This window comes from Vespa crabro, chromosome 18 (genome assembly GCF_910589235.1).
Source record: "Vespa crabro chromosome 18, iyVesCrab1.2, whole genome shotgun sequence".
Lineage (NCBI taxonomy): Eukaryota > Metazoa > Arthropoda > Insecta > Hymenoptera > Vespidae > Vespa > Vespa crabro.
In genome coordinates, this window is record NC_060972.1 from 5,005,688 (window position 1) to 5,290,271 (window position 284,584).

The 284,584-nt window shown below is 40.7% G+C and overlaps 10 protein-coding genes and 1 long non-coding RNA gene across 43 annotated transcripts; 3 read left to right on the forward strand and 8 right to left on the reverse strand.

The window, feature by feature from the left end:
• Window positions 1–19,761: 19,761 nt before the first annotated feature.
• On the reverse strand, window positions 19,762–150,128 carry LOC124430313 (glutamate receptor 1). Of its 7 annotated transcripts, none has more exons than XM_046976672.1 (20): window positions 149,654–150,128; window positions 74,870–75,022; window positions 58,241–58,368; window positions 57,017–57,146; window positions 38,026–38,158; window positions 37,231–37,351; window positions 35,922–36,086; window positions 32,874–33,083; window positions 32,238–32,345; window positions 32,035–32,145; window positions 31,819–31,939; window positions 31,654–31,748; window positions 30,889–31,112; window positions 29,460–29,672; window positions 27,349–27,547; window positions 26,998–27,242; window positions 25,866–26,112; window positions 25,707–25,781; window positions 24,710–24,764; window positions 19,762–23,790 (listed from the first exon to the last, which is right to left on the reverse strand). In XM_046976672.1, exons 1-19 carry the CDS (start codon window positions 150,111–150,113, stop codon window positions 24,744–24,746), a joined length of 3,159 nt encoding a protein of 1,052 aa, XP_046832628.1. In that variant the 5' UTR covers window positions 150,114–150,128; the 3' UTR covers window positions 19,762–23,790; window positions 24,710–24,743. The 7 variants fall into 7 exon arrangements, with proteins under 7 accessions (XP_046832628.1, XP_046832632.1, XP_046832627.1 ...); XM_046976676.1 differs by lacking the exons at window positions 24,710–24,764; window positions 149,654–150,128 and adding exons at window positions 87,546–87,714; window positions 87,835–87,982; XM_046976671.1 differs by lacking the exon at window positions 24,710–24,764.
• Window positions 49,207–55,644, reverse strand: LOC124430314 (facilitated trehalose transporter Tret1-like). The gene is made up of 4 exons (XM_046976678.1): window positions 54,357–55,644; window positions 51,215–51,483; window positions 49,944–51,118; window positions 49,207–49,466 (listed from the first exon to the last, which is right to left on the reverse strand). The coding sequence occupies exons 1-4, from the start codon at window positions 54,401–54,403 to the stop codon at window positions 49,317–49,319; spliced, it is 1,641 nt and encodes a 546-aa protein (XP_046832634.1). The 5' UTR covers window positions 54,404–55,644; the 3' UTR covers window positions 49,207–49,316.
• Window positions 77,209–96,040, forward strand: LOC124430317. 3 transcript variants are annotated; one of them, XR_006943727.1, is made up of 4 exons: window positions 77,209–77,650; window positions 94,812–94,968; window positions 95,082–95,428; window positions 95,881–96,040. It is a non-coding gene; the product is annotated as an uncharacterized LOC124430317 (long non-coding RNA). The 3 variants fall into 3 exon arrangements; XR_006943726.1 differs by lacking the exon at window positions 95,881–96,040 and having other exon boundaries at window positions 77,209–77,654; window positions 95,082–95,857; XR_006943725.1 differs by lacking the exon at window positions 95,881–96,040 and having other exon boundaries at window positions 95,082–95,857.
• Window positions 150,129–152,269: 2,141 nt separating the features above from the next.
• Window positions 152,270–154,190, forward strand: LOC124430315 (general transcription factor IIE subunit 2). Of its 3 annotated transcripts, none has more exons than XR_006943724.1 (5): window positions 152,270–152,463; window positions 152,578–152,842; window positions 152,930–153,139; window positions 153,215–153,700; window positions 153,775–154,190. XR_006943724.1 is itself a non-coding variant. In XM_046976680.1 (4 exons), the coding sequence occupies exons 1-4, from the start codon at window positions 152,402–152,404 to the stop codon at window positions 153,533–153,535; spliced, it is 858 nt and encodes a 285-aa protein (XP_046832636.1). In that variant the 5' UTR covers window positions 152,270–152,401; the 3' UTR covers window positions 153,536–153,731. The 3 variants fall into 3 exon arrangements, 1 of the variants encoding a protein (XP_046832636.1); XR_006943723.1 differs by having other exon boundaries at window positions 153,215–153,655; window positions 153,740–154,190; XM_046976680.1 differs by lacking the exon at window positions 153,775–154,190 and having other exon boundaries at window positions 153,215–153,731.
• LOC124430316 (ras-related and estrogen-regulated growth inhibitor) lies at window positions 153,652–160,734 on the reverse strand. 5 transcript variants are annotated; one of them, XM_046976684.1, is made up of 7 exons: window positions 160,342–160,734; window positions 158,524–158,591; window positions 158,237–158,350; window positions 155,712–155,768; window positions 155,110–155,183; window positions 154,680–154,946; window positions 153,652–154,611 (listed from the first exon to the last, which is right to left on the reverse strand). In XM_046976684.1, the coding sequence occupies exons 3-7, from the start codon at window positions 158,331–158,333 to the stop codon at window positions 154,456–154,458; spliced, it is 651 nt and encodes a 216-aa protein (XP_046832640.1). In that variant the 5' UTR covers window positions 158,334–158,350; window positions 158,524–158,591; window positions 160,342–160,734; the 3' UTR covers window positions 153,652–154,455. The 5 variants fall into 5 exon arrangements, with proteins under 5 accessions (XP_046832640.1, XP_046832637.1, XP_046832639.1 ...); XM_046976681.1 differs by having other exon boundaries at window positions 158,520–158,591; XM_046976683.1 differs by lacking the exon at window positions 158,524–158,591 and having other exon boundaries at window positions 160,342–160,733.
• Window positions 160,735–161,082: 348 nt separating this feature from the next.
• Window positions 161,083–163,107, reverse strand: LOC124430319. 2 transcript variants are annotated; one of them, XM_046976687.1, is made up of 4 exons: window positions 163,015–163,107; window positions 162,225–162,784; window positions 162,114–162,151; window positions 161,083–162,033 (listed from the first exon to the last, which is right to left on the reverse strand). In XM_046976687.1, exons 1-4 carry the CDS (start codon window positions 163,058–163,060, stop codon window positions 161,625–161,627), a joined length of 1,053 nt encoding a protein of 350 aa, XP_046832643.1. In that variant the 5' UTR covers window positions 163,061–163,107; the 3' UTR covers window positions 161,083–161,624. The 2 variants fall into 2 exon arrangements, with proteins under 2 accessions (XP_046832643.1, XP_046832642.1); XM_046976686.1 differs by having other exon boundaries at window positions 161,083–162,784.
• A 1,865-nt stretch (window positions 163,108–164,972) lies between these two features.
• On the reverse strand, window positions 164,973–173,293 carry LOC124430347 (tyrosine 3-monooxygenase). 2 transcript variants are annotated; one of them, XM_046976759.1, is made up of 8 exons: window positions 173,032–173,293; window positions 172,688–172,952; window positions 168,743–168,854; window positions 168,473–168,592; window positions 168,327–168,386; window positions 166,632–167,451; window positions 165,750–166,113; window positions 164,973–165,587 (listed from the first exon to the last, which is right to left on the reverse strand). In XM_046976759.1, the coding sequence occupies exons 2-8, from the start codon at window positions 172,751–172,753 to the stop codon at window positions 165,420–165,422; spliced, it is 1,710 nt and encodes a 569-aa protein (XP_046832715.1). In that variant the 5' UTR covers window positions 172,754–172,952; window positions 173,032–173,293; the 3' UTR covers window positions 164,973–165,419. The 2 variants fall into 2 exon arrangements, with proteins under 2 accessions (XP_046832715.1, XP_046832716.1); XM_046976760.1 differs by lacking the exons at window positions 168,327–168,386; window positions 168,473–168,592 and having other exon boundaries at window positions 172,688–173,293.
• Window positions 173,294–183,229: 9,936 nt separating this feature from the next.
• Window positions 183,230–185,476, reverse strand: LOC124430305. Of its 3 annotated transcripts, none has more exons than XM_046976649.1 (4): window positions 185,155–185,476; window positions 184,744–184,843; window positions 184,393–184,656; window positions 183,230–184,190 (listed from the first exon to the last, which is right to left on the reverse strand). In XM_046976649.1, the coding sequence occupies exons 1-4, from the start codon at window positions 185,246–185,248 to the stop codon at window positions 183,686–183,688; spliced, it is 963 nt and encodes a 320-aa protein (XP_046832605.1). In that variant the 5' UTR covers window positions 185,249–185,476; the 3' UTR covers window positions 183,230–183,685. The 3 variants fall into 3 exon arrangements, 2 of the variants coding, with proteins under 2 accessions (XP_046832605.1, XP_046832606.1); XM_046976650.1 differs by having other exon boundaries at window positions 183,230–184,329; XR_006943721.1 differs by having other exon boundaries at window positions 183,230–184,656; window positions 184,744–185,183; window positions 185,332–185,476.
• A 7,801-nt stretch (window positions 185,477–193,277) lies between these two features.
• LOC124430382 (probable G-protein coupled receptor CG31760) lies at window positions 193,278–210,154 on the reverse strand. Of its 7 annotated transcripts, none has more exons than XM_046976862.1 (18): window positions 209,654–210,154; window positions 204,278–204,496; window positions 203,629–203,918; window positions 203,203–203,410; window positions 201,608–201,842; window positions 199,599–199,733; window positions 198,719–198,866; window positions 198,055–198,205; window positions 197,840–197,972; window positions 197,607–197,760; window positions 197,407–197,516; window positions 197,110–197,324; window positions 196,877–197,015; window positions 196,623–196,728; window positions 196,393–196,536; window positions 196,104–196,289; window positions 195,681–195,959; window positions 193,278–195,588 (listed from the first exon to the last, which is right to left on the reverse strand). In XM_046976862.1, exons 3-17 carry the CDS (start codon window positions 203,893–203,895, stop codon window positions 195,702–195,704), a joined length of 2,589 nt encoding a protein of 862 aa, XP_046832818.1. In that variant the 5' UTR covers window positions 203,896–203,918; window positions 204,278–204,496; window positions 209,654–210,154; the 3' UTR covers window positions 193,278–195,588; window positions 195,681–195,701. The 7 variants fall into 7 exon arrangements, with proteins under 7 accessions (XP_046832818.1, XP_046832816.1, XP_046832815.1 ...); XM_046976860.1 differs by having other exon boundaries at window positions 193,278–195,605; window positions 209,658–210,142; XM_046976859.1 differs by having other exon boundaries at window positions 193,278–195,605; window positions 209,654–210,142.
• A 1,279-nt stretch (window positions 210,155–211,433) lies between these two features.
• On the forward strand, window positions 211,434–215,482 carry LOC124430383 (PDZ and LIM domain protein 7-like). Its single transcript, XM_046976866.1, has 2 exons — window positions 211,434–211,730; window positions 212,068–215,482. The coding sequence occupies exons 1-2, from the start codon at window positions 211,632–211,634 to the stop codon at window positions 212,251–212,253; spliced, it is 285 nt and encodes a 94-aa protein (XP_046832822.1). The 5' UTR covers window positions 211,434–211,631; the 3' UTR covers window positions 212,254–215,482.
• On the reverse strand, window positions 213,184–257,618 carry LOC124430381 (dual 3',5'-cyclic-AMP and -GMP phosphodiesterase 11). Of its 9 annotated transcripts, none has more exons than XM_046976856.1 (16): window positions 257,222–257,618; window positions 249,266–249,370; window positions 222,005–222,245; window positions 220,452–220,827; window positions 219,950–220,336; window positions 219,574–219,822; window positions 219,277–219,387; window positions 218,977–219,074; window positions 218,672–218,735; window positions 218,077–218,312; window positions 217,859–217,958; window positions 217,320–217,574; window positions 217,113–217,222; window positions 216,420–216,825; window positions 216,226–216,309; window positions 213,184–216,079 (listed from the first exon to the last, which is right to left on the reverse strand). In XM_046976856.1, the coding sequence occupies exons 3-16, from the start codon at window positions 222,211–222,213 to the stop codon at window positions 215,900–215,902; spliced, it is 2,865 nt and encodes a 954-aa protein (XP_046832812.1). In that variant the 5' UTR covers window positions 222,214–222,245; window positions 249,266–249,370; window positions 257,222–257,618; the 3' UTR covers window positions 213,184–215,899. The 9 variants fall into 9 exon arrangements, 7 of the variants coding, with proteins under 7 accessions (XP_046832812.1, XP_046832811.1, XP_046832810.1 ...); XM_046976855.1 differs by having other exon boundaries at window positions 222,005–222,464; XM_046976854.1 differs by lacking the exon at window positions 257,222–257,618 and adding an exon at window positions 253,146–253,167 and having other exon boundaries at window positions 216,420–216,741.
• Between the last annotated feature and the right edge of the window lie 26,966 nt (window positions 257,619–284,584).

Genomic DNA, 284,584 nt, shown 5'->3' on the forward strand with positions numbered 1-284,584 from the left:
CCTGGTACATTGGCATGGTTGAATATGCAAGGAGTCAGTCATGGGAAGGAAAGAGCATAAAGGATAGCGAGAGAGAAAGAGGATGTAGTCGACATTAGTTACGGCTTTCGAACTATGTATTTCTCGCGTGAAAGTTCGTATACGTCGATTTGACGCTGGAGCATTTCGGATAAGTTGAGTCTCGTCTTCGAAGCATTCGCCGATTCTTTGCTCGACTAACTCTCGATTCTTCCTACTTTTATCCTTTTCGAGAATTTACATCGAAGAATTCTATATTCCCTTGAGCTCCTTCACAAATGTTTCGCGCAAATATTCGAATATTCAGCATTACGTACGAAACGATCTATCTCGACAACACTCTCATCCTCTTACAGTTATTTTTCCCCGTCTTGAGCTCGCTTCATTATTTATGGCAAACTTAATTCTTCATAATGATAAACTATCTACAATCGATCAAATCTACTAAAAATTAACTTATGGGTGCTCTCACGTTGTATAATAAATCTATTTTGAGTGAGTTCCCATGCGATTGCCAAGCCTGCAAAGCATGGAAAATAACTTCGATAGGTATTCGCGTAAAATTAATGTCGAAAAATATCTTCCGTTGGTTCGCACTTGGAAAAACTCCACTAATTAACGAGTGATTTAGTCCATCCTGGTCGATCGACATTCTCTTCGCGAACTTGCCGGGACTAAATTTTTCTCTCTCTTTTTCTACCTGTGTTCCCTTTTAAAACAGTCGTATGCACAAAAGCGTTCCTTTCTTCCTTCCTCTCTCTCTCTCTCTCTCTCTCTCTCTCTCTCTCTCTCTCTCTCACTTTCCGTTCACTTCTCCATATTCTTTTTTTTCCCAAATATAAAAGCGACGAGACGAGTTTGGTACTTCACTCGAAGGGAACTTAAGCGTTCATTGACCTTTTAGCTCGTCCATATCGGTTGGGCAGTGATTGTTACGCGTCCGCGCGCGTTGTATTTTGCTGTGATCTCGAATAGCCAGTGGAAGGAGCGTCTAACGAAATCGATACTTCCTAACGAAATCGATATGCTTTTACACAACCGCGAGCTTATAACGGCAACGAGTTTTCTCCTCTTATTTTTTCATCTATACGTCGGTACAAAAAGTTTTTTGGATTAGCAAACAGGAAATTTGTAATTTCGTCGAAGAAGAAGTAATTGAGTTTGCAGAGCGAGACAGAGAGAGAGAGAGAGAGAGAGAGAGAGAGAGAGAGAGAGAGAGGGGGGGACGAAGAAGGTTGGAGGATGGTACTCGCTGATGCAATTTCACGCGTAATACAGACGGAGTCGATTATTTTTGCAAAAGTATTACTTTTTAAGAGCTTATAACAGATAGATACTAGTCTTTCGACTTACTTTTTCATATTTATTCGATACACAAAGTCAGTTTAAAATTGCACGCTTCGCTTTTCATCTTTCCAGCTAATTGTAATTAATGAATTATCCAATGTAATTTCTTCCATTTCACGAGGGTCGTCGTTAATGAGGAGCGTATGTACGCGTACATAAATACGTAAATACAAATGTTACGGAAATACAAAGCACCTGAGGACACGTTCGATCGATCGGCATATTTTCATTCGGATGCGTTCGACAGGAGCGTCGGTAGAGGCTGTGATGTGTTGGCGTTATTAGCTGTGAGCGAGTTAGCTAGCGAGCCAGCATACTCGTTTCATCGGCTTTGCCATTTCCTTCTTCGAGTGAGTCCTCGGTAAGGCCGACGATACAAACTAATTAAAAGAGAGAGAGAGAGAGAGAGAGAGAGAGAGAGAGCCGTTTCTGGCCGCTTATTCCCCGTTATTAACTGCGTCGTCCCATTTCGTCGTCGCGTAATATTTGCGGATGCTTTCGTATCGAGAAAGGCCGATATCGAATGCGTCTCGAGTAGCTACGTACATATTTACATATATCGTAGACAGCAAGTATCCAGTCGATCGATCTTTTAAACTTCCGTAATGTATAGCTAATATCTTCTATTATTATTATCGTTTGTTTGACAAAAAGAATAAATATCTACTTACTTGGAAAGATAATCGACAACTATTAGATCGATTATCTTGCGAGTTAGATACAAGTCTACGTAGGAAAGCGATTTAAAGTATTCTTGGTCGATCGAACGAACGAACGAACGAACGAACGCAATCGATCGTATTGCTCTCATTCGACGCGTGAATAAGCATCAACCCTCTTTTACTCCCATCGTTCTACTCTCGGAAACAAAATTCTCGTACTTGATCTTAAGCGATAGCTCGCTTTCGTTCGCTCATAAACCCATGCTCCTAAGCGTAAGCACACGAACGAACAAATTCATATGCTTACATCATTCTCTCTTTCTCTCTTTCGTTCTTGGTTCATTGTATTTCCATTCGTCTCTTTGAGCTTTCCGATGAATTACTATGCCTATCTATCTATCTATCTATCTATATATATATATATATATATATATATATATATATATATATATATATATATATGCATGCATGTGCGTATGTATACAATAAAGCAGAGACACGGTAAAGAAATTTTCCTCGACTGCGTGACCTTTTCCGAAAACATAAAACATGTAAATACATCGGATAAAGTCGTTTATATGAGAGTCGTGTTATTGGACTCGGCAAGTTTTTTCGATACGTAGGACGTAACGTGTCATGACACTCGGTTCGATATCCTTTTACGTCATAATATCGATTGTAGCAAGACTAATCGAGTGAACGGTTAGTTGAGAAACAATCTTTCTTAAGCTAACAATAAAACGACAAAGCTAAAACGATACACATAGAATTAAGCTATGTTTACTACTTGTCGTCCTATGCGATACAATAATGTAGGTATGATAATATCAATAATGTACATATTAATTAGGTCTTTAAGACGGTAGGACGAAAGGTACATGGGGAGGAAAATAAAAGACTGTCTCTCTTTCTTTTCGTGTTAATTGTTAGGATTGGCCACTCTGCATGCAGCCACTAACGGCGCACTTTATTGTCGTCATAGGAAGAAGAAAAAAATAAGTAGACGAGTAAAAGGAGAGCGCTTGCGCGAGAGATCAAAACCAGCGAAGCGGCTTCTGTGTTGCCTGGGATGATGGCTCGTGGTCCGCCTATTGATCTTGGTCGACGTAACGCTCCCGAACGTACTTTGTCTCTCGCTCTCTCTCGCTCTCTCATTTTCTCTCACTTTCTTCATCCTAACGGTTCTCTTTCGTTCCTTTTTGCGCGATTGCACACGCGTCTTTGATTACTTCAGCGCCTCTCTGATTGTCTCTCATCAGGCAACGCCACTAGAAGGATTCGCGTCCAAGTCACTCCCTGATTTCCGATTCTCTCACGCTTGTTTTTCAACAACGACTCGTCTACTCTTTTTTTCCCTTCCTTCCTTCCTTTCTTTCTCTTCGCTTCGTTCTTTCCAGCCAAGGGGCTCTTCGTCCCTTTCATCCTCGTTCGTTAGCCTTTCAGCTTGCGTAGACTAGCTACCTAGGCTACGATCGAATTTCCCTTTTTGCCTCTGTGATCATCTCGCTTCGTTTCTTCCCAATTGTCTCGCGCCTTACCTCGATCGCTTTCTCCTCTCCGACGTCTCATTAAAGCTCGCTCTAATTGCGAGTCAAACGATTCGCGATTCTTCCATTTTTATTTAACAACCTTCGAATATCACGGTGAGAGAATGGTACCTTGATTACGAATTAACGTACTTCCGCGATCGATTCCAATCGAATATCACCTTATCGGCGTTTAACGATCTAAACGATATCAAGAAAATCCCTTTTAATGAAAATATCAAATGACCGATCGTTGATATTCTCATTGAACTTTTTATTCGTCCACGATGCTAAGAATATAAATGATTAATTCGTACGATTAAGAGGCTCGACCTTCTTATTCGCTCATTACTCTTGCATGCGCGGCACCCTTAACGCGGACATCCAGCCTTCGTGATTGATGGCGACTTTTCCTCGCCCGCAAACCAGAGAAACGATTACTTCCCTATCCTTCGCGAAACTGCAAACGCCGTTCTTCTTTGTCGGTTATTTTTAAGAACGGAAAGAACGAAAAACCGAAAGGACGAGATGAATTAGCAGAAAAAGATAAGACGAATGGATTCGATGAATTTTTTCTTGCTTTATGACCAACTTTGTCGTCCAACGATAAGGAAGAATTTTTTTACGTGTAGACGGTTAAATTGAAATAATAATGATAGGCATACGTGCACATCATATACCCATTTCCATAAAGTATACTTACTTAACTTATTATTTGCACAAGAGGAAACAATATAGGATCATATAGGAGGAGAGAAAAAAATGATAAACGTTAAGGACTCCTTCTTCAAATACATATATACGTACTTGGCCTATTCATTTTGAGCTCGCAAGGAAAGTCCTACGAAATGATATCTTCCCGTTTGTCATTTCACGAGTGTCGTTCGACAACCTAGACACATATCTAAGTGGTAAGTCGATACTCTATGCAACACGGACGCGCACGTATTCGCATACACCTAGTAGCTACCTACCATCTACCTACCTAGGCAGATGCAAAACGGAGAGTAAGAGAAAGAGAGTGAGAACGAGCAAACTGACAGGATCGACGTGTTTATCGAGGCTGTCGTATCCGCGAGTATACCGAAGGGAAGACATCTCAAGTACTTAACGTGGCAGCAGTCGAGATTGAAAATGCAACAGGCTCGAAGAGGGTAGGCTCGTTGGGCACGATACACAAGCTGCTAGCTCGCGAGCTAGCTACATAGGTCTCGAGGTCTCTAGGCTGATCGGCACCTGCCTCCAATCTTCTACCGATCATTTCCCGAGTCTCTTTTCCAGGCTGCCTATCGAATCTCCGTCTCTTTCTCTATCTCTTTCATTCCACTCTTTTAGCTTACATTTTTTCCTCAGGGCGTGGCGTTCAACAGGCCTGGCATCGTGCCATCATTTTCTTCCCCCCCCCCCTTCTCTCTCTCTCTCTCTCTTCCTATCTCTTAGAGATATAGATATATAGGTGATAGGTACCTGTCTTGCGTGTTGCAAAAGTTTAGAAAATAAGGACGAAAGAGCAAGGCAAAATCAAACATCTAAATGCGATTCTTTAACGATGTTTTTCATTCAAGAATTGTTAGGCGGTCGTAGTAAGACGATTATTCCGTTTCTACGAAGTACGACGTAGGTTCTATGAGATTTTGATCTATATGCGTGTGCATACACACATATGTATAACTACCGGGACGACAGTTGCAGAGATTTCAACACGATATCTCGTGACAATTTCAGGCAAAATGTGTACAACATCGTGGTTAAGTTGCGCGGATCTTCGCGCTTAACGAGTCACGTTTAATTTCGTAGCATTTAACGTGTATAAGCCAAGTAAACTAAGACTTGTTGATTAAGAGAAAAAGGGAAAATGGTGCGCGTTATTCTTCCTTTCCAAAATACATTTCTTCGGAAAAGCGTTTATCGTCCGCGGACGAAATTATTTTTATCGTCGAGATAAAGAACGTCGTTATCCTTCGATTCTCTGCCAAGGAAGTTTTTAGGGCGAGAACGTTCGCATGAGAGGAGGAAGAAGGAGAGAGAAAAAAACGTCTATGAATGCGAGAATGCTTCCTCGTCTCAAAGACCTCGGCTCATCCGATATCCTGTCCTCATCTTTTTTCGAGCTCGCATCATAAATTCGTCGTGCTTTTTTTCTTTTTTTCTTTTTCTTTTTTTAACCACACATGACATTTGATTTAATACCGACGACGATGCGCTCGCGAAGCTAACTGCACTGTCGATCAAAAATGTCCAATTCTCGCAAACAATTACGGGAAATTGTTGTTTGTAATTATATCGGTCGCGTTATTACGTTAATTGCATTAACAAATATTGAAATAACGAAGTTGTAATAATATCGGAGAAATTTATTACATTTTCGCAGTAAACACAATGTTTTATTGCTTTTGATGTTTGACGTTTATGAAATTTTTCATTGAATCGAATTATACTGAAACGACTCCGTCGTATTTGCATCGATTTTTCGTTTTGATATTTATCGAGAACGAGCGAACGCCTCGAAATCCTTGAAATTGGAGATTTTTTAAGGCACGCATAGATCGAAAGGGATTGTCACGGGTGCATCCCGCGTAAAATCGTAACGGTGCGGTATACCTTGAGAAATGCAGAAACTCGTTAAAAGGATTTTACGGGAAGAAAAGAAGGCCGCGCGCGACGGCGCAAAGTATCGAGCTATCGATTTCACGGTTCGCCGGCACGTCCGATAAGGCTAACCACATTACCAGAAGCACCACCACAGTCATAACTACCCCTTTTCTATCCTACCTTTCTGCAAGCTCCTCTTCGACCATTCGACTTTCGTTTGTTTCAGCGATCTCTTAACCGTTTCAGTCATCGGTGCCGAGTAAGTTTACTGGCATGTTAGTACGCTTTCGTCCATCTTGCTTTCTACGAATAGTTAGACCGAATGAGTGGTACACATGGTTGGAATTGCCCTGGCATTGGGGGATGGATTGGACCGATTGGACCGATGTTCGAACGATATTGGGCCGCAAAAGAGAATTTATCGTTGGATTCTTGCTCTCAAACGACTTCTCTCTCTCTCTCTCTTTCTCTATGTGTGTATACTCGAATACGTAATTAATGTATTGGAAAACTCACAAAATACCGAAAGAGAAAGATATATTTGTGGAACGATAAAGAAGAGAACAGTGGAGAAGGAATCGCCAGGTGATAATTCTTTGGACTCGATAAATGCCGCGGTTAACCGATCGATACTTGCGCACAATTGGACGAGAAATCCTAGGTAAACGCGACATTCCCTACGTAGACTAATAATATCGAGTAGGATAATATCTTCCGTTATCTAGAACGAATGTTTCTGTGAATTTTATCGCGCCCATGTTTCCTATGCTTTATGTTTCCTACTGACCCCCTTTCTTTTTTTTTTTTCTTTTTTCATTTATTCCGTCAGCGTATTTACTTTATTACGGTTTGCTCATCGAGCAAAGTAAAAATATCAATTTTATTTTCCGTAACGTGGTAAATGGACAACCTCGGACGTAAAAAGTTGAATTAGAAATTGCTCGACGCATCGTAAGACATCGTCGTAATGGTCCTCCTCGACGCTGACACGAATTCGCAATCAATTTGGAGGATTAAATTTAAACGACATCTCCGCAGTTGAGAGCTCGAAATACTGGGAAAGTGTTCTAAGCCTATTACCTGTCGCGGAGTTAGAAGCTCGCACGGTAATACAAACTGGATTAACGCGCAAAGCGCGGAACGTTAAGCGTGTAGATGTTTAGTCAACGAGTCGAGTTTTTGCATTACTCTTATTTAACGTACTCGCGCGTTTCTCTAGTTCAAATATTTTTCCCCTTTTCTCTCGAACACGTTGAAAACGTATAATCCATTATAAAAACGACGATTTTCCTAGAGGAACGATGGAAAATCAAAGGATTACGCTCGGAATCTACCGCTTTAATCGACATTTATTCGTGGACGTATTTATTTACTATTATTATGAAAATTTAATTGTCCACGCTCGAGCAGAATTTCAAAGCGCAATAGTTATTAATTATTATTCTTACGGGAGATTCGGATGTTTACAATGCGAATATGGAAAATTTATGAAGCGACGTCACAAATACATTTCTCCGAGATATCGAATGTATCGGTTAACTCGGTTCGCCCATTCCATATGCTCACGTACTCTTTTGGGCGCATACAGAAAGAAGCCGCGTACGTATCTATGCGCACGTATATTTTATACTTTTCAGCTGCCTCTCACAGCCTTCTTCCTATCATTCTAACGTTATTTTTATAGATCTTTGCGTATCATCTCCTTTCTTTTCTCTACTTTCATATTTATCGAAAGTTGAAAGTTAGGTAGTTGAAATTTTACTCTATCAGTTCGATATTTTCAAAGGGGGTCTCGTCGCGATAGCGTTGCGCTAGAACGAAAGAAAAGGAACGTTCATTTATTCGACGGCAAAAGTAGAAAATATTTTCAATTACTTTCGAGCGACGTCCAAAGATCCCCATGTGCACCCCAGTTACCTTTTGGAGGATCTTTCGAGGATGCATTCACCGAGATAATAGAGAGTACGTTAGAAGAGCATCTCGAATCGAGGCAAATCCGTGCACGCGTCACCCCGGGTTTGTAACGAAAATGTATAGAAGAACGACAAAGAGAAAGGAGACGTCGGAGGATCGTCTGAGAGTCGGATCGACGCGACGTGAAAGGTCCAAGGGGTTGACGCGGCCCGCCAATCGGGAGTGTACTCGCTCACAACGGAAAGTTAAAACGCCACCGCGATACTCGAGGTGTGTTTTACACTCGCTGCTGAAACACGTACACTAATACGTAAAACGGAATGTATACCCTTACATTACACCTTATGCATGGTGTAATACGTGGATATATACGTATGCGGGCGAAAGAAGAGGGCGGATAAATGTGCACGCGTTCTACGCACGTAAATGATACACCTGTATTTCTTGAAATACACACATGGGGGCGGTTATATGTCGGAGTAGGTAGGAACGAGCAAAGCAAGGCGAGAGGAGCCGAGTCGAGGGAAAAGCGACGAGACTGCAGTGCAGTAAAGTGTATCGTAAGCCTAGCACATCTGTGACCACTCTCGGGGTCGCAGTGCCCACTTTCGACATTTATTATTCACACACGACGCTACGGAAGAGGTTTTCCTCGATTTGCAACTTCCTTTACTATCTCGAATTACCCGATTATTTCTTTCTCTCTTTCTCCCTTCTTCTCCTTTTCTTCGAGAAAAGAGATAGATTGATCGGGACGAACGGATAGATTTATCGTCATTCTGCCGTCGTTTCTGGCGGCAGGAGCTCCCAGTCAAGGTAACCACCTCCCATATGATCTAAATTCCTGAAGGAGAGCAGGGAAATGGGAAAGAGGCCTTCGAGAGGAAGGAACGGGTCTAAATCCTTCTCGAATTAATATTCCATACCCGAAGAGCAACCTTTTTACGCGTGCCCATCCTCGCTACGAGCTCGTTGCGAGCTCGTAAACGTGCTCTTCGATCTAAGTATCCTTTCTACATCGATTTACGATATTCGTTTGCAAAGTCCGTGCGAACTTAACTATTCCTTTTTCTCCTCCCTCGTTCGACCTCCCTTCATATTGGATTAACGAGAATTTAGCGAGCAAAAACACATTTATGTATGATATTTTATATTTTAATGCCGATCTCTTTACTTGTCGTACGTTTGATACATTTTTACAAAATTCTTTTCAGAAAGTAATAAGATACTATATCACCGGTCTATCGTCTATAAATGCAATAGAGTAAAAGTTTAGTAGGAGAAGGAATATACCGGGTGTGCAATCAACTATTCTCTCTCGCTCTCTACTCGATTACGGAAATCTCGATTCTCTACTGTTCACGAAGCCGACGATATTCGCGGTGGATTGACTTTTCCGATAATAGGTACATAATATACCTACTGGGTATCCCACCGTGAATGCACCGAATTGATTTAAGCCAACCCATATCCCCGAACCTCGCGGTCTCACAACAAACGCTTCGTCCCGATCCCGATTCCGTAGCTGCGGACCGACTTCCTCGAGTCAATCGAAAGTTCGCCTTTTGTTCCTCCTGCGTACGCAGACCTCCTAGACGTATAAGTATATGTAGGTACATAAATTGAGATAACCGAGGGCAGAGGAGCGCCAATTGACAGAGGAGCTCAGTACGAACCGCGTCGTGTTCGCATTTAAACTTAACGCTATTGTAATTACTCGTATAATTATAATTATTGTCATTAAGAAATTTGCAGCTGGATATACATAAATGAACGTGGAAAGTCTTTGGAACGATACCGCTCCGATTAAATCTTTTCTCCTTTTATTTTTATTCGCGAAACGCCCTGGCATTTGCGATTTGGATTTTAACGAAATTTCCTTCGTTTCTACGTACCTAACTACGCACGTAGTTAAGCGATCATTTACCTTTGATTTTCTCTCGGAAAGTCCTTTTTCTTTTAACGCCACCAAAGAGTAGGAAGGAAGAAAAGTCGGTTAAGGTATATTCTCAATTTTGTAACAAACGGAGCATCGAATAACGTAGCTAGGAGCTCACCCTTATATCGTATCGCGCGCTTTTTTATTCGTACGAAAAAAAAAAAGAAGTGAATAAGAGAAGAGGAAAGAAGAAAAATCTCGATCGTTGGTAGTTTCTCACTGAAGCAACGAACGCGATTATTTTCGCGTGTCGATCTTCGTCTATCCGTACTCGAAAAGTTCGAGGGGCTAATCGAAAAGACCTTCGTTCCTTTCGATAACGAAGAACGGGCCAAGCCGTGGAACGTAAAATTGCACTCGGTATTCTCCAAAATTAGGGCACCTTTTTAGAACGCAAATACGTCCGAGAGTTCATTTAAAATCGCACAAAGGCCCTGAAATGTTCCTTTTTTCCCTTACTTTCTCGATTTCTCTTTCCTCCCGCTCTTTCACCACTAACCAGTCCATATCATCCTTGTCGGAAAATAAGAACAAACGAATGCGATACGTCGTATTTAAATGCGAACGAATTTTTCAATTACTTGAAAGTAACCTTTGATTATTTTTATGGCGCCTCTCTCATTATGTCATTACCGATCGATATAAAAGTCTTGCTACGTTCTATTACGAAACTCTTTAGTAGTTCTCGAGAAAAAATTGTTTCCCTCGAAAGAATTAGAAATTGTGCAACGGTTAGGATTAATTAAAAGTTAATTAAAAGTTGCCATATTCGAATGGCAGCTCGTGACTACTCTAGCATCAATTGTATTCCGCACGCAAATAAAAAAAGAAAATAATACGTTTGCCTTGATAGTCGAAAGATCTCCTTCCTCAACGTGTAATTAAATGATGAATGTCTCATTCGTCGTGGGTAAAGTCAAGGGTTAATTATCGTCGGCGCGATAATCTCGAGTCTCCCGATGCATTCTCAGATGCTGCGGTTTTCGTTAGAATTGCTCCGGAGGCATTATGTCGGCGTATGTACCGAGCATATACGACCAATACTTGCGTAATAAAGCGTCGACTGTGCAAACGGAATCTGTGGTAGTAGGACCGCAAACGTCACTAAGGGACCGGGGCTATGCTCGTTGTTCCAACACAAGGGCTTCAAATTTGTAATTGTAGCTCGAGCTCGCCGGCCTATGGTATATACCTATACATATATATGGTATATTTGGTGTATATATATATATATATATATATATATATGCATGCACACACACACACACACACACATACATATATATATATATATATATGCGAGTGCGTGTGTGTGTGTGTAGACATATAAATATGACTTTTCTCGTATAACCCAGCCAAAAATTTGCTCGGAGCGAGCCAAATTAAAATCGATCGAAAACCAAATGATATGAACCCTCTTCGTATGCGAGCTAAAACGTTCATTATAATCACTTGCAACAATTATATAGATAGATACACGAAATTCAAATATTGTAGATGAATTGCATGTGAATAAAAAATAGATACCTATTCCAATGTAAAAAAGGAGAAAAGGATGGATACGTCCAAAATGTATTCTCCTCTGCAAAAAGAAACTAGACTTTATTCGTACTGGACGAAGATGTAAACGAGAAATATCCTTTTGATTCATTTTCAGATTAGACTAGCGAAACAGTAGAGCTCGGCGAAGCGCGAGAATCGAGTCGATGCATTGCAAGTAGCCTTCCGGGTCGCGTAACTTCTCGCTCGCGTGACTTTATGGCGTTTACGGGCATGATCGTGCCGGCAAACTCTTCGTGTCGTATGCGCGCGAAAGTAGGTGTATAACGAGAAGAGGAGGATGTTGACGCGAAGAAAGGCAAGAAGGGACGAATGAGACCCAGCAGAGAGCATAGACGAAGGAAAAAAGGATAGGTGGACTCGTAAACGAACGCTTTTACTATCCTGCATTTCAGGCAAAAGTGAATTATAAGATAGAATAAACTAAAATCAAATGAACAAGTAAGAAATTAAGGAAAGCAAAGAAAAAAGTGGAAAAAGAGAGAAAGGGAAAGCGAAAAGCGAAGTGAATAAACGTAGTTTCTTTCGGCGCGTCTATGTACAGGCTCACGCGTTTGAGCTTGCGTCGCCTCGTGTGTTTCTTTTACGATGACTTTTCCGACGACGCGTTAACACATCCACACGCTAGGGAGCATACACATATGAATAAGCCACATTACCCTTCATAACGTAATGCAGCTTATTCATACGTTTCTATCCCATTCCTATATGGATCCTCGTGATGCGCGCATTTCAGTGGTTCTTCGTTTCTTTGCTAACTTCCTGCCTTTTCTCTTCTTCTTATGGTTGTAAAAAAAAAAAAAAAGAAAACATAATAAACAACAAGTCATTGAATTAATGCCACATCTTTTATGCGATTCGCTTTCGAAACGATTTTATTGCTCTTGATCGCGTTTAATGAGCGGAATATTTCGTTGTCGTGATTAAGAACCACTGATATACGCGTACGTGAAATACAGAGACGAACACACACGTACACGTTGAAGGTATCTACGAAAGGCAGCTAGGCGGTACGCAGGACTCAAAGAGAGAGAGAGAGAGAGAGAGAGAGAGAGAGAGAGAGAGAGAGAGACGTGTAAGTGCACGTCTGTGTATCGCGACCCTTCGCTTCATTCACATATTCTCGAGTGGCGGAATTCTTGTGTATATCGCGCTTACCTCCTGCTTTTCAACACTACGACGGAGGATTTAATTTAGCTTAGCACGCGAGCACACACTCGATTCGTCTTTCTCTCTCCCTTCATTAGGTGTGACGACGTAGGTCGTGTTGCTTGAGAGGAACAGTGAAATGAAAGGATCGAACGTAAAAATGAATTAGGCTCGAATCTAATGATCCGCCACGAACGCTAAATTCGGTTACTTTTGTTTTTTATTATATAATGTCACCTGTCGAGACATTTGCTTCTTCCTTAAAACGAGTTTTAACAAAGACTTTGTCCTCATCTCTTCTCAATTCATTGTCCTTTATATCTATATTGTATCTCTCTCTCTCTCTCTCTCTCTCTCTCTCTCTCTCTCTCTCTCTCTCTCTCTCTGTGTCTCTCCGCATTATTTAATATCTCGATCAAAATGTCTTTGTATATCGTTGCTCGTACACATGGTAAAAGAAAAAAGTGTAAAGAAAAAAAAAGGAAAGAAATTTAGAAAGTATGGCAAAGAGACGCAGGCACTTTTTCTGTCCCGAAAAGAGATTTTCCTCTGCGGTAGAAACGTCTGGATCGCTGCGCCAGGTCGTCAGGGTCGCGCGAGGAGGCGGTAATTGCCAATTAACTGTAATTAATGTAATGAGCCAAGTAGCACGATCAACTACATCCACGTCGCCATCATTATTTCTCTCGGTGTTAAAGGCCAATTTTGAGGGTAGTTTTTCGCTGGCCCGACAGTACCCATCAAGTCTCGTGATTATTCTCTGCCTCTTAGCGGAAGCATCCACGGCCGATTCTAGTTTGTAGAGTTTGGCCCCTATCGTATCGTATCGTTTCTTCGAGATCGCATTTGATCTAGCGACTCCTAGAAAGGCATTAATGAAGGGAACTATATCGCTGTTGATATTATGTTAGCTTCGAAACAATGGATACGATCGCGTGTCAAGATGGCGGTGCTTTTCAACGATAGCGGTAAAGGATCCGATGGCTGCAGCCGCGCCTGTCATTCTAATAATAGCTACGACCACTTAGCTAGCGCGGTGGCAGTCACTGCAGCAATTTTAGTAATTACCCGATAAATGTTATTATAGGCTCGTGCTGCGATACTTGCCGTGGAATACGTCGAGTAGTAAAAATAATAATTTGCGATAGAACGATGGGCTAACGTGGGCGGAGGGAGGGAGAGAGAGAGAGAGAGAGAGAGAGGGAGAGAGAAAGGGAGGGAGAAAGATAAAGATATACCTACAGGGGAAAAAGAGGAAAATTATTTAATATCTCGTCGATGTGCACTTGACCTGGATGACGAACAAATAATATCTTCCTGTAAGATTAAGCGATAAAATTTCTTGATCGATTCATTATTCTCTTTGCCTCCAACTCGCAAGTACTTATTTACTTTTTTTTCCTTTTTAGCCAAGTACATCATAATGAAATGGCTTGTGATTGACTTATAGATCGACCTCTTTTCGAAGGAACTCGTTTACGTCGCTCGAAAATGCTCGGTTGCAAGAGCACCTCTCCGGATTATTATTTCTTCGATGCGCTTCGTGCATCATAGTTCTCATCTTTCGTTTCTAGCGTATTTTAATAAATTAAGCGATAATCAATCTCTATTTGACATTCTGGAGACTCAAACCCCGAAGGGTTAATTCCCTTTTTCTTTTCTTTCATTTTCCTCCTTTCTATTGTTTCCACCCTTTTATTTTTCTTCCTTCATGCCCCGATCCTATTGCTCGTAACGGGAATTGCGTTGCGGAAAAGTTTAAGGACGGTGAGAAAAGTATCTCCCCTCTATTCTCCATTCCTTTTTAAAAACGAACGCGAGTTCGTTTTCCATGAATACCACTCGCGTAACAAGCGTAAATGATTATTTTTCTCCGAGTACAAGGCGTTCCCTCGGAACATCTTTCTGTCACTTTTCGTCCAATTTTCGATGAATAAAAATGTCCGAGGATTTTCCATCGCTTCTCGTTATATCATATACCGTCTTCTACTTTTTCTCCCTTCTTATTCTTGACATTTTTATTTCCTCCTCTAAGAAATATCACCGGCAAATACGTTGATATACATTGATACTTATACGTAGATTCTAATATTACTCGTGATTTCGTTCGCGAGTGCCGCAAGAAAATCAAACGCGATTCGATGTTACGTTTGAACTTATTCGCTTGAATCGCGAATCGCATTCACATCTCATACGTTATTCTTCCTTTTGACAGCTAAGACAAAGGCTCTTCAGCGTAGCTTGTTAAAAATATTATTTGAACATTACTCTTCTCACCATCCGATAATATCTCCTAAGATTCTATTAAAAAGAAACAAGTATCTATCAATCTATCCTAGCAAGTTCAGTTCATGAGTGCGCAAGTACGTGAGTTTGACGTTGCAGAGTATGGCAGAATGAGAGAGAAACCAGGATGGCAGTCATGTAAATAGGCCACCGGCATAATTTATACCCGTCACGGAGTGAAACTTACCAGGATTCAAACTGGCGTTGGAAAAGCTACGGAATACGGCAATACGGCTACGGGGATATCGGTAGCCGTGTACCGCAGCCACGGTCTTCCATTCGAGTTTATCGCTCGCGGATTCCTTCCTACCGTTCTCTCCATCTACGAACAGCGATGCGTGTCGCTTCCCTTCCGTCGATTTCTCCTTCCTACTTTACCTTGCTTTTTAACCATCCTTTCGCAAACGTTCCAAGTAGGTAGTTACACAGTATCGTCGAACTCGCAAAAGGTGAATACGTGCGGAAGGATCGTCGAACGAGCGTGAAAATAAAAATGGTAAAACGTCGCCTGTGTTTTTTCAAGTTTACGCGAGGCGAAAGAGAACGAGAGAGAGAGAGAGAGAGAGAGGGGAGCTTCGATAGAAGTAAAGCCATTCGATTCTTAACTTCCAAGGGGAAAAGGCTAGCGTATCTATTACTTTCATACTTTCAGCGTCTCGAGTTTCTTACTTTTTAGACGAGTTTCAACTTGCATACGATTTTTCGTCTCTCGTAGGAAGGAGTATCTTATCGTTAGCGCGAATCTAAACGTGACATATCTCGGGCTCGACTACATTTTCATTCCTCTAGCGTTTCAAAGCCGCGTTTCTATGTTCCCGGATGCGACGGCAGTGACTCGTGATTTAATGGTCACGGGTTACTCGCGCGATGGAATTTATTTGCTCTACGCGCTTCTTTATTTGATTTCCATCGGAAAATCTTTTTGAAAGAAGGAAAATGAGCAAAGAAAATCTTTAGAAAACATTTAGAAATTCCATTCTCTCGTAACGAGTTTAACGATTTCATTTATTTTCACTGAATATATATATAAAACATTTTTCGTCCCAAATGCAATACGACAAGAGTCCTAATTATGAAGAGCGAAAACGGACGGCGAGATTTTGGTTGCGGGATAATGAAATATCCCAGGCGCGACAACGAATGGAGGTTTAATCGACGATCAAGTTAATCCGACAATGTCGTTGCCCGCAGAAACAGTGGATGATTGCGGTTCGTAAAGTGTTGCGTCCCGCGCCACACCCCTTTCGCGCGTACACGCGCCAACTCACACGTTTCTCCACGCGCGTAATAATCTCCCATCAGAATCTGTATATTAATTTTGAAAAGCCGCCTCAATGCGATCAAACGAGCGCGTAATCGTTCGTAATATTAATTTATTCCTCTCTCTCTCTTTTTGTTCGATACGCTCGAAAGAGTATCGAGGGTCGTCCTAAACGATCGTAACGCAATGTGACGTGCCCATGATTTCTCGTTATTATGCTCGATCTCTTTAATTTAATTCCTTTTGCCGAACGAAGAAGATTCTTTCATGATATTTCTTATTTGCAATAATCGGGCAGGTCGGCATATACGAAATCGTTAACCTTAACGAAACCACTCGACACGACCGGTTAAAGCTTAAATGCCTATATCTGGACGAATTCCAATTCGCACGATAAGGATCGAGCGGCGCGAATAATCGTTCGGACTATCGTTTGGAACAAAGGAAGAGCGAGCCACGGCCGCGAGCACCGTCGCGAGCTTTCCACCCACCCGATCGAAATTCGGGTCATTCTCGTTCGTAGCTCGCCATGTTCATTCGCCGTGAGAAAATACGTTTTCCTTGAGGGAGATGCAGGAAAGACAAGCAAGAAAAAGAAACGATTTCAATTCGTTTAGAAACTCGATCCTCCTTTCTTCTCGAGTCTCCGGCAGATAGCGACGACGATGAAAGATATTAGATGAATATACGAATGATGCGGCAAAGACGGATAAAAACTAAAGTACGAGGCAAAGCAGGCCAAATAGAGAAAAAAAGGAAAGAAAGGGATAGAAAAGAATGAGCAAACTTATTTAACCTTTCTCCGTCTCGTAAATAAACGCGCATAAAAGACGTAAAGCGGATAAAGCTCGATTTTCTATTCTCCGCGTAATTTCTTTTTTCATCAAGGTTTATGCGTAAAGGTAATGTAAAAGAGAGAAAGGCTTAGGGAGGGGAGGGGAGGGGAGGCAGAGAGAGAGAGAGAGAGAGAGAGAGAGAGAGAGAGAGAGAGAGAGAGTAACATATCTGTTCGTCCAGCGCGCAACGCAGTGCCGCGCAAAGTAAAAAAAACTGGGCCAAAGCAAGGAAGAGCAAAGCAAAGAGGCGCAGGATAGTCGAAGCAGGGCGAGGCAACGAACACGATTCGGTAGTGGTGGTGGTGGTGGTGGTGGTGGCGCGCGCCTCGAGCAGAGCTCGTAGCGAGCTATGACGTCATTAGGAGCGTCACACCGACACCCCTTCCACCCTCGATCAATGACGCGACCTTGCCACCCCTTCTTTCGCACCCTCCTCGCGCGGCCCGAGCCGTCCCAGTACTCAAAGGGGCGGCGGCTGTTTCTGCAACCTGGCAACCCTCTCTATATTTAGCTTCCATTTCAGCCCAGTCCTCCTCCGCCACCACCACAGCCACCGCTATTCTCTCTCTCTCTCTCTCTCTCTCTCTCGCTCTTGCGCGCGCCTTAGCGCGTAGCGGCCGGCCGATATAAACAACGCTCTGGCGCAGGCGTCGAATTTCTCGCAGCCGACCGGACCGACGCCCGATCAACCAGAGACGACAAAAGGACTCGAGGTATCCCTCTCTCCTTTGCCCTCTCCTTACTCTTCGCGGCTATCCTACTTGGTCTCGTTGATTCAACGCAAAAACTTGCTAGACTCGATTGTACGAAGGAAAATTCGTACTAAAAGTTTCTTCTTCTTACTTTTATTTCTTTTTTCGTTATCGAGATTGTCTCGATAAGATCGACACGGGCGAGGCAGATTTGTTGACGCTAGTTATAGCGATGGTCGTTTCTTCTAGAGAAAAGTTTTGGAGGTGCGGCGCTCTCGACGCAAGAGGGAACGACCTATGCGCACAGCTTGCATCGTGCGAGCTTCGATTATGACGTCGTTTCCACCTCCGATGTAACCAATTGCATGGAAGCGTAATTGATCGTCTACCGATATCGATTACCTACACTTTCTCGATGTCATCGATTTCGTTCGTCGGTTAATTTAATCATCATTTTTTAATCACTTTGACTTCGCAAGTATGAACATTTTCCCGAAAGAAAAATAATATCTGACACAGGCTTTATTGTTCGGATATCTTTTAGACAGACATACGCGAGTACGAAAGTTAAATTACACGAGTAACGTGATAATATTTAATCGTTTGGACGTTAACAGCGTACTAAATTTCGCTGTTAACGCGATGTATTGCCTTGTAGTATCGTTAATATCGATGATTACGGATAGTAACAATTTTTCATCGTAGCAACACGAGTTTTTCACTTTGGGTGTTAATTTCTCTTCGCTTCGTCTCCCTTAAAAGGTTGAAGGAACCTTTTCTTAGTTTATTACACAATAACGAGAGGGTGTCGCGTACCATATTAACGACGGTAACTTTGGAAACGGTTATAATATGTTGACGCGTTATTTATATCATTAGCAGCATTAGTTGCGATTTAGAAGCGGTTGATTGGTGCGCGCGTCTCTTTATGATCCTTCACACGCAACAACCTTTTATGACGTTGTTCAACAAGACAGACAATCGGCGTTTCGTACGTATGTACGTACGTACGTGTCGTAGGCGATAAAAAGAGAACGCAATAGCTTTTACGCTTTTCGTGACCGATATCGCACGTTATAAAATATCGTCGCATTCGCATAGATTCAGGGCACACGAATTTTCATGGAATATTAATATTTATTTCCGTCGCGGACGTCAGCCCTCCGGTGACGTCATCGGTGCTCTTAAGTAACTATAGTTATATCGTTAACATTTATCGAATATAATTAGCGAATATAATTAGATAATCGGCTAGAACGTCGTTGTGATGTACTCTACGCGAAATCACCTAAATTTCGTCACACAGAACGATGTGTTTATTATCTAAGGGATGTATTTGCCGAGAAGGAGAAAAATTATGTAGCCGGTGCAAAATTAGGTAAATTGGGTCGAGCTGCGTTAAGTGTATTTGAAGTAGCCTCACTCGGCGATACTAGATAATGAAGATAGAAGAAACTCGGGGAATACTTTGCTCGAGGCAAACTATGAATGTTTGCGGAGCAGAATAACTCGCGACTCGCGCGTCGACCGAATGATGTGCAAATATACTAGATTATCGCTAAACATGGCTCTAAGATGACCATACAACTTTATTATTATTATTATTATTTTTTTTTTTTTCTTTTTTTTTTTTTTTGTTTCCTTTGTTTGCTTTATATGGTCTTGCGTTCGAGTATAATGCGGCATAAAACCGGCTACAAAAGTGCGCTAGAATTTCTGACTGTCTCTTGCATAAATCATTAAAAGTGGTTCCGCACTGCAGTCCCACGACTTGAAGTAAGAACGTACGTACGTACCCTTTTCTCTTTTCCTTTGTTTCTTCTTTTTTTTTTCCTTTCTTTTTCTTACGCTTTTCATTTCGCGCAAAAGAGACTAATTTATTGTAAAAGTGTATGATTCTGTGCTTGCGAATTGTCGATTATGAAGTTTAAACTAACGGAAAGGAAGAGATTGATTGAAAGAGGATAGGAGGAGAAAGATTTTTACGTTTAAATAAACGATCCTGTATTGTGACAAATTTAATTGATATACAACGGTTTACAAGGGATTTTTCATCGCATCACGCCACGGATTGGTACGGGAGATGACGGAGGATATTCGAATCGAAGAACAAGCGTGAATAAAACGCAATGACAAGTGGAATGGACAAACTGGAAGACGCTAGTTTTGTTCTCTTGCTTTCTGTCTTCTCTTTGATTCGACACATCCATTCTCCCTCACAACGATACTAACTTTTTCTTTCTTTAAGTACGTATTTCCGTTCCGAAGGTATGTCCTGTTAAATTTGTTTCTTCGTTTTTTTTTTTTTTTTGTCTCCACAATGCATCTTCTTTACGTGTCTTTCTTCGCGATCGCGTCACTTTGGATATTTCTTAAAAGTGATGTTAAAAGCGGGATAGTCTCGGCAAAACTGTCGAAGGATTGAGGGTATTTTTTTGTTTTTTTTTTGTTTTTTTTTTGGTTTTTTTTTGGTTTTTTTTGTCCTTTTTTTGTTCTTCTTTTTTTGTTTTTTTTTTGTTTCTTTTTTGTTTTTTTTTTCTTTAAATATCGAAGCTACATGAAGATACAACGGTGAGGAATATGTAAAATAATGTTTTATTCCATCCGCATGTTAACTCATACCGGATGTGAGTGCGCAAACGAATTGCGCTTTGTGTCAGTCCCCGCTTTGCTACTGGACCGATCAGTTATATAATTTCTTTCATCATTTTCGATTATCCCACAATGTTTACACTTATCCTTAGACGGGTAAGGTTGAAAATCTGCACGATTAAGCGGAGACTCTTACTCGCCGACGATATTTATTTAAGTGAACAAAGGTAGTTGATGCGTGAAGGAGGAACGTCATGGAAAGAAATGATGTTGGCTCTTAGAAAATTACATAAATTACTTTTCGCAACGGCGCGTTGGGACGGTACGCGGGGATTTTCTTGTTTTGTATGTCTCTGTGTTTTTCTCGCATTTTATTCTTGCGTTTATTCACCAAGGTAAATAGAGGATAGAAAAAGTTTACGATGAACATCAACACGGAAATCGTTCGCAATGACGACGAAAACAACGCGACGATTACAATGCTTTGTCATTCTGAATCGAGCATCGAACGTAGTAGCTTCCTACGTAAGCGAGACGCTCCGAGAAGCAGAAAATTCTTCTATTTATAATAGAGCAACATTCATATTCGTTTATTCGTGGGTTACATTGTTGCAATTCTCATTTTTGCATTTATCCCGATAAATAACTTCGTTTGTTTTTTCTTTCTTTTTCTTTTTTTTTCTTTAGCAATCTTCGAAGATCCTCTCGCTTACGTAATCGGACGTATTCTCGCTCTCGTTGCACGTAAACAAGTACGCTCGTATACGCGCACACACGGAGATAATTTGGCATTGCGTCAAGGTAATCGTGACAATGTTATTATCGTCTTTTCCGGACGAGTCTCTCCGTATCTTCATTTTTTTTCGTTTTTCTTTTTTTTTTTTTTCTTTTTTTCTTTTTTATTCTTTCGCTTATTTAAACACATCACGCACGACGTTTATCATTAGTTTTAACGATCTATCTTTAAACCGATACGTATGTTATCTATCGTTTATTAATCGTTGATAGATAACAATGAATCGTAATAAGAAAATCTGACGATATGATAGTTAGATCGCAACGCATGAAACTGGATCAAATCGATTATCTTCGATTTTTCACTCTTCGAATGTTGTTAAGATGGAAAAAAAAGAAAGATCTCGCGAACGTCCCACAGAAAATGATATCTCGCTCGTTTTTTCTTTGGTATAAACGACGATATTTACATTGGAAAAACGTAATGGTATTTTGTCAGATCGTGTACATATTTTTGGCGAACAATATTCGATATTCAGTTACACACGTCGCGGCTCATGCCGAATTTATCGTTCGATCTCTTTCGTCGTCCGGTTCCCTTGCTTCGACGGATATTCCGTGAAAAGACGGAGAAAGATAAATAAAGAAAACGTAGAGCGTCGTATCGCGAACGGAATCAAAAAGGTCCGCAAAAGTTTGCGTTCTCGACGATGTATCAAGTAGGTACGTACTCTACGTGCGACAGCTCGAACGACTATAAATCAATGGACAGTATAGCGAACGCGTGGTTCCGCACGACGTAAGATATCGTCTTTTTGGCACTAAAACCTTGGCCTTGATGATTAATTTTGGAATCGGGGATCTCGACGAACCGGACCGACGTAGAATCGCTTCTTCCCTTTAATTCGTTAGAAACGAGTAATCCAGAAATTCCAAGAAAGAAGACATTTTCTCTTATTTTAAGAGCTACGTCGAATTTTCGGATTGCCACGAGATCGCATAGAAGATCGATATAAGTACTCGTATAACGCCATTACACGATCAATCTAAATTCACTCACCCGATTCAGAAAACATAACGCACGACGCTTCTTTCACGCTCATTCTATTCTGTTTATCTCTCTCTCTCTCTCTCTCTCTCTCTCACTCACTCACACAATTCGCACGATCATATACATATTACCTTTAATAAACGTCTATAGGTATATATTTTTATGTAATGTATAGACTATTACATTCGCAACACACACGCTCGACGTGATTATACACTTTGTTAGTGAAAAAATTCTCATGGATCCAACGGGGGTACGCGATTCTTTTCAAGCTCGCACTGCACAAAATAGTTTGCACTGGTATACCATACTGAAGTAGTTAATTAATTTGCAATAAGAATAACTAGCAATAATAATAATAATAATAATAATAATAATAATAATAGTAATAGTATATTCGTGTCACGATCGGAGACGGTTCGTCCTCCGTCGTATTTATTATTTTGGCACGTGACAGCTTCTCTCGACCCTCTTCCTTTTTTTCTTTCTTTAAATTTCTCCCCTTCTCTTTGATCTCGCTGACATTGCGATCAGCGTATATTCGACGTAAGGATCTAAGCGTACGTCGAATAATATTATAGAGTTAATACCATTAACTCTGTAATATTATTTTTCCCATTGATATCTTACTTTGTTCTTCTCTTGTTAATGGCAGTTAATATGACGAGTATCATTTTATTATATGGTTGCACATGCACCCACCCCAGGACCATCGTACTACTATAGAATTTTCGATTTTTTCGATTTCTTTTGATTTCTCTATTTGATTCTCATACAATTATTTACAATTTACAAACGCGTTCTCGTCCGAAGACACGGAGAATAATATTGCATTTCCGAACGTTGATTCAGTTTTCATCTCTCCGATGACACGCTTAATGATGAACACATCGCAAGAACACACGCCGTGTATTTCGTCCATAAATTTTGGCAGTGTAATTTTATGTAAAAAGAAAGAATCGCCATAAAGCAACGTTCTTTACTATAACTCTAACGGGATCGTAAAGGTAACGAACTTATCAATTATTAATTTGATCGAATGTAACGTCAGGAAAAAATCAAAAATTGTATTTAACAATTAGATTTGAAGATTTCTCGTTGATCGGTATCGGTGTGATTTCGATTTATAATTGTAAAGGAATGTTGCTCTATGGGGTAGAAGGAATATTCGTTGCGAAAGAGAAAACGGAGAGATGAAGAAAACTTGTTGAATCTTCCTTCGGAAATTCGGCATATTTTTTTAGCGTTAGGTGCTCATCTTTATTTCTCTTTTGATTTATTCAGGTGACGTACTCGGGTTTACCGTCGCGCATGGTCCAGTGTCGCGGCGAGACCGGCGTCCAAGGAACCGCAACGTCTAGCGTCGCGACGCTCGACGTTCTTCGCGGAAACCTCGAGAAAACCTTCTTCGGGCTCTTCGGTGGTGAGTCTGCGAAGGTGACGCTTCTTCTCGGTGGTCTTCTAGGCGGCGGCGGCGGCGGAGCCATTAATGGCGGCGGCGGTGGAGTCGGCAACGAAATTGCTGGTGATTCACCTGCCGAACTGTCCGAGTAACTTACACCTGAGTATGCGTATTGCTGTGCACCTGGTCGCCCTCGGTAGTCCCAATCGCGTTTGCTGGGGCGTAGTACTGAAAATTCATTCGTTAACACAATTCGTTTCGTTTTCAATCAACAACAAATTTTTTCTCGTTCGTGGGAAGTCATTTCTTCATAATCGTTCTTTCTAAGGGAATTTTTTCAGAAACGGAGCCATTATTCATACGAGCGAAACAACTTTTACTACTAGAAAATGTATATTTCAAATTTCTTATACATTTTGAAGTTTTCTTTGAGAAAATTTCATTTACTTCACACGAACGTTTCTGGCTTCTCGACGTCGAAAAATCTCGAACGAATATTCGACAGAGATCTTTCCTCTTATGTGAAAAATCTTAGATGAAAAACAGTTTCGTGTTTGTATACATATATACTCTCTTTTTCTTTTTCTACGAAGCTTACGATCATTAAAAGCTACATGCAATGCGTCATAAAATGTTCCACTCGTGACGCGCTAAGAGCTTGCTCGAAGCCATGCGAATTATGCGCAAATAAGCTAAACTTTTCGATCTTTGCTTGGGAAAAGATTTTCAGGATATAAAGCGTGTAAAACTTTAAACGATATATCGTCGTCTTTTATCGAGGCACATATATATATATATATACGCGAAGGACAAGGAAAGGTGGACCGTCCGACATCGTAGAAAAATTCGCCTCTATTTATTCTCATTTTGTAAAGTAATCGATATATCACGTACCAAAGTACATAGCACATCGAATAAGTAAACGATAGGACGTAGAGATCGAATGATGTGAACACGGAAAGCTCTAAAGAAAACTGATATGAATAGATAGATAGAGAAAGAGAAAAACAGAGACAGACAGAAAGAGAGAGAGAGAGACAGAGAGAGCGAGAGAGAGAGAGAGAGAGAGAGAGAAACAGAAAGAGAAAGAAAGAGAGAGAAAGAGAGAGAGACAGTGGGATTAAAATGAACGGGCGAGAGTACTCACATATGGTCCCGGGAAAGGCGCATGCATCCTCCGTCTAACTCTGGAGTCCGTACCACTAGAGACAAAAACAAAAGTAGAACGAAATGCGCAAACGAGCAATTATACGCCTCCTGCAATCGTCGAATAAGAGAGACAGAAAAAAAGAGCGCAATACATCCAGCCAGCCGCACATTGCACGCATCGAAATCTATTTATGCGTAATGTATACACGTATGCTAATGATATATAAGTATATATATAGTCATATATACAGTATGCAAAAGTTAATAGGGTCTTCTCGTTCCATCATCATCGACTTCGACGTTGTACATTTTCGTCGAATTGACCATCGAGATGTCAATCGCGACATCATTCAGAAATATATATATATATATATATATAACGGATATATACTCGTTGGTCCGACCAAACGAGTGTGTGTTAACGTTTATACGCTGCTAACTGCATGCCAAGCGTACTCTATGTGTATCTAACTTGTATATACACGAACACACACGCACGCACGCACGCACGCACACACACACACACATATATGTATGTATGTTTTTACATATACCGTTGGAGGCACCCGATCTTGTCACTATATTATATCATTTTCCTTATGAGACGATATAGAGACCTTAGTAAATTAATAGAAATTGTTTCTTTTTGATCGTTATCGAGTAGGAAATATTTCCAATAGTAACATCGACTGCCTCGTTTAGTATATACATATATGCATATATACACGTGTAAGAAATACGGCACTTCTCTCAAGGTTTCATCCTTCGTTATGAGACGTTGAAGTGTTATCAATCGAAAGAGGGAAGAAACGTTTCAGTGAGCATATTTTCATCGGAGCACTCATCGTATTTGATTAGTAAAGGAAGAACGTATTTCTTTCATGAAATTTTTCGATCAAGCATTTTTTTCTTCTCTCTTCGACCATTTTTACCAATCGTGTGTGTATCGTTTTGGCATTGTATGCGTGTTCAAACGAGCTATGATGCTGACTCACCCGGCCATTGTCGAAATCTCGACCACCACCGATCGTCAGTCTGGCTTTTGCCTTCATTGCGTCCGACAATGGTATCTGAAAGAAGATGGAACGAGTTTAATTTACTCGCGAGTTAATAATAAAGAACGATGATCAATTTGGATAAAATGATACGAGTACCTTCGCTCTGGTAGCTTCGGTGTGCGACTTGTAACAGAATTCAAGGAGAGCGACGGCCAATGCCAGGAGAAGTCCACCTATGAGAATGTAAAAAATTCCAGCGACGTTACTGAGAGATAATTCATTTCTCGAAGCGTCCTGCTTGTCGCCGTGCCTGCATTCCGTTCTATCGTACCACCATCGATTCATCAACTTTGTTAATTCTCCGCTTTCCTTCAATGACAGCACGGCTAAGTTGATGGAATCTCTGTGAAATTGGAGAGAAAAAAGAAAAGAATTTATTGATCGTTCGAACGAATTTCAAATGATCACGTTTACGTGATTTCATAGTAGAGAGAGAGAGAGAGAGAGAGAGAGAGAGAGAGAGAGTTAATCTCGATTGGCATCGACCTAACGATCGTTCTGGTTAAAGAATAAAGACCTTTTGTATATAGGAAAAGCTCGTTCATGATGACTTTAAGATAAATCTGATGAACGGATAGGAGCGTAATAGCGAAAGAGGAGAGGATGATTTGCAAATAACATATGGTTCCAAGAATATTAGATTCAACCAAGTTCGCGGAACAAAGTCAAACGAGAAAAATCGGAAGAGAGAGGGAAAAGAGCTTTTGAATCGGGATAAATCGACGTTACATTATTAAAAATAGGAAGAAATCAAGAGGAACGAACAAAGAAAAGAAGAAATAATTCATTTTCCTTATAAACAGAATAAAAGAACGGTAAATATATTTGACCGATTATAAAACAATTCCTTTCAACGTTCGCTCGGAGTTTTCTTCAAGGAAGAACGATAGAAATGACGATGAGCGAAATACGATAAAAGGAAGCAAAGTACGCTCCCAAGTTGAGAACGTTCTCTAAAGGTAATGATATGGAAAGAAGTGTATGCACATTTTTCTATGCTAATTGAACGTAATGACGCGTGCGACCCTTCCCTTCTCTCCGGAGGATACCAAAAAAATACCGTGGCCAACAGGAAATATACTAGCTTTCCTCTTAACGCCTCGTTAATTGTTTCTTCAATTCTCACCAGCGAGTTTAAAATTGAGAGGAACGAATCACGTTTGTGCTATCGAAATATGTGATTTGAAATATCTAATAGAAAAAAATTGATGGAAAAAGAAAAGCTTACCTCAAAGGAGAACCGAGCGGAGTCGCAACACCAAAACCCTTGGCATCGAGATTTCGTCCGACTTTCATTGTGTCGCAGGGCAATCTCTCGTTGATGTATTCGTTCTTCGGACTCTCTATCAGTAGAGCGTACTTTCCCTTACTCGTTCTTACTCTCCTTATTCCTTCGTCGTAAGTTTTAACAAAGACTTGTTTGCGCGAATTCATAAATTCCCACATCTTACTGTATAGACTGATTTGAGATTTCTACGGGTATACATGGGTTAGAAGAAGCAATTATTATTTATCAAATATATATTTGAAACGTCATGGGGAGGCATCGTTCGTCTTTGTAGATCGTACGATTACTTACTCGAAAAAAGTCCCGCGTAGAGCCGTGAGACAACGTTCCATATTGTACTTCCGTTTGCGAAGCGAGGTCTTCCGGCGAATTTATTGGAGCTACCATCCTTTCGACCGTTAGAAAGGCAGCGAGGTTCGCGGTGTAGGACGATATCAGGATCAGAGTGAAGAACCACCAAACGCTGCCGACTATTCGGCCGGATATCGACCTGCGTCGATAAAGATGCGATAAAGATTAAGATTGATCAAAATGAAAATTATAGACTCGATCGATATCTCAGGCAGATTTTATTACTTTATTCGTCCGTCCGTCCGTCCGTCCGTCCGTTCGTTCGTTTTCCTCTTGTCTTGGTCTTTCTTATAAAATAATATCTAAATTCATGGGACTCGATAAATCGTAGCACAAAGGATTCGTTCGAATCCGCAAAATTTTCTCCAAGTTTCGAGCCAAAAGTGGAAGACCCTAATCCGATTATGCGAAAGAATATTCAGTCATATTTAATAACGGATGATTCTCCTTATAAGAGGAAGGGTGATCGTCGAGAAGAAAAAAGAGAGGAAGCGAGAGAAAGAGAGAAGAGGGTGTACGACGGATGCATAAGTTTCCGGAAAATTTACAATTCATATCATAACCACGGGAATATTTAAACCATTAATCAAGGAGCCTGCCGCGTTAAATTCGTGGCGGTCGCGATGGTGGCCACTCGACTACGACGGAATGTAAATTAATTGAGACCTAGTTTCGAAATGAGCACGCGTTCGCTCTCTCTCTCTCTCTCTCTCCCTTTTTCTCTTTCTCTTCGCATGGATGACGAGCTAGAAGTGCCAGGTATGCGCACGCACTGTAAGCTCGAGTAAAAGCACGTTTTGCGAGGTTTCAACGAAGAAAAAAGAGCAGCTTCGAACTTTCGACCTATATAACTCTTTCCTAGTCGAACTTTTTCGAACGCTAACGAACGTTCCTTCACTCTCCTCTCTCCATTTCTTTTTTCGATCGATAAAACGAACGATCACGACATCGCACTTACAATTTTTAACCTTTTCTCTAATTCGTAATTTAATCGAAATCTCCAGACATCTCGGCGCTCTAAACCTTTGAAGTTGCGATCGAGAAAGAAAATGAAATAAGAGAAACGAAGGAAGAAGGTAGTAAACGCTTGGAAGAGAATCGAAACGTACGACCTCGGTAGCGCGTGTCGCGAGCAACATTTTCATTCGAGCACGAACAACACGCTCATTTAAATGAACGCTCGCGAACGATCGCCAGCTTCGTCGTAGTACCGATTGCAAAGTTCTCCGTTGAATTATAATACGCAAGGCCAACGATAAAAAGGGGAAGAAAAAGAAACAGCGAGATTTCGATCGAATCAGGGAGAACGGTCGTTCGTCATTGCGTTAAATAAATAATGGCTCTTTTTCCTTATACCTGTTTTATTCCTTTCGCTTTATTGCGACGAGAATTTTCTTTATATGATATGGACAATGTTTTATTCACATACAACTGTTTTTTTATCATTATTCCCTTTTTCCGAAAGTCATCGCTTTTCATAATCCGTAACCAGATAGATTCTTCGCTAATTATTCAGAAATAACGTCTTCGTGGCGATAAAGAAAATCTTTATGTGCAAAAGAGAGAAAAAGAGTATGGAACGTTTATATAGAAGATTTTAAATGCCGAAAGGGAGAGCTTTGAATTTTACTCGATTCATCCTATCAACCGAGTATACGCTCGAGTTGACTCGCTCAAAGAGAGCTATTCTCTCCTCTCGCTTTTATGTACACATTTATATGTATATCTATACATATATTCCTCTCGCTCGGCGAAAGATGAAAATGGCGAGCGAAAGACAGAAAGTCTATAATTAACTCCGCGAAGACTGTAAAGACTATTTGAAATGAGAATGGAATATCAAAAGTAAAATAGCGTTAAACTAGACGATATTAATTAATCTTTTGCTCTGATACCGAGGGGGAATTTGCGTCTACTGAAAATATGCAATTTTCCAATCGAAAGAGTTAGGATACTTAATGGCATTTGAACGAGACATCAAACTATTTTGCAAGATTACATCTTTGGTGGATTTAGATGGGAAAAAGTTTAAGTAAGGAAAAAAAGCTTACCTCGGTGATATGTCGCAGCCTTGCTGCATGAACGCAGCCAAAGCGAACCACAGACTGTTGATGATACTGAAATCGTTAGCCATGCTGGACGTTGGTATATGTGGTGAACCCTGAGGCGTGTGAGGATGCTGAAGGCTCGGATCATTTCTACCAGCCATCGTTGGGTCACCACCTCCGCTGATCGTCAGGACTCTCCACTCGTACGGTGAAAACCTGTGCGGTCGATTGTACGCAATCAAACGAGGTACATAGGAGAGATAGATACAATCTCCCTATATGTAGGTATACTTGAGAATACGATTGAGACAAAGAAAATTAAAGAAAGAGGCAAGGAAAAGGAATTGTCTGAAAAAGAGTGCGTCGACTCGTTCAATATCGATCGACCTTAACGTCGTATTAACAACAAAATTGCCTATAATATGTTATCAAGATCTTCGACTTCATTTATCGTCGGGAACCTACTTTCATTAGGGAAAGAATCACGCGAGAGATAAGGAACGCAAATACCTCGCGTTCGGCCTGAAATAAAAGCAGCGCGAATTTATCGCCGGACGGTGGCATAATATGACCACTGAATTGCGATAAATGCACGCGTAATTGCAGTGCCTCTACACGTAACTGCAGTACTTTGGCGCGCTCCTACGAAGCACCACGTTCTCATGGCAAGGAAATAAAAATACTGTCGTTTAATTACGTTCCGTATGAAAGAGAAAGGGCGAGCAGGAAGAAAATACAAAAGCGGAGAGGGAAAGAGAGAGAGAGAGAGAGAGAGAGAGAGAGAGAGAGAGAGAGAGAGAGAGGAAAATAAAATAGATACGGAGATAAAATAAGGAAAATGCGATGAACAACTATTCAAACAATGGAATTAACCGGGATAACTGTGTAGTTTCTGTCGCCCGCAGTCATCCACCATTACTGAATACTCTATCTCTTTTTTCAACGTTGAAGTAAACTATGCTATATATGAAAAATCTATGTGCGTAATATTTAAAGTGAATTCGACTGAAATAGAATGCGTTGCTACCGAATACGAAACATCTTGAGTCGATCAAAGTGACTAGATAAAATGCCGCTAGACTGTGCGAATAGAGGTAAAATCGTTGATACGTCAACGAGATTAGTAGGAGGTGCCAAAAAAAAAAAAAAGTAAGAAGGAAAAAGAAAAAAGAGAAAAATATAAAAAAGTCCTTGGGCATATATATACTGTGTATCTATTTTTGCCGTGGGGTTTATGGCCGTGATACGGTCGAACTCTCCTTAACAAGTCCGACTACGTGCGGACTTTATCTACCGGGGAGTAGAAGCTACTTATATACCCTACGAGGACGCTCGGATTTTGTATTCGAGATACATACAGGCGTACGTGTAACGGGGTAAGAGAAAGGGAAGAGAGGGAAGAACGAAGGCTTCCAGTATTATCGTCTCTCACCTCGAGACTATGAATAGGACGATGGACACTCCGATGTAAGAGAAGATGACGCACACCCAGATCTCCTTGCTCAGCGGATTGAGAAAACTAAAGACCCCTGGCTTCTGCTTGATGGGCTTCTTTATCATGATGCTGATACCGAGAGACATGAAGGGTTTGCTGAAATCAATCACGCGCTCGCGCTCCGATGTGATCGTCATAGGAGCGATGGCGATATCCGCCTCCTGAAATATACATAAGCCGTTACGACGATTAGAAGAATTTGCGATAGACGACCTTCAACGCGTCGAACGTAGAAACTCCGTTAAAATCTCCGTTAGAACGAAAACGATTTCAAAAACGAATTCCTATCCTTTATTCTTTTAGACAGCAAAATGCAAGAAATAAAAGGGAAAAGCTTTGTTTGCTTTCGACGAACGCGAAATACCAACGTTGGATCACCGAGAGACTCCAACGTTTTCACTTCAGTATTTTCATTTATAATAACATCCAATAGATGTAGCTCGATACTCTCTGCCTCGAGAAAGGGGAGAGAGAGAGAGAGAGAGCTTGCAAGCTCGAGTCATCTACTGGATGTCGCGGGAACGTTCAACTTAGGGGTAAAACAGCCCCTTTGCCGTTCCAAAAGTTGCAAAGGATCAATAGCCAACTCGTTCAGGGAGTCGAATTAGAACGAGTCAATCGACAGATTCTTCTCCGAAAGTTTTCCAGGATATGAGCTTCCATTGAATCCGCATTACGTAACGCGGGTATTTTGATACTCGCCTTTCTAATGAGTTCACCGACCATTCCGTCCCAACCACCGGGAACGTCCGGATTTTCGGTCCCATATTTTCCATCCTTTACGATCCGCAACTCGTCTGAAAATTTATACAAATTTAGAATTCCAAAAGAACTGGTTGGAATTTTATAAGGTAACGCGATACGTACAGGTTATGCCAAGTTTTTTAGCTATGAGCTCGGCGAGATCTTTACAATAACCCTCGTAACTGTCATTTCCAATGAGTACTTCGCCGTTCTCAGACTTTTTCTTCATGATGTAAGGCTCCTCCTGTTGAATCAGCGAACGTGCCAAATTTATCTGACAATGACAATGACGAACGATCGATGACAATTATTTATATTCCTAAAGCAACTCTAATTTACCACGATCGTCGTAACGATGTAAGTTCTATTCTTCTCTATCTCGTGTGGCCGCAATCTTACGTATTTGGCAGCTATAGTTTGAAATCCAGCCTCGTCGGTCCATTCGGCTACCTAAGAAGAAAAAAAAAAAAAGAAATGACATCGAATAAATTAACTAGTCGCTTCTCTAGACGGGAATGAATTTGCTTAAAAAATTTCTATACCTTGACCATGGCACTGTTGACCGTCATCTCGACCACGTGAAGCGTATAATTTTGTCTTCGTCCGTCGTCGTTGAAACGTATCTTCCCCGTTAAACCTTCGATTTCAACCTGAAAGCAAGGAATATCGATAGTTAACGATCCTCTAATCCTTACCTATACACGATACGAAATCGTTAGCTCGATCTCTCTATATCGTTAAACCTCTTCGTGGAGAGAACGTTTCGCCGTGGTCCGATTTCACGAGTGGTAACGATTTGCCTGATATCGACAGCTTTTATGCTCGACGTTATCACGAAGAATGCACGAGGGAAGCGACTTTGGACGTAAGGGTATCCGTATACCGACTATTTCACAGGCTCGAAGGAATTCCGTTAGTAGTCGAAAGCATCGGCAATTACTGTCAGTGCCAGGAATACGTCGGTGGAGAGGTCCACGGTATTTTCGGTTGTCCGATATTTGCGGGAACGTACGTACGGCTTTCCTTTCGAAAATTCGACACGTCGTCTCCCGATCTTGCGGACCACGTTGGTCGATTTGAGATTTAGGAAAAGTACCCTTAATCGTATATTTTATATTCGAAAAAAGAAAAAGAAAAAAAAAAGCAGCCAAGTATAACATCAACCTTTTTACACGTACCTTTCTGAGAAATCTTGATATTTTGTCGCCGTGTTCCCATGGCGTGACCACATCACGGCTGTAATTGCACTCGAGAGATCTCGTAGCGTTCGTTGGTTGACTGCTGTTTCCGGTTCGTCTAACGTTGTTCCGATCAGGCTTCTTTCTGAGAAACTTGTTGAACGCTTCGACGAGAACGAACACCGCGTCGTACGTCAAGGCCGCTTGCGCCTGACAACGGGAAATAATGGCCGGCAATTAAACAATTGATACCGAAAGCGGAACTTTAAGTCAAGGGAGAAGAAAATCATATTCGCGAATAATCGTTTGTTGGTTTCCTTTTCTGAGATAAGAACGTCGGTACTCTTTGACATCCGTATAGAAATTCGATTTACGATCGAATCTAATACTCGAACGCAGGAGGTGATTCTCGCGTAGAAAGAACGGAAAAGAAGGAATACCGAGCCAAAGTTGAGAAAGTACGGTTGCTATTCTCGTCGACCATAAAGATCGTGCACGATAATCGTTGCATTAGATCTCGAACGTTATCTCTTTTTCCCCAAGTTAGAGCTTTCACCCTTTTCTGTGTTGCGAACGTCTTAGTAAACAACCATATTCGTTATAGTATTTCCAATTCGTACTCTATCGTAGAAGACGAAGGCAAGCACGACCATTCCTCTTGGCTTTGCTGAGAAAAGCGTTCACGACAATGCGCGTATTTTTCTTCGGCGATGTTACGAAAGGAATGCTGCCAAATCGATATTACCCTCGATCGCGTCGGATATCCTTGCTGTTAACATACCGTTGCGGATAGTCCACGAGAGATTCCAGCGAATGGATACGTTTTATTACGAAAACGATATTTGTGCCAATAGATATAAATTTGTGCATTTTCCTACCTTCGAACGATTAGACTGTTGCGTTCGACAACGCTAAAGTACGTTCTACAAATTTCATATCTAAAGTTAAGAATCTCTACAAGCAAAATGAAAGATATTTCGTGCTAGTTATGTTATTAAAAAAAAAAAAAAAACAAAAAAAAACAAAAAAAGAAAAAAAACACCATTTACATCTCTCTGAAGTATTTCTTTTTCCTTTTGACCTCGGTTAATGTTATAACGTGTTTCATACGGAATAAGAATCTTTTTATAATTTTCATAGAAGCGACTGCGTCAGCAGCCAATTCGCTTTCCGCTTAGCTGGCATCAAGGCCTTGCAACTTGAATATAATGTAATGTTTTGAATTAAAACAAGACATAAAACAAAGATATAAATTATCACTTCAAATAGTTTTAGAAAGTAATCTAAAAAAGTATCTTATTATTTCTATTCTGCCAACTAGAATATCCCATGAAAGAGTGGTTAAATGAACAAATAAGAAAAAATATTTAACTCTCCCTCTCTCTCTCTCTCTCTTTATCTACTTTAATTGTACATATTTGAGAGTTGATGTATATCCGTTGAAAAATAGTACTTATCGGATGCGCAACAGAGTTTCGAGGACACGAGTAACGAGTAAGCGAATATGCGGGCTGAATTCCGTACGATAAAAATGGCTTGGTTCTTCTCATGTATATGCACTAGATGTAAACAATCTACGTTTGTTTATTCGATGCAGGTATGCATGTACGTATGTGTATGCGTGTAGCACGGCCGGGAAAGTTTATTTGATTTTCGTTTCTTTTTCTACGAGAAATCAAACTTTTGCCGTATTATCTTGGGCATTGGGCTATGCGAAGTAGTCGAAGACAAGGTAAGACGAGACTTTGGTCGCTCGAGACTAAATTGGACCACTCGAAGGTACTCGAGGGTCGTTGGCTAGCGCGAAGACGAGTTTCCTCTCGAGAGATACACACAAAGGGGAAAAGCAAGAGGAAAACAAACGTGGCAACAAAAAGAAAGAAAAAAAGGAAAGCGGGAAGATGAAAAAACTACGAGGTAAGGTGAGAGAAACGAGAACGAGTAGTGTACTGAACTGAAATGAATTTAATACCATCACGTACGTCATCAATGTGACATGCGAGGTTATTTGCTTTATTTAAACGAGATCCTAGGTACCTTTAGAGTAATATACGCACGCACGCACACACACAATTTCTCTGCGCTATGAATTTTTTAGTTCGGTGAAAACAAGACGTTTCTGTCTTGCCTTTTGTTTTCGACCGAGTAAAGTGAAAAAAGAAATGAAATACACCAAATGACAAGAAAGAGACCGCGTTAGTTGGTAATTACCTGTTCGTGGGATCGTATACATATTTCTATGTAAATAAAATTATTCTCAAAGAGTACGAGCATCTGTTGACGTATTCTGTTGCGGAAGTGTAAGGCGTAAAAACAACTTGACGCAAGTTTGTCTTCTAGTTGTCGTGAAATTCTTTCGTTGCAAATTCGTTGCATCCAGATCGAGTGCGTTCTTAAGTCATAAAAGTAAAGCAAAGGGATCGATTCTTATATGAATGTATCTTAAAAAAGTAACGAAAAAAACAAAACGGAGGAAAGAATGTAAAGTTGTTTCAACGAAAAGGCAGAGCGAAGGAGAAACTTAGAGAGAGTGCGTTGAAGATGTATAAAAAGAGATGAAAGAGGGCAAAGAAAGATAGATGGACATAATTGAATTCATTGAAAAGCCATGGAAGAAAACTTTTTATGACGTCTTTTGCTAATTTCGATACGTGTCTGACATCGAGAAAAAAACATTGATTTTATTGATCAGATGTCATTACGATTTTGCGTGTAATTTTTCCAAATATAATAGCAATGTTTTTCAACTAATTTATTTTCCTCTTGAACACTCCAAATATGAATTGCAAACGTTATTAATATCAGCTTTTATTCACATTTTTGTAACTCTCCGTATAAAGCATATACAAATCAATTTTTACTATGACATTTTGGTTCAATTTTTTGAACGAAACATTCGTATAAAAAGCTGTCGAAAACATGGCATGAAATAAAATTCGTTTGTAAACGTATCCTGTTAATATTAAATGAAAAGGTTTTAAATAAAAACATAAAAGCGAATCTTTTAGAGAGGGAAAAACGTACAGAAATGGCAGTGCTTATACGTACGGAAATGGATTCACGACCGGCCCCCTGATTGGTGACAGGATCGAGGCGATGCCAGCCGAGGAGGAAATCCTTGACGTGAGGTCGAGTGGCGTCCACAATGCGAAAGCCGGTGATGTTGATGGCTCCGTACTCGATCACCTCGCTCTCCCATCGATCGTCCATTATCTGATTACACGAGAGGAACAGAGAGAGAGAGAGAGAGAGAGAGAGAGAGAGAGAGGAGGGGGAGAGGGAGAGAAACAGAGAAAATGTGCTACTTCAATATCCGCTTCGATACCGAAAAAGAAACTTTGGAAAGTTCTTTACCGGAAGCTCGTTTGCCCTTTTCTGATCTGACGTTTCTTAGGCGCGTCTATTAAAGCGTACGCTTTTCGAAGCGACGAATTTCGAATCCTCTACCGAGCCCTTTTCATTTTCTTCTCTTTTCTTTTCCCCCTTTACCACCTTTGATTTTTCCTATCGTAAGAAAAAAAAAAAAAGAAAAGGAAAATAGAGAAACACTATTTCGTTCGTTCATCTCGTCAATTTTTCATGACACAACCGAGGAGAATCATCGAAATCTATATGCGTTTAACGATGCGTCGTAGGGTTAGTAAATGTCTGTAGAACGGGGCTAAGGTGAATGACGATGGTACAAGTGTAGAGAAGGAGGCAAAACTAGATATATACGGACAAGTGTATTGCCGGTATCTCGAGCGTGGTACAGAGCGTAATGGCTCTTGCTCCTTGTAACTTGCTTCAAACCGCTAAACAGAAGCTAAACTGCCTCCCTAAATCGTACACACGAAACTACGGATTCTGTGTAGGTACGTGAAGAGCTTTACGTTGAGAAACTTTAAGGCTATCGGTAGAATTTGTACGATAACGTTTCAAGAAATGGAATTTTTTATTATAATACTCGTTTATAATGCTCGTATTAAAAAGAACTCGAGACAGATCCATTGTTATATATTTTGTTATTATAGTTTCTTTCGCGTTAGCTTCAAACGCTAATTACGTGTAAGCGAGTAATATTACGATAGAGATGTCGCAAAACGGGTCGATATCAGACGCGTTCGCAATTAAACGCGAGCCGAGTATGGTCTCAAGGATAGATAGGTTTTGTGAATATTCTTCGATGAATTAGCGTAACGAATTGTTGCCATTTCTAAGCGTAACGCGATTTACACGGACGAACAATTTTATCGCTGTTAATACGTAAGTAATTACGAACAATAAAAGAAACGATCGATCAATCGTAAGGAATAAGAATGCAAGATCAAATATATTCTCTATTATAATTCGTAAATCTGTGTAATTCTAGACTTACCAGTCCACTTAATAAGTAATGATACGTTCTTCTTCCAAGCGTGACGTCTCGAACGTGACTCACCACGATATCCTTGGCCATGTCCGTCGGACAATCCAATACCACGTATTTGTTGCTCCATCTGAAACAGGTAGATAATAAATAAACCTGTTCAATTCTTTTTCCAATCTCTTTTATTAATTATCAATTTTCTTAATACGTTCACTTATTTCATAATTATTATACTACATATTACTTTCATTATTAGCGATCATTTTGCCTCGAATCGATAACATTAAATCCAATCCGAGGAACGTTCCAAATAAACTTCAAATAAACTGTATAATGAAATGTTGCTTATCATGAAATGGTACTCAACGCGTCGATAACGACAAACTGCTTTTTATACGGATTAAAACGACCGCTATGGTTTCTCCGTCAAAGGGAAAGAAAAGGAGAAAGAGGAAAACTGGATATCGCTCCACATCGATTATATCTGCATTATGCTTATTTTCGTTAAGTGTCATACGCCTATACTCGATTCGAATTCACAGTTACGGCCAGTCGTTGATTACCTGCATCGCGTAAATGGAGCACGCCGACCACAAATGCATCGGTCGGTAGTAAATTGCGGAACGGACGCGCGATAGTTGCTCGGCAAAACGTAGCGGACGAAACGCGTTTGCGACCCGGCACGGAATTTCCTCGCATTCGAAAATAATAGTTTCGATCATGGTATGCATTAAAGTCGATACTAATGTCGCATTAAAATAAAAAAAAATAAAGAAGGAAAAAAAGAAAAATATATCCGATTACCGATTAAGTTCTTCGAGACTTCGGAGAAAATCGATTGCCTCGGACATGTTTTGTATCCTCTTGACGGTTTCCACTTGAAAAGACTCGTTCCCAGGCTTCAGCGTTTGATAAATTTGCTGCAGCCTTAGGAGACCTGAAAGAAAGAAAAAGAAAAAAGGGGTGTGATATTTGGGAGGAAGTCGATACTCGACAAATTCATCCTGCAAAATTGAACGCCTATAGATAGTATCAACGACATGACGACGGCTTTAAATCGTCTAGTAAAAAATTCTAAACTATATATCTAATTTATGGTTAATTGCTTCTTCGAGAATGCATTTCTGCTCATTTCGTCGTCGTTTGTCCTTACATAAGTATCGCTGCGTGTCTCGACGCGACGGCAAATCGAGTTAGTCGTATTTCCATGCAAACGCATCCGTTTGCACGGAATGCAAAGGAAAGAGAAAGTATTTTATTAAATTGTACGTTCTTAAAGAAACGCAGACTGGATATTTTTATTCTTTTTGCCTGCAACGAGGCTTCTTCGTGCTCGGTCTAGTCAATTTTATTCGTTCGTTTTCGCATCGTGGTCGCAATGGATGAAATCGATGACCGCGTTAAAGAGCAAAAAGGCGCAATTGCAGACTGTGTCGTTCGGTGAAGTGGTGATGGTGGTGGTGGTGGTGGTGGTGGTGGTGGTGATGGTGATAACTCAGTCGCGCGTCACTAAGCAGCTTGTATTTCGACGAGTGCTTTGAACTTTTCGCGAGCGAGCTCGGCCTTCTTTCGACGATGTTGGCCACGCGTGTCGACACTCTTTCCCTCTCTGTTTACATCAGTAACTGACCCAAAAAACTACTAGCGTTTTCTAAATGCGTCGAGAACGAAAACGTGAATTTTTATTCTTTACTCCCGAGGGTATTACTTCAACGAGAGTTTTTTGATGAATTTTTGATTTATTTCAAATAAATTTTCGTAATAAATGAGTTATCTATTTTTAACTCCTTCAAAATGTACTCGTCTTTTTTTCTTAAGCTGTACAACGAGAAGAAAAGATCTTTAAAAATTCAAGTAACTTAGAAAATATCACACAAATGTGATATTATAATGCTCAGAGACGAGTCGCTGGACTCGCTATCGAACGGAAGGGATTACGTTAACGTCACCAAAGTCGCATCTGTCGAAAATCCATTACAAGTTAGGATGCGTTTAACGAGTATCGAGCGTATCGAACGTACGACGATCCCGAGGACTAACGATTTCGAATGCGGCCGACGAAGAAAGAAAAAGTGCGGAACGTCGGTTGCGCCGACAGGGTAATCGAAGTTGAAACTCCGCACCCAGAGAGGTTGGAAATCGTCAACAAGCAGGAAGTCAGCGACATCCAATATGTCCTGAATTCTATAATATTCTACGCTTTCGCTTTAACATGCAGGCGCACCACGATGCGACTAATTATCGACACGTTGTCGATGCTAATCGTCTCTACGGACCACGCGATTAAGGTTAAGACAAATTACGTTTACGTCAGCTTCTACTCGTCTAAGCTAATTCGCAGCATAATACTTTTATATACGTAGATCTCTATCTTTGAATACTATTCCCGAGATTCATAAGTTAGATAGAAGGAAAAAGGAAGAAAAAAAAAGAAGAAAAAATTATAGCTTATGGAGGAATACCGGTGCACGTGTTTACATTCATTAATCGAATCGAAACTGAAGTTAAATCGCCTTACAACGACGTTAGAGATTGGATTAAAACTTTCAAGCTCTTCGAGTAACAACGTAATTATCATAGATTGTCGATTTATCAAAGGATAATTGCCAAGTGAAAATTATACGAAGAAGACGCTAATGAGATCAACTTTTTCGTGTAATCGTAAACTTTGCGATTGCTTCAAAATTGCAAGCTTTGCAATGAAATCCTTGGAATAGAAATGAAATTGAACGTAGGTATCTTGTTGCATACGTGATTTTCTCTTGCTCCTCGAAAGATGAAGGGAGAAAAAAGTACAAATAGACGGAAAGAATCGAGAGGCAATGAAATTTATGCGGGGTATCGCATAGCTGGCGCGTGGATAGAACGATCGAGGATGAGGAGACGACCCTCAACGGCGTTGCTGGCGACGCAGAGATGGCCCGAGGGACAAACGCGCCATTTCGTCTGGCACGGTATGCGAACAATCCTGTCTGCCGCCTCATACGGGAGGCTTGCGGTTTCTCTTCCTTTCTCTCTCCACCCTCTCAGACCCACACGTGCGAACGTACATACATGTGTGTGTGTGTGTGTGTGTGTGTGTGTGTGTACGTACGTACGTACGTACGTACGTATATATGTGTGGTACGGGAATACCACCAAGACCGATGGAAACTAATGTCAAAATAGATACGACTAGGTGTGCAGCATCTCATCCTCTCGCGGCCATGACAATGAGCGATCGAGTACAAGCCGAATATGCGTCCGGCATGTTTCCGAGCCTAAAGAGAAAGTCTTGCTTCGAAATCGTACGTAAAACTTTACATTTGTCAGATTTGGCTTGGGTCACCTCTAGCCAAATTTGTTTATATTTTTCTTCTCTCCGAGAAAGGACATCGATCGCGAAACGGTGAAGTAGGCTGAAAAAGTCGAGCGACCTTTACTAACGTTATCCATCTCGGATAATGTTAATTATCGTGGAAATACGTGCGCCGATTTAATTTAATTCTCGATCGAGTCGAAAAAGGCTTACGACTGATACTATCTACGTGAAACGTGAAAACTGACGTGCTATTGCAAAGATCTCGAGAAAAAAAACGAAACACATTGGTATCTATCCACTCTGTTTGAGTTATACACACACACACACACACACACACACACACACATAGCATAGCTATAGGTAAGGTATGATCGCGAGTGCGTAGTCATGCTCGCCCAAAGGATACACGTACACCGCCAGAGGCAGGAACATCGTTACAAGGATTCCCGAAGAGTCTGATTAGTCCGAATAACAGAGTACGGACTGATTAGCGCGTCCCAGCTCGTAACCATCCCGAGGGCAATCTTGGATATTCGCTCCCTCTTTTAATCCCTCGAGGAAGCGGCATTACACTCACCTTAAAACCGAGCTATTAGTCGTTTCTAGAGGAAGAAGAAGAAGGAGGAGGAGATAGAAAAAAGAGAGGGAGAGAGAGAGAAAAGGATAAAAGTCTTCAGAATTTTTCGGACTTTTGTTCCTTCAAATCTACCGTCGAAGATGCGACTTGCCCTCGCAATAATTTCCCTGACGAGAGAGAAGGCCGAGGGATTGGATAAAAGGAGACCGCATTATCTCCTTCTTCGTCTTGATGAACTCGCCTATTCATCGACTGTACGATAATATCTCGCGATTTTTTAATAACGTTGAACGAACTTTGGAAACACTTTCGTCGCATGCACGCAGAGCAAAAAAGAAAAATATGAAGCTTTTGAGATGCACAATTACGATAAGATAAAAGGTGAGCACCTTCATTTCCAAAGGTCGACGCGAGAATTATGGATGAGATGCGTCGAGCCACGACGAGAACGTTTGTCACTGTCGAGATCCAACCAAACGTGCCTGGCTATATTTTAAAGTCCATCGGCGTCGCGAAGCCAACGACGATGCGCACTTTTCCGTAAATCTTCTTTCTCTAAGAAACGAGCTTATTCGTTCGCAAAAGAGAACACATGCATTTTGTATTTTGTATTGAAATTGATACATTTTAAGTACCTATACTGCCGCTAGAAGTATCATAGATGTCACTTAACGAGGGATCTGGAAAAAGTATTTCAAGGTAACTGTCATGCGAAACAGATTAGAGCTTAATGAAAGGATTACATCGTCTAATTTTTTTCGTTAAAAACTTTGTCCACTTGGTCGAAACGAGAGAGAGAGAGAGAGAGAGAGAGAGAGAGAGAGAGAGAGAGACCCTGCCGTGCGCCCTTTGACAAGACAGAAGAGCAAAATGTAGAGGGTCACACGTGCGCTCGCGTTCATCCTGGATTAGCCTTGGAAAGATAAGTGGCCAACGTAATACGGGTACGGATAAAAATATCTTTCAGCAAGAACGTAAATTTCTAAGTAACGACAGCATTCGGTCGAGACAAGAATCGGATGAGAGTTTATTATGTATCGATCGACGTGACATCGGCTTCGTTTCTCCTTCCTTTTCACATTTCGTGCTTGGCTTAAAACTGATTAATCCTATAAGATATATCGTACCGTTAAAACGCTCGACGCTATCGTGGACAAAAAGGAAGATCTCGAGGGAAATTGTAATTTCCGCGGACGAAAGCGGAAACGTATCGCAACGAGAAATATTCTATTTACCTTAGCTAGCGACTAGATGTGTACCACGATGAGAAGGGGCGGGGGGTTGGAGAAGAGTCGGAGAGACCGAACGTACGCGATGGGACAATGGTAGGGTGGTATGACGGCGTTTAACTCAGGCTTAACAGGATTTAAACCTGCTCGCGCTGTCCGAGCCCTGAAAACGGTTGGCACGGAAATCCACGCCAATCCACTGTTTCAATTCCCTGGCACGTGACCATTATACCACCTACAAAATGTATGCACCCGGTCAACACGCTCTATTAACGATGATTAATTCTAAACGCGGAAGGAACTATCGTTACCAGTTATACTATACCTACCTCTCGTCCAACGATCGAGATCCCTTGCTAGAGCATAATGAGCGCTCGCGAATATCACGTAAATTTACATTGGCACGATGGGTGCAATTCTCATCTTGGTAAATGATTTAACATCGAATAAATATGAAACTGTAGAATCGATCATAAATGAGCACGAACTAGTTCCAAGTGTTGCCTTACCTATCTATTGCGAGGAGCAGCAGCGAGGAACTATGTTTAACGCTACTTTTTCTACGTGAAAGAATCGATAAAAGCGGACAACATCGTCTACACGCTCCAATTCTTTTTTCAATCAAAAGTCAAACCAACAATAGTAAGTCTGACTTGAAAGTTGAAATGCTTCGTAAACGGTTCTTCGAAAAATCGAGCAAGAAATTTATCTTTACGATCGTAAAGTATCCAACGAAGATATCCCTTCGTATTTGTCTCACACACTAAGGAGGATACTCTGGTTTCGATTGATTTTATTGTCACTTATCGACGAACGCACGAACGTTATTCCGATTAGACTGGACTGGACAATGGGTGCCGTTCGAACGCACTTATTACGAGCCAAGTTATTCGAACCGTCCATTTGTCTCTACGCACATTGACATGCTCGTTGGCCGTGCATTAAAATAGATGAAAAAGCTAATTATCGATATTTCGAATTCGAGAGGGATACTCGTTGAAAGCTTTCTTTGACCTCGTCGACCATATCGAATCCAAGAATTGACGATAAAAATACTTTAAGAAAGAGACGATCGAAGAGGCGTTATTTCGATAACGTTATTCGACTAATTAACGTAACGCTTTCTTTCGTGCGATCGTGGATCGTGCCTAATTAATGGTCGAACACTGACCTGGCGATCGCACAAACGGAGTAAAATTTGTGGTGGTAGTGAAGCTTTTCGCTAAAAAAAAAAAAAAAAAAAACCAAGAACCGAAGATAATTGCGCGAGGTAGCACAATATTATTAGTAGTGACGTGGACACTTAATGACGTGAGAAAATTTTTTAATCGATTTTCTCTTCTTCGAGACAATTCCGCGATCATCGAAGATTGGATCTACTCGAATATTTTCTCGGAATACTCGTAAAGATGCCGTTACATCTAAAATGGATCTAAGAGTTCCAACGGTGTTGTGTATCAGAAAGGAAAAGTCGAAGAATGGAACTGGATCGATTCTCGAAAGTTAGTCGAAAATTGGCAAAGTACTATGTCAATGGTTAGGAGAATCTTCCGTGCATATAGTAGCTATGTATGGATATAGATCTGTATATTCACGTATATCCGTATACACGAGGCGTATAATCATCGAATATCCGGAATAGGTATCGGCACGGACGCCACGTATTCTGCCAGTAATTTCCATTACCTCGGCCGTATTCCCTTCCTCTTGTTCTCTCTCTCTCTCTCTCTCTCTCTCTCTCTCTCTCCCTCCCTCCCTACAGTTTGCAATCGACTTCTCTCTTCCTCTTCTAATTCACTACATGCTCAATTTGTGTCATTCAAAGATCAGTCTGTCAATAAATCGTAATTCCGGACGATCTCGAGAAATCCATGAAACAGATTACTCGATATACCGATTAACCGACTATTAGAAATCATTAAATAGCTACACGTACGAATGACATTCCTATTCCTATTAGAAGAACTTCTCGGAATCAAAGTCCAAGTAAATAATAAAGAATTTATGAGGCAAATAGTGTGTATTTACGTTTATCCGTTTACATAATTAACAAATTCTTAATTTCTTTTTTTATTTCAATTAAAGAAAGATATAGTTAAATTCTGCTCTCTTTTCCTTTCTTTTTCCATCTTTCCAATCCTTCCGTATGGAAGGTGCATCTAGCTGGCGATAACGAGCAACGCGGGAGAGATGTTTATGTGCGTTCGAATTCCAATTAATGGGCACGTCGAGAACACTTCGGTACGCGTGACATATCGCGGCGCATTGTTTCACGGGGAGCAAACGAGAGAGAAAGGGGAAGACCGAAATGAAGGGCTCCCCGAGAGACAGATTACTCTCTCTCTCTCTCTCTCTCTTTGATTTTAAAGTCCACTCATGGTAGCTCGTTCGATCGATCTCCGGGAACACTTTCTCAGGCTACTCGAAATAGAATCCGCGAAAGCTTTTTTCATTAGCTCGAATTTCGGAAAAGCTCGTAGCCGACTACTACACCTATGTATCCGTATATATTATACGCAACCTATCGACTAGAACCAAGAGGACATCGATTCCTGTGGTGGAATATTTTCGACCAACTCATAGTGCGCTCGCGTTCTCGTTTTGTTTGCTTTTCGTCGTTGTATTGCCACTTGCGCCTATCGCACCATGGAAATGGATCGAAAGATCCATTACGAGCAGGGGCAGTGGAAATGTATAGACGTATCTATATGCGTAGATGTATTTGCACCTATATCCATGCATGGTTATAGAACGAAAAGGAAAAATATTCACGGAGCCGCTTTGTTTCATTAAACCAGTTGAAAACATTCCCGTTCGAATTTTTTCCATCATTGCTTTTCCGTCTGTCGTCCTCTCAATTTTTCGATCGGATGGATCACATTTTTATAACCGTCGATGTCAACAACGTTTCGACGTTTGTCGAATTGGATAAAAAATAATCGGTAGGTTTTTGTTCTATCGTTTATTTATTTTTTTATTTATTTATTTATAATACATATCGAAGGAAAATTGTCGAGAATTTTTTTACCTTTTATTTATTACGAAAGAATTTTGTCGTAGGTCTCATTGTATTTCGTCTCATTACATTCGAAGGAATTGTCGGATTTCGGCAGGTCGGTCAAAGATAGAAATTCTTCATCCGGCTAGCTACATTCACCGTGTCATTGTCAGAACGGGTCCGTTCGGCCGACCGATGTTATCTCATCGAAGACAAATTACGTCGTAATAATACGTATCCGATTCGACGAATGAAAGACAATAAAGTGTTTTATCCTTGTCTTATTCTTAGGTAAAACATTCCTTTAATATTGAAAATACGTAGAACTTAGAAAATTCCTTATCTCGAACGAACTAGGCAAAATGTGTCTTCGAGTTTTGTGCACGCGCACGAACGACGTTAGACATTAGGAGGGACTAGCAAATCGTGCAAGAGCACATCGAGCACGTCCGACGGCGAAGGGTCACGGACTAGACACGTAGCCGAGACGCATCTTCCTTCTTCACCCTTTTCTATATACTCATCCTCTCTCTCTTCTTTGTTGTCTCCCGTTGTCCCTTAATTAGCGAGGTTAAAAACCCACCGTGTCGTTTCTCCGTCCTCGTTGGCTTACTGCTTGATTACCTTCCGCCGACGTGACTGAGATCAACTAGCTTCAATTTCAATTTAACGATTACTCCCATTGTCAGCGTATTACGATAGAATGTAATATTGAAAAGACTTTATTATTTTCAATAGAAATAACCGTGGTCGATCGCTAAAGAACAATGGGCAATAACTGTACAATGTACAGCAAGTTACTACACAAAGAACAGTATCGCTTCGCCGACAAAGGAAAGTATTGAGTCTATTCGAATGCCGATACATGTTAAGTTATTACCATCGTCGACGTTGCCCTTTAAATCTTCGCTCCTTTCCAAAGGCACGAAACTGCAATAGCAGCCATTTCCATCGAGTGAATATTTCGCGACCGAGAAAAATCCAAGATCAAACGGACGATAAAAGGCAATCTCGAGGTTGATTTAACGTTACCATCCTTATGGAGCCGCTTTCCCTTACAAAAGAAAAATGTCACGTTCGAAAGGAATATGCCATTGAATTAAAACTAATTGGAATGTGTAGACGAAAAGAAAAATGAAAAAGGATCTTTCATATCGCGTTCATTTGTGCATATTTTATTTACATTACCTTTGTCATCGTGTAAACCTATTGTCCGACTCGGTACGTCAACGCGACACCAGATTTTTTTCATCCTCAAAGACTGAAATTACTTTACGCTTTAATAAATCATACGCGAAAGATGTAACGAGCTAGCAGATAATTCGATGAAAATTTCGCAACGAAGCGTTCTTGCCGTCGTCGGGGCTTCGATGACGCGCTCGCGTAAAAGCCAGACAAGCCGGATCGATCTAAAATCTTTCTGTCGAGCCGACACACCGATCACCGACAGAGAAAATCTCTGATCCGCAAAGAGACAAGGAGAGAGAAAGGGGCGGGAGGAGGTCGACTACCTTTTTAGTCACACACGCGATCCAAACCAGCGTGAACACCTTTGCGGAGACTATTTGATCTGCAACAGTGGGTAATTCATTATCGGTGTGTGCTACGCGTCTAGAGGCCGAGACCTTTCATCTACTTTTTTCTACCTTTCTCCCTCTCTCTTTGAAAAATGCGCGCAAACGGCTCGTTTCGTTTACTTGTTATGAAGAGTACATCGGACGCAAACATAAAAAAAGAAAAACATTGAAAACGAAAACATTGAAAACGCTCAAAATGTTTGGAATAGTTTGCGATAGATACAATACTCTTGTTCGTTTCTCTCGAAATCGCAACTTTTTGTTTTTGTAATTTAAACATACACATTTCAACGAAATAAAACTTATCGCGTAAGCTTGCCAGATGCATCGTCTATTTCATCAAAGTATGATAATTGTCAGTACTTGGATGTTATTTAATTAATCATCGATGGAATTTTCTCGGTCGATCGTTTTGTCGTCGAATCGTAAAATTTATCTACCTTTTCTTTATAGGTATATCTCATAATTCTGTAATACATATATTACACGTGTTACAACGAATAATAGTTTATCGAGTTAGCACGTTGCATGCAAGAAAAGCACGTAAACACAGTATACAGAGAGAGAGAGAGAGAGAGAGAGAGAGAGAGCTCTTGCATATAAACATACGTAAGATCTCGGCGAGACACACGCGCTGATATACTTGTCTCCGGCTTCCTAATTACACGACCACGGTGAATAATGTAGCGGCCGGAATGGTAGTCTAACAAGCAGACGGCAAATAGTTCCCTTGCGAGCACCCAAGATTCAACAACGCGTGTACCACTCGCCACAAAAATAATGAAACATTCGTTTACGCACAAAGTGGTTTTCGGTATTGATTTTGTAAATATTTATTTATGAACACTGAGGAAGAATCAAAAATTTCTTCAAATCACTTTCGGCTAATCAAGCGTATTCATTATTTATTCACCTCGAAATTATCGATAGTTTAAAGGGATTTACTTAAGATGCGTATTATATTTAAAATAGGAGTTGATTTACAGCTTCTCTTTCGCTAATCTTTGTGAGAGAGATTCCAAAAGAAATGCATCGCTTATTTCTTTCGATCTACCTTTTATCGAGTATCAATGGATCAAGATATTTTCCAGATTAGTCCAGTTTCGATAGAGGGAGGAAGAGAGAGAGAGAGAGAGAGAAAATAAAAGAACGCTACAGTAAAAATTTCTTGTCATTACCAAAATTTCGCATTTTCCTTCATAAGATTCTAAAGAAAGATAATAAAAGATTAGAAATAATTAAGATCGTCTGATTTCCGGCAAAGATTCGAGTTTGCGTTGCGGATCGCAAACGCGCCGACTTTAAATTGACGATTAACACGGGTTACTCGTTGTTCCTTCGTAGATAAGTGGTTGCCATTACTCGGATTGCAGGCGTTGCATTAGCTAAGACTCAGGCCGTAGACGTTCTCATTCGGATAATGCACCGCTAAGTGGATGCTTCGTACATGTTGCAACTCGTAGTCTATCAATCTTGATCTTGTCGTAGGTTGAGTGCACCTTGCCGCGCCAACGCGTCTTTATTTACGTACTCGTATGTAACTCACGAGCGCACGCGATCACTCGCGCGACGTTTCTACGAGATGCTTTAGTCGAAAACGTTTATGGTAATTCATGAAAGTGTTCTAGATGGTAAAACGAATGCGGATTACTTTATATTCGAAACATCTGCGAACGCGTGGTATAATGGGTTTTTACCTATAGGTACCTATCACTCGTTGAGGATCGACGGAACATAAGAATTTGATACATAAGCAACGCAATATATCGTTTTCAATTATTATATCAATTATAGCGATAGACCCGAGTCTATCGGCGATGACGATTTTTTATGATTCGTACATGACTAACATACCTATTCATTTTCTCACTTACCTTATTGATTCGTGCGACTTGAATAAACGCTAATTTATCGGAGGAAGATAAAAGTGAGGAGGGATCAAGAGCAATGGGGAAGAATTTCAATTATTTTTGGACAAAAGCGAGACGTTAGACTCGATTAGCGATTCTAAAAGAGTAGTGGCCAAATTAATTTGCGATTGGAATAAAATCGATTCTGATACGATGAGTAATATCACTCTATGCCAAATAATCAGACAATTAGCCGATTCGAGCCTAATTCCATCGTACTTATAATCGTATCTAATTGTATCACGGAAAAGCTTGATGCCGCGAACTACCCAGATGTCGATACTACCAAGTGTTGTTTTTCGTTCTGTTTTTCTGATTTCGCCATTATTACATAATTATCCTTATTTTTATATGTCAATCGGAAGAATGTTCCATTTCATAGAATGCCTCGAATTTTTATATTCGATTTGTTTACGATATACCTTTATTACACTTATGTACATGTACGATCAGAAACATCGAGACTTTGAGAAATCGATTCCACGATTTGACTCGGCGATACGTTATTTCTTATTCTTCAGTTCCAATAGTATCTCCTCCAATGTTTTTCCCTCCGTCTCGGGCACGAAGAAATAAATCAGAATCCATAAAATCATAGTTATCACGGTATAAGTCCAAATGGGTACGTGCGTACCGTATAAATCTTGCGTGACCTAAGAATTTTATAAACACAAAAGTGGACATGTCCGATTACGCTTTGTTGTTCTTCATTCATTCTAAAATAATTAAACCCTTACTGTTATTCCACGAAGCGGCATTGCACGTGTAATGTACGCGTGTATCCGTTAGTAGCGTAGCGTTAATATTCGGCAAGGCACAGGTTAACGCAACTGATACGATTCGTTAAAGGAAGCAAATACGTGTGTACGCGTTAAGGAGGCAAATATAGCGTGTGTATCCTATTATATACTTTAATTGATATTACGTTAGCGCGTTGAGCGTTTTTTAAAAGGAGTTCCCAAGACGTGGAAAATCTGCCTAAACGCGAGCCTTTCCAAGCGCTCATAACGACGAGCGCATTATCCTTTATCGCCGTCGAGCCAAGAGCAAAGATAAAAGCATCCCCGATTTGCGAACCTTATTCCCATGATTCATCATAATCAAATAAAATCGCCTATAAGAGTACATACCTGATAGTACTTGATCATCACCGTGGTTGTTCCAGCGTAATAGAGCGAGGTAAATATCGCGGCAGCTCTTTTCATTTCGAAAGGAAATATTTCGCCGAGGTAAGCGAGCGGCATTGGATTCAGTGCTAATCCATAACCAAGAACATAAATCATGATGAATACCGAGGGTATCCAGTTGAACTTGGAGACATCGTAACCCGCCGAGAGAAGAGTGAAGAAGATAGCTAAAATGATAAGAGCGAACAAACAGGTTGGCGCAGAGATGAAAAGCAACACTCTCTTTCCGGTGAGGCGAACTAAGAAGACGCAAGTGGTGCCAGCTATGACGATGGCACAACCAGTCACGATAATGCTCAAATTCGCCGATACCTCAAAGTTCGCTTTCTCGAAGATGTCCGATTGATAAGCCAATATCGGCGCGCCGCCCGTGAGCGTCAAAGCACTGTATAGAATTAAGATTATACCGAAGGCTCGAACGTTCTCTTTGTTCTTGTACATCTCTTTGATGGTCTCGAGGAAATTCAATTTTTTCGAAGAATCTTCCATGGTTAACGTTCTTTTGATCTCCTCGAGTTCCTCGTCGATGTTCTCCTTTCCCAGGGCCCATCGCAATGTCTTCTCCGCCAAGCTGAGCTCGTTACGTCGCGTGAGAAAGACCGAACTCTCGGGTAACCAGGCGAAAGTTACCAGGAACAAGATTGGCACGCACACGGCTATCATGGCCATTGTGAATCGAGAAATCCAGAGACCGATCGAACATACCAATAGCACTCCGACGTTCAAATTAACCGCCATCATCGTACCTAAGAGACCACGAGTACGTTTGCTACTGATCTCGCCGAAATAGATCGGCAATACCGAATAGGAAATGCCGCAGCCAATGCCGGCGAGTATTCTACCGCAGAAGATGGTAGCTCGATCGGTCGCAACACCAATCAGAATCCAACTAATGATTTTGGGTAGTGCGGCTAGGAGTAAGGTTTTCTTACGACCTATACGATTCATCAGAAGGAACGGCATCGTGGAACCGATTCCAACGCCGACGTACATCAAATTGACGATCCAAGCGATTTGATCGCTATTCACGCGTAGAGGATCCTCCTTGCTGGTGAACTTTGGAATGGTCGGCGTACTCCAGCCTTCTTGGAGTCCGCTGTCGATGACCAGGAGATTACCTGAGGAATGTCAGAAGAATCAATAGAATCCTTTGGAGGATCTGCCGTTTTCTCTCTCCGTTCGATCGATTCAAACAATTCGTAGGGTCTACTCACATACGAAGCCGATCAATGCTTGTCGACGGATCTCGCCGTCCATTATTCCCTTTCTCGGTGATACCTCGAGAGGAGATTCGTTGGTTATCGATATTTCCTGTTGGATTCCACTTGCCGTCTTATCCGGCGTCACCCCGATGACCCTGACCACTTTTTCGCTATTAAGAAAACATCGCGAAGCGTCCTCCTCCTCCTCCTCTTTGGCTTCTCTCGTTTTCCTTTCGAAACAATACCGTTTCTTCGCTGACGGTAATTTGTACGTACGTAGTCTAAAGAAGAATCGAATGAGTTAAAACGACGAATATCATTGATATTCGCACACAGATGCGTGTCTAGCTCTTCTCTAGTCTCGACATCTAACATTATATAAAAGAGATTATCGCGCTTTTTATTTACACGCCGAGTTTCTCCTGGTAACGAACTTAATTGCCTTAAACGTCTCACGTTTCATCGTTCCTCGTGAAATCTAATCGAAGAAACGTTAAACGACAATTTTTACAAAGTGCCTAATTAACTTAACTTTTGACGATTATTGATGATCTATCGATATGTCGGGGCGCGACCAAATTCTTTCCATCATTCGGTAACTAATATCTATTTCTAATCATCGTTAAAGAAACATTAACGCCATTGTCGTTATTTCGTTGATTAAAGACCGAACGTCCGAAATTAGTCAATGAATCAAAAGAGCGAATGCATTTGGCTTTAATGCATTTTCCTCATTTTCCACGATTAATCGTATTTACGGGCGCCTTACGAATACGTTATACGCATATACACGTTAATACACCTAAGTAGGGGGGAAAGAACCGTCGACGAGTGAAATTATTCGTTATGCGTGCCACGAGTATTCCGCGTACGAATTTGCGTTTCGACTCTTGGAACGTTTGTGGGAGATAGCGACAGAGCGAGCGAGCGAGCGAGCGAGAGAAATTACGGGAGATGAGCCAACTAGGATCCTAACTCGATTCCACGCCACGTATCTCCTAGCAGGTGGAGGAAGCTGAATGCGATACGGTTTCACGTATATGTAAACGCCTCTCTCTCTCTCTCTCTCCCTCTCTCTCTCTCTCTCTCTCTCTCTCTCTGTGCACGCATAGCAGCCGCGAGGGCCCGAGTCTGCGATCTTTCGAAAGATGCCAATGTTCGTGAGTGTGCGTCTGTCTGTCTGCTACTATGTGAACGAGAGAGAGAGAGAGAGAGAGAGAGAAAGAGAGAAAAGGCCGGGTGATACGCAACGCGCATCCCTACTTCTCCTTTACACGCGTCTCTCGAGACGGCGCAATTTACGCGCGGCTAACGATACAATGCACTGGTTATTAGGAAAACGGAACCGAAACGTGCGTTCCTTAACTCGGATTTATGTGCCTCGATGACTCCGAGTATTCTATATTTACTGATTTTTCTCGCATCGCAAATGCAAACTACGTGACGCTATTTTTTTATTTTCTTTTTCCGCGACAAATACAAATCACGACATAATATTTTCCTTCTTCCTTATATTTATTAGTAATTCAAACGGCTTTTATAATATTCTCGATTTTCTTCTCTCTCAAAAGGTCCAAATTTCAAATTAACCGATCGATTGTCAAATAAATCTTTGGATTAATTAAAGAAGGATCGGAATCTACTGGCGACAGATAAAGAGCTGTTTCGTCGAAGGCCGTAGAAAGCGCACTGATCGTCGAGTTTTTACTAACTGCGGATAAGCGTGGAGAACGTCTAACTGTATAAGAAAACGTGTACGCGTGAAGGTATATGATAACGAGACGCTATTGAATTTTATCTAGAATGATAAGGATAAACATCTTCTTCTTGTAGAATTTTATACAACGTTTGAATATTACTTGAAAAAACGACAGACCAATTATGCCATTCTTCATGAGCGAATTGAATCGTATTTCTAACGATTGACGGTGATAAATTTTTGTCGATAAGAAAGATGGAACGTTGTATCGAAGACGATTACGAGGTCGATGCACGTTAATCGGATCGAGATTCTTCGTCATGCTGCATCGTATCTCGCACATCGATTCGATAACACACTCACTTTTGCATTTTTATAAGACCCATCGACGCGACGCCTCGAACGATCGCCCCGAATATTCTACATAAACGAATTCATTTCGCTAATATCGAAAAGCCCTAATGTCAGACTTGATTTTATCTTTATTCTCCTCTTAAGGGCGCAGAGTCATCGGTCTTTTCTTAAGTGCCGACGGGAAATTGAGCGAAAAGAAAAGTAATCATTCGGAAAGGCTGCGATCTCTTGACAACGAGAGTCAACCTACTGTGCATAAAATCGCATACCTTCAGACCCTTAGTTTATCACGCATTTATCACCTTCTCTTGGTTGATATATCCTTGGTTGATACATCTATAGGTTTACTTACATCTTACGTATATATAGAATTCTTAATATCCGATCAAACGAAGCGTGCACTTGATTCTTGGTGCATTATTCATGGTCCACCGAACGCTATTACAATTTTAATTGAGTTTTTTTTTTTTTGTGTACGGAAAACGTTATTACTTTGAAATTTCAATCGTCGAATGAAATAGAAATTAAGTATAACGGAGTTACGTAAAATATGACTTTTCCTATCTAGCGAATTTCGAATGCGTACAAAATGAGTGTGCAAGATTATTTGCGAGTACGCAAAATGAAATGCCGTCGCTCGATGACATCGATAGACTTTATTTGGGAAGCTTACGACCGAGCTATCCGAGGGGATTATTGTCGAGCAGATGTCGATCTCTTGATGGACGCCAGTCGGTCGTGCATTCTCGCATTGTACGAGATAAACCTCGCCAATCCCTTTGACGATTCTCGTCCCTCGAACTTTGACACGTCAGAGGAAAGATTAATTATTGACCGTCGCCAAGGAGTAAAGAAAAAGTATACAATTTCAAATTCAATGGGATAGATCGATCTTTCCATTTCGTACGATCAAGTTCAAGAATCCGTTGATATGAACGGTTCGCTTCGTAAACGGCTTACGTTAGTTCTCGTACGCGACAACGGATCGAATTGTCGGGAAAAAGAAGGAAAAAGAAAAAAAAAGAAAAAAAAAAAGAAAAAAAAAGAAAAAAAGGAAAAAGAAGAAACAAAAAGAAATAAATAAAGAAGAAGAAAAAGCACCTTTGAAAGGTTTTGACGAAGCGAGCATCTTCCGAACTTCCTTCCATGATGATCCTCTCTTTGACAAAAGGTCAAGTAACAAACGTCAGTTTTATAATTAGAGTTTATAACAGTACACAAACACTCGTGGCAATTATTAAAAATCGAAGGTGAATGCAAATGAACGTGTCAGGACGCTATTCGCGCGATACCTCGATATCGTCGTCGATGTCATTATCGGACGAGACACGTAAAGGAAACTGCGAGCTGCCGAACGCGTTCTGCCCACTTCAGGAACGCGTGCGAGTTACACGTATTTTTATTGGAATCCCCTCTTCTTGGTTGGCGCCACACCGGTCGACTCCGCGTACCAAAGCCATCATTTTCAAACGTTGATTATTTTCCTGTAGATTTTCTTCGAAATAACGAAGAACGTCATCCTCTCCGTTAACATCCAAGATCGATACAACCTGGAATTCTTTCGATTCGCCGAAATAAACCGACTCGTCAAGTCCACCGACTTGTTCGACTGCCGCTCGAATTCAATACGTTCCACTATGACCTTGAATGGCCATTCCTCGTACCACGGCCCATATTCCTTTCGGCGCGGAAATCTCCTTCGTTCTTTTCTCTCTTCTTTTCCCTCCCGCGATATAATGCAAGTTAGTCATATCGACAATACTTTACGCAACGTCATCACCGATCCGTTAAATATAGATCGTTCTGATCGTGAGTCATTTAATACTTTTCGATAAAGATTTCGTTGGAACTGGATCGACTTCGTCCTTGCTAGATGTCAATGTACATCTAGCAAGTCTTCGAAAGTTTCATTCTTACTTTTCGTAGGATCGTTAATTCGGTCTTGCAACATCAATCAACGGGCTCAGCTTCGAATCACTTATACGGTCACGATGCTTCTGTAAGATCTCGAAGCGAAACGTGTTCGTTCGTTTCGAGACGGGAAGCGGAATCGATCTGTCCTTGAACCTTTCCGACAACGTTCCGGTCAATGTTCCCCGAATGGGATTCTCCCGAGGAGAAAGATCACTGCCTAACTTCACGATATTAGGAGCATTTCGAAAAACCTTTTATTGTAGAAGCGAAACAGGAAAAATGACGGGAAAAACTCATCTCGCCTGCTGTCATGACGCACTCTGTTTTCGCGCGATACAACGGTCGCGTATAATAACAATTATTTCGATCTTCACCGAAGCACGGTGAAGCGTAAAAGAGACGTATCCTCTGGAGACTAACGTTCGCGAAAGAATCAAATATGTATATAAATATTTCAATGATCTTTCAATGATATTTCAGCGTTCCAACGTAAAGAGATATTCGTTGCAAAGTGAAAGGTCACGAGTTTCGAGGACGTTTTCCTTACAATTAACTATCTGTCTCTACGGTCACTTTAACGCTTTTATATTTATTGAGCAATAGTCACGTAAGACGCGATGCTAATAGCCGAGCCAATGAAAATAATAAAAAGATAAACTTATTCGATACGAAATGGATAATAATAAATGGAAAATGGTTGAATCTACGTGAATGCGTCGAAACAAAGAAGAAACTTCTTAAGCTTCTCATAGCGTATTAATATTCGGCAATTAAAATCCAACCGATCGAACGTTACTATGACTTTCCTTCGTGCGCGATGGACCAATAATATTCGAAAGATAGGGAATGTCTCATTAGACATAGAAAATTTTTCAACGAGATTATAAGGAAACGTCTAATATTTGTACATTTCCATCGACTCGTTCGTTTTCTTCGACGAATCAGATATGTGAATTTTGTTAAAAAGAGAATGCGCCAACAATTAAGATCGCACGAGTATGTTCTCGATCGTAAGAGTAAGAGGATAACTCCCGTGTTAAATCGGTTTTTATCATATCATCGAGTAGCAATCGAAATATTTTACGGAACTTTGAAGATTTATGAGCTTGCCAACGGAAAAGGAAAGCGTGGCTCGTCGTCTTATGTTGCAACGGCCAACGTAACCTCTTCTACGTTTTACTCTAGGAATAACGAAAGTAAAAGGAAAAACCTTGTTTCAAGCCTCGCCCGAGATTCGTTCGACCTTCCCCGCTTACGTGCCTGACATTGGTGTCGCGCTTTGTCTTCGCTTCTACGAGAATTTCTCAATTATTATTTACCGAGTGACGCGAACCTAGATTCTTTTTCTCTCCTTTCGTTTGCACGGAAAAACGTACAAAAAGGAGAACGTACGCTTTGGAGTATTTTCTACTTAAAAAGAGTTTCTAGTTTGCGCCTCTATGTAACTAAGTAGTGCCCGTGCGTGTATAAGGCCGAAGCAGAAGAAACGGGCGATCGTAGATACCGATTCGCTATGATATCCGCCGGAAGGAAGTTGCCCACCAGAGACCCGACTCGGTACCTGCCTGGATAGTAGTAGGTAATAAAAGGAAGACATACCGGTGGTGGCGCGGGGGAGGGGGATGAGAGGGAAACGGGAGAAAAAGATGAGAATTCGAAATTTTGCAACCGCTATGGGGCTTCGCGAGTGTGTGTGTCTATATATATATATATATATATACGCGTGACGTGCACGCTCAGGTACGTACACCTTGAACGTGTACAGGTTCCAGACGAACCGACATAAGCTATACACGGTATACGGGTATATGCATCGCACGAGAAAGTCAAAGGTTACGAGGACTCACCGTCGTGGGAGTCGTAGAGGTAGATGATTTTCTTCCATCCGTAGTATCGCACCGTGTCGATGATGGCACGATGGTAATCCGGACGCATGCTTATGGCAAAGTCCAAGAGACCGGAGGATGGCGTGAGGACCTGGAAAGGAGAAAAATTATTGCGATTACTTTCTCTTTTCTTTTTCGTAAATCAGAGAACAGAGAAAATCGATTCGTCGTAGATTTTCGGCGAACGAACGGCAGAGCGATTCGAACGAAAAAACGAGCCGTCGAATCAGCATTACAACGAGATTAGCATTTAAACGGCATCGACGTTCGTTACTACGCGTGCGCGTGATCGTATCTCTATGCATCACGGTAAAAACACCAACGCGGGTCTCGCGTTTAACGAAACTTATTCGCCTAGGATACCTCCTCCGCATGTGCCGTCTATGTGAATTCAACCTGTTCGATGCGTTTACATGTATTACACGACTACGTTTCACAGGCGCGTATAAATTTCACACGGGCGTACGAGGCGAGAGACGGTATCGGTTCTGAAACCATTGGATATCGGCGCGATAAATGCAACGTGTCGCGATTCGGCTGGATAAATTTCGGCCGGCCAATTCATTTGGAAATTCAAATTGTAATATGCGCGTATTACTACGAGCCCGCCTATCTACGCACGTAGATGCGTATATGTGCGACGTCGACGCATATGCATATGTACATGCATACATGCGTACATACATACATACATACATACATACATACATATATATATATATATATATTTATACGAACGATCCTATTATGCGTATCTGATTGCCGTGCAGGATGCGCCGTTCTAGCATGTTCCATCTCCCTCGCTCGCGCGCCTCTCTTTTCTGCCCTTCGTTAACAGTTTCACGTTCGTTACGATACAACCACGAACAAAAATATCGATCGTAATAGGATAGCAAAGAAGAACCGAGGGGCGATCTTTCGACGCGGCTGCCGCACAACTCTTTGCGATATTTGCGAATTTTTTTTTGGTTTTTCGTCGTTATCCGACGAATCGCGCTGGTATATAACGTCATTTGGCACGGACCGATTGGTTAAATGACAGCGAAAAAGTAGTTTCCCCGTTTATCGATCTTCGATTGATTTCGAAAGAGAGAGGCGCCAAATTCATATTTATTCTCGCGTTAAATTCGAATTTATCGTCGAGTCCTGGTCTCGAATTCACGGGAAAATAGATGACCCCCTTACCTTTTCAGGAAACCAGGGCGTCATGAAGGGCATCTGAAACGTGTTGCTGTAGGAGTGAAGCGTGTCGAACGAGTCCGGACTGACGACGCCAAGTATCGAGTACACGCCCCTGCTGAATTGAGTGCAAACTGCAAGGAGAAATGGAAAGATGAGTCTCTCCGTTTTCTTTCTTTCTCATCTATTATATTCGCAATACGCGTTCGGGTTTCATTCAACGAAGACAAAAGACGATACTCCCGTCTATCTCGTATTTTACGAAGAAAACGACAAGTTCCTCTAGAAAAGTAATCATACGACGACGAAATCAATTTGCGACGCCACGGGAAAATATAAAATATAAAATATATCGCGTCGATAATTTCGACGTTGAATATGAACGTCGAATACGGACGAGCATCAAAGGTGGATATGAACGAATTTTCGTACGTTTAGTCAATGCATCGTTGCGTAAAAGGTAAAGAAGCGAGGGAAGGCGTCATAGGTCGCGCGATAATCGTTTGGTGAATTATGGAAAGGGAGAAAGAGTGGGTGGAACGTATGCGGAAGGTGGGTTGATATTTGACGTATATTTCGTATAACATTATGCGTCGAGCCACGCGATGACAGCGCGTTGGCTTTCATGGAACACAATATTCGTTGAAAAGCATCAGACGACACGCGCACAATGCTGGCGCTTGGACGTCCTTTTAAGAACATATTAACAAAGCATAAGAAAGGGATGGAATTTAATTGCATTTTCGAAAAAATACTACATATTACAAAATGCGTAATAGTAAAGCAAGCTTTATTAAAGTGCAAAGAATTTATTTTGGTCGGAAAATGAGGAGAAAGGGAAGGAGGGAGGGAAATCGGTTCGTACCGTTGATAAATTCGAAGGGTAAAAAAGAAAAAGTGTGCTCTTGCCGATCGGAGCGAACGATAATGAAAGAAATTTAGTGTGACAAATCGGATAAAAAGGGAAATGGCCTGCGCAGATAGGCGGACGGAAGTAGAGAGAAAGGAAAAAAAGTGGACGGTAGAAATGGTGTATGCAGCCTGGAATACGCGGAATGGAGAAGGTGCGAGCAGATTCAGACCCTTGGAAATGATCCAAGAGCGAGTAAAGCTGGTGGACACGCGAGAAGTTGGCTGCGAGGTGAAAAGGGACCTGGTTGGATGGGTAGGATAAAAGTGGGCTGCGGCGCGAGAGGGATCAGTCAGGAGTTAGCGAGTTAATCGGAAAGGAAGCTGTTGAAAAAGAGCCGTAGACGCTGAGAACTCGTCCTTTCTAAACCGGTTTGAGAAGGGCACTATAATAAGAGGATACGTCCAGTTTTACGACCGGGACGGGCCAACTTTTACGCGCGCAATCGGAGATACGGTTAGATAAATACGCGTCATTATTCTTGTAATAAACGCGACGATGGTTATGGAATATAATTTATTGTCCTTCAAAAAAGATGACGCCCTGCCATCAATGTTGCCATAATATCTCTGAAAGCACGTGCAAGTTACTTTGTTTTAATTACTCCTTCAAACCCTTTCTTTTCGTTTTCCCCTTTTCTTAAATATGGGACTTGCTGCGTTAAAATGAGAAGAAAAGGAAACATTCAGTCGTTTCATTTTCACATTTTTGGGAGTAGAAGATGGAAAAAAGAAAGAAAAAAAGGAAAGAGAGAGAGAGAGAGAGAGAAATAGAGGTGGTAGCACGTGTAGCCGAATTACGCGCAGTAAAGCAGAATTCAGAGATCCGCAAGGGCAGTGGCCGGCATTTATTGCGCGCATTCCCATGGGTGCATTTATATTCATAAGCATAATGGGGCATCATGACGTATACATATATACCTACGTATGTACCTACGTAGTAGGTTTCTACGCGTAGGTTTGTTAGGTATATATTGTATGTGTAGATATAGTCGAGACAGGCGATCCAGCTTGGTCAAAGCTGTCCGCTCTTTCCTCTTTTGTCATTATTAATTCTACGAACCTTCGTCACGGTTTACTCAAATTCCTCCGGGCAATCCCGGAAGCCCCAAGATATTCTCATTTTTGGTCTCGTACTATTTGCACTCGTAATTGTTCCAAAAGATTCTTCCTGAGAGAAGGAGAGAGAAAGAGAGAGAGAGGGAGAGAGAGAGGGTTATTTTCTCCTTAATTTGTTAGATCTCTATGCGCAGAGTTCCTATATATTATAAAATCAGACTAAACTTAATAGCTTCGAAGGAACGGGCAAGGATCCGCATCTATAAAGAAGAAAGATAATACAATTTTGAAAAAAGATAATCAGAATTCTCGCAAAGTCTCGATCGTTTATATTGTTCCATTTCATCGATTATACAGGCGGAACTTTTGATGTTTCTCAGTTAAAAAAAAGTTTCAATGACTCGTCACGTTACTTCGGAGAAAGTCGTCGACGAAAGCACTCGTCGGATAGCCCGGAGAATTCTCAAGTAAAGGCACGAATATTGCCAACGAAATTATTTTTTACTCCGAAACTTTGAAGCACTCGCCGTAATGTAACCAAACTGAGAGCTCCTAGGGGATTTTCAACTAGGTCGAGGATAGTCTCTGAAGTGAATGTGGCGATTCCTACGGAAGCACTTGCCTTGGATCAAGATATCTCTTACGATTGATGACACGAACCGAAGTAAACTATCGCGCGAATAACTACGAGTTCTCATTTCTCGTGAAACTACATTTCTTTTTTTTTTTTCACAATCGATATCGTCGCTATTAATGATCGCTTAATGGCAAACTTTAAAAAAAGCTTAAAATCGATAAGAAAATGTTCAAATTATCATCTATCTTGACGTTTCAATGAATCGCTTACCTCGATCCAATAAATTATTACTTTGGAAGCCATCGAGTCGATAGAGATAAAGAAGTAAAACTCGGCGATAAATACACAATATAGTGATCAAGCTAATTGATAAATGTACGAAAAACATTATCCTCGACACGTATCGCTTTGCTCGATCGTTTCAACGGCAGATCAATTTAAACCTCAAAAAGTGTAATGAAAAGAGAGATGGAAAAAATATCTCTACCTATGTATGCACGTGGTCTACATTATATTTAGCGACCGAAGAGAACAACTAATCCCAACTAGCGTTCATGGACCATTTAACTTGGAAACTTGTCCTATCACGCATGTTCCTATTTGTCCTTTAACAGTCGCCATGTCTGTATATAATATGCATCGGTGCTGGCGTGCGATGCATGCAGCAGTGGTCTTATCAGAATTATCGGTGCCGTCGTTTCATGGTCCTCTCACATGCATACGCACATACTCTCTCCCCCTACCCCCGCCCCACCCTCTGTATGTGTGCCTTTCAAACTAAGGACGACGACTAGGAGAAACTTCTCTAGCTCAACCCACAATAGGCAAAGTTCATTGCGAACGACAGATTATCTCATTTCTAGTCTCTATTCTGCTCACGGACTTTTACCAAGTCATTAAGTCATACCCACACACACACACACACACACACGCATGCGCGCGCACACACACACGTGTTATAAAGGGGTAAAAGCATTAGGGAGTTTGCACGTAAAGATGTTTGACATCGTCGAGCTAAATATTATTTTTTCCTTTGATCTACGAAGCCTTCACCCCTTGCATGCAATTTCGACGACGAGTGTATCCGTGCAATTTCGAGTTATGGCAAATAAACCACAAGGCAAAAAAAATGATTTTATTCGTATCTATGTGCAAGATCAGCGCGAATTTGTAAAATCTTTCAAAAATTTCATTACTCGTAAGATCCTTGAACGATATCATCGAGCTATATCGATTTATTTTTATATTTCGACAAGTCCGTAGCAGGAATCGATACAAGTCGCCGGGTTTTAATTGAACTTGAAAAGAGGGTTCACGTAGAGCCAAACTCTCGGAACCAATCGTGTTTCGACGCTGCAGGAAGACGACTGCCAGTTTTTTTGGAGGTTAAGGGAGAAAACGAAAAGAAAGGGAGTAAAAGAGGAAAGAGATGGAACGGTAAAAAGGGAGAAAAATTGCGAGTCGAAGGAAGAGTCGTTCGCAAAGGGAAGAAAAAGAGGAATCGACCTAAACGATAGAAAAGCGAAAGAGACCCAAAAGGTTTTATCGTCCCTCCCGATAGAATCCCAAGAACTCCAAATACAAGCGTTTCAGTCGTTTGTTTCGAGAAAACGGTTACACGCCGTATCTTCCGTCTCAATATCACGGTACAATTAATTCCGAAAGAAAGGGGAACTTTTGTCGTCTACCTGTCGGCGAAAAACGTCCCGTTCGATGTATACATATGATTTATGAGATCTCTCGAAACTTTACGACAGCTCGTTTCAATGAAACGAAGTATCACGACGAAAGGCTAAAATCTTTGATACTTAATGCCCGTCGATTGGTGCGAGATTGAACTTTAAGCGTTCATTTTAATCGCGCGCTTGCCTTTGGCGAGTTCTATTTACATGTTCTATTTAAAAGACGACGTCTAGTCGATGCGAGATCGTCCAAGGAAAAAAAGGGAGATGGAAAATTCGAAGGAGCCACTCGAGAAAAGAGGCGAAGACGCTCGATCTAGATCGGGACAGTTCATTTAACGACGCACGCCCTCTTCTATGGTCCATCGGTCGTTCTTTTACCATCGTAATCTTGTCACTCGCAGGCAGGCATTCTTGTTCTCGGATATTTTAAATCAATGAAAAACTACCATTTTCATATCGTTATTCATTACGTAATTCGTACTCGACTCGGCGAAGAAACGAGTTTGAATTTAATTTATTCCTCGTCTTTTTATTTCCCACAAATTTTCGCGATCAAAATATAAAACGTAGAACGAGAATATATAGAATATAGCAGGAGAATATGGGGAAGGCGCAAAGAAAATTTGATCTTTCCAAGGTCTTTAAGAGAAACGAAGAGCGAGAGAGAGAGAGAGAGAGAGAGAGAGAAAGAACGTAGAATACGACCGGGAAGATCGCGGACGATGCTCGGAAAATTCCTCGACGTTATTACGTGTCGCTTGGAGCACATATCGCTCTCAAAGAATAATGGCTACTTCCTGAAACGACTACGCTACTCTTTCACGAAATGAAAAGCCAACGAACGCGCGTATTTTCCCGGAAATGAAAATACAAAGTATGTACCCTATATCGATTCTCTTTTCCTCGTGGTAGCGTATGTAAAAACTTTTTTTGACCTCGCTCGGATACTGCAAAATGATTACGATAAGAATTAAATCCTTTCCATTCCGTCCGTTAATCCGCAACATTTCAATGGAACGATCAATCTGTAATTACAGCTGGAGGATATTAAAAAGAAAAGAAAAGAAAAGAAAAGAAAAGAAAAGAAAAGAAAAAAAAAAGAAAAGAAAAGAAGAATAACATTCGTATTTTAGGATCGCAATTCGATTTTTAAGTCAGTAAAAGGGGGGCAAGCATCTTCGCATTTTCTTATTCGTCCAACGACACAAACCGTGTTCCGATGATCCACAGCGAGCACGTCCTTCTATCGCAAAGGATCTTACAAAGAGGAAGGGATGGAGGGGGAGTGAGAGAGAAAGCGTAAGAGTAAAGCCAACAGGAAAATCCTACTTACGAGACGTACGTGTACTCTCATGTAAATGGAGATGAATGCCCTTCTTTTGATGGCGATCCGACGCACGTAGATCCATCGTTAGGAATATCGGTAACGCGGCCTCCGATATCCGTCTACTCGCGTCCCGTATCGTTCCTCCACACATACCGATCGTTCCTCCATTTATCACGTACGCCTTTGAAGCTGCGCTTCCGCTACGTGGCCACTTTCCCGAAAGGGACTAATGCTATCCTTCCGACGATCACAGAACGAACCCTCTTATATCCTTTAGACGCATATATACACAAACCATCCGTCTGGCATCCATGCTCGTATTTATATTTTCCTTTTTCTTCCTTTTTCATACAACATAGCGAGCAAAAGCGAAAAGAAAAAGTTCAATATTCTCGAAGCAATTCGTAGGGAGCACAGTTACGGGGTTACAGTTATATTAATACTCATCAAGATTCTTCAAAGGATGTAATCGGTTCCGAATAGAAGAAGAGAAGTAAGTAAGGAAATGTAAACGGTCGATCGCGAGCTATCTCGTAAACATCGATCTTGCATATAGACATATACGTATGAGTATGTACATACAAACGGCAGTCGTTACGTTCGAGTTTGCGTCGCTTGGCTAGTAAAAGCGAAATAACGCAATAAAGCATCAGCGGCCGGTAGTAAAGCTTTGCAGGGCACTCGTGCGCGCGCAAAGTAAACGACAGTCGCTCTCGAATTTCGCCTACGGTTCGTACCTTTTAGAGAATATCTCCTTGCCTCGTGCTTCCTGAACGTATTACCTAACATTTTATCGCAGAAAAGATACAAATTTCATTGTGAATCTCCCATCGTGTCGTGAAGAACGTGTGCGTGCGTGCGCACGTCAGATTTGCTTGCAAAAAGAAATATGAATCGACTTGAAGAAAAAAAGAAAAGAAAAAAAAAAAGAGAAAAATAAAGAAAAGAAAAGAAAGAAAAATCAACCTTCTGATCGAGGTCGAATTAAATTAAATGAGTCTCTTCGAAAGGATATAATCAGACTCTTGGATCGTTTTTTACGTGCTCGTAGCACGTACATTTCCAGATCATTAAGGATTCTACTCCGCTTTCTAAATGAGCTATTATGCTCGTTGAAAGATTGAAAGAAAATTAAGGGGGAAAAAAAAACAAAACAAAAAAAAAACACGTATACCTTTCTATTTCCATTTTTCCATTTATTTCTGGAATATATCCTACGTAAGGTAGCGAAGGAAGAGGAAGAAGGTGAGAATTCCAAATATTCTCATTCATTAAATTTTAAGCTCGTTTTTAATAATTAATCCTATCTAGAGAATATGAGAATTGAATCCTTCGTTATAAGACCATATTAACGAACCATTAAAGCTCGAGAGATCTAATAATGATTTCGATGTACTTTGAAAATCGCGTGGCACTAGATTCCGATCGGTCTCCGTTCGATCACCTTCTCTTTCGCTTTCCTCATCGGAAAAGGATATAACCGGGCTTCGCGAATCCGACTCCACTGCAGACACCCTCTTACGTGACCTGTCGCAGGATTTGCCGCGCCAATAAAAGGATTAACGGGACGAGGGTTAATCCTATTGGAAAGCCCATTCCACGCTCCCTCTTTTACTTTGCCGGAGAGAAAGCGAAGAGTGAAATAGAGGGGAAAGGATTTTCCCTCTTTGTCTCTCTTTCCCTTTCGCGTACCACGATTCCTCGACCATTCTTATAGCACGTACGCCGTGATTAGTGGCCGCGCCTTTCCACATCCTCACTGACCCGGACTCCGATAACGAACGATTATTTTCAGCGCCGTCCTGCGAACGCGCTTCAACGATTTCGTCGGCCCTAGGAGACGAATGGATGGAACGACTAGAACCGTTTCTTTCGTCCTCGTTAACTTTTTCAAAAGCCATTCTTCCGAGATGCCGCGTTAAAGGATCCAATTTAAATCTATCGATTCTGTCGTTCTTTGATGAAGAATTTATGCAATTTTTTTCTTTTTACGCCCGTCACTCAGAAAGATCATTTCGAATAATAGATTGTCCTTTCCGTGAAGCTCGTAGCGAATTAATCGAATAAATAAAGCATTCGCTGTGACCTCGTCGTAGCTTACTCTGCACGTATATTATAGCCCACGAGATTTTTGTGTTGGAAAAGCGATTACGAATGAACGAGCTGAAACAACGCTATGAAAGCATCGATTTTGAAACCAACAGGATTTTCCATGTCAAATAGAGGGATTATTATTATCAGGAAATGTACAACGTTTATAATCGGCTGGTTCTACGTGTGCGTTATGATAACAGACGAACGATCGGCTCAAAACCAGGAATGGAACGAATGAGAGAAATAGATAGATGGAGAGATAGATGGAAGGTGAAAGGACAAGGTATAAAATTTGCAGAAAAAATCATCAAAGGTATAAATCCATTCGATGGAATGAACGAAAGATAGAGATCTTTGAAATTTTCACAAACGAAAAGTATAGATATACACCTACGTAATACATAACGATATCGACTTTGCCAATGTTTGCATAATCAATTCGATTATGTTAGCATTATAGAGCTTAAATAACAAAGGAACTATAATTTGAGCCGAAAAGAGATTGGAGAAACGAGCGAGAAACGCGAAATACGATGTTCTTGTCGATATCTTGAATTTTTCTTTGCTCGAGAAAAATCGAAAAAAACTTAAAAACTTGCGATCGATCCTACTAGTTTCTTTTTTTTTTCCGTCGTAGTCTACCCTCGAGATCGTTAACTCGCGACCTTCGACGAACTGGCAAAAGAAAATGAAAGACACGATTGCCTCGCCTTTTCGCCCCTTCCTTCGAAGAAGAAACGTCGCGATATTTTATGGGAAGAACTCTTTGCCTTTTCCCATCCTTTCGACGCTGTGTCATCGCTTTCTCTCTCTCTCTCTCTCTCTCTCTCTCTCTCTCTCTCTCTCTCTCTCTCTCTGTCTGTCTGTCTGTCTCTCTCTCTCCTGAGAAAGCATCTATCTCTACTCACCCTTCCCGTTATTCTCTCTCTCTCTTTCTCGAAATTCACTAAAGCTCTTTCCGCTCCAGATATTTCAACGAAAGAGAGCGTGTTCCTACTGGAGTGTAGATGGTTTGTGAATTACGCCATGTCCCGCGGAGAATGCGAATAGTGTGGAAATTGTACCGAAACGATAATCCAAAGCCGAAATATACATATAGAGTAGATATAGGTATATCTATGTTTTACGTACGTGGTTGCATAAGCACCAAACATAGCATTCACAGTATATAGTACTAATTCCTTGTAACGATAAAATACGTTTCTCCCCCTTGCTCTCTCTCCCTCTCAATCTTCTGCCACCAGACGCCAAAGTTTATTTCGTAGGACCGCGTATACGGTGAGCTAGGGAAGGAGGAAGATAGATAGAGTTTATCGCGAAAAGCGCGTCTCCGGACGCGACAAGCGTGTCTTCGAGTAGTACGAAAAGTTCAACGTATCCGCGACTCGGCGCAGGAAGACCAAATTTCCGCGGAAAACTTTCCATCCAGGCTGGTGCCCCGCGGTAAATGTGGCCAACTTGGTTTCCCCCTCCCGCCCTGCTTTCCTCTTCATTTCCATAATACCAGCCAACGTCACTTAACCTCCATGAGGGTACTAACGCGTTTTAAACAGAGAACGTTCAGTAGAAGCCCAAAGAATTGCATCGTTCTTATTGTCATCTTTCTGTTTCTTTCTCTCACTCTCGAATCACGTTTGTCTTCATTCGAGTTTGCCGGAAAAGAAGAGAGAAAGATAGAGAACGTGTCTATCGAAAAACAAGAGAATAAAAGGTGCTAAGAGAAATGGGAGTATTAGAATCAACGGTAACGAATACAAATAGAGAGAGGTGAACGTATTTTGTTAAGGATAAAGGTTTGGAAGAGGTCTACTTTTTCCTCTATTTTATTACATCTCTATAATATAATACACAATGATATCTATTATAGCGTATGCCGAAATTTTTCTAGACGATGAGAAAGAGTTTGGAAAGTTTGGTACTATTTGAAAAAAAATCATGGTTGCTTGTCAAATTTTTGTGAAGGTCTCGTATGAAATCACCATAAACGAACATTCGAATGTACAAGGGGATCTGTTGAATAGATCGAAAGTACGAGCGACTTTCAAATTCTCGTCACTCGATTTTTTTTATCGAACATCGCATTATTAACGGAGGACGAGCACCATCGATTTTACGTCGATGGTGTATAGTCGGGAGCGAACGCTAGAGATATAAGCGCGCTTGCCGTTAACAAGCCATACTACTTTTTTTCCAAAATTTTTCCCACAGCACAGTTGTCCGTTCGTCGCGATAAGAATTCCAACATAAATCGATTTGAGTGAGAGGAGAGAGAGAGAGAGAGGACGGACCAGTTGGATTCTCGAGTTCGGCAGGAGCAAGGAGGAGGACGTGACTCTGATAAAATTCTGTCATTTTTATCGATCGGTCGTTTGCAGATTCGTTAAAAAATGAGCTCTCGGTCGTTCGCTCGTGATTTGCTCTTCTGCACGACAGAAAAATTGCTCATACGATGACAAGGAAGTTGTCTCTCCCGTGGCTGTCGCACGTTTTTTTCTTTATTTTTCTATCCGAACGTTCGAATCCCGAGATAGAAAAGTTACGATAAACTCAGTCGGATTCATGATGTGATTCATGATGGAATTCGAGCAAAAAATATTCGATTTATTTGGGGTATTCCGTAGCCGATTATGAAACGAAGTAAATTACCGATCTCGGAAGGATGATGGTGATCAGCTCGAAACGACGTCTTTCCGAAGGGATCGCGATTTGTGCCTCCATTTTCTAGCTCATTGCGCTTTTTGCGAGAGAAACTCGGCTTGATTTTGCGCGCCTCTTTTTATATCTGCTTTGAGAAAGACAAAGATGGAGGACAAAAAACCGTCGTCGGCGAGTGGAACGCGTTGGTGCTAATTACGATTATGCCGGACATTCCATGGACAGTAGCTTGTCCCGTCTCTCCCCGTTAACCTCGTTGTTGGAAAAGAATAAGAGGGAATGTAAATTATCGCGAGAAATTAGCCTGAACCTGTGCTCGCGCGAAAATCTTATGGAAATGCAAAACTAAAACGGTCTTTCCTGGGGAACGCTCGACTTCCGTGGAATTCGCTGTTCGCGTAAATTTCTGTTGGAAAGGGGAAGAAAGGGATGGGCTCGAAAGTAGAAGGTCAGTATTCTCGAGGCACGCGCGGCTCCAGGATCGGGAAGGGCGAAAGGACCAGCACTCCTCGAAGGGATGGGGTTGGTCGGACATTAGAATTCATGCGGAGACATTTGCGGTCCGGCTCCTAACGACCGACCGTAAAAAGCGGACCGAAGCCGCCAAGTGGAAGGCAAAAGAGAAACGTCGAGAGCTACGTTAAAACGTGGGAAGTAGGAAGGAGAAGAAAAAGGACATATGATAGATGGTATAACGAATCGTTGGTACTCTATCTTCGGTCTTAATAATAAAAACAAATTCTGTCGTTATAGTTTTGAACGAAAAGTAAGGAAATTATCCATCAAACGCATGCGATTACGTTCTAAATATTAATACGCGCCGAACGTAAGATCGTTCCTAGATACCTGCATATATTTCAAAGAAGAACTACTTTACTAGAATCGCCTCTCATACTGTCATCTTTTTTTTACGTCTAAAATGCATCAACCACTTTCGTTAAGTAACCCATAACGAAACGTTCACGGATTCTGGATTATACGAATAGGAAAAAAAAAAAAAAAAAAAGAAAAAGAAAAAAAAAGAAGAAGAAAAAAAAAGAAGAAGAAAAAAAACACGTTCGGAGAAATGAAGAAAATACGAAAGGAATCGGGAGAGGAGAGGATCGATTTTAACAAGTTTAACAAACGTGCTCTCGTTAACTTTCAAATCGCGTTATGGTCATAAATTAGCCGTCAAACGGGACGTAGGAAGATGGCGAATTGTCGGTGATTAGTTACGGAAGATGGAGCCTTTATTCTCGGAAGCCCAGCTCGATGCCTTTCGAAAGAGCAAAGGTAAACTTTCCGCGGACTTTAGTAACTGGATGGAAGTTCGGACAGAAGATAATATCCTTCCTACACGATATTCTTAATAACCTGTCTGCTTCGTCGTGTACGGATTAATATCGAGTCTTCAATGGAGATTAATATCCTCTAAATCTTTGGATTAATGTGATATATAAATATATACCTACGTAAATGCATAATATATATATAGACATATAAATATATAGACATTTCTCTCTTCCATTTTTATACAAGCGATAATTAATGCAAGTAATCGCGAGTTTCGCTCTTCAGGAGAACCTCTTTTTTTAATCCATTTAAAACGCCATCACAGATTAATGCTCATTCCAGATCGAAGGGAACGGTAAAAAGGTATACTTTGTTAATAGGATATTATCGATTTAGCTCGACTTTGCACTAGCCCTATTTTCTTCGTGAAGCGGACGAAATGATTGGACTCACTTAACGTAATTAACCGTTTTAAAAGCGAGAGGCACGCCCTTATCGATAGCTTTACAGGAGCGATTGGACTCTCGCTTTTTAAAGCGAGCTAGCTTTAACTTTGCTTTGGGTACCTATTCCAAGCTTCGTCGACGTTCCCCCGAGACGAAAGCTTCGACATGGCCGACTCTTCTTTTCTCACGAAAAGCTCCGTTTATTAATGCCGATGAAAATTGATCACCGAACAAGGTGAGCACTCTTCAATCATCAATATTAATTAGTCCGTCACAGACTTGGTACAAATTAAGAAAGTTTGCGAGCGATAAAAAATTGGCCTCCCTAGAAAAGCGCAAGAAAGTGAGAGGGAGCAAAAAAGAAATAGAGAAATATTCGATTCGTTGACGTTACCGATTATGCTCTAAAAACAAATGAAGAAAGAAGGTTGATTATTGAGAATCAATAATCGAACTTTGAGAGTCGTAAGCTCGATGTTCAGCTCAACTTCGTATCGATCGCAAGGCAAGGTACAACTTTGAATTTCTGCGATGGATAGGTCCGTTCTGTTCCTTTGAGAGTGCTTTAAAGAGAGAAAGAGAGATAAATGCATATTTAAGTATCGATCGGTTCTAGAGACCGCAACGAGTCTCTATGATCTACTCTCTCTCTCTCTCTCTCTCTCTCTCTCTCTTTTCTCGAACGATTTACGTGACGATCGCTCGCCAATTTTACGGTCTATCCATAGTTTATCCAAATCCCTCTCGGGTAATACCTACCTTCGACCACCTCGATACTCCCACGGGAGATGTCGAAAATGTGTGGGCAAGTGGGAGGGAAAAAAGGAATAGGAAATACGAGGGCGCAATGTTTAAGTAAACGATTATATTGTATCGCGGAAAATCGTGTGCGTATAAATGCATATAGGCTTTATAAAGTATCAGGAACGATATCGCGAGGAAATACAATGATCGATCTTTAACATCTCGATGGTATCTACGTTTCTATGGAACGTAAAATACGTATTCTCGTGTTTCATCTAATCCTCTCTCTCTCTCTCTCTCTCCATACTCCTGTTATATCGCAATTGAAGTAATATTGGCATTCTTGGAGCATCGATACTATCTATCTGTTTATTCGCGTCTACGTTTCATCGCGATTGCACGGTAAGATATTTGTAGCGAAAAAGAGGAAGAGACGAGTACCTGTGCGAGAGAGTTTCTCGGAACGATATTACGATTAACAATAAATCGGGAGAAAAACCAATCGAATCTAATTATCTTTTCGTTCTGACGCTTGAGCCTGAAATCTCTCTCCCTCTCTCACACTTTTTTTCTCTTTTTCCCTCGCGTTTTCTCGAAAGCAAAGAGGTAGCTTGTGAACTTTTAAGAAAGAAAAGAACTACGGCGACTTGCAATCTAATTCGAAAGTTTTAAATCGAAAGCGTAACGACTACGGCTCATAGTTTCTCCATCCAGAGATATTTTCTTTAAAAATGTACGCAACGTCCCCGAGTCACGATACGCCTACTATCCTCGTCTTTTTCTCTATTATCTATTTTCATTTCTTTCCTCTATTATCGAGTCTATTTTCGAGCGCGAGATATATTAGAACGTTCTATAATTCTTGTTTGGCTCTTTGGAAAGAAGTAGTTTTTTTCCCCCGCTGAAAAATCACATCAAAGATGCTATATCCACGGAAAGTGGTACGCTCGTCTTAACGGAACGTAATAGTCATCTATCAACTTTCGGTGCATATCGTATAATATCCTGTAGGGGATCCTATGGCTATGCGGTAACTTTCTCTGGCCAGTACCAGAAATCTCGACGTCTGGAAACTGCAAGAGAGAGAGAGAGAGAGAGAGAGAGAGAGAGAGAGAGAGAGAGAGAGAGAGAGAGAGAGAAGGAATGTATATGAGGTGCCAGGTTGCCAGCACGCCATCCAGCCAGCCAGGGCCGGCATAAATCTGCCGAGGGCTCCCGAGGGTATTTCCAGCTTTTTTCTCCCCTGAATACCCTTTCCACGCTACCCTCTACATAGTCGTCGCTTTTCGCAGCGCCAGTCATCGTCCTCGTCCTTCGTCCTTCCACCATCCTTTTTCTAACTCGGCTCTTCGCTCTCTTTTCTCTTTTCTTCCTTCTACCACAATATTCTCGTGCCTCCCTCTCCCCGCGGCCACCGCTCTCTATCTTTCTATATACGTATATCCTCCTGGCTTTTTATCTTCTTTCCCTTTTCTCTCTTTCCTACTATCTCATTCCCAACCCACCCCCACCCCCATTCCCCCCTCTCTCTCCCTCCTACTTTCTTCTGTACTTTTTATGCGGAAGAACAATGTTAAATAAAAGATAAAAAGAGATACAAATAATATAAACGTTTAAAAGGAAAGCATTAACGAATGGTACTCGAACGTCAGTGAAAATTCAGGAGAATACTCCTTGGAAAGAATGAGTTATGATATCGTCCCGAAGAAATGAAAGAATAGAAATAAAATAGAGCGCTAGAGCGAGAGAAAAGCCAAGAGAGTTGCCAACGAGAAGGGCAGTCATCGTTTAGCTGGAGCATCCGGTGAAAGCAATTTAAGCAGCGCGCGTTTCGACAATAGATTTAGCAGGTAGTAAACGCGACCAGCTATGGGATTATAACAGTAGTGGCCTCTGGCTTTGAGGGTTGTAAGGGGGGAACAGCTAGCATTAATACAATTAGCGCAGCTTTGCTAAGTACCGTAACGCGCCACGATCTCCATATCCGTTGGACTTGGCCCAAATACTCACGGATGTCGCTTACGGATCCGCCCAACGTTACAAATACACCCCTTGTCGATCGATGTTATCGTCCTATCTGATAGCAAACTGCGCTCTAATAATACCCTTAATGATATATAATCGATTTCGACACGATCGATAACACCGACTAACAATAAGATATTTGAGATTGAGACGATTATAATTACCATGTAACAATGATAAATGAAGTAGAACGAATAGACGTAGATCGAGTTAGAACGGTACGATTATTATAGCGAATTCCTGATCGAACGAGGATACTTTGAGACTCGTCGGAAATGTTTTCAAACCCGAATGCACGTCGACATGAGACAAAGAAAGATTTCACCGGTCGAAGATCAAAGATATCTAACCCCTTGGGTTGAATTGCGTCGTTGAAATTGTTATCGACGTTTCACGCCTATTCATAAAAGACGCGCAAGATAAGGGACAGGTGCACGATCGCGAACGTTATCAGCTTCGGCGAGAGAACGAACGAAGCAATCTCGTGACGACCTCGTTATATGGAAGGAATACCTCAGGAGTATACGCAAAAGCGAAGGGGTCGAAGACCGATAAAGATGCGCTCTCGTCATATTCAATCGCTTTCCATTTATTTTCCGTCTTGATATCCAACCTATCCCCGATTTTTCTTTCGTTAACCAATATGTCCGGAATGGAGAATAATTTTGTTTTATAAATTCGCTCTATCAACATTATGCTATTTTCAAAAGGTACCAAATTAATTCAATAAAATGTCCAATCGTCTCTCTTGCCAATGTTCTTTCTCAATAAAGAATTCGTATCGATCCGTTTTATCTTTTATTTTTAGCTTTACGATGATAAATGCATGCCTTCGTTAATGCTATATTCTCTCGAAAGATTATTCTTCCAATAAACGATTACGAAAAGGATAATGCCCTTGACAACGCTTTTATTTTCTCCAATGGTTATTCAACGAATACTCGCCAATGTTGTTTCACGTATGAATTTTAAAGCGTTACTATGATCAATACCGTCAAAGGTACGACTTTAATCGATATTTTATTACAAGTAATATATATGATTCATACGACGACAAACTTTTTTTATTTTTTGGGTATTATTTAGCGGAATGTTGACGGATACGATCAAAGTTTCATATCGATCACGTTTGGCACTATAACGAGATGCATTGGCCGCGTACCAATTTATTATTAATTTGCAAAGGACTTTTTCCGTTTCCATTTCTTTCCCGTCTCCGCGTTACGTCTCGTATACCTACTCACGTAGGTGTGGAGAAAAGAAAAAGGACGCAAAGATACGAATCTCCGTTAGAGGTAAATAGAAGGAAACATTGGTTATTTCGCAATGGACAGATTCGTGGAGGACTCAATAGTCCTCTGTGCGTCGAAGCCCTCTTTCCGGCACGTACCGTCGCGTCTCGGCTATTGTTGATAACTCGGCCATTGGCGCATTTCTGACATTCCCTCGGGTTCTTCCTACCTGATATCGGGAACAAAACGCTCTGAAATCGATTTTCACAGTGCGCGATGAGACGCAAAAATGAGTCTTCCTTGTATAGACCTCGCTCGTGCTGAACAAAGACGAAGACCGTGTTTCGTTCTTTTTTTCGATTAAAAAAAGAAAAAAGAAAATAGAGAGAGAGAGAGAGAGAGAGAGAGAGATTACTATCGTCGAACGACCGCAACGTTGCAAACGTTGCAGATGCAATCCATCCCTGAATCTGCGAGTAATTTCAAGATAACATACTGGATCAGACCTTTATTATCTTCCTAATCGTAGGTATACGCTGTCATTTTCACTTCGTACAAAAAGCTCCGTTTTGCTCCGTTGGGATCACGTAAAATTCTTTTTACTCACTCAGACGGGAAAGTTTATAGGCGTCCGCTGTGTTAATAACGTCAACGAAAGCTTGTAGCTCAAACTTTCGAATGGTTGTGTTCTTGTTGTGGTTGAACATGGCGAACCTGAAGGCAGACTGGATCTCGTCCGTACCCTGTTCGAAAATGGCACCTGCAAGCAAAAGTACAATATAACCTTAATAAATGTATATATATAGACGTTCCATTTCGATACGTAGTGCTCGGATAAATACGATCAGGTTGGCACGTAACGATGAGGACAAACGAAAATAATGAAAGAACGCGATTAAGACGACGCATCGCGTACTGTCACGTCGGATAACAGACGTCGAATCGTGAAATCAATCGAGTATGATGATTCGGGTCAGCGTTTGGTGTGTATCGGATGTCCAGTTATATCGCTCCGTTTACCGATAGCCCTACATACGATGTACCTATGCAGTCCGACGTCTGCTCGATCACCGATGCCGCACGAGCCTGCTGTAATTACGATCGAGCCATTCGACGTTAATAGTTGGGTACTAATGCGTACCGATATCAAGCTTCGTAACGGCAATCGCGTTAGATACGCATAAGCCCCCAAGATGCTTTTATCCTACATTTATCCTATGTACGCGCTGACCTAACTTTGTTTTATTTCTTCGATCTACACGCCTACGTATAAACCGATGTATATTCATCATTTTAGATACTCCATAGCTGAATTATTGCCGAACAATGATCGAATAAGAAGTGCTGATTTTTTAATAGGCCGAATCCAATTCACATGATAAAAGTTGCGAAATTACTTTCATAACGATTTTCAAAGTTGCAAACGCCGGACACGTTCTCCAGCGAAGACCTTTATCCTCATTCTTCCTCTATTTGTTTTTCTTGGAAAAACGTTGCCTGTTAGAGCCAACGGAGAGAAATTTCCGCGCTGCCGACGAAAATATTCATTCTCAAACGTTATGCGATATTATTGCCCTATTCTCTCGACTACTATAGCTTCCTTTTCCTTCTCTTCTCTCCGTCTCAATTTTCCTTCAATTTTATTTCAATGGGCAAAGTCTCGCAGACGAAAGAGGTACGCACGTCTAATAAAGAATTTTAACTATTTTCGTTCCTGAACAATAAAGCGAATTTGAAAACGAAAAACAAAAACCAACTTGAAATTAGATTCAAAAGCCGCAGATGCTTTTGCAGAATGTACCGTCGTTTCGGATTATTTTGAGAATGAGATGAAAATCGGTATAGAATAAGACAAAAACGGTAAGATAGCAAAACGAGTTTGAGGCGTAATAAAGCGTTATAAAAGTATCGAGCGAGGATACAACGATGATTATTTTTAGAACTTGAAGTACAGCCTATGCCTTACGATATTATCAATATATCGAAATTATATCGTCCTACAAGTCCTTGAAACAATGGCTGCGCATGCGATCGACAGATTATCAGTTGCAAACGGTCCACTTGATTCATCAAGTACACGATAAATAAAATCAACTTTATCGAAAAATCTCTTAAACTGTTCGAAATTTTCACAATCAACCGTAGAGTAAAAGTTTTTTCTCTCTGCATAATGCAGGATCCAACTTTCGATTTTTCAAAATGATGTATTTTAAGACTTTTGCCAAAGATAAATTCACGATTGAAGAACTCTCTCTCTCTCTCTCTCTCTCTCTCTCGCGCGCTCCCTCTGTCTGTTCGTCTGTCTCAATTGATCATGCAATTTACACCACCCTCGAGCGTTCTATATGCCAACGGCACAATCAAACGTGCTCTATTAAAATTCCTCGAATAACGAGATGGAATCCGAGCGATCTCTAATGTTCTCTCGATCCTTTCGATCTAAACGCTTGCTAAGCGCGATACGTCGAAACAAAAGTAAAAGAGAGAGAGAGAGAGAGAGAGAGAGAGGGTGAATCGGTTGGAAAAGCGATGGTCGTGTCGTTCGTGAATATCTTCCGCTGAAATTAAAATTGTTTTACGAACGATGCGTTTGAATGAGCGCTCGCTTTCACCTCGGAATATTCAGAGATCGGCGAAAAACATGATCGTGAAACCGAATTGTAATAGCGAGAGAAAAATTCGCGTTGATGGTTCTCTCTTTTTCTCTGATTTTTAGCAAGCAACGACGAGGTAATATTTTTGTCTAACAATGTGAGCTTCGATGAAATTAAATGCGACGGATTTCTAAATAAAATCAGCGAAGACCTCGGCAAATAACAACCGAGTTGCGACGATCAATCGACCTTCGAAACTAGTACCTACCGATTATGGGTTCTTCCTTATTATCAAATAATAGCATTATTTTTTCTGGAAGGTAATGTCATTCGAAACGTCATTTATCTTACCTAAACCTCTTGAAGTTCAGACCGGGGGTGGTAGATAATCGTGCGTGAAGCAAGAAAGGAAAAAAAGAAAGGAAAAGGAGACGAGGCAAGGGAGACAAAAAAAAAAGATAATAGAAAGAAGAAGCAACCGTCTTTGGCTGTAGCAGGGAAAAATAGAGAGAAAGAAGAGAACGAAAAGGGAGGAAATGGCGATCGAAGGAAAGGTCGGAAAGAAGACGAAGAAAAGGTTGAAAGAAGATGATGAAGACCAAAGAGAGGTAGAAAAGGAGAGAGAGTGAGAAAGAGGGCGAAGGGCACGTAGAGGATTGCGGCGAAGCGGAGTACAGAAGGGAAATACGAAAGGGGAATCGATGTGAGTGTGAAGCCGTGGTGGGGAGACTGGGCACCAATCAATAGCCGCGCGGCGGCGCCACACCTGTCAACGCGGGCTGAGATAAACACAGGTAGGTAAGTAGTTATACAGGTACGTACGTTGTTTCTTTCTGTTCAACTCTTTTCACTGTCGGTTCGATCGATCGGCCCTTTCTCAATTTCCTTAGAAACACATTGAAATCTCTCATTTGCTGATATTTATTAAATCATAATGATCGACTAACTTTGTTAATAATAATAAGGCAGGAGAACGATAAGAGGTTCCTTTAACAAATATAAGTTAAATAATTTGGACAGGGATTAGAGTTTCGGCACAAAACAAATCGCAGGCAATCAAAGTTGCAAATCGATTTTATCGGTTTTACCGTATAAATAAATAAAGATCTATCTCGATTTCGGGGTTTTTTGAATTCGTATTTACGTGCTTGTCGATTGATCTCTCTCGAACCTTTGTTTCTCGGCGGTTCGTGGAAGCATTAACTCTAATCGATTACACGAGGCCTGCCGAATAGCTCTCGGAACATATTTTGGAAAACGATCAAGAGTCGGTATTTTTGTCCGAGCATAGATTGGGAACAACGCACGCACGCACGTATGTGTAGAAAGAGATAGGGAGGTGCTGGATGGTCCATGGACGAGCGACCGCGCCGCAGGGAAATTCAATTGCCGATCGTAACTGAGCTTTGACGGAGCACCGCGCGCCATCGCAAACCATTAAAAGTTTCTTTAACTTCCTTCACGCGATTACGGTTGGGAGCCTTGTAATTGAATATCGGGAACAATGTAAACGAGCGAGTGGCTTCGAATGCAAACTTTCCGTGGGAACGAATCCTTAATTCTCATTACTATAGGGTGCTTCATTTGTCTTCCCTAGAAAAATAACTGACAGCGAATATCGTTAATGCGATGTCGAAAATCTAACGTAATACCGGGTGATCTTAAATAAAAGTTTTCGCGCCCCACGACTTTCTCGTGGAGGAAAATGGAAATTCCTCGAAGCTTCTCTCGACTCATATGGATATTCTCGTATTTCGTCGATATTATCGCGTAGTCGCTCGACGAAGGAACCGATTCCCGTTTCGAACTAATACGTTTGCTGTTTCTAACTAATTCGGCTTCAGCCTCAATTACTCGGAGTCGCTCGTTATCTACGCTCTCTTATACAACCCTTATCGGGGGGTAGCACCGCCTCTGGTACTACGGACTATCTATATTTATGGTGCGTCGAGCTACCTTTCTCCTCTCTCGCGCCCCTTTTCCACCTCTTCCCAACATCCTACAGTAGATATAGGATATTTGTATCCGTGTCCTTCCGAATGCCTCGCGTTCAGCCAACAATTATTTGGGAAGGATAATAGCGCGTTTTCCTAATGATCTGCCGATCTTTGCGATATCCTTCAACCTTATCAAACATACGTTTAAAATTTGTATCGCGTGTGTCCGCGATATCAAGGGTAAATTCACGTTTCGCTTAAACCAAAGTCCCTTGATCACGCTCGCGAGATTAACTTGTTGCGGCGTTAGCGGTATTACTCGGAAAATTGGCTACATTGGATACATTGGATCTCTACGATCGTCTCCTGCGAAGATCGTTTTGCGACAAATTCCAGACAAACGATGGAAAAGGGAAGAAAAATACATATTTCTCAGGGGGAAGAGGATTATAAGGAACTTTTCGAAAAGATCAGATTATTAGTCTGCATCGAATTTATTTCAAAGAGATAATCTCACGTTGGCAAAGTCAAAACGAGACAAAAGTCGTCCTCCTCGCGGACGTCTCTTTAACGAGATAACTCGATCAAGATTCGTAACACAAAGTAAATCGATATTGTATCCCATAAAATATTCCTAGGGATTTAAATTAAGTTCTTAGCCACGTGCAGATATTGAATCCACTTTATCTTAATGCCCTGACGATCCTTGGCTAAGGGCGATCTGCTCGCTGTACGAACAAACGAACAAAGCGCTTCGGTAATTTTGTAAGAGCTTCCCGAAAGGACGACAAAAGAATCGAGAAATAGAGAGAGAGAGAGAGAGAGAGAGAGAGAGAGCGAGAGAGACAGAGAGGTGCTGACACCACTAGAGCAATTCCTTTTCTACCACCTTACCAGTTATTCTCCTTCTTTTTCCTCTTCGACTATGCGAAGAAGAAACGTGCCAGCATCCATCGTTTTCCTTCTCTCTGGATTTCTTTCGAATGAACACGACCCAAGACGAATATCGCGTAAGACGTTGAGTTTACTACTTCGAGAGCTAACGAGATAAGAAAGTTATTCGATGATAGAAGGCTTTTTTTGATTAGTCCTCGCGAAAGATGATCCTTCGAAGATCGATTATTTTCCCAATATTTTTTTTAAACATCGACGACAATTACAATCCTAGATTGTATATCTGAAAATAGATATTTACAAGCATCTAGTATACATCGGATCAAGTTGAATCTCTAAAGGGAATAGCAATTCTAATAACAAAACGCGAACAAATTTTATCGGTGCTGTTCTAATTGCGACTGCAGAATCCACAGTTAGTTATCGTTACGAAGAGATTATTGATAATTTGGCTATAAAATTCAGGTAAACCGAGTACACAAAGGCATACCACAACTATCGGCGTTCTCATAGAGGCTTTACGTATACTAATCAGTTCTGGTATTCCTGCGACGATGTTTCTCTTGCGCGCACGCACGCATGCAGTCGAATTTGTTGTTTCGACCATTGTTTGTGGACGAAGCGCATTTGTCGAATTCTGCTGGCGAAGCGAACATGCGCAATTGTCTCTCTCTCTCTCTCTCTCTCTCTTTCTCTCACTCTCTTTCTCTCTCTATTTTCATCTATCTATCCATCTCTATCTCCATCTCCCACTCTTGTTATCCTATCGAAAGAGCAGATTGTAGCTCTATAGTAAAGCTCAACCACGACTCGTTCTATCAAGATAAGCTATGTCGTGTGGGATAATTAACTAATAGACTGCGATGCGTGAGCGAAATACCAAAGGACTTCCTCGTCAACTCGGAGATCGCGTTTGAATCGCGTTGCGGTTCCTCCCTAATTACGTCGGGACCGCGGCGCATTCTAATTTCGTTGATTATTTCATTACCAATTCGGTGTCAGGTAGTAATATCGATGTCCTCGTGTTACTGATTACTTCGAAAACCGTCATCGTGAATGTTTATATACCGCTCTTTAAGCTATATTATACGATTTATCCACTTCTACGTCGGATATATTATATTTATACTAAATAAATGCTAATGAACATATCGCGTCGTTCACATCGGCACGAAGATTTCGAATGAGAAATAAATAATAAAGTAGCTTCTTAAGAACTAGAGGAAATTGCAAAGTTTCTGAGAGCCCCCGTGTACGTGTGTCGCCGCACTTAGCTCTTCAAGTGCTTGTGCTAACAAATTCGAGAATACGAGAAAGAAAGCAACGGCATTCAAACGAAGCAACGATCCCGAATGCATCATGCATCAACGTCCATAGAGTCGGTACGAGCTCGCGTACGAGAGCTTCGCGCTCGAAGGAAGATTAAACGCTTTAAGTCTGGGAGGAAACTTTGAGTTAAGTAAGAGCCACCCAAAGAGAGACCGGATTTCTTAATCATGTAAGGTAGAGCTCGCCTTAAAAGCTCCTTCGAATAATGACCGATGTTTCCACTCCGCGAAAGATCTATTTTCTTTTGATATATGCGTACTCTCGAAATGTCTACAGATATTTTTATATAACGTATTTGTATACGCGCGTAAAAAAAGATTTGATTAGATCTTTTAGAATTATCCTGCCGTATATAACTCTAAAAAGAGCTCGTAATCGTATAACAAAAGAAGAAAAAGAAAAAACAAACGAATCGAGTAGAATACCCTACAAATTTAACTAATACATTTTCTGAAAATATATATTTTGTTAATAAGTACTTATCTATTCATTACTATCGATAAACAAAAATGACTTAACGAAAAAAGAAAGAAGATTTCGGTCTGCTTTCTCAAACAAACATCCAACCCTCTCGAAATCTCTGTCCCTTCAGGACCATTTTACCCCCTTGGAGCCGATTTTTCAGGGCGTAAGTACAGGTGGTGATTTATAAAGTGGAACTGCCGACTGGACGCTCGTGCGCAGTTCGCAACGATCCATTACAGTCCCCTGCTGCTTCGAGTCATAATATTTCCCTCTTCTCTCCTTTCATTTTTCCATCCCTCCCCCCTTCTCTCTCTGCTTTTTCTTTTTTGAGCACCATTCTCCTACCAACTTCAAGCTCTCTTTGCTCTCGAAAATTGTACGCCCTTATGAAACTATCGCGGGTCGTTCAATCAGTTTGCTTTATGTAAAACCGAAGATTTCTTCCATCATTTAGACATGCATACGTACATACGTACAGCTTCGATGTACCGACAAACATTATAACACCGTACGATTATTAATATTGTACGCGCCTTCGTTAAATCTTTCTCTCGTATTGCTTGCGTCTCTTGTTCAATCCCTTTCTATAACTCTATGCTCCTGCGAGCCTTCACGAAGAGGTTAGCTATTGCGAGTAACTACGCTTAAGTAAATATTTGCAGTTCGGCTTGCAACATATATATATATATATATATATATATATATATATGTATATATATGTATATGTATGTATATATATGTATATATATGTATATATATGTATATATATATATGTATATATATATCCACATCTATGCCTACATACATATAGACATACATTGCATATAGACAATTGCGATTGTTAGCATGTTTCGAGCCATTCAAAGTATAAAACGAGAAATTGTAAAAAGTTTGATTTCATTTAACAAAATAAAAAACCTGAATAATCAAGGAAAAAAGAGAAAGAGTTTTACAAGAGTATGCAAAAGAAAATTTTTGGTCAATGGAAAGGGCAAATGGATACTCTCGAATCGAATTGCAAACGCACACACAGCCTGTTTCTCTTTCGATCGACAGGACCAGTCGCGTCTCCGTATGCCATTGCTATGATAGTACAGGGAGCTTTCGCTCGTACACCCTATGGCCTCGTCGGTTTTGCGGCTCGGTAATAAAAACGTCGAGGAGATACGTAAAGTATTTCGTAATAACGGATAGTGGCCTGTGCTGCTGGCACGGAGCAAAGGAGGTTTATTGCTTTGCCGGTTGCTGCCGTTGCTACTGCTACTGCTGTTGCTGTTACTACCCCTCTATACGGTCTTTGCCAGTTTTCCCTCTCTCTCCCTTTCACCTCTCACGATGCAACCTCCCAAGTACGACCTCGTACATACTTACCTCGAGTGCATCGGCTGCAATGCTTAACCGCAAAGGATGCCGGCTTGCAAGGGCCTATCGACGCACTGCGCCAGACTTTTTGTTTCGGTTTGGTTAATAGAAACAAGCATTAATAGAAACAAGGAGAAAGGAACTGGAAAAACGATACCTACCTATCTACCTGTTTTTTACTTGTTTGTAAGGTATCTTTGATTAATTTCGACTAAACGATCGGTAAAAAATCGAGAAAGGAGAAGAAATAAGAAGATAAGAACAAGAGATAAGTGGATGAACTATCGGCAAATCCGGCTGTTTTACGATGAAAAAAGAAGTCGACGTCAAGAGGAAAAATAAGAGAGAGAGAAAGAGAGAGAGAGAGAGAGAGAGAGGGCTCGACGATGCGGGCTGTGCACGCGGATTACGTCGGTCGTACGCACTCGGTGGTGGTAGGGTCGATGGTGGTAGTGCCAGTGACGGAACGATTTCGAGTTCTTTTCATGGAAGAATGGCTTTTCCATGTCGTTGGATTCAGTGGCTGGCCCGCACAATTTCGTTCTCTTCGACCACCGACGATGACGAGAGTCGACAACGGCAACGACGACGAGGCTCGAAACTAGAGAAGAGAAATAGTGTGAAAAACTCAAGGACCAAGACGCTGCCGACGACGTCATCGGACAATCTCTCTTTCACTCGTTCGCTCTCTCTCTCTCTCTCTCTCTCTCTCTTTTCTCTGCTCTCCGAAAGTCTTTCAGAGGAACGCAAGATATTCTTCAAACTCTCCCTTCTATCTTTCCTTATTCTTATCGACATTTTTCTTTTTTTCTTTACTTACTTTGACTTTTTCTTTTCCTTCTACTTTCCTTTATTTTTTTTTTCCTTGTTTTTCTTCTTCCACTTCTTTCACTTTTTCTTCTTCTTCTTCTTCTTCTTTTACTACTCCTTCCGATCTTAGCTCCAAGCCATTTTCCTCCCAGTCGCCAGTTGAACATAACCTTCCCGACTTGTTAGTCGTTCTTCGAAAGTGCCATGCCTGCGGTCTCGCCGATATCACTTTCCGATAAAAGTAGCAAAGAGTCCTTTCGTATTCCCCCCCTCCCTCCCCCCACTTCTCTCTCTTTCTCTTCCTATGTTTTTCTTCTTTCGCGGGAAAAAGTCTTAAAGGTTTGTCCTGCGTCGATGGACGAAAAGCTTTAGAAGATTTTGTTTCTTATTACGTGTTCTATCCAATTCCTCGCAACAACATTGCTACCTTTCGAAAGGATATATCGTACAAGTTATGCGAGCAACGTGAAACACGTACCATTTTACGATTTTTCGCTCGTAACGTCGAGCGAAATCATTTTTTTTCCAAGATATAGGTTCCACTATCTTCATCCCTCCCTTATTGCCCTTTCTCTATCTCTGTCGCTTGAGCTTCGAAACGTGACGAATTCGAAAAAGTTCTGACATCGAGAAAAGAAATTTGATTGTATCGAAATTGCAAACGTGACTCATACTTTTTTGACTCCTTTTCGGAATCCGATCAAGAAATGATCGCAATTTAATTAGAAATGACCTAATGGAAAAAGCTTCTAGTTAACTACAAATTACCATCTAGGTCTTAAGTTTGATTATTACGAAAAATATCTATCTTTCGTTGTGAATTAGGAATTGCAATTCCCTTACAAACATATACAAACTTATCCTTTCGTTTCGGCAAAGTAATAAAGAAATAACGAAGAAGAAGAAAAGAGATACAGAGAGTTATGCTCGAAACGCCTGACTTACGTAGTCATTTCGCTTTTAGCAAGGAAAGGGATGGAAAGGAAGGAAGAGATGGAAAAGGAATAAAAAAGAAACCGACGACGAGATGGCCACCGTGGCGGTGAGTTTCAAGCCGGAAGGAAAAGAGAGAGAGAGAGAGAGAGAGAGAGAGAGAGAGAGAGAGAGAGAGAGAGAGAGGGAGAGAGAGAGAGAGGGAGAAGAAAGGAAGGGACTGGCACTATCTCAGAAAATTATGTCAGTACCTATCTCAGGTTGAAAGCAGAAATGAGGATGAGAGAAAAAGATATGAAATAACTGGAATAAAAGGGAGAGTGAAATCTTGGGTGTCCGTTCGTGGGAGTAAGAGGGAAAGGATGGGAATAGAAATATTACTATTGGGGTAAACTTTGTCCTTTTTTAGGCACGATCGCCCGGAGTGTCTTATTTATACTCTTCTTATTATTCCATCCATTTTTTCTTTTCCTTCATCTTCTTCTGCTCTTTTTCTTTGTATTTTTTTTCTTCATTTTTCTACGCGAGAAACGATTCATAAAGGTTGAATCGGCCAATTCGAGATAAAAGTAACCAAACGAGATTTCTCCGTCAGGCTCGGCCAGAATATTCTTTAACAATGGCGATTCTTTAACGATGCAGGAAAAAGAAGAGAGCATGAGAGAATGGGTGCTACGGCTTGTTCTACAAAAGTTTTCGTTTTATTGGGAGTAAACGCAGCCATGTTACGGCGATCGTTCGTTGATCGTGCTTAACCGTGCGTCCGCATTGTTCTCAAACGGTGGTTACGACGCTCGTAAATAGAGTGGGACCGACAATAAAGTTTCGTCCACGCGATAATAGCCGGCTCGTTTACATTTGCCATCCTAGCCCATCTTCCTTTTCCCTTTCCTCTCTCTCTCTCCCCCGCCCCCTCCCGCCCGTCATTTCTACACCCCTTTGCCCGAAACAATTTCCATAAATTTTATCTTTTTACTTCGCGTCTTTACAGAGATCTCATAGAAAATCGTATGAACGTCGTATATGGTTCAGCAAAACGATCTCCTTGAGGGTTAACGTCGAAATAAGAATAGTTTCGACTCGCAATCTGATATATTTCAAGTATAGAGTATAGAATGGTTCTATAATATCATAAGACGATTTGAGGTGAATTGAGGAGGAAAGGATAGAACCATCGTGGGATCGAGAAATTGCAAAAAAATGGTTCTACGATTAACGATTCTCTGTTCGCCTAAGGTTCCTTTAGCGAGAGAAATTGGAAAATATACGACAATAACATACCTTTGCAATGATTATAAAATTATTCAGGGTGATTATTTTCACTATCGCGCTCTGTAACGTACATATCATTCGAAATGTATGCTCGTACTCGTACTTTTATAACTCTGTATCGAGAGCTAAGTAGTACGTCTCTCGGACGGCTTATCGGTCGTAAAATGGATGACAATCGAAGGAATTAGAAAAGAACTCTTCAAGAAAGAGAGAGAGGCTGAGATTTTGCACGATCAACGTCTTTTGCTTCGCAAAGTAATTGTCTTCAACTAATAGTTGGTAATTCATGATATGCCATTATATCAAAAAATGATGAAAAAGAATCTTTCCTTGATCGACGTCTTCGACGTCTTGATCATACGATCAAGAAAATAAAAAAATCTTCTTGCTCTCATTTTCCTTTTAATACGGCAAGAATGTCCGAGAAGAAATCATCGCAGTGGAAACGCACGTCGGACGAAACGATTCGAACTGACGTTAGTCATGAACGCGAAGAAAGAGAGGTAAAAAAAAGCGGAAGAGGAAAGGGGATAGTTTTTCCTTTCGCAGAAAGAAGAAACTTGGCATTCGTCGTATCCACGAAGAAACATTAAAACGAATGATGGTAGTACTTAACGTTGCGAAAACTTTGTACGTTTATGACAAAATATCAAAACCAATCGTGAGATTTGCCATGTCGTTTACTAAGGAAAACAAAAGTAAAAGAAAATGAAAAAGCAAAGAAAAAGAAAAATAAATAATATCGTACTTTAATTGTACTTTATCGTCTGAGTCATTGAAATGATTAAATATTTTTAATCATTTCATTGAACTATTTTATTTATATATAATAAAACCGGAAACATTCTCAAACGTATTATATCTTTATCTTGGAGCAAGCAACGAAATTTAAAAGACTAGAGAGTACTTTTCTTCGCGGTAAAACAACGACGGGCTAAGAAAAGGCGTTCTTCTCTCATTTGTATTCAAGGGAATTAAGAAAGTATAATATTAACGATATCACCCGATGTCCGTTCCAGTAGGAAAGGGAGAGAACCGCGGAGAAATGTAAAATTGTTTTTCTCTTTTTATTTTCTTCGGTCCTCCTTTTCCCAGACGGAAGTGAAAAGTTGACGCCAGAAAGGGCCGCTGGGTACTTTGCGAATTTTCTAAGTACCTAAGTCCCTCTCTCTTCCTTTCTTCGTGTTTTATGATTTCCTCCCCGGACGAGTTCGCTTTTACGAGTGATTCCGATCGCTTTAATTAAATGTCAAGTTGAATAGTAAATGCCGTTGAAAATGCCGTTGATACGGTTATTTGTTCCGTGTTTGCAATTAAAATATTCTCGACAGAATTACTTTTTTATCAAAATTACTTTGTTTCCAAGGGAAACGGGAATCCATTTAATACGAAATTGAATGATTAAATGAAGGAAAATAAATAATATCTACGTATATTATATGCATCGCAATAGGGGCGAATCGAAAAAAGAAAAACGTACTTATAGCAAATCTCTATGTACGCATACGTAAAATTAATACATAGCGTAGATTGATTTGACACGCAGAATATCGTTATTTTATCATTAGATTTGCCGTAATAAATCTTTATAAATAATTCGAAACGTCTAACGAATCACGTGGTTCACCCTATAAAAATAAATACGTAACCTATGTAACGTAAAATATAATATGTACTTATATCATACGTTCTACTCAGTATAAGGGAATCCATCAGAGTTTATCGTCGGAAGCTCGGGACGCGCTCAGGAAGTAGTAAATCGTCGTAAAGAGAGAAGTTACGTCTGCGCCATCTCCATCCAACCGTCCCTACCCTTCACCGCCGTCTTCTCTTCCTCCTTCCTTCCATCGGTGAATCTTTAAAGAAGGAAAGACTTTAAGATCGCTGAATGGACGGGCTTACGTGAGCCGGTAGAGAAGGGCACGTTGGCACGTCTCGGTGTTTCTCGGGCTTGTGGCTTTATTAACACGTCTTACAAGGTAACGGGATCTCGTGCACGTTAAGAGGTAGGTATATGGGAGGCTACCACCGCCGGCAGCTGTTGCTAACGCAATTTTCCCTCGATATAAATCCTCCGAGGCCGCGATATTGAATCAAACGATATAGCGGACGGTTTTATCCAGCCGTGGCTCTCCCCCCTCCCCCCGCCTACCTCCAGCTATACACATAGAGGAGACGAGGATGTGCGCGCGCGCACGAACCGCTCATTCTCTCTATCGACGAAGCAACCCTCGGATAGGGCCGCGTTCGCTCGACTAACTAGATCCTTGAAGAACGGTCGATCGAACAGAACTAGTATGTATGTATGTAGGTAGGTAGGTAGGTAGGTAGGTAGGTAGGTAGGTAGGTAGGTAGGTAGGTAGGTAGGTAGGTAGGTAGGTAGGTAGGTAGGATGGATCAAGCGGAATAAGTCCTATTCGTTCTCCCTCTCCTTTCTTCCTTTTCCGTCTTTCTTCAGCAACTTTCTCTCACTAACAAGAGTTTTTTTTTTCTTTCTCTTCTCCTCTTCTTCTTATTCTCCCTTTTTATATACTCCATGTCCCATGTTCTCTCGTTATCCGAACGAAAGCGGAAAGTTTATCGATTCTTTTTTCTTTCTCTTTCTCTGGTTCTTATATTCTCTATATTATTAGATATCTTTTGTCTCGGACTACTTTTCAAAGAAACTCACGCGACTCCTTTGAAGCGTATATCGATAGCAAAGCGATAATCGGATCGTTATCAACGATCGAAGGTTAACACGATCGAGACGGCTGATCGAGAGAAAAACAAAAAGAAAAGAAAAGGCACACGCCGTAGGCGTCTTTTAACGCGTTAGCAACGCACATCGGTGCGCGCGTTGTGGCCTTAAAAGTTTTTGATTTACCGTTCCCGTGGGAGAAAAGTTTCTTTCGACGAGAGAGATTAGCGACCGCGTGCCGATGATATAGAGGCGACAAAGCCAACTTTCACCACTCGTCCCTTACCGTTTCTCTTCTTCCCTTTTACGAAGAGCAAAGGTGATGACGAACGAACGATTTAATACGTCTATCGTCGATAATTTGTGAAATTTTTTGCCCTATTCTGTATCCTTCTCTATCGACTTAATTTGTAATTTCTAAATCTGGAATAGAATCTGTGAGACATTCCGAGTGAGGAAGGTCGAAAGGGGTAGACCCCTTTCTTTTCCGATTCGGAAAGTCGATCGATCGTTTTAAATCGTGCACTTCCGCGACTTCCAATCCAAGAAAATACGATTTCAAACGAAGGTACTTTTCTCCCTATTTTTCCATCGTACCTCTTCGACCTATCGACTCCTTCGTTTCCTTATCTTGGCTGCATTTCATTGCGAAAACAACGATAGATCCATTGTCCACATACCATAAAAAGTCTTGGAGAGAGTTCGCTTCTCTCTCTCTCTCTCTCTCTCTGTATGGATACGAGCAATCGAAAGGAGACGACGAAACTATCAAAGTGACATCGATCCATCGGTCAGACTAATCTCTTTCTCTCTCCCTTCTTCTTCTTTCTCCAGTTAAACTGCGTTTGCTTAGGCATCAACTGCGATCGAGTAAAATTCATTAAAATCTTTATCTTCGATCCAATCGTGGAGGGCAGTTCTAACGTTAAATATTTGAAGCCAAGCGGCTGAGAAAAAACTTTTACATTGTAAAAAATGGAACATCAAATATCTGACTCCTTAATCGTTTGAGTTATTTGTAAATATCAGAAATGCGTCGTTCGTTGCTTAATACTTTACAAAGGAACAAATTTTCTAACGAGTCAACTGCAAGATTAAGCACAGAGTGATACTTGGAGAAAAGAGTGTAGATTTATAAGATCGGCGATGCGAAACGAAATATTCGCTCGGAAAAAACTTTCTCCAACGATGAAAAGAACGTAGAGACAGCGTGAGTGAAGAGAGAGAGAGAGAGAGAGAGAGAGAGAGAGAGAGAGAGAGAGAGAACGAAACACGAAAACTTTCTTCCTCCTTTTTCACTTTTCTTTTTCAGTCCTCTTTCGGCGAGCATTACCAGAGTGGACGAATTCGAAATTCTCTTTCTTTCTTCTTCTTTCTTGTACGGTACGTGTCGGTAGACGAAGCAGGAAAACTTGTAGCGAAAGATGGGTACAAGGAAGTAACGGCGAATGAAAGAAAATCGAAAAAGTGAAAAAGCGAAAAAGCCTGCCGATTTCGCAGAAGATTGAGCGAACTGGGTGCTTCTTCTCGATCGACTAGAATAGCTTCGGGATACGATTTTCTAGCGCGCGTTGACTCCGTTGATTGCGAGGGTGCGACATCGTCGAAAACGTTTGCCCGGTAGATACGGGCAGCGTTTGAGTAGGGGAAAGAAAAAAAGAAAAAAAAGAAAAAACGAGCAAAAGCTTTTTCGCAGAAACAAGAACGATAATATTATCTGTCTTTATTTTATAAAGTATTCAGAGTATAATATTAAAATAATATTTTGAATTTTAAGTCTCGAAATAATAATACTTGTTCCTTCCGCATCTTTATTGCTTTTTTAACGAGAACTAGAGAATCCTCCATCTTCGTTGATTTAATCATTTTATTTTGTCTCGTTATGTTAATATTCCCGTACTCGAACGAGTCCCCAAGGCGTAAAAATACAGCGAGACAAGTTAACGTCCAAGGACACGGATTCTAAAGATACGACGTACTCATATTTTTCGACCTTCGATTTACGCCGACCATCTAAGAGAAGAGATTATTTCCGACCACACGAACTTTTCACGATCGAAGGAGCTGCAAACGTCGTTTTATTATCGATACTCGTATAAATATATCATACGACGTACCATTATTTTCTGCATAATAAGGCGACTTTCAAGGATTATGAACGCATATACATTCTCATTACGTCGTTGTTTTCGTAAGCGACTCGAGAACTAGTAAGTATGCCATAGGTATGATCATAAAGACAAGATTGTCTTCGATATCGTTGATAATAATATCGAGTGAAGCAAAGGACCAGGAAATTTGATGAAGACGTGCAACGTGCACGTCTAAGCACTTGGATTAAATTTTACGACTATCAAGGATGGCGAGAGTAACAGCGGGATCCTGGTTCGTAGGTTCGACAGGAACGTCAAACCCAAGGAGACTAAGAGATTAACGGCATGGAACTTGTACGACGAAAATATTCTAAAGATTATCTATCTAAATTAGAAATACTCTCTGCTCCTATCATATTTGGATAACTTTTCAAATGTTTTCTCTGTTTCTGACATTCCATTCAAGTTTCTTATATATGCAGACACGCGCACTTCTCTTTTTAAACTTTTTCAACTTTAAATCGTACGAAGGACTCTATATTCTTTCCAATTCGAGCCAATTTCGATATAATCGCGAGGTTCTTCTACAAAAAGAAACGAGTATTATGACATGTGGTCCACTGCCCGAATGCGTTGTTCCTCGAGCGTTTCGTGATTCTCACGACAATGCATATGAAAAAAAAGCAACGTCCTGTCGATGAGCGAAAGGAGAAAAGAGAATCGCTATTAAAAAACTACGTCAAAGACCTAGAAATATCTGTATATTTTTGATTTTATAGTAATTAGATATTTATCATGGAATAAAAGGGAGACAAGAAAAGCAACGAACAAACGTATATTTCTACTTTCACGTACGAGGTAGGTGGAAAAGTTTTTAATAAAAGAACCTGTCAAAACAAATTTCATCGAGCGGTGTAAAGAAAAACATAAAAAGAAACAAAACGCGACCACGTCACAGTGAAATCTTCGCACGCTCATATGCAGACGAGAAAAACGAATCGTCGACGATTTTCTTTTTTTCTTCCTTTTTTTTCTTTCTTTCTTTTTTCTTTTGTTTTTTTTTTTTTTTTTTTGTTATTTTTCCTGTTTTTTGTTTCACTTTTTCTCTTTTTTTCTGGTTTTGTTGACGTCAAAACCATACTGCCTGTCTCCTACGCGTAAATAATTCATAAATAATTCTACTTTGAGCGACGTTCTCTTTTTCTCTTTTTCCTGCCTCGTCATCCCTTTTCTCCTCTCATCCACATCGATGCGCGCAGGCAATAAAGCGACGATATATTTTTCAAAGTTTTGCGTTGGGGTTCCTGACGATTCGCGGTCGTGAGTACTTATGAAGGCTCTGTGGATGCGCTATCACGGACACAACCGCGCAATGTCCGTGTATGCGTTTCTGTACTAAACGACCACGATGAGGAGATAGAAGCGTTTCCTATGATTTTCCGTATAATATGAGAGTCTCCGAGCACTCAGAACGATGTATGTCGCCGTAGAAAGCAGGAAACTCCTGAAACTTTTCGAAAACGATAAACCTTGAATTTTCTCTGGAAAAATATCAACGAGCGAAGAGTAACGAACACGAGCATTTTCGAAAACCCTTAAAAGGGATATTTTAAAAGGGAAATCTTCACAATATTTGTCAATATTGTCGTAGTTAAATCGTTCGATGTATTTTTCAAAGTTTTAACGACGCGCGTTCATCAAACGTTCACCTTCTCGATTCCACGTACTTTCGTCCTTCTTATAATTCTTACTTATAATTCCAATTTATATGTCTGCGGGCTCTAGCCTATTTACAACTAGCGTGTAAAAACGTGGCCGCATTTATATCTATGTACGTCTATACTCGCGATGAGTAATGGCAGGCGTCCATCATCGAGCGCGTGCGTCTGACACGAGTCTCGAGTGTAGTGCGAGCTGCACATTGGCCCATCAGAAAAACGATAGGAACGCGAATGTAAAAGGGAGGCTAAATCGTTGAAAGGGAGAGGAATAAAGAACATGCGTCTGATTCGGGCAATGCCTGATTACCGCGAATAGAGCAAACGTTTCTATATGGCCAAGAGATAGAGAAATAAATGGATGGATAGATAAACAGCGAGACAGAGAGAGTCTCTATAGAGAGGTAGATACAAAAGTTGAAACAAATGTCGAATTTATCGGAGGAAAAATCGGAGGTACGAGGAAGAGGAAACCACGTACCAAGAGTCGACATGAGTTACGAGCGAGAAAACCGTGAAGAGGTGGTAGTAAGAGAGGAAGCAAACGGAGACGACGACGTTTGTTCGTTCGTTCTCTATATCCTAGATCGTGTTTGAATTACGATCGCCGCTAGCGCCGAACTGGAAATGGAAGCCACCGCCGAATGGTGGAAACGACATAAAATTCAGTGAGGACGTTTGGCTCTATCTTTCTTTTCCTTTCACCCTCTCTTGCATTGCGCCCGATCACTTTCGTGCGAACAACAAGCCACCCTCCTCTTACGCAATGTCCGCGTTATGATTTGCAAGATCCCTCGAAGAGTCAAGAAAAGATACGAGATGGTAGTGGTAGTCGAAGAGGGATTTACAAGGAGCGAAAGAGGGACAAAGCGTCGCGCGCGCGTTTTCACGACGGCTATGCTTTATCGAACGTGCATTCACGGCTGCGCAGCTTTCTTTTTAGTCGCGTTTTACGCTCTCCCGGCGATCAGGTGAGAAACAGGGCATGAAATTTATGACGCGTTTACAATGTTTCAGATTCGAGAGTAACGATTCCTCGGAAATCCGTCCGTTATCGTCAATTTTATGGCGATCTTCGAAGAGAATCACTCATTGTCCGTTTTTTGATTTTGACAAGTTTATCGAACGAATAAATAAATACGAATGTATAAGGGGGGGGGGGGGGATCTTTTGTTTTCGAAAATCGTTCTCCCGTTGAAAGTAAGCAATCTCATTGAAACCGATCGCGATATAGCACGTATTAAGCGAGGAACTTTCGATTGTGAGACTCTCATCGAGAAACAGGCTGCTGGCGAGTAAATGGGTAATCGATTTTGCTCGTGCAAACAGAATGTCCTTCATATTTTAAGCTCCGCAACGTATGTCGGCCGGTGCTTCCGATGCAATTTGCATGATCTCGCATCACTGAAATTCTCTCGTCGTGGTTCAGTCGACGAATAAAATATCTATCGACTACCGAAAAGCTTTCGCTTTGTTTCAGACGTTTCGGGAGACGAAAGAAAGAGGAGAAACGCTTTGCTTCAAAACGTCGTAATCTCTGCCGAACGAAATTAGAATAGACTATTGAAATATTTGAGATAGAAGGGAATAGAACAAAACGGGGGGAAAAAAAGAAGAGGAAGAAGAAGAAAAAAAAGGGTCGGTAACATTGGGACAAACATTTGGAAAATCTCGACCTACCGTCGTGCACTTTGTGCGCGTAGTTTCGCGCTTATTTCTCACATATTAATTAGGTCAGTCCGTATAAAAAACTCCATCAGTCTTCGCTCTCGCCCGTCGCACCCTCTAACTCCACCGCGCACACTTTTCCCGCTCCATCGTCCGTGATGGTCCCTGCAAACATTGTTACCCATTAGGAGAGTTAACGTTAGCGCGAGACAAACACTCCCACCTCCGGTCTCTTTTCACCGTAATAAATTAATTCTCCGGATGAGGAATGAGATAGCTGCAGAGGGACTTTCACCTTCTCTCTCTCTCTCTCCCTCTCTGTATCTGTTCTAACCGTTGGGTATGGCACGCGTTAAGTGTAATCACGTCCAACAGGAAAGAATTTTTAAATGACAGCAAAACTCCGAGTCTCGTGACGTATTCTTCTATTTTTATATATTAAAAAGAAGTAAAAAAATAAAAAACAATTATGTTGAAAATCCCTTCAAATTATAAACAATGGATCCATTTAATTTAAAGATCTGTGGAAATACGAATTTTGAGATCGCATTAACAAAGCATCTATCACTATCTTCATCATTCGTCTCTTTTTCTTTCCGCCAGTAGCTCGTCTGGTCTATCTTCCTCCATAATACACTCTATTCCATTCTCGTATTAATCGTGCCAGACGGATTACCTGATTTTTCCATCGGTCCCTAAGCGAATAGATAGCTTTATGTATCGTGTACGAATAAGTAAAAGCATTCCTTCAACGTTCAATATCATTTCTTACGCTCTTAACGAATTTATTTCAGGTGTACGCGACCGTAGCGCACTTTCCGAGTGATTCATCGAGCGAGTTATGAAAGGAATATTAGAATCTTGGCGCAAAAGGAAACAGAAGGCTCGTAACTTTCGGGCACGAGGAGAGGCGCTGATGGGTGAAACGTGGGAAACGTTAAAAAGCGCTAGGTAAATGAGAAGATTCCATATTAACTCTCTCTCTCTCTCTCTCTCTCTCTCTATTCCTTTTCTTTGTCCTAAGATTTCCACAGTCTCTTATTCATTTTCTTTATTAATCATAGGGACGTTAGGAATTAGCAGAAGCTGCACTTGCATCGGCACAGTCACCAGTAGCATCGCCGTTGGTGTCGATCGTCGTCGTCATACTTGTCGTCGTGGTACTAGCACTACCGTCACTAGTACCAACCTCGAAGTAGTTACCACTACTGGTACCGTCGTTTACCAGTGATATGGTACGAACAGCAACCAGCAACGGCGTTGCTGATGGAGGCGGAAATGGAACGATCGCGGCCGAGACACTCGTACCACGAACGTTGAGTGCACAATTGGGGGAGAGAGAGAGAGAGAGAGAGAGAGAGGGAGAAAAGGGGAGAAGGATGAGTGTAGGGAAAGCCCGGCCCTCGAAAGGGTAATCCACTGTCGAAAATACAATTCCGTGTGCCTGCTGCGTTATTCCACGTCCACGGAAATCGTGTTTCCAGGACTGGAACTAACGGACATCGCGCATCGAAAGGGAGAGAGAAAGAGAGAATAACGAGCGATTCTCTTACGCTAGAAACAACAGTAATATTAGCATTTCGAATCTAGTCTCTCTTATTTTCTTTTTCTTTTTCTTTTTTCATTTTTTCTACTTTTTCTTTTTCACTCTTCTATTCTTTGTTTTCTCTCACCGAGCGTAAAGTACATCCCAAAGATTACTTACTTTTTAATTTTCCATAGCATTTCGAAATAAATTTGAGTATCAAAAGAAAAATCTTGTAGGAAGATTTTTTTCAAGAGACTCTTTTACCTTATCCAGATGCAATATATACAAAAATTCTATATGAAATTAATTTACACGTACGTCGACTAATTTTCCAGGATTTCACAAACGCAAGAAGAAAAATCTTGGATTATCTACCTAGGCTGCTTGCCTGGCTGTCTGCCTTACTGCTAGCTACTGCGGTGGATGAAGCGAGCTCGTCAAACCGTGTGAGAGAGAGAGAGAGAGAGAGAGAGAGAGAGTAGGTACATTCTAGAAAATGTCGTTACGTTGATTGTAATTGTGCTGCCGCGGCGAGAGAAGAGAGGGAATTGAATCCGGCCTGTCACGGGAAAAAGGTGGATCATTTTCATGATTTTACTTCGGCCTCTTTCCCGACCTGCCAAGGGATAGAGAAAAAGAAAGAAAGCAAAAAAGAGAAAATTACTATCGACCGGTGCTTAACCGCACTCACGCGGTGAAAATGGCTTCGTACTCGATTTTCTCTTCCCCTTTCTCTCTCTCTCTCTCTCTCTCTCTCTCTCTCTCTCTCTCTGCGAGTACGCGCGCGCGCGCATGAGCACTTTCCTCTTCGTGCTTACCCTATCCCCCGTTAGAATCACTGCGTATTATCGAGAGCAATATCCCGTTTAGGTAGGTGGAAGTATGCGTCTCTCTAGATCGATCGTGCATTATCGCATCTGGATAATGCAAATTGCAAGGACCACGATGATAACGACGTAGGCGGAACCATCGAGCGAAAATCTTATCGGAACATCGTGCCAAACACTACTTATTTTGTCGGCTAGACAGAAGAAAGATAATTATCCATTCGATTTCTCATTATGCGAAAGAAATTTTGCTTTTCTTCCACGCAGCACGAATAAGTTTCAACTTTTCAGAAAAGATATTCTTTTTCATGGCAGACTGTCTAGACGCATCATCGAGATAAAAAAATAATCCTTTAATTTTATCGCTAAAGACTTTAGAACGTGACTTTGCAGGAAGGCAAAAGAAAAAAGACTAGCTTCGAAGAAAGCTTTGCCATTCGAAGAAAGAGAGAAAATGTTTCCTCGTCTCTTCCGTCGGCACATATTTTTTCCTGTTTTCCATATCTCTCTTTGAGTTTCCCTTAAATCTCTTAATTTCTTTCTCGCACGAACGAGGCCGCGGCATTTAAAGAATTTTCGTGGCAACGTTTTGCATCTACGAGAGGACTAATTAGAAAGAATACGAAACACGGAGACATTAAGTAGAGAGGAACGAAAGATGTTAAATGCGGCCAATGCTGTTTTATTTATCGATCGCAATTTTCGGCCACGTTGAAAATATACACTAGGCGGACCGTTCGCCGAGGATAGAGTTTCAAACGGAATCGCAGAGGGAAGAAGGAAGGCTCGCGGGCAAAAAGGTAGCTTGAAAGCATATCCCTGTCGTCCTTGGCTTTACGAACCCCATCCGCCGATGATTCTCGCTTATATTTTTATAGCCAGAGGTTATGAGCAGTCTTGGATAGTAGCCTCTATTCTCCTTCTCCTTCTTCTTTCTCTTCTACTTCTTCATCCCGATCTCTTTATCCACGCACACCGTTAAACCGCTCCCGGAACGCATCGTAAAGCACACCTACGTAACGCTTTCCATTTTCCTCGGTAAGCTAACGCACGACGACACGTATACGAGACGCATGCATAGCTCGGTGCGAAGAATCTCGCTATAAACTCGCTGCTTCGTGAGATAACGCTTCTAAACTCGAAGGAACCTTGTTTTTCTCCGAGTAACGCCTCACTGAACTCGAGCATCCATTCTTGGTACGAAATGAACCTAACGTTTTCGATTACATAAATTCACAGCTACATCTTTTCCGAATCATTTTAACGAACGTTGAACGTATCGTAAAAAGGATTCGAGAAAAAATAAAACTAGTAATACTAACGCTTCATTTATCTTCGAATGTGAATTTTGCGAACTTTGCGAATGCTTTTGCAACAACTAAAGTTTCCGATTATTACTCGTCCCAAAGGCGAAAGTAAACACACTGGTTATGGTCGTAACGGTAAACAGCAGCCTTGCTTTTACGTCGACTACCCTTCTCCTTTCCTTAAAGTTCACATTGCAACGGCTGCTAGAAACCCTCGAGATGGTCCATCCCTCGACGACTCCCAGTCTCCCTATTCTCGCTTCTCCTTCGACTCTCCATTCGTTTATCGTTCCTTTCTCGCAGTTTTCACGCACGCTTTTATCGCACTCTCCGTTGCCGACCATCGTCGAGCCGATCCTTTTTACGCGCGACCTACGTAAGCACGTCATGGAACGGAAATGACTAAACACATTGCCAGCTTTCCTTCTCTCGGCAAAAGTCTACATCGTAAACTTTTCTGCAACGGACCCCGATACCAACAAATGTTTCTAACTGCGCGAAGAGCAGTTTAGTTCCATTTCCTTCTCGAACGCGCTTCTTTTTTCCCGCTTATGATAGGACGGAACTTACGGATAGGACGGAAATTGACGAAAGCTTGCGAGAGAGAGAGAGAGACACGGTGGGAGAAAAAAGAAGGGAAGCAGGAGAAGAATAAGAAATGGCATCGAGCCTGAAAGGTAACAGCATTAGACGAGAAGAACTCGGAAATATGGGATAGGAAGGAGGAACGGTGGTTGCCTTCCTTCTAACGTGCATCGAGATCGTCAATGCATTTTCTTGCGATGATTCAATTGGCTTGACTTTCATCCAACGAACTGTGACTTCTCCCATCGCTTTTTTCCCATTCCCCCGAGAGAGAGAGAGAGAGAGAGAGAGAGAGAGAGAGAGAGAGAGGAAAAGGAGAAAATGTCGTCAAAGAAGCGGAATATGGATAAATTATCCTGGAATTTCATCGTACTTTCAGAATTTTATGTTTCGTCAAAACAATTGAAAAAAGCAAAGGTATTCGTATCTCGAAATTAATTTTTGAAAAATTCGTGGAACGCCTAAATTTTTACGGGAGAAAAGAAGACGACGACGCGTACAAGATCTTGAGAAAAATAATAAATAGTAATATTGATCCTTGAATTAAAAATAGAAGGCTAAGATCTTAGGATTCTAAAGCAGACTACGTCTGCTTATTTCGTAGTCGTCGCACATTCGACGGAAGAAGCGACCTTACGACGAACCACACCACCCTGATCGTTCGATTACACGAGAGACGGGAATAAGCCTCGAGAACATGGGAGGGTAACGTGGCTAACGGCACCTCGCGTCGATATTTCCGGCGCACAATACAGTTATCCTGCTACCTTCTTTCCGGTCTTCTACAAAGATTCTTTTAGATACTCTCTCTCTCTCTCTCTCTCTCTCTTCTCCCTCTCGCGCTGCATTCCTACATGCATTTCTTTCGATTCAGTTTTATCTTTACAACTTTCTACTTTGAACTCATTTTCCGAGTCCCGGGATCCTACGAAATAAATTCCCATAAGCATTCTTCGATTTCTTTATTCCTCTAGAACAGAGTCACTCGTGTACCGGAACGATCGAACTCGATTATTAGTACGATCGGATCGATACGAGCATCGCTTTGCTAATCGATCGTACTTCGATCGAATCCTTTCGTAATCTTCAAAGCACATATCAGCGAAGTTCTTGGGAAGAGCCTCTTTCTTCGCTCGGTTATTTTTCAATCGTACCTTCGAGATCCACCGTTACTCCTTCCATTCTTCTGCCGAAGTACCCACATTACAACGTCTCTTATCCAGAAATGCGTTCTGAACGCTCCATCAAGCGGGATAAAGGAAAGCAAGGAGATATAGATCAAACACAGAAGAGGGAGAGGCCAGGAAATTATACACGGATTATGACCGTGCTCAGATTGAAGCGACTCCCTTTGTCGAGCGGTAGATATCTTTCATTCTCTCTACACCTAACTTCGCGTTTAACTCCCTTATATACTGTCCGACGATATTCGCTTTCCACGTCCATCGTCTTCTCTCGAAGATTACGTTTTCTCCCAAAGAATGATAGTATCCAGACTTTTCGCGGACGAAGTAATAGAGGGAGGTGTCATGCGGATGGAGAAAAACAGAGGACTTGTTCCAAGAGCAACCTTCGTTATGACACGCGAGAAGACTTGAATGCGGTCTGCTGAATGTCCAACGCTGGAATTTCTACCGAGCTTTGTTACTTTGCTAACAACCAACGAGCTAGCCTAAAACTTGCACATAATCGTGAAAGTGAGTGAGTTAGTGTCTGTATGTGTGTGTATGTGTGAGAGAGAGAACACGTCGCATTGCGGTTACAGGCCGGACAATACCATACTTTGGTCAGAGGTAACTACTACTCTATGGAATTGATACAGTACTCGCGAGTCTTAACAGAGGTTCCGTTTCGTAATTTCGAATAGTTTCGGTCTTTAACGAGAGAATTTCCTCGTTCTATAGCGCGAAGTAAAGATGTGAAAAGTGCAAAGTAAAGAAAATCCTGCCTATTGACGAACAAAGAGTGCAAGCAACTTGGAATATTTCTTTCTCTTTTCCTAGCACGCACGCTTCTCGTCTTTTATATTATGCATGCACGACGAAGAAAAATTTTTCCGGCCATCGACCCCCAACTTCTCTTCCCTTTTCTCAAAAACAGCACGGTAAAGATCCGCGTGACCGCAAAGAAGATGAGAAGTTAACGGTCCCTTTTTTCTTACAAAATCGAAGATTCATAAGGGACGCATGGCGAGGAACGACACGGCAAGTAGACGTGTCGTCATTGTTATCGTAAAAATCTGCAAAAATGCGACCGCGACTCGACAGATTCGAAATCGATGTTGGAAACGAAATGGCTTTATATGCCTATCTATCCTCGGAGCTTTTTTTTTGATCGTTTGAAAAATTTCAAAAACAATGTAGAAACAAAAGAATGTAGAAAATAAATAAAAAAAAAATTTTCCCCCTCGATACCGATCTCACCGAGATCGACTTGTACGAGAATGTACGCATGAGTTTGTTAACTCAGCGCGGTACAGAAACATAAACACGATATCGTTTTCCGATGCAACGAACTTAGTCCGCAGAAAATCCTATTCTATGTTACGTCGTATCTCGTTCGCGAACGTTTCACGTTATGTTGATCATCCTCCAACGATACGATATTTATTTATCAAGAGCGAATCTTTTTTTCACGTTCGTGGTAACGCCATGCAACTTTCAAATCGCACAAGTCTCGTTTCATTATATCGAATTTTCATCTTTCGGCATTACTTAACGCTTTACGAAGGTAAATGAAATGATCGGATAGGAAAATTTGCGCGATAGATCGATGAGGCGTTCTAACGTTGACCACATGGGACGCGAGAACGCGCTGATGGCAGGAAGCTCCCGATTGGTTATTTAAAGGGAACCACGTAAAACATCATTATCATGATCTGTCCGACAGTCTATTCATAACTTTCTGAAAGAGTAAGCAACGTTAACAATTCCTTTCATATATCTCGTCATATATTTCGCGTTAAACGTTACGAAATAAATCATTTTTCGGAGAAAATTAAAATAGAAATATTGATATAGATACGATAAATTTCTCTCTCTCTCTCTCTCGAAATCCGAGGAAAGCTTAGGGAGTCATCTCGCGCTCGATTTAACGCATCAAATACAAAGCGATTGTTTCGATGATTGGCGGCGAATATTTTCTAGAATGTTATACATCGTTCGATATGGATCCAGAAATATAATAGAAATGGCGTGGATCGCTCATAAATCAAAATACGATCGCGTTCGATCGTCCTTGATCATCACCCAATACCGAAAAGACGACTCTTTTCTTCCATTACTCTTGTTAACATAGCATAGGAATTGTTTTAATTTCAATTTCGCTTTGACGCTTTATCGATGTTGACGATACGGAATATATGAGGCGAAAGGAATGTTTAAAAAGCTTGCCACAGGGTGTCTGTATTTTAATAGTATTCGCCGGTAACACGATCGGAGGAGAAACCAAGATCGACTAACAGGTATGCTTTCCCATAGAAAGAGATCCCTCTCCCTCTGCTGTTGCTCGGTGAATAATCGCCGTCGCGTAGACATTTCGAGTCGTCTCACGTTCGGAATTAGCCGTTCGACTCGACTGCACATCGGATCCATAGTTCACGTCGTGACGCAAAGTGCGACTGAGAACTGAGGGTAGCGGTATAGGAGGCAGGAACTGGTCCTACGAGCGAACGAATATCGTTTCTATAACTTGTATGGAAAAATGATCGGAGCTAGAGGAATTCATCGCGACTATTCGCGATGGAATAGAAAAAAGAGGAAATGTTCGTTCGGAGGAAGTATATACGTTTAAATTAACCAACCTGTCGTTCGTTTAAACGATTAAGCAACGTTAACGGCGAGTTCCGGCCGTGATCAATTATTGCACGGATCCGCCTGGAGAGAAGGACGTGCGCTTCGTGGACTTTGTTAAACCCCATACCTTGCGCCGGTCCGGTGCGTTCGTGCTCTCATGTCCGACCGTGCCGGTCCGGGGAACGAGAGATTGGAATAAAACAAAAATTCAGTTAGCGAGCTAATGGACGGAGAGCGAACTATTAATGGAAAATTCCCTTTGACCGGTTTTCGATCGGTCCGTCCGTTTTGCGTCGATCCGTTCGAAAACGTTGCGCCGAGGACGGCTCGAAAGCTTCCACCATTGCCTATGGCAATGTCTATTCATTCGTCTTTTATCAACGAATTTATTGGTTTTGTCTCCTTGTCTTTGCGTTTTACTTACAACCTCTATATTTTGGAGACTCCGCTCGTGATGCTCGTGATCGAAAATCTCCTTACTTTCGAAAATAAATTAGAAGCGATTGCTATTGAAATGAAGGAAATGGAATTGTACCATCAACGCTACCATCTCTTAAATTTCTTTCGTGCAAACGATCGAAGAAATTGCTCTTCGCTGCAATTAACCACCTCGAAATCGCGGCTAACGAAGACCGCACACCGGCAGCATGATCGACCATCGTCGCTAACCAAGGTGCGAGCTTGTACGAGACACTTTGTACGACGCCTAGGGTCTGACATTATCTCTCACGCAAACTGGACTCTCTGGGTTGCGTCTCTAAGGCGAGCGCCGAGAGTTTGGAGGAACTCGAATTATCCCCCTTACACACCGTCTATTACTAGCGGCGGAATGCTCACGTGCTATCGAGGTGCCACCGTTGTTATTCGTCGACCCTAAGCTTAAATTTCTCTCTCCCTCCCTCTCTCTCTCTCTCTCTCTTTCTATTTCGCTCTCACCCTGACGAGCCCTCGACGAGCCTCGTTATTGTGTCATTGTCGTCGAGCTTAATGACAACAATCTCGTTTACAACGGCGTACTACCTCGCGTTCTACGAGATTAATCTTGCTTCAAACGTTGATTGATTTAGACGATGTCTCCTGATGACTTGCCTTGAATTTCGCGCGAGACCTCGAGACAAGAGAGAGAGAGAGAGAGAGAGAGAGAGGAGGATTAAGCCGGCTAACGAGCTCAACTTTTGTCCTATCTCTCGATAGTATATAATACGTGCAGTAACACCTCTTTCCTTTCCATCTCATCTTCTTTTATGATCATTTTTTAGGACATACCCATTTAGACACGTACGTAATATCTATCTAGTAATAAATGTTTACGGTAAATAAATCCATTCGATCGGGGAGTCGAGACTAGCTCTCTCAATTCTCTCATCTTCCGTTTCTACTACGTAGTTTGTTCGGTGCACGTACGCCGTTCGTTCAAGTCGAGCGTAAACTATGGAATTATGCGAAATGACTTTTTCAACGTCTTCTACATAGTCTCTTTACATAGTCCCCAAGGCGAGAAAAGGTCGATCAATATGATCGATATTCTCGAGTATAAAGATATATCGAATCTATTTTCATAATTTTCGAAAGGACGATCCAACGGCAAATATTTTGGACGACAACGAGATCGTACACGCGAATCATACTTCTCGTCGTTTCCGTCCATCTACCTGTCCTTCGGTCTCCTTTCGTCGAATTCGTCTTTCACTCCTCGACTATGCGATCCCCAGAAAGAAAAACTCATTTCCTTGGTAGACAACGGAGACAACGGCTGCAGTGCGAAACGTGTAACACAGTTTCGTCACGTAAAGATTCCCCATTTACGAAAAGACGAGAAACTTTGAGACGAACGGAACTGTCATCTCCACACCGGACATGACCAAATCCCAGCCATGCTTCCTATTTTTCTTTACTCGAGCCATCCCTCGCTTTCCTTATTTTTCTCCCGTTCCCGATTTCCATTCTCCTCGATCGATCACGCAAGCTCGTCTCGTATTCTTCCCTTCCGCGCGTTCTTCGTCGGGGAAATTACGCGCACGTTATAACTAATTAATTAATTATAATTAAAATGAAATCGTCGAATACTTATCTCTTATAAGTCACCGTGGACTCGAAAGCGGAGGCACCATTCTTACGTTCACAAATTCATTTCCCGAAAAAGAAAATGACTCAAAATGAACGAATAACGCGAATCGAAAGATAAAAGGGGTACGGCGGGGGGGGGGGGGGGTGTGTGGTCCTATACCTCGACGTGACAAATTCTTCTCTCCTTTCCCAACCGAAGAGAGCTTTTTTCTCCTTATCATCTTTCTCTGTCTCTCAAGTCTTGTCCCTCAAGACCAGCTAGTTTCAACGCGGCATATTCTCCTTCCTCTTTCTCCGCTTCTCTCCGGCAGAGCCACGAAAGCCTCTCCGTATACTACGGAACCCCATCTCGGCGAGCTAGAAACTCGCCATTTCTCTCTCATATTGTCTAACGGTCGCGTCTTGCATATTAAAGCAGTGTCGGAAAACGAGAAGAAGCCCGAGAAGAAGCCTGAGAAGAAGCCGGAGATGAAGGAGAAGAGGACTACTCGTCGCAATAAAAGTGAAGCGAAGGGGATGCTGACTGGAGGAAGTAAGGAACGCTATCGGTGATACGCCAAGAGAGCCAAAGCTTCTCCTCTCGAGGTCGATGGGAGGCAAGAAGGAAGACCGCCTCAGTCTGTAACTTTTGTAATTGAGTTTAGTCCTTCTTCGTGCTTTCTCTTCTTCCAACCTCTTTCTTTTACCCTTCTCACCATCGTTCCCTCGTTTTCTCGCTCGTTTACTCGTAGGTAGGGTAGGTAAGTGGAGGTGGATGGGTAGGTCGGTAGGTAGCCTCTCTTCCTTTTCCTTGCTGTTGCCCATCTCCGAACGTCCTCGTGCTCGCCTATACTCCCGTTCGTTTTTCAACTCTCTCTAGCGGTTCCAGGAAAAGGAAAAGGTGTCCGTCTTTGCAGACTGTAAATACACTTTCAAGGATATATTTTCTAACAGCTAATATAACGTAGCCAGAAATGCGTAAGGCCTCGTGCTCGAGTATATCCGAGATTAATCTCGGATTTCGAAATCGAACCAATGAGGTTCCACAAGAGTGCACCATCAAAGTTCTCGTCAAACTCGAAGCTCGATAACGTAGGATGAACTTGCTCGATTGTATTCGCATCGGAGGATGCGAACAGGACATTGACGTCTCTTGTTACGGGCACTGCTACGAGAGTTTGATGCCTTCGGTACATAGAACGTGGCTCTATACGGTCTACCTGTTAATCGATAGAGGAACAGACTAACCTGAGAAGGTGCTTTACAAACTGTATCTCCTCGAATGACGATCTTTCGTAAGGTCGTCATACTTATAAAAAGATCGTGTACTTTAGTCGAATTGTTATCAAGTCGACCAAAGATTTGTTTATTTGGACGAATAAAAGGTCGCTACTCGGTGAAACTAATTAAATTGACTTTCTCGACCGAATATAAGGGGTATCGAGAAGCGTCGCGGATTCGCTTTGTTTTCGTTCGCAACTAAATACTGCCGGCCCGGAATGGAAATCAATACCCTCTCACCTAGTGGAGCTACGAACGGCGACAGCGCGTCTAGCGTGAACGTCGCTATGAGTAATCCATGATTTCGCTAGGAAATAGAAAGAGAGAGAGAGAGAGAGAGAGAGAGAGAGAGAGAGAGAGAGAGAGGGTGAACGCGTAGGAGATTGCCGACGTTGTGGTCTCGTAGGAATATCTACACGTGAGAATTTATGGGGATTTTGAAAGAGCGAAAGATCGCTTTGTCAAAAGAGAAAGAGAATATATTCCGTGTCTATGTACTTTTCGAAGGCAGCTCTGCTGTGCCAGGTAAGGTATATAACTCGATGACGAGGCAAGGCACAAAAAACGATAGATAGCATGACTCGCCAGAGCGGTTTACTAGAACTAACTCCGAGCTAGCTCCGGGGGCTAGCTCGGTATGCTACTACATCGAAGGTATCCAGTATTCGTACCGAGAAGAAAGTATTACTTTCTGGAAAGATAGCCCGTTCCCTCGGGAGCTCGTAAATCGTCCTGCTAGTCTGAGAAACTTCAAACCATCTACCCGAGGAGGTCGCTTTCGATTCGAAGCCAATATCGGCTGCTGCCGTCCTGCTCGAAAAGTACTACGAGTGTAACCTGAAATCATTTTACGGCCGAAGTGAAACCTCCTCTCTCTCTCTCTCTCTCGCCCCACCCCCACCGCCAACGTTTCGTTGATATTTTTTTGTCGCAACTCGTTGCCTTTGTACGACGGAGCGGAGTCTTTTTAAATCAAGTAAGATTCGCTTTCGACTCATTCTTTTTTTCGGGTAAAATCGACCGTAAAGATAAAAGGAAATGTACGTGAATCACCGGTAGTTCGGTACATAAAGCTGAGAGATTATTGTCACCTACGTCACGTCCGTATTACCTACGGTCCTTCCCAATGGAAAATACTAAATCTTCTCATCTTTTCTCGTACTCTCGGTTAGAAAATTTATGATCAAAGTTTCGATCCGACCGTAGACGATCTCAAGCTCATCCAGTGTCAATAACGACCGTAAGCACGCGCGGCCAAGCTAACGCCTCGGTCAGAGATTTTCTTTTCCTCGAGAACGAGGATCGTTAAAAGGCCAAGCCGACACTTTGTCCTGTTCCACTTCGTTCGTGGGGAACGATATTTTATTGCTTCTCGACGTAGCATTCGTTCTTTTTCTGCATTCTGAGAGGTTGTGCTGGAACAGAGGGAGAGAGAGAGAGAGAGAGAGATTTTACGATCGTGCTTTACGAGCGGAACAACGGCAAGTCCTTTTCGATTCGTGTACGAGTCGCGTCGAGATTTTTCAACGTTGCCAGGAATCGAGAACAATGTCATCCCGAATTCGCGACTGTCGTCTTTCGACGTCATCTACGTCGTCCCACCGCGACGTTCTTAACAAAATTTTCAAGGTTTCACTTTTTACTTGCCATTACTAGGTTGCTCTAGTATTATACTCGAAATTATTTCTCCTTAGATATTAACATAAAATATTTCAATGATATGGTACATAGTTATTTAAGATGTCGACGTATTTTCGAAGAGAATCTCTTTCGAAAAGGGGAACGAAGAAGGATAAAAGTGCGGAGCTTACAATTAATTTCTTAACTCGTTTTAATCAACTGCAAATACTTCTGTCTGGTGTAAAGAGCAAATCAAAGTATCACGATGCTCGGCACGAATGGACCTAGAAAAAAAGCGACCACCCACCTGGGAGATAAAAGTGAGTTTGCTCTGAACTCGCGAAATTACCTTCGGCTGTCGTGCAGCGAACGAATGATTTGATCATTTATAGATCTCCATATTTTCGATCTCGCGTCTACGTGAAAGGAAGAAAACTGTGACGATGAGTGAAAATTTTATCCTTGAAACGACCCATATATTTTTAACTCGACTGTTCGTTCTACACGATAAGACTAAAGTCTCGTCAAGGAAACTTAGCCGTAGGTCCTGTAGCAGAGAGAGAGAGAGAGAGAGAGAGAGAGAGGTAGAAAGGAATGATTCAGAGGTCCATTTTGGCGTAGCCCGCGCTCCAAAGTCGTAATTTGCAAGTCCGTACGCGGGTAGCACCCTAACTGGGCCAAAACTCTGTGAGCCAAGTTTAAGCGAGCTAACGCTTTAAGGCTTATGTTTGTTTAAGGAGTTGGCACATTGCCGTTTTCGACTTTACTCGCGTATCTACTATGGCTACGTTCGCGCGCACGTAGCCGCTGTCGTTTACAAGAACGCGACAATGTAAGAGATTCGTGAAAAGTTCTGACGAGCTTCGGTAATTATCAGACACGATAAAAAACGCGAAGGAGAAATTTTTCATTTTGTATAAATCGTTCAAATTTTTCGGCCGTATATTCGTGTACTATTCGTGTAATATACCAAGTGGCTTTCGATTCGAGAGGAATTCCTTCCTTTAGCTTGTTTCGCACAGAAACGAGAGAAAAAAGGAATACGTCGTAGAGAAAGAAATGGTGTCGTTGCGAATCTTGAGAAAAATCGAGGACGAAGACGAACGCGAATGTAAGAAGAGAGAAACGGAAATGGCGGACGCGTCTTGGCGCATAGCGAAATGGGGAAGACAACCGTTCCCCTCGACTTTTATGAAAATGGACAGTTTTCGTTATCTCGGCCAAGCGTCTAGTCTATATATTGGAGGCTTGTGCGTCTCTATTTCTATGCTTCTTCTATCCTCGTCTCTCCCCCTTTCTTTCTATTACCAGCACCTTCCCCAAACGCCATGTCAAAAGTCTTGAAAAACCGCTAAGGGATATGAACGGAAAAAGAAGAAGAAAGAATAGAGGAAAAGAATTGTTCCCGATCGCTTTTCTTTTCTTTTATGCCACGTCACGATCGACTTTCCAACGAAAGAAACACTTTTAGCTTTGGTATTTTGTCAGTCATGATCGACTAAATGTTTTTTAAATAGTCTCAATCGATATAATTGCACAACCGAATAATTAGATACTTTCAACCTCATTCAAATCTCGTCATATAATAAGACAAATGCATCGTCTATAACGACAGACGTTGTGACATATATAATTTCTGGAAAAGCAACCAGATCGTGGTAGCTACGAAAACTTTCTTTACCACCTAACTGATCCTTAGCATATGCAACGTAACTCGCTATTATCGTGAATTCTAGAGAGAAATTTCTAGGTACGATCTCCTACGTTAATTATCTACCCACTCGCGTTGCTAGAGATATCTTCTTAGTAAGCTTCTCTTTCTCCTTTAACGATCTCGCGATACTTCGTCCTACGAATACGAACGATTAATGTACAAGCGCAGTCGAGGGAATTTCTTTTCGATCGATATTATCAGAAAAATGGTACGGAAATTGTTGAAAGAAAGCCGGAATCCATTTCCCTTCCGCTTTTCCATCGAGCGAGCTCATTGTAACAAACATCATTGGAGTAATTAAATTTATATCAATATTATATATAAATATTTAATAAGTATAATAAAATATCTTAAAGTAAGGTTTAACTTTAGTTTGAAAGAAAAGACAAATGATTTTTAGGAAAAAACGAACGTTGGCCCTTTCATTCGATTCGAGATCAGCTTCGAGCACACATCTTTATAGGACTCTGGCAAATCAACGATATCCCGCAAGAAGATACCCGCTTCTTCTTTCTTCTTCTCTCGAGAGAAGAAAGACCGAACAATAGCTTCGCAAGTTCGAATAAGCGAAAAACCCAATGCCACGAAATAAGGAAGCGATTCTTTTGTGTACCAAGGATATCCTTACCCTTTGAACGGACGAACGGATGGAATCGGATAACGCGAATAAATCGCGGATCATAAGAGCGATAAACTCGATCCTTCTTTCGTGGGTCATTGACCTTTCCTTGGATCGCTAGCCAAGTTTCTCGGATTATCATAAATAGCGATAACAAAGCGTGTTTTGAACAATCGGGATGAACGATAAAAAATATTTCAAATTAGTTAAATATACACCTTCGGGGGTTAAAAAGGTTCGGTCTAAATAACGAACAAATTCGTTATTTGATACATATATGTATCCATCTGTTTTGCGTCATTACGTGACGTCTTCAATTTCACCACCCTCTGCGGCACAAATACGATACGATAGATTCTGCATCGCAGAAATGGATTAAATCGGAGTAAAAGTATCGTGAAAAAGCAGCGAGAATCGTTGACCGCATCGTGTGAAAACATCGGGAGAAAATGGAAAAGACGATCGCGATATCTAGCGTTTTTCCGCTCGACGAACGGCTGACTACCACTAGAGAGGCTAGAGAGAGAGAGAGAGAGAGAGAGAGAGAGAGAGATGTTTTCGCATCTTCGTTCACCGAGAAAAGAGCTTCCGATGCGTTTTCGTGCCCGTACTCTCGTACGACGTACACACAAACGCCTTTTCATTCTCGCAATTTACATCCATTTGTATCGGGAAGAGCACGGTGCTCGCTACACCTGGCTCGTTTTCCTTTTAACGCGACCTGAAAGCACTTCCCTGTGCTCTTCCTCATGCTTCCCTAAGCAACTGTTCGAAGCATGTCCCATATACCTATACCCAACTTCTCCAGTAAACAACATCGTCCTAGCTCCATTGTTTCGCCTAGGGAAGAATAAAGGTATATAAAAAAGAAAAAAAAAAAAAAAAGAAAAAAGAGAAAAGAAAAAAAAGGAAAGAACGGGCCCGAAAAGAAGGAAGGTGATTATTTATTGCGAAGGAACGTTATCCGTAGCCCTTAGGGTTACTCCTCTATGCCCGGCTCAATTTTTAGCAGAGATGACAAACGACGGTGTTCGAGATTCTTCTCTCCTTCCCAGTTGGATTTATAAGGGATACGACTGAACGATCCGTTCAAGAGATAGACCAAATAACCATCGACTTCTTTCGATTATAGTAAAACGTCTACAGACATTTTTTCCTTCTTACTTCGAACTCACGTACGAATGCTCGATAAATTGTCACTCGAAATAGACAAAGGAAAAAAGTGGAAAAGAAAAGAGAGAAAGAGAAAAGTCCTTTGTCCCGTGCAAAAGCGTGACGGGAGTGTGGCTGATGTAAGAGGAACGGTCGGAAGGTAAAAAGTTTCCCTATCGCGGGATAACGTTATCAAGCCCCAGCATCATCTTTTATGCTCCAATTTACGCCCTGGGCGAGCGAAGACACGGGGCGAACTGGGAGGAGACGTTGCTCTCAGCGGGTTGTTCGACGCTAAAAGAGAGAGAGAGAGAGAGAAAGTATAGGTATAAGATGAAAGGGGCTTCTGTAAAAAGAAAGAGAAAAAGCGAGAAAGCCCTAAGGCAAGAATAGGAGCATCGGCCCTTATATACCTTACACAGTCCAAGCTCGTCCATGAAGTTTGATTATGTTTTTAGGACGATGAAAAGAGGATCGAATTTCGAAGGATCTGTATGTGTCTACGTATACACATAGTATATTCGAACGGGATCGAAACCCTTATCCTAAGGGTCTCATAGATTTTTGTTTTCTTTCTCGAACGCTCGAATACCGTAAAGTGCATCTTAACGTTAGCAATTTACTTTCGCACGAAACTAAGCGTGGTCGATCGTTGCTATCGATACCTAGGTACCTACGTTCAAATCTCTATCTTCTGTCTCTCTATGATAGATTACATTCGGAAAGCATTATACAAGCGCACACATTTATACGTATGCTACAAAGATAAGATGAACGCTACGAAATGATGAGAAAAAGAAGGAGACGAAGGAGACAGTTATAAAAAGTCATTCCCTTCGCGATGCAAGGAACGATCTGCGTCGTTTTCTTCGCACACCCCACGAACAATTTCCTTTTCTCGGAACTCATGAACGCTGAAAAAATCGTGTCGCCTTGAGCCGCTCGATAGGGGGAGACGAACCTTAGAAAAGGACCTCGATAACTTCGATCTTTCTCTCCTCTCTCTCTCTCTCTCTCTCTCTCTCTCTCCCCAACTTAGTCTTCCACCTTTGGACGATTCGAAATAAGACCGAGCCCTTTTCTAACGCCGACATACATTTCGGGTTATCTCTTTTTCTCGAATGAAAAATGAATTTCTTCTCTCGCTGTCACGAAAAGGAACATGGAGCGAAAAATAATCAGAAGCGTATCCATGCCACGAACGAAGCAAGAGAGAGAAAGGACAGAATACTTATCCAAAGGTACAAAAATCCCTACGTTAAGGCGTCTCGAGGTGTTTAATGAACGCAGGCGAGACTCTTTCGCTCTCTATGGTCTAGCCCGAAGGAGGATACGTGCGCGAGAAGCAGAGAGAGAGGGAGAGCGACGTTAATGGTATCCCCGGGCAGTTCGATCGATCTCTCATAGACGACGACTTTTGAAAATGCTAAATGGGTCGAGCCGCCGGGCTTCGAACGATGAACGCACGATGAAATTGCAACTCCCATCGATAATTATTTCCCTATATTTCTGCGTCTTATCTGAAACGCGATACTATTATTATCGGTGAAAATACCTAAAGAGATACGAATCTATGAGGTGATATACCGTAAAAGAAATAAAATTCTGTGCTAGTATGCTCCAGGTTATATAATAATTACCACTGGTTTCGTTCATGCACAATTTTTTGCATGTTCGTTCGTCGAACGAAATTGTCGGCGAGTTGGTATATAAAAAAATGGTCGAATTAAGGAAATTTATTAGGTATGCGCGGACGAAAGAACTAACGAAATATCGGCGTTAATCGGCGATGTCAAAGGAATAGAAATAGAAGATCGAAAGGGGCTTAGTCGATTCGATGGGAAAGTCCATCGTTTAGCGTACCGAGTGGCGAGGAGGTGAAGGAGGACGCACGAAAGGATTTTATGCGATTTACGCCGCGGTCAGAACGCTCTCCGCATTGTTGGCCTTGTCAACTCTATACTCGCGCCTACGCGACATGTCCATGTGTCTTTTCGTTGTATTGAATTGCGCGCATCTGTGCCGTGTGAGCTCGGACGATGCACGTACGTGTCTGTGCAGGTAGATACGTACCTATCTAGATATATGTACGTACATACGTAGGAGACATACGTAGGGACATACGTAGAGACGTACATACATACATACACACAGTTATACCGTGTCATAGGTGTGTATCGACAAACTATCCAGGCAACCCCAACTGGATTAGGGCTTGGTGTGTACATACGCGAGCGTTCCTGCGCACACAACCGCAACGGATAATCCCATATAGCCGATTGACCGCCAATAAAATTTCCTTTCCTGTCCTCTCATTCTCCTCCATCATCTTTCGTCGCTACCGCGTTACAACCTCTCGGTCAGGAGGATTTTGCGACGCGACGCTGACTTGTACCATCTACTATCTATATCGATCGCCTATTTCGATATCGAGATACGATACTTTCTTTCATCCGTAATCTCAAAATCTACCCTCTTCTTACGGCCTTTATTTTCTTATATCTTTCTCATATCTTTCTAATATAATCCATTTCATTAGGGCTCTATTCGGTTTTCCTTATTGATTTCAAATGATAAATATTTCATAGTTCATTTATACAGCATTTTTTATTACTTTTCCTTAATCATAAGTGTGCTCTTTTGAAGACCCATCGTTTCTTATAATTTGAAAATCTCCCAAGACTTTCTCTCCTAGATAGACGATTCTTAACGAAAGTAAGAAAATGTCCGTGTATCGAACGATTTAAATTGTCGATCGAACAAGTTAGGCCTTTAATTATTACTACCCGTAGATAATCGTTCTATTTATTCGATACGAGCAACGAAGCGTGACCACCGAAGTGGAGATGCCATCTATGATCTCCTCTTTCCCACGGGATACTACTCTGCGTGCTGATCGCATTAACTCCACTATAGTCGAAGCCCAACCCTCTTATCACTCCTCGCCACCTCTGGCGAACACGTTTTCCGCATAGCCAATATTAACCCCCGTCCTCTCTCTCTCTCTCCCTCTTCCTCTTCTCTCTACGAGAGCCAGCCGTACACCCTTTAGCAAATAATCGAACGAGAAGTGTCTCATGGTATCGATTAAAATGCTCACTCGAATCTTTATTCGCCTCCTTACGAAATTGATATTTCAATTCGTAGAATGTAAACTTTAGCAGAAGTGTCTGCGGATTCGTTCGAACACGTAATGGACAGGTTTCGCTCGATTATTTGTAAAATGCAATATCTACTTATCGCAATTGGGTTCGCCAATGTTCTCGTTAATTGTCGATTGCACGCCCGATACTGCACGCCCGATACTGCACGCCCGATACTGCACGCCCGATACTGCACGCCCGAATGATATAATTAAAAAGTTATCTACGCATGGACGTGTACTTAATTAAATTATCCGTAAATATGGCAGAGAAGTAGATATGAGTTAAAGAGTCGCGCGTAGTTGATATTGGAGATTGATATTTCATCGTAACTCACTTCCCTCCCCGATGAGAATTCTAGGAAGCTTTCGAACTCTATGAATTTCTTATACTCCTTCAAAGTTTCTCCGGAAGAGCAACGAGTTTTCTCTTCTATCGTACGTACCGATAATTCTTTTTCAGCCGTATGGCTCAAAATACTCGGCGGAGAGAAAATTTCGCGTAGACGAAATTTAACGAAATAATAAGTAATAACATAGTTCTCGTAGATTCGTTTCGTTGTCCTGAAAGAAAGAGACAAATAGAAAGGAGAGAAAAGCAAGAGTGGAGCCGCGCTTTCGATAGATATACTCCGGTAGATATTCTTCGCCGAGATATACTCCGGCTTGCTCGCAACATCCTACGAAGTTTTTTATGCCGAAGCGACTTAATTGCCTTTAATCAATTGAAAACTTTTCGGAATGCGAAATATTACCATCACCAATGGTCATTCCAGGTGGAAAGCAGCCGCTAAATGTCGGCTCTAACGAACGCTCCTGTAACAACGCCTAAGAGAAATGTCTAAAATTTCTCATAACACGTAGAACAAAATAAGAATCCACCGATTAACTCGAAAGTGATAATAATTGAAGCGTTTGATTGACTGATAAGACGTGACGTTTGCTAATAAAAAAACGTACTTTGAGAATCAATACGACAACTTTTTATTATTATGCGACTGCTTTGCTTTCCTTCATTTCTTTTACTTATAACGAATTGATCGAGCCTAGAGTTACGAGCTGATCTCAAACTCAATTTTCAGTTTACCTATCGACAATTGGAGAATTCCGCAGTACTTGGATCGTGTTAAGCTATGAAACGTCGAGTATCCTGATGTACCGTGATGTAATTACATTTCGGAGTACCATTAATTTTTGCATTCGTTACGAGCTCGCATTAACGTCCTACTCATTTCCAGCACACGCCACTATATAACACCATCCTACATTTCGCATCATCGATTAATTCCTTCCGGCCGAATCTATTACTACGTGTTGTTACATCGGAAATTACATTTTTTTTTTTAGTCACGACCGATTTCTTTACTCCTTCAAATTATTTTCCCTTCATACGGATACATTCTCTCCGACATATAACGCTATAATAAATTTCGCTTAGAGAGAATTTTAAAGGGCGCCTACGGAGGTATTGTGCTAGCCCCTTTAGTTTTAAAATTACTAAAGAGGCAAATAAAATCCCGCGGTGCTTGAAATATGTCTAACTTTGTTCGAGTTAATACGAAATGTCAAATCTTCTATAATTCATTTGCGCGTTCGTACCAGCCTAAGATAGGGAAAATCACGAAATCCGTTTGACTTTCGAAAATATTATTTCGAGCCGAGTTCTCCTTTTCGAATGAAAATACTCTACGGAGGTAGAGTCTCGTTAACGACTCGGTATCGGAGCGCAAACGCGCGTGCATCGATTTTTAAGAAACTTTTTTTTTCTTTTGGGTTGCACGCATAGCGCAGATGTTTGGAAAAGTATAGCGTAGAATTTAATATATGTTCGATTTTATCACGTGAAATGAAACTCTAATAGTTGCGGTACGGATGCATAATAATTTCATCGGAAATAAACGTGGCACGTTTTTAGGACGAACAATCCACGGAGGTTAGTTGACGTTAAAACGAAAAATTTGCCGAATCTTCCTCGATCGGTTTCATTTGGCGATACATTGATCGCTGGATCTCCGGTAATAATGATTCGATGCTTCGTTACCATTGTTTAACGATTCAACCACAGCGACTCTGATCAAACTCGATCGTTCTATTACCTAAAATAACATTAATTTCCGCTTTGCGCGAAATCGTAACGATTGAAACGTAAACTCTACACCTGTATCTCCATATTATGTTACGATATTTGCGGAACAATAGCCAAAATTATCGGTCCCTTTCTACAGCGTCCACCTTCTCCTCTATCGCGTTCCTCCTATAGGCGCGTTAATTCGAAAAAAGCGATGAACAATTCCAGGTGCGCTTTAACGAAGGCAAAACTTCCCTTTCGTCTCGAAGAGAGAAGATCGAAAGAAAGGAGAGCGAAATAGGATCCCATCTCGAAGAAAAACGAGCCGTACGAGCTCGAGAAAAAGCATTCGATTTACGACGTCGATGTGCACTCGACGATACGACGTGGAATCGGCGAGGATCGCGGTATCGTACGTAGAAGAATATAAAGAGAGAGATAGAGGGAGGGAGGGAGAGAGAGAGAGAGAGAGAAAGAGAGAGAAGAAAAGGAGAAGAAAGGAGAAGGAAAGGATTTAGAACGGATGGGGCTGTTGGAAAGGAATTACATCCTACATATACCGCGTTTATGGAACGCACTTACATAAGTCCAGCGATTGCAGTTTAAACGGGAGACACGTTTTTGGTAGTCTCTATTCTCGTAGAAAGGAACATTAACGAAGAAAAAGCAAAACCAAAAGGAGAAACGATCGGCTGATACAGCTGCCGTCTCGGCCCACCGAATCCTCCAACAAAATATATATTCCTACGTGAGCTTATGGATGGCTGCTTGTAGCGAATCGACCAACCAACTCTCTATATACCTACGTGCCGTACATTACGTATATAAAAGACAGAGAGAAATACATACTCACGTATTTCTACCTTGGTAGAAGATTGCACGTGCGAGTCTACGGACATAGACGCATACGTATGTGTATGCCATGGCAATTGGGTAATGGGCGATTTAACACGAGCCATCAGATAAGGACGGGACAAGGAGGTGCAGGAATTCACGATTTTGCGCGACTGCCGTTCGTTGGAGGAAGGAAGCAAGAAAGTAAAGCAGAAAAGAAAGAACAGATAGGAGAAATGAGAGAGAATCACCAGGAGCCTGGAAAAACTCTCCTGATTGGCGAGGCCATCCCTTTACTTCCCCCGACCCTCCATCTATCTCGATTCCTTTTTCCCATCTCTCTCCTTTCTCCTTTTTTCCTTCTTTCGTTTGTTCAAAACGATTTTCGAGAAGATAAAAACAAAACGACAGAACGGGGAAATGACAAAGCCGCGGTGACGCCTATTACGCTATTAACATTTATTTCGTTCGTGAAAATGTTTCGAGTTTGAAATAAGAAAGAAAAAAGTAAACGTAGAGAAATGTCACCTACGAGACGTCGTTTTTTCGCGAGTGGACTTTCCTACTACGTTTAACTCTCTGTAAGATCAAATCCAACGAGATTTTCATTAATCTATCGATCGTGGCGTTTAACGAAACCCCATTCTCGAATCGAATTTGGAATTGACGGCGCCAGAGTGAGAGAGAGAGAGAGAGAGAGAGAGAGAGAGGGAGAGGTAAACGGTCCATAAGATAAATACTTGGCAGATCCGAGAGTAATACGGCGAATGTTCCGCGTACGAACAGGCGGATCCGACAGCGCGTTTTCTACGTATGTAAGTCCACGCTTTCCAGCTCGCCGGCGCTATTTTGCATCGATTTACATAACGGAGGATAAAATGGTCGGTGGTACAGGGAGCTGCTATTGTTGAAACGGTCTCTGAATTATATTTTCGGGCTGGTCCGTGGTCCGAAGGGAAAGGAGGGTGGAATAGAGGGGAGACTGGACAGCGGTTATATTCACATTCAAATATTTTTCGTAATGCCATCTCGACTGGACGCGCAGTGTCAACCTCTGGGCACAATACGAGTCGTGTCTCTCGCTTTTCCCCGAGAAAGAAAACTAGATGGGCGGAACTAAAAGAGTACGAGAATAAAGTGTACTCGGTGTATTCGGTCCTTTTTAGAAAAATTCATTTTCCCCTTTCCAAGGAGGTTTGTCTTAAAACACCGCTTCCCCGGCCATGGAAAGAATAGAAAGTTATATTTGATTGTGAGAGTTTAATGAAAGATTCGAAGATTGGAAAAAAAGAAAGAAGCGCATTGTTTCACCGATGCTTCCTCCCTTTCTCCAGAGAAGGGAGAAGGCGTTCGATAAATCTCATCGAGCGTGACATTTTGTTCTTCTTCGCTCCGCGTACGGCGCGTTGCCTTTTTAAGAAATATCTTTCCGCCATATCGGAATACGGACATAAATTAGCCAAAATCACCACGTAATCGTGCTTTTTTGCGACGCGTATATTTATTTCATCCTGCCGTATCGCGTTATTCATGAATTTTCATGGTCTTATAATTGCAAGACTTCTAAAGAGAGATACGATAACGCGTTTGCGTTACGTACGAAAACAAAAGAGCTTTGAGCTTTTTTCCGTATCCGGTAAAAAGTCCGTTATATCTTTTATATACTCATTTATCCTTTCCTCTGGATCAATGTGGAAAATATTTTTTTCTTACTTTTAGCGATTAGAAGCGCAAACCAAGGCAAATCTCGCAAGAGAAAAGATTTTCTGAGATACGTTCGTACACTCTTCCCTCTCGAGTTATTCCCTCTCGAGTTGGTCGATAAACCGAGCTCTCTACGCGAGCGACCGAACGGCTCTCGAAGCCGTGGGATTCGTAAATTTCGCCATATCTCTCGTATTTTGGGAGCACATAGAATACGAGTATAAGTGCACGAAGGAACCAGGACGTAGGCTTACCCGTATCTCCATCGAAGAATATAACGAAAGAATCTTCGGGCTATATCGCGTCGGCTTGTAAGATATTAGAATAAGCCGAGTTGGTGGTGGGGGGGGGGGGGGGAGGAGTGCGATAAAGATGCCGTATATTAAGAAATGACGAGTTAAAGCCGGTAAGGAGAAACTAGAAAAGAAGTCAAGAGGACCAAGGACGAGAGAAAATAAGCGAGAAAACGAGAAAAGGAGCGAGTATATAGCGTCAGAGAGTAACGCGGCTCTAACTGACCCGAATCCTAGCATGCTGGAACGAGCGAGCTGGAAATTTGCTGGCGTTAGGAAAAGCTTCGCTGGCGCTTCAAGGAAATACGAGAAAAATACCACGAGAAATTTAAAGAACTCTGCGACCCTCTCCCCGTCACCTACTCTCTTATCTTTGTCCTTCTCTTATCATTTCTCTTTCTCGTTTGCTCGGCCACAATGATGATGGGCACAGACATCGATCATTCGATTTGCGTCGTCTTTTTATCTTTAATTTCTTATTCCTCTCGCGATCGACAGCGACGTCCCTTTCTAATGTCAATTAATTACTATCTTTGAGTATGGCTAATCCTAGACCAAATGAGGAGCCGTTTGGATAGTCGATGGTATTAGTGTAACATTAGGCTTATGTTCGTTAAGCTGTAATCTGTCATAAAGCACTGATTATGGATATAACACTGTGTCGCGATCAGTTGTACGTCCATACATATGTATCTACGTTTATATAAAGATACGATAGCTAATCGGTGCAAAATGATGATGATCGGCTGACTTGGCATCGAACGAAATCTTTTTATCGATTAAATACGCACTATATAAAACGCACTATATATGTACTCACGTGTTCTCTTTTTCCAACGAAATGGGCTTATTAAATTCCTCTTGCAATCTTGATTGTGTGCGTGATGCGTCTCTATCGCGAATTAACGTACTACGATGTTTGGAAAAATCATCGGCTCTCTTGCTTAAACGATGGATATAGACGAATTCTCGAACAAGTTCCGATAATTCCAGCTAGCTAGATACAGCTAGGTATATAGATATGTATTAACGAATATAGATATGTATGCGTGCAGAGAACGTCGATGGGCAAAACTCCTTTTCACACTTTCTCGCCTACGCTACGGACGAGTTATTGGCAGCGACGAATATACAGATCCGTTTTACGAGACGGTCGACCGTATAATGTACGCGCGCGAGTTTATTGCTAGATACGATGTTGCTCCGAGTTTATCCTCTCATACGCGAGATCTATTGAACTAAACGTCCTTGCTTTTTCTTATGTTTACAACAACGTGTTGTTGTCGTCGTCATCGTCGTTATCTATCCGAAACGTTTCTATTAATTCAACTTTTAAACTTACATGTCCTCTAAACTCTAGATTCCAAATTTTGTCCTTACTTTGATGAGATCAAATAAATGGTTGAAGGAACGAGAGAGAGAGAGAGAGAGAGAGAGGGAGGGGGAGAGGGAAGGAAATCTTCCGTGGAATTAATGGAAATTAGGATTTTGCAAAGTAAGTGAAATAATAACGTTGAAGAAGAATGAAAAAAGTTAACAAAAGTAATTGCTATTAAATTATTCTTTATTTGCATTAGGGTGTTGGTTTTTGTAATAAAAAACGATTAAAAGAGCAATGCAAAGATCCATCTGGAAAATATGGAGGAATAAGTAAAACGACGGAATGAGTTAAGAGAAAAAAGATATAATTTCGTATAATTTTTTTTACGTTTGTTTTGGCACGACTAGAAAAAAAAAACTTTCCTATGAAAATATCACGAGCAAAGTTTCATTCTTTCTTTTCCTTGCACCCGGAAATATCGTTAGAATTGTTGCCAATTACGTGCTTCTGTTTTCAGGAAAGAATAAAAGAGAATCAATACGGAATAAAAGGAGAAGAATACGATTATGCGAAAAGAGAGAAACGTTGGTTGAATGCGTAATAGGTTCTCTTAACGCGATAGCGTTTCGTTATTCGTCGAAAGACAAGTCCTGGATATCCGCTGTCAAGGAAACACGTAGTACTGACGAAGAAAGAGAGCAAACAAATTGCGAATGAATTAGAAGGAGCCACAGATGCGTGCTAAATTCCGTGTAACAAACAAAAAAAGGGGGAAAGAGAGAGAGAGAGAGAGAAAGAGATGGAAGAAAGGAGAAAAGAGAAGCACGCGAAAAAAGAAAATTTTTTCGCTTTCCGGACGAATTATTCGCGTGTAAAGCAAAAATTCTCCGAGTTTTATCATAAATTTGCAGAAGAACAAAAAGACATTAGCGAAGCTCTGCGAAAACGAAAAGCATTTTTGAAAATTTATCGGAAAATACCAACGGAATTTCTAAGGAATAACTTTGACGAAAATCGACAATTTTTTTTTAAACAATTCGCAGAACGAAAAATAAAGGCAAAACGTAAAAATAAAAAATACGTGGACATAGAAAAGAAATAGTGACGTGTAGCGTAACCATTTCGGTGCTTTCGAAAAGCTTTAACATCGCTCGAATTTCATTTCAACCTCGACGTTTGGTTAAGTCTATAGAAATTCGTTCGCCGTGGATAGTTCTTTATCTTTTCTTTTTTGTTTTTTTCCTTTTTTTGAAATAATCAAATATAGAGATATCGAAGGGAAACATAGTAAAACTGTAAATTTATTTCTAATATCATCCGTCCTTGAGCGAAAGCTATGATAAAGCTTCGATAAAAGATAAACGAAGGTATACAAAAGGCTGGAAGAGGATACGTAGAGGACACGAGGAGGGGATCAAAGGAAGGAGTAGGGGGAAGACCGAAGGGTCTCTACGCTCGATAGTCAAGAGCGTAGAACGTTATCCGTGTCACGTTTCTCTTTAATTGCGTTTGTTTCGAACGTGTACGTGAAGGCCGTGGAGGAAGAGGAGACAAGGGTGGCCGCCATATTCGCCACGGTCCAAGCGGTCGGCTAGTTCCTGAGTACTTACTACGTTCGTACTATAGACATGGATGACCTGGATCCGACAATGAGATCGTATCCGCGTTAAAAGAGCTTGCATTAGAAAACCGATACTAATTACACCTAATGTAGTTACGTTCACCGAGTTAAATTATACTTATCTTCAATTACTTATAGAGACTGTGGCATTTTAACGACAACACCCACCAAGTATCCATGTTTTTACGGACTTTCGAGAGTTCACTTGGCGTACAACTACGCTGATATAGAAGCGCGACGGTTTAAAACGAACACAATTTTACCAGAAACGACATCGTTCGGCCCATTGCGAAGCACGTCAACGAAAACCAATGGCAATTCACCATCGCTCCTATACCTTTCAAGCTATGTGTTCTGGCTATCTATGCAGCTATGTACCCAGTTAGATAGGCATACGCGCTCATTCGAGAACCCATCGTCCAACGTCGATGTTATCTTTTTCCCTTTTGAGATCGAATATCGGTCAATTCGAAATCCACGCGAAACGTGCACACGAATCGATTCCACGATAGATTCTGTATGTTTGTTCGCTCGTTCCGGCGATTTCTAAAAAAGCTATATACATGTATAAAATAGCCCACTTACATGATATCATGTAACGTACCTTTAAAGAGCATATAATAGTTACGAATCATAAAATATGACGGAGCATATCTTTCTTTTGCAATATTCTCTAGAACGAAGATGTAGAAACCAACGTGTACATATGCTGACTAAGTCTTGGATGTGTTTAGTATTGTGGTCAGATCGGCTATTTCGGGAGTTGTGGAACAGAGAGAGAGAGAGGGGGGGGGGAGAGACTTGTACCGATTATCGAAGCTACCAGGAGCGATTACCGGACGCATCGAATCGGAGGTGCGAGCAACTGTTTGTACGCTAACTAGCCGAGGATCTGGAGAATCGTTGCCGTTAGAGGATTTTCACAGGTACAGTTAATTCGGCCATCATTTGATTAACGTGTAATTAACGATATTTCTTCATTTTCACGTATCACGTGGCATTTCACGTATCATTGTGCCGTGCGAGCTCTAGATTATCGAAAAATAAAATAATTAAATAGAAATAAATTGTATACCTATATATATCACTACTATCCATTATTAAAGACATACATCGTGTGTGTATATATATATATATATATATATATATATATAGAGGATAGGAAATCATTTTTATTGGGTACAGTAGAATGGAACGAGCACGTATATCGAAATGGAAATTGTATTAATTTCAATACTTTCGATATTGTTGCAGCGGTACAATACGAACGAATAAGAAAACCTATAGAAATATATAATTCCAATTGTCAGTATTTGTTTATTGTAACATTATAATATTATAGTGAACATAAAATGTTGATTTTGATAGCAAGTAAGATAATAACAAGACAAATGTATTAGGATTCGAAATTGATTAAAAAATTGTTTTCCCAAAACTTTTTGGCGTAAAAAAAGATAAGAATGGTTATCAAAAGTAAATCGATAGTTGAGAGGTTTCAACGCTACATATTCAACGTACATACCAAAGATGATGAATTATTATTAATCTCAGGAATCAGAATACGTAGTCAGATTATGATCAACGTTGCAAAGTTGCATAATGATCGCTATCGTTTACCAATACAACAAGCAATCCTAATATCATTATAATTTACAAATGCTTACAGCAAATTTATTAATGCCCTACGTTATTCTGTCGGCCCATTCGAAACGTTCGGCAAACGAAAGGATTGACTTAAGATTTTCTTACGAATTACTTAGAATCATATTATTTCATCTATCGATACCGACAGAGTTAATATATGGACGGAGATTAAAGCATAAATTTCTTTTTCTGAGCGTGTCGGTTGAAAAGGCAAACGGTAAAGACGCTTTCCTACTCCGAGTCACGTCGAGTCGACAATGACGAATGATCCACTATGGGAGGACATAGCGTTCCATGTTAATCCTCTTCGTTCAAAAGTTCCTACGTATATCTATAGATATGTACGATGAACAGCGAAAGGAGGAGAAATCCGGCGGACAGAGAACGAACCGAAGACCGACCGCGTACTTTGTAAAGACGCGAGCATTCCCTTCTCATTCCAATGTGTCCCGTTAACAATTTGCAAACGCATTAATATCATTCGGTCTTCCTACCTATTACAATCATCGCGAACTCTCATCTAGCCACCATCATTCAATTACAAGAGGAGACCGTCAACTTTCTTTCTCTCTCTCTCTCTCTCTCTACGTACCATCACAATCGATCGAAAATTTTCATAAAGCATCTCAAGATCTTAAGTATGGAAAACGAGAGAAAAAATCCTGGGAGCGAAGGAGTCAGTGTTAAAAAAACGTTCACGATTATTGATCCGAAGATAAGAAGTAAAAGGAAGAAAGAAGAAACGAAAGGCAAGCGGACGTATTTCGTTCTCAAGGTAAGTATACATCGAGAGTTCAATCGGATGAGCAGTGAACCGATTACGAGTTAATCGTTCCCTTTCTTTCTTTTATTCGTTCCTTGCTGGCTTCCTTCCTTCGATAGGGCGGAAAGCTCGAAAGAAAAAGCACTCGTTGAAAAAACCAAAGTTAAATTCCTGTCTGACCGTCGCTAGTCGAAGCGAATAAAAGTTTCTTTGCCGCTGATACTTATCCCAGTTCTACACATTCGTATATGTACGTATGCCGTGTGGCGAGATGATATTGGTAAGATCTTGAGAGAGATAGCGATGGTGGTGGTAGTAGGTAGTAGTGGTGGTGGTGGCTCTGATTCAAGAAGGAGAATGAAAAGGCGAAGGAGGCCCGGATTAAAGGAGTACCAACTTACTAGCAATGTCCGTTCGCTTTCTCGCTCAAACGATTATACTTTTGCACCGATAATATATCAGCCGATAATGGCCCGAGATCTTTCTCTCTCGAGCCGGTTCTGCAACGACAGGGCAATGGACGTGCGAGCTCTTTCGAAAGGCTCTCGCGACCAATTGACCAATGTAGTCGGGAAGGAAATGGGATCTTCTCTTTTTACCAGTTCGATCGTTGAATTGCCGCCGCCGCCGCCGCCGCCGCCGCCGCAGCCGTCGTCGCCGCATTGATCCTTTTAACTGCCCTCTCATTCTTTCCTTTACGTATTTTCCTCTTGTTGGACCGATAGATAGTAAAAATCAAACAAATATATCCTACGTTTCGATATGGAAAGTATCGTTTACCCACGTATATATTTTCAAAGTACTCGTACCATAGTCATGCGTTAATTAATGGATACTTGTGTAATAAAAAGAAAAAAAAACTCTTAATTAGGGCTTATTAAATCACAATCTAATGGAAAAAATATAAGTCGAAAATTCCACCCGTTATCCTTTTATTTCTTTCTCTCTCCCTTTCGCTTCTTTAACTTGTTTCACCTTCTCGAAGCTTTTTCTCGACGTTTACGTTTTAAGGGATGATTGCAATCAAAGTTAAAGAGAAAGAGTAAAAGCTTTCTCGCGATAGATACAATCTTTTTGGCGTATACAAAACGCGAACGTAAGATTTTTTGGCGAAAAAACGTCCTTGCTGCAATTACGTTATACTTGTCTTCGTGCAAGGTTTGAATCTATTCTCAATGCTTAAAACTTGTTTATTCGTCGAGCCTGACTCGATCGTGCTCTTTTCGAAAAAGTTGCTGCGATGGCTTTTCTTAATCAATCTATATAAAAAGAAAAGTCAATCTGATTAAAAATTTCTCTTTGAGAGAAACTTTCGCAAATACTTTTCTTCTCCTGTCTCTCTCTCTCTCTCTCTAGTTTGTCCCCTATAGGAAAACAAGGATTTTGTCGAGCCTCGAATAACGAAAGTAACTTTTTTTCTCTCTTTTATTTGACCTAGGTCCGTCACTCTTTTTCTAAATACCTCAATCCTCGAGCCTTTTTCTTTCTCAAGTTTTATCGGCTCGTATTGTTAGTCTCCTTATTCTTCTCGTCGAAACAACCTCGGTCCATCTTCTCCTTGTGCGAACTCGTTCCCCATTAATGCCTCGGACGAATGCGACTCTTAAGATGGATCGTCGAGGGCTGCTGTGATGAAGAAGCTAAGAGAAAATGAGAGGATGAAAGCGAGTCAAAAGAAAATGGGAAATGGTATAGAGAGAGAGAGAGAGAGAGAGAGAGAGAGAGCGAAAGAGAGAAAATACAAAGACGCACAATCCTGAAAGTAGATAGTGTAAACCGGGTATTAAGTGGCCAAGCTTCTTGAGACATGCTATTTGCCTTCTTAATAGAGATCCCCGATGCTTGGAATTGAGCAAAATTCCGTCGACTCGGCTATTGAAATATTTTATTCTCTCGCGATCGTTTTACTTCGTCTTTCGCTACTTTTGAAAACAGATAAGTACATAGTTTCAACTTTGTAGGATATAAATATAAATGTAAGTATATTTACCGAAATTTTATTTGTTCATTCATACGTTTTCGTTGACTCGCAATCATTGCCTCCTACATTTTCGATCCCTCCCGATATAACGCTCGAGAGAGAGAGAGAGAGAGAGGAAAGATTACTAGAAGTTGGTGGTTTGCAAAGCGCGATATGCCTTCGAGATACATGCATTTATTCAACGCCGAGCCGGCAATCCCGAGTTGGCAGGAAAAGTGCTACGAGAAATGGATGGGCCAATTTTCTATTTCGCGGCGCCTCGAGCCACGCACAAAGTCAAGATATTCCTATCTTTAGCGAATATATCTATATGAAAGGGAGCAAACCTATCTACATGAAGTTACTTTTGCTAACGTCCTACTGATTTTAAAAACATCCCGTTTCGCCATCAATTTTTAACGTAAAGACGCCATTAAAATCGTATCAATCGAAAATGAAATCTTTTACTGTGAGGGTCCGAACTGCGAGAATCGCCAACGTTTCCGGCAGAATGTGCAAACACGGCTGGAAATATCGCGGAAATACCGAAAAAGCGAAAGAGAAGCTACCAACTACGAAGAGTGACTAGGAGGAGGACTCTGGGGAGAGGGGCATAGTAAGACGAAAAGGGAGTATACGTAAAACGAATTGTATGTCGATCGATACCAAGCGAGTTCCAGAGCCTTTTTCCCGTTGGTATAATTTACGCTTTTTCAACGAGACGTTGTAAAAATAATCCAACCTTTCACATTTTATCTATTGGATCAAACAACGATCGAGAAACTCGCTTGACCGAATTACCATGGATACGACGCTTCCGTTTCTATTGGTTAGAATAATGAAAATGGTCAGTGAAACGCACGAATATGCCCATAAACGGTTCATTCGGCATTTCCCATCACTACTCTTCGCAGACGACTGTTATTCGTTCTACGGAAAAACACCGGCTTCGATATCGCTTTTCCATAGCTTTATCGAACGACGACTCTTTCGTTTCCGGGTCATGCAATTAGCGACGTTTCCTCTTTGCTTTACATTTCCGTGGCCCATTTTTCCTCTCTTTCTCTCCTTTCTAACCATTCTTATGGCGTATCATTACGAAAACTCTCGTACGTCGTACGCTGAAGGGATATCGCGATTTCGATCTGCTCGGTTTCTTTTCTATATGAATTCTTGCGATTGGTTGACTATAGTGTCTTTCCTTCTCTCTCTCTCTCTCTCTCTCTCCCTCTCTCTCCCTCTCTCTCTATCTCTCTTTTCCTTCCGTCGAATATAACGTTCCCCAGAAAAGATCATAATATTTCGTTTTATATGTATATCGATTTGTCCGTTATCGTTAGTTCGTAATCTAACAGCGGTGCGAATTGGTTAAGTTACTTCGTACACGTTCGAGCGTGTTCAGGAGAATATTCGTATATGAGAAACCACTCGATTGCGATACGGTCGATATATTTTTTGATTTCTCGCTCGATGACGGCTCTACCGTTTTTTCTTTTTTTTCTTTTTATTTCTTTTTTTTTTCTTCTTTTTTTCATTAAAAATAACGATCGTGACGTCTCTATAATCGTTACGCGTTAAGAGGAAAGAAAAAGGAGAAAGCACAGCGCCGCGGATAGCGCTAAAGGGAAGTAATTATAAGACAAGTACTTTAACTATCCCACTGGTGGACAACGCATTATTCTTTATTGTTCCTCCTTATCTTTCCCTTTTAAATAAGCCCCCACGGAAAGTTGGCTCTACCCGTCTGGTAAGGAGGAACGCGCGAATAGACAAAGAATACGCATTATTTTCCTTCTTCATCTTCTTTCATTCTTACCTTTTCATATACCACCCCTACGAGGAAAATCCTATCGAACCTTACTTTATAAACGGCTCGAAGCTGAATAAAGAAAGAACAAAAATTAAATCAGCAAAAGATTTAATTAGATCCTAATTAAGTTTTCACGAGGTATACCGTCTCTTCAAAAGTTTCGCTTTCTGAGAATTTCGGGGGACGATCGATTTTTTGCAAACGTCTTTCGGTGGAAAGAAGATATACGGTCGGAAAAAAGAACGATTCCGAAGGACCGAGTAAGAAAAATATGTGGATAAAGGAAGAACGTAGTAGGGAAACGCCAATTCGTCATGCTTTTGTTTACGAGCAAAGTCCTAAAACGGAGAAAGTTCAAAGAAGGATGAAGTTTACGTATGAAACGGTCAAGAAACGAGGGATAGAGCAATACCAGAGCGAATTAATTTCGATCGTGCCGTAATTTCTTACAGACTTTTTGTGACTTTTCTCCTTCCTAAATACTCATTCGAAAATGCGGAATTATTTTAGAGTTCGTTGGAATAAAATTAAATTAATAACATTTCCTTCGAAGGTTTTGTTTATAACAATCGAATCGAGAACATGGCTAATTTTGCTTTTTTCTTTTTTTTTTTGGAAGAAATTGTTGCTGTATTTTGTCAATAATGAAAAATTCGTTTGAAAAATTATATAACGATTCGTTATCGCGCTAGAATCCAGCAAAATGCGTTAACACGAATGTCACACGTTAATTACAGAAACAAATCGGATATTTTTAAGTTATTTGAATAATTAATGTCGGTCAATTGAAATGTCTAAGGAAACGCATTTGAATATCTCTCTCTCTCTCTCTCTCTCTCTCTCTCTCTCTCTCTCCTGGTCAGGTCACTCAGGGTTAATATTGTCTGCTCTTACGGCACTTTATTTAATAATACACTTCAATGCTCAAACGCATAAACGGAGAAACGAGAGAAAAGAATATGACGGTCTATTCTAATTAAACGTCGCGTTTAATGTCGCGTTTACTAGAAATTATTATTTGTTTTTCCGCTACGCGACAATATTTATCTCTTCGTTCGACTTTAATATCCTACCGAGAGATTTGATAAAAAAGGAATTCTTGCACTTGAAGCAATGTTATAAGACTTTTTAATCTTGAAGCTTCTTTATATTACATTATCGCATTTAATTACATCGTTAATATAAATTTTTGCACGTGGATAACTGTAAAAGAAAGGACTTTAAAGGTAGTACTTAGGAGATATTTATTTACTAAATATCGAAAAAATCGATCCTATTACGTCGGTTGGACGTCGATTGAAATCGATGGATAAAAAGAAGAGGTTTTAAACGGTATTTATTTCAAGTCTCTACGACTTTTCGTTCCAAAGATATCGCCTTCGAAAGATTGCCATTCATAATGTCGGTACGCGTGGCAGAAGGAGTAACGGGCGTACTACTCGTAGTAAGTAGAAAAACGATGGTCACGTGGTCCGTGCGTAAGCTCGCGTAAATTCCAGGAATTTATGTAGATCAATGGGCCAATGACCTCTTTCAAGAAATAATGAATGTAGGCTAATGAAAATATCTTTTATATTTACATGGGAATATCTCCGGAACTATTGGTCATAGAGGCTTCAAAGAAGGACCGTTTTAAAGGATATATTTTTTACTATCTTCCTCAACTAACGTTATTATTAACAATTTGTTATAAACAATTTTTTATAAATAAACAATTTTTATAAGCTCTCTTTTAAAAGGGAAATTCATCTAATCCGCGTGTTTACATATGTAAATTTACTCTTATTTAACAATTTTTTATGAACAATTCGTTATAAACAATTTTGACGATCAATTTTGGTACGAACAAAATGACAAATAGATAAAAACGTAATTCGCCGATACAACTTTCTAATGATCAAGCTAGAGCAATTTTCCAATTATTCCTCTCTATCTCTCTTTCTGTCTCGCGTACTTGTCAAACCATTGCATCGTCTATACTTCATCAAGAAGATAATTGGTTTTACGTAAGACGTAAAGTATCGATGGCCCCAGACTTTGAGCGAAGGATTAATCCGTAATTTGGTTCTCACTTGAGGTGGAATATTGTCGTTCTTCTTGAAGCGATAGTACACACACCGAGTATTGTCTCGTGCGAACATTCCTAATCCGACGCGACGCAAAGTATAGTAGGGATCTACGAAACGCGGCAACGGACATCGACGATTGCCACGAATCGATTTTCTTTACCATCCACGCTGTATGCAACTGGTAAACAAAGGAATGCCAAATCTCATCCCAAACGTCTCTCGTTCCTTTCCATCTCAAACGAAATATTCGCATATTTTCTCTGTCTATTCCCTTACTTCTTTTTTTCTTCACATCGGCGAAAATGTATTACAATTGAATAAGTATAATCACCTTCTTCGTCTATTTATATCTTTTCCTTTTTTAATTAAACCTAAAGATACATTTAAAAGTAACTTTCATTATTGCCGCTGTCTTCCTATCGTGCTAAGTTTTTCTCAAAGTTATTACAAAGTATAACTCGTATTATATTGGACGTAATTCTCATCAAGAAAAAAGGGATTGAAGTGAGGTAAGACGCGAAACTCGCGGTAAGGAGGATTAAACTGAAAGCATCGAGAGAAAGATTAGCTACAGCTAAGAATTTACTAAAGTTTCTTCTCCTTATTCTTCTTTTTCTTCGATCCGCATTAGGTCGACAACAAGTTGCGATAAAAAGGTAGGAGCGGAAACGATTGCGAAAAATCGCTTTCGCGCCTTTCTCTCGTGGCTAAAGAGACGAGGCTAAACGTGTCGCGTGACGTTAGAAATCTTTTCGTGGCCTATTGTCGTCTTCGTCGTTAGAAAGAAAGAAAGAAAGGGACAAAAGAATAATTCGTTCAACCATCGGGAAAAGATCACCTCTCTATTTTCGAAGCGCGCAAAGAACGGAGTACGAAAGGCGAAAATTCTTTCTCTCTCTCTCTCTCTCTCGCGCGCGCGCGCGCTTTTAGCCGAGCTTTTCCCACGATAATTCGATTTCTCTTAGATTCCTATGGAGTCACGAGGAATCCTCGTAACCCACGAAACCGATGTAATTTATTTGTTTGGAAGAGATTTCGAGAAACTACTAACGAAATTCTCCTTCGCTTGCCCGATGCGAACAACGTTAATCGTTTTACGACGATAACGGCCATCGACTCGATTTATTTTTCTCTTTATTCGAGTAATGTTTTAAAGGAGATAAAACCATTTCCACCATTTGGTCCTTTTTCTTCTTTTTTTTTGTATTTCCCCCTTTCTTTTTCCTTTCTTCTCTTTCTATACAGTCGGAGAGTTCGTCCAGATGAGTTACCGTCCAAGAGATATCTTCATAAAACGCGAATGGTTTAAGCCTCGAATTCATATTGCGTTCGCGAATAAAGAGAACGAAGAGAAAGAGAGATAGATAGGAGCGGGACTCTTCTCGAGCATTGAGTTCTTTTCTCAAGGCCTTTATTTCTTGAATAAGTCAAATACTCATGAATAAATGGACAACGCGAGAAAAACGTTTATCGGCCGCGGCGGTTCCTCGAAATCACATTTTCTGCCGAAAAGATGCAAAAATATGTGAAAATGGGAATACGCGAAAGGCGAAAACATTGAAAGAGAATAGAATTTCTTCGTCCGAGCGCCCTTCTACCACTGCTCCCCCTCTCGAATACTAAAGATTCTTTCCTAAATCTTTTCTATTTGAATTTGAATCGAGAGGGAACAGGGAATCGTTTGATAGGTATATGTATTTTTCGACGCGATACGTGTATATATATATATATATAATAATAAAATATGTACTCGTCCTACGAAGTAAGGACTGGAAGATCGTAGAAAGTAAAGGGCAAGGAAGAGAGAAAAAAGAGAGGATGAAAGTGAGGGGGTGGCAGAGAATTGAGGATGAGTTGACGCCGTTTTAATTAAGGTTCTATTTACTCGAGCGGAAGTAGGCTGATGCAGGATAGCTCGCGCGAGCTTGGAGCGAACGGGACGGAAGGTATCTCTGACTGCTGTCGTTGCCACTGCTTTCTGTTTCCGAAATTATATATGACGAAACGAGTCGCGAAATTCAACGAGCCAACGCATAAATATCTATGAGATCCATTGTTATTCCACCTCCTTTTTATCCCCATTTTATTTTCCCTTCTCTCTTCTAGATCTCTCTTTTTTGTTTACGTCATAAATGTTCTTTTTCGAATGGTATGGTGAATAAAGGGAAATCTGCGAAAAGTAATCGTACACGATCGGAAAGCGGTCGAGTACCTACCACGAGGGCGATGACGGCCACGACAATGACGAGGCCAAAGACCTCGTTTTAATTAAATTGAGCTCGATGGACAAATTTTGTCTTTATACATATATGCATACATGCGTACATACATCACACACACACACACGTAAACGGATATAAAAATTTGCATACGATAAAACGTATATTTTGATTCATTACGTACGATTATACTCGTATGATTATTGCTTACGAACAAGCGTCAAGTCTCTTTGGATTTTGTTCTCGCTCGGTAAGGAAGGCAAAAGTTCCAAAGTAAGTGGTAAATCCTCTGCGAAAAAAGATCACGAGACTTTCTCCCTCCCTCTCTTTCTCTCTCTATCTCTATCTATCTGCACCCTCTTTCTCTCTCGACTTTGAATTTCTTTCTCCGTGATTCTACCGCGGATTTAGCATGGAATATTCATCTTGCTCCGTTCTCACCCTCGAACGCGATGTTTCGGTCTCACAAACGGCTTAACCATTCCACCATCTTCGTCGTCAGCACTATCACCTAGACGATTGCAACCAGCCCTTACTACCTTACTACGAAAAGTCGACTCTAAATTCAATACAGATCTGCTTCTTTGGGAAAAATATTTTCGAGTTTTATTATTGAATCGAACATTACGAATATATTCGATCGATCTTAGCTTTCCATTGGCCAAAGAACCGTTCAACACGTTTCCTTTTCTCATGAGTGTCTGATATAAAAAAAAAAAAAAAAAAAAAGTAAAAAGAAGTAAAATCTATTTAAAAAAGAGAACGAACGATAGAAAGAAAAAAGAAATCAACAATGAATTCGTTCCATTGGACGAATTTCGTTTCTCTTTCGGCATCGATTCAATCGAAAGGTATTCTTCGCATAAAGAAAAATTCATATTTCGCTCGTTCGCTCGATCGTTCGTTTTTCAATTTCTATTATATTCCCTGCACGCCAATATTTTACTCTTAATTACCGAACATATGCATATGCGAGATATTTAATAAAATTCTTTTTCTAAGTCCAACGAAATAATTAATATAAATGAAGAGAGTGAAAATAATTAGAGAGAGAGAACGAGTAACGAAGAATCATGGTGGTATTTCGTTATCATGTCCAATATGAATAGAAAATAATATGGAGGAAGCGTCAAAAGAATCGTTTCAAAGTTTCGTTCATTTGTGAAAGAACGCTGAAAAAAGTGTACCCAGAACGAACCGCGTATATGAAAACCGCGTATACTATATAAATGCGTACCTAAGAGGGTACGCGTGTGTACGTGGATGTAAAAATCGATGTGGTGGACTTGTAACCGCCTGATTTGTGGTTGAAAAATAGCATCGTTTAAACGGATTCCGCTGATGCGATTCATTCGATCGATAAGCACCGAGGAGAGATAAGGAGAGTTATTTAAGTCCACACCGATTAGCGGGATATCGATTCTGCCTTAGCCAAAGTTCGATCGTCCGAAAGCGCATTGCACGGCGCACCCTTTGTCATTCGGCAGAAATATCGAGACGTTCGAGAAAACTCACCTTCCTTCTTTTTTTCTTCAAACGTTTCTTGCTTTAAACGTATGAGAGATGCTTTATGATGAGAACACGTTTGTGTGACTCGGTAGATGTACGCACGAGTAACTGTCCACTTCCTCACTCCCCCCCCCCCGCAAGCTACATATATGAAGAAGCTAGAAACTCGTTAGCGTACAGGTAGATCGTTTCACCGAATGGCAGGGCGTTACCATTTCGTAGTCAACTTCCTAGCGAACGCCACGAGTGGGAGGATGTTGGACTTTGCCTGAATGAACGAGTAAGAGAGAGAGAGAGACGGAGCAGAGGTGGAAGGAGATAGCATAAGATAGGGTAATTGATTGCTGCACGGTCCTACGTAGATTAATAATAGTCACCGTTATCATCCTGCATATAGGGGTTTCGCCCCTGTGTCTCTTGTGTCGTGATACACGATACTTGGCTGCCACTGACTCCAGACACGTTTTAACCGTGACACGGCCATTTCTCCTTCTGTCCTGCTTTCGAAATCGCGCGCGCACGCGAACACACACACACACGCGCGCACGCACGCACGCACGCACCTTTCCTGACGTAGATACGTTTTTCTTGAAAATTGAGACGACCAATGATCGATCTACATTCGTGAAAAGCACTTTTCTTATTTCTTAAAACGATATAGTCAAGTACGTCGATATACCTATACCAATACATATACGAATATGTACGTTATAGAAGAGAATTAGAGGGTATCAAAGTTTTAGCAATTTCTTTACAATTTCACCCATAATTTCTCGGCTTTTTGATAAAATTGCAGATGGAATCAGCGAACTCGTACAACTCGTCGCTCGAAAGCAGCCCAGTGTAGACAATGCGATCGCGAATAAAAGTTTCTATGGAAAAGGGAAGAAGGAGCAATGGCTTTGATATTGAACGGAATAAGCGTCGTATCCTTTTTGGAAATAAAATTGCGATATTTAAAATACCGACAAAGAACTGTACTTACCGTACGAAGATTTTTCCAACGCTCCAATCGTTAGTTAGTGGGCTAAGATAAGGGAAATACGCGTACGCGCTCGTCAAGTATTCTCCCCACGCGAGAAATTTTCATCCTCGCGAAAACGTTCATCGTGTACGGACGGCGTAGCTAGAAACGCGCGTCCCTTGGTCACCGGGTCAAAATTAGAAATTGCAGTTGCACCGGCTCGCAGCTGCTACCGCTGCTGCTGCCACATTAATAATAATTTGCCGGGCACCTGGAGACCAAACGCTAATCCGTGATCGTTAACCATTATTAAGGTCGACCTAGTGGTAACCCCGTACGAAACGCCAACAAGGACGAACGAATACTCCTCTCCACATATGTATCTAATCTAGAGCTCGTTAAACGCTTGGCTAATGTGGTCGTGCGTGCGCGCGTCCGAGCTGCCATTGAATATTTTTCAAATATTATCCTTCAATCGTGTCGTCGTCGCGCTGAAACTATTCCATTTAAGGAAAAGCTTCGTTGACTGGCCGTAAAAGGCAATGAAGCCTTACGAAAAGATCAAATTTGATCTGTTGAAAAGAAATAGAAAAAAGAAAAAAGGCAACGAAAGAACAAATTTAAATGCGAGATACGTATTTCGTTGAGAAGACCTAAAAATTTCCCGACGAATGTGGGCTATCAATCTTTTTTCGCTCCTTTTCGCAGTCTTCTGTCGGAGAAATTAGGAAACAAGTTATACGTTCCGAAGCATATAATTGACTAGGTAACGCCTATGGACGCGAACGCGAGACGTACTGGTAGATAACGTCGAATGTTCTCCAATTTACCGCGTGTGCTTCTACAATTCGCACATGGGGCCCGTTCGACTACTTAATTAATCGTTTGCACGGCTCGTAATTACTTTCATCCTCTCGTTCGGTCTCTCTCGTCGGATGAAACGACCTGGGATTCGAATGACCGACGAGCGCGTAATTAGCGCCGTCGTGCGTTCTAGCGAGCGAGCGTGCCTTAGCGATTTCCTCTCTTGGAGCCTGACATGGAATGGGAACGTAGGTTTACGCTTACGATATCCTATTGTCCTTTTATACACGTACGAATACTAAACGAACGCAGGTCCCATTCACCGAACAGTTCCACGAATTTTCCACGATTTTTTCTTGACTTTTTCTCCATCACAGATACTTGCTTCCATCGAAAGCAACTTCCATTCCGCGATTTTGTATGAACAAAAACAGTAAAAAAAATACATCGGACTATCTCGAAACGATTTCGTCCATTACGAAAATTCCGATAGACATGAAAAATCTACGCTAACGATAATTAAAATAGATATGATAAAGCGCGACTAATTCCGAAAGGTAATTTATCGCAACAAGCTGAAATTGAAATTATAATTCTGCAGCGTTACGAACGGTGAGAGATACCTACTTGCTGGTCGCACGTACTTTTGTATTTGTCTTTTTCGAATTTTCCTTCGTCGCTGGAAACAACGATAAACGCGTTGGTCGTTGTCAGCTTGTTTTCCCGTTTGTATTACTCGGTGAGGGCTTAAGGGATTATTAATAGGAAAGTCGATGCCAAGCGACAGAGAGAGAGAGAGAGAGAGAGAGAGAGAGAGAGGAGGGACAGGGTAAGAAGCGGCAACAAAGATAGCAACGAGCCAGTATGGCTCGGCTTTATTAATGATCGGCATTGCCGAGTTTGCCATGGGCCATGGGACAAGCTCGCACACGCAACGCTCTGATATTACCGCACCCTCGAAAGTTCGCCTCTCTCCCGCATTCCACGCTACATTAATTTCGTATGGCTGCTAATTATTACACCGGATCCCTCGCTGCTTTTGTATCTCATCGCAACATTGCTCTGGAACAAGCGCTCATCCGAACAAAACTCAAGCCATGCTAATAAAACCAATCTAATTGTAAAATGTCACTTCAAAGAGGAATACGTCGACGAGGTCGACTGCTTGAAAGAAAAAAAATTCTCTGCGGTCTCGGTTGGCAGATTAGATGTAAATTCGCGCGTTGTAGAAATTACATTCTAGGTCGTACCGTGCGCATGCTCGCACTCGTGCTCGCACGATACGAGTTATAGCGTTCTAGTGTCTAGCTGCCATCGAGAGAAACACCGACGAGTTGAGCCTCGTATGGAGCACCAAATAATTTCTGTCCTGAAATCTCGCGTGCATTTCTCCCTAATTATTGCGGAGTTGTGTAATTAAATTTAATTATAATTGGCCGTGCTGCGTCATCTGCTTCCTTTGACAAAAATCTCTTCCTTTCATCGCCATCAAATTTAACTTATTCCTTCCTCTCTCTTCCTCCGTTAGTCAACTTTTCCAAAATTTCCTTACTGTCGTGCTCGACGAAGAAGCAAATTTCGTTTGGGCTTGTAAAACTTGTACGCTGTAAAATAATAGTATTTTACATTTATACTATTGTCAAAATAATATTATTAACGTTGGAACGTTTAAGAGACATTAGGGACGTTAAAGGAAAGACCTTTGCACCGATTGTCGTATTAAAATTTTTTAACCAAAAGAATTTCTTATCTTAAGCTTTTCCCAAAAGAAAAAAAAATATCTTCGGCTCAAGTACTTACAATTAAAGTCTTTCTCTTTTCTCTCAAAAGCACAAAATCCTTTTACCGTGTATCCTTTTTCTTCCCAAGTTACTTCTGAACGTTTTAAAAGAATTGCAAGCGGGTCGAAGCTGAACACGAGATGTAGACACACAAACATATACAATACACACACACACCCAGCCACTCTCTCTCTCTCTCTCTCTCTCTCTCTCTCTCTCTCTCTCTCTCTCGAGTCCTCTTCCTTGCCACACCTAAGATCTTCGTTATGGTCTTCGATAATTGAATTACATTTTCCTCAGTTAGCTTTAGTGGACTCGCGATAATGTCCACCACTCTTCTATGTATTTAAATCTTAATGTAAGAAATAGAGAAAGGTAAACGATTAGATAAAAGAGAGTTCATACCATTCGAAATGAATTTCAAAGGCAGACTTTTATCTTTTCTTCCAAAATAATTGATTGAAGAAATGAAAACTCCAAAGTTGTAAAAGGAATCATAATTTCGACTAGGTTGAGACCAAGTACGATAACGTAACAAGTTTTCTCAGTTAAGAAGTCTCGTACGAAAGGATCCAAGTTATTTTTCCCTCTCATAAATAACGAAACCCACTCAGGATGTTTCGATATCAATTTTCAATTTACATTCGGTAACACATCACGTAGATATCGTTATTTATTATTAATGGCAACGGACTTTGTGAATTCTCGTTACTGAATTTTGTATCTCTCGTGCTACTTTGCTCGCACGGCACTCGGCCGAAGAGAGCGAGTTTCTTACTTGCTTTCACTTCTTCTCTTTCTCTGTCTTTCTTCTCCCACGAGCCAACCGAGTTTTAGAAAGATTGCTTAGCCGGACGACGAAGACCGAACCAGTCGCAAAAGTTCCAACTAGATTTCGCACTTTGATACCGATTCGTCCGAACGTATTTACTTGAGAAACTTTCTAGGAGACCACGAATAAAATTCATAATCCCAAATGGAAATGCAAACAGTCGTTTAAACGAATGACTAGTCTATAATAAATATTTACTCTAGCAAGGGATAAAGAGAGAACGATCGTTCGATTTAGGAGAATATGTCTCGGCGTAATAAGAATTTCTACTAAACCTAGATGAACAATTATTGCAAACAGGTACAGATAAATATGTTGCTTGTCAAAGAATTCATAGATTCCACTAAACGTAAATCATATAACTTTTATTGATCGTTGCCGGATACTTTTGTCTTTCGTATTTTGGACTTGTTGTCTCGATTCATAATCGAGTATGGTTAAAAAGCAAGCCAACGCAAGAGTCGCATTTGTCACAGACTTTTTTCTTCTCATTTTTTACGACGCTCAAAATCTCTCTCTCTCTCTCTCTCTCTCTCAAGCGTTTTATCCGGCCATGAATACAAATTACGCACCACCGGCGTAGCTAGTTTTAATTAGACGATAAAGAGGCGTGACGATAACGGTGTTGTATCGACCACTTGACTACATTCACTTTCCAGAGCGAGAAAAAAAGAGAGAACGTAAGAGAAGGAAAGGGAGAGATCGAGAGACGAGTACTTCAACTTTCTGTGGATATTAATTTTTGAGCATGCCGCAGGGAATATTATTATCAAATTGTAATATTGTAATCCTTATGTACATGTAGATATGTACATGGGTTTAACATATTAAAATCGACATAAATTTCGATGATTCTAATGAAACGACCTAAAGCTCGGACAAAGAGCAAAGGCGATCGTCGAGCGGTGCATCATAGAGCTTGCGCCGATCCGAAGATGCCGTATCTCATGTAATGCATGCTGACGCTATTTCGGTCTCGGCTTATGCGTTTACAGGGTAGCGTCGAGGGGCACCGAAGCGAGGCGCAAGGGTCTCTCCCAAGGGCGTGATCGGGAATTATCATTCAATAATGGCGTCGGCTAGCCAACCTCTTGCATCTTGATGGAGCTACGAGAGAGCCGTGCCTAGAGATACCTATATACTATGCGCCTATGCATACGTAGCATCTACATGCATACATGCATCCAGATTTATATGTATTTATAAATATCATACTTATTACAGAATGCTGCCAATTTTTATTATCGCAATCGAAAATGTGACAAATAAAAACGATATGTTTCGATGGAATAATTAATATTATTTTCGTTGAAAAGTAATAGTCGTTAACATCGAAAGATTACGTCGAAGGAAAGTATAATAGTTTGTTCGCGACACGCCAAAGTAAGAAGAGAAAGGAAAGAAGAAATAAGGATAGAAATCGTCGACGGTATAACCAACATGGCCATTCTCCGTTGCGTCTCTCTCGAATAGGTTCTCGTTGCGAGTACGTAGGAATACGGGGGTGTAAAGTAAATCTGATCTTAATTCAGCCGCCATAAAAGCCGCAGCGACATCTCATTTTACGATACGCCGAGTACATACGGCTACGTATATATGTACCTATATTTTCTCTCTACGTGCGGATGGTTGCAACGAGCAATGCCGACGTTGAGCATCGGGAAAGACGCATACATGCATAGAGAGAGAGAGAGAGAGGAAGATGTATTAAGCACGAGAGCTTATACCTCGTGGTAATATCTCTTGGCGTTCGAAAGCGAACAAGCGAGCACAGGCAAATCCTTAATCGGTTACCACCGCGCGATCCCTCCGGCAGCGACCTCTACTTCTGCTAAAAGCCCTTGCACATTCGAGATTTCGATCCGTTTCGATCCGTGAGACTGTCATTCGCAAAAGGAGGCACGATATGTACCACACTGCTACGCACGATGGGACTTCACTCCACCGCTCTCTCTCTCTCTCTCTATATATATATATATATACATATATATCTGTCTATCTATCCATCTATCTCTATTACTCTAGAAAGAAAAAGAACAGTCACGCTCTAGCTAATCGATAGATCAGACTTTCCTGAAATAAGGAGAAAGCAAGAAGATCGATCGCTTAGTATTATATTTTAGAGTTCTGCGGTAACGTCTAACGAAACATGGACGGAAATTTTCTATTTACGTGAGAAACATTTTCCTGATGATATTTTTTTAAGCCAAGCTTTTCTTCCACGTAATATTTTGTTCGAGATAAACAAGGCGAAAAATGAAGAACTTTGCTTTTTGACGAAGATCGTTGACTCGAAACGACGTGTCTTTTTCTTTACGATTACAGGAGAGACATAAAGCAAGAGACAGATTGTGGGAAGGACATTGGGGAGGGGGGGGGGCTCTGGAAAGTGGAAGAAGAAGGAAGAGACACGATAAAGTACTTGCTCCCCTCACCCCCTGTGCGAGAGAAAAGCAAGTGGCGTGCTTTCATCTTGGAATTCGTTAAAAAATTCTTCGTCGAGATCGTGTATTAAGCGTCGCTTTAACGAGTACTCCAAACGATATTCTTTCGGTCCAGCTGTTAAAAAGCACGGTTACAAAAACTCCGCTTTCCTTCTCTCCTGCTAGACTTATCTTGAATATAAAGAAAAGAAGGAAAAAAAGAAAAAATACTAGAAATAAAGCGAAAGAAAGAACAAAAATAATTTCTAAGAATAAATGAGAAATGAACGTTGATTAATGCATCGACTAGGATTAATATCTGTCATTATTTCAAGAAGTTCAGAGAAAAGTGCAGAGGACTGAAGGAAGGAAGGAAGGAAGGAAGGATTCAAAACTTGAATACGAAAGGCTATTATCCATAATCCGTCGTACAATACAGTGCAGACAGAGAGACTCGAAAGAAACCAAGAACGAATGATGGGCGAGACATGGTAACGCGAGTTTGAGAGAAGAAAAAGGAAAGAAGAAAAAACAAAAAGCGAAATACCATTCGCAAAGTTTCTCTTCGTGCCTCGACGAAGACTCGACAATCCGTGGAATTACAAAACCTTACGACTCGCGTGTCGTTCTGTAAACACAATTACCGTGGAATGCTTCACGATCTGGAAACTGCGCGAAAGGTGAGAAACGAGAAATATGGAGAAGAGGGAGGGGCAGTGGTGGATAGACGGTGAGTTAGGAGAGTGCACGGAAGAAATAGAGAGAGAGAGAGAGAGAGAGAGGAACGAGCGAGTCGCGGTAAAGTAAGTGGCGCGATTATAATTTTCAAGAAAGAAAGGAAGGACGAAGGCTTCCTTTCGAGAGCATTCTGCTTTTCTACCCTTTTCCTCTACCACCCAACTGTTTTACGCGAACTTTCTGAGGCGCAAATATTCACGGGAAGTCATTAAAATTTTCATCGCGTAGTTTTCACCTCTACAAAATTCGACGCTTAACAAAACGCGAATTAGCAGAAGATTCGTAGGGTCAAGGTAACCTGGTCTCATTCGCCCAGCGCTTCGTCATCGGTCTCCAGGTCGTTTCCTTTCTTTCTTCCTTCCTTTCTGCCTTCCTTTCTTCCTTCCTTCCTTCCTTCCTTCCTTCCTTCCTTCCTGTAGGTAATCAGTGCCGAAGCTTATCCAGCCGTCTTACTTTCGGGCAAGGAAGTACGATCAAAACCACTTTGAGTTAATCATTCGTGCTTTATTTTTGCTATGCAACATTAATATCTCTGATACGTCATTATTTTCCTATCGTTAGACAAAGTTGTACGCCGCAAGTGAAATATGCACACGACAAATCGACACCTTTTTACTTAAAAAGAAAAACTGTTTTATATTGTACGTACCAGATCGGTAGACGAGCCAAAATAGTTTGTGCCTCATTGTAAATCGAGTTTCACTAAAGGATATACCATGGTCTACTTAGAAATTCATAAGGGCAAACTGCGCGTATGAATTTGCATTAAGCGAACTGCTTCGCGAGTTATCGTTCGCCCCATGTGAAATTCGTTAATCGAAATAAATACCAAATACGCAGCTCTATACGTTATCCAATAAAGAAAATGAACAATGGGTTCAAGCTCGATACGATGGAAGTCGTCTGGAAAGTATTCGATTTGGAGGTAGAACGAGTAAGAAATAAGCTGACTCAAATTCAGCAGCTGGTTTACAAAGGCAGGGCTTTCCTTGCTTTCACGCACTTAGTTAGCCAAGTGGATCTATTTAGGTAAATACCGCACTGAAAATCGTTTTCGTCTCACTAAAAATCAATGAATATACATTATTACCAAATTTATATCGAGCGAATACTTTAATAATGGAAAAATTTAGCTGGGAAAAAGCATCCAATGATCCGAATACAATACATGTGCCTTCTGAGTACACGCAGATATGTACATATTACGTATGCATACGAGTATATATACATATATATATATATATATATATATATATATATATACATATATATATTTTGTACGTACCTACGTCACCATAGAGCGCACACGCGAAGGGTGAGCTTTCGTCTTAAAACAAACACACGCTTTTCCTGTGATTACCATGTACCGTTGAGAGTTTTCTCTTGGAACAGTTAGACCTATATTTTTCTATGAAAATATGCGAAAAATGAGAGAAGAAAGACGAGACCTCTCCGTTGCTCGTTAGAATTTTTGTGTTAAATTTGATATATGTCGACTAGAACTCACTAACCTTTCTTTTATATCTTTTTCTTTCATATATTCCTTTTTACGTATCCAACAGGAACGTGAAGAACACGATCGAACTTGTTGTCGGTCATAATTCTTGAGAAATACTGCGTAATCCAATGACAAGGATAAAAACACGGACCTCTTTCGGATTGTTATTTTCATTAAGAAACGAGTGAAACGTTGAATCGGACAAGTTAACGTAAACATTTTACCATTACCACTCTTCGTATATCGACGTAAAGGAGAGTATACGAGCTTATTTTGTTTCGCTAGTTACTTGCTCTCGGCGTTTTGCCGAAAGTGAAAGAAGATTAGTCAGTTTTTCCCTCTATCGACGACTCGCAAGTACGCTGTGCTCGCTCCGCGACCGCATCTTTGCGCGTACTGGAAAATTGCTCCTTCGATCTAAAGGGATGAGAGCGAGCGATGGTAATAACAACAATAACAATAATAATAATAACGCCGTCGATATTGTCAAGCTCGCTCCTTTTTGCTTTTCTCTTTTGTTCACTTAGAAATTCCAACTCAAAGAAACATTTTATTTCGTATTAATTATTGTCGCAGAGTTTCATTTATTAACGTATAACATCGCGCGGTATATCGTTTAATAATTCGAATTATATTTTCATGATTCTTTGACCCTGAATTTGCATTCGTTTCGCTGTTATTATTCGCGCGACACTCGAAAAAAGTTTTTATGTTGGTTATGTCGTGTCGCGCACGTTGTCCGATAAAATATCGTAGTAAATATCAACGAACTCACGATCACCGATGTCGGCTATCGTGAATAATCAAACGATATTAAAGATCACCGGCCTTGCTCCTTATACAGAGATTTGTGCGAGTTGATTGAGACCTTGATGTTCCAATCGGAAGGTCGGAACCTTTGGATTTCGAGGAACATTTTGACGATGAATCTTTCGTATCGTACTAATTGTAAGATACAGAAATTATACGTGTCTTGGAAGCACTCATATTCGAGAAAAGAACAAATAGCAAGATGATGCTTTCAACGGATTATTAGAATGCAACGGCACTCTCCCGTCGAGTTCCTAAACAGCAGAGCGGTCTGCCAAATGGGGATTCTGCTCGTTCTGCCGACCAACGGATGTAACTCGTAACGGAGTCACCAAACCGGAGAATTACTCCTGGGAACTACTTTTGGGACCTTGCTAGGAGCATCCTTCTCACGGACTTTTCAGAATATATGCTCCGTCTCTTCTTTTACCACCGATCGCCCTATATTTCATCCTACCGTCGAACCGTATCTATCTAGTAATATATGGCCTATCACGCATTTCGATTATATCATTGTCGCGTATACGCCAGCGAGTGAGAGAAAGATGAGACAGAGAGAACTCGTTCACCAGTTCAAAAGGACATCGCATTGAGAATGGAAAAGACTCGCCAGCAGCCCCGTTCACGTCTCGAAAGTTTCAGACTATATGTACCAGACGATTTCGAGTGGTTGTTTCTATACACTTAACAAACTACTTTGAATCGCGAGTACCTCTTAAGAATGTAAGAACCTTGGTGTAATATCGACGATCGCGCTTGGTTAGTAAGATCGGTAAAAGCCGTAGAGAGAGAGAGAGAGAGAGAAAGTGAAGGCTTCCCAGACTACGTCGCGCTCTGTCGCTGCTTTAATTAAATTCAGCTAAAGAATCGAAAGTAAGAAGTTCAGCGTCCATGACGATGGAGTCACGCGGCCTTTTAATAACCACCTTGGATTCGACTAAGAAGAAACTGGCAAATGGCTGTGTGCCCTCGGTGGTGGTCGTGGAAGTCGAACAGAAGAGAAGGGTGTACCGACTCGACGCAGTCAAGGATCGATCCCTTTATTCCCATCCCACTTCCACTTCCACTCCCATTCCCACTCTCCCACTTCTTCTTCCTCTTCCTCGCTCTCTTGCTCCTTCACTTTCGATTCCATCCGTTGCCGACATCTTGCCTTCTCCCTTTCACCCTCTTTCGATCCTTCACCATCGTTTCTCCCTCCTCTCTCTCTCTCTCTCTCTCCCCCATCGTATTCCTATCCTGCCATCCAAGATTCTCTGCCATCGTCTTAGCTGAAAAGCTCATACGCGTCTTACGTCTCTTTTTCTTCTCGTTTCTATCCGTCTATTCATTCGGTTCCTTTTCTTTCGTTTACATTCTTATACGTCTCTCTCTCTCTCTCTTTCTTTTTTTTCCTCTCGAAATCGTCCGCAGCAAGTCGATCTATGACATTATTGCTTGCTTTTGCATCACCTCTACTCCTTAGTCAACTCGATGAATCCTAGACAAACAGAGGCGCGCGCGCGCGCGCGCACCCCAACCTGTCGTCATTTCTCTTTCAGGTTTCTCCTACCTTCATCCTTCGGAACCCAACTTCCAGGCACGCGCGCGCCTGAAAGCAGAATCTAGTACAACGACATCTTTCGTATCCGCGACCAACTATTGACTGGATATTCGTTACTACGTCAACCACGTAGAGTGCATAGTTATATGTTGGCGCAAAAGGCTCCTACTGCTGCTGGATAATCTCTCTCATCTGCTACCAGCTATTGCCGCTATCGTTACGAACAGTCAGTTTCGACGTAATACGCGTGCTATTTTCACAAGGAACTCGAAGAACTTGCAAGCTCTATGCATTACGAACTTAGCCCTGGGCTAGCTCCAGGTGGTGTGTAATTTCAAGAATTCAGGCCGCTCTACGTCACTCTCGATTCGAAGAGTATAAAATTATTTTCTTATTAATTATTCTAATGAACCGACGTCTAAGTGAGCTAAAACGAGGAACGACCGTATCTATTTGTTTCCAAGTAGAGTAACCTTGTTTCCTCCAGAAACGGAGCTGCTTCGTTTATCGAGCACGTATAGACTAACAAAGTTTGACTAGCTCGTCGGCACGAGGAATACTACCTATGCTTTTATACACGTAATATATATCTACATAGAGAGAGAGAAAGGAAGAGGAAAGATATCTATTTTAAAAGCTCTCTGAACGATCGGCAAAAAATTCATTACGTACGTTACTCTCGAGCTTACGTTCGTGCGGCGAATGCATAGCCTCCTCTGTAAATTTTACGATCGTCGACCGATCAAAGAGAAATTAAAATTCAAGAAAGTTTTCAAAAAAATCTCGTTAGATCGGAATGATTTTTTCGAACGCAGGATGCATGATGTGTAAATATACGTCTTGTGTTTATTAGTAGTAGTAAACTACAGAATCGATGACTTCTCCCTACCTCTCTCTCTCTCTCTCTCTCTCTCTCTCTCACTGTTATTCCTGCGAAATATCTAGTATGGCCAGATCGATCATAGCACCGAATGGGTTGCAATGAAACGTGTCGCAGGACCACATATACACATACGTAAAGCTAGGAACACGATGGTGAAATGATACTGTTCCATAATGTGCGATCGGATATTCCCTTCTCCATCGACATCAACGTTCGATGTCTAAATATATTCGAAGCTATATACGTATGTACAGATGCGCGATCTTCTTCCTCTTCTCGTACAAAGTAACAGCCAGAATTTCCAAGTACTCGGAACGTCGCGATACCGAGCCTTTAAATATTCCAAGGGTTTATGTGGAAATTGATATACGAATAAACTGGATCCGTTTTCATCTACTTCGTCGGAAAAGTAAAGAGGAGAGAGAGAGAGAGAGAGAGAGAGAGAGAGTCCCATTGGATTCGTTCCTCGTGGAAAACTATCGGTAGGCGTACTTAATAGACGGAAAGAGACAATAAGTACGATTTCCGTTTGGCCAAGCGAAAACGATTATGACGAGGATATCGAATTGTGTCGTCATCGACTTTCCATTTAGCAAAGCTACCGAAATTACAAGCGGACGTAACGGGAGAATGCTTAGACTTTCCTATGGTTCGACACAAAAGTTCACTTATATTCGTACGATCTAGAAGATACGAATAGATAAAAAAGAAGTTCGCGTTGTCGAATCGTGAAACAAAGATATATGGTATAGCTATGTAGAGAACTCGGATAATTTCTTTTATTCTTCGACTCTCGTTGAATTTTCTATTCCAAGAAGAGGAACGATCCTCGGGCTTTCGCAAATCTCGGTCATAATGCCGCGCCAGTAGAATACGCGTCGATGACCGTATACCGAGCCAGCGGTTTTGTCATTCTAATAGGGAGGGCGATGCATCAATTATAGAAACATAGGCGGTTCGCTCTCGCATTACACGAACGCCGAATAACGCGGTCCCGATTGCGCGCGATTATGCGAACAATAAATTGGCGGTCGGATGCACAGCGCTCGAGACAACGCTCGACATTCCGACGTGCCTCGCCATATATAGTGGATATGCAAGCTCTCTTTCTCTACGATCGATTATCCCCTATCCTCTTCTTACCGAATCCAACCGATTCTCCTCGATCTTTCGAGATGATGGGACAAGAGATGAAAAGAAAAACAAGTGAAATTAATCGGAAATGAGACACGTGGGGACAATGACGTTATCACCCTTTATTTCCGTCCTCCATTAATTCAAATACGAATCGATATAGTCAAATTCTGTGTTTACTTTCACGATAGCACTTGTCTTCAAGAAGAGAATACATATCTACACAGGTAGAAAAAAAATTGCGTTTTTGTTGCGAAATTATATCTAAGATAACGTTGTCCGGCGCGTTCATTCGTTAAACCTTTCCTGTTCAGGAAATCTTCGAAAGATCTCCCAAATGTGATTAATTTTTCACGATGGAGCCAAGCGAAGAAGCTTAACGAGATGCGATAGGTTTCAAACGAGGTTTCAAAGAGTTTTCCCTTGAAAATATTTATTGCGCCAATATGTCGTATTCGTGTCGTAAAGCGCGCGTAAGAGAACGGGCGGGAGATTCGAAATCGACCAAGCTAGTGATATTTGGATCCGAGATGGAGACGAAGAGGACCGATCCTGACTTTCGGACGACACGACGTTTGGACGAGGCTATCGATCGTCGCGCGAGAGAATTTAACGACCCTCCTCTTCCTTCTCTTTGTCCTTCTTCCTTCTCCTCCTCTGCCTTTATGTGTCTCGCGTTTTCCCTCGCCCATTCCAGCTCTACGAAAATTCGATTTCGTCCGCCGGTCTCTGGTAGCGAAAGGCAAATTCTTCGGTGGCGTTCGCAGCGAATGAAAGAGAGAGAGAGAGAGAGGAGAGGGTGGGTATGAGGAAGGGAAGAGCTGTCTCCCTTGTCTGTTAGCACCGTGCTATTAATCGCATTAGGCGAACGGCAGGTCGGCTTGAGTGGTAGATGCCCTTCCTTCTATTACAAAGGCAGTACACGTCAACGTTATTCTCGTCGTGTTCGCGAGTCAACGACGAGATGCACGCGAGCTTCTCTCCTCGCCCGTACGACCATGTGTGTATGTGTGTGTGTGTGTGTGTGTGTATAGACGCAAGCATACGCTTTATTTACGCATCTCAGACAAATTTCGAAGAGTTAAGTCTCGTACCTACGAGTAATCGTAAACTCCCGCACGATTTCGTCGTTAAACGTTCCCGAGCGCTATGCTCGAGCGAACGAAAGATGCAGGCTATCCTACGATTCCCCATTCCTTGCGCGAACCAACCCAATAACGGTTTACGCGGTTACTCCATTCGAGATTCAGTCATGGACGATTGAACGGACTAATTAAATAATGTTATACCTGATCATTCGACCGTTTTCATTATTCCCTTTCTCTTGCGTAGTATGCGCGGCTTTTTTGCGAATCTTTCGAGTAGCTTTACGATGAGCGCGCCTGAAGAAAAGGGTAAAAAAGGAAGAGTAGAGAGAAGAGTAAAAAGAAAGTCAGGCAAAGGATGCGAGTTGGCGAGGCAACGAACCTTCTCATCCCTCACCTAGGTCTTTCTCCCTCATCTACGGTACGACCTCGGTCGTCGCCTCTTCGTCTTTTCCTCGACTTTACCGGTCGTGGTTCTTCGTCTACATATCCAGAGGGACACACGGGTGCGAGGGAGACGTCATCATTTCTATGGGCATTCATCATTCGCTCGTCGCTCAACGCGCACCACCTACACCTTCTGCTCCTCCTCTTTCTCCCTTTCTTTCATTTCCCGCAAGTTCTAGCGCTACGACTCTGAAACCCGCATTGATGGTAATCCAAGAGGCTTTTAACCGAATATCACATTCTCATTTTTCCTAGATGCACGATGCCGTGTATTTCGGTCAGCGATTCTACCACTTTCGAAAGGAAGCACGCGAATGAGGACGATCCTCGTAAGGGCGATCGTATGAAAGGGGAGAAGCGAAGCGCGAAAAATTCGTTTTGTTAGGTCGTGCCGGTTATCGGTGACGCGAAGCGTCGTTACCTTTCTCTTCCTTCGAAATCGAGAATCGGCTCTTGACCTAATTCGCGCAGTCAACGAGCGCGCGCGCGCCAGCACGCACGCGCACACACACGCAAACGAATAACTAACATTTCGCCATTTCGAAACTATCGAATTATTTTGATAGTACGCCGGTCGATCTAGCGCAGCATGATTTAACTTTCAATTTGTATTCATTGCCGGCGAATGAGAGAAAGGAAAAAAAAAGAAGGATAAAAAAAAGATAATTCCATCGACCTATCTCCTATTTATATGAAATTTCGAAGGAACCTCGCGTCGTTCGTGGATACGCTAGTGCATACATTGTTTGCGGACGCGTCGCGCCAACTGCGACGCATGAAACATTTCTTTAAGCGCACCGCTCCGACAATGAAGCGGTAGCTATCTTTGCCGGTGCTCGGTCAACACTGCCACCTGCTGTTATCTAATCTTTGATGAGAAAAAGTGCGGGAGCATTCTTCATGTCGTTTGTCGGCCCTTCCTCGCTGACGATTATTTGGACTAGTTTCTAAAACGACCTTTTTAAGGGCCACTTTCTCGAAACTAACTACCGCCGAGCGGTAACGTAGAGCGGTAACGGCACCCTTCAAACAAAACTAGATAACAAAAGCCGAACGACGGTTATTAATATCTCCGGCAGGAATTTTCTTCGTCTTTGTCTCGGCCGTGGTCGTCGCTGAAGCCCCGAGTACCCTTGAACGGACGGACGGACGAACGAACGAACGAACGAACGAACGAACGAACGAACGAACGAACGAACGAACGAAGAAACGCCAACACCTTTCCTACCTGCCTGACGCGAGAATCGTTCGCACACACACTCACCTATGTTGATCTTATCCGGGAAGGCAGCCGGTAGTAGAATCAAGAGAAGAGTCAACGCCGTGGTCATGAGGGTGCTGGTACTGACCGGTCTAACGATACCACTCGCTCTCCTTCCGTTCCAGCCTCGAATAATAATCTCTTCGGCTTCGATTTCGTTCTCGGCATCTTTCCTCTCGAGAAGTTCGCGAAAATCGAAGGAAGACGAAGAGGAGGAAGGGGAGGTCGAGGAGGAGGAGGAGGAGGAGGAGGAGGAGGAGGAGGAAAAAGAGGCGGTACCTCGACGACGCGGATTCGACCTCGTCGTCGCGCGGACACGGCGACGACGTCGAGACCTCGGTACCGAGGACGGTCCATCCGTTTCGCGAAGAACCGGGAGCATCTTCCGTGCTCCGTTGTCTGACACAAACTGACGTACGCTACTTTGCGTCAACTCGCTCTCTCGCTTAAACCGCCCCAGCATCCCTACTCTCCCCGTCCTCCCACTTCTCTTGCTCCTTCTCTCTTTCTCTCTTAAACGAGCACCACCGCGACCCACCCCATCTACCCATCGGCCCATCGCGTATCCAGCAGCCGAACCCCACCGTCGCTTGCTCTCGCTCTTGCTCTCCCTCTCCTCTTGCTCCTCCTCCTCCTCCTCCTCCTCCGTATACTCTATTCCCCTCTATGCCGCCCCGTCCACCGCTTCGTCGGCAGCGTCATTGGCACGGTGCTACTAGCGACGGCTTCGACGTCCTAACTCTGCTTCGATCAAAAATTATTTTCCCTCGACTTTTACTCGCTCGTCCGTAAAGGATTAATTTCGTTTTTATCGTAAATATTATCCATATAACCTATCGCAAACGATTAATTCTAATTATATAATTCGTTCGATCGATCAACGAACTACTTGCTAGAATCATTAGATACGTATATGGATTAGTCTGCTGTAAAGACGAGAAAATTGATTGTTCCTGAATAATAAATTCCTGAAAAAAGGAAAAGAAAAAAAGAAAAGATAGTACGAGGAACAAGAGAGATGAAAACGCGACTCGCGTCTGACGCTAGAAACTACCCCTCTTTTCTGAAGCTTCCGATGCGCGCCGCTGCCACCGCCACCGCCATCGCTCTCCACCTACCACCACCGCCAGCACCGCCATCAACACTGCCACATCGGTTCGAGGTAGAAGCGTATGCTTAACGCGCATGTTACGATAGGTACACCACGGCAGCGATCCTTTCGGAGATACTTTGCATCTGGAGGATACTTCGGATACTCCTTGCTCGGTTCATCTCGGTCGTCGATCGAGTGATTTTAACCTTTAAACGCATCCAAAATCCTTCCGATAGTTATTCAATGATAAAAAAAAAAAAAAAAAAAGAAAAGGAAAAGACATCATAATTAATTCCTAGTCCTTGTAGTTGATAAAAAATATGCGAGCCTATATATAATCTTGGAAGATAATAATTTTTATTCGATTTATATTCGAATTACGAGAGTTTAGAAGAGTATAGATAGTTTATATTATTAATCTGAATGATTCTACTCCAATGCCATCGATGAGATGGCGACTTTAAAAGAAAGCCGTTATAGAAGGTTTAAGCCTTGTAAAAACCAACTACCATTGATTAAATCCACGGAGTTACTTTCTTTCCTTCTCTTCTCGACTCTCGACGACTATAGAAACGCGTGAACTTTTATATGCTCTGCTGTGAACAAAGGGGCGGAGATCCAGGGAGAGAGAGAGAGAGAGAGAGAGAGAGAGAGAGAGAGAGAGCGCGCCAGCCAAAGAGTCGCCGCAAAGAAGAAACTTTAGATTAGGCCAAACCCCCCTTTATAATATGTTTACCAATGACAGTTTACGTCGAGAAGTTTGGTATTTTCGAAAAATACGAAAGCAAAGAGGAACGTCGAGTCTTTTGACTTTTCAAGTAGAACGTTAACGACCATTCCGATCGATTAATTTGCCCTTTAAACCGCAACGATCCATACAACGGTTTGGAAGATCCGCTCCTTTCAATCGTCTTATTTATAACAGTTCGTCTGAAAAATAAAATAAAGCGGAGAAAAGAGGCTAACACCTAATCGTTTTTCACTTACCACAAGCATTGGGCTCGTATCCAATAGCCCTTGCTTCTTAAGTATCCTTACTTCATGACAGTTCATCTAAAACCAGCTTGAACGTTTTGCTCGGTTAAAATAATTGTCTTTATCCATTCGAAATTACAGTCTTCTCGAGTGAAAGTTCGAAAATGATATTTAATCTCAAATTTCCGCGATATTAAAATTTCGTTGGCAGTGTCACGTCGTAAATCGTCAAATTGCGAGTTTCGTGCCGAGTTCGTGCTTCGAAACGATTCGAATTCCGTTGACTCTTTACCAGTAGTATTACGATTCGTTTTAAAACATTACAATTCTTTGGCATCGTGATTATTTCAAAGGAAAACAAATATGTATATAGATAATATTTAGGAAGCGAATGGAAAGTCGAAAAAAATCGAGAGTCGATTGATTTCTATTACATTTACGTTGTTATAAACGATCGATCAAACGATTAGGAAAAATGTTCTCGTTAGAAAGGCGCGGGTTACGAGTTGCAAAGTCGACAGCATGACGTCGCCTGTGTAGCATACTAGCGCACTACTAGCGCACCCTTCGCGTCAACGGACGAACTCGGGACTGCGTTTGTTTCCTGCGATTTTTTAATTCGAATTAAAGGAATCATTATATCAAACACCGACCATTCTTCCTTATAAATAATTCCTGATAATATGGATCCAGCATTGTTGAGGGAGCGAGAGCTCTTTAAGAAAAGGGCCCTAACTACGCCAACGTAAGTATCCAAATTGATCTTATCGTCTAACCTATAATATTGTGCCTCTCTTCTCTGAGAACTCTTTTTATCTTATTGGAAAGTTATTAATAAATATGTATGTAATATGTGCAGCGTCGAGAAGAAAAAGAAGGAACAAGAAAAAGATACCAGTCGTGATGATCCCCATAAAAAGAAGCCAAAACCTTCGACAGTTTCGACCGGACCAAAGTTGGATATGGTCAATTACAAAACCATGGCCGGGAGTACCCAATACAAATTTGGTGTTTTGGCAAAAATAGTAAAGCATATGAGAGCCAGGCATCAAGATGGGGATGATCATCCGTTAACTTTAGAAGAAATCTTGGACGAAACTAATCAATTAGACGTAGGATCTAAAGTAAGATTATTATCTTGTTAGTATTTAACGACAAACTATATATCGTCGTCTTACTATTACTAACAACTATTTACTATTTTGTCACAGGTTAAAACGTGGCTTCAGACGGAGGCATTGTTAAAAAATCCTAAAATAGATGTTACGCCGGATGGTAGGTTTGCCTTTAAAGCTATGTACAAAATTAAGGACAAGAAATCGCTATTGAGACTTTTGAAGCAACAAGATCTTAAGGGACTTGGGGGAATTTTATTAGAAGATATACAAGAAAGTTTACCGCATTGCGATAAGCATTTAAAGGTACAATTATTGTTAAATATTTTATTCTTTAATATTTTAAATAATTATTAATCAGCGATATTTTTGTCATTGCAGAGCTTACAAAACGAAATATTACTTATAACGCGGCCCCTTGACAAAAAAAAAATCGTCTTTTACAACGATAAAACGGCTCATTTTCCTATCGACGAGGAATTTCAAAAATTATGGAGAGCCGTGGCGGTAGATGCAATGGACGACCAGAAAATAGACGAATATCTGGAAAAACAGGGAATCAGATCGATGCAAGATCATGGCCCGAAAAAATTGGCACCCGTTAAAAGAAAGAAGCCCAATACTAAGAGGAAACAGTTTAAAAAGCCAAGAGACAATGAACATTTAGCGGACGTTTTAGAGACTTACGACGACGCTAAATAAATGGATTCTTATTATCTGTAAATATCTACGTAATCTTGAGCGATGGCTGTGTTTGTTCCTGTGTCTGTGAAAAATATGATTGGAGAGTCTAACTGGATAATAGAGTAACACATATCTTCGGTACTATAATAAATAAGTAAAATATTTATTTCACATTTTCTTATTGTAAGTACAAAATAAATATCTATAAATCGATCGTTACAGCTTTGACCGTTTCTGCCAAATTTTATCCGTGGTAGGTGTCTGTGCTTAATATCCAAAAGCCTTGGATCGAGCCGAAGATTATAAAACAATCGATGATGGACCTTTCTAAAGTCGTGAATTTATTAACACTCTGCCGTTATTTCTCGATACCGCTTACGACAAAAAGCCTACAGCCTTTAATCAAAGGCACTTGTCTCTGCTGTAATTATTCATCGATAACTCATTAATCAACGCACTTTGGGAAAGCGATGCTTCTGAAGCATCTACTATGAAGGAGACTACGTTCGATGGAATTATGGATATATATATATATATATTTTTTTTTTCTTTTTTCGCTCGAAGAACTCGGCGAAAATTGCGATTGCGATAGACTTTTAGTGAAATGTTTGTGGCCGTCAAACTGTTACTACGAAATAAAACGAATCACGAGATTTTTCATCCATTGGCAAAAGATTTTACTTACTTTATAAACGTGCGTTATTAAAACTTGTACACGATGTAGTTGTTCTACGTAGTAGAAATGGTATTGGATAAAAAATATTAACAGTATGATACAATCTTTGGCGCCTGATTTTTTATCGACTCGCATGCAACGCGAGTCTTCTTTCATCTCTGGGAATCTCTCTCTCTCGCTCGCACGCTCGCTCGCTCGCTCGCTCGCTCGCTCGCTCGCTCAATCGACAGAAAATCCTACCCTATTAAAGGTAAAGTATTTATTAATCCTTGGGTAACGCGGAATCGCTTTTACCCCTCGAATACGTTCTCGTTGCCTTGCTACCGAGCATCCTATCGAGCAAGGACTGCTTGTTTCTTCGTCTGGCAGCGAGAACCTCGCGACACAATTCGTGAAACGATTCGGCTACTTGGACGACCTGCGTAAATTAGAGTTTTTCATTGATTTTCAAAGACGGATAAGTCCGATCGATCGGAAGAAATATACCTGTTCTGCTGCGCTAATTTCGCTGAACCAACATTCAAAGTCCTTAGCCAAGATCTCCCCTTCTTCCGCGCTGACCTGTCTCAGATGAACCATATCGGCTTTGTTTCCAACCATGGCAAGAGGCATCGCAGCCTCCGGATCAGCCACCGCCAAAGCTTCTTTCGCTTTTCTCACGAAATTGAAAGAAGTACGATCCGTTATCGAATAAACGAGCAGCAGGCCGTCCGCCCACTGCAAAGTTTCCATCGAGGGCATTTCGTCGTCGCTCTGAAAGATCGTAACGTCTTTTAAATACGTACACGTATATTTTAGATGCGTTTGTATATCTAATTTCCACATTTCTACAAATATAAACTTTTTATAAACTTTCCAGAAGCTGAAAGTATATTTATTCCACCACGGTATAATATCGCGCTAAAATGGATATTACCTTCGGACAAGAGTCCAAGATCTCAAAAAGAATTGGTTCTCCATCCACCAGCACTTCGTGCTTGTATCTGTTTTCTATAACAAAAATGATATCCCTCGTTCTAAATGGATTTACGTGTGTGCATATATATATATATATATATATATATATGCATGTGTGTGTGTGTGTAGCCTTGTATCAAGAGAAGATTAGGACGGCCGAGTAGATGACTTATTTTCAAATTCACCGCATGATCACGCCTGATCCTCTTTTGAAATCGTTTTTACGTACGTAAGTGTACTTAGTCTACGTATTTCTACAAAAAGAGAAAATTTCTTCCTTCGAGTATCAACCTCGCATTAGTACCCGTCCTGTCTAGTGTCAAATTCGTCTTTGATAAATTTAGACCAGACGCGGTCGGAGGAATGCAAAGAGGGATAGAGAGAGGGATAGAGAGAGAGAGAGAGAGAGAGGGAGAGCGAGAGAGAGAGAGTCTTAGAAGCGGTTACAGCCGTTGGCATTACTTCAGAAAATGGTTCATTCTATTGTCACTTATTGTTTAAGGATCGATGCCTATGTAATAACCGCTTAAAGAAATGATAAAAAATAATAAATTGCTTTACCAGATTGGTGATCGTATTCTCCGATATACCGCCTCGTTAGGAACCTCACCGTCAGCGCTGTAAAATAATAAAAACATAGTCAGATCGATATTTGTGTCGTATCGGTATTTACGATTACGGAAATCGAAAACAGATTCATACGCAGTCTGATCATTTTCGTCTTAACATTTCAAGCGTTTCTCACTTGGCACCCAAGTTTTGTTTAACAGTAACAGTGATATTGGACGATCGTCAAATTTGTCTATTGAGTAAATTCATTTTTCTTTTCTCTTTTTCCTACGTTTCTCATTTCTTACGTCTTATAAAGATTTATCTTACGAGTATTCTCGTTAAGAAACAATAGAAAAATATTTTCTACGCATCGAGCTTTAACAAGTGGTTAGATCCAGTTGGTACATTTTATAAAATTACGACAAAGCAATGCGAATGAGAAAATTGAAAAAGTGTATAATAAAGGAGAAGGAAAGAATGGCTCGAACAGATATTTTTACGATCGAATTACATCGTCGAGCATGTATGTAACCGAGGCAACGTCGATACGCGCGTAACACAATACTTTTTTTTTTTTCTATTGCTTCTCCGCTTTTGCGTTTCACCAATGATATACATATGTAGAAGCGACGGCTCGTAGGCTATAACGTAAACTTTTCCGTGGCAAACGAGTTCGTTACGCGTGTCAGCGTAGACGTTTTTCCTCGAGGATAAGAATGAACGACGAGTTCCACCTGACACGTCTTTCGAACGTTCGGACCTTTTAAAAGCTTCGACGCGCGCCTATCCTTTCTCGTTCCTTCCATTTTTATTACACGACGATATTTCGACCTCTCCAAGATCGATTATTTTATTTCGTCGAATTGTAATTCTACGAAAGGTAGATAGACGATAGAGTCGTCGTGTCGTTTCGTCAGAAAAATTGTACTTGAAATAGACCTTTTTCCTTTTTTCTTTGTTAAAAGATCGATTCGTTCTAATTTCAATGAACGCGCTCTCTTCGTTTATCTCGATATCTCGAGCTGGAGGAGAAAGAAGAAGCAGAGACCTAGTGACCCGCTTCGAGGTATACCACACTATTTTTACCTCGAACTCGAACCTGCCGTGGCGCCACAAAACCTTGCGCGAGCGCTACGTTAACGCCGAAGCGGCGAGGCGCGGTGCCTTTTCATCTCGAGTCAGCAGATCGGGTGACAGCTTCGCGATTCGGCTCTATCGATGATTCGTTCCTTGCCCCGTCGTATTACTCTCGACATTTATTTTCTATCGCTCGAGTTTCGAAAGAAAATATTTCAAACTTTATTGTTATCTCTCAACACGATCAATCACAGACTGCCTTTGCAGATTGCTATTAAGACAAGAGAGTTTATCGGACTTTTATTACAAATAGGATGTCGACGGTGAAGAGTGAACTTGAACCTTAACCCACTCTTGTTGCTATCCAAATGCTATAAAAGGAGGAGAAAGAAGCATATTAAGAAACGGCGAAATAAGTGAAATAATGATCTATAGCCGGAAGAAGGAGCGAGCTTAGCATATAAAAGCCCCTAAATATCGATTTAAGATTTTCATTAGGATATTATCGTATATAACAGGTTGGCGACAAATTGGAGCCAAGCGAAATGGAATATTTCGCGAGAACTAACGCAGTTCGAAATGATAAATGATTTCGATAGGTTTCCATCGACGAGATAATTCGGAGGAGTCCACCGCAACATGGATTTCCATCGTAACAAACGTATTTTCCATCGATAGCAGACATTACCTCCCTCGAGAAATGACGAGAAATTCGCTCTTACGGGAGAATCGATCGAAGATAGATAAGAATTCTCTGATACTTGTCAATTATCCAACTATATTTTCTATCGAACATTTTTACGATTCGTTGGAATACGAAATAAAACATTATAAATAGAAGAAACGCGGCAGCGAGAGTAACCGTTGTTGAGCCGAGCGATTATTTACTCTCTCCTACCTGTCTTTAGCACGTGCCATTACCAAAAATACACCCGGGTTGGCTGCTCTCAGGGTCCTCCGAGCTATCGCGGCATGTATCTCGCTTTAGTCTAACGTCGCAAGGGTTTCCGTCGCACTTGCACTTGAATCTTCCCATCCTCCTTTCGGTCTCTCTTCGAGAACATTATGATCGAGTTCGAACTAAGAATATATTTCACGATCACTCTTCGGAAAATCTTCTTCGTCTTTATGTTTATATGTTTATATTTGGACAAATTGCTAATTAATTTCGTCAAAAGCGTAAACTCGACTACTCGTCCGTCCCGCCTGTCTTTATTGGCCCAAGGTCTTTAGCGCGTCGCGCCAAATTCGCCAAACGACCGTCGTCATTTTCATTTTCGTAGAAATAGAGCTTATTGATAAAGTCCGAAGAAGGAACGGTGTTCAAAGGGTCGTTCAAAAAAGGGGCGTATCGGAAAGCATATAAGCTTCCTGCATTTTCGGTATTACGAAAGAGTACGTATTTACATTATCGTCGTTTACTTAATTATTCGAAACAAAGTTAATTTCATACTCACCACTTTTTCCAACTCCGGGCGCTCCGATAACGGCCACCTTTACTTCGCACAGCGAACTCTTTTTCCTTCGGATACCCCTAATTGCATTTGACGTCATACTCCGTGCACTCGTCACTGCGAAGGAAAACAAAAGGGCAGATGTAATAGGGCCATGGCAAAGGTCTTTTTGGTTATCGTAATTGGTGAGTGTCTCTCTAAAATGGATCGGCTATCGATTATCATTGCTACGATGCGCTTACGATATTATTTGCTCTTTCGTAGGAAGAAATAAAAAAGTACTTACTTACGTACGAGTAAATCAGGATCTTCAATGTTCAACGTGCTCTCTACTACACTTACAATTTCCTTACATTTCCTACCAGACAATTAAACCAAACTTTTTTGGAAGAATTTATTGCATGATCGTTATTCTTACTACCGTATACGATACTTTCCGATCGAAAAGAGTTAAAATCGAGTGAAGCGCAAACGTAAAGTTTCATCGTACCGTCGGTAAATTTCTATTGATTTTATCGTCACATTCGTATACAGGAATCGATTTCGCTTTATCGACTTAATCTCTGAACGAGAATGAGAAGGGGAGAGAGAGAGAGAGAGAGAGAGAGAGAGAGAGAGAGTGAGTGACTGAAGAGTAAGAGGAGGAATGATCGTATCGATGACATTTCATACGATGTACTAGATCCCATCTAAGAGACTAGCTTCTAGTCCTTCTCTAGGCATTCCTTATTTCGACCCATTTACAATATGTTTCATGTCTCTCCCATTCGAAATCGAAACGGAAGCAAGTTCGAGAGGAGGATCTCGCAAAGGCATTCGCTTCCTTTCTCTCTGTCTCTTCTCCCCCCGCCTCTCTTATACACGACGCACGGTTTAAACACGGCGGCTCTCTTCTCAGGGCGACGCTCTGCCGGCCATCTTAACGACGCAGGGTGAAACGAAGGAGAACGGGAGGAAGGAAAAGAGGAGGAAAAGTAACGGAAGAAGGCAGGAGAAGGGTGGAACGGGAGAAGCAATTGGAAAAAGAGAGAGAGAGAGAGAGAGAGAGAGCATGGGAGATCCGATGCGTTACATTAATAGAACGCTTCGCACATGTCTCGAGGAATCTAGAGAATTCGTTTCGTCGTCCAACAATGCAATGTCTCGCGAGAATATCATTCCCCGGAAATTTATGCGGGCCTCTTCCATCTCCGGCAGAAGATCGCGAAATCAAAAGGAGAAAAACAGAGAGATAGCTTCCGAGCATAAATTTACGAAATATACATATACAATAAATATATAGCGAAGGAAAATCCAAGTAATATTTAAGTACGAGTAAATCAGAAAGATCAAACGTAAACCTAGACTATAAATATAGTCAAGAGAAATAAAGAAAAAATATGTTATTGATGTGTATATTCATATTGTAAGATATTCATATTATAAATACAAAGCGGAATTAACTGAAATGTGTATATATATATATATATATATATGTATATGTAATGAAAGAGATCGATTATATATAACACGTAATAATATTGATTTATAACTATATAAATGAGGAATATATTGTAAGTAAAAAAGAGATAAAAAGAGAGAACGATTCATTTTTGTCAATTCTCTTTTTTCCATATTACTTTTCCGATATTATTTTTACGGTGAACATAAGTAGATACATACGTATCTCTTGGTAAGATCTTCCTTCGTTTAATGTTCTCGAAAGAGCAGAGCGAATTTTCCTTGTTCGCGCGAAAAGTAAAGTTCACGCGAGTAGTCGCGCGTTTTCTCTTTCGCAGAGATGGTATCGCACGCTCCCATTCTTCGGGGCCCCGCGATCTTGGCGGCGCGCCAACGGATCTAAGGAAATTTAGTATCGCTCGGTAGTCGATCGTGATTCACGCATCGAAAATCTTAATATTTGGAACAACGACTTTTGACTCGATACCGTCCGAGATATCGTCTCTGATTCATGCCGAGAAACTCGGCCGAAGATCTCGATCTCATCGGTAATTTAAGATATTCGATCGGAGCGGTACTTGGCCACGTTTACGGCACGTTATACTCTCAAAAGATCGAAATTGATCGTAGGACGATTTCATTCACTGCGTCATTTTTTTATGACTTACCGTACTTTGTATTGTCCTTTTTGCTCGATCGTAAGAAACTCGTAGGAAATTTTCAACTTAGAAGCTGATCGACGATTTCACAGAAAACATTGACGTGCGATCGGGGAAAGAAGTAGAAAAAGTACATCTTTCGGTGGAAAATCGTGCGCCAGCAAATGTTTTTGACGAGCGAAAGTGGATCTCTCTCTCTGTCTCTCTCAATCTCTTTTACGAGTCGTTTGCGTCTCGTCGCGAGGTCCAGTAGCGTGTCACGTGTTTCCTGACAATTCCACGGGGACGGCGTTCGCGATCCGACGCGGTTCTTGGCCTCCGCTCGACTGTCTCGGCCCGTTTTCTCTCTTCGTTCGCTCGTCGCCGGAGACCGACGCGTCCTTTATTGCTCTTAAGCCACGAATACTAGGCGCGCGATAGCTCACTTCCGGTAACTCGAGAGAGAGAGAGAGAGAGAGAGAGAGAGCAAGCGAGTGAACGCGCAAAGCAACCCTCTCGCCAATTCACGAGTCGATTTTTCTCTGTTCGAGCACATTTAACGCTCGCGCCAAAACTTTACGAGCTTCTCGCATCGATAATTTTTACGAGAAATAATGATGTTTGCTCCCGATCGAGCGAACAAATTTTGACGAAACAAAGCGACGCACTTTGGTCGTTCCTTTCGTCAATCAACGTCAATCGACAACTATCCTTGCATTAGTCATTAAAATGATAGAAAGTTAGAAACTCTAGATAAAGTCTGCAAAAATATCTATTATCTATTGTAATAGCGCGTGACATAAAATTTGACAAGGGTCGGAGAAATGAATGCAAGGCGCGACTTTCGTCGTCGAGTCTTATTTTTAATTTCTCGCGCGTTTCTATAACGCGTTTCTATAATGACGATTGGTAAGGAAGAAGGCCGCGTTTACCGGCCGCAACCCGTTCTGCTTCGCGTTCTTCGCTAGAAGTAGAGCCACTCGTCCATGACACCGCTTACTTTTTCGCAAATCTCTTCCTTTCCGACTAGTTTTCTCTCTTCCATTTTCTTCCCCGGCTTTCCTGGCGAGAGACGTCGGCACGTTCCCGGACATCCTCCAAAGATCCACTTTACGGCACGCGACAAGGAGTTTCCCCTGGGATCTGAATAACCGACAATCCGATTCGTTAATCCTCCTTTTTCATTTCTTTGGATATTCGATTGCCTTGCCGTATATTTCATTTCCTTATACGTACTTTCTTCCTCTCTTTACAATGGTTTATTATTAAAGATAACGATAATCGCGTCGTAGATCTGTTATATATGAAAAATGTTATATAAAAAAGGAAAAAGAAAGGAAAAAGATAAAAGTATTCTTATCATATCCTCTGATCGTTTGCCGTGCCATCGACGTACTTGTCGTCGTCGTCGTCGTCGTCGCTTCCTCGACGTCTCCTTCCTTCGAAAACTTTGTCCCCGGCGCAATTTCATTTCCGCATTGAGAATTCTCGTCGTCCGCTTCCGCTTCTAAACTGGTGTACGAGCTCTCGTTGTACAACGTCTCCGGTATCGTATCACCGTGCATTAGCCGTATTCCTGGTATTTGTCTCTTATGGACTGTCGTCTTTCCTTTAAAATCAACGATCGATCTCTCTTCTCTCTTGTCCATGAAAAATTTGTTATCGCCTATAATTTCTCGCAACGTAGGATAGGTCGCGACATCGGCCACGTTTCGATCGAACCTAAATGAAAATATTGTCCGATCATTGTCCGAGACTCCGGGGAATAATCTCTCTCTCTCTCTCTCTCTCTCTTTGCTCACCTGTCGCTCGGCAAATCGTAATAATTTGTCGATACATTCTGTAATAGAAAGGAGAATATTGTTTGGCAAAACGATGTACGATCGTAAAGGGAACAAAACGAATTTATTAACCGTATCAGTTGGCGCATTATCTTCCTCATATTCTATAGGGAATTTCTGGCTCGAGTACGAAACATCCTCCCGATATTTAAACGGATTATCAACCGTGCATTCCTTTTTTAAACGGACAGAAGCCATGTCGTTTCGCGTCATAACGGCACGCCTCTGCTGGTATTGATTTTGTAGGAAAGGTGACAAGTCGAGGCAGCTCTCATCGTTCCCGATAACCTCGCGATAACGTCGTTGATCCCGGCGACGATTTTGATACTTTCCATCTTGACCAAAACGTTTCGTACGCGATCTCGTGCTCTCTCGATACCTACAAATTGTCCATTTGTCGTTTGAATAATTCGCGTTGGAGCCACGTCCAAAGACCAACCAAGATGACCCTTCGTTCGTCGGGATTCTGCTTTTCTCGTATATGCGCCTTCTCCGTTGATTATCTTGCTCGCTTTGCGATCTTCGTCTCTTAACTTTCAATTTCCTTCCGTAATCGCTGTCGGTAGGACGAAGCGCAAATTTCAATCCATCCGCCACGAAATCGATCAAGAAGCAACAAGCCTTTCGTACGTCTAACAAAGAAATATTCTATCTATGTACATATTATGTCATGTATATATGTATATACATATACATATATATATATATATATATATATATATACAGGTATATGCATGAATATTCTTTTAAACATAAGTTCACCGCGCCTCTTTCTTTAATTATCCATCGTCTTTACTTATCGCAAATGCCCACGCGATGAACTCTTTTTTAAAATCCAGCTCTCCTTTATTTCGCTACTCACGAGAACGCGACTCGGGTACGTAATAAAGTAACACGCTGAGCAACATGATGGCGATCAAGGAAAGACGCTTGAGACGAGCGATCCAGACGAAGATGCGAAAGGTCTCATCCGAACGATCTGGAAGCCAGAAACGAGGAAGTCGAGATCGATTATTCGTCGCTTTCACTTACTGTCACCGTCAGTCCACATCTTCGCGTCGGCGCACTCCAGTCCGCCGACCAGCACGCCGAAAACGAAAGGCAGAAATTTCATAATCGGCCCGATGCTGTCGCGCCGCTATTTTCTTATTTTTCTTTTCTTTCTTTTCTTTTCTTTTCCTTATTTTTTTTTCTCGCTTAACGTGGTACGATGCGCCTCCTTTCGAACCTCATTGTGTCTCTTTTGTCCGAAGGACAAGCATTTACGAGAATACTCACCGAACGAATCGAGCTGACGTTTCTCTTCTTCGTTCCCTCGGTCTTTCGACCGATCATAAGATTCGATAGTTTTCGATCGATCCATCGATCATCATTTCCTAATCATAACCTCGTTAAAACTAACTCACATTTATTCCGATTAGGATGAAGGAGGATATGTTATTATGACTAAAGCTCGGCGAATAGAATTGAGATGAAAACTCTTTATTTAGAATTTAAATCTTCGGCTGAGATTTTTCAACAAAATACACATAGGTACGCTTTCAATTCAACAGACGACGCGTTAGGTACACATCTAATATATCTTTATTATTATGCCCCGAATACTATACAGTATAATACAAAGTAAATGCTTTATATAGTTGGAGCATTTTTGCTACAGCTTAACAAGTACTACACACACGTATTACGTATACGAGGAGGTATTTTGTACGAGTTAGCAAAAACTTTTGGAAGAGAGTGATGATTGGTCGATGTGCAGGATACATTAACAATAAGCGAAGATACACGCCACTAACTACGCGCAAGGGATATGCTATATTCTTCTATAACGTAACGTCGATTTTTCAACATCGGTGGATCGTAAGCTTATCTCTTTCTTTCTTTGCTTCCTTTTCCTTTGGTCTTCGCCGAAACGTCATAAATATTCTGCCTCGACATTAAAGATTACGTCGATACTTTGATCGCTCTTCCGAAAGGTGTTCGTACGCAAAAAAGAACGAAAAAAAAAAAAAGAAAAAAGAAGCTTTCGAGCGTGTTTAGTCTTATTACTAACTCTGCGACACATATATGGAAAGATTTACAGTGTTCGCAGTGAGACGCAACAGACATAACGAAATTGATAAAGACCTTACTGGGAAAGAAACCAAAGAGAGAAATCTAATACGGTATTATTTGTATTATTATAAAATATTGGTTAGAAATACGAGTATATGATGGATTATATTAACGCAAAGTATAGGTGGGTACACGCGAAAAAATAAAAGCCTTAGGTAGGGCCGTTGAAGCTCGACGCGACGAGCTACGATTTTTCGCTGAAAAGTCGGACAAAGACGTAGCACGTGATTTCTGACGAATCAACGACGGTCTCGCCAATGAAAAGGGCCTTCTCGCTCTCGCTCGCGACTTTTACCAATGACGTGGAAAATTAGATTGGCATAGTCGACCTTGGTAACGCACGTATCCTTCCTATTCGCACTCACTTTCGTTCGAGTATCCGTATTATAAGGACATTAGTGTCCTATAAATTCAGTTTATTTTCTTTCTTTTTTAATGGATCTCCGTCGCGTACCCGGCTACAACTCTGCAATGAATTATGATTAGATAACTTTATACAAAAATGAGGACAAGTTCGATGCGTGGGCGGACGAGAATGATAGGGGTGACAAAAAAAATTCTTTATCGTACCCGGAAGGTCTCTAAAGTAAAGGAAGAATCTTACAAAGCGCGGCGGGATAAACTTAAGGAACTCGAGAAAGTCCTAATTTCGATAACGACTTTTGTCTCTCTCTCTCTCTCTCTCTCTCTCTCTCTCTCTCTCTCTCTCTCTCTCTCTCTCTCTCTCCTCCTTTCTCTCCCATTTCCAATAACAAAACCCATTAGGATTTTTTTCGCGAAACTTGGCAGCTTTGATCCTTTCGAACGTTACTTTTATCTATCCTATTTGACACAATGGATAGGTAGGTAGGTAGGTAGGTACGTAAATCGGCAAGAAAAACGGAGCATGCTCCGGGATTGCTACGGGAATGGTACGAGAGTGCAACGAGAGTGCAACGAGAGTGCAAGAAAATTCCCTCTCAAAGGACCGTTTATCTTGGGCAACGTCTACGGACAAGAAGCGCTACTTTCTGTATACGATAGGTTAAGGATTAAAAGAAGAAGAAAAAAGAGAAGGAAAAAGAAAAGAGAGAAAAAGGAAAAAAAGAAGGAGAATAAACGTATATCGCAATAATCGTGCGAGTGAGAGTCGGTTCCTTAATCGGTTTTCTCTTACGCGGCAAAGTTACGCTTGATTTTGTCGATAGCGTTGGTAAGATGGGCCATGTCGGTATTCAGCTGTGAAAGTACTCCCTCCAACCTGTCGACCGTGTCGAGAACTTCAACGCGCTGCGTGTGTGGATTAAACCTGACCTCGAACGGCCGGCTCATGGCTGACACCTGAAACATTCGAGCGGAATGCTGTTTTGGTTCCGGCTCTTACGAAAGTCCTAACTTTAAGACTACGTAAACGAAATATGTCAATATGTAAACGCGTTTTATGTCAACATTGCATTCGAGGTACAGCATTTTTTAATTTTTCGTTCGATGACAACAACTCACCCAACGACGGAACTTTTCCTTGGCATCTTCGAAGCTCTCGGCGACAAAGTATATAGGCTGGTACTCCTGATCCTGATACTTTTGAACGGCTGTGGTCGTTGGCTCAAAAGGTCGATGCTCGCACTTGTCACTCAGAGCATGAAGCAATTCGCCGTAAGCAGACAAGAGACCTGCTCCGTAAGCCTTCACCTCTCCACCCTCCATGCAGAGTCCAAATTCGACGGTGAACCAGTAAATGGTCGAGAGTTTTTCGATTTCCTCATCAGAGGCACCGAGCGAGGCCAGACCGATCTCTTGCGAGAATTGAGCGAAACTTGGGTCGGCCAGCAGAGGCATGTGTCCTAAGAGCTCGTGAATGCAGTCTCTATAGAGAAGAAAAGGATATTGTTATTCGAAGACTATTCGAAGGCAACTCTCTCTCTCTCTCTCTCTCTCTCTCTCTCTCTCATTTTGCTTGCTTTTGACAGGGAGCTCGATAGAAGCTACAAGTTGGTCGTTTCTCAAAATCAAGGGACGAACGAGGAAAGAGAGTTCGCAACTGGGCGCAAGTGAGTTATCAGCGACATCGTATCGTTAAAAGCCTATTAGAGTTCCATTACCAGCTTAGAGAAGCGTGGTAATAACGTTACAGGACCTCCCTTCCATTCTCGTACATCTCCCTCTCTCCTTGTACATGTACACGCGCGCGCGCGCGCGCACACACACACACATATATATATACATATATGTACACACGCTACGTATCGATCGAAGCTATCGCTGTCCCGTACAAAAATAATAGCGATTGATTTTATCGAGAAACAGCAAAGACTCGATTTATACGCGTCGTCGTCGTCGTCGTCGTCGTCGTCGTCGTATCATAGGTAGAAAAGGGATACTCACGGTTCAGGCGTGTGGTACGGGCTGTTGATGTGGCGAACGTATTGCGTACTTTGGAAGACTCTAAAAGCGAGACTCGAAAGGAAATCCCTGGCGGTGAGCAGTCCAGCGGCTGGTCGCAGAGTGAATCCTGTATTCTTTTGCAGGAAATTACTGACTTCCTGTAACTGGGGTATACGATGGCTCTCGAAAATCTTTTCCTCTTGGAGCTTCTTGAAGACTCTTTGATATTCGACACAAGCGTGTTTAGGTACCAAATCGACGACGGTATTGAAGACGCGAGACCAAGTATCGTTCTCGACCTCGGTATATGGGATGGAGGGAATAGGATCGCCGTACTTGTAGGCAAAGGCTATCTCAGCGATGACCTTCCTACGAGCTCGATATTCTTTATCAGCGAAGCCAGGATGGTTCATGTCGAGATCCGGTTCGTACTTTGTCATCAAATGATTGCAATTGTCAAGATCTGAAGCATGGCGGGGGAACCACGGATCCTTGACGCTGACGGAATTGTCCATGAGCAAAGTCACGCCATCCAACGAGGAACTTTGCCTAAGATTTCGAATCAATTGAAGGAGACATTGTTTCGTCATGTCGACTTTTACCAGGACGTCGAATTGGTGACCTTCCTTTTTCGACGGTCTCGATTCTACATGAGTAACCGTACCCTTGAAATTCTCAATGGTCTTTAGGATCCTAGCCAGAGAGCTTATGCCTTCGCGCAAACGAAGCACCAGCGCGGCTTTTTGCACAACATGCTCGCTCTCCGGACTCTCGGCTATCGCTTTTGCGAGCACCACTTCCTCTTCCGTAAGTCCAGCGTCTGTCGAGAACAACGTTTCTCTCTTTTATCTTTTCCATAATTTGATATTAGAGTCGAGCAACGTTAAATAAGATTACAAAAATCGGAAAAAGAGAATAAAAATATCTTTGCGTTCTACAAAGGGTTCTATCGAGTGATTTTATCATTTCCTATCTATCAAAGGACCTTAATAGAAATTTTCTTCCTCTCCCTCTCTCTCTCCCTCTCTCTCTCTCTCTCGGTCTCTTTATCTCTGCGAGCATTCTCGAGTGACAAAGCAACGAACTATAATAATCGCGCGATTCGTAGTCCATTTCCGACAGAGCTCTCTGTCGTCAGCTGCAACGGTGGGGGTGAGTGGTTGGGAAAAAGAAGTAAAGTGGTTCTCGTTGTTAAGCGCGAACGTGCCGACTTCGCGGACAGAGATGAAAATACGAGAAGAAATAACCGTTTTATACGTTTATAGCTCTCGAATGCCGAGTGACCTCGCAAGAACGTCGCGTCGCCTTTTAAAAAGGATCTCTCTCTCTCTCTCTCTCCCTCTCCCTCTCTCTCTTTCCTCGAACGATAATACGATTCTAAATGCACGAAAGAACTTGGAAAGAGAACCGCTCGTCGAGTCAATTCACGCGAGCGAGTGTCGACGAGCCAGCACTTGACTCGACTCACTTTGGTCCGGTAAATATCCTCGACAATGACCCTCGTTTCACCCTCGTTTCACCCTCGTTTCACCCTCCATTTACCCCGACATCCTCTTTTCCGCTATTTCTTCGTTCGCTCTATCAGTCCTTCCCTCCATCGAAGCTCCATCGTGCAAATTTCGCGATAAATTGCTAATATAATATCACTCGATTTCTTTTATTCTCTTTTTACCGAAATATAACTATTGCACTTACCGTCGTCGTAATCGTCGTCGGGCTTCCCTTCGCTATCCGATGAGGCCTCCGCTTTAGCTTCTGAAAGTGAGAAACGTAACGTGCTCATGCCGACGTGCCACTGACAACATTTATTTCATTTTTTGTTTGCTTCCCTTTCTTCTTACCTCCTTCCTTGCTCGCGCATATAAGCGTCTCGCCTTGTTCCTCGTCGCTCGACGCGTCCACGTAAATCTCATCGTTTCCTTCTTGTTGCTCTTGAGTGGATAAAGGATCGGCACTAGTGTCTGTTTAACGATAAACACGACGTACGTGTCATGCAACATCGATACTATTCTATTCTACCGTATAAGCAATATAGAACGAACGGAGAAGATTGAAAGCGTACATTTAGGAAAAATCGATAAATACGTAGATTAGTAGCCTTTGGTACTTACCATTCGCTCGTTGCCGTGCCTCTTCGAGCACGCTTTGTTTAGTCTGTTTGACGACTAATGTTTCAAAACGAGCGTCGTCCACGAGCGAACGACGTCGCGCTGGATAACCATTCTGCAAGAAATAAGAAAATATTTCGAATTAAAATCATGCGTCTCGCATCGTTGATTTTTATCGAACGAGAAGAAAATCCTCGTAAAGGTTTTACGAATTGAAAAGGAATGTAGAAGAAGTTCGTCGGTGCTTTGAGACTTTTGAGAGAACTTTGTCGTCGAAAGAGAAAAGTCGTACCTAAAGTCCCGATTTCAAAGGAACGACGCGATAACAAAGAGAACCGAGAGATAACGGAAATGAATTTCCTGGCCGTCCTTCCGGCTGTTGCCGAAGGATCGGAAATGAATTAATCCTGACCGTTCTAAGTAAGAAGCTCAAAGAGGTCCCTGGCGACTAGCGAGATATCCTCTTTTCCTGAGAACTCGCGTCCCCGTTCTTCTTCAATCGACGAATATTACTCCTGATCGTATTTCCTGATCGTATTCACCGTCCATTTCCCAATTGATCAGGCATCAATTTGTGATTTTGCGCGCACAAATGATTTTTGCGACCAAATGCGATTTGAAGAAAACGTTTAACGATCGATCGATCGTCGCAAACTGGGCCAAGTAATTTATCGACTTACGCCGGCACATTAAGTTGGCATCGATAGAAGACCAGCGTGATTGTCGAAGAAGACAAACGCGCGTGCGTTCGCATTCATTTATATATATATATATATATATATATATATTTCTTCCAGCTAATAGCCAAAGCTATCTCGCGTAATCCTTTGGACGATTGAAAAATAAAAAATAGGAAAAAAAAAGAGAAAAAAAGAAAAAGAGATCGCGGAATGTCGCGTATGACCTAGAGCAATTGTACGAGCCCCGTGTTCGAGGAGGCTAAAGAAATGGCCTCGAATCGAAGCGAGTCGAGTAATCACCGACGCAACGATGCCAGACGCAAATTAATGGATTCTTTCTGAAACGGCGAATCAAATATCATATCTTGAGATAACACCTCTAGACCTGTCGCTTCGTTAAATTTCATTTACTTAAAGCTAAAAAATTAATATCTCACGAGGACTCGATAAGACGTGCCATCCTCGAGATCATAATCGGGCAAAGCGATCAAAGCGATATCCCGCGATAATGTATACCTCCGGAGAGTATAAAAACTGGCCAGCTCAAGGTGAGATGAGATCGAGAAGCGCGAAAAAAGAGCAAAATCGCGAGAGAGCTAGATCGTGGTGACAAGTTGCGCGATCGTTATGCATAATGTATCTCGAACGTCGCCATTCGCACGGATTGATTTTTTTTTCCTTTCCAGAGCCGATATCCCTCGCGGAGAGAGAGAGAGAGAGAGAGCAGAGGAGATCGACGAAAGGAATCCAACGATCGCGCCCGCGCTCGCGAGAACCGCTATTCAAATACAGCCAATTAGCAGTCTCGAATAATTAACATGCCGATGAAGGTGTGCACGAAGGTGTGCTCGTAAACGTTTTAATGTCCATGTCCGGTATTATACTCCAATTTTTTTTCTATCATCTATCCTCGGCTCGCTTGACGTTTCAACGCGAGACCTTCCCTCTCTCTCTCTCTCTCTGTCATGCACACACAAACCAACATCGAGCAATAACGTTAAACGCATAAAGGAATAACGTTACAGTAAGGAGCAACGTTCAGTGTTTATCTCTTCGCTATTTTACAGTCCCTCTCTCCTTTATTCTCATATTTATGATATATATATATATATATTCTTAATTATCATGCGTTAAACGAGACCGAACGATTTTGCAATAAGGTATACCAAATGATCGCTGAATCGTGAAAAGAGAGAGAGAGAGAGAGAGAGAGAGAGAGAGAGAGAGAAAAGAAACAACAAAACCGATATCTCCGAGCTGCGTACATCGCGTACTATCGCGACATTTCGATGGTAAAGATACATCGAGATCTCGATTGTAAGGAGCCAAGGTCATATCTTCGCGCACCCTAGCTTCTACCGGACACAATCCGATCGTAGCCCGATTCTACACGATCCGATCGGGTGGCCAGATATGGGCGCGTGCAAGTTCCGTTCGAATGAGTCACGGGTCCACCACCGTTCATGTCTCGTTATCGATAGTGCTGCTGGTGGTACGGTAGAGACCGATAGATCGCTAAAAAAAACACGAGTTTCTCGAGTTTCGTTCGTGATCAAGCTCGTAACGATGTTAAAACCACAGGCAGTTAGGTTGCACATGAAATGCACGTACATGTAGGTGATTCGCACCTATCTGCCACTCAAGGTTCATGTAATGACTAAACACGCGAGTATTAACGAGAATGCATGATCTACGAACGAAAAGGACGTCGAGTCGTATCCGTCAAAGAGATGCTACAATCGCGTCTACAATCGCGTCTACGTTCGCCTCTGCGATCGCTAATCGTTCCTTTCCTTTCCGACGCATTCATTCTTCCAACGATCGTTCCTATTATTTTCCCATTTCCTCTATGCTTACTTTCCTCTTGCTTACTTTTCTTGTACTTTTTCAATTCATGCAAATTTATGCGACGACGGATCTGGTCGTCGAACCAGATCGATCGATCCGACCGATCTATGTGGATATAAATAATTAAATAAATAAATATATATACATACATACATATATATATATATATATATATATATATATATATATATATATATATATATATGGAGGAAAAAATCTTTCTATTCTTTCTATTCTTTCCTCCGTCCGACACAACTTGTTCCCTTTAAACGACCAATTGTACAATTACATCAATAATAATGGAAGGAGTTACATGGATTGTCTTGGTTTTCTTTTTTCTTTCTTTTTCTCGAAAGAAGGAACGGGGGAGAGAGAGAGGAGTCGCGAATATCATAATTAATAATACGTGTTCACAAGTAGAAAATTATATATGAATGTAGAATCGAAGTTTCCTCGTAAGCAAAGTACTTATGGCTTTACGTAATTCATCCAGGCATCGATAAAATCTTTTTAAAGTCGAAAAAAATTGGTTGCCGATCGAGTAAACTCACTCGGACGGACACATTAGTAGTTACGGTTTATTTACGGTTTGGTTAGTCATCGACGAAACGATTTCCCATTTGCAATACGACTTTAAATAGACATAACGCCGAGATAATCCTTTCATGAGGAATAACGAAATCAAGAGAAAGAAGGAAAAGAAACGTAGGAATCGTCTCGCTCGTATCGCTTATCGGGCTCGTCAACGGTCATTACGCGTCGAACGCTAACGGACGCAATTTGTTTGCGTCAATGACGAGACCTTTGTAAAGATAATATCGAAATACGGTAAAAGGAAACGGTTTGCAAGTTTTATCTCCTTTTGCCTTGTTCCACGTAGCTACCTAGGTGTGTATATGTATATATATATATATATATATATATATATATGTATATATATATATATATATACATACATACATGTACACAGGCGCATTGGAAAGAGACGATGGTGTTTTTTCATGACGGACCTATGCGGGAATTTCACTTGCGTTGACGGCGAACACGAGACGCGAAGAAAAAGCGGGATACGTAAATATAAAGGAAATAAACGCTCAAAGAGGCATCTCTCACGCAATTATTCGTTGGTTCTTGCGAAAGTTACCGAGACACAAGCGCAAAAGTCACGTATATTTGCAAAGCTAACGTTACGTAGGATCCACTCGCATTCAATGAGAATGCAACGCGCGACCGAATTTACGCGCATTGAAATCTCCAAACTAACCGCTACGAGGGATCGTTTCGGCTTACAGCGACCGTTTCTTTCTAACGCGATTAATCGACTTTTACTCGATATTTCCTGAATATTTCACATTCTATTTTCTTCAACCTTTAACATCCAATACCATCGTATCTACGAAAAAAGATGTAGGTAACTTACCTCGATGCTGTAAGACTTTTTAATGGCGAAGAGTTCGCGGTTTTTTTGAGCTGCTGCGACGGCCATTGCTTCCTTCAAACTCTCTCCTCTTTTATTCTTCGGAAAGCTTTGAATTTGTCTGCCCCTTTTTTCTTTCCCTTCGTGTCGTCGTCGTACGCGTGGCCTGACGTAGATATTAGCCCTCGCGAAGCAGTAAACTGCAAGAGTCGTTTGAAACTCGTCGAAACTTTCTGCTTCTTCGAGAGCGTAGCGTTTCCCTCACTGCCTACAAAATGGCAAAGAGGATGTCGTGCTGGACCTGGAGGAACTTCAAAATGATGATTCCTTTTCTCTCTTTCTCTCACCCTCTCGCTTTTTATTCAATTACTACGTTATCGAGCTAAATAACGTGGGAAATGTTTATTCTCGAAACGAATGAATAAAATGCTTCTAACGTTGTCCTCCTTCAGCCTCGATATCCGTAATGCCTCCTTGTATTTTAGGACTCGACGAAAAGGACGAGCAGACACGAAAAAGATGAGACAGCGTGTGTCTCCGTTTCTATTTCGTAAAGTCCTCTTTGGACGAAGCGTACGAGCGAATGCGTCTACGGGGCGGATTGCCGCGGCATATAAACGTTGCCTCCCTTCACCGCGCCAGCTAATACCGGGGTCAGGGGTGCCCCCACCTCACCCCACCACGAGGTTTCGGGTGGTCCATCGACTACAGTCTCGCAGTCGCCGCCGACGCCGCCGCCACCACCACCACCACCACCACCACCACCACCACCACCTACTCCACGCTCCGGCGCATCGCGTTCCTCCTCCCAAACCTCTCTCTCTCTCTTTCTCTCCCCCCCTTTCCTCTCGTCCTTCTAATGCGCGTACTTTCCATCGCCCTCTCCCCATCCCATGGGACTCTCCGTGACAATCGTCACTTTTTCACCAATTCGCCATCTCTTTCCGAGTAAAAGAAAATCGATTCCAAACCCGATAGCGCGTAGGTTCATTATTTCTTTATCTTTATTCGGCCGAGATTACCTACATACCTCGGTAGGTAAGTAATTATTATCCGTATAAGGAAGAAGGCAAACACAATGTCGATCATTTTGCACGTCTGTTCGATATTAGATAAAAAAAAAGTACTGCTTCTATCTCGTACCAAGGATCAAAACGAATTATTCTTTTCCTCCATTCGCGAGCTATTTGCCCGAGAAAATGTCATATACAAACGTCATATACGTACGCTAATTTCTCGTATGAGAAATTTGTAATAGATAAGTACATAGTTAAGAGTCGTAGATCAGCGATCGATTGCATTTCGGCATTTTCCATTAATCACGTAGATATCTCGTAGATCGATTAATAGCGCTCTCCTTGAATATTCAGTCTCCTTGCAATTGTGCATAATTTGTATGCGATTAAAAATTCTTGAGCCTACATCGGTTCCGCGTTAGAAAACTCGTGCTCCTCCTATCGTACGATCTGATTTACGATCGGATAATAGATAAAACGCGCTACTTACGAAAGAAAGAAACAAATACGCAAATAAATACGTTCTATACCCTTCGTTCGTTCCTTTGCCATCCCCCTTACCTATTTCTCTATTTTTCGCGAATACCTTCCTCCCGAATCCCATTAGTCGATGCTATTTTGCTCGGTTTCGCGATTATTTGCGATGATTCGCATGGAAGCCGTTAAAATCGCTATCGCACGCTTCGGCTATCGACGATGCGTACATATATATACATATATATATATACATATGTATATCTATCTATGGAGAAATCAAACCTCGCTCAATCGGCCATCGGAATTCTTTCCTTCAAAAATACGAAAACACTTTCTAAAGCTTTAAGAAAAGTGAAATTCATAGCTAGGCTCGCGTTAATGATAACGACGAGTAATCGTCGAAAGGAAAGGATAATACGTAAATAATGGAAAATTCTGTAAATTGGGAATTGAGTGAAAATGAGCCCAGCGTAGATGGTCTTATCGCAAAAGGTAGTAAAATTTTCCTCAATCGTCGGCACGCTACGACCGCTCGCACGTGTGCTCGTCGACGTCACGAATAATACGTCACGAGTAGTTGCGCCTGGAGGCGTGTATACGCGTCTCGGGAACTCCCAAGAGCCTTTAAAGCGAATTCCGTTTATCCGACCAATCCGGCCGTACCAAGGATTCCCGAGACAGTACTTAATTTCCTCTAGCAATCGAGTTTCGTCGAAAGAAGCGAAAGAAATATCCATCTATTTTATATCGTTTCACGATGAGTCACAGATGGAAGATCATTGCGAACGTTGGAAATATAATATTTGCTCTTTTTAACAGCTTCACACAACAACGTCGATTCTTCTACGAAGTGCCGACCTAGGAACGCATACTATTACGTCTGCTTATTATTTATCTATGTCTCTCGAATTATTCGGAAAATCCGAGCGCTTCTTTTTTTCTTCCTTTTTTCTTCCTTTCTTCTTCCTTTCTTCTTCCTTTTTTCTTCCTTTTTTCTTCATCTTTATCTTCTTCTTTTCTCTTTTCCTTTCTTTTTCAGGGAAAATCAATAAATTTCGATCGAACGATTCTAGATAGCTTCGTAATAACGCAATACCAGTACGTCTTACCTTTTTTCTAGGTCAGATCGAGAAAGCTAAATAAAGTCATGAGATATGCGTTCGATCGAAGCTATTGCGAGACGATCCCTCCTAATAGTTCCTACGTAGTACGTATGCATGTATAGATAGCTACGCAATTAAGTACTTACTCCTCGTAGGTAAGTACTCAGTTACCTCGCGTCATCCTATTTTCGCCAATGAATGAACCCTTATGAATGAGAAATATGGAGGAGAGCTTGAACCGGTAATTACCGCTTTAAGCGCTTTAATCTTCTGCCACGAGAAATTCTAATTTTTATCGAGTCATCCTTCGCGTTCCCCTTTATTTTATTGCAATCCTTCGTGAGTCACTTAGGATCTTAGGATTTTTAAATGCAAATTAGTTTTGCGTTTCGCCCGTAAAATTCGGATATTTCCACAAAGATCTATTTTCATTCGGGACACATATGATATTTCTAACAATCGCACATCGACGTTGGTACGAGAAACGTGACTATCGCGTTAGCTATCACGCTTTCGTGTATCAAGGCCGATGGAAACGTTACGAGATCGAACAGAATTCGTTATGTGCATGCACGAGTATCTCCAGATAGGTAAGTAGACGCGCGACGCCCGTTTAAATAATAATTTTCTGGACCGGGACAGAAATTAGTGCGCACATGTAAAGCGTGTCTTTACGCACGTGTGCGCCTAGATATTGAAAGGTCAGAATTCATCACTACAATCTCAATAATATAACAGATCTTTTGTGATTCATGGCGATAGAGAAGGATCTAATGTTCGCGCGAGTAAACGCGGACATAAAAAGTTAGACGGGATCTTTGTTCCGTTCCGTCATTCCACCATTCGTCTTTTACCATGGGGGAAAAAGGAGGAAACAAAAAGGATCGTTGGTTCGCGATTCATACGAGCGGCGCATAAAGTGCGTTACGTCGTTGGGTAGTTGGGATCGTAACGTTAATTACCAGGCAAGATCGCGGAAACGTTCTAAAGGTCGATTTACACGGATACGTATATATATATATATATATATATATATATATATATATATATATATATATATATATCTATCTATGTATGTAGGCCTTTGTGCGCGCCTCTTAGACTCGTACTCGCGGCGGCTCTATGATATCGGCGTGCGATCGCCGTGTCTATCGTTCGAGACGATTCGACGACGACAAGGCACCATAAGTGCCATTATTCACTTATTTAACCGTCATTCGCCATTGCAAAACGTTTTGATTTTATTTAGCCTTAGGTACGTTTGTTAAATAATTGAATCGTTAATGATAGATTTTAACGGGAATAATACGCGGCAAATGAGAGTGCCGACCCGACTCGGTAACACTTTTGCGAGATCCACTATCGGCGACGCACATTCAATAACTCGCACAATGGTATAGCAATTATTTCCTCATTGTGAATCTATCGATCTCTAAAGAGCCTTGAAAGCGGTACGGAATCATTGCGGCAAACGTACCAAACGCGCTTGATTATGCTAATCCTTCGATAATCGAATCGTCCGATCGTTATCTCGTTTCTTTTTGCATTTTTCCTTTTTCCTTTTTTCTTCTTTTTCTTCTTCTTCTTCTTCTTTTCGAATTTGGCACGATCACGCCTGCGACAACGAATCGAAATGATCCGGCACTTGTCTTTTCTCAAATTTCTTCCCTTCCATTAAATCTTTCTCGATTTCTTTCGGTCTTCCTTCGATCTTCCCTCGATCTTCCCTCGATCTTCCCTCGGTCTTCCTTCGGTCTTCCTTCGATCTTATTATAAAACGAATAGAGCACGTGTCGGTAGCGTGCGACGCTTAAACGAATAGACGTATAGGCGTGTCGAACGAAGAGTCCGATGAATATTCATTGGGTAGGAGTGTGCCGTTCGTTCGATTACGCGCCTCCGTCCTTTGAGCGTTGACGCGTTAAAAGGCGCGTCTAGCATAGGACGAAACGACTTTCCACACCCTCCTGCAAATAAATCAACTTTGATCTTAATCACCGTTCTTACAAGAAAATAATAGGATTGTCTGTGCGCTCATTGGACGCCATATTCTATCGATCTCCTCGTCGAAAAAAAGAAAAATTGATTCTCGAATCCGTTTTCCGCGTTTTAACAAAAAGTTCTTTAACAATCATTTAGATTTGCAAGAGTTTCTACGTTTTCAAAGAGATCCTTTATAATATACATCAGTGCTATATCTATTTGACGGCGATAGATTGTACGAGTTCCATTGATCGTTCTTTAATTCATAGTCGAGCACGACAAGTGCAGCTGAGTTATAATCGGATCTCCGTGATTTATGCACGATACGACAAGCGATAGAGCGAGCGATAGAGAGAGAGAGAGAGAGAGAGAGAGTCAGATACAGTTATTATGACAAACTTTATTCAAATGCCAATGGCAATTAATATTCATCGTCAGGGGTGTGCGAGTGACGAAGCGGTCAGGCAAGTGTGCGACTGGAAGACGCATAACTATCTACTTACATACATATGTTACATACACACATAGATAAACGCGCATATTTTGGAGCGAAAAAAACAATGAAAACGTAAAACTGAGTAAAGTTCATTTATATATAATAAGAAAAAAATTTCAATCGAGAAGGATGAAAATATAACGAAATGAAGTGAAAAAAGTTTCGTTACTCGTTCTGCCTTTTATGCTCATTTTGTGATTTAAGCGGGTCCGCGAGTAAGAAGAGGGAAAAGGTTTGCAATAGCACTGTTTTCCTTGTTCTCCAAATTGGTTGCATCACCGACACAATATGGGAATATTATTATCGAATTTACATACCTCTTTCCTTTTCTCTCTTCACTGTGAATCACAGTCCGGCATAATTTAACTAAGGACAGTGATAAGCTATGCTCGACGGTGCGTTCACCGAAGCAATCGAACGCGGACTTCGATTCGACCTCGACCAGAAATCGAGATCCCTACCTTTCAAGGATTAAAGCGACGCAACGAACTAGCGACGGCTCCACCACGTTGGTTTAGCATTTTTCTTTTTTGACCAAATACTGAATATAATTATCTTTATTTCCTACTGTCGACGACAGATCTATTATCATCGATGATCAGTCATCGATCCTTTTCCATCGTAAAAGAGATTTCTTTATTTCCGTTCCTCTCCATCTCGTTCGCCCGAGTTTTCTCAAGTCCACGGAGGAGTCGATGAGTATTCGAGCATAAAAAAGAAAACAAAAAAAAAAAATAAATAGCAACAAAATATCACCGATCGAATTCAATTGGATTCAATCGTTGGATAATGTCTTCGCAAAACTTATGACGGCGAACGATCAAAGCCAAAGTGGGTTTCTACGGGCTCGGAAAACCTCGGCCTGGGTTTGACGGGAGAACAATGAGCGTGTCATTGGCAGAAGGGACACTCTGTCAGGCAACCAGAGAGGATTTTAATAATTACGAGAGCTCGCCATCGCGAGCGTGCGTAATCCATGGACAGCAACAACGACGACGACGACGACGACGACGACGACGACGCGGACGCCGCGAAAGCTCTCGAAGATGCTCCCTGCGTGTTTGAATCACTTTCGGCGTTTCGATGGCTAAATAAAAAATATCGAAAATATAAGATCATTCCATTTCAATTTCTTTTAATCTGACGAGACTCCTTCGAAGAGGATCGCTTTTGACAAAGACCTTGACTCGTTCGTAGCATTTGCCGTTAGCAAGGCATTCTCGCTTTTTAGCAACTCCTTTCGACGCGACTAATAGCAAATTCTTAATTACGTCTGTCAGTATCTTCTCCTTTTTTTATTTCTTCCTTCCTCAAGCTCTTTCCTCCTTCTTGGGACTTGTACTATACAATTTACAAACAATCAAGTGCATACCCGTAATTTCGTAATCGGGTCATTGTCAGACCCGAGAGAACTCGTGCGTATACAGGTACCTCTCTCACTGGACATGTTCATAATCGGTCCGACTTTCGTCGTACGAATTTAAAAGGGAAAAAACGCATAAATCTCAAGTCGATATCTAAATGCCTTCATGTAGAGAATTTTAACGAGTGCAACTCTATGAAATTACCAATCTACCGATATGGCGATCGAGCCCACGTCTCAAGCGTTGATTATAAATTATTAAGTTATCGCGAGGAGACGTAATTGAGCGTATTTTAATTATTCTTATTATCGCAATATGGATAATTGCGACGTATTTAAAGAAAGAGAGATACAATTATCCGTGACACAGAGAATCGTTAATGGCGTTGCTATGCTAGACGGCGGCGGACTCAACGAGTTCAAGGATAGTTCACTTATGCCGTTCCGTTCTTTCTTTGTTTCATGCCTAATCACTAATCGGTGAAAAGTCATCGGAGCGTGTTAATTTTGTCGTTAGCCGGGTAATGAATATGAAATTCTCGAATCAACGCGAGTTCTCGTCTAGGAAACGGTGATATTCCTAATACTCTAATGCCGTTTAAGCACCGTATTTAGAGAATGTATATGTACATATATATATATATATATATATATATATATCCGTTAGCGATTGCCATTGCCCGTTTAACGGATCTATCTACGTACGTAAAAGGTACGTATGCTTCTCGCCTATATTCATTGGGCGTGCATTTATTTTTCTCTCATTTTTCTCACTCGAACGAGTCGTTTCCGACATTCCCGAATACCCATCTTTATTTATGAAAATCCGAAACAGCAGGCCCCGAAATGTTCTGAGATTCGGCGATAATGTCGGTCGGAGGATAATACCACCAAAGTGTATAGTGCATCTTTCGGAGAAAATCCAGGGCCCGCTAAGACCGCACATATATTATTCTCGAGCTATCTCCTCGAGGATAGCTACCCTATGAAATACGTCGGATGAGTTATCGGAGCTTGTGAGCCCTTTCCATTTTCTTTTCTTTTTTTTCTTTTTTTTTATCTTTTCAGGGAAGAAAGAAGAGACAAGAGGCTTTGGGTTCTTTTGAAATTAATTTCATCGTTGCACGATCTAACACCATGGGAATCATTAAAGCGGACACGATAAAGCGTAAAGCGTAACAATTCAATTATCGAGCATGAGATCCAATATCGATTGTCGTTATTCGTTAGAGATATTCGTTTCGTTGAAAAAAGAAAAAAAGTCAAATTTCTTGGCAACGTTCGAGCCATTCTTTCTATTGAAAATCTGCTGACGCAGATAGACTAGAAAATCAATGATGACGAAACAATTTTAGTACTTGTGGTAAGTACCGTACAATGTATCCGCGTTATCGATCGTTGCTTTTCGAGTTTCCCTGGTCGAGGCGCAAAATACGTATCCCTAATTCTAATGGAATTCGTTCGATCGAATTAACGCGAGTACGGTTGGCGCAGAGAAATAATTCGATCTACCATAAGCTTTTATATCGTGTATATGGTATACGTAAAAGCTATAGGTCGGTAGTTATTCGCGGAGGTAATTAAGGTCTAACGCAAGTTCGACGAACTCATTTTACACGCACCCCACCTACACAGATTCAATTTCGAAAGCTATTTCCAAGTTCGATCGATCGTGCCTTCGTGAACTTGGATCATTTCTATCGTTTCTATCCCTTTCCAATATTTTCTTCTTTTTTTTACGATAAAGATAACACATAAGATAAAAGTTGGAAACGATTGTAAAGCAAAACAAGAAAAGAAAAAAGAAAGCGCACGAGAGGAGAAAGAACAAAAGAAATAATACGAGACGCTTGGAAAAGCCGACCGTTACGGTTTTCGACGACGTAATTTCTCATCGAGAAACCGCATGAAACGTATGAAACAATAATAAATAACGATAATAATTAACGATCGTTTTACGTCTCCCCTATTTATCTTCCGAGATCCAACCAAGGCCGGCAACGTAGGCAATCGAGACACGCGTGTCGCGTTACATCATCTTCTCCCATTTACATAGAAAAAGGTTTATCTATTTACTTACTTGAGTACCTCAAGTGCCCTTTCATCATCGGCTCACCTCAAATGTATACCTCGATCATTTGGATTTGTCAACTTTTTATTCGATCGCTCACATCGACGAGGAAAGGAACAGATATTCGCGAGAAGAACAATTCTTTTCCTTCGAGGAAGTCTACATCGATACATAAGTAAATGCTTACTCATATATCTAATACGCATATAAGCTTCTTTTCCGATAAAAATAATAAATGAATATTCGACGCGAGACCAAAGTTTCTCTTTTCCGTACTTCTTCATCTCCTTTCGATCGATTTTGAGGATCGAGCTATTAACCGTTCGGTCTCGCTTTAGCTTTCTCAAGGTTACGATAGAGCTTGATCAAGGCTAAGAATAGGTAAGTAAATACGTTCGCGAGTTTTATTTATCTCTCACATAAGTATGTAACACGTACATATATTATATGCGTGAGCGCGCGTAGATAAGTAGATACTTAAGTATGTTCATTCATTTTTTTTTTATTCAGTATATTTTTATTCCAAAAAGAAAAAAATCTTTTCCTCTTAATCCTTGTCGACTGAGCAACGCGCTATTACGAACGGAAAAGCAAAGGTATTTCACGTGACAAATAAGAAAAATCTAACGAGAGATAGTGGATATTAATGACTGACGTCCAAGTGTCTTAGAATGTAATTTTTCATTAAAAAAATTGTTTCTAAATCGACGGGTTTATTATTAATATTTTCTTGGCCGAACGATCATCTTGGAACGACGAAAATGTCATGTCGGCAGGAAAACGTGCGCAAATGGTTGGCTAGCGTCATAAGAGGATGATACGTCATTGAATCGCGCGAGGTGTTTGGCCGTAAACGACGCGCGTGAGCCTCTAAAGGCATATGAGGGAGAGTGAGAGAAAGGTAGTGACGCAAGAGTAGGATCGGAAGGAGAAATCGGGACTTTTTGACCAGAGTAATTCGAACCTAATTCGAAGCGATTGCCAAGCGACACGCTAAATATATCTTCTTTAGAGGGAGAGAGAGAGAGAGAGAGCAGCGTACAAGATATTTTTTATCTTGTAGACAAAGAGAAAAGAAAGAGAAGAGAAATAACGACTGGCTCGGGATCTGGGATTTCCTGAAAATCGGGCCCACTCGATTGGAAAGACGAAACCGACAAAATGAACGGTCGTTCGCTTCACGAATCGGCGTGCTTTTTATGCCAATCATCTTATTCGTCAAGTACAAGCGTCGCGGTGGCAGTTGCTCGTTGGACGATCGATTACGGGGATCCACGATGCGAAACAAATGCACTCGCCTACGTTGGTAGAAAAAAGGGAAGAAAGAAATATCTCGAGCTAACGGAAAAGGACACGAATCTTGGCGCGTCCTTATTCCAGTTATGACGAGACAGCCAAAGGAAATAATCAAGCGATCATATAACGTTTTGACTAAGATACGTTTCGTTTCACACGAATTCACATTACTTTATTGTCGATGATTCATTATACAATGTTACACAATATATTGCTACTACTGCATTATTATTTGATTTGTTATAGAAGGAAAAAAAAAAAGAACAAACAAATGAGATCGGATAAAACGACGAGGAGTGTAAGTAGTTGCTTACTCGCCTAGAGTCGTCTACGTAGCTAAGAAGAGAAAGTTTAAAAAGGACACATTTTTTTCTTTTATCACTTTTGTCTTTCCCAATGAAACATGGTGTTACAAGATAAAAATCACACTTCACGTAGGACCGTTATGGAAGCTCCTTCTCTAAGGCAATTTCGAAGAAACGAATTCCAATCTACGGATAATACGATACTCGCGTAACGAGCTCATTTTTTTTCGATCGTTTTAATTCGCCAAGCGTTTCCTACTCGTTACTTGATTACATCTCGATATCGCGGAAATGCCATAAAGCGTAGATCGAGAAAACGAGCGCTGTCAGACAAGAATACACCGATCGAATCTTCGTAAAAAGACGACGATTCGATTCCTTCTTTTTCTCTCTCTCTTTTTTCTTCTTTCTTTTTTGTTCCTGATATATATATATATATATATATATATATATATATATATATATATCCATATCCAATGGAATACGAGGCGCACGTTGATGATAATTAGCGACAATTTTTCATGCACTTATCCTCCTTCCTCTTTGCCTTTCGTTCGCTCGCGCGGTCGATTGAAATTATAATCGTTCCAATGTAAAGGATCGAACAACATTGACAACGCGAGATTGAGAATGCGCGAGCAAGCAATATCGAACAAGAACGAATGAAAATAGTGCGAATGGTCATTTCTAAATTTTTCCATGCGTACGTACCAACGTGAATTCGAGCAAAATCGGTCGCTTCATCGGTACCTCCAAATGAATTCTTCGGGAAACCCGCTGACGGACTGATTTCCACTTTCCAAAATTTATCCAATATTTTCCTTCGAGATCCTATCCCCTTGTCGCAATATATAACATTTTTATTTAATATGAGTACCATTTATATCAACATTATTTGTGACATTGGAAGAGCTTTGACAATTTTTTTGATTTGAATTTCTTTGACCCTTTTTTCAACAAATATTCTTTGCTTCGTGAATTCGCATAGTCCTTAGTGGACGATAAGTTAGTTGTATGAAAAGACGAGATATTATTTGATAAAATCTCGGATCTCGTGTTTTTACCTTTTTCCTTATAGACATCTTTCACTCGATATTTTCTCACTTGGATAATGACGACTTGAGTATTATCGTTTTGCGAATTGTCAACTTCATTACCCTTCTTATTGGGAAAATAGAAATATTTTTCAAATATCATTTGCTCGTTGTATAAATCTTTAAGTTCTTGCGTTTGATAATTTATCTTTGTCGATGTAGAAGCATCGATCGTAGGATTAATTTGAAATAACGAATGATCTATCGATTCAACTTTGCGAGACAAATACGAGGACCTTTTCGGTGGAATATTCAAATAGAATCTTTCCGTTTCGTCGTTCTGGGACGTTACCATGTTCAGCCTAAAAGACGATTTATGGTAATAACAGATAGGATCATTTATTGTTCATTAATTAGTCTCTTAGTCTCCGTTCTTAAGAGACTTCCAGCGGTTTCTCATACGATTAGATATGTATACGCATAATGTATGGTGGTTAATTCCTGGTAAAAACGATCGTTAAGACTAACGACGATATAGTATGAAAATAACTCTTAAGTACGTACGTTTTCCTCATCAAAGCCTTTTCCTTGTGATCGTGTTTATCGTTTGGTGACGTCAGGAGCGACCGTTCTTCCGATCCCCTTAACGCTGATTCGTCCGACGCTAAATCGACGTCGAACGAAGACAATATCGTTCTCAATAAATTCAAATTTTCTTCATCAACGGATCCTATTTCATTAGGATTCTTTTCGATCTGAGCCGTTACTACTTTCGTGGCATGGCCATCATGATCGATGATCCCGATCGAGGATTCGCTCGTACTCGATCTAAAAATTTATCGAAAATAATAGAAAGATACGATAACAATCGCCAATATCAATACTAATTCACTCAATATTTTTCCTTCGACTGACCGATTATTGCAGATTATTGATTGTTCCCCATTATTTAATCTTCGCTTACGAGGCGGTCTTATCGGTGGTCCGTGGTTTCTCCTCGCCGGTGAACTTTTTTCTATTAATAAAATAAATCATGTTTTTGCCTTTAACGATGTACCATTATAGATAATCTTTTATTCAAATAAAATCATAATATAAGCCATATAATACTTCCCTTTAGTATTCAGGATATGTACATTGATATTATTTATCCAGATACATGGGTTTATTGTTATACAGATTTAAAATATTCACTCTTTGTGCTCTCTTTGTGTCGATTCGTTAATGATAAAATAAAATTCTTCGTTCTTAAGGCTTGATTATCTTTCTTTTTCTTCAAATTCACTCTAAACTCCATACCATCACTTTGATCGTATCTCTATTTACCTATATATTTCTCCTTTATCGCCGCTTCACTGCAGTAATAATAAGTTCCTGTTAAAATGCTAGCAAATATCACTCCTGCTATGCTCATTAACATGATTTTCTATTCTATTATTTGTTACAATAGATTTAAATAATATCTTATAGATGTTAAATATGTCACCGATCAACGAATCACACCATTAACGTTATTCCTTTATACGACTATCGCGTGAGAGCGGTTTTCAAAGGTAACTGATCGTTTCCAAGGTCTGTCATGGATATGTGTATGATCGAGGCGAATCGAAATCTGACCGATGCGTCCCCGTTTCTCTCTCTCTCTCTCTCTCTCCCTCTCCATATCTGTTTGTATATAAACGATATAACGCTTTAAGGCTGTTCGATCATCCCTGCTTTTATAACGGTTTAAACTAACGACAGCCATAATTCTCGACCGATTTTGACGATCAAGGTCTCATTTTAAATGCAAAGATTTAAGCGAGTATACGAGTATTTTTGGAATTTTTTAAAAAGCTTTTAATTGCTTTTAAAAGAATCGTGTGAAAAAATGTGTTGTTGTTCTTTCGACAAAACAATTTCTGCCTATCAATAAATACATAAAATAACGTAATAAATTGGTACATGGTGCTTGTCTTGAAGCAACAACGAAGACTTGTTTTTACATATAAATTATATTTTCAACGTTCATTCGCGGGCGGGTAGGGTTCGACGGCGAGGATTTTTGGGCATTGGACATTGGCAATCGCGTATAGATTTATACGCGAATGCCTATTAAATCTTTCCGCATTACATGCCATTCCTTATTAAATCGCATGCGATTAAGACAAATATGTCGTATTGCCTAGGTATATATATATATATATATATATATATATATAGATCTAGACAAGCCGTATTACACCGATCCATAGTACTTCCCTATTATGCTTCTAGTTCATATTTTGCCATAACCGAGGCACATACGCTACGAGCGAAAGGCGGTGAACGATATGTGAACGCGACAAGCGTATACATGTACTTGCATTACATGCTTAAGTTATTATAATGAACTAACAGTAAGGTGAGTATAAACGGTGAAAATAATCGTACAACAGTGGCGCAATATATAAGAAAGTATCGGTTCTAATAATTATCTATAAGACGTCGTGAAGAAAAGAATAAAATGTACTTTCTATGGCTACGCGAAGGCCCGTCATTGGACTTTCCATGACGCGAGTCAGGTATTATTTGACGCGCGTCTTTTTAACAAAACGAAAAGGTACAAAACCGACAATGGTACAAAGATACGAGGCCAACAAATGAAATAGTATCGTTGAATTCTACTAACGGAATATTAAGGAGAGAGAAAATTCATTTTCATTTTTGTTCGTTAAAGCGGATAGATTACAAATAAGATTACGAATTAAGAGAGAACAAGAGCAACTTAGGAAGCTATCATCGAACGAAAAAAGATTGAAATATATTTTCAATATTTCTCATTTTATAATTGTAAGACGGATAGAAAAATGTTTTAAAGTCGGTCGATGTGGGTTGCATCCAACAACATCTGTCGATAAGAGATGCATATGCATGTATACGTGGGAGGAGGTTGAGACAAGAAAAAATCGTTGCGTAAATCTCCGCACCTTCCGACATTATAAAAAATGTACCGTTCGCGATCGATGCATAGATTTTAACGTCGAGATGGAAAAAGAGATAGATACAAGTATAGAATAATATGAAATCGAATCGAACGAAGACAAAATAACAAGGCAAACGTAATAATGATAACCTCTACTGGTGGTAATGACTGGCAATGAGGGAGAGAGAGAGAGAGAGAAAGAATAAGGAAGGAGCGTGATACAAAACGTGGGCTTCGTGAATTTGGATAAATCCTTGGCCTTGTAAGATTTCTTAGCAGTAGCACGACTCGCTCCCGTTATTAGAGTACAACCTTGTGGATTTTATAATTGTGTAGAATGGAACGTGTGGTGTACCAGCGAGAAAATAAACGAACCGAAACTGATAGACGGGAGGAAAAATAATTGTTTACATTTCATGCTTAATTGCTGACTCGCCAAACGTTAGCGTCTACCGTCGGAATATCCGCCTTTTTCTCGCACAGTTTCTTTTCGCTTTTTTATCCCTCGCTATGGAACTTGTTCTCTCTCTCTCTCTCTCTCTATCTCTCTCTCTCTCTCTCTCTCTGTCCCGGTACAAAGGCACGATCGATCGAGCGCAGCCAAGTTAATCGGCCCGCAAAAAGTCGAAATCCTTCGACGTTCCAAGCCAATTTCCGATCGATATTTTTACGACGACCTCGCGGAATGAATTTTTCATCTTTTCTTTCAAAAAAGGGATAGAAGAGAAAGGTAGAAACGGACATCTCTCTCTCTCTCGCATCTTTTCTAGTAAACATCTGCTTTTCGATTACGTGATTATAGAATCGTCCGCGCGCTGATGCCCGAGTAGTTGAAAGGTACGAAGGTAAAAAGAGTAAGAATGGGAAGGAAGAAAGTTCGCGCGCTTAACTAGAAGAATTACTCGACTGAAGAATACAACGATATAGAATAGATTTGGCCTCGTGACATAATACGCGAAAGCTATCTAATCCGTCAGTCATAAGGTTATTGGAACGAGGTCGAGCTATTACAGACATTGTCGTTGGTCTCATCTTGATAAAAGTATTATTATATATATATATATATATATATATATATATATATATATATATGTATATATATACGAGATAATTTAACGAATGAGAAATGTGGGAAGAAAACCGACGAAATACGTCGAGCACGATTAGAGATAGGTGATAGTCCGTGATCAAAGAAATATTTGCTTCTAATTACGAAGCGAGAGATCGAAGATTGGAACATCGTATAACACTTGTAATTATCGATTCGAATCCACTAGACTGCGTCGCCGATAAAAGAAAAAAAGTCTAACAAGACAAGGGTAGTAGATACGTATCCATTTGATGAGCATCTAGTTTTAAAAGAAAATACAAATGATCTCATAATCCGATTGAAAATAGACGTCCTTCTCCATTTTTCCGTCGATCATTTGACTTATCCACCATTTGGCGCACCGAGTAATGGCGCAAAGGTACGTACGTACGTGCACTTACTTGCGTAGATAATTGAAAGATTTAATTGTTACCAAACGAGGAATGATAATGAAACGAACAATGAAATGAAATAAGATGAAATAATCGTTGCCGCGATCGAACAATTATTGTCAAATGAGCAAAAAATATAATAAATCGTCCTGCATAAAATGTTAATCAATTCGTAATTGGCAAGATCGTAACGTTTATTCGTCTCGCATTCGAAGCGCACGACGTATCTTTCACTTCGTTCGGGAGCCAGGCATATTCTGAAAGAAAGTTGCGAAATTTTCACGATAGCTCTCTCGCGTTAGATTATTCAAATTATGCTAATTATATATACACACACACACATACGTATATGTATATACATATGTATTGTAATAAAGCACATTTTCTCATATCGTCTTTCCCTCAACACACTCGTGTCATAAGGCAACGTGCACGTTATTATATAAGTAGGTGTGTTCGATGTTGAAATCAGAAATTCATGGAAGGTGAGGGGGAGGAAAGAGGGGCACGATGGAAAATGTTCCATCGTACAATTAAGTATGATAACTAACGGGACGGAATTGCGAGAAGGCATTTGAAAGAGGCAAGTCTCCGAGTTCATTTTATACGCGAACGTTTAATGACCGTTTAGACGCTCGTTGATATCTCAAAAAGCGCACTTTGAACGGAAATGTCTCTCACCGGTCGATTTTTATTCAACCGAGAGATTCGTAGCAAGCCTAACAGAGACGTTTACCTGCCCTTTTATCTGCCGCTTACGTTTCACGCTACTCGATGAACGGACTGCCTTTGTTCAGGTGGCGTCCAACCGATTCTTTTCGTTCTTAGCATTCGATAATTCAAAGGCGTTCAAACGATTCCCGATTAATTCAATAGAATGTTCGATCGCCGCCCATATACTTTTTACGTTGTTGGATGACACGAATTAATAAAGAAATTGTTGCCTAAAAAAAGGAGGACTTACGCGACTCGTTTCGTTTAGTTTCCGTTCCGTTCCGTTTTGTTTCGATATGTCGATAGGTACATATGCAATTCGATCTCACGATTTGGAGCAAGGGCAGTATTGCCACACGATACTTTCTTTTTGTAAAATCCTATGCCATTAGTCGATTCCATGTATTAGCTCGCTTGCTAAACAATAAAGCGGCGGCGGTCTCATGGCGAGGCTAAACTTAACGATCTAACGTAGATCACGCGCTTTCCATCTCTTAGAATGCACGTGCAAGTCGATTTTATCGAATTGTACGCGTTATATCGAATTAGAAACTCTCCTCTCCGATATTGAATAGAAACGAACGAACAAGCGATATTATACCTATCGACAGTTGTACGCACGATTATTTTCGCGTACGCGAAATAGAGATTGATCGAATAGAGATCTTTAGGGCGAATAGATATATTGTAAAACATATCTCGTCTATTATCGGTATCATATTGGAAGTCTAAGAGATGACGACGAGCTACGTGGTAGACCACACCTGCGACGCAAGGCTAGATTTTTATCTTTCTTTCGTCGTTTGCGCGTTGCCGGCTAACGAGCATCCGTCCGTTATTTCCTCGATGGTCATTAGTTTCGTCGATTCTCGTAAAGTTTGACGAATATCGTTCTAGAACGATATAGGACGTACGTTAGCCGTAAAAAAAAAGAAAGAAAAAAAAAGGGAAAAGTGAGTCTTTTCTAATACGCCGTTTATACGGGGATTCGCCAATTATTCGGATAATTTATTGAAATCAGGTCTGCCCGTTGCTCGATTTATTATCGGGTCAATGATAATCTCATGTCTCAAGGACGATCCCCATTCTTCCTACCTACCAACCTCAATCTTCTATTTTCTTTCATCTCTTTCCCTGTTTTCTCCATCACGTAGATGGTTATATACGTAGGTTAGCTTTACTCCCACGTACGACAAGGATATGGTTTTAACGACATCGATCATAAAGCCGTCATTAGTCGACGTACTTGCAGTACGCCGCTGGTAATTTATTACCTTGATACGTTTCGGCAATAAAGAATGTCTATTTTATCCGACGCTCGCGGAAAATGTCACTCGCGGACATCGCTTATGCCGAAATAGCCGCTAGCTAACTCTTATGCGCACCACCAATGCCGTTCTCCATTTATGGAACTTTTTTTCTATCCGTAAAGACAATTCCGCGGTAATGCCGCCCGATTATTCGTCTTAGACGCGCGAAAAGTTTCGCGAAATAATTTCGTTTTAAAATCGAACGATCATCGCTCATCCTATCCTCCCTATTCCTATTTCGATCAACTAGTTTTCTGCTCACGCAGACGACTAGAGTTTTATTCTTTTATTCTCAAGTCTGCCCGTACAAAGAACCTCTTTACGCCATCCATTACGTATCCATTAACGGAGAAAAGAAATGTATCCGGAGGAAAGAAAAAAATTCATCATCAAAGAATATAATTATTCAAGTTAGTTGCGCAGCGCATAAAATTTACGTTATTTCAATGTGGATATACGCTTTTCCACTTATATATTTTCCACTTTCAAAGCATACGTAAAAGAAGCAATGCGATTAAAATCAATTAGCTTATATTGAAAACAGTTGATAAACGTCTCAAAAATCTTAGAAGAGCACTAGGACAGATTATTAATCTCACAAATACCTCTTAAAGTAAATACTCTACGCCCGCGATACGACGAGCTATTTAACTTTTAATTGAACAACAGCATTCCAAAGTTTAGCTCTGTTTTTTCTTTTTTTTCCTTTTTTTTCTTCTTGTTTTATTTTTCCTTCATTATCGGAGGAAAACATCTCGTACGTTATATATCAAGGGCGAAGCACATTATTATGCGCGCTTACCGCATACGGATCGATTTGATTTATAATATTCTGTTATACCGTGCATACATGCAACGATACTTATTGTACGTTCCAATGTTTCCGATGGGACACGTTCCAATGGCAAGATACGTTCTTCGAGTTATCTTCGATTTTCGTTAGATTTTCGTTAGAATAAGATGTTACGTTAAGATGAACGAATCGATCGGTTATTAATTAGGTCCCGTACACGCCCATCCTAGATCGAATATAACGTTATTCTCCCCAAGCAGACTTTGAATTAACAATTTAAATGGGATTGCTACAATATCGTACGTGCCGGAGGCCTGTCCGTACGGCGACCAATGGGAGAACGAACGCAAGAGGAAAATCATTCGTCGAGAGCGCATTAAACCTGCTGGATTAAGGTATGCAAAAATCTATCGCTATTTATACGGTTCTTCGTTGTTAGCATTTTATAAGATATACGGCCTCTAAGGAGTTTTCTCTCCTCTCCTCTCCTTACTTATTATTATACAACGTTTATTAACATTGTTTTCATTAATAGGTAAGGTGAGCGTTAATATGTAATACGTCATATGCAATACGTTGTTGTGTCATTGGAAAGAAAGAGAAAGTTAAGGGATCGAACGGAAGACCCGAGCTGTACGCGAATATCAGAGGGAAGATGAGCGGATTTTCTCCTCGATCATTTCTTCCTTCGTAAGAGCATACTTTTTTTGTACGGCAATACTTTTATACGTAATTGAATTTTTCCTCCCTCCGACCATATCCTCCTTATCAATTTATTTTCAACTTATAATATGATTTCTCGAAACTTAACAAGTAGAATTTGTTGTCGAAGGTCAAAGGAAATTCTGGGGCCAACGTCGAAGGAAATATTCCAATTTTTACTAAACGCACCAAAATCAAATCAATCGGGGTTATATCATATTCGAAATCGAGAATGCATTTCAGAAAATATATTGAATGGTTCAACGCGACCGACGTTACCATCCGAAAATATTCTTCGTTCGAATAACGGAACAGCGAGTGCCATCTTTCGATCTTGATCATCATTATCAATGATCGATCTGATACCGATATTATTAGCAAATGGATCATAAAGCGAGCTTTTCTATCGTTTTGCATGATAGATATAAAATTGAAAATTAAACGTTTAAACGGCACCCCGACATAAGACTAGACAATGGAGGTTACTTTTTTTGTTTTGCTTTGCTTTGTTTTGCTTTGCTTTGTTTTGCTTTGCTTTGTTTTGCTTTGCTTTGTTTTGCTTTGCTTTGTTTTGTTTTGTTTTTTTGTTTTTAACAAACGATTATGACACCTGGAAGGGGAACGGAAAAATGAAAAAGGTCTCCTCGTTTTTTGATCTCATTTATCGTTACATTCATCGTGACATACAGTATATCTTTACAAATATGTTTTTCGCTCGTCAGCAAGACCTTATGTCTTGGGTCAAATTATTCTATGAAATTTTAGCTTTTAGCTTCTCTCACGTTCTCGCTCGATTTAAACGATTGGACAATTATATACCGTGTATCATCATGGTACGCATATTAAATCGTTTTGTCGGCATTTTTCATGTTTACAAATGGCCTACGTAACTCTCCGTTGATGAACGAGAATCTTAGCGTTTGCATTTGTTTTTCTTTTTTTTTGTTTTCTTGAAACGCACGCGTCTTACGACGAGCCATACGGAGTTTCATCGAATTTCTCGGTGTATAAATGTTTTCAATTGCATCAACGTACGTTTTTTGTTTTTTTGTTTTGTTTTGTTTTTCTTTTTTTTTCATATTTAAAAGGGTTGGGGACGGGGCGGGTCGATTGACCACGAACACTAATCGACGCTTTCGTCGAAACGCGGAAGTATTCACGATAGGCGACATCGAAAGCGATCTTTCCTTCTTCCTTTCTTCGTCCTCCTTGGACGTTTTTTACGCGTCGCGAGAACAAAGGACCATTATTGTGAAAATCATTTGTCGAGCATGCCTGTGCGCGCCCTGTCATGCGTGCATACGCACGTACTACACACACACACACACACACACACACACACACACACACACACGTGTACGAGAGAACGACGTTAATTCCCGTTTTTCTATTTTACATATGACATCGGGATATTCGATGGAAAATATTTAAAAGGATCTTGTTAATCGTTCACGCCGTTCTGCCGTAATATGATCTCGAAGAATGAATTAAAGTGGACGACAAGTTTACATATCACATTTATTTTAACGTCCACTTTGTGGTTGTCACCGGATCGAACAAAGTCTGCTTGTGCTGCTCTTGAAAATATCCTCTTTTCCCTCTCTCTTTTTGTTCTTTTTCTTTTTTTCTGTTTTTTCTTTGTTTTTCTTTTTTCTTTACAAAATATAAGAAAACATATTGCGCTCGATGAGTATCGATTGGATACGCGCCGACGAAACAAAATGATCGTATTTAAGGAGATCGTTAACGTCGAGATTCAAAGCAACGATTAAAATGGGAATAAAAATGGCGACGATATAATGAAAATTGTAACATCGCTTAACTGGGCGCAAGCGTACAACACATTTTCGTCTGGATTGCCGGTTGTCATTCGAGGAACATATCTCTCGCTCGCGATTCCTCTCTGTCCGTAGTCATACGCGTCTATTTGAACGCACTTCTATCGCCTTTCATCCTCGTCCTACGACTAAGCTATAATCGCGTTTAATAAGCAGCACGTACACAATATCTCTTTTCTTATTTTTCTTACTAACTGAGCGACATACGCGTTGCGTGTATACTACAGCATGTTACTTTTTCTTAATTGTTAATTTACTTATTTACTTATATAAAGTCGCTTGTGCTTCAGTTAGAAACTATATTCGGAGGAAAAAGAAAACCGCGGCGATCCTACATAATCCTCATACGTATTATTTACTCGTGCCTACAGCGACCTTATCGTGACTTTATCGTTCAAGGCTGTATCGACCAGACACGCTTTCTTACACGCTACACGCTTTAAATTTTCAAATTGACTTGACGCTTTACGCTTCTCGGTTTTCGTCCTTCATCGGTATTCGATCTTGATACGCGAACATTTTCTTATTCTCCCTCCCGAAACGTTAATTTTAATCGATCGCTTCAATCTTAACAATTGGCGAAGACCAAAGCGACGTCCATCCGCGTTGCTACTTCATTCATAGATTTGTACGACGAATCGATCGTGAGATCGTTCGTATCGATCGGCCTCGTCTCTACGCACGTAATTACGCATCTACGTGGGTAAGTACGTGGGTCTTATCGCGCGCTTTTACCTACGTAAATATAATTGCGAGTCTCTTGTTACGTGTCGATTAAATCGCATAATCAACGGCAACGATATAAATACGATTAACATATGTTACGTCAGATAGAAACAGCGATACATCTTGCTTTCTATTTCTTATTTTTCTCGGTATATTTGCAACGGTATATAATGCAACGGTTAAGTGAAAATTGTTCGGCTTACGAGAAGGGCCGACGATGTCTTACTTGTTCTTTTTTCTCTCCGCTCTTTCTTTCTTTCATAGAAACGATAAACGCATGATTTTGCAATCGGTTAACGCAAGAAGAAACTTGTCAGACTTTCCCCTCGAAAATCGAGCACGCAAGCACTTATTGTCGTAAAATGATTTGTACTTGTGAGATGACATATAATAACGATGCATGCTCTCTTCGACGTTGCAATCGATTATTCGATAATTTCGTCACAGATTGCTTTTATCGCGAATCGGACGTTCCTCAAACGAAGAAGGATTCGAATCGGGGAATATACGTTATATACCTAATTACGTCGGGGTTACTCGACTTTAAGTGAAAGTATAAAAAGAAAGCGGCGAACGACCCTTTCGTCGCTTTTACTAGACATATTGTCAATGTACCGATTGATTCCGATGGTCGAATCGAATGCGACCTTTCGCTCTCCTTCCCTTTCTCTTCTTATCCTTTCTCTTCATTCGATCATACTCGCGAGTATTACCTTCGAACGTAGAAGGTGAATGATTAGAAGGCTGCTCTGTTAAATGAGAAAAGATCGCACGCGTGATATGGTCATATCTAGATATGAACTTTCAACGATTTAATCGAATAGAAAAATTCGGCTCGCTCGTTTGTTCTCGTCTTTCCCCTTCCCCCCCCCCCCCCCACCCCACCCGCCCCAAAAAGGAAAGTTCGTCGACGTCGCATCTTCATCGATACGATCGTTTACAGATCACTTTTCAGGGACTCTAACCCCCCCCCCCCCTCTCTCTCTCTCTCTCTCTCTCTCTCTCTGCCTGTCCATGATCAAGGAGTGTGTCATCTTGGAAAGAGCCGATTAGCCAAGGTTTCAAAGGAACGAGACGTACGAGACGAGACGACCAGGTGTGAATCGTCCGTTCGAAGGGAACCTGTCGTCCTGGTCGACATCATCAAGAGACAAGCACTTTCGAGTGCTTTCCCTTTCTTCCTCGTGCGAGGAGGACGCACGAGAACGTATTCGTCTCTTCTTTGACTTTTCAGCCGAATCGATGTATTGTCTTCGTCACAACCATATCTGCGTCGTTAAAAGAAAAAAGTCAGTCCTTTTGATACGAGAAATTGCGTGATAATTATTCTCAAATTTGTTCACCTCTTCGCTGTTAACCACTAGTCAGACTTTTTCGCAGCTCGAATGAGGTAGCTCCCTCTGTTCCGCTTCTTGCTGCTGAGACGTATCCTTTTCCTTTTCCCTTTTCTCTCTCTCTCTCTTTTCTTTCTCCTTTCCTTTCTCCTTCTCCCTCTCCTTTCCGGCCTTCCTCTCTCGAAGCATCTCCATTCTTCTAGCTCGATGCAAGCTCCCCGAAGGAAAGGTCGAATCTTCGACAGCCGCGGCCGCGGCCGCTGACGCTCCTCGTTCCACCGCGCTCTGCTCGATTATTTAATATCAATTTATTTCTCCCCAAAATATATCTTCTCTCTCTTCGAGGGAAGGGAGGAAAGAGGATCTTTCATTTTTACCACCTCGAAGGTGTAGGAAGAGAAAGAGGGGAAAGAGGACGACTTAGGTACATACTTTTAAAATAAAACTGGCGGTCGAGCTCTTGCCTATCGGACTTTGCGCCGCCGAAGGATGACCGTGAGTGTGGTGGCCATGGGCGCTGAAATATCCGCCTACTTTAGGCTTGATGTGCCTGTTGTGCATCTCCATGTGAACGATTTTCATAAACTCGATCTGAGCCGCCAACTTTTGTATTTCTTCCTGAAAAGAAGACGAGAGAAAAAAAAAAGATAGAAGGAACGTTTCCTCGATCTAACGCGTCTTACGCGTGATATCCTTCGAGATATCGAGCTCAAATCAGGACCTTCAGTTCCTCGTTCTCCTGATAGAGATCGGTCGTTTCTTCGGGCACCAAGCCGATTCCGTTTAGCGAGAAACTCGCTGTGACGCCTCGGGCTCGCGCCCGGCTATCCCATTGATCTCCCTGACCTCGAAGAACTCGTATTACCTGAAAAATCGTTGCTTCGTTAAATCGTTAAATCGTTAAATCGTTAAATCGTTAATAATAATATCCGTGATTAGAGGCCGGCGTACCTTGGGTCCGAATACGAGATAAATAGTGACGGAAGTCGAAAACTGAGTACGAACGAAGCCCAGGAAATATTTCACGTCCGGTCCAGCGTGCGGCAAGAGGAAGAGGCTACGGAGGAGGAAGGGTAATAAAACGGGATTTGTCGTTTTCCTTTATTTCGTGTCTCTTTCATTATTTGATTTTTACTTTTTTTCAGTTCTTTCTTTTTTTTTTCCTCTTTTGCTCTGAATTGTTTCTTAGAAAAGAGTTTACATACTGTATGGAGATCATGAGGATGTTAACGACGGCTATGTTATAAATGGCGGTGCTTATCAGTCGTGCCTCGTTGAAGAGACTCTCGGCGTTTCGTACGTTGTAACAGACTTTTATGCCCCAGGCGAGAAATAGGATCTCTCCTTGAAAAAGAAACGAAACGACCGGATAGAGTTCCTTGTTAAAGTAATCGTTTAATCGTAAATCGTATCTTTCATAAGTTTATCGATTAATTACCAATGGCCAGGCTGTGATCCCACCAATTGTAAGAGCATTGATAAAATTTCAGACCGAGTTTATCGGCTATCACTTCCGCGTACGGTGGCGCACTGAGCGTCCATGTGCCAAGGTATATCAACATGACCAATAATATCGGTACCATCCATTGTAACAATTGCTTGTCCGTCAGTTTGACCTTGTGTGCGCTCTTAACGCGATAGGTCAGTGATACTCTGAATAGAAATAGAAAGAAAGAAAGAGAACGTAATTCGTTCGTAAGATTTTACTCGTCGTCTCGTATCCAATTATTATTACCTCCAAGTCTTCATCAGCAGGGCTGTATAAGATATGCAAAAGCCGAGATGCCTGGTCCATTTCGTGGCTATGCACGAGTACATGTCGAGTACCGGGAATATAGCCGCCATCTTTATCAACAAAAACGATACAAAAGTGAGGAAGAATGAAGGACTTGAAGGTGGCGCTTGTCCAACGAAATGCTACCCGATCGTATGTACCTCGAGATACATTATGGCGCAACCAAGTAGGGTGATGGACAGGAATATAGGCGAGGCGACTTTGAATACTTTGAGCTTACGATGTTGGTAAACATAGGCCACGAGGACGACGGTACCGAAGACGCAAAATATGGAGAATCCCAGCAGCGTGATCCTTGAAAATGACAATTACAAGACGATTTAAGGAGTCGCCCGGCCGGGAATTCGTTGCACGTTTGATTCGTTCGAAATACCTAAAGGGCCAATTGTAAGGAGCCAAGCATGGCTCCGGTCCTTTACACCTGGCACATCCCGGGGCGCAGCGTAAACATCGAAATGTTTTCACGTAATAGTCGCTAATATTCTCTTGCATCTCTTTCCATGCCGCTAAAAGAAAGGCGCATAACGTTTCTTCATATATACCAGTTTCTAATTGTCAAGCGATCGGTACTTTATTCAATCGTCCAACCTTCAACGAGAATCCCATCGAAGCCGGTTCCCCGTTGGAGATTCGTACCAGGGTAGAAACCCTGTCGACACTTGCAAACGTAAGCGCCCTTTGCCCATCCAGCGCCAACTCCGTGTTCGTTGATCTTGCCGTTGGGACTATGATACTCGCACTGTAAATAAATTTCAATTTTCTCCAATTCTTAGAGTAGGCCGTATCTCATGGTACAACCTATACTATTTATCGAGATAAATTAGTCCGACGTAAATTTTGTCTATTCCGTTGTCACAAAATTGTAGATAAGGCGCGAAGGAGAAAGAAGCGTTTAAAAAAAGAGTTCGTTTCCAAAGCGTCCTCATCTAATTACAATTATATCCGATACTATTGCACTTTTATGATCAAAATATCGCGCTATCTTCATCGTACTGAGACGAGCTTTCATCGTGATCGGGCCGAGAGCACGCTGGTTGGCACGTTGCTTGGAATAATTTATCAGAATTTCAGAAGAGCCGACCTCTTTGCGTCCCTCGTCTATATAAGACGGTTTCTTCATTACCAAACATGCATGTTCTAGGCCCTCAGCGAAAAACGACGTGTGTGTGTGTGTGTGTGTGTGTGTGTGAGAGAGAGAGCACGCGCGACGTTTCGTTAGTGTTTTTTTGTCTGTGGAAAATACTTTTATTACCTGCGTCGTATCGTCCTGACACTTGTGGGTGCCTCTAAAGGATGCTATTTGATTACTCGACGATGCGCTATCGCCATAGGGGGATGCATTGCATTGATTCACCTCCAAGCCGCTGATATCAATATCCATGCTCAAAAATTCTCGCACACTTGGGAGAAATAAACAACGGCAAGATTTATTTTCTAAATGGCATCGAAACTTTGAATGATCGTAAAGCCGGATCTAAAGGCGTGGGATCTAGATAAGATTTCTTTGCTTATACGGGAATATATGTGGATTGCCCTATCGTAATATTTTTCATATACAATGTACAACGTACGAAGCTGCATTATTACTAACGATTAAAAACGGAAGAAGCAACTATTGTAAACTTCGTCCCGAGGGACGAATCGGTGGAAAGCCAATTTCGCGAGGCAATACGCGAATCGCTCAGTCTGCTTCTTAAACGATTGATCCGAAAACGATTTGTCGATTAGATATTAACAATTACGATTAATTCGTTCGTTCCTCTTTGATCGTCGATCTTTATCAGCCATCTCAATAAACATTCTTTGAAAACGTTTACCATCTTCATTTTTCGATCGAACGCTCGTTTTTATCTCCAACTTTAGATTTCCACCGAGACTCCCCGACGTATCAAGAGTTTCAGAGTTTTCAGTTTTCCTACGTACAAGAGATCAAAGTTTAAGAAACTAGAGGAGAGTTACGAAACTGCGGACGATAAGTAGGAAGGAAGTATGTAGGAGGGATGGGTTGAAATTTAAGCAATATATAAGAATATAGGAGACAGCGGTATATATATATATATATATATATCTGAAGTATATAGAAGAGGGAAGAAAGAGGGATCGGAGGTAGGAAGAAATAGGGAAGTACGAACCCATGTCGAGAATCCGGGGGGCGCACGTTGACGCTGTACGAGATGAGCCATTGGCGAGTCTTGCAGGAGAAATACGGGATGGTCCACCAACCCCTGTAGGATTCAATCGGCGGTGACTGCATGAACTTCGGTGACCTGAGATCACACGCAAACGCCACACAACCGTCATAGAAACTTCGACCTCTTTTAAACGCGCGTGCTTCGTGCAACGCGACCCCGATCCGTGATCGCCGATCTCTTTCTTAAGCCCCATCCCCCCGCCCGCCTCCAACCCAACCCAACCACCGCGCGCGCCATTTTGCATTTTGCATTTACCTCTTTGCATTTACCTTTGGCGTGCCTTTTGCTTCTTTTGGCACTTCACGGCCATCCGAACGCAAACGTTCCTCCAAACGATCTCGCTCCGACACGACATCGCTCTTGGCCTCTCCGATATGAACCCTAACAAAATTGTTTACACTATTGTTGCTCACTTTTTACAACCTCGCGTTATTCCTGAAAGGGCGCTCCGGGTTTTCGCGGTCAATCGAATCAACTACTTTCGATCATTTCTTTAGCATTTCACGTTAATAATTCGTATCGATTATTTTTCTTAGGAATCGACGTGACGATACGAGTGTGGAAGACGTGTCGTGTCGAATCGTCATCGGAACAACGTTGCTTACCAAACATATTACGAGCGAAATAACGTTACTCGCTAAGTCTTCGTGTATCGAGTTTCTATGACCTGACGCTCGTACGGGATGATGAAGGACGAGATGAATGATCGTGGAGCGCCTACGAATCCCTTTAACGATACCCGTTCTTCTTCGATAGAACGTACTCTTTGCAAGAAAGAAGATAGATATCTTATAATCTATAAATAATATAGATTAAGGGTCGAATTCGATCAACAATCGTCTACGCGAACTTTTTCTCTTTTCTTTTCTTTTCTTTTCTTTTTTGGTACGTTCTACCGTTCGGGGAAACGGGGCAGGGGAGCAGGGGCGGGGGGTGGGAGCGGGTAGGGGGCAGGATGCAAGATTTTAATCTAAGAAAATGAGTCTGGTGCTGAATCGATTCGGCAGTGCGTGTGCGTGCGTGCGTGCGTGCGTTCGTGCAGATTAATCATTCGAACGATTAAAAGAGACAGGCTTTTCTCGAGTCTTCGATCCTTCGAGCTCTATGAGAGCTCGGGAAACGAATAATAAAATACTTGCACGGACGAACGTCATGGAATTTTTCTTTTTATGTCGGATCAACGAAGGCGGTGCTGAAAGAAAGACATTATTTAAGAAAAGTAATGTCTTTGTCGCTCTCTTTTTTTTTTCCTTTTCTTTTTTTCTTTTATATAACTCACGCTAATCCTCAAATTTTATTAGCTTTCGCGACCGCTCTAAATAAATTCGCAGTGCATTCGCAGTGCATTCGCAGTGATCTAAGCTCAAATTCTTTTTCTTCTTTACCGGCGAATCTTTTTATTTCCGAATAAACCTCGTGCGAAACTTTACACGTATATCTATTCGCAAAAACGACGCCATCGTTAGCATCGCGAATTCGTTCGAGAAAAGCTTGCTCTGATGACAACGATGAGAAAGAGATGAGGGACAATAGGAAGAGATCTAACACTAAATCTTGTACCACAATTAGCTTTCTCTCGCCTGCATCGATTTCATTTTCACCTATGTCGGAAAAGAAACGAGGAGCTTATTCTTTTATGGTTCATCCTCGTATCGCGTATCAAATTGGACGTGCGTAATATCGTGGAAACATTTGCATTATTCCTTAATTTGCAATTCCATTTAAGTAATATCTGATGTAATTATAACGAATATATTTTCGATGCTCTCGTTTCTTCTATATTAAGATTTAATTAGAAAATAAGATGACTAGAGATGACTAGAATAGAGATATAATGGAGGATAGAATGAGATAGGTGTTAATAATAAGTGACGTGGACGACGGAGAACGACGGAGACAAAACGACAGGGAAAAATCGTCCGAAGGAAGGAAGGAAGAGACCGTCGAACCTTAATCCCGAGCTAGCACCAGCATTTTCGAACCAGGGTAGACTCGGATCCGGCCTGGATCCTGCCTGTAGAGCATGGCCTTCGACCTCGATCGGTTCGCCCACGCTTCCGGGACTCCTCTTGAGCCACACGGCGTTTATCACCGTCCCGGTAGATGCGTTCAATGCGATCACTCTTGCTTCCACGGCGTCGTTCACCGAAAGGAGCAACGATTTCGCCAAGACGCCCAAAAAACCTACGGACGTAATCGTTCGTTTTTCCTGAATCTTTTCGTAATAATAAATCCTAATGACAATCGACGACAACGTTCTTAGACGTTTTAATATTCGCGTACGTCGATTATCCAAGAGGAATAAGTGCTTAAGAAGGAAAAAGAAGAGCTATGAGCCAGGAGTATGGTATTTTCGGAGTACGGTATGCGCAACGCAGGTGGTAAGGTGGGGCTTCGTGAGTCGGGAGATCGATAGACGGCCGGCCGAGCATCCGGTCTCTCCTCCACACTCTCGTTACCCTTCTTCCTTCGCAAAACCATTGAAATTCTGTTCAAACGTGAGGCTACCCGACTACCCCGGCACGTGCCTATTTTATATTGTCCATCCTCCGGAATAATATTATCAATTGTAGATGGGTTATAAATAATGCGCAACCGAGAGATACCCCGACCGCTTCAAACACAATGCCTCTCTCTACGAGAACGTATTCTTAGAAACACGCGATAACACGTTCCGTCGAATGACGTATCCAATGAGCCTGCGTATTCGTGAATACTGCACAACCAACTACATATTACTATCTTACTTTCTTTTCCTTTTCTGCGAGCAAGACCCGATTGGATCACTCCAGAGAGAGAGAGAGAGAGAGAGAGAGAGAGAGAGAGAGAGAGAGAGAGAGAGAGAGAGTCGAAGAGTGAAATATTTCGATCCACTTTCGAATTTTCCTTTCCTTTTCTCTCCACAACGGGAGATTTTTCCCGTTAGATCAGATTTAGCGTCTAGAGCTATGCCGGAAACGTAGCTCTAATGAGGCTCTCGTGGAAGCGTCGGTCTTGGCTTTATGCGTTATATTTAAAAGGGAGGGAAAAAAAGGAAGAAAGAAAAAAAATAAAAAGAAACAAAAAAGTAAGGACGACGTAAAAACGAAAAAGTAAGAGAAGAAATATGTCGAAGACATACGACACGAGCAACAGGTGACGCGCAGGTGTCGCGAAATGGAAGCAACGTGTATGAGAGAGTAGGCACGGTGCCCAATTCTACTTGAACCTTTTCGTTCTTCCGTCTAACCTTGCCACGCCCTCCCGCCGCCTTCTTTTTCTTTTACCATCGATTTAGCTGGCTCATAGATTTTCATGGAACTTAAACTATTTCGGAGTGATTCGAGAGAATCAAAAGTGTGCCAGAAAAGAAAGGAAAGAAAGGAAAGAAAAGGGAAAAAAGATCGAATTACGATTGACGGCTTCGATGACACGTTCTCGATGAAAGGAAAAATAGGAAGAGAGGAAGGACGCGCTATTTATGTTTCACGGATAAAAGTTTGTGGAACGAAGTGGCGAGAGAACGCTTACATATAAATGAGTAGACATAAATACAATCGCTCACCGTTGTGTCGTGCAACACTGGAAGGGCCGAGGTTTTGAAGCATCATGGCCGTCATATCCGTTTTCTGACGTGCCGTGTCGTAACGACGTGGATCGAGAGACGCGCCAGCTGGCAACGACTTGAAGCCTGCCGTACTCGCGCACTCGTCCCCCAACGATCCGCTGGATGCTGCCTCGATCACGTCCAGAGCTTCCTCTATATCCGTTAGCTTAGAAAATCGAATGTTCGTCGAACGTATGATCGCTGATCGTATTATGATAGCCGACGATAACGTGTTACCCGATGTTATGTACGTTAGACGTAAGTATAACTCGGGAAATGGATATAGTCGGCCATAATTAAACGACATATCGAGTAAATAATTGAATCAATTAATTAAGTCGATCACTCGACCACTTGTACGATAATCCATTAGAATAGATTTACTTTTTTGCCGTCGAATTTACTGTCCATGCTGGTGGTGGTGCTGGTGGTAGTGCTGGTAGTGGTGGTGCTGCTGCTGCTGCTGCTGCTGCTGCTGCTGGTGGTGGTAGCGGTGCTGGTGGTGGTCGTTGTAGCGGTCGTAAACAACGACGGCGCCGAGGTTGTACCAGCTCCCGCCATCGTGACGTATGCCATCATCGTCATCGTCGTCATCGTCGTCATCGTCGTCATCCTCGCAGAAAATAGAGCCAAGAGCCAGGACTTGCCCATCCCGCGTCCTGCTCATTTGCTCTCTTCGATCAAAGTGATAATAAAAGGCGAGATTCAATCTTTTCATCAAAGTCGCTTTCATCGGTCGTCCTCTCGTCGGACGGAGCTTATCTTTGAAAATGTTTCCTCCTCTTTCCAAAGATAAGGAGAGTTCTTTTTTTTCCTCCCTTCAATTGGATCATTTTTCGCGGTGAAAAAAGAAAAAGAAGCATTTTCGATGCGATTTTCTTTTCTTTTTTTTCTTTTCTCTCTTTTCGTGACAAAACATTTTCAAAGAGATATCTACAAATATTTCGATATTTTATATATTTACTTTGTCCGACAATTTCGAGACATTTTAAATCGCAAAAGGTATTTCTACATATCTGCGCACGTGTTTTACCTTCTCCGACGGGTGACGTTCAAGTGGTGCCGAGCTTCAGGCCCGGCTCCGTGGGTTGCAGGTAGAATCCTGCTAGTAATATCCTCGACATTTTTCCACCACTGCCAACGTCGTAGTTAAGTTTTTTCTTTTTTTCTCTCTTGTTTCGAGAAAGACACCTTCAATTTTCTTACTTATTTTCGGCAATCGTTAGGCGATCCTCAACGAGGATGGAACGATCTGTTTGACAAAGAAACATTATTTTTATCTTCGTCCCAGATATATTCTCGAAATAATACGTATCTCGTGGATCGTTAAATAAATAAATATAATATGTGAATTTTATTCTACGACTACTTTTATTCATCATTCATTGCGAAGGGTTTTTATTCGAGACGCGAACGACGAAATATTCAATACACTTTCTCTATATGATATCGCATATATTAGTCGATATATATTGCGGATAGAATGGATCATAATGGAGATGGCAGAGTATGCCACGCGCTGTACCGTGCTTATTGAAGGTTTGCTGGATCTCACGAGTCGTCGATCAAAGGACGTCGAATGAATATAGCAAGTATGGTTAGCGCACGGATCGTACGCGTCCATCTTTACACCGACTTTATAGAAGGCTGATTGGAGAGGCGCGAGAGAATCGAAATGCTCTCTCTCTCTCTCTCATCCATCGTCGACTCGATCGATCGACGGACTGTCTCTCATTATTCAACGGTATGAAATCCCATTTTTATTTAGATTTATTCAACTTCATGTAGATTTGCAATTTATTTTATTATATTCGTATCCGCCCTTGCTACAACTTTTTCTTTTCCTTCGTTTCCCTCCAAATTTTATTTCCTTCTTAAAGCTCCACCGTATACGACGCTTTTTTACTCGATTAGAACGAGGCAAGAGGCGTCCTAAGCTTGTATATAAGTAAGTTGACAAATATTTGTCAAAGGCCGGCCTTCATGGTGGACGTTCATGGTCGAGCGAATACTAATAGATATACGTACGTAGCTATACGTACGTATGTATCGAATTATACGAACGTACGTAAGGGAAATAGGTTTGACCACGACTCTCCCGCCGTAATTACGACGTTATCCTTTGGCTTTGTCATAATAATAGAAAATATTGGATCATATGAATTTTTCATCTGAAATATCAACTTTAACGGCTGTATTAATATCAATAAAATATTCATTGGCATTGTAGTGCGATCGAAGGTAGCGATTTTTGCAAATTTTTATCTCCTCAAATGAGTATTACTGAAAGAGTAAAAGCTTGCCTATGGAGGCTATAACGTAGGCTATCGAATTACAAACGATACTATATTGCTTCATAGCAATACGGGCGACTTTCAATTTGATCCGAAAATAGAATTTCTCTCTCTCCTTTTCACCCATTTCGTTTGCTCTTTTCATTCGCTCTTCTTCTTCCGCGTGCCGTATCATCCCTTCTCTGAAATGGCTCAAACTAATTTCCCCCGATGATTATAGCACCTTCGTGGATGGAGCAATAAAGTGGTCAAGATGAAGGACGCTTGAAAAAGATTTTCAAGAACGAACGTTAGCTAGGCGATATTCATTTCGATACTTTTCGAGAAGCAAGGGATATTAACAAATCGATATATAATACCAATTAAAAAATGAATAAAAATGAATATTAGGAAAAGGAAAATGTTTCGTGAAACGTGCTCGTTTCAGCAGCCTCGTCTCTTCTGACGAGTCGTTAGTATGATTTATGAAATTTTTCAGGCCATGCCGAGGTCGGCGCGTCATCGTTCGTACGCGAAGTGGCGGACTATAGCTGCCGAGTTGGAACGATCGATGGAGCTACCGCCACAACCAGTGGGCTACCGCCCACACAGCCACCCTCTGGGTCCACGTCTCCACCCTCTTTCTCTCTTATCCTGTTACATCTGTCTATTTAATCGTATACCTCTTCCATTTATTTACACATTTATGCCTATACGTATTTACGTATCTACGTATGTACATAATCTATTTATTTTATCCGAGTAGAATTCTTCTTAGAATTTTCTCTACAATTTTTTATACCTTCCTCACTTTCTTCTTCTTCATTTTTCGCCACGATAGAATTTTATTACGATATTTTGTCAGAAATAAACCGTTCTAAGTATATTGCGAAGGAAACGGTTACTAATTGCGTCGTGTATAATGAATGTTCTCGATAAAGATATTTTCATCGATGGAGGATTTTCGTTATATAAAATGAAAAAAACTTTTGTTTCCAACGTGGCCCGATAAAGGTTTAACTAATGAGATAAACGTTATCGAAGAAATTTGCGATTACGTACCCTTCACGCAGAGAGAGAGAGAGAGAGAGAGAGAGAGAGAGAGAGAGAGAGAGAGAGAGAGAGAGAGAGGGAAGCCTTATGTGAACAATAAATACATTTGAAAGCTCTCACAATTCTTTCTTTCAAATTGTTGCGAATCATCGTTCAATATAACACATAAAATTGAAACTTGAAAAATTCATATAAATTTCAGTGTCAAGGATTTACCAAGTTTGCTTTACAGGACTGCTTTCATCGATCATTGGAACGAGGTCAACATTGTCTCAAAGATTTATCGTGAATACGGAACGAACGAGCATTGTTTGTCGTTCACATTTACAAACATGAAACGAGCATCTCCCTTTCTCTTTTATTCCCTCTTTTACGTTGGTAACATTTTTAATACCTCTGTCACAAACATTCCAGTGCGAAAGGAGGATGATTTCAAACAACGTCTCGTTTTCAACATTCTATCTCTCTTTCACTTTCATCCAATTTCCTCTATCTATCATCTCTATATTTTCTCTATCTTGTTAGTCTATCTTTTTCATAAATTCTCATTATTTTTGTTCTATAACATTTTGCGAATGGAAACGAAGGAAAAACTTATTCATTGAAATAAAGGAAAAAAGAAAAAAAGAAAATAAAAGACAGCAGGAGAAAAAGTTGAATTTTTTTTTTTTTTTTCCATATTGAAATAGCGTGGCACGAGGGATGCAAATAAAAAGATCCGACTTTCCTCTGGTGTCTATTTTATTTTATCGAAATAAAAAAAATTAAAGAAACAGCAGAAAAAAAGGTGGAACTTTTTAGTTTGCATCGCTCGTGCCACGTCTATACGTCTATATCTCTATACGCGAATAATTGTCGATAATGGCTATTTTCATTATACGCACACATAAACGCAAGCTGTCGTATTCCCTTCGTTATTTTTACTCCCTGGAACTGTCAGTTTTCTCTTTCTTGTATGCGATCCGCATCATGGCTCTCTCTCTCTCTCTCTCTCTCGTGCATGCCACATCGTATAACGTGTATATATAGACACTCGATAATTATCAGTCGATACAATTTCAACCCTCCATGTTGGCGAACCACCAGCAGCGTTTTCCGTCGTCTCTATAGTTTCATGCTGAGTCGTCTTTGGTAACGCCCATTGCGAGGGTTGTTCGACTCGTAGTAAATGCTTGTAATCGAGGATGACTGCACATAAGCCTCTCTTTTCTTGAATTAGCTCACCATAGGCGCTACAAATTGAGTACCCCGTCTCTCTTTCTCTCTCTCTCTCTCTCTCTCTCTCTCTCTCTCTCTCTGTTTCTATCTCCCTCGACCTTCCTCGATTATCTTACGATTAGTTTCCCAATGACGTTCGAACACGCAAGCTTGCTTTGGCCACTCGAAAAAATGACGCTCCAAATATAATCGCTCGTAATTAGAGCGTAATTTCGAGTCTTTTCGGAACGACGATTAAATTCTTATAGAGACGGAGTAATGTACCTACGTTTTGTCGTGAGCTATAATAATATCTTCCTAATATCACGCTTTCAAATGCTATTCGCCCGACATTAGTTTCGATATCGTCTCAATTAATAGATCAAATGGTGGTGTATGCGCGCACGATATAATAATTGGAACTCTCTATAGAATATGATCGAACGTATCTTTGAGATATATTTTTTGAGATAATTCGACTTTTGGAATATTTGCATGGTTGATGATGCGTTGAGAGAGAGGGAGAGAGAGATTCTAAATATTCGAGGGTCCCAACGAGAGGCAGCTATTAAGGCCAACAACGGATTTTAGGAAAAATCGATAGGCCAGTTAGAGCGTGGCTGTGGATATCTATCTGTTAAGCCTTCATTTTTTTTTAAACTCCAAGTCAAGTGCATTTCTCTCCATTCAATTTTTATCATGTCTGATAACTGTTTAGGGTATTCAAAAATAAATATATCGATGATATATTATTACGTTAATAAAGTAGGATAACGAGGGAACACGATGTTTACGGGATGAAAATGCTTTGCGTCTTTGGACATGATAGAAAAATAGGACGTAATAGGACCGGCTGGAAATTTATAGTTTTCATTAGCATGAACGGCAATTTCGTAGCTCGCTTGTCACCAATTTGCCGCTTAGCTTATATTGCCCATCGAAAGTACGAAATATTTCCTTTCCCTCCTATCGTAACTCATACTAAACGTTCGACCTATTTCGCGCGCGGTCGCAAAGTTTTTTCCTTTCCTTTTGATTCGGTGAAAATCGACAAATACAATATAGGAAAGGAAGCATCCGGGCGCGGATTATTAGGTTCCAATTCTCGTTCCAATTCTCGTTTCAATTCTCGTTCGAGTTCCCGTTCTGGTTCCAACTAGCTTTTAAAATACATCCTGACGGCAACGGTTGGCCGCAGATTTACTTAAAAGTTTTATCATTGATTATGCAAATCGGTGGCGTAAAATGATCTTCTAAGAGATCGCTAAGAAATTTATTTAAGCTCGTCGCAATACAATTACGGTCGTAAGCGAGTAGACGAAGGAAAATTCTTTTTATCGTACATTGATGAAAAAATAGTCTAGCGAAAGAGACGTATTTTTGATTCGTTAAAATATTTTCTCCTTTCAAAGTTGACGTTTTAATGGATAAGCCTTAAAGATATACATACGATCGAAGAGGAAGAGAGGATTACGAGTATGCACACACACACATATATCTTCATAAAGATATCGGTCGATTAAAATGAAACAACGATAAATGCTTTCTCCGACGATAGTGCATGAAGAAACGGTTACATGATAAATGAAAAAAAATGGTCGAAAATATTGTATAATACACCGTCGATATAAACTGTTGCGCATATTCTTCGAAGCACTTTCGAACACCTCGACACCTGCTCGTCGTTAAAAGCTTAACGCTTCAAAGATTAAAGAGTTTCAAAAAGTTAGGCGCAAATGAGGGCGCGTAGATCGATAGAAGCTCGAGGAGGACTTATCAAGATGCAAAAATGCGATTGGATATGAAGTTGGATATAAAGTTGTGAAAAAGAGGTAGATCGATGAAAAGGTGGTGACACCGAGCGGACCAATAATAACAACACTTACATACATTGGACGCATGCCATTTTTCAGATCTAAACTCATTCCCCAAACTTTGTATCACCGATCATGGAGCCCAACAGGTACGCGTTAGCATAGGACGTTCCGTATCGAGATCGAAAGAGACGAATTAAGGACGGCGTTGCCGAGGATCATTCCTTTTCGACGTTGACACGCGCGACGCGAGAAATTGCAAGGATTTGCACCAAGATTCGCATACAGCGGATCGAAAGCGGGACGAACGGCGGAGGAAAGGCTAGGTGAGTGAGATTGGTTGGGAAGGGGAGAGAAAGAGAAAGAAAAAAGGAAAGCTAGATGGAGAGATAGAGAAGGAGGGACGCTAGACAAGGATATGTAGAACTTGTATTAGGGTAAAGGAAGAAAAGAGAGACAAAGAGCCGAGCTACGATCGGTGCAGCTGCAACGAACGAGGACTCGTTCGTGACTGCTTAAAGCCCACTCAGCTGTGTAGCTGGGATCGGGGCGTGCGCCCTCGCGTGCGCCCTCGCGTGCGCCCTCGCGTGCGCCCTCGCGTGCGCCCTCGCGTACGCCCTCGCGTGCGCCCTCCGAGGGATCAAACTTTGCCTCTACTTGTGGAAATCCACGGGGAACTGCTTACTCAGTTTCCCACACCACTCTTTCATCCACACGGCTCTTTCGTCGTTTCCTTTGCCTTCTTCTTTGGCAACGACGACGACAACGAGTGCTACGCGAGAGCTACTGCTTTTCTTTTTTTTACCAGTACACGAAATTCTCGAGAGGACACACTTCGAAAAAGAGAAGAGAGAGAGAGAGAGAGAGAGAGAGAGAGAGAGACGTCGGATTATATCGACTAACTCTTTTCTCTCCCTCTCTCTCTCTCTCTCTCCCCCTCGGCTTACCTCATTCCACCCCTTCGTTGAAACGGCTTTTAATACATTTTTCCAGTGGTTGGTCGAGTGCGTTCTCCAGCGGTAAATCGTTTTTAAATAGCCTTTTGAATACCTGCATATCATTTGAGAGAAAGACGATACACGCTAGTTTCAAGTCAAATCATTTGAGTTAAAGCTTCATTCATTCGAGTAGTCCGACGATTTTTTTTTTTTTTTTTTTCTAATACTTAGCTACATACATTTAGCTACTTACATTTTTTGTTCGCACACTCGACAAATTCGACGATAAAACGAGTTCACGCTCGCCATTAGACTAATAGATAAAATTGCTGCTATCCGTTGGTTTATGGTCGACTATCGAGGTTATTAAAGCTCGCGAAAAATTCTTTAATCTTTTCTTTGTGGGACACTTTGATGTCAACGTTGTTACATCGAATAAAATAGAAAATATTTTTGTAAAGAAGAAAGGGTTACCGTTTGTTAATGGAATCATTTAACGGAAACATTCCTTCGAAGTAATGAACTCGATTTTTCGATCTAGAGATCACGATTACTAATTGATCGATCAGCTTTCTAATGAGTAAAAATATTTAGATATATTTAGGTATATTTAGAAACGAGCAAACGAAAACGTTGGCATCGTTTGACCACCTAAGGATCGGTCAGCGCTTATATAGATAACATTATCTAGGGTATGAGCTAAGAGATAATGACCGAAGAAATCGTCATTAGCGCCGACCGAGGCGACCATCGTTTATTTACGTATAGACGAGATCAGTGTCGTCAGATCTCGCGGTATCGTCGTGTCGTACGTGCGGCGTCGATAGTCGACAATCTTCGAGACTTCGTGTTTAAAGATCTCGTAAAATTTCTTTTCTTCTTCGAATCTATCGGTGAGTGTCAGCTCGCAAGAGATATCTCCTCTTAATAGAGATCGTATATATATATACATATATATATATATATATATATATATATATTTTTTTTATTTCAAATCTTTTCTCATAGATATATTTGCACTTTCCCTCGTGGCAAACGATAACGTTTATATTCTTTGTCATTGTCTTCCCGATTTCAGATATTCGATTTAGAAACAAATCTATCGACCAATTATGTCGGTTGACATTAAACTTTCGAGAAACGATGCTCAACCTTGGGGCCTTCGTCTTTCCGGAGGGGTGGATTTCAGTTTTCCTTTGACAGTCGTCAGGGTATGATTTAATAGACGAACGTACAATTTTTATTTGCGTCACGTTAGACAAGTCCTTTCTTTCGTTGCGTCAATGCAATGTGGATGATTATTTTGTCAAGTACGATTTCCATATTTCAACGTCCCTGTGAAAATATAATTATTTCATAGCAAAGTATTGATTTCTTGTACGATCCACGATCGTTCTAATACACGTACGATGAAATAGCTATGCCACAGTTGCAGCGCTCGTCTCTAATGAAGAAAAGAAAAAGGACGAGATTAATCGTTGATTAATACGTTAAAGATATTAAATCTCGTTGGTGGTAATGCGATATTTGTATTTTTTGTTGCGAAAGGTAACAATCGGAGGGCTGGCCGATAAAGCTGGCTTACGAGCGGGTGACGTGGTGATCAAATTGAATGGAGAACCTATGCATCAGCTGACACATGCCGACGCTCACAATAGACTTGTCAATGCTGGCAACGAGTTCGAGCTGACTGTCGCACGAGATCGTATAATCCGTAACGTTCCCCAACAGTAGAACCGCTTTTCATCCTTTATCATTCCCTTACATCCTTTTCTTTCCTTCTACCCTTCTCGTCAATTTTCACGATCGCATTGTACGAAAGAAATAGACGCATATTTGAAATAAGAGACCTTTTCAAATATTTCGCTATAGCGGCGATTTAATAATTCGTTTTCACCGAATAGAATAAGAAGAAGAAGAAGAAGAAGAAGAAGAAGAAGAAGTTGTTTATCGAGGCATGCTCGCGCGGCATCTGGCAACGTTAACCAAGGTCCATTCGGATGAGCTTGCGACATTCTTGTTTCGTCCAATGTGCGCTTGATTGACCTACATCGCGGTATACAATTTGTCAACTATCGATCCTAACTCGAAGCGATCGCCTGGCAACGACAACGGCGTGCTTTTCGACCACTCTCTCGTCCCTTCTCTCTACCTCCCCCCTTCTCCTCCTCTCTCTCTCTCTCTCTCTCTCTCTCTCTCTTTCTCTCTCTCTCTTCGACCACTCGAGAGCGAACCTTTTTAAGATCCAATTAGTTGATCCACTTTGGACGGCAAGAAGCAAACGTTAAGTGCACCTTATCCGCAAACCTCGATGCACCACCTTTCCTCTTTCCAAAGAAAATCGTCCATTCTCGAGAAGCCCGCTGGTAGGTCTTCGTTTAGATCAGATAATTGAGACAAAAGGACAGCGTTTATAATCTCGACATTAATATTATCGCGATATTGAAAGATTAGACGACGACTCGAATTTTCTCAGAATCCTTCAACTGTTTTTTTACCAACGAAATCTCACCTTCGTTCCTTATCCTCTCGTAATCTCTCTCCGTAAGGGGAGAGGCAAATTGCAATCCGTGTTTCTTCAATCGATATGCAATAGTTATCGATCATCGTTGTACATGCGTCATTGAAAACTTGGACATGGGCAGAAAAACGAAACGATAGTTGTTCACGTGTATCGCACATAACTTAATTTTCTTTTAATATATTAGATATCGTTCATATAATATGACTTTCGTGCTACCATTAAGCGTGGCACGATAAACGGTCTTGTGTGTGTATGTGTGTATGTGTGTGTGCCATGTCGCACGCCTTTCGCATCGTATCGTATCAATAATTTACACAAAAATTATACAATACAACATCCTGTTTTCTACTCTTTCATTACGTTATATGCGCGCTTGATTACACTCACACAACGCATCTTCTTCTAAATAATATATTTCTCATTTCTTTTTCTTTATTCTCACCGTGTCGCGATCGGCGAGAGAGGGACTAAGGTTTTGGGATCGATAATAAAAAAGAAAGGACACTTTCGTAGATACAAGAGGAACACGTAGAAAAAGAAAAACGCAAACTAAGACTATAACGTATTCGTATAAGTAATAACGCTCACACACGTAGGCGTATCTCTCTGATTAATATTTTCATCGACTCTTGAAGTTTCGTCTCTTTTTAAAAAATCAATTTAACATCTGTCGTAAAGAAAGATGATAACCAATGGTCCTTACGATCGGTCGATCGTACACGATCACTCCAATATTTTTCGCAGAAAGTGTGCTTGGAAAGTTGACAATTATTCCAGTTAATATTCCTTCTTTGATTTCACGTGGTCAATTATATCGAATTGTATCGAGTTATATCGATCTCGAAAGATTACAAGAATTATATATAGATACGATAGGATAAACTTATCAGATCCTTGAGCCCGATTATTCCAGATATTATTTTATTGTTATTATTATTATTATTATTATTACTATTATTATTATTAATCTTATTATTCTTATTCTTATTCTTATTCTTATTCTTATTATTATTATTATTATTATTATTAGTATTATTAATATTATTAATATTATTATTATTAACATTATCATCGTCATCATCATTATTATTTATTAATTTTGATAAGCTTATGGAAAATGATATGTTCGATTTATACGTGACACACTCCGTTCGTTCTCTTTATTTTTTTCTTTTTTTGTTCTTTTTAATAGTACAATGATCAAAACATGATCATCGTCGGTTTCATGTCTATTTTCAAATGACTTTCAAAAATTTACGATGAATTCTCGCAAATTTATTTCACATATGTTCCTTCTTTCCTTTTTCTTTTTTATTTATTCATTTATTTTTGTTTCTTATATCATCTCTCACTTTGTCGAGTTTTCGTTTCTTCGTCACAAACAGTTTTAATAATTCTTTCGAACTAAAGGGAACTTTAAAGGTTCCATTATTTAAATCACATCTAATGCGGATTATTACGGCGATACGATTAGCGACATGATGAGAATTTCTTAAAGCTTAATCGCAAAGGTAAGATTTTCAAAAAAGATTAACTATAGATGTATATATCTAACATTATGTATGATCATCGTCTGGACTCGGGTGGCCGTTGTTACTTATATTCGATCCGATATAAAGGATATATCATCGTGATTTGACAGATTTATGCGAGGAAAAAGGAAAACCGTGCTCTATATTCAAGGATCGAGACGTCTAAGAAGTACAACCTAGCCGCCAAAATTTTTCGAGAAAAAAGAGAGGGAAGCGAGGAAAAGAGAAGAGAAAAGAGAGACACAGATTCTCTTTCGGCTTAATCGAAGGATTTTAACTAACGGACATGAACGAGGAGAGACGATAAATATCGTTCTCGTCGTCGTTCAGCGATCGATCTCGATATATGTAAATGTGCACTTTGGTATACGAATATACATTCATACATGCATACATACATGCATACATACATACATACATACATACATACATACATACATACATACATACATACATACATACATACATACATACATACATACATATATACATGCATACAACATACATATTCGTATAATTTTGTATATATAATTGCATATACATACAGGCACGCACGCCGCACGCACGCACTTAGCGTCATTATGCACATCGCGTTTGCGTCCATTGGTTTTATAAGAGATCCTTATAAATACGAGCGAGAGGAAAAACGAAAACGATCTTTCGCGATCGCATTTCGTTTTCCTTCTTCTTCTTTTCCTTTTTTTCTCATATCATCTTCTCCATCCTCTCTCGAACGTAGAAATATTGTCATAATGTATATAGGTACAATACGGGTCAGGTACAAGAGTAGCATATCAGGATCGATTTGTCTTATTTCTTTTTCTTTTCTCTTTCGAAGAGAGGACGAAGATCGTTCTTTTATCACAAACCTTTTTTTTTATCCCGCGAGAACGAGAATAATTACAATTTTATTTTTATCGATCCTTACATTACGTAATGTTTGTTAATCGTAACGAACGAACATATAAACGACCCATTATCATTTTTGTGTTTTTTGTTTTTCGTTTTACTCGCCGAAGAAATCACAAGAATAGGAAAGATTCTTTGACTGCAAAGCGTTGACGAAAAGCGTTGACGAAAAGCGTTGACGAAAAGCGTTGCGGCCACGAATGAAAATTTCTCGATAGATTTCTTGAAGCGGCAAAACGGCAATATTCGTTCGTTCGTTCGTTCGATCGTTCGTTCGATCGTTCGTTCTTTCGTTCTTTCGTTCGTTCGTTCGTTCATTCGTTCGTTCGTCACTCTTGTCGATGATCGAAGCGCGATCTTTTCGATCCGTTTCTGAGGCATTAAACTTTAATCGCACATGCACTGATATTAACGACTATTGATCCGCCTGTTCGTTGATCTCTTCGTTGTCGTCGTCGGATAACGTCGACGTCCTATCGTGATTCGTGCAATTTTCCGTCTGACACTTGGACTCTGCAATTTCCAACCAGTGTCGCTTGTTGTTCGTGACACCTTCGACCAAGGGCTCCAATTTGTCCGATAGTAAAGCGAATGCCTAGAAAAAAAAAAATATATATATATATATATATATTTTTTTTTGTCTTTTTTCTATATGTCTATCACAAGTGCAGCGAATACCGAGAATTTATATAATCGCATATATTTCAATTAAACGGGTTGTATCAAAGTATGAGTTCATACCTCGTATATGGGGAGGCAAATCGAATCGATGAAGCCAACTTGCATCATCGGCAACTGATCCTCTTTCTCCCTATTCATAATATCCTGTAGCAAAGATCAAAGCCAATGATACGCACTTTATTTCGCAATATTCTATCGTAGAAATTGTATCGTAAAAAGAAAGAAAGAAAGAAAGAAAAGAAAAGGATCCTTACGATTGGCGTAATATTTAATGTCCGCCTTTCGATGTCGCCTTGTTCAAAAAATTCACTGCTAACCAACTCGGCCACTCTCTTCTCGACCTCCCAAGGTTTCGTGATGGCCGCCAAATCGCATACGGTCATCAGCATACCACGCAAAAGTTCACGATGATCTCCGTATGCCCAATTATAGCCGCCACCTCGCGCCAAGCTGAAAAAGGCTCCTCTCTTTCGAAAATAGACAGCAAGATCAGTTGACAGAATAGCCTCCTCGAGAACCTTGACCACTCGAGAATATTCCTCCGGTGAAAGATTCGACAAAATCTGATTACCCTGACTGCTCAGTATCATTAGACATTGATCGAAGTGGTGATGTTCCATCGTGGAAGTCGAATAAAGTTGCGCCAGCGGGGAAGAAGCCCTTGGAAAACGACAAGGGAATGGAGAGAGAGAGAGAGAGAGAGAGAGAGAGAGAGAGAGAGAGAGAGAGAGAGAGAGAGAGAGAGAGAGAGAGAGAGAGAGAGAGAGAGAGAGAGAGAGAGAGAGAGAGAGAGAGAGAGAGAGAGAGAGAGAGAGAGAGAGAGAGAGAGAGAGAGAGAGAGAGAGAGAGAGAGAGAGAGAAGAATAGAAGAAAAGAAAAAGAGAGGAACGAAAAATTTTAGATAGTTTATCGCTCGATTTAATTTATTTTTATTTTTAAATACGTACTTGATTTGAAAAGAATTGTTGGTACCACGATGATCGAGATCGTGACAGAGACAAGCAATGATCAAAGCGAGGCATTCGATTTCACCGAAGACTTTCCACCACTGCGTAGCCTGTGTGCGAATAAAAATACAAAGTTCTACGATCGAAATGGATGCGAATGTAATACATAATTCGTAGTAATACGTAATACGTAATCGATCGACTCACAGTTAAAATGGCAAACATCATTTGTGCAACGTTGAAGGCGTGTCTCCAATTGTGATAAGTTACGTTCCGATAATTTTTCTTAACGCTGAGTAACCATCTACAAAGTACGTCGTAATCTATGTGAAAACGTTCGACAAAGTCAAGATCGAGAAACATTCTTAGGCAAGCCGTGAGAGTTTCGTCGTCCTCCATATGAATGTCGTCGAATTTGAAGTCGTGTAATTGATAGTGCGCCGAGGATGGCACTCTTAAGCCCTGAAAGAAGCCGAAATAATATGAGGAATCTCGGAATAAGCGCGAAGATTAATCTAATATTCGTAATAAAAATTCATTTCATGGCATGTATTGTATTATATGGGTATTCCATGCGGATATTATTAGAAAGCAATCGGCCGCGAGCTAATCGACCTAGGTCGAATCGACGACCACCAGCACCTCTTTCCTTTCGATACCTATAGCGATAACTACGCTAGATATACTAGAGTTGGTACTCTAGGTGTAGATTTGTGTAGATTTCTACAACTAGAAATTCAACTAACCCTCAGTCTTTGAGCATCCTCTAAAGATGCCGACGCGTGGTAACTCAGTACTTCCAAAGTAACGCTTTGTTTAGCCATCGCTATCACAGCCTTCTCGTACCTGTCAAGAAATAATTATGTATGTAAGAGATTGAAGATTTATATCGAAAATGTAAAAAAGTGCGGATAAGTTCGATCGATAATAAATAAAATCGATAAATTTTATTTCACATACTGACATGTGCGTATTGTGTATGCCCATGCCGCAGAATATGGCGAACGCCTCGACAAAATTCTCGTCGTTTTTTGTAAAAGGAAGATCGTCGAATTTGTTGATTAGTTGTATGACGCCGATTATCTGTCCGGATGAATTCTTTATGGGCATGCAGAGTATGGTGCGATGTCGGAAACCCGTACCTTCGTCGACGGATGGATCGAATCTTAGATCTTCATAGGCATTTGGTATACTGACCGTCTGAAATAACACATCGATCTGTATGAGTATCGTTAATATTCACGTTGCACAATGTAATTCATTTATAATATATCTGATATATCTATAGGTAAGGCATATAGCATTTAATCGATTTATTGATAGCGCGTTATGCTAACTCAGAATTCAAATCAGAAGGTGGAACGTCTGTTGAAATTCTTTTATTGTCTCTCGGCAGATACGATTAAGTCTATATAATCATCTTCGTTAGCAAGGCGAAGAAAAGAAAAATCAATTGGTCAATGTTTTGGACCAAAATTACTCGACGAACTCGTCGTTCGACTATTAATGTTCGTTCCTTTTTCATAATTCGATGATGGAAAGAGAAAGTTTAATCTCACCTCGCCTGTCGTCGCCACGTATCCGGTGATGCCGACGTTTATAGGAAATCTACTCTCGAACGGACTACGAAACGACAAAACGGCAACGTTATTAGATGTATGAATCTCGGCCGTGGTACATTTTTCTTTCTTTTCTTTTTCTTTTCTTTTCTTTTTTTTTCTTTTCTTTTCTTATTCTTTTTTTCTTTTTTCTTTTTCTCCCTGCTTTTTACCTCCTCTCTTTCTAATTTCTTTCTTTAACTCGTCGTAGCAACAGATATCTCGTAGTAATGCATAATAGGAAACAAACTTTTGCCTTTGCTTACCTCGTACGAGAATCGGAATCTTCGCCCGTGAGATCGTTTGCCTCGAAGTCGAACACCCGAGAGAAGCTTCCTTTCGATGCCTTATGCACCAATAACACCTGTCGAAAAAGGAAATCGATCGTTCGTTCGTTCGTTCGTTCGTTCGTTCGTTCGTTCGTTCGTTCGTTCGTTCGTTCGTTCGTTCGTTCGTTCGTTCGTTCGTTCGTTCGTTCGTTCCATTTTGACGATGAATTCTCGACAACGAAATATGCCAAAGAATAATCGATTATTTTTATAAGAGAACGATTTTCAATATCGTACCTGAACGCGTTGGCATTGTATCAATGATTGAGTGTGAGTTAAGATCCTCAGGACCATGTGTTCTATCGTACTCTGCTCCTCGAAGATCATTCTGGCTAAATCCAACAGCACCTGTCGAGCGACATAACGATTAAATTTATTAAATACACCTGCTGCGTACGAGTAGGTAACACATGTATATTACATATATGTATATCGAAATAACGTATTTTCAACGGAGTTCCAATGGACGTCGTCGGTAGACGTCGGAAAATGGAATAATTTGCCGTTGAAAAAGGTTCTTTCCATCGTACGTACTTGATTTCTCTTCACTTCCAACTGACTCTTCTCGTAAAGTTGGGCATTCCTCAGGCCGATTCCGCAGAATTGCAAGTAACCGGCAAAGACCTTTTCATCCTGCGCCGTGAATTGCGCCTCTCCGCCGAGCTTGTTGATGACCTGGGCGACCCCGACGACGTCGCCATTGCAATCCTTGATCGGCATACACAACAACGCTCTCGTTCTGTATCCCGTAAGCGCATCGATCTCACGATTAAACCTCGAATCCTTAATGTAACAAATAATTCCGTTCGATTATCCGCGTTCCGGTTCTTTTAACGCGACCGACATTACTTCATAACAACATTCAATTTCGGGCTAATTTAATTAATTTCAAGCTAAAGATAGGAAGAACCTTATAAGCGTCTGGTATGTTGACAGGTTCTCCGCTTTCGGCGACGTAACCAACGATCCCTGTTCCCCAGGGAATCTTGATTTCGTCCTTCTTCTCCATCTCGAGGAGAGTCGACCTCGAGCAAACGTCGAAGAGCTTAGAAACGAGACACCTACTTTTCGAATAGGTTTGACCGCAACCCTGATTGCTGGACCTTCGGGACGTTCCATTGTCGGTTCCATAGTTAACGTTCGCCTCGTGATTTTGTAAGGAAGGTATGTGTCCGCCACCTCTCTCGCCTTGGACAAGGAACAAAGAACCGCGATCGGCGTGTAGCAAAGTGCTCACGTTCTGAAGGATCTTATGGCACAAAGACCTGACGTCCAACTCGTTACAAATATCCTTGACCTGTTGGGTACGTCAGCATGAATTATATGTCAAAAAATGAACTAAAGTGTTGTATCAATGCAGTAGCAATGTCATATCGTTAATAATAAGCGGCAATATATCAGATGAAACGAACCAGTTCGAATATAAGATCCTTCTCGTCCAGATGCCTTAGCTCGTGCCTAGATCGTCTTTGGGGTCGTGCAGAATTAGTCGAGCCAACTGGTTGCCCACCGGATTGATCCGTCTCCCCGGAGGAAACGCTTAGGAAGGTCGGCGTACCGTCGATCGTATTGACGATTGGTTTCAAAAGGCCACCTCGCTCGAATTCATGTGCGGATATCTTTCTGACCGGTGTCGTGGCCCCGGAACCACCGCTGGAGGCACCTCGACCCGAGGACGAGGAACCACCGGGGTGCGTTGGACTGGACAATTCGATGCAGCTGCTCGACGAGGACGTTGGCGTCGCATGCGAGACTAACCACATGTCTACCGTTTGCCGTGTCACCTTCCTGCCATAGATAGGATGATATGATTAATAACATCATTGTATCAATTAAATTCAAACCAAATGGAACTACTTGAAACGTTAGCCGAGGACGCGCGGACAATCAGGATTGCGCGCAGGAAGAGTTAGGGACAATTTCCGATAACATATTTCGCTCTCGTCCCGCGACGTTACGACGCGGATGTGCGGATTGCGCGTCGGCCCGATTAATTTAGCCGTTTGCATAATTGACAGGAACACACCATGCGACAACGCATTCGACATGCAAGGGATGACGCGTCGCGCGACGTCGTAACTGTTATTTTTCAATGAGAGGAGACCGAAAACCCTCGCATCCGAGAGAGAGAGAGAGAGAGAGAGAGAGAGAGAGAGAGAGAGAGAGAGAGAGAGAGCATTTTCTATTTAACACAAAATTAGTCATCGTCCTCTCGTTGTCGTCCGAACGAAGGAACAATTTATTAATCGTTGGCTACCTCGCATAACGTGCACTACTACCGTAACTCTCGAAAACTCGTTAGAGACTCGTAATTACTCTCTCCTCGAATTAATATTAAATACAGCATAGAATTTACGTCAGAGTTGGTTCGACGCAAATTGTTATCCCGCTCCCTAATATCTTTCTTTTTTCTAATCAACTTAAACGAATTGATTCAAGTTCGTCGATTAAACGAACAATCGTTAGGTTTAAATTAAATGCAATCGTAGGTCTCATTGTTACGAAAGAATTCTTTTCCCCGAATATTTTACAATAACGAGGAGAAAGTGTAACGCGGAATACATGCCTTAATGCGTTATTACGTAGGCAACCCAAACGTTAAACGAGGACTGTTAATTATGCCTGACGTCGACGTCATTCGTATACGACCCGTACGACTATCGTAAGTAAGTAAAAGTAAAGGTACCTTCCGACTTTTAACTTTGACTTATTGGTACTTAATCTGGTCGGAATTAATCAATGTACCTTCTTTCCGAGCCTACGCGACGTCTATATATCGCTTTACTTCGATATTATTTTATAAAGCTTATCGTAGAAAGTTTAATCGTCTTATCCAAGCGACTCGATCTCGCGCTATCGGCCAGCAACAATCAAAAATAAACGATAAAGATAAATATATAAATGTTATAGAAAGGGAGAAAAGTGAAAGGAAAGAGAATAAAAAGCACTTGGCCTGTGCACGAACCTGAGAAAATAATCATTGACGAAGTCAGGGTGCTCGTCGAGCCAGGCCTCCATCCGAGCGTATTCCGGATCGTAGACGGTCGTAGTCGAGGTGTAATAACTTCCCGTGGACTTTCCATCTTGCACCTGTTGCAAAATGCCCTGACCCGCCATAACGCCCTGCACCCCTTGCACCCCCTGCAGACAAGGAGCTGCCGTCTCCGCCGTCATCCTCGGCTCCTCGATGCTCCGCAAGTGCAGGCCTGAGGGAACAAAGAAATTGCTTTCGGTCAACGCGATCCATCCTTCCTCTTTCGCTTCCTCTTCTTCTTCTTCTTCTTCTTCTTCTTCTTCTTCTTCTTCTTCTTCTTCTTCTACTTCTTCCTCTTCCTCTTCTTCTTCTTCTTCTTCTTCTTCTCCTTATCCTTATCCTTCCTCTTATTCTTCTTATTCCTCATTTTACCAGATTTCGAGAAATGGCGCTGTCAGTCGAAGAAACGAGTAACCGGATTTTAATTTTAATGAATTTGTTCAGGAGCATGGAGGAAGCGAAAGAGCAGTTACATCTAATCTATATAGTAATAATTATTCGACTTGTTTTCACGTTTAACTGAAAGCATCTTCATACAAGAGAACGCGTCGTTTAATTTCTTGAGAAATTAGGCCGATCCAATTATTCTTATCGGCTTAAGCGCTGAGATATTGTGACAACAATCGGTAGAGTTGGGTTAAACAAATATTTATTTAAGCATAAGTATTCAAATTGTGTCAAATCGACGAAACTTTCTCTTTTCGTAGGACCCGCACCATAATGGCCGGCGATATTGTTCGCATATCTAGCCGATGACGATTCTGCCAAAAGAAACTCTAACGCGGCCCTTATAATTTATGATATGGCACAAGCATTAAATACATTGTACAATCTCTCTCTCTTTATATATATATATATATATATATATATATATATGTGTGTGTGTGTGTGTGTATGTATGTATGTATGTATATTACATTCCATCTTAAACGAATAGATGTAATAAATCTTGGTATTAGGTGCTTTAGCAAAAGCTGCCGCTCGCGTTGCCTAGGATGAATTTGCACTGTCGATATGTACATATATATATATATACACACACACACACACACACGCACGCACGCACGCACACACACACACACACACACACATATACGTACGCGTACCAAGTTACGGCACGTCTTTAAAACCTCAAGTCTTGTGTAAACGAGATAGGAAGTAAGGTGCGTGGAGTTTCGAGTGCCCTTTCTTGCGGCACTTGGACAGAGCCTCTTCTATGTACCGTTTGCCTACGTTATATGGGATCCTTTTTTCTTGATTTACACAACCTATCGCTCCCTACCACGAATTTTATATATAAATTACGGCCGGCAAGTAGTCCGGACTTGCCCGTTTCGTAATATTTAAATTTATTACTATTCGCCTTTCACAACACTCTCAATATCGACGGATAAATGGTCAATGATGAAATCGGTGTTTAATAATTATTTTCATATTATTTTTGGCAATCTTTATATACCGTATAATAAAACAAAGGATACATATATACATATGGAAACTGAATGAAAAATAACACGATAGAAACGATATCATTCGATAAGATTGAGAAGAAAAAAGGAAGATACGATGGTTGAATTTTGGTGGGTCAAACGAGGTTTAGGAAGGACATCTGTCACATCTGGCACATCGTAAGATGTCCGTTTCTTTCTCGCTTTCGATAGGCTGCGTTGTGTCCCGAAGTACATGGACTCGAATGCTCCGCTCGCAAGAACCAGAAGGAATGGAGTGCAAGAGAAAGAGGGGAAGGGGGAGACGGATATTCTTAAAGCGATCGATAAGGAAATATAATAGATATTATAGTTACACCATTGAATGAATCGATTGCTTTAACAAAGCGCGATACGTCTTGGAACATTATCTCATCTATCTCCTTCTCTTTAAAATTCTTATCATTATCGCTAGTAATATTATTAAAAATGTTGAAAGCGAATTGCACGACAATACGCAAAGTTCCTTATTAGTTATATATTTATAAAACGTATTTACCTAAAAGTGATATTTTGTTAAAAATACCGACTTATACGAAAAGAGAGAGAGAGAGAGAGAGAGAGGGGGGGGGGAGAGGGGTAGAGAGACGCGAGTTCGTGATAAAAGAGTATCGAGATAAAAATAAGATCTTCAGAAGTAAGTCGATCGATCGGTTCGTTGAACCGTTTTATATAATGCATATTATGGAATATCTATGGACTCATCGGCCGTGGAAGATGTTCTCAGGTATTTTTATCTTGTCTTCTTCCTCGCACATTCACGATAATAAACTCTATAAATTCGACAGGATATCATGGTATCGCGATCGATCCTCGAGTGCATTCGCCCCGTGAAACGAAAAAGTGATTACCTATATTCACTTTGATGAGTTTATATTTTTATCTTTCAACTTTTATTTTACATTTCTTTCTTCTGGATCTTAAAAAAGTTAAGTTGACTATTTCGCGTCAACTACAAAAATTTACACACAGGACAGGAGCTATATAATTACGATATAAATTTTTTTTTTCATATGACCCAGACAACCCAAAGAGCATAAGCACACCCCTGGCATAAAGTATATCAGTTTTATTACGCGCAATGGGTAATGTGCATAGAAGAGGAAGGATGCTATAACGAGGTCGTTTATCGGAAAAAGCTCTGTAGCGAGTCGCCACGATGGCAGTTAATTTAGTCGATAATTTTACAACTGGACCAATTATCGATGCTCTTTGGGGATGGCGATGGGGTTCTACTTATTTTCCTGCCAAGTCGATTCGTTATCTCCAAACTTTTATCGTGCTTGAATTGGCCCACGAAAGGAAAACAATTTTTGATATTTGGATAGATTGGATATGCACTTACCGATTTTCGTACGAAAGTAGACAAAAGAGGGGGAAGAGAGAGAGAGAGAGAGAGAAGAGAGCGATGATCATAAAACGCAATAGTTCATCCGTGAAAAGGACGAGAACGCTTCGCTGACGATGAATTAGCATGGGTTCTTTTTATCGAGGAATAAGCCAGCCACGTAGGAAATTTACCGAGTAAACCGTGTCGTGTTTTTCCATGGATTCTGACGGGCATGCTCTCTTACCTATATATTAAAAGCGTGCCGAGGAGGAAACGAAAGAAGAGAGAGAGAAAGGGGTTTGCTATGTAATATTTTCAAATGCAAAACTAGGAATGGAATTATTTTGGCAGAAGGCCAATATCTTAACGATCGGAAAAAGGACGAATTTCTGACTACGAGATAAATGTATTATCGCCATTTCTAGAAACCAATGTGTGAAACTAAAGATTGGTCAAACAATTTTAGACCAATTGTGCATTCATTCAAAAAGGAATTAAACTGCCTATCATGTACATACGGTATATAATCGCATTGTCTATAAAACGCTTAGGATAAATAGAGAATTAGAAAATACAAGCACGTCGTCCGATTAGAGATCCGCCTCGTTATCGGGACATGGTAATATGCGAATAGTAGTTTTGGAAATGGTCCAAGGAACGCGCGTGCGCGTACGCACGTTCGACAGTGCATAAGCTGATCGAACGAACGCTTCGGTAACGAACAATAGAAGAGAGGAGAAACTCTCTCGTTTCGAGTATTACGTTGTGCCAATAATTCGGGGCTAATTAATAATTCCATTTAATTATCTCGCTTGCTGTACGCGCGAAAAATGGAGAAACGCGCTTTATCTATAATCGAGCAAATATAACTTTTATGAACTTACGAGACGTGGACATAATTTGACTCGATCAGCGATCGAAATAACCAAGTTTTTGCATCAGGAAAGAAAATTAAAAGAAACCAACAATCGCATAATTATTCATTATTGTCATAAGAGCATCGATAAAATGACGATAAAAAGATATTAATTGTTCACCTTATCGAACTAAGATATCTTGGCACGATATGACTATAGAATATATAACAGAATGGAAGAGCGAGATTTTACATGGACGACCAGCGGAACGGCCCCCGCAGGCGGACGGTAATGCCGATGATAGGTGTAACAAAGGAGCAGTAAAACTACAACGACAGCATAGGAGACTTGCGCGGCCTTCGCCTCGACTTGGAACGACCCGATGGCGCCAAGCTGACCTATCCTTTTCGCCGACGCACCTTATAGTCGACTCTCTTACATTTTACTTTTCCTCGAGATCGTAGAGTCTACCTACGTCCTCTCTAGGCACGTACGATCTAATGGCACCGTCATGGGAGAATTCTATTCTCTCGAAAGGAAGTATTTTCTGAAACTCGCTCCCTTGTCCGAAATGTACGCACCAATGAAATGTTTTTCGACTAAGTAGCTCCGCGAAAAAATCTTCCCTCTCTCAATGAAGAATTAAGTAATTCATTCGAAAACGAAGAAGAAGGAATAATTGGATAGCGGGGAAAAGGACTATAGGTACGATGAGGAAAAAGTTGGCCGCTTTGATCGATTATTATTTCCTACATTCTTCATAGTTTTTCGAGCGTTAAGCGCGTATCCGTGAGCGCTTTTCCTATGTCAAAAGGAGATAAGAGAGAGAGGCAGGGTAAATGATAAGAAAGTCTTACGAGACAACACATCATTCGCGATATTTCGCTTTCTCTCGTCTCTCACTCTTATATTTAATATACTTGATGTTTCCGCGCATTCTCGCGCATTGTCAAAAACCGAACGAACGTACGAACATACGAATGAACGACGGACGTACGGACGGACGGACGGACGGACGGGCGAGCGAACGAACGAACGAACGAACGATCGAACGAACGAACGAACGAACGAACGAACGAACGAACGAACGAACGAACGAACGAATGAACGAATAGCAAGGCACGAAGCGCTCGAGGCGGCCTTCGCTCGGCTTCCATCACGACCTGCTGGCGCCAAGCTAGCAGATCTATCTCTTACGAGTGAGACTCCCCGCGACTTCTCTCTCTCTCTCTCGCTCGCTCTAGAGCAAGACCGAGCGCAACCAGACGGCTGACTCTAGTCGCGCGATGCCGATGCCGTCGCTTTGCTCCGTTGCATCGCCCTTGTTTGCGTTGTTTCTTATTATTTTGCTTTTGCTGCCTTGGTGATTCTTTCCCGCAGAGTTTGCCACCTCCTCCTATATACGATAACGACTGGCGTACTTTCGATGATAACGATGACAAGCGAACGTGGTTTCTTCCACGAAAGTCGTTGCTTTTTGCTCACTATTGGTGCCTGCTTCCTGTTGAAATTGTATCGATTAAGTATCTCAAGTATCGTTACGATAAAGGTACTTATATACCTAGCCGAAGGATGAACTCGATACTCGATACTTGGGAATACTTAATACTTGTTACTTATCGATCGACGTACATACATACGGTTAATTAGAACGCAGACGCATAGATTCTAACGAGTCAAGTTGGTCCATTGTCCTGTTCATTAACGAGCACCCCCCGTTGTTATCGCTTTACCCTCTCGAGAAACCGAACGATGATTTATATCCAAGTACGTCGTTGAAAGCACTCCGCCGTTTTGCCATAGCGACGACGTACGTCGTTCTAGCCATTTCGATGATTAATAAACGCTTATCACGATATGTACCTACCTACATATTCACTTACATATCCCATCTATCTATGTACGCGTATACGTATGCCTACTTTTAACGGTCGACCATACTGGGGAAAATTTCGAGGAACGCGAGAGGAATATGCTACGTTCAATGGTAAAATGATGTTTTTCTACAAATGCATTATCTATTTCCTCTCCTCGTTCTTTCGCACAACATTATCTACAAAGAGGAATGAAATAATTGTTTGATCGTTCGATCGATCGAACGACCGTTATTCTACTCGTATATCGGATGTAGTTACTTGAATTATTATTACGTTAATATCGTTACGTTAACGTTACAAAAGAAAAAAGATCCTTTCGAGTACGATAGATCTGGGAACGTGGCAAAGATCTTGGTGGCAAACTCGCTATCGATCTAAGCGTACGAACGACTGCTGTCGCCGAGCTGACCTATCTCTTCTACCGCGACAAACGCACTTTGCTATGCTTTCTTTTCCTTTGCATCGTGCAAATCTACGTGATTTATGCTGTTCTTTCTATATAAACACCTTTCTCACTGCTCTCTCTCTCTCTCTCTCTCTCTCTCTCTCTCTCTCTCTCTCTCTCTCTCTCTCCTTATTCCTTTTTTTATTACGTCTTATCGATATCACTATCTTTGTATATATAATCAAAAGATAAGGAAAAGTTCTATCGACCTCTATCGGAGGATCATTATACGTCACTTATCATTGCTGAACACACCTTTATAATAACAATAGCCAATTGGTTGTAACTTTGCCCGCACATTTGTTCATTCCTTCGAAGGAACACGTTCAAATAGAAAATGTCATATCGATTTTGACATGTGCGAAGATCAGTTTCTTCCTCATTCTTCGAAAAATTGTCATCGACTCTTAATCGCATCTGTTGATTCATCATCGCGAATCATCGTGCTGCGATGTGTGATCGAGACAGAGATGGAGAGATAGATAAGTAGAGAGAGATAGAGAGACAGGAAGAAAAAAATGTCATCCTTTCCGATAGAAAATTCGATAAGGCTCGAAACAACGTATAAATCTTTTCACGAAGCAAGCCGTCAGATTTTTTACTCGAGTACGGCCGCCTTACGAGACCGCGTCGCGTCTATCGATTATCTCCGTGGACAGTTCGTCAAAGTTTTTCTGCCTAAAAAAATGAGAGAAAAAGAGAGCACGCGCGCGCGTATGTGTGTGTGTGTGTGTGTGTGTGTGTGTGTCACAGATCGATGTTTGCGATTTGACGCACTTTCTTCCGACATTTTTCACACGACCGAACGATATAATGCAAATTCTTTATCTCGCCAAGCGAAAAACATTCTGCATATTTTCCGACACGTTGGCGCATGTGAAAGCCGCTTTTCGTACGATAATTTCAAACGCCACATAGATTGTATTCGCAATTCGAGGCAAGGTCGAAGGACTCAAAGGTGGAAGGACGAAAGGAGGTGGATCGAAGAAGGATTTATCGTCTTTCGGGCGTCGATCTTTCTTCTGTCAGTCGCAGGGTCCTAACTCATCCTCTCTCTCTCTCTCTTCCTTTGAATGTATACGAAGAGGAGGCCACCGAAACTTGCTTTTGAACCGGTCGCCCTTCTTCCTTTTTATCCCGCTATACTCTTCCTCCCCCCCTCTCTCCCTCTCTATCTCTTTTTTCTCTTACTCGTTTCTCTCTCTTCCTTCTTTATTCATCTTCGTTCTGTAGTTCGCCTTAACGATCTTCTTCCGAGGCAAAGCTCGCACCCTTCGTCGTCGTGTCAAGTTCAAAGCTACTGTATTCCGTACTCTCTCTTTCTCTCTCTCACTCTCTCTCTCGCTCGTTCGTTCGTTCGTTCGTTCGCTCGCTCGTCCCATCCAACGATCGGTCTTTCTGTCCTCTCCCGGCTACCATTGCAGTTTGTTCCAAGAGACTTTGAGTCGATATTGAATGTTCGTCGTGGTACGACTATCACGATACGCACTAACGTTTATATAACACAAGACAAAAATTATGAATAAAATAACTACTTTCAACTTTGGCGATTACAAGTTGCCTATTCTTTTACAATTTCTTTTAGTATAGTTTTGGAGTAACAAATTTGCGTTTTCAAAACGCAAACTGTAGACTTTTTATTTTCCTTTAAACGAGTTCATTCTTTCAGTCACTCTCGTACATCATTATTAGCTAGCTTGGGTGTACTTGTACATTTCGTGACCATAATCGTTGAAATGGAGAAGCGTGTACGTTCGATACGCGCCTTTTTAACTCCGTTAAAGGATACCGATGTAAAATCGCAAATTGACGGAACGAAGATAGACAGACAGAGTCTAATTAAGAAAGATAAGACACCTATCGATGATCGGCGTTTTAATGACCGACCGAGCTTGACCTCTCGTATTGCGATCCTCTCGTGTCATTGCGAAATCTATTGTCAATAATATAGCAGAGCAAACTGGATAGAATCGATATGGCGAAATTTGGTATATCTTCTACTGGCAATATTCGGAAAAGAAAAAGAAAATTCGAGGAAAATCAATGAAAAGGAAGAAAAAAAGAAGAATTTGCAGAAAGCCTTTCGAAAACCTTTCCTTCTTATACGACACGATTATCGCAAGAACATGTTCGTACAAGATTTAAAATGATTTTTGTTTTTCTTCTCTTTCTTTTTCTTTTTTGTAAAACAATGGTGCAGAGTCGGCAATGAAGGCAATGAAGCGAACAGCCAGAGTAAACAACTTCTTAGCGTTTACTTTGTCGCAGAACGGAGCTAGAGAATGCAATGGAAGAAGAAGAGAGAAAGAAAGTGTCTCTTTCCAACGTGAGCGACGCGCATACACCCATTGTTCCGTGCTTGTATCTATATGGATAAGTTTCAGTGAGCGACAAGTCGGAGGCCAAGCACGTTCCACGCACACTAACGCGTCTACGTATCGAGTCCTCATATGATCGTTAATCGTCGTCGTCATCTACCTCGTCGTTTCCATTGAGTAGTTGACCGATGAGAACAAACTTTTGACAATTCCAACTATTTTTGTGAATTAATGACAAATGTTAATTTTATAATCAACTGTCATATTAGATCTAATGAGAAGCATATTCTAGTTCTAGCGCGTTACATGGAAAAGTCGGGAGAATATTGAGAGCTTCGTTAATAGGTGTGTGTGTGTATACATATATATATATATATATATATATATATATATAGAAGAGTCAAAGGAGAACGCTCGCGACGCTTTTTATCTCGTTGCGTAACCGATCAAACGTACACAAATATCGTACGGGTATATATCTCTCGTGAAATTGCGTTTCGGAGAAAAAAGTCGCAATGAGCTAAAAGACTTTCTTTCAATATCTCATTAATCAGTGGAAATGGAATATAAGAGAAATAGATATGATAATAATCGCGAGTATAGATATACTTGTCGATAGAAAAACGCGAGGAACTGGAAAATCTTATCGATGACTAAGTCTTGCGTCTTGAAAATCACGACTGCGGGAGACGCACGTCCGTACACGTTGGAAGAGAACTGGTAAGCATCGTCACGTCCGCAGCTGCATTTGGAGTCTTATTATTGCACCGTTTTCTCACGCTACCGAAATCACACCAAGGAAATATTTTCACGTTCTACGAATAAGTATTTCATGAAACGATCAAGGATGAGAGAAAAATGCTGAAAGAAAGAAAAGAAAATGTTTCAAATCGTTTTTCAATTTCTCTTGTAAAGGACGAATGTGCGCATAATTTGAAAAGAAGAGAAAAAAATCTAACGATTTAAAATCAAATGCAATATATTTGATTTTAAATTAGCTAATTTTCAAAATAAATCATGGCTGCTAACTTGAAAGACTTTTCGACGTCGAAAAGAAAAAAAAAAGAAAAACCTTGTACAAGGTATTAACATTATCAAAGTGCAAAAACAAATACTTTCTTTCTACTTTACGGTAAAGAGAATTTTTTCGACGCGGTGCGAGCTTTCGAATAAAGTACCGATAGGATAACTTAAAAGTGACAGTGTTGTAGGCATGTCTAATATCCGTACATACTAAACAATAAATATAAATGCTTCCGTCTGAGGAGGAAAGCGCATAGAATTAGAGGAAGGGATGGTGGTGGTAGACGCGGAGGTCCAACGTCGAGGTCCACTTTCGGTATGCAAGAAGAGAACGCGACGCACGACACGCGGCTATATTAATCCCAAAGCGCGCGCGCAGAGAGAGAGAGAGAGAGAGAGAGAGAGAGAGAGGGGGGGGGAGGGAGGATAGCAAAAGAGGCTTTCGCGCGTGGCCGTTTGCAAGCGCGCTAACGGCTGTCGTCGTCCAGACTCTTCTCTTCTCTTCTCTTCTCTTCTCTTCTCTCCTTAATCAGCCAATTCTGGTCTTTTCGACGAGCAAATCTCGCAAATCTTTGTTTGCATGATCGAACCGTGAAAAGAGATTCCACGACTATCGAATTTACGAATCAATCTACGACGAAACTTTCATAGGATTCTTTTCCTTTTCTCTCATTCTCTCTTACGAAAAGAATTCTCACTCTCAAAGTCTCATATTTGCAACAAACTCGCGATTACTTACAGAGTCTGATTCTTTTGATCGTCGCAAAACTCGCGGAGAGATTAACTCAAAGAAGAAGTTTCATGAGAGTTTCCAATTAAATGTTATATTCGAGAAAGGTAGTTTTATTTCAAATTCTCTCGTTGTAATATCACTATATCTTGTCTCTCCTCTCGTAAATATTCTTTCGATACTCTCGTTTTATTTATCAAAACAGCCTGATAACGTTCGCGAAGGAATCGGCAAATTAAATGATCGTCGAAGAACTTTGTTGATTGCGGGAATAATTTTCTATAGCGCGTTACGTTCTTTCGAAGATTCGCAGAAAAGATACGAATCATCATTTCACAAACGGGAAATCAATTAATCGGAAAACAGAAAAACGCAAGTTCTGGAAATACAAGAATTCATCGTTTTTCCTTTTTTCTCCCTCTTTCAGTACCCTCGATAATAGTAGATAGAGTATCGTACTCGAATAGCAATATTATCCTTTTAAACTCGAATAGCAATATATCCGTTTAAATCAGCTTTTTTCGAGATCGTTTCAGACATAATGATAAAGAGCCAGAGAGAAAGAGCTTACGCTAATCGAGAGGAACTTGCCCTCCTCCCTTGGAAGAAGATTCTAAAGCTACGCTCGCGGACATACGCGATAGTGACTTATCGTCGTAGACGAATAACGAAGCGTATTTGCATTGTCCAAGGTAACTGTCGGCGCTATTTCATTACGCAACTATACCGGATTACCGGATAAGTCGCGTGCCTTCGCAACATTTCTTCCTTACCTTTTACAGATTTCCCACGAATTTATGTTTTCTCCAATGTATATACCACGCTATCGCAAGAGCTTGTTTTTCTCCTTTCAACCGACAAAACGAGCAAACATTCGAGCATAAGATTACCATTACGAAATTATGAATTATAACTTAATTTATCGAATTACTTCAATTCTATCCTTGAATTATGCTCGTACGACTTAAATACGGCGCCCATCTTGTAATTTTATATCGAAAAATCTCGCGACATTGAGCACGAATGCATTTCGTGATTACTTATCAATGTGTCAAGCAACTTTAACATTCAACTTGAGGATTCAAGTCATTCTCGTAACAGCGGAAGAAATTGAAAATTCGCCTGTGTATCGACGGATACGCGCGCGCGCGCGCACACACACACACACACACACACACACCGTCGTTTATTCGCTTTTCGCATCTCGCCTTTTCTCGTGTTTCCGCAATCAAGCCAATTCGAACGGTTCATCGTTTTATTTACACCGAGCAAATATTTTCTTCTTCATAGCGAAACGGTCGAATCGTTTTGTGGAACGTGGAAGAGTGTTTTGGGAAAATAAAACAAGTTTTACGCTTCCCCAAACAGGTAGATCGTGACTAGACCGTTCGATCGGGGTTCCCGGAAAGTCGTTCGAAAGGAGCAGCCTGCTCGATACGTATTCAGCTTGCAAATTCCAGGCCGCCGTGCCGTGCCGTGCCGTGCCTTGTCTTGTCTTGTCTTGCCTTGCCATGTCGTGCCGTGCCGTGCGGTGCCGTGCTGTGCCGTGCTGTGCCGTGCTGTGCCGTGCCACAGCGCGCCGCGCCGTGCAGTGCAGTCCGGTAGGAGGATCGTTAAGGTAATAACGATCCTTCTAAAATCCAATTATGATCTCTGCCTTGGCTGCTCGTCGTCAAAAATATCTGACGGTGGTACTTAGCATTCAAGCTCTGCAACGTCGACTCTTCATCTCTAAAGCGAATATCACGGCAAAATGAAAGCATAGGCTAATTATAGTGAAATCGATTATCCAAGTTTAAACGTCTGTATTATATTTATTATTATAAATCATTATAAATGAAGCTTTTTTTAACGCAAAAACATAGAGCAACGAAGGAAACAAATTCGATCGGTGTCGTGATAAAAATTGCAAAATCATATCTCGCAAGTCGGATTATTAGAGATTGTACTTGGAACACGAGGCGAAACTTGCCAGATCGCGTTATACGATCGTGGTGAACTTTGTTCTTCAATGGCAAATTTTCAAATTATATCAAAGGCAAAAGTTGCATCTTATCCGAACGATACGATCAGCAATCTTAATCATCCATTTCCATATATTTCCTTATAGAGTTCTTGGGGTCGCGTTCATCGATAACTCCTCGGCTTTCTACTTTCTAGCTGCATCTTGGACAGAAACTGTCATCAATTATGAATCATAGACGGTGTACGTGTTTGTTCTTATTTCGCAAACGATCCGTTTATAACGCTCGAAATGCTTACATAATTACGATAACGAACCAAAACCAACTGCGTCGTTTCTCGACTACAAATGTTTCATCTTCATGGTCAATATGCCGTGTCAACATTGCCTTCTTCGATCGGCAAATTTTTTCTTCTTCGATGGGAGAGAAACGAAAATGTATTTTCTGATACTTTTCTGTCTCTGTCTCTCTCTCTCTCTCTCTCTCTCTCTCTCTCTCTCGATCTCGCAATGAGTACGGTCGGAGAAGTGAGAGAAGGAAGAGGGAAAAGAGATCGTGGGTTTTTCAAAGGTAAACACGACGCATGTGGAAAAATATAGCGAGCATCTGCGAGTAGGCACACGCCTTGCCGATCGCTCGACCATCGAGAAATTACCTGATGATGCTTTTTTCTTCGTTTTTTGTTCCTCTCACCATTCGTATCATTCTTTCGGAAAAGAATTCCCAATAAAGAGAGAGAGAGAGAGAGAGAGAGAGAGAGAGAGAGAGAGTTTCTGCGAGAGAAAGAAAGAAAAAAAGGTACGCGCTATGTTTCTCTTATCGTATCCCACGAAAGGAAATTTCTGATAAACGGTGCAAATTAATCGGAAATCGTATTTTTCCTTACAGGTAATCCCAAATTTATCTCTCGGTAATCGAACTGACCCTTCGACAACGTCCATACGTCCTTATGGCAGCGCGCACGTACAGACTCGGGCAGGTTTAATACGCTCAATGTCCCCCGCCTACGCCTTCGCAACCGCCTCCCTTCTCCCTCCTCCTCGCGATAGTTTGCTGGACGCTCAACGAATCAAACTTATCCCTATCGTCCTATCGTTGCGATTATCAATTTCACTTCGTCCGTTAAAAGTGCCCTCTCCTCGCGAGCTCATTTATGAGCTCCGTTATGAGCTCGTGAAAAATGTCGTCGGCTTCGTTTCGTTTCCACGTCAAGGATCCATCCGCTATTCCTTCGGAATATTCCTTAACGAGCGTCGTAAATCTTTCGTGCGCTCAAATTACTCGACGTTAGAGAAGAACGCCGAGATTACGTATCGCTCCTTTCCCGTCTAAAAAAGCAGAGAAATGATGCGCGGTCGAGGACGAGCAACGTACGAACTTTTCGAACATTCTCAAGATATTTCTCAAGGAAAGACGTTAAGATCGAGTTACGTCCTTTCTTGTCCATTTATCCATCTATTACAAGTTATCGCGAATGGACTATGGGTTTTCACGATATCTTACAGTAACCTGCCGAGCTATTACGCTATTACGAAGCGAGGGCCGCTAATGGGGGCCCATGCTGTGCACGACGGAATGACGTTACGGCCGTACTGCGTGAGCGAGCACGCACGTTGCGTTCTCCTCCACCTGCCACCTCCTCCACCTCCTCCTCCTCCGTCGGCACCTCACTTCTTCGATAGGCTCGCACGCCGACGCGAGACAGAAAAACGGTCACTCCGAAATGCAACAACACCTTTGTGACGTGACGTGACGTGACGTCTCGACACGGCCGGTGTCCTCCCTCCCCTGAACTTATTCTCCCTTGCATTCTCAAGCGCATCGCATTTATTCCATTACTCTATTATACTAGTACTGCGTTAGTCCTGACGGATAAAGAAAAAAGAAGGATTTCGTCGTTTCCATCGAGATATCGATTAACAACTCGTCCATACGTATCCGTTTCTTTTCTTTACAATGACCATTGAATTTATTTATCGAAAAATTTCATGATCGCGCGAGTGAGAACGCGCGTCAGTTAGGTATAAATTCTTTTCGTTCAAACATTTAATATTAAACGACGATTACGAATCTGTACTACGATGGAATCGCTTCTTGGATAGAACACGTTCTCTTTTCACTTTTCAATTCTCATTTCGAAGCGAAAAATCGATTTCTCTAATTCGGATTTGAAACGCGCATTAAGTTTACGCGTATGAACCCGTTGCCTTTAATGCATCATTATCGAGTTCTATCGAATAGATAAAACTTCGTCGTGGGAGATTCGTCTTATAACATCCGCACTCTCTTACTTTCATTCGCTCTCGAATTAGAATGCAAATTAGAACGATCACCGTTATTTTTCGTTTCTTTTCATCTATCACCACGCACGCTCTTTACACGCATTCGAATCGATCTGTCGATTTCAATAAGTTTAAATGGTAAGTCGCAAAATAATATTACAAGTATCTAAAATGTCTATATAAGATGTATTACACTCAGCATCGTTTTAGCATCTAAGATATAATGTATGAGAAAATCTCGCATATTTTTTTGTTTCTTTCAAATTAAGTTTTATTAAGTAAAATAAATACAAAATAATTTATTTTCAAGTATTCAAGATGTGCAAGAAAATGAGGAATTGAAACGAACCAGTGCGATGTCTACGCTCGTTAATTAATTTAATTTTAACGATAATCCATATTAATTTATTCATTTAATGCTGTTCGATCTGTAAGCTCGATCTATAAGAGAATTAAATCGCAAAAGTAAATTAAAGTTTTCTTCTTAAAAAATACTTACATGTACCTAAAGTAAACGAGAGAGAGAGAGAGAGAGAGAGAGAGAGAGAGAGAGAATCGGGAACTAAACTGAACGGTACGGTGTCTAAGGACGAACTGTGACTTTAACAATAATCTTCGACTTATGAGAATATTGATAGGTGACGGGTATGACTAATGACAACAATAGAAAACGTTCGTTATTGCTTTAAACGTAAACAAAATATCAAGATCGGATATACAGATCGTAATGAACTTGATCGACCTAACGATACGAAACGATACGAAACGTGCGTACATATGTATACATGTATTTTTTCCATTTTTAATATCGTATATAATATAATATTAATTTTAAATAATCATAAAAATTAATAAGAATATCCATGGACATTTTATCCTATTACATTTCTTTCGTCTTACTCGCTATCAATAGATACAGTTGTATCGTATGATTCTACAAAATTTAGGTACATTAATTTCGTTACAGATTCTTTTTTGTTACAACGAAAAATTGTACCGTATCCGGAATTGTTGTAATTGTTGTAAAAATACAATGATAATGTTTTGGCGACTTTTAAAAGACGAGGATGCTAAATATTAAATGACCAGACGCTAATATTAACGTTAACATTATCAGTAGATAATTAATATAGTCCGAATAAATTTCTTTTGACAATAGTTTTCAATTATCATATTAGATTGGATAACGAAACGAAGCTTCGATTTTTCTTCTATTCGATCCTACATATATACGAATTAATGTAAATTATCTTTTGTCTTTGCGTTAAAGCGATCGACGTTACGTCACTTTTTCGAGTTGCAGGCAACTTCCAAGCACGAGCATCTTTTATCGCGCGAGGTCTTAAGTTACTTGCCGTTAAAACAATAGCTAAGGAACGCGAGCGATAGCGATACGATGAAAGTGACGATGTCCATGTCCGTGATACGATGATAATAATAATGACAATGACGACGACGGGAATCAGCGTACGAGTGTACATCGTCGAAACGTAAACGTGATCGAACGCTCATCGAACGCACGAATGCATCGCTGAGATTCGTTCTTTGCCCGTTCGATTGAAACGAGTTAAAAAGGAGAAAAGAAGAGGGAAGAGAGGAAGCCAAAGGAAAAGAGAAAAGAAAAAACGGAGGAAAAAGATTTTGAGGCAAGTTGAAACGATGCGTCTACCCTTAAAGGCAAGTGACACGAAAAACTCGGAAAAGACACGTGCTAGTCGAGGCGTATTATTTTTCGCAACATCGAAAAAGAAAACGTTACTAAATCTTTGCGATAAGAGAACGGCTTCTTTCGCGTGACGTTAGAGATCGAAAAAGTGTAGACGCGCGCGTATATCTATGTAAGTATTGTATAATACATAGAAAGTAGCATATCAATACGAACAGGAGAAATGTATTTTTTGTACGGAGCCAGGAGAAGGTACTGATTATAAATAAAAGCGGGGAGTAGCTCCCTCCCTCCCTCCCTCCCTCCCTCCCTCCCTCCCTCTCTCTCTCTCTCTCTCTCTCTCTCGCGCACTCGTTTCAGAGGAAGCGATGCTAGTCAGATGGTAAGAATAAATCAAGGATAACTAGACGTATGCCATGTTAACGACCGAAAACGGAGGCGTACGTTTGTTTTCGATAAATATGAATTAAACGATAAATCTCTCGATCGAAGTTCTCTTCCGACCAAAATTCATCCGGTCGATTTACCTCGACGAGCGAAAAGTTACGCTCATGTAATTACGTATGCGAGGCTTCGAAGAAATTTCTGCCTTTATCTATCGCCGTGGTGGCAATGACATCAGAGCACGAATAAAAGAGCACACGCAAAAATGATAAACGTGAGCTCCCATAATCATTATCGATACAACGATTTTATCATAAGTCGTTACCTTCTAAATCTCTTTCGCTCCCTTTTATTTCCGTTCTTCCGAAAACGAAAAATATTCTTTCATATACATATCATCAACTTCGTCGTTCTTTTAGTCGTCGATCGAAGACGCTCGTAACGAGCTCCCATGCGTTTTTTCGTTTCGATAATCTCGCCTTATTTTCTTCTTTCTTTTGTCGTTAGGAAAGTGCGTTGAGAAGGAGAAGGAGAAAAGACGCGACGCGTAATTATACGCGTAAAATAATTTTGTTGAAACTACGACGAAGGAAACGATCTTCTTATCTCTTAAGCTTACGCCGTGGCTTTCGATCATTTGCGGTTTGATGAGAATAAAAGGACGTTGCGCAGAACGCTTTATTATTCTTCCTTCGCTTTGGACTTTGTGCCTGGCCTCGTTCGATATTGTTTTTAGCCCAAGACCCGTGTCTTAAAGCGAGTAATAAAATATTAATCGTCGAAGAGAACAGGTCCAACGAGAAGATCGTTGACTCGCGTATCGCCAAAAATAAGTTGGCCGCGTACTTTATTCAATGGATATTAACAAAAGTGATTTTTTTACGAACAAAAAAAAAAAAGAAAAGAAAGAAAATTACAAAGGTTTTCTTAGAAAAGTAAAAGAAAACTTTCCTATACTCCTGTATCCTTTATATATAGTTCCTATATGGAGCTCTTCTTCTTCGATATAAACAAATATGTATATCGGAGGTAATCAAGTTAAATAATTACTCGATTCGACTTAGGCGCAGAACGTTATACTACGTCTTTTATTCTTATTCCACTTTTATACATACCCAATTACATATGTACCCATAGATATCTCTGTCCGTTCGACGCGGGAGAATTAAACGAGATCGTTGATGGCTCGAGGAAAAAGAAAAGAGGAAGAAAGACGAAAGTAAAAAGAGAAAAGATAAAAGAAAACTTACACTTACATTGGTCGAATATCTTAAGCATCGCTTTCTTCAGCTGCATAATCGCGCACTGATCGTATGTCGTAGCGCTTCGACGAAGGAAAAATAATGGAAGATAGGATGGATTCGTCGATCATTCGCATATCCTTGGTCGTCCTCGTGACTCGAGCAACGACGACTTATACATCGATTTCATTCTCTTCTAGATAGACCGACGTCGAGAGATTAGAAGAAAGGATATATGGAAAGAGTAACGAAGAAGGGTGAGCCGGATAAGAAGAATTCAAGGAGCCACGAGACATTCGACAGGACATTGCAGTCTCCTTTCGAGTCTCCCTACTTTTTCCGTCATCTTCGACATCCTTTTTTACCCTTTCTTTATTATCCTTTCGGTAATTTTCTTATCTTTCTTCTTCGCCTCCTCGTCCAAACTTGTTTCTCGAGTGGCACTTTCCACAAAAGACGAATCTCGAATGCACGCGCTAATCGAGCAATCTCCTCTCTCTCCCTCTCGTTCGACGACGTACGTCGGAGCTCTCCGAGGAAGTCGTCGTCACTTCCGGCGCGCTGGAATCCGCACGATGAATGAACTCGTTCGTGTAATCACTCCCACGTACCGAACCGACCTCTCGGGGCAAATTCGCTCCGATAACACCCACGTGGCCTCGACGCTCTCTCGCTCGCTCGCTCGCTCGCTCGCTCGCGCTCTCTCTCTCTCTCTCTCTCTCTCTCTCTCTCTCTCTCTCTCTCTCTCTCTCTCTCTCTCTCTCTAAAACGATCGAGCGAATACGTGGGATCTTCCCGTGATTCCCTCTTTCCCAACGAGTTAAACACTGCTTCTTTTCTTTTTTTTTCTCTATCTCTCTGCACGCTACAAGATACGCTTTGGTTTCCACGGCGAACAAGAGACGAGTTTTTCGATGAATCGAACGACAACTCGTTAGCGATTTCGCTTCACTCTTTGTCAAATTCGTCAAGATTTATTTAAAGAGCACAGATGAACAACGATAGCTTCAACGTAGCCGCTTGCGGCGTTTAAACAAAAACATATCGAACGCAATGGAACGATGGACAATGGAATAGCATCTTCGATTTTCAGGATAACTTAACTTAAGGTTCACACATCGTCTACGATCCTTCGAACTTGTTCACATTTATTCTTCTCTCGGATAAATGACGTCGAGAATTAGGAAATAAAACCAGAGCAAATGACAAACATGAAAATGAAGAAAAAAGATTGGGAAAACGTTCAAGCAGAGCGGTCAAAGAAACTATGACAATTCATTCCTCTTCTTTCCCATGGGTCGCGTTATCTCTAAGTACCGAAAGCAAAAGTAATAAATAATGTGTTAAAAATGCGCAATAAGGAAGTCCCTGCATCACACACGTGTCCCGTTTAGAACGCGAGCTTGATCGCGACTGCCGAGCGAAGTCGAGCCGACGAGTCACTGTTGCGCGCCAGACTGAGAGGCCAGCGCAACGACACAACGGACCGACAGAGGGAGAGAGCAAGTGCGATGCGTCAGAAGCGAGGCTGCTGCTGCTTGCCAAGAGAAGGTTCGAAAGGCGGGGAGTATTTCAGGCGATGTGATCGAGAGAGCGAGAGAGCGAGAGAGCGAGAGAGAGAGAGAGAGAGAGAGAGAGAGAGAGAAAAGGAAAAAGGTATGCTCGGTGAAGAAGAAGAAGAAGGATAGATATCGCTAGGAGCCAGGTAGAGGAAAGATACGCGCAAGAAGGCGCGAACTTGCACGTCTAGCGATGGTAACGTTGAAGAATTGCATACGAGCATTTTCTTCGTGACGAGTGTGCAGAATTATGCAATTTCTCGTTTGACTGATGTTTCGCGTACGAAAAAGAAAAAAAAAAAAATCGTCGCGTCGCCCCTCAACCCTCCAAACACCCTATCCACTCTTCTATTCCTTTCCTCCTATTTTTTCAAATTTCCTTTTACCACGCCAAAGGTCGGTCTTGTGAAATAAATTGTAAAAGAGTACATACATATATAAGTTCGAGTAGTTATGATATTCTTCTAAAACACCCCCAAATTTCTAACACCCTATTCCCTACCGAAAGATCCGAAATATGTACTTTTCATATTTCACAATCGATATAGAAATAACAAGTGGAAGATAATTTCCTATTCTTCTCATTTCTTTACGTATCATCATTTTACGATGATGTCGCTGCTTCTTCTTGTCATATTTTTCGTCTGAAACTTCATATCGAGTTTAAATTCGATTTGTTCGATTTGTTTCTTTTTCCATTTGGTCGGTCGGTGAAACATTCGCAACATTGTTCGATGTTCCTTCGAACGCGATCAACGTCAAGTGGTCATGAGGTAAGTAGAGAAATAATACATCGATACACCGCGAAAGTTTAATAAGTCTCAAAGTTAGTTTTAGACAAAGTCGTTGCTTTGTCGCTCGTAGAAGGAAGGAAAAGTCGCGATTACGGAGAAACGGCGCCATTAGTCCCGCCTCCTGCTACCAAGCCCCACCACGACGCGCTCCACCGTCGTCGCGTCGATCTTTATCATACGACGTTACGATCTATCGACGTTCGGACCTCTCGTTTCACGCGACCTCTGCTCACTGGTTCGTATACGTGTGTGTCCCCCCCCCCCCCCTCCCAGGATATATCAGCCCGATTAATATGATCGATGAATTTTATTATTTTCTTCCAATACTTTGGGATATCGCGCTTTACACAATTATCGAGATCGTCCGATTATTTTTTTAAACAATGCGCCGAGGGCTTACATTGTTTAAAAAGTAGGCGCGAGGCCTACTTACATTGTAATTCGACGTTACTCCTATGCGCGGCGCTCTTTCGCTTCACGATGTCATTCCTATATCGACTACAAGACATCACTTTTTTCTTTTTCTTTATCTGTCCGACCAGCAGAACGTTAGGAACAAGTCGAAGGGAGGAAATAAGGAAAATCGAAAGAATCTAATAATGTACTTAAAGAAAAGTCGTTATAACTTAGGAGAAAAGCAAAGAGCGAGAGTCTCTCGTTCGTGCGCACGCCCGCACTTACGTCACGCGCGCAAGGCCTTTGCTAATCTTCGATAAAGTAAACACGACTTTTATCGTCCCGCCGATTGTCCGTGTCGCGTAGGTTAACGTTATGGACAATCTTCCTCGAGGGTGAGGAGGGACATCGACAAGGGACAAGTCGAATCTTACGTGTACGAGCCACGTTATAACGCGCTGGCGTGAATATTTTATCTACCTTTCTTTTGCTCTTATAAAACTAGAACGGGCTGACTAAGGGGGAGGAGAATAGAGAGAGAGAGAGAGAGAGAGAGAGAGAGAGAGAGAGAGAATCTAGAGATCGTTTGGATTTCTTTTGAACCAAAGCAAATGGACGTAAGAACTCTTGCTCGGTGGTGTTCCAATGAAATGGCAAAGTGCAATGCCGTCACAATAGAAAAAATGTTATATTGCGAAGAAACAAAGAGCGAGCGAGCAAGAGAGAGGGAGGAGAGAGAGAGAGAGAGAGAGAGAGAAAGAGACAGTCTTCCAAGTAAGTCGAGTTTTGTCAAGCGAGGGAAGCGTTATCTATTCCGTTGCTCGCTGAGTGTACGCTGGCGTCGCCTCGTGCACGATAAAGACGCATACGCATATTTACATAAGTATATGAGCGCGTCCGGGTGAGGAAGGATAAGAAGAGTAAAAGGAGAAGAAAAAAGGAAGACACGTTAAACGTAGGCGAATTAATACCAACGGACGAAGAAAGAAGGAAAACGATTTACTGTGTCTACTATGGCTTTCGGATCTCTTCCCGGCATAAGGCAATAAGAATTAATTGTACGAAAAGAAATGAGAGAGAGAGAGAGAGAGAGAGAGAGAGAGAGAGAGAGAGAGGGAGAGATAAAAGAGAGACAAAGTACATATACGCATCGAGTGCTTGTCATATTACGATTACTTCCGACTCGACCGTCGGCGCCGGCTCTCTTGATAGTCGTCAAATGCTTGAATGTGCTAGTACGCGATCTCGAGAATGCTCACTCGAATCTCATCTTCGATTCTTCAAATTTCATCAGATCGATCAACTTCGTTTCGTATGAAATCATATCGAATGTAATATGCAACTTCGTTCGTCCATGATAATAGTAGTAGATTTCTAATCATTTCTTTTTTCTTTTTTATTTATACGTTACACATAGACGTCACTCTGTTATACTTCGTATCCCGTAATGATACCCCCGTCCTGATTATTTCACCTTCTAATACATCGCGATCGGTCGTTCATCGCACCGTTTTCATACTATTATTATACACGTTTTTCCGTTAAATAAGGCGTAAACGTTGAGCTCGCGCCCACGTTAAATGTTTCTCGGGAAACACGATAAAAATATCGATTACGCGCCTTCCTTTAAAATCTATGCTGTCGCGGAGGAGCGACTATCGTAAAAATCATTCTCGAGACGCGAAACGGTAAATTCGGTTCTCATCTGAAGTAACAGTAGCGAGAATTTTGCGTTGGCGAATTAATTAGAATTAGTAATTATTCGCGATCGAACGAAGAAAAATACGAATAAGGCATAATATATAAGCGAATTATTTATGTTTCTCTCTAGTAGAATCACTCCATTCTCCTTTTTTCTTTTCTTTTCCAAAACAATCGACGCTTATTCGATATCGAATCCATTAACTCTTTTTCATTGATCTGTGCAATCTTATATATCGATCGATTTGATATACGAATGAGCAGGAAAGGAAGAGAAACGGATATCTTGATTATGAGAAAGAGAAGAGGAAAGGAAACTGTTGCATACGATGAAAAAACGAAATATGCAAAAGAGAGATAAGGATATCGCGTTCGTCACGTTTTCGCGCGTTGTATGTACTTACATACGTACGCGTTTCGAGTTTGCATGCCTTCGTCTGTTGTACTCTCTTCGTCAGTGCGTTCGCGACGGCAAACGGAAGGGAGGGAGAGAGAGAGAAACGGGCAAAGCCAGTCGAGTTTTCACAAGAGCGACGCGCACGTGTGTATGTAACTACGTGCGCGAGTCCAAGTCAGCCAAGTTATGTAACCGATGAGGTAGCGTTCGGAGTATCGTGCCGACACGTCGTCGGAGCTTCGCTCAGCACTACCGTCGCGCGTCGTCTCTCTAGTAAACTGCCCGAAAGGGATCAAAACAGCATTGCAATTTTTCATCAAAATTTGCAGCGGAAATTCGTTACTTCTTCCATCTATTCGAACACGAATGCATGCATGCATGCATGCATATATACATATATATACGCGCCAGTGCGAGCGGATGTATATACAAGCACGCACGCGCGCACACACACACACAAACATATTGTTAGACTCTAAATTTATCTTTCATGGCCACCGAGCGATATTATAGATACGTAGATTTACGATACATTCTTGTACACCTTTTTTTTTTATAGCATAAGAGAAAGTGAACAAGAGTAGTTAGAGCGGATAAAAAGACATCATGGGAATAACATATGGAATACGATCGGTCGAATCAATTAGTTGCCAATACTAGACAAATTTGAATAAAGATCTTTATCGAGGAAAAAATATATTAGATAATAACCGGACTAAGAGATTTTCTAAAATAATTATCAAAATTTTGTTACCTCTTCGGAACTCGTTCTTGATAAATACATCGAAATATCCTGATGCTATATGATGAATATACCATTTAAAGAGTAAACGATTAAGGGGAAAAGATTGATCGGCCCTCTTTTTCTCGAATAAAACGAAACGGATGAAAAAAGGAGGAAGAAGCATGGGCGGCATTGCGCAATCCGTGAGTCCGTGTTGCGGATGTTGCCGCTCTTTTCAGCTAGAATAATGAGAAACGTTGAAAGCGCGGGCGTTGTCCGGTCGCGTCGAGATCCTTCGTCTGCAGTTCGAGGATTACCTCACATTTCAGGAAACGTTGCATTAAGTCTCTCTCTCTCTCTCTCTCTCTCTCTCTCCCTCGGTCCTCCTCCTCCTGCTCCTCTTTATCGCGGTCGTAGCACGCGCACTTTATAGCAGGAGAAAAAAGAAAAAGATTTTTGTCGCTAAACTTATTAATTTTCAACCCCAAGAAAAAATAAAATCGTTAGCTCTTTCGACGAGATAACGCTTGATGGAACGTTATCTTTAAAATATCCTTCGTCTGTCTGAAAAATACGTTCGTCTGTCTCTCAGTAAGTTTTACGTTCCGGCGCATCGTTGGTGTCACTGTCGAATAGAATTTACAAAAGCATTCGGAACCAAACGGCATCTCGTTTATAACCGCGATCATCGAACGCGCACGATATTTTTTATACAGACCGAGACGAAACGAGAAAAAGAATATTTCTCCCAGGAGATGCGAATTTCTTCAAGGTCTGACAATGAATAAATACCGATTCAATTATTTTTCCAATTGAGTGTTAAGAATTCGGTAGGTGCATTAAACTGCATTTCGTCGAGACGGTCGTATCTATCGAAAGAAAGTTTTCCTCGAAAGAACTCGCTAAAGATAGATAGATAGATAGATAGATAGATAGATAGATAGATAGAGAGAGAGAGAGAGAGAGAGAGAGAGAGAGAGAGACGTGAAATCGTTGCGACTCGCAGACGCCAAGATTTGTTCCACGTGACTTGTCGCCTCTCGTTTCCGCTTTCCAGTCGCATGACGGACTACAAGGAATGAAACCATTGACGCGTTTCCGGCCACAGCGAGGACAAACGTGACAACGTAGAAGAGAAGAAGAGACGTTTAAATCAAAGGTAACGAAGGCTTCCTCTTCTCTTTGAGTGCTAAAAAAAAAAAGAAGGAAAGGGAAGACTTTTCTTCATTTCCCCTTCGATCTAGCCATCTCCTAAGAGATTTCTATGTCCGACGAAAGGATCCCTTATTCTCCCACCGAAATTACTTTCTTTCTTTCTTTCTTAGCTGAAAATTTAACAAGCGTGTCGTTTTTAACGAGATCTTTAAGGGCACACGTACCAAAGTGCTCGAACAATCGTTCTAAGGTGCCACAAGATACTTAGAATTAATCTTACGATTAGCCGCAAAAACGCGCGCACGCTATGATTCCACATTTCCGCCTTAAGAGAAAGGAAAAAGAAAAAAAAAAAAAAAAAAAATGAAAAGGAGGTCGTGAAATCGTCGCTTCGTTTCCGACGGAACGACTATGCCGGATGATACGATGACCAGATAAAGAAACGTCCCGAGGAAAGAAAAATTGACAAACTGATATAGTGGCTCGTTCAATTCCCTATACGATATACCCTCGAACAATTTTACAATGATATATATTCGTATTTAATTTTTTTTACCTTTTCTTTTATTCCTTATTTTTTCGAATCTTCCCACGTCTCACGTTAATAAATAAATAAAATTGAATCTTATATTGCTTTTCTCGACTTTAAATTCGTGAAAATTGAAATTCTTCACGAGCATTTCAACACTGCAAATTGATACTTGAGATTGAACCTTTCAAATTGAAATATTAACGTTTATTAAGTGTCAAAAACGTGAACGTTCCTAGTCAAGCACACATAGTATCTCTCTCGTTCGTAAATACATATTATTGCATCTTCAAATCATACATTTAATGGGTATCAACATCACGATCGCACAATGATGCTGATTACAGTAAGATAAATGGACAACGTACATATTGTGCGAAGAAACAAATAAGGAAAAGATAAAGATGAATATACTGGTACGAAATACGACGTACCTACACCGTATAGTAAAATGAAATTCCTCGGCCTTATAGTTTCATAACTAAAGAACCTCATTTCTCTTGCATTACCTTATCGATACATCTTCTCGTTGTACGAATATATGGATGCAAGAAGCTTTGTAAGATGCATTTATTCATAACTTCCTCTCTCTTGTACCGATACCAAGGTTTTTTCCGCTCTCACGGTAAATCTCTTCGAAATCGAATTCTCCTTGTTCTCCTAAAGCTTTCAAAATTTCTGTCGAAAACTATTGATAGATAACGAAATCAACTTCACTTCAATTTCGAACCGCTAAAACGTCGAATGGATTTATGAATCATTTCTAATGATGAATTGATCAAGGATTTGAATGAAAATTGATCCACGTACGAGTAAAGTTTACCAAGAAATAAAATCGAGTAATAAAGTAGGCGTCGCTAACAAACAAAACAAAATGTTGCGATAAAAAGTCAGGAATCGAGATTCCATTTGGACAGAGCAAACAGAGTAACGGATGTGGTATTCTTTGAGATTACAGCTCGCAATCTTCCTACGGTCAACCGACCTAAAGACGATTAAATTGTTGTTCTTGCACGCGATTATGAGAGAGAGAGAGAGAGAGAGAGAGAGAGAGAGAGAGAGAGAGAGAGGGAGACGCGGAAACGACTGCGACGAAAAGAAAAAATTACAACGCGGAAAGTTACAACGCGACACGCGATTATCCTCGGCGATATCGTAACCCTACCCGCGTCTGTCATCGTCGAAACCGTCATGGTGGCAGGTACTCGTCCACCTATACCATACGCAAACATTTCTTTTCTAATATCCTTATATGCATGTACATCGCGTACCCGCCTTAAATACAATCACTTTATATTGCAAATTTTTTTAAAAGCCGTCTTTGTTTCTGTTAAACAACATGAATTTTTTTCATTCTTATATCGTCATTGTTCAAGCTGAATTTTATGCTCATAAAAGTTTTCTTTTTACATTGAAAAGGTAAATCTTGGTCGGATTAACTTTCTATATAACCTTCTATCTTTGCATCGAGCGAAGAAACTCCGGTACAGTGATAATTTGCGAAATGAGGAAGACGAGCTAAGAAGAGCCGGCACACGCGTAACGATTCACCTCGCTTGAAAAGGATTCATTGAGAGATGCAGGATTGACCGTCCGAGGTTAATAAGTCGGGGTCAAGTGCACTCGTATCGGATTAGCCGGTCGCGGAGAAATTGACCTCCGGCCAATTGCATGGGTTCTCCGTTCGCGAGTCCGCCAGATGTGGCGAATAACTAGAATAAATAGACTTTGCAGGTCAACCAGAATGTTTCATAACTCCTGATCTCTAAATTGTTCCTCATCAAAGAATATTTTGATGAGGAACGTATATGCGTACTCATCGAGCATCGTCGACATATCGTAAAACTTTGACACCAAAGACATTTACCTATACGATAAACTAACTAAACTTACCGACGGGATTAATTAAAAATTGTTCACTTTTTGACTCCAAGTACAAAGTACAACTTTCGCAAAATAGATAAAAACGCACTCGAGCATTCGAGAAGAAGATTAACCGACGAGCCCTTCGTATCGCCGTTTCTCGGACGATCGATTATATCCCAATTCGATTGATAGTCAAATTTTGTGTCAAATTATCGATGCTATAATTATTGATAAGTTATGTCATTTTGAATTATTCTCATCCTCAAAGACAACTTCGATTGGTAAAATTGAAAAAATTTTACGAAGGGAACAAGCGCTTGATCAAATTTCGATCTAATAGCGTTCCTATAAATCTATTTTCTTTTATCTTATTTTAAACATTTGAAATGGAAATAGAAAAGGATAGATAGAGAGAGAATAGACATAGTTGTCGCGCGAATGTAGTCGTATGTAGATTCTACACTTACCCGGCTTCCTGCGCGAGCTCCACAGCACAGGAGGATGCGCGGAGGAGGCGACGGCAACGGAGGGCTTACCACCAGAGGCAGCCAGCTTGACTGCGTTCGGCAAACCTGCGAAAGACGGAAAATCCGATAAAGAATTTATGTCAATTGTTAAATCAAATATCTGCGTCTACCTAGCTGGCTAACGCCGTCTTTCAATACACCGTCTTCCGTGTTTTCGTTATAGCAGCTAATACTTGTATATATATATATATATATATATATATATATATATATATATATATAATAAATGATAAAGACGTATCTCATTCATTTTTTCAACAAAGATCTAATATCTCATTACGTTTGAAAGATTTAACACGCTATTTACAAGTAATTTTTTAAATCAAAGGTAAGCAAAAATAAAAGCTTTCGGACGAATGTCAGTCGACTTTTGTGGTTGGATCTATGTACAAGGGGAAACATCTCATCTCTAAAAGGTTCGTTCTTTCGTTCGTTCGAGCTTCTACTACTAAGGTAATGAAAGTGGCAAAAGCTATCGTAGCTAGGAGCCATGAGCTATTCCTTTCCAGCCAATAGTTCATCTTCAACGAAATTTTTGCCTGAGCCCAACTTAATTAATTCAATTTGTTTACCATCTGATTGCGAGATGCCCAAGTGGGATCGAACATTGGGACAATTGTTAGAATAATCTATTCTTCTAGTTACCAAGATAAAAGAGATACGGGGGATAATATGGAAAAAAAGGTATCCGCGCCGTGTTCTTTTGACTTGAAACCAACGGAAATCGTTATTACGGTGTATTCTCTTCGATTTTCTTCAGAAATCGATAATTAATCGCTGAATGGGCATCTTTGTGAATCTGTCGCGACAATGCCCGTACATACGTAGTACAAAGTCGAGATCATTTCGCGAAATATATATCTGATTACGCGATCATACAGAGAACAACCGTTCGGCAATTCGATCGTGTTATCGCGAAACACGATCGTTGGCGCCAACCGATATACATAGGTACGTAACGTATTGTTACATGCTTCTGACAGTCACGTGGGCGATCCACGAGGAGGCGCGAGCGTGCATTGAATGTGACCAATGAGAATAACGATTACGATCGACAAGGGACAGAGGAAAAAGGCCGTCGCCGTCGTCGTCGTCGTCGTCGTCGTCGTCGTCGTCATTGATCGTAATGTCTAGCAGCAACGGCGGAAGAATGAAATGCGAATAAAAAGTGCCAATTATTTTTCTCGATCGTATCTGCGAACGATGCGAACTGTGATGATTTTCAATAAAAGTTCCTTGAATGCGAAGTAAAGCGCTAAAGTACAATGAAGTAAAATCGCGAAGCTAAGCGACTCGGTAAATGAATTGGGGGAGATGAAACAAAAGTACCCTATCCTGTCCCGTTCGGTCGTCCAATTTCTTTTCTACCGATTGGTTTCTCCATCGCAACGATCGCAATAAAAATTTGTGCAAAAATTTAAGCATGCGACGACGACGAAATGTTAGAAGCATAACAGGATACATAATGCATGGTCTTGCAATTCAAACAAAAAACCCGGTCAAATTTCCCGGTCGAGCAGCTGACCTTGTCTTTCGAAGGAACGATCTTTTATACGTGCGCAACCGATCATACACGTCAGCGTGACGCGAATTGCGAACGGACCTAAGGAAAATTTTATGGGAATCCTCCGGTTCTCCCACAATCTTTTACCTTTCTCCTTTTCTCTAGGATTGACGAATAAATAAAAGTATTTACTTCGTCGAATATTAATAATACGATCGAATACTTTACCAAAGTAATAATGTTAATGTTAAGTCTTTCGATTTTAAATAATCTATTAATTATTTGTTCCCATTCGAATTTAGATGGTCGAAACCAGATAGAACAATAATCGAGCGATTGTCAATATATATGGTAAAATATTGGTTAATGATAAAGTAAGGAATATTTGCGACTATACTTTCTGCAGCTGCTGTCCAAGATTTTGGCACTTCGAGGTTAACGCGTACGCCGACGGCCATATCGTCGTGGGTCATCGGATTCTTCTGAATTCGCACGGAACACGATGTTCCATTCACGAGTCGCGCTCGTGAAAGGAGATCGTTAAAGAAAATCGCAAAGGGGGATCGTAACATTCGCGTATTCGTGCGCTAGTCTGGGTGCGAGCTACGTGCGTAGTAAATGTATATCTACGATCGTATATCTACGATCGACGAATTCAAAAGGCTTCTCGGGCGGAACCTACAATGGAGGACGCGCTTCGACCATTACCATTGCCATTACCATACTCAATGATGGATACGAGAGGACGTTATGCGCCTGATTCTCCCTACCAAACGAAACCTTGACAATAGCTTATTCACGAATATAGTCGCAAAGCGACGGATCTATCGAGGAGAGCACATCGTACGGCCATTATTCCTTTTTGCTTTGGATTTTGGTTTTACCAAGATCTCGAGCCTTACCAGCCAACAATGAGACGTGGAAATTAACGTGAAAAAGGATAGAAAGAAAAGAAAGAAACGATATTCGATATTACAATGTATAATCGACGTATATCGATCGTACAGTGAGACATCGGCTTGATTCTTAAACGTCAAAACCGAGACCGATTTGGGTATTAAAGTTTGAATTACATTATGTCTCTACTATTGCAAATATAATGAAGCGTAACGAGAGTTACGTCATCCTGGAGTTGTAACGTAATATGTACCGTAATATGTCATTGTACATCCGGTGACAGCGTAAAACAGTAGGCGTTATTCACTTTGCACGGGACTAACTGACACGAATCGTTCGAGCTAACCAACGAGTCCCTCTCATTTTTGCCTTTCGACAAAGAATCCTTTCCACGCGTTTCCTTGTTTCTTCACTTTATCCCGTTCTTTAAGAAAGATCAAATTTACATGCCAATAGATAATCACAGCCATACAGATATCTATCCGTACACAAGATGTTTTTCGACTACTCCGCTAACTTGATTTATCACCTTGCGAGTTGTTCTATCAATGAAAGTTCATATAATGGAAAGTTGGTACAAAAACATTTTTTACATATATATATGTGTGTGTGTGTGTGTGTATAACACGAATGCGAAAGCTAGAGAATAGCGAATATTCTATAGGCAGAAATATCATGTACGTGCAACAACCGAGGGATACAATAATTCATTTCTCGTCAGTGGCGTCGGAGCGTATTTTTCCGCGTTTACAACAATAAACGCGTATGATTTCATTCGTACGAGAGTCTCGATAAATGGTCTAGCACCACTCTTATGAATGTATGGAACTCTCTTTGAACTCTTCGAAGGCCAGTGTCGAAGGTGAGTGTTACTGTTAAAACGGCCATGAGAAATATAGATCATATCGATTTACTGTTAGAGTTTATTCCGATAAAATAGCCGACGACGGCGACGACGAGGACGGCGACGACGACGACTATGAGATTTGCCGAGTAACGAGAAACGGGGAAAGATTTTAATCCGTCCTCTCCTGTCCCCGATCATCTACGTCATTGCGGTACGTGATTTTACAAAGAGAAGCGAGGCAAGCTGGTAGACAGGCAAAACCAGGCAAGGAGGCCGGCAGGCAAGCAGACAGGAAAACAGGCAGATGGCGAATGTAGTAGAGCGTTTTACGCCTGGTTTCTCGAAATTCGTATTAGGAATCTTTCATCGTACGTTCATTCTCCTAAATCATTCTTATCGATCCTTGAATTTAATTATTTCATTGAAATGTTTTTTAATCGAAGCGATCTGATAACGAAGCGACTCAAAACTTAGAGCCTCGCACACATACGTATATAACTATTATTTCATTCTCATTAAAGCTTTAACTACGAGCACTGGCTCGAACGCCATATGGAATACCGAATGCATACTCATCATTTTTATCTATTTTACTCAATGATGATATATCGTTGCACTCTGCATTCCTCTTATTAAGGTCTCTGCAACCTGGCCTGACTGCTCTTTCTTCAATTGTAAAACATGTGTTACACTGTTTCGATTAGTATTTTTTCTTCGATATCAAAAAAGAAACGAAATCACTCGAACGAGATAGTTAAGAAATCTTAAAGAAGGACGTTTCATTACGAGGTTAATCGTTAAAAACTCGTTCTTTTGAACATCAAAATGAATCTTTTCTCAAGGTAAAATCGACTCTAGGTTTCCCCGACGCGACGGGACGGGACGATATTCCCTCGGAGCTCGTCACGGTTAAAAAAGCTTGCTAGCGCTAAGTACGTTGGCGTAACGTACACGGATTTATATGACTTTTGTTTTGGAGCGAAGCTTTTATAAATGCTCGCAGACAAGACTGGGGAGGGAGAGAGAGAGAGAGAGAGAGAGAGAGAGAGAGAGAGAGGAAGAGGCAACATACACACGAGTGAGGAGGAAAGAAGAACCATCCGGACCGGATGCCAGTCTATGCGTCAGAAGAGACCCGTGGAAAATTACTGCGAGCCATATGACAAAGTATTCGACAGTACACGTTCGTACGTATACGCTATATAGGCCGTATGATATTTCACAAGTACGATATATCTCTTTGATTTTGTACAAACCATTCCAAGTTCGGAAATATCCTGTCGAGTAAATAAATAGCTGATAAGTAACTGATATTTACTATGCACACAAGTTGCTCGCCTCGAGAAGGAAGATAGTATAGAACTCGAAATAGAGCTCGGAATTATTAACTTTTCATTATTTCAAACTAAACCTCCACCGCGTTCATATGTACGTATAGAGAGGCTAGTTCTCTCTCGATTAACTTTTCAAATTCTACTAAAATTCGAATTGAAAGACGGAAAACCGGAATAAACAATGGCGACTCATTTATTCCTAACCATTAAACAAAAATTGTATAATGATTAGGAATAAATGTCGCAAAAATCTAAATAAAACTTGCCTATAGATTGATGATTACGGCGTAAACGAATCGAATATCTAAATGGAAACGTTTGTTATATCACTATTTCGAAGATATGTTATACTTTATAATCGGATATAGGAGTATGCGAGGTATAAAGTATAGGTAGTATAAGTAAAGTATAAGTAGAGGAACGATGAAAAAAATAAGTTTCTCTTTTCATGTAACTGCCGTTTAAATATCGAAAATGAGAAAGAGAAAGAGATGGGAACAATTATTATCGACCTTCATCCGAATAACATCATTGATTCTACTAACGATTAAGTATATCTATTACTTTATATCGTACATGCGTATGTACAATATATCTATAAACTTGCGAACTTAGGACTAGAGCTTGGAAAACAATGTCTTATTTTGCATATTAAATAATTAAACCCGAATGCGTCGGGTTTTAATTATCAACAAAGCTATTGACTCGAAACATGGTCACAAAGATGGTTGTCAGTTATGACCAACTACTAAGAGCCTTATCAGAATCTTTGGTATATCGATTTATCCGTACCATTATATTTATTCAGACGCATTTTATCGAGGACCCGACTTATTGATAAAGTTTAGACCAACAACGGAAGAAAAAAAAGGAAAAAAGAATCCCAACTCGCTTTAGATAAAATAAACGAGATGATCGGCTTTCGTAGATATACTTTATTTACTACAATTTTACGAAAAGTTACAAGAGGAATCGTAAACAGGGGTCAATGTCTTTCTTCTCCATAATAACAAGCAATGGAAAATAAAAGATTATCCAACGACAAAAGGATCATCCATTATCGTGTTATCGTTAATAAATAAATAAATATATAGACGGACTAAATAGCTTTTATATTTATATACTTGTATCATTTTTCTCTTTCTTTCTATCATTTTTATTTTCGCATCGTGCCTCTGATGTGTCTTCGAAGATTATCACGAACCTTTGCGATAGCACGAACAATGTTTCAGATAACGCTAGATAGAGAAAGAAGCGCGATAAATAGACACGAAGGTAATGATATCGAATAAAATGAAAGAATACATAGACAGAGAGCGAGAGAGAGCCGTTCGCTTTGCATTGAGTTAGCAAATATAAGTTACGAGTCTCCACCCACGTGCATAATATTTCAACTTTACCGACAGAGCTTGTACCTTCACGCGCAAACGTATGTCGTATGAACATACATAATTGTAAAATAATCGTAAAGCATACACGCGCATAATGATTCGCTTTCAAGTACACGCAAGACCATCGACAAATGTCAACGCATGTACTGTACTACACGCTTACATTGTTGCGCAATTCGCAATGAGTGACAGAAACTTATAACCGCTTAACAGCGGTTATAACCGCCGAACGTGTCGCTTCGGCTCGATGATCTAACGTTTTACCGTGAAACTTTGAAAAAAATGTTCTCTTCTTCCCTTCCTGGTATAGATCCAAGTGAGTTCGTTTAACTTTGCATTCGATAAGATTCCCTTTCCTAAAAGTTACTCAATATCTGTTACGTATCCGAATAACATATTGTCTTTCCCCGAAATTGCATCGTTTTCTATTTATTTTATCCCTTGCATATTTTCAAGAAAGTCTAAACAATGTAAATTTATTGAACTTCTATTGAATATCACAAGAAAAGCAAAAGAATTATATATATTATATATATATATATATATATATATAAAGGAAAATAAATAAAATAAGCAATAAGTTTAAGCGTTAAAACGAAAATGACACACAACGATCGTGGATTCGTAAGGAATCTATTTTCTCTATTTTCGTGCACGTCCTTAAAGAAAGAAAAATATTTTCTTAATGTTAGCTTCTAGCAAACGAAACGTCGTTTGTTAGAAGCAACGCACACACCCAGCGAATCGATTTCAAGATGTTTACTATCTATAGAAAAACACAGTTGTTACGAGAGAAGAAACTTTGAAAGTTTAACTAGCAACATTATAAGTCTAAAAGCGAAAGGATGTCGTGCAACGAAATTCAATCCTCGAAATTCGATTTCATCCTTCAACGGCAGCATAGAATTCTTGCGAGAGAATTTTAAAATAATATAGGGGACATTCGTCGAAGGGTCTCCAACTTTTGAAAATATGGCCGAACGCGCAACGTATTTATCAGTGAAATCTTGTTGATAAACAATTTTTTTTTTTTAACGAAAATCTAACTCTAGAGCTCTTCTACCATAGACTATACTCGCTTGAATTTGAAGTTGTAAAAGATATAAGTTGTAACCACGATCTCTCGAGTATGTGTACAACTTATTGCTCCTTTTTTCGAGCCTCATCGAGGTATTTCCGAGGATAAAGTCAATTTTTGTCTCTTCCCTCTCATTATTCCCTTTCCTTCTTCCACCTCTCGTATTTTCATCTCTTTTTTATCGTTCCCTAATCTACAGATCAATCTTAAGGACATTACAGGTCTACAGAAAATCAAGAAGTTCTTCCATTTAAATTCTTTCGCTTCTTTCGCCTCTTTCCTCAGAGTCCGGGAGATTGAAGCGAGACCGATTAGAGAAGTTTCTATTGCCTTTTAAAATGGCCTTCAAAGAATGGCGACATGATTAACTTATTCGTTATTCGATCGATCGATCGATCGATCGATCGAAAGGGAATTGATAAGTTAAATGCGCGCCAAATTCAAAATCAAAGACAAGTTATAAAGCGAGGCGAGAAATGCGGCTTATCGACGGTTAAGCAGCACGTTTCTCGGTTATTCGCCATTGATCTGTTCGAGATGAGTCATTAGTTAAACGTTACAGAGTTCTTTATTTTATTCTCTATCTTTCTATCGTATACTCTTTAAACAACAAAAGACAGAGTAAAACATTGCACGGCACAAAGAACAATTCTTCTCGCAATTAGCGCGTTAACGCTTGCTGCTGCGACGTGAGAGAGATTAATTGACTATATAAAATCGAATGTTTTAATGAACACCGAGAGGGATAATAAATTTGCACATGTGTATGTATTGTGTAAAGGATAGAAAGTGCGTATGCGGTATAATTGTTTAGAAAATTGAGAGGACAAATTTTTTTTCCATACCGTTATCACGAAGACGAATTCCACGAAAATCCACGTTAATCCACGTTAATCCTAGGCGTACAATAACGAAGGATCCTTTGGGTTTCGTCGCTTACAACCTTGAAGATATTTACTCGTAGTGCGAAGAACGAACCGATCGATATCTCGACAAACCTTCTATCTCCCGATCGTATCTACGTCATGGAGTTCGATTTTCAACGCATAAATTCGTAGATACGTGTTCGTTCGTCGTGCTTTCTCTTTTCTTCTCTCCTTTATTCCACTTTATTCCACTCCTTCTTTTCTACTTTTCACGATCGATATTTTCCAACTCGCGTTGTTCCTGTCCAAGGAAAAAATCCATTCGCTCCTTTGTTTACATAACATTTCCAGCCGTCATTCGTACACACATATTTAACTACACATACGTACATACATAAATATATATATATATATATATATATATATATATATATACTCTGGCGAGTATTTCACATTACAGTCCGACGTGCCTTAATGTCGCGCGTAACTACGCGAACATCTAGCCGCGTTATCAAGAAGAGAAAAAGCATCGCGTCGTATGATCAAGGAGAGGAAAAGAGAGTCGATCAATTCGATCGATCTTTCGTGGATCGCGAGAAGGGGAGGGGCTTCGATCGAGGAAGCGCGTCGGTGCGCAGCGACCTTCCACCTTGAATCTCTCTCTCTCTCTCTCTCTCTCTCTCTCTCTCTCTCTCGAGTAGAAAATTTCGAAAACTTTCTCGTCGAAGAACGCGATATCACGTCGATTTAGATACTTGTTGTGAATTATCACGGAAAATTTCGATCTAGAGAGCAACGACACGGCCTACCGAAATATTCGCTCGATATCCACGTCGTATTGTCTATCTCTTTCTCTCTCAAAGGCATATACACGCACGCACACATATACACTCGTGTGCTCGTCTTTCTCCCTCCAACGACAGTAATTTTTCGTCTTCGTCGTGCGCACGCGAGAACCGGCGGATCCTCGACAGGAGAGACGAAAACCTGAAGCAGGCGAACCTGCCGCACGGCATGCATGCACTGACTCTCGTCGGGCAATACGAGGCGACGGAACCCGAACCAGCCGCTGTGTACGCTGCTCGTGGAAGGCTATACACGCTCTCGCGAGCAGGGCCGTACCATAGAGAGGATCCGTAGAGCGCGGATACAGATTACCGCGAGAGAAAACGAAAACTCCTTTCTCTCTTTCACACTTTCGAGAAAGAAACGTCGATCGGACAAGGCTCGTCTCGCCGTTTCTCTGCTCCACCTATTCTTTCTTTCTTCTTACCTCTTTCTTTTCAATTTTTTCCCACTTTCCAAATCTTTCTTTCTGACGAATCTTTCATCCTCATTTATTGCCAAAAGTATCATTTCTCTCATTTTTTATCCCTCTCCACCGTTTACGTTACTCTATAATACGTTTACTATCTAATACGCACACTTCGTGTATTAATGAAGTAGGAATATTTTTATATGAACGGAATTTTACGTGCAACGACGAAATCATGTATTGTCGTAATAATGAAAAAATGTTAACAAATACACATATCCGCGATTGGTAAAGTATAATGGAAAGTGCATTACCGAAGATCGTATAATTTGTGTTATATTCGAATTAAATGGCCGTGCCAATAATCGACGATAAGAGTCGAACAGTTTTCAGCGTACAAATATATCATCTCGTATACTCGTAGATTTCTAGTACGTCTAATGAAACGAACAAGGAAATAATTGGAAAAACCGTATGAGAACTCGCAAAGAGGCGAGAAGGAAATTTTCCACATAGTACCGATATCGAGAAAGAGAGAACGGCGAAACAAAATGTTTCTACAAGTTCCAATGCTATTCAGACACGGGCCGAGGGGGAGGGGGGGTCTTGACCCATTCTTGATTCGATCCTGGCTATAGTGCGGTAGTCTAGACTACGCGCCGCGCTACAATCCGCCAGCTGTATGTTCGTGCGAGTACGCTCTAGAGCCTTCCCTTCTTCTCTTCTTCTCGTGATGCCACGACGTCGAGTGTGTACGTGTACGTGTACGTGTACGTGCACGTGCACGTGCACGTGCACGTATACAAATGGACACAGCCGAGAGTACAGCCGTGGAGAAAGAGTACGGTTACTTCCCTCTCCAGATGACAACCGCCGTAAAATGCACTCCTCGTCGAGGCACGCGTGCGCGAGTATACCAGAATGAAACCAGGTGTCTTTTCAACTTCCAAAAATATATTACTGAAGCACGATATACACACTGAGAAGGAGACCTACCTTATGTAGACTCACAAATACTTTTTTGGAGTCACTCCAAAAACAGCATTCTTCTTTGTAACCGATGAAACGATAGAAGCATATCGACGAGCGCTCTTTTATACCCTTATTCTTAGTCGACAATTAATCCTACTTTTACACTTTTCTCTGTGAAATGATACCAACGAAAAAAAAAAGAAAAACTTTCTTCCTCTCATGAGAAAAGATATATAATAGGAGTGAAAGAAGTTTTGCTAATTTCTTTAATTATCTTTGCAGCTCTACCCTGACATTTTCAACAAATTTTCTTCTTCACTTTGTTACATTATTGACAGATGAACAAATTAGATTCGTAGAGAGTGAAAGTAAAGGCAGCTTTAAACGTGATTATGCATTTTGATCCATTAGGAATTGAAATCAATTCAAAACTACCGCGTATTTGGGCGCGTTTTCATGGCGCCCGAAATACTCGCGGACAAATAAGTAACTACTACGAAGAGTCGACGAGGTTCTATGTAACCGCTTGCAGTTATCTTACAATTTTACATATTATATTAAACGACGAGTAACACCATCGCACGGGTTTTAGCGGAAACACTAAGAACGTTTAATGTCATAAAGCTTATCTAGAAACGATAAGAATAATTAATATCGTAGAATGTAAGATAATAACGCAGAAATAAAACTATAATAATTTATGTCAATCTCTTTTTTCCTTCTTTCTTTTCTTTTTGTTTTCTCTTTTACTTTGTCTACCCTCCTCATTTCCTAATAAAATTTTAATTTCGTACTAATTTCCTCGTGTAATATCAATATAAACGCACTTTTTCTACACTTTGACAGTTCGCAAATCAGTATTCTTTTGCACTCGGAACTGTGCACCTGGTGATTCTCTCTTCTAAAAGCTAAAGCTTATAAATTAAGATTTTCTGTAATTTTATAAAAATTTAAACGATTTTTATTGCACGCGGGATAGAATATAGTAATGTTTAAACAATAGTACATTTATTTTACCATTAAAAAGACGGAAACAGACACGGGACTTAAAATAATTTTTATACAAACTTTTATTACTTTAAAATTTAATTTCGGAGTAGTTGCATCGAGTAATATAATCATCAACGCCTTTATCTTCACTTTGACAGTTCGCGACGTAGTTCTCTCTTGCACAACGACCTGTGCACATCGTGATTCCCTTTTCTAAACGCTAAAGCTTATAAATTAATATTTTCGATAATTTTATAATTATTTCAACGATTTTTATTGCACGCGGGATAGGATAGAGTAATATTTAAACAATAGTTCAGTTATTTAAACATTAAAAAGTCTGAATCGCGAGATGGATTTGAAATATCTTTTAATAGAAACTTCTAGTACTTAAAAATTTTAATTTCGGAGCGGTTTTCTCTGGTAATATAAACATAAACGCACTTCTTCACGACTTTGACAGTTCGCGACTTAGTTTGCTCTTGCACTCCGACGTGTGCACTTCGTGATTCTCTTATCTAAACGCTAAAACTTATTAATTAATATTTTCTGTAATTTTATAATTATTTAAACGATTTTTATTGCACGCGGGATAGGATAGAGTAATATTTAAACAATAGTTCAGTTATTTAAACATTAAAAAGTCTGAATCGCGAGATGGATTTGAAATAATTTTAATAGAAACTTCTAGTACTTAAAAATTTTAATTTCGGAGCGGTTTTCTCTTGAGACATAAACATAAACACACTTTTTCACGACTTTGACAGTTCGCGACTTAGTTTGCTCTTGCCCTCCGACGTGTGCACTTCGTGTTTCTCTTTTCTAAACGCTAAAACTTATTAATTAATATTTTCTGTAATTTTATAATTATCTAAACGATTTTTATAGCACGCGTGATAGAATAGTTTAATATTTAAACATTAGTACATTTATTTAAACAATAAAAAGTCTGAATCTCGCACGGAACTTAAAATTATTTTAATATAAACTTCTAGTACTTAAAAATTTTAATTTCGGAGCGGTTTTCTCTGGTAATATAAACATAAACGCACTTTCTCACGACTTTGACTGTTCGCGACTTAGTTTGCTCTTGCACTCCGAAGTGTGCACTTCGTGATTCTCTTTTCTAAACGCTAAAACTTATTAATTAATATTTTCTGTAATTTTATAATTATTTAAACGATTTTTATTGCACGCGGGATAGGATAGAGTAATATTTAAACAATAGTTCAGTTATTTAAACATTAAAAAGTCTGAATCGCGAGATGGATTTGTAATAATTTTAATAGAAACTTCTAGTACTTAAAAATTTTAATTTCGGAGCGGTTTTCTCTTGAGACATAAACATAAACGCACTTTTTCACGACTTTGACAGTTCGCGACTTAGTTTTCACTGGAACTCCGACGTGTGCACTTCGTGATTCTCTTTTCTAAACGCTAAAACTTCTTAATTAACATTTTCGGTAATTTTATAATTATCTAAACGATTTCTATAGCACGCGTGATAGAATAGAGTAATATTTAAACAATAGTTCATTTATTTAAACAATAAAAAGTCTGAATCGCCCGCGGAACTTAAAATAATTCTAATATAAACTTCTAGTACTTAAAAATTTTAATTTCGGAGCGGTTTTCTCTGGTATTATAAACATAAACGCACTTTTTCACGACTTTGACATCTCGCGACTTAGTTTGCTCTTGCACTCCGACGTGTGCACATCGTGATTCTCTTTTCTAAACGCTAAAGATTGTAAATTAATATTTTCGGTAATTTTATAATTATCTACACGGTTTTTATAGCTCGCGGGATAGAATAGAGTATTATTTAAACAATAGTTCATTTATTTAAACAATAAAAAGTCTGAATCGCCCGCGGAACTTAAAATAATTCTAATATAAACTTCTAGTACTTAAAAATTTTAATTTCGGAGCGGTTTTCTCTGGTATTATAAACATAAACGCACTTTTTCACGACTTTGACATCTCGCGACTTAGTTTGCTCTTGCACTCCGACGTGTGCACATCGTGATTCTCTTTTCTAAACGCTAAAGATTGTAAATTAATATTTTCGGTAATTTTATAATTATCTACACGGTTTTTATAGCTCGCGGGATAGAATAGCGTATTATTTAAACAATAGTTCATTTATTTAAACATTAAAAAGTCTGAATCGCGAGATGGATTTGAAATAATTTTAATAGAAACTTCTAGTACTTAAAAATTTTAATTTCGGAGCGGTTTTCTCTTGTGACATAAACATAAACGCACTTATACACGACTTTGACAGCTCGCGACTTAGTTTGCTCTTGCACTCCGACGTGTGCACATCGTGATTCTCTTTTCTAAACGCTAAAGATTGTAAATTAATATTTTCGGTAATTTTATAATTATCTACACGGTTTTTATACCACGCGGGATAGAATAGAGTATTATTTAAACAATAGTTCATTTATTTAAACAATAAAAACTCTGAATCGCGCGCGGGACTTAAAATAATTCTAATATAAACTTCTAGTACTTAAAAATTTTAATTTCGGAGCGGTTTTCTCTTGAGGCATAAACATAAACACACTTTTTCACGACTTTGACAGTTCGCGACTTAGTTTGCTCTTGCACTCCGACGTGTGCACTTCGTGATTCTCTTTTCTAAACGCTAACGATTGTAAATTAATATTTTCGGTAATTTTATAATTATCTACACGGTTTTTATAGCTCGTGGAATAGAATAGAGTATTATTTAAACAATAGTTCATTTATTTAAACAATAAAAACTCTGAATCGCGCGCGGGACTTAAAATTATTCTAATATAAACTTCTAGTACTTAAAAATTTTAATTTCGGAGCGGTTTTCTCTTGTGACATAAACATAAACGCACTTATACACGACTTTGACAGCTCGCGACTTAGTTTGCTCTTGCACTCCGACGTGTGCACTTCGTGATTCTCTTTTCTAAACGCTAACGATTGTAAATTAATATTTTCGGTAATTTTATAATTATCTACACGGTTTTTATAGCTCGTGGAATAGAATAGAGTATTATTTAAACAATAGTTCATTTATTTAAACAATAAAAACTCTGAATCGCGCGCGGGACTTAAAATTGTTCTAATATAAACTTCTAGTACTTAAAAATTTTAATTTCGGAGGGGTTTTCTCTTGTGACATAAACATAAACGCACTTATACACGACTTTGACAGCTCGCGACTTAGTTTGCTCTTGCACTCCGACGTGTGCACTTCGTGATTCTCTTTTCTAAACGCTAAAGATTAGTAATTTATATTTTCGGTAATTTTATAATTATTTAAACGATTTTTATTGCACGCGGGATAGAATAGATTAATATTTAAACAATTGTTCATTTATTTAAATATTGAAAAGTCTGAATCGCGTGCGGATCTAAAATTAAGTTTAATATAAACTTCTATTACTTTAAAAATTTTATTTCGGATTAGTTGCCTAATATTTAAACAATAATACATTTATTTAAACATTGAAAATTCGAAATCCCGATTATTGAATCATTTCTCCTTTGTCTTTCGACCTGTACGCATCTAAAATGTCAGGATGTCTTCGCTGCAAGTATCAACGTATCTTAAGGTAAATATATTTTTATATCTTACATTTCTGTAGTAATTTATACTGTTTCTTATTATAACCATGTTATTATTAATTTTGTTTTTATTTTGTTTTTTCAGTACGTCATTGCAAACTCTCGGGAACCAACGATGTTATCTTGTATTGCTTAAATATGAATATCGCAAAGTAGAAGCAGTGTTTGTTCGTTCGCGTTTCGCGATTTAAAAAGCAAAAGTTTTTGCAACGTCTGCGTGCAATGCAGTCGTTAGAGTCAGTGTTTGTTCGCAATTAATTAATTTTTTAACAGTCGCATAGGCTGTATTTATAAAGTCAGTAGAGTTTCGCGAATTAAATTCAGTGACCGTTCGTTAAAAAATAACTATCGCGATATAGAGTCAGTGCATCATTGAAGATATTCCTGATGAACTTTGATGTCGACCTACCTAGTTTGCAACCACATACGGATCGTCCTCTCTCAATCTCGACCTGAACGAGTGTTTTGGAGCCATCGCAGAACTTCTTAAGTAGTGAGTGAATTTTTAAGTCCCTCCAATCACTCAATCATGTCGAGGACGAAAGGTCCGAATCGGCACGGGTGATTGGTTGTAATTAATTAGTAGAAGAGCATTGAGTGACCACGAGTAAATTTCTTCGGAGATTTACTCGTGAATGGTTTCTTAGTTTTTCATTTATTTATTAGATTAGGATAGAGTCTTCTTGCTCAAACGCGTTTATAATTATTTGAGATTTTGAATATTTTAATACATTTTTAAATATTTTACTCGCACGGAAATATGTAAAGAATCGATATTCATACGTTCTAATAAAGAACGAGTAAGAAGACACTCGCGATGGATAGTCTCTGGATTACAAACGAAACTATGGATGATTTTATTACAATAATTAAAATATTCGTTTGTAAGAAGGAACGTCCAAGGGTTTGCTTTATATTTTTAAATAATTATTAATTAAATATTTAATCGATTTAAATTGATAGAAAAAAGTCTCGATAGAGTCATTGGTTTTGAAAGAGAAAAATCGAGTAGAGTGATTGCTAAAAAACAAAGAGACGTAGTCCGTAAGCCTAGATGATAAATTAATTATTTTTTAGCTCAGGATTTTCAGCAATTAATATACTATTATCTAATTTCTAATTTTTTTATAATTAATATCTAATTTCTCCCACTCTGCGAAAAAGTATCTTTCGAAAGGATAATAATAAGTTTTCAGATTCGTTATGGTTGTATTAGGGTTTTCTTTCATATCTTAGAATTTGGAATCAAATTTTGTCGTTACAGTTTTAGAGTGATAATCGATTAGGTTGAGGCACGAAGCAAAGAAGAGGCTATATGCCGAAGATAACATGGCTCAAGAAGACAACTATTAGGCTATTGAGTTATTTTCGAAGGTTCACTGGGAACTTTCGAGAATGGCTCTTAGTTTTACCATGTTAATATTTTAATTTTACCATGTTGTCACTCAAAATGCTCTTATGGTGATGGGTGTAGGGGTGTAAATTTAAAAAACTGAGACGAAGTAACTTTCCGTAAATAATATTCCCACATTGCCACGCGTACGCGAATAGGATTATTTCATATTTTATGCCTTTTTAATATTAAACTGTTTTTTAAAACTTGATTGAATTTATGATTCTAGTTTAATAAAATCAAATTTTACGTTAAAGTCGATTGATAAATTTAGCACATTTTTTTCTTTTCTAAAGTTCAATTAAATTCATAATTTTATTTTAATAAAATCGAGTTCTATATTAAAATCACATATCTATGAAATGTAAAAGTAATATAATATTTCTTTAGATCAGTATTCAGAATTTTTCATTCTTTTTTCATTAATATTTTTTTTTTCTTACCTATTAAGTTTAATTAAATTAAATTCAGAATTTTATCGTTCGTATAATTAATATACATATATACATATTCTTTCGTTTTCCTTATTTCTTTTCAGCTAGCTCTAAGTTGTGGGAACGCGAACACGGGAAGGAATAATTAATAAATAGGATTATCTTAACATTTAAACAATGTACGATATACGTAAAGTATAATTAATTAATATTTAAACAATAAGATATTCTTAGCAACGTTATAAAAATCATATGCATGTATTGTCATTTACTATCGATTAATAGATATAATAATATTTTTTTCAGAGAGAATAATATTTATTTATATTAATCGTTTATTTTTCTTAAGTTTAATCAAATTAAATTTAGCATTTTATCGTTCGTATAATTAATTTATATATATATTAATTCTTTTTTCTTTCCTTATTTCTTTTCAGCTAGGTCTGGGTCGTGGGATCGCGAACACGTGAGGGAATAATTAATTAATATTTAAATAATAGGATATTCTTAGCAACGTTATAGAGAACACGTACATATATTATTATATATTATCGATTAATAAATATAATATTTCTTTCAGAGAGAATAATATTTATTTATATCTGTGTTCAGAATATTTCATTTCTTTTTAATTAATCTTTTACTTTTCTTATGTTTAATCAAATTAAATTCAGCATTTTATCGTTCGTATAAATACTGTCATTTCTATTTTTTCTTATTTACCGTCATTAATTATCCTCTATATATATCTCGGCTGGAACTCATGGGTGTGTACCTCTGTGTGGGTTGCTGTCTCAGAATCTTATAGAGCTGCTTCTCTTTTCTTCTCTTTCTGCGGCTCTCTTTTTTATTTCATATTTCTCATTTTTATTTATTATTATTAATTATGATTTATAAGTATCGGGTGGGACCCATGGGAGGGGCCAATGGGTGTGGGCCTCTGTGCGGGTTGCTCTCTCAGCATCTTATAGAGCTGCTTCTTTTTTCTTCTGTTTTTGGGGCACTCTTTCCTATTTCATATTTTTCATTCTTATTTACTATTATTAATTATGATTTATTAGTCTCGGGTGGGACCCATGGGATGGGGACATGGGTGTGGGCCTCTGTGCGGGTTGTTGTCTCAGCATCGTGTAGAGCAGCTTCTATTTTCTTATCTTTCTGCAGCTAACTTTTCTATCTAATATTTTTCTTCTTTAATTATGTTTTTAATTATGTTTTTAATTATGTTATTAATATGTTATTAATATGTTATTTCTTTTTATTATGTCTTCTTAGAATTTAATTATGTTATTTCCTTTTAATTATGTTTTTATGTTTTTAGGTTTGTTATTAATATATTTTTATTAATTTTAATTTTTAAGCATTAGGTAGGACCCATGAAATGAAGAGGACTGTTCTTTCAGCATTATTATGTTTTATTTTATATATTCTTTTCTTTTTCTTATTTTCCTCTTAACTTCTTTTTTTCCAGGATAGAGATTCACCTGCGGTCGGATGCGTCATCCTAGCATGACATGGATTCATCATCGATTTTTACGCGCGAATACGGGCAGGATAGGAGAACACTCGCACGCTTGTCGGCAAGCACAGGCGTGGGTGTTTGCGGGCGCGACTAAATTTCGTTTGATTGTTCGAATCGAAAACGCGAATTTAGAGTAGAGTCACCGTTTTTCTAACACTCACGTGAATGAACGCGGGCGCGACTTAAAAGTCCTACCGGGGACTTCGTTTAAATTTGCTCGAATATTCGATTAGATTACCTCGCGAACGCGTTTTTTAGAGTAGAGTCACCGTTTTCCGAACACTTGCGTGGGTGTCCGGGCGCGATTAAAAGTCCTATCATGGACTTCGTTTTAGTGTTGAAATTCGGGGTGCGCGAACGGTTTACCTTGTAGTGCTGTACATAGCTAGCTGATGTTATGATAATCCTCATATTTGGTAGCGGGGCGGAAATCCCGACAAATATCATGGAAAGTCTAAATATCGGTTAGCATATGTCACTTTGGATTTCAACTTAGAATCACCGTTATTATCTAACACTCACGTGAGTGTTCGCGTGCGCGATTAAAAGTCCTACCGGGGACTTCGTTTTGTTTCCTCGAATATTCGATTAGTTTATTTAGAGTAGAGTCACCGTTTTTCGAACAATTGCGTGGGTGTCCGGGCGCGATTAAAAGTCCTATCATGGACTTCGTTGTAATGTTGAAATTCGGGGTGCGCTTCGGATTTCAACTTAGAGTCACCGTTTTTCTAACACTCACGTGAATGTTCGCTTGCGCGATTCAAAGTCCTACCGGGGACTTTGTTTTATTTCTTCGACATTTCGATTAGATTACTTCGCGAATTTGGATAGGACAGTAGAATCTACGTAATTATAACACACGTGAGTGTCGCGAACGCGATTAATGCGCTTTGATTGTTCGAAATTCGGAAGCACGTATTTAGATGTGCTTAATAATCCGTTATGCCCGAGGCGAGGGTGTTGAACGGTAAAGCTCTCTGTAAGTGGGGTCCCTGTAGCTGAGGCTAGATACCTCCTGTTAGCTAAGTCGCCCTAAATATCCGAAGCGGAAGGCATAAGGGATCGGTATCGCGGAACGCGGATTTTAGAGTAAAGTAGAGTCACCGTTAGCTCGTGGGTCTCCACATGCAGCAACCTCCACGTGGTGAGACCTGGGTCGTTAATACTTGCAAAGTTTAATTATAAATCTTATAATGCAAGTATTATCGAGCGAATGGCTGCATATTGTATTACTTTTCCATAATTTTTTTAATCTAATTCCAACTAAACATTAACATATTTCCATCTTATATAGCTAATAATACTTCGAAAGAAGAAATATCACAGAATTTATTGTACAATAATTTCTTAGACAAACTAAAAGGAAATTTTTCTATCACACTTTTTTGTCCGCTGTTATTTCTATTTATTCTTATTTACTTTCATTAATTATCCTTTGTGTATTTCGGGTGGGACCCATGGGAGGGGCCTGTGGGCGAGGGCTTCTGTGCGGGTTGCTGTCACAGCATCATATAAAACTGTTTCTCTTGCCTTATCTTTTTTGGGGTCTATATTCTTTTCTTTCTGGGGCTATCTTTTTACTTTCTCCGGCTCTCCTTTCTGTCTCATATTCTTTTTTTTTGAATTATGTTTTCAATTATGTTATTATTATGTTATTTCCTTTTAATTATGTATTCTTAATATTTATTTATGTTGTTTCTTTCTAATTATGTATTTAATTGTTTGTTTAATTATGTGTTTAATTATGTGTTTATATTTTTAATTATGTTTTTAATCTATTTTTATTAATTATAATTTCTAAGCTTTATGTAAGTCCGATGTAATGGTGCATGCTGCTTCTCTTTTCTTTTTCTAGGTCTCTTATCTAATCATATATATTTATTTTCTATTTGTATTTTATATATGTATATATATATTATTTTGTTTCATATATATTTTTGTTTTATTATTTCCTCTTTATCTTTTTCTTTTACAGTATAGGTCATCGAGGGATAGGTTCATCAGCGACCGGATGATTCGTCACATGGCGGGTTTCATCATCGATTTCTATGCGCGAATACGGGAAGGATAGGAAGAACACTGGCGCGCGTGTCGGCGGGCACAGGCGTTGGTGTTCTCGGGCGCGAGTAAACTTCGTTTGATAGTTCGAATCGAAAACGCGAATTCTAGAGTAGAGTCATCGTTCTTCTAACACTCGCGTGGGTGTTCGGGCGCGATTAAAGGTCCTACCGTGGACTTCGTTTTGATTTCTTTAAAATCTCGATGGGGGTACTTCGCGAATTTCGGCTTAACAGTAGAATCTACGTAATTATAACACACACGTGAGTGTCGCGACGCGATTAGTATTTCTAAGGAGTGCGCTTTGTTTGTTCGAAATTCGGAAAGCACGAATTCGGATGTGCTTAATAACCCGTTATGTCTGAAGCGGACGGTGCTAATGGTGGAGCTATCTGTAAGAGGTGTGTAGTAGCTAAGCTACACATACCCTGTTAGTTAAGAAGCCAATGCATTGAAGCGGAAAGGTATGGCGGATCGGTATCGCGGAACGCGGATTTTAGAGTAGAGTCACCGTTAGCCCGTGGGTCTCCAATTGCAGCAACCTCCACGTGGTGGGACCTGGGTCGTTAATACTTGCAAAGTCTAATTGTAAATCATATAACGCAAGTATTATCGGGCGAATGGCTGCATGTCTTTATCCGACTTAAACATTTTTTCATTTCATATCTTACTAAACGTTAATATACTTTTATTTTACTTAGCTATTTATGTTAGAATACATAAAGATAAGAGTAGATGTTAAAGAATTTTTAAATAATTTCTTAGAAAAATATATTGAAAAGTTTTTAATTGTCTTAATAATTTAATTAAACAATATGACATTTCGTAAAGCGTTTCATAGCTCTTAAAACGCGTTAGATAAAATTGCTGTCTTTCGCTCTTTCTTGTTCGGAACTTCTAAGAAGAAGGAACACTGGAAGTACGATACGAGATACTACAAACTTTTCGACGTTTACATCTCGGAGTACGAAAGTAGACTGACGTGGTATCTCGTATCGTCCTTCGAATGGTCCTTTCTTGTTGTCATTATCGATCGACGAAGGTTCACTGAAAACTATTTTATCTAACGCATCTTACGTGCTATGAAACGCTTTACGAAATGTAAAATTATTTAATTATTGTCTCATCTTACTACGAGTATATGTACATTGTTTAAATAATTATAAAATGACTGTGTCTATATGATGAGTGAATGTACCTGTACGGAGAGATATCATTTCGACGTTTACACCACGGAGAACGAAAGGTGACTGACGTAGTATCTCGTATCGACCTTCGAATGGTCCTTTCTTGTTGTCATTATCGATCGACGAAGGTTCACTGAAAACTATTTAATCTAACGCATCTTACGTGCTATGAAACGCTTTACGAAATGTAAAATTATTTAATTAATGTCTCATCGTACTACGAGTGTATGTACATTGTTTAAATAATTATAAAATGACTGTGTCTATATGACGAGTGAATGTAGCGGTAAGGAAAGATATCATTTCGACGTTTACACCTCGGAGTACGAAAGGAGACTGACGTGGTATCTCGTATCGACCTTCGAATGGTCCTTTCTTGTTGTCATTATCGATCGACGAAGGTTCACTGAAAACTATTTAATCTAACCCATCTTACGTGCTATGAAACGCTTTACGAAATGTAAAATTATTTAATTATTGTCTCATCTTACTACGAGTATATGTACATTGTTTAAATAATTATAAAATGACTGTGTCTATATGATGAGTGAATGTACCTGTACGGAGAGATATCATTTCGACGTTTACACCACGGAGAACGAAAGGTGACTGACGTGGTATCTCGTATCGTCCTTCGAATGGTCCTTTCTTGTTGTCATTATCGATCGACGAAGGTTCACTGAAAACTATTTTATCTAACGCATCTTACGTGCTATGAAACGCTTTACGAAATGTAATATTTATTTTTTCTCTATTATAATATTATAATAATATTATTATAGTAATATAATAATTTTATTAGAATCATCGTTATATTAAGAAAGCATTGAAAATATTTTAAATGATTGGTGTAAAAATTTTTATATGTAATGTTCAGAGAAACAGAATATTGCTTATTTAATAAAAGTAAGAAATAAACAGTTCATACGCATTATCTAGCGTGGATGTTGACGCAGTAGTCCCCGAAGCCCTAGTTGTTCACAATTTCTCTCCACCATAGCATTAAACGTGTTAATACATTAAATTATGTCAACACATTAATTAATACAAACATTTACACTATGTACATTTGTTCGCCACTTTTTCTCAAGATATATTCTATTTTTACCTGCTGTAGTTATGTTATTACATTGTAGTGCTTATTCTTATTACTAATATCAAAATAATTATTACTGTGTAAAGATTATTACCAATATCCCTATTCTTACTATTATTATACGTATTATTATGATTATAGTTAACAAAAAAAATTATTTATACTGTTTCCATAATTAAGAAGAAACTTATGAATGCTACTATTATTATTGTATTGTATTGTACGAGTTGCGTCTGTTTCTCTCCCAGAAACGTATTAGTTGTTTCTTAGTTTCCACTTACATATTTCTTAATTACTTCTTAATTACTCTTATTTATTTCTGGTTACGTCCGTAGTAGTTTCAGGTTTACTCCGGAATTGTGACTGGTTACGTCCGTAGTTTTTATTCCTGGTTCCTTCCGGAATTGTGCCTGGTTACGTCCGTAGATTTTTATTTATTTTTTCATTCTTTTTCCCTGGTTCCTTCCGGAGTTGTGACTGGCTACGTCCGTAGTTCTTTTTTCCTTTTATTTCCTGGTTCCTTTCGGAGTTGTGCCTGGTTACGTCAATACTTTTTTTATTTTTCTATTTTTTTCCTGGATCCTTCCGGAGTTGTGACTGCCTACGTTCGTAGTTTCTTTTTCCTTTTGTTTTGCCTGGTTCCTTCCGCAGTTTTGACAGGATACGTGCGTAGTTTTCATATTCATTTTTTTCTGGTTCCTTCCGGAGTTCTGCCTGGTTACGTTCATAGTTTTTCTTATTTATTTTTCCTTTTTCTTCCTGGTTACATCCGGAGCTCTGACTGGCTACGTCCGTAGTTTTTTTTTTTTCATTTTTTTTTTCGTGGTTTCTGCTGGAGTTGTGCCTGGTTACGTTCATAGTTTTTTTATTTATTTATTTTTTTCCTGGTTCCTTCCGGAGTTGTGACTGGCTAAGTCCGTAGTATTTTTATTTACTTTTTCTTTTTTTTTTCCTGGTTCCTACCGGAGTTGTGACTGCCTACGTTCGTAGTTTTTTTTTCCTTTTTTTCTCCTGGTTCCTTCCGGAGTTGTGACTGGCTACATCCGTAGTTTTTTTTTCCTGGTTGCTTCCAGAGTTGTGCCTGGTTACGTCCGTAGTGTTTTTATTTTTTTCTTCTTTTTTTTTACCGTTCCCATCCGGAGTTGTGACTGGCTACGTCCGTAGTTTTTTGTTCTTTATTTTTCCTGGTTCTTTCCGGATTTGTGTTTGGTTTCGTCCATAGTTTATTTATTTATTTATTTTTTTCCTGGTTCCTTCCGGAGTTGTGACTGGCTAAGTCCGTAGTTTTTTTATTTATTTTTTCTTCTTTTTTCCTGGTTCCTTCCGGAGTTGTGACTGGCTACGTCCGTAGTTTTTTGTTCTTTATTTTTCCTGGTTCTTTCCGGATTTGTGTTTGGTTTCGTTCGTGATTTTTTTTTCTTCTTCTTTCCTGGTTCCTTCCGCAGTTTTGACTGGCAACGTGCGTAGTTTTCATTTTCTTTTTTTTCTGGTTCCTTCCGGAGTTGTGCCTGGTTACGTTCATAGTTTTTTTTATTTATTTTTCCCTTTCTTTCCTGGTTCCTTCCGGAGCTCTGACTGGCTACGTCCTTATTCTTTTTTTTCATTTTTATTTCGTGGTTTCTGCTGGATTTGTGCCTGGTTACGTCCATAGCTTTTTATTTATTTATTTTTTTCCTTGTTCCTTCCGGAGTAGTGACTGGCTACGTCCGCAGTTTTTATATTTATTTTTTTTTCCTGGTTCCTTTCGGAGTTGTTCCTGCTTACGTCCATAGTTTTTTTATTTATTTTTCTTTCCTGGTTCCTTCCGAAGTTGTGACTGGCTACGTCCGCAGTTTTTTTATTTATTTTTTTTTCCTGGTTCCTTACGGAATTGTGCCTGGTTACGTCCATAGTTTATTTATTTATTAATTTTTTTCCTGGTTCCTTCCGGAGTTGTGACTGGCTAAGTCCGTAGTTTTTTTATTTATTTTTTCTTCTTTTTTCCTGGTTCCTTCCGGAGTTTTGACTGCCAACTTTCGTAGTTTTTTTTCCTTTTTTTTCCTGGTTCCTTCAGGAGTTGTGACTGGCTACGTCCGTAGTTTTTTTTCCTGGTTCCTTCCAGAGTTGTGCTTGGTTACGTCCGTAGTTTTTTTATTTTTTTCTTTTTTTTTTACTGGTCCCTTCCGGAGTTGTGACTGGCTACGTCCGTAGTTTTTTGTTTTTTTTTCTGGTTCTTTCCGGACATGTGTTTGGTTACGTTCGTGGATTTTTTTCTTTTTTCTTCCTGGTTCCTTCCAGAGTTTTGACTGGCTACGTGCGTAGTTTTCATTTTCTTTTCTTTCTGGTTCTTTCCGGAGTTCTGCCTGGTTACGTTCATATTTTTTCTTATTTATTTTTCCTTTTTTTTCCTGGTTCCTTCCGGAGTTGTGACTGGCTATGTCCGTAGTTTTTTTATATACTTTTTCTTTTTTTTTCCTGGTTCCTTCTGGAGTTGTGACTGCCTACGATCGTAGTTTCTTTTCCTTTTTTTTTTCTGGTTCCTTCCGGAGTTGTGACTGGCTACGTCCGTAGTTTTTCTTTCCTGGTTGCTTCCAGAGTTGTGCCTGGTTACGTCCGTAGTTTTTTTATTTTTTTCTTCTTTTTTTTTACTATTCCCTTCCGGAGTTGTGACTGGCTACCTCCGTAATTTTTTGTTCTCTATTTTTCCTGGTTCTTTCCGGATTTGTGTTTGGGTTTGTTCGTGGTTTTTTTTTTCTTTTTCTTTCCTTTTTCCTTCCGCAGTTTTGACTGGTTACGTGGGAAGTTTTCATTTTCTTTTATTTCTGGTTCCTTCCGGAGTTGTGCCTGGTTACGTTCATAGTTTTTTTTATTTATTTCTCCCTTTCGTTCCTGGTTCCTTCCGGAGCTCTGACTGGCTACGTCCGCAGTTTTTTTATTTATTTTTTTTTCCTGGTTCCTTCCGGAGTTTTGACTGCCTACGTTCGTAGTTTTTTTTCCTTTTTTTTTTCCTGGTTCCCTCCGGAGTTGTGACTAGCTACGTCCGTTGTTTTTTTATTTTCTTCTTTATTTTTTTCCTGGTTCCTTCCGGAGTTGTGATTGGCTAAGTCCGTAGTTTTTTTATTTATTTTTTCTTCTTTTTTTCTGGTTCTTTCCGGATTTGTGTTTGGTTACGTTCGTGGATTTTTTTCTTTTTTCTTCCTGGTTCCTTCCAGAGTTTTGACTGGCTACGTGCGTAGTTTTCATTTTCTTTTCTTTCTGGTCCTTTCCGGAGTTGTGCCTGGTTAAGTTCATAGTTTTTATTATTTATTTTTCCTTTTTTTTCCTGGTTACTTCCGAAGCTATGACTGGATACGTCCGTAGTTCTTTTTATTTTTTTCTTTTTTTTTTTTACTGTTCCCTTCCGGAGTTGTGACTGTCTACGTCCGTAGTTTTCTGTTCTTTTTTTTTCCTGGTTCTTTCCGGATTTGTGTTTGGTTACGTTAGTGGTTATTTTTTCTTTTCTTTTCCTGGTACCTTCCGCAGTTTTGACTGGCTACGTGCGGAGTTTTCATATTCTTTTTTTTCTGGTTACTTCCGGAGTTCTGCCTGGTTTCGTTCATAGTTTTTCTTATTTATTTTTCCTTTTTTTTCCTGGTTCCTTCCGGAGTTGTGACTGGCTACGTCCGCAGTTTTTTTATTCATGTTTTTTTCCTGGTTCCTTTCGGAGTTGTGCCTGGTTACGTCCATAGTTTTTTTATTTATTTATTTTTTTCCTGGTTCCTTCCGGAGTTGTGACTGTCTAAGTCCGTAGTTTTTTTATATACTTTTTCTTATTTTTTTCCAGGTTCCTTCTGGAGTTGTGACTGCCTACGTTCGTAGTTTTTTTTCCTTTTTTTTCTGGTTCCTTCCGGAGTTGTGACTGGTTATGTCCGTAGTTTTCTTTTCCTGGTTGCTTCCAGAGTTGTGACTGGTCACGTCAGTAGTTTTTTTTATTTTTTTCTTCTTTTTTTTACTGTTCCCTTCCGGAGTTGTGACTGGCTACGTCCGTAGTTTTTTGTTGTTTTTTTTCCTGGTTCTTTCCGGATTTGTGTTTGTTTACGTTCCTGGTTTTTTTTCTTTTTTTTTCCTGATTCCTTCTGCAGTTTTGACTGGATACGTGCGTAGTTTTCATTTTCTTTTTTTTCTGGTTCCTTCCGGAGTTGTGCCTGGTTACGTTCATATTTTTTTTTATTTATTTTTCCTCTCTTTTCCTGGTTTCTTCCGGAGCTGTGACTGGCTACGTCCGTAGTTTTCTTGTCCATTTTTTTTTCGTGGTTTCTGCTGGAGTTGTGCCTGGTTACGTCCATAGATTTTTATTTATTTATTTTTTTCTAGGTCTCTTCCGGAGTTGTGACTGGCTATGTCCGCATTTTTTTTATTTATTTTTTTTTCCTGATTCATTTCGGAGTTGTGCCTGGTTACGTCCATAATTTTTTTATTTATTTATTTCTTTCCTGGTTCCTTCCGGAGTTATGACTGGCTAAGTCCGTGGTTTTTTTTCCTATTTCTTTTCCTGGTTCCTTCCGTAGTTGTGAATGGTTACGTACATAGTTTTTTTATTTATTTATTTTTTTCCTAGTCCCTTCCGGAGTTGTGACTGGCTACGACCGTTGTTTTTTGTTCTTTATTTTTCGTGGGTCTTTCCGGATTGTTGTTTGATTACGTTCTTGGTTTTTTTTTCTTTTTTTTCCTGGTTTCTTCCGCAGTTTTGACTGGCTACGTGCGTAGTTTTCACTACATTTTTTTCCTGGTTCCTTCCGGAGCTGTGACTGGCTACGTCCGTAGTTTTTTTTTCTATTTTTTTCGTGGTTTCTGCTGGAGTTGTGCCTGGTTACGTTCATAGTTTTTTTATTTATTTATTTTTTTCCTGGTTCCTTCCGAAGTTGTGACTGGCAACGTCCATAGTTTTTTTTATATACATTTTCTTTTTTTTTCCTTGTTCCTTCTGGAGTTGTGACTGCCTACGATAGTAGTTTTTTTTCCTTTTTATTCCTTGTTCCTTCCGGAGTTGTGACTGGCTACGTCCGTGGTTTTTTTTTCCTGAATGCTTCCAGAGTTGTGCTTGGTTACGTTCGTAGTTTCTTTATTTTATTCTTCTTTTTTTTTACTGTTCCCTACCGGAGTTGTTACTGGCTACGTCCGTAGTTTTTTGTTCTTTATTTTTCCAGGTTCTTTCCGGATTTGTGTTTGGTTTCGTTCGTGGTTTATTTTTCTATTTCTTTCCTGGTTCCTTCCGCAGTTTTGACTGGCTACGTGCGTAGTTTTCATTTTCTTTTTTTTCTGGTTCCTTCCAGAGTTGTGCCTGGTTACATTCATAGTTTTTTTTATTTATTTTTCCCTTTCTTTCCTGGTTCCTTCCGGAGCTGTGACTGGCTACGTCCTTATTTTTTATTTCCATTTTTTTTCGTGGATTCTGCTGGAGTTGTGCCTGGTTACGTCCATAGTTTTGTTATCTATTTATTTTTTTCCTGGTTCCTTCCGGAGTTATGACTGGCTACGTCCGCAGTTTTTTTATTTATTTCTTTTTCCTGGTTCCTTTCGGAGTTGTGCCTGCTTACGTCCACAGTTTTTTTATTTATTTATTTTTTTCCTGGTTCCTTCCGAAGTTGTGACTGGCTACGTCCGCAGTTTTTTTATTTATTTTTTCTTCTTTTTTCCTGGTTCCTTCCGGAGTTTTGACTGCCAACATGCGCAGTTTTTTTTTCCTTTTTTTTCCTGGTTCCTTCCGGAGTTGTGACTGGCTATGTCCGTAGTTTTTTGTTCTTCCTTTTTCCTGGTTCTTTCCGGATTTGTGTTTGGTTACGTTCGTGGTTTTTGTTCATTTTTTTTCCTGGTTCCTTCCAGAGTTTTGACTGGCTACGTGCGTAGTTTTCATTTTCTTTTCTTTCTGGTTCCTTCCGGAGTTGTACCTGGATACGTTCATAGTTTTTTTTATTTATTTTTCCTTTTTTTTCCTGGTTCCTTCCGGAGTTGTGACTGGCTATGTCCGTAGTTTTATGTTCTTTTTTTTCCTGGTTCTTTCCGGATTTGTGACTGGTTACGTTCCTGGTTTTTTTTCTTTTTCTTTCTTGGTTCCTTCCGCAGTTGTGACTAGCTACGACCGTAGGTTTTTTATTTATTTTTTCTTTTTTTTTTCCTGGTTCCTTCCAGAGTTTTGACTGGCTACGTGCGTAGTTTTCACTTCCTTTTTTTTCTTGTTTCTTCCGTAGTTGTGAATGGTTACGTTCATAGTTTTTTTTTTAATTTTTCCTTTTTTCCTGGTTCCTTCCGGTTCTGTGACTGGATACGTCCGTAGTTTCCTTTTCCATTTTTTTTTCGTGGTTTCAGCTGGAGTTGTGCCTGGTTACGTACATAGTTTTTTTATTTATTTATTTTTTTCCTAGTCCCTTCCGGAGTTGTGACTGGCTACGTCCGTTGTTTTTTGTTCTTTATTTTTCGTGGTTCTTTCCGGATTGTTGTTTGATTACGTTCTTGGTTTTTTTTTCTTTTTTTTCCTGGTTTCTTCCGCAGTTTTGACTGGCTACGTGCGTAGTTTTCACTACATTTTTTTCTTGGTTCCTTCCGGAGCTGTGACTGGCTACGTCCGTATTTTTTTTTCCATTTTTTTTCGTGGTTTCTGTTGGAGTTGTGCCTGGTTACGTTCATAGTTTTTTTATTTATTTATTTTTTTTCTTGGTTCCTTCCGAAGTTGTGACTGGCAACGTCCATAGTTTTTTTTATATACATTTTCTCTTTTTTTCCTGGTTCCTTCTGGAGTTGTGACTGCCTACGATCGTAGTTTTTTTTCCTTGTTCCTTCCGGAGTTGTGACTGGCTACGTCCGTAGTTTTTTTCCTGGTTGCTTCCAGAGTTGTGCTTGGTTACGTCCGTAGTTTTTTTATTTTATTCTTCTTTTTTTTTACTGTTCTCTACCGGAGTTGTGACTGGCTACGTCCGTAGTTTTTTGTTCTTTATTTTTCCTGGTTATTTCCGGATTTGTGTTTGGTTTCGTTCGTGGTTTTTTTTTCTTTTTCTTTCCTGGTTCCTTCCGCAGTTTTGACTGGCTACGTGCGTAGTTTTCATTTTCTTTTTTTTCTGGTTCCTTCCGGAGTTGTGCCTGGTTACGTCTATAGTTTATTTATTTTTTTCCTGGTTCCTTCCGGAGTTGTGACTGGCCAAGTCCGTAGTTTTTTTATATACTTTTTCTTTTTTCTTTCCGAGTTCCTTCTGGAGTTGTGACTGCCTATGATCGTAGTTTTTTTTTCTTTTTTTGCTGGTTCCTTCCAGAGTTGTGCCTGGTTACATTCATAGTTTTTTTTATTTATTTTTCCCTTTCTTTCCTGGTTCCTTCCAGAGCTATGACTGGGTACGTCCGTATTTTTTATTTCCATTTTATTTCGTGGATTCTGCTGGAGTTGTGCCTGGTTACGTCCATAGTTTTGTTATCTATTTATTTTTTTCCTGGTTCCTTCCGGAGTTATGACTGGCTACGTCCGCAGTTTTTTTATTTATTTCTTTTTCCTGGTTCCTTTCGGAGTTGTGCCTGCTTACGTCCACAGTTTTTTTATTTATTTATTTTTTTCCTGGTTCCTTCCGAAGTTGTGACTGGCTACGTCCGCAGTTTTTTTATTTATTTTTTCTTCTTTTTTCCTGGTTCCTTCCGGAGTTTTGACTGCCAACATGCGCAGTTTTTTTTTCCTTTTTTTTCCTGGTTCCTTCCGGAGTTGTGACTGGCTACGTCCGTTGTTTCTTTATTTTCTCCTTCTTTTTTTTACTGGTCCCTTCCGGAGTTGTGACTGGCTATGTCCGTAGTTTTTTGTTCTTCTTTTTTCTTGGTTCTTTCCGGATTTGTGTTTGGTTACGTTCGTGGTTTTTATTAATTTTTTTTCCTGGTTCCTTCCAGAGTTTTGACTGGCTACGTGCGTAGTTCTCATTTTCTTTTTTTTCTGGTTCCTTCCGGAGTTGTGCCTGGTTACGTTCATAGTTTTTTTTATTTATTTTTCCTTTTTTTTCCTGGTTCCTTCCGGAGTTGTGACTGGCTACGTCCGTAGTTTTATGTTCTTTATTTTTCCTGGTTCTTTCCGGAATTGTGACTGGTTACGTTCCAGGTTTTTTTTCTTTTTCTTTCCTGGTTCCTTCCGCAGTTGTGACTGGCTACGTCCGTAGTTTTCTGTTCTTTTTTTTTCATGGTTCTTTTCGGATTTGTGTTTGGTTACGTCCGTAGTTTTTTGTTCTTTATTTTTCCTTGTTCTTTCCGGATTTGTGTTTGGTTACGTTCGTGGTTTTTTTTTCTTTTTCTTTCCTGGTTCCTTCCGCAGTTTTGACTGTCTACGTGCGTAGTTTTCATTTTCTTTTTTTTCTGGTTCCTTCCGGAGTTGTGCCTGGTTACGTCTATAGTTTATTTATTTTTTTCCTGGTTCCTTCCGGAGTTGTGACTGGCCAAGTCCGTAGTTTTTTTTATATACTTTTTCTTTTTTCTTTCCGAGTTCCTTCTGGAGTTGTGACTGCCTATGATCGTAGTTTTTTTTTCTTTTTTTGCTGGTTCCTTCCAGAGTTGTGCCTGGTTACATTCATAGTTTTTTTTATTTATTTTTCCCTTTCTTTCCTGGTTCCTTCCAGAGCTATGACTGGGTACGTCCGTATTTTTTATTTCCATTTTATTTCGTGGATTCTGCTGGAGTTGTGCCTGGTTACGTCCATAGTTTTGTTATCTATTTATTTTTTTCCTGGTTCCTTCCGGAGTTATGACTGGCTACGTCCGCAGTTTTTTTATTTATTTCTTTTTCCTGGTTCCTTTCGGAGTTGTGCCTGCTTACGTCCACAGTTTTTTTATTTATTTATTTTTTTCCTGGTTCCTTCCGAAGTTGTGACTGGCTACGTCCGCAGTTTTTTTATTTATTTTTTCTTCTTTTTTCCTGGTTCCTTCCGGAGTTTTGACTGCCAACATGCGCAGTTTTTTTTTCCTTTTTTTTCCTGGTTCCTTCCGGAGTTGTGACTGGCTACGTTCGTAGTTTTCATTTTCTTTTTTTTCTGGTTCCTTCCGGAGTTGTGCCTGGTTACGTCTATAGTTTATTTATTTTTTTCCTGGTTCCTTCCGGAGTTGTGACTGGCCAAGTCCGTAGTTTTTTTATATACTTTTTCTTTTTTCTTTCCGAGTTCCTTCTGGAGTTGTGACTGCCTATGATCGTAGTTTTTTTTTCTTTTTTTTCTGGTTCCTTCCAGAGTTGTGCCTGGTTACATTCATAGTCTTTTTTATTTATTTTTCCCTTTCTTTCCTGGTTCCTTCCGAAGTTGTGACTGGCTACGTCCGCAGTTTTTTTATTTATTTTTTCTTCTTTTTTCCTGGTTCCTTCCGGAGTTTTGACTGCCAACATGCGCAGTTTTTTTTTCCTTTTTTTCCTGGTTCCTTCCGGAGTTGTGACTGGCTACGTCCGTTGCTTCTTTATTTTCTTCTTCTTTTTTTTACTGGTCCCTTCCGGAGTTGTGACTGGCTATGTCCGTAGTTTTTTGTTCTTCTTTTTTCTTGGTTCTTTCCGGATTTGTGTTTGGTTACGTTCGTGGTTTTTATTAATTTTTTTTCCTTGTTTCTTCCAGAGTTTTGACTGGCTACGTGCGTAGTTCTCATTTTCTTTTTTTTCTGGTTCCTTCCGGAGTTGTGCCTGGTTACGTTCATAGTTTTTTTTATTTTTTTTTCCTTTTTTTCCTGGTTCTTTCCGGATTTGTGACTTGTTACGTTCCTGGTTTTTTTTCTTTTTCTATCCTGGTTCCTTCCGCAGTTGTTACTGGCTATGACCGTAGGTTTTTTATTTATTTTTTCTTTTTTTTTTCCTGGTTCCTTCCAGAGTTTTGACTGGCTACGTGCGTAGTTTTCACTTTCTATTTTTTCTTTTTTCTTCCGGAGTTGTGAATGGTTACGTTCATAGTTTTTTTTATTTATTTTTCCATTTTTTCCTGGTTCCTTCCGGTTCTGTGACTGGATACGTCCGTAGTTTCCTTTTCCATTTTTTTTTCGTGGTTTCAGCTGGAGTTGTGCCTGGTTACGTCCGTTGTTTTTTGTTCTTTCTTTTTCCTTGTTCTTTCCGGATTTTTGTTTGGTTACGTTCTTGGTTTTTTTTTCTTTTTTTTCCTGGATTCTTCCGCAGTTTTGACTGGCTACGTGCGTAGTTTTCACTACATTTTTTTTCTGGTTCCTTCTGGAGTTGTGCCTGGTTACTTTCATAGTTTTTTTTATTTATTTTACCTTTTTTTCCTGGTTCCTTCCGGAGCTGTGACTGGCTACGTCCGTAGTTTTTTTTCCATTTTCTTTCGTGGTTTCTGCGGGAGTTGTGCCTGGTTACGTACATAGTTTTTTTATTTATTTATTTTTCTCCTAGTCCCTTCCGGAGTTGTGACTGGTTACGTTTGTAGTTTTTTCTGGTTCCTTCCGGAGTTGTGACTGGTTACGTTTGTAGTTTTTTCTGGTTCCTTCCGGAGTTGTGACTGGTTACGTTTGTAGTTTTTTCTGGTTCCTTCCGGAGTTGTGACTGGTTACGTTTGTAGTTTTTTCTGGTTCCTTCCGGAGTTGTGACTGGTTACGTTTGTAGTTTTTTCTGGTTCCTTCCGGAGTTGTGACTGGTTACGTTTGTAGTTTTTTCTGGTTCCTTCCGGAGTTGTGACTGGTTACGTTTGTAGTTTTTTCTGGTTCCTTCCGGAGTTGTGACTGGTTACGTTTGTAGTTTTTTCTGGTTCCTTCCGGAGTTGTGACTGGTTACGTTTGTAGTTTTTTCTGGTTCCTTCCGGAGTTGTGACTGGTTACGTTTGTAGTTTTTTCTGGTTCCTTCCGGAGTTGTGACTGGTTACGTTTGTAGTTTTTTCTGGTTCCTTCTGGAGTTGTGACTGGTTACGTTTGTAGTTTTTTCTGGTTCCTTCTGGAGTTGTGACTGGTTACGTTTGTAGTTTTTTCTGGTTCCTTCCGGAGTTGTGACTGGTTACGTTTGTAGTTTTTTCTGGTTCCTTCCGGAGTTGTGACTGGTTACGTTTGTAGTTTTTTCTGGTTCCTTCCGGAGTTGTGACTGGTTACGTTTGTAGTTTTTTCTGATTCCTTCCGGAGTTGTGACTGGTTACGTTTGTAGTTTTTTCTGGTTCCTTCCGGAGTTGTGACTGGTTACGTTTGTAGTTTTTTCTGGTTCCTTCCGGAGTTGTGACTGGTTACGTTTGTAGTTTTTTCTGGTTCCTTCCGGAGTTGCGTCAGGGTTGCGTCAGGGTTGCGTCAGGGTTGCGTCAGGGTTGCGTCAGGGTTGCGTCAGGGTTGCGTCAGGGTTGCGTCAGGGTTGCGTCAGGGTTGCGTCAGGGTTGCGTCAGGGTTGCGTCAGGGTTGCGTCAGGGTTGCGTCAGGGTTGCGTCAGGGTTGCGTCAGGGTTGCGTCAGGGTTGCGTCAGGGTTGCGTCAGGGTTGCGTCAGGGTTGCGTCAGGGTTGCGTCAGGGTTGCGTCAGGGTTGCGTCAGGGTTGCGTCAGGGTTGCGTCAGGGTTGCGTCAGGGTTGCGTCAGGGTTGCGTCAGGGTTGCGTCAGGGTTGCGTCAGGGTTGCGTCAGGGTTGCGTCAGGGTTGCGTCAGGGTTGCGTCAGGGTTGCGTCAGGGTTGCGTCAGGGTTGCGTCAGGGTTGCGTCAGGGTTGCGTCAGGGTTGCGTCAGGGTTGCGTCAGGGTTGCGTCAGGGTTGCGTCAGGGTTGCGTCAGGGTTGCGTCAGGGTTGCGTCAGGGTTGCGTCAGGGTTGCGTCAGGGTTGCGTCAGGGTTGCGTCAGGGTTGCGTCAGGGTTGCGTCAGGGTTGCGTCAGGGTTGCGTCAGGGTTGCGTCAGGGTTGCGTCAGGGTTGCGTCAGGGTTGCGTCAGGGTTGCGTCAGGGTTGCGTCAGGGTTGCGTCAGGGTTGCGTCAGGGTTGCGTCAGGGTTGCGTCAGGGTTGCGTCAGGGTTGCGTCAGGGTTGCGTCAGGGTTGCGTCAGGGTTGCGTCAGGGTTGCGTCAGGGTTGCGTCAGGGTTGCGTCAGGGTTGCGTCAGGGTTGCGTCAGGGTTGCGTCAGGGTTGCGTCAGGGTTGCGTCAGGGTTGCGTCAGGGTTGCGTCAGGGTTGCGTCAGGGTTGCGTCAGGGTTGCGTCAGGGTTGCGTCAGGGTTGCGTCAGGGTTGCGTCAGGGTTGCGTCAGGGTTGCGTCAGGGTTGCGTCAGGGTTGCGTCAGGGTTGCGTCAGGGTTGCGTCAGGGTTGCGTCAGGGTTGCGTCAGGGTTGCGTCAGGGTTGCGTCAGGGTTGCGTCAGGGTTGCGTCAGGGTTGCGTCAGGGTTGCGTCAGGGTTGCGTCAGGGTTGCGTCAGGGTTGCGTCAGGGTTGCGTCAGGGTTGCGTCAGGGTTGCGTCAGGGTTGCGTCAGGGTTGCGTCAGGGTTGCGTCAGGGTTGCGTCAGGGTTGCGTCAGGGTTGCGTCAGGGTTGCGTCAGGGTTGCGTCAGGGTTGCGTCAGGGTTGCGTCAGGGTTGCGTCAGGGTTGCGTCAGGGTTGCGTCAGGGTTGCGTCAGGGTTGCGTCAGGGTTGCGTCAGGGTTGCGTCAGGGTTGCGTCAGGGTTGCGTCAGGGTTGCGTCAGGGTTGCGTCAGGGTTGCGTCAGGGTTGCGTCAGGGTTGCGTCAGGGTTGCGTCAGGGTTGCGTCAGGGTTGCGTCAGGGTTGCGTCAGGGTTGCGTCAGGGTTGCGTCAGGGTTGCGTCAGGGTTGCGTCAGGGTTGCGTCAGGGTTGCGTCAGGGTTGCGTCAGGGTTGCGTCAGGGTTGCGTCAGGGTTGCGTCAGGGTTGCGTCAGGGTTGCGTCAGGGTTGCGTCAGGGTTGCGTCAGG

What these genes read in the sequence shown, in the direction of transcription:
- LOC124430314 (XM_046976678.1), bottom strand. Translation starts at nt 54,403, where the DNA reads ATGGAAGGAAGTTCGGAAGATGCTCGCTTCGTCAAAACCTTTCAAAG. An exon ending in TTCGTCAAAACCTTTCAAAG is followed by an intron (nt 51,484 to 54,356) that starts GTGCTTTTTCTT and finishes ATTCTTCTTTAG; the next exon opens with ACTACGTACGTACAAATTAC. An exon ending in AGCATTGATCGGCTTCGTAT is followed by an intron (nt 51,119 to 51,214) that starts GTGAGTAGACCC and finishes GACATTCCTCAG; the next exon opens with GTAATCTCCTGGTCATCGAC.
- LOC124430382 (XM_046976862.1), bottom strand. Translation starts at nt 203,895, where the DNA reads ATGGGCAAGTCCTGGCTCTTGGCTCTATTTTCTGCGAGGATGACGACG. An exon ending in CTGCTGATGAAGACTTGGAG is followed by an intron (nt 197,325 to 197,406) that starts GTAATAATAATT and finishes ATTTCTATTCAG; the next exon opens with AGTATCACTGACCTATCGCG. An exon ending in CCGCCAGTTTTATTTTAAAA is followed by an intron (nt 195,960 to 196,103) that starts GTATGTACCTAA and finishes TAAATAATCGAG; the next exon opens with CAGAGCGCGGTGGAACGAGG.
- LOC124430319 (XM_046976686.1), bottom strand. Translation starts at nt 163,060, where the DNA reads ATGTTGCTCAGCGTGTTACTTTATTACGTACCCGAGTCGCGTTCTC. An exon ending in CGTACCCGAGTCGCGTTCTC is followed by an intron (nt 162,785 to 163,014) that starts GTGAGTAGCGAA and finishes TTTCTTTGTTAG; the next exon opens with ACGTACGAAAGGCTTGTTGC.
- LOC124430305 (XM_046976649.1), bottom strand. Translation starts at nt 185,248, where the DNA reads ATGTTAATGAGCATAGCAGGAGTGATATTTGCTAGCATTTTAACAGGA. An exon ending in GATAAAGGAGAAATATATAG is followed by an intron (nt 184,844 to 185,154) that starts GTAAATAGAGAT and finishes TTTTATTAATAG; the next exon opens with AAAAAAGTTCACCGGCGAGG. An exon ending in TCAATAATCTGCAATAATCG is followed by an intron (nt 184,657 to 184,743) that starts GTCAGTCGAAGG and finishes ATAAATTTTTAG; the next exon opens with ATCGAGTACGAGCGAATCCT.
- LOC124430347 (XM_046976759.1), bottom strand. Translation starts at nt 172,753, where the DNA reads ATGGCCGTCGCAGCAGCTCAAAAAAACCGCGAACTCTTCGCCATTAAA. An exon ending in AAAAGTCTTACAGCATCGAG is followed by an intron (nt 168,855 to 172,687) that starts GTAAGTTACCTA and finishes TATTTCTTGCAG; the next exon opens with AATGGTTATCCAGCGCGACG. An exon ending in AGGAAAAGTTCCGTCGTTGG is followed by an intron (nt 165,588 to 165,749) that starts GTGAGTTGTTGT and finishes CGAATGTTTCAG; the next exon opens with GTGTCAGCCATGAGCCGGCC.
- LOC124430383 (XM_046976866.1), top strand. Translation starts at nt 211,632, where the DNA reads ATGTCGGTTGACATTAAACTTTCGAGAAACGATGCTCAACCTTGGGGC. An exon ending in TTCCTTTGACAGTCGTCAGG is followed by an intron (nt 211,731 to 212,067) that starts GTATGATTTAAT and finishes TTGTTGCGAAAG; the next exon opens with GTAACAATCGGAGGGCTGGC.
- LOC124430316 (XM_046976681.1), bottom strand. An exon ending in GCCCGGAGTTGGAAAAAGTG is followed by an intron (nt 155,769 to 158,236) that starts GTGAGTATGAAA and finishes ATTATTTTACAG; the next exon opens with CGCTGACGGTGAGGTTCCTA. An exon ending in AAATTAGCGCAGCAGAACAG is followed by an intron (nt 154,612 to 154,679) that starts GTATATTTCTTC and finishes TAATTTACGCAG; the next exon opens with GTCGTCCAAGTAGCCGAATC.
- LOC124430381 (XM_046976851.1), bottom strand. An exon ending in TGGAAGTGAAGAGAAATCAA is followed by an intron (nt 219,388 to 219,573) that starts GTACGTACGATG and finishes GTCGCTCGACAG; the next exon opens with GTGCTGTTGGATTTAGCCAG. An exon ending in TACAATGCCAACGCGTTCAG is followed by an intron (nt 219,075 to 219,276) that starts GTACGATATTGA and finishes CTTTTTCGACAG; the next exon opens with GTGTTATTGGTGCATAAGGC.
- LOC124430315 (XM_046976680.1), top strand. Translation starts at nt 152,402, where the DNA reads ATGGATCCAGCATTGTTGAGGGAGCGAGAGCTCTTTAAGAAAAGGGCC. An exon ending in AGGGCCCTAACTACGCCAAC is followed by an intron (nt 152,464 to 152,577) that starts GTAAGTATCCAA and finishes TAATATGTGCAG; the next exon opens with CGTCGAGAAGAAAAAGAAGG. An exon ending in AATTAGACGTAGGATCTAAA is followed by an intron (nt 152,843 to 152,929) that starts GTAAGATTATTA and finishes ATTTTGTCACAG; the next exon opens with GTTAAAACGTGGCTTCAGAC.
- LOC124430313 (XM_046976671.1), bottom strand. Translation starts at nt 150,113, where the DNA reads ATGCTGGGGCGGTTTAAGCGAGAGAGCGAGTTGACGCAAAGTAGCGTA. An exon ending in AGTCTCGAAGAACTTAATCG is followed by an intron (nt 37,352 to 38,025) that starts GTAATCGGATAT and finishes TACCTGTTTCAG; the next exon opens with ATGGAGCAACAAATACGTGG. An exon ending in CTACGCGGGACTTTTTTCGA is followed by an intron (nt 27,243 to 27,348) that starts GTAAGTAATCGT and finishes GTATACCCGTAG; the next exon opens with AAATCTCAAATCAGTCTATA.